Here is a 284,225-nt window from a genome sequence, read left to right as displayed (position 1 = left end):
AAGAGGTACAAATTAGTCAAAACAACGTTTCTTTGTTCATCTGCCACTCCTCATAATCTGTGCTGTGGCCTCCTGGTGGAATGTGGACTCCAGAAGCATCAGGCAAAAAGACCCGTCAATAAATCATTTTCTGGCTTCACTCCACAGTGAAGTTACAGTGGTAGGTTATCAGGCATCTTTTGATCAAATCTGAACACGTCTTCCCTTTTGTTTGAAAGCAACAGATGTGAGATTGGTGTCATCTTGGGATAAATCTCCACGGACACTTAATAATTGAGCGACTCCTAATTTATGGAAGCAGGTTTTACATTTTGTAATTCACAGCTAGAAGCTCCACAATATGCAGGACTTTACTCTTTTTTATTTAGTTTTACATATATATGTATTTTTCCTACTAATTAATCAGTTAAGTGGTTGCACAAATTCTCTCCTAAAAAATGAACCTTTGAATTATTTTATTTCTTTAGCATTTTGATTCCAGCTTTACCATCTAAAACCATTAATGTCAAGTCAACCAAACAATGACTGATTCATAAAAAGCACAGACGTTCATTTCATTTAATGATTTATTGACATGTACTTTTTTTTTTATTTCCACCATGGTTTCCCTTGATACCAATAGTATTTACCATAAAGTTTCTTTTTTCATTTAAATTACATTTATAATGTTTTACTCACATACACATTTATTGTTTCATTTTCTTATTGCAATAAACAAGAGTAGCCAGAATGAGTCAGGTATTGCTACAGTTCGCCATACAAACTCGTTGTCCCCCGTGACAATGAAATTCAAAAAATAACTTTATTGGCAAGACAAAAAAATTACACCATAGCCTCTCTATCTCTCTCTCTCTTCTCTGGGAGAGACTGAGGGCAGAATAAGGCTAAGGCTAGGAGCCTAAACACAGCTAACATGAAATACCTGCCCAGAAAGTAGGAATCTAACATTTATTTCCCATACGTGAATGATGAGATGGATCGATGGAAATAACCACAGACTGAACATGTTAAGGACAATATGAACATATCTGTGGTGCTGCTACTTGACTGACCTACCGGGGACAGGACTGCAGTACTTTGTCAGGTCGGGTCATTGATTAGGTCTGATAGGAATCCAGGATGACTGATAAATCTTCCTAAACCAAACGTTGGTGCAGGTTTTTGTTTGTTTTGTTAGGGCACTTTAGCTCCAGGTCACTTCTGTCTCTGAATGGTGGGGGAGAGGGGGGTGAGAGCTGGTCCCAACACACACAAGAGTACATATGGTAACACACACACACACACACACACACACACACACACACACACACACACACACACACACACACACACACACACACACACACACAAATGGGAGAGAGAGAGAGCACGGATCCTGGAAGTGATCTCACACGCAGAATGAAGTCTGCAAAGGAGGCTTCGTCCAGCAACAACAGAAAAAGAGCACAATGGTGGAAGCTGACCCCGAGCCAGCTTCTTCTTTAAGTAATGGCATTGTTAATGTTCCTCAGGACTTACACTTAAACACATTTCACACACGCAGAAAAAACAAATGCAATTCAGTAAGTTGAACAAAAAAAAAATAAACACATCTATCTTTAATCCCTTGATACCTGGCATTGTACCCTGTTCCCCAAGCAGAGATTACCATAGTAAAAAGGCCCTTTAATATGAAGGGTCGGTACCTAAACCCAGCTCCACCTCGGTCTCTCCCTCTTTAAATCCCTGCGAGGGCTCGCACTCGCCTCATGGAAGAACAGAAAAGTCTGTCAGCTGGCATGCTCCTGGTTTACACATGACTCCAGACAGCATGTCACAATGATAACAGGTCACTCTGATAAAAATTGCTCATTGCATTGCAATATTCAGACAAAGGTAAGACATTAGAGCTCATTGCTTCTCAATGAAAGGGCACAGTGTACATTTTGTTCAGAAAAAAAAGGGAGTGATAGCTTCAGGCTGTCGAGCGCGACAGGTCTGCGGCCGCCGAGCTCAGCTGAGCTCCTGTGGCCGCCCGCTGAGTTAGATTCTGTGTCTATCTGAGTCAAATCCACGATCCATTAAACTCCTCCCCCTTTCTGCTTTTCCCTTCACGGATGCAGATATCAACATTTTCCATCTACAAAAATATTTTTTATTGTGTTTTTTTTTCTTATTTTGCTCATTTGTATGCATGACATAAACACGAACAGTCCTAACCAAACAAAACAAAGTGCTCACCAGTCTTTGTAGAAGAAAACAAATCATGGTGCGTTTCATGGCTTTCAGTTGTAAGACAGGAAGTATTGATGGACGCCTTGGGCTCAAGCTCCCACTGGCCTTGCTGTGTCACTCCGGCTCCACATCATCGCTAAGAGAACGTATTTGGCTTGGCTTTCATCGTCCTCTTTTTTAATTTGTTCCCTTTCAGCATTATGGTTGCCAGCGCCGATGTGCCCTCGACCATAGACTAATTTAAACCTTTGGATACGGGGGAGGTGAGGAGGATGGGGCAGGAATGGAAGAGGGCAACCCAGTGACGCAGAGGCCTGACCCTTCAGGAGCTTATTGCGTGGCGGCGGCTGCATGCAGACACAACATGAACACATCAGAGCCCAGGGTCACACCTAAGTCAGACCTTCACACCTACACAGCCAATCAAAAGACCAGGGTGATGTTCAGGATGTCAATAAATGTTTTTTTTGATAACTTCATGTGAATAGAAGTCTCACGCTTAAATCATATGTGTTATGTTCCTAAACATTTCTCATTACTGTGAGTAGAAGCACACAACCTTCTCATCTAATGGAATCTAGGCTGTGGACAGGGATTGTGTGTTATACAGCAGTACAGTACGTACCAATGTGTGAATTCTGTTGTTTTCCCCATCGTCTCTCCCCTTCGGAGAGGTTCTGCTCTGACTGATATGAAGGTTGGCAGATGTGCCCTGCAGCGATGCTTCTTGGTGCAGTCTATTTTAAAAAACACAGATTCGTTCAGGCCTGTGTGTGTCTGCATGCCGCCTGGGGTCAATCCCTCCACTGACCCGTGCCAGCCCTCCTCTCACCTCACCCTCCCAGGAAATGACAGTGGGGACCGCAATCCCCCACAGTCACTTCTCTGCTCCCTCAAACCCCCCACCCCCCACATTCACACACACACACGCGCACACACACGCACACACACACGCACACACGCACACACACACACGCACACACACACACGCACACAACCATCAGACGTGCTAAGATGCGGCCACCACCTGCCTGTCAGCCCGAGTCATGCTGTGTCTAGCGAGAAGCTAAGTGTCACAAACTGAAGAGTTGCTGGCCTCCGGTGCAGAAGGGGGCATGTACAGTACGGCGGAGGCTGCCACAGCTACATGTGACGCAAACAGAGAGGACCCTACTGACATAACATTACTGTCTTGGTTTTTTGAGGTGCATAGGATGAGAAGAACACGTTGAGCCGTGATGACTGAATAATGACGTAACACTACATGTGGTTTAATGTTTCTAGAAAGGTCTGCATGGGTTTTGTCTGTAGCGATCGAGGCGGCCGTGACAGGGCCACAGTGCAAGGGAGAGGGACCAGGGGAGGTGAGAGATGCCCAAGGGAGTTCAATGCATAATGAAGATCTCTCCTCTGCTCATTCCATCACCCAGAAGTCTTTGAAATGAAGGGAGAGTTTCAGGTAAAGGGAAGAAAGAGAGACATATACTTCTACTCCTCTCTGCGGCTCCTTTCCCTTGTTTTCTCTCAGTTCGATATTTAAATGATTGGATTCCCCGCCCCCCCCTATCAATTGCTGTTTGTTGATCATGTTTGTATCTTCACAGTGTGCTTTTGGAGTGGCTGTTCCTGACTGGCCGGAGTCAGCCGGTTATGTGTCAGTAAGGGGAGAAGAGGATTGGCCCGTGGGTGGTGCGGATGGGCCCCGGAGCAGGTCTTAGGATGGCGTGGCTGAGAGGTGGGCCTTGCAAGAGGTGATGATGGTGCGCGTGTTGCCCGGAAGCTGCCGCGCGGAGGGCCAACTGGTTCGACGAAGCTGCAGCGGCCATTGCTGCAGCAACAGCCAAGGGGCTGGGCAAGAGGCCCGCACCCAAAGCTTTGCTGAGATCCTTAGAGAAGGTCAAAGTAGACTAAAAACAGAAGGGGGTGAGGCAGGAAACAGAAGACGAGGGGGAAGGGAGAGAGAGGGATAAAAGAATTAGAACCAGAAGGTCGAAACATGTCGGCGAAACAAATATAGACCTTCTTTTTCAGACTCTTTGGATCTGTTATAATGCAGAGATTTCAGACACAGCCCAAAACAGGCACACTTTGAAAGGGACCAGATCAACATGCTTAAACCACGCGTCATGTTCTTGTTTATCACTGTGTATTTGCTTTGTGGCTTTCAGGTTTGTTGACTGAGTCAGAATTAAACTGTGAGCTTGAAAGGTTACCGTCAGATCAGCTCCCCTGTGCTTCTTGTGTCGGCTGAGGAGGGGGTTAGGCTTGCCCGCCATGCCGTCCCGGTGCCTTCGACTTGATATGTGCTGGGAGGAAAGAACACAGGAAGACAGATTAGCCCCACTATCTGTAAGTATAAACGTTTTCCATTCAAACAGATGAAAAATCCAGCCACATTGGTTGATTATCTTCTTTCTACCTGTTTGAGTTGCAGTTCGGAGTTGACCCGCACGTTGCAAATCTCACAGTGGAAGGTTCTTTCCTGAGTGTTGGGGTCCACCGGCCCCCCTCCCTGCTCTCCAATGGGTTTGGGGCCCAGGCGAGGATACGCCTTGATGGGGCCCAGCCCGCTCCGTGCCTCCAGGATAGTTTTGTGTTTGGTACCTGCACAAAGAGACGCACACAAACAAATACACGGCAATGTCATTAACCGAGATGAAATTACCTATTTAGAAGCTAATGGAATAAAATGGAGTAATACAGTGGAGATGTATCACTATTTATAACATATGAGTCATGCTGCTTTCGCCTGACTAAATGAAAATGAGCATGTACAGGGTTTCTCTGCAGCTCAATGCACTGAAATCAGTAACAGCCACAAAGATCAGAGCATAAAGAAAAGAATATGTATGGGGCCCTTGATTCTCCAGTAAATCACAACATATGCAGGACATAAATTACAGAATGTGTTGCAATATAACGTTGTAGTGCCAGCTTTGCACCAGTAGGTGGCAGCAGCTGGACAGCTGTGCAGCTAGTGATGTGGAGGAAGAACTCCAAGCCCCCTCTAATGTTAATATTATAATAACAGATTGATTATGTTGGAATGAGGGGAGAGGTTGAGATGAGGTCATATATTATTTGCAGTATGTAGTAAATTATCTCCACCACATGTGCCAACACCAATGAAAGCACAAAACCACTGAAGCTTCACCTTCAAAATAAATAATTTTGCCCGTAAATGTCAAAGTTTGAAATTTGAAGGGCAGGTTATTATGAGAAGCAGGTTTGTCCTGGCGTGGTTTTCAGATTCTTTTTGTGCTTTTTACTGTTTCACAGTGGGAACAAATAAAGATGTCAAATTCTGAATGAAGTCCACGCTGTGAAATGGTGCCTGCTGTTGAAATGCCATTGTTTCTGGGAACCATCAATAATGCTGAGCATTCAAAACACTGAGCAGCTTCATTATAGAAGTGTGTTCAACACAGTGGACATAGATCAATATATAACACATAAACTCAGACATCTTAATGTGCTGACCCCCTGCGTCCTGTTTTAAATCCAATTATTATTCCTGCAATAATAAAAACTTGAATACTGAGCAGTTCAGAAGAAATATATTCTATCAGATGCCTGTGATAAATGATGTCCACACGCTAAAAATGATTTAAGATATTCTGAACTGTGGGGATGCATGTTTCATACTTTCATGTATAGCATTTCTCTTTTCAGTATATTTTTTATAATTTCAACAAATCCCAGCGGCTGAATATGCAAGAAAGATCTGATATAGGAAAGAAGCGCTATTACTTTCCAATTCAAGTGGTCTGCAAAGCAGCACATGACAAGAGTGTGCCAGAATAGTATCTCATTAAATAATCACACGTTTTGTTCCTGGCTGAAAGAACAACTGCTTGGCCTCTCGGCTCTCAGAGTAAAGTCCTGCACTGTCACTGGCTCTGACTTTGAATCTGAGTCACTCTCTAAAATCCCTTTGAACGGAGTCAAGGTTACAGAAGAGAGCGACAATCGTGGAGGTCGGGTGGCAGGTGGGGAACATGGAGGTTGTGGCCTCCACTGGGGAGGAAAGGGGCTGGAATGGCGGATTTTGCTCGTGGCCAGAAAAGTGCTCCTGGGGTGTCTGTTTTTGTCTTTGTTTTATTTTGGTAGGACAATGGACGGCTCGGTGGAGTTTTTGTCTGTGTGAGGTTGACTCACAGCGTAAACCGACACACATGGAGACAAGGAACATTTGCAAACACAAAAACATGCAGTGCGTTGACAATAAACTGCATAAATACTAAAATAACATTACATAGGCTTCATCAATCTAACTCTCTTCTCTCTTTTTCGTTGGTCTTCTCTGCAGTTTGTTCTGTGTCACGCATTCTGCTCATGTCTTTGTGTCTGCACAGCATATGCTTTTAGGTTGGAACTATGTGCTAACATGCACCGTAGTGATTTTGAGAATGATTGAGGGTGATTGCTTCCAGATCATTTCGCTCATAGAGTTTCAGCCATTTCCTCTCCTATTAATCCAGTGGATAAACTTTATTAATTATCTAACCAGGCTGTGGTTATGTTTAGAAGCTGTAATATACTCTGTGTGTGTGTGTTTGTGTGTTTGATCTCTTGCTTTACTTCCATGTGCCAGTACATAGTCAATGTGCTGGTGGGCAGATGTAATGCAAATGTGCTGTTAGGAAGTTGATGCTACAGAATGAATCAAAGTGTGACATAATGTGAATTCTAAAAGCCTTCCACGGGTTAATCGGACCATGAAGTGAGTCCATATTTTATTGATTAACACTTCAGCATTAAGAGGTATCGGTTGGCTGCCTTTCAACAATCCTCAAAGGAAGCGGGATTGAGTTACACTGATGTGGAGGCCGTCCCTTGATGTGCGTTGTACTTTTTCTATGCGGAGTAGATGTGCGTGTTGGAGAGTACGACTCCCTGAAGACAGGGTGGAGATCCAGCAGGTAGAAACTGCTCTCAGAGGTAAACAAGGTCACAGGCAGCGCTGAAGTGTGTAGGCCATAAAGAATTAAAGCAGGCAGACAGAACCTCGGGGGATATTTGGACCCCCTGAGAAAGTGTCGTCCTGCGTGAAAGCTGTCTGACTGAATGTTGAGGCTGGTGTTGTACTGAGCTCACACACATAACAGCCTATTTTTCTTTTATTTTCCCTCTAAATCCCCCATACAGTGGTTACACGCCTAAACCATCCCTCTCTACAACTTCTCAAGAGAAAGGCTCCAGGCTATGCAAAACACAGTTTTTTTTTTTTTTAAACGTCTCCTGCTGCCAATGACAAGATAAATCATGAGTCTCTGAGTCGGGGGGGCAGGCTGTCTTTTAGATAATGATATGTCTTGTGTGATTGGGGTGTTGATGTGTTAGCAGCATGCCGTGTGAGAGAGCAGACACTCTCAGGTGAGGTGAGGCACCTTGACTGAGCCGCTGGAACCAGGAGATCAAGGCTCGGTTACAGAGGTGCTGCCCGTCAGTGTCAAACAGATCAGCTGTCTGCTGATCTGTGTTATTCTCTGCATCCTCTGCTGGGTCGCACTCAACCTGAAACACCTACTAAGGACATTTCTTCAAACGACTTTATGCGTGTGTGTGTGTGTGTGTGTGTGTGTGTGCAACTTTGAGGAGGATTAGCTCATTTAAATATGATACATCAGTCCATTAAATATCAGTAGATCTTTACATGCACTAGTTTATATGTGATTACCACCAAGGAGGATATATTTTCATCGGCGTTTGTTTGTTATTGAGCAGGATCTGAAATTGTGTGAAATTTGGTGCAGATCCAAATTAAAATCTGAATCTTGTGAATTTAAATGTGGTTTTATAAGGGGGCTGTTGGGCCTTGGCAGAGGAATTCACTCTACTGAGGGACATTCTAGTTCTTTATGAAGTTACTATTTGATTTTCCTGGCAACAGTGATGTTAAGCTTTCAAAGTTTTTGAAATTTTCATTTCAATTTCAATTCTCTCCCCCCTTTCCACCCACCTCTCTTCTCTCCCCCATTTCTAACCTCTCGACCCCGACTAGTCGAGGACAAATTCCTTTTGACACACACAGGTTGGGAAACATTGTGTTTGCAGCAACAAAATTTTGTTTTGAGAATCCAACCACAGAGAAAAACCAGAAACTCAACACAACATCCGAAGAGAATCACCCTCAATCTCTCGTGGTTGGATTGCCAGTTAATTTCTGGCATCAATCAGGGCTCACACATGAACTCACCCTTGTTGTGGGCCTCCAGCTGTGACAATGAGTTGACTGCCACCTTGCACAGTGAGCAGTACAGCAGCTTCTTGGCCTTGTCCTCCTCTGTCTCTGGGTTGGACGGGCTGCTGGAGGCTGAAGCGCCGGCGGCTCCCGCTCCGGATCCCAGCTGCTCCGAGGTGGCGCTGCCACTGCCGCAGCCTGGGGAGGGGGAAGGGGGGATCAAGGGAGGGGTGAGGGTGGGCAGGAGGGGGCACACTGTGGGCACGGAGGTGTCCATGGGCGTGGTGGGCGGGTCGGTAAGAGTGGGAAGGGGCCCCGGGGCCAGCAGGGGCACATTTAACTGTGAAAGAGGCCGTGGTTCATCTGCAAAAAACAAAGTAAAGTAAGCGTCAAATGCGACGTGTGGAAGAACATAAGCACTTTTATTGTCCAAAACGTTAATTACACACACAAGAGAGTCGGACGCCATTGTCTTTAAACTCTGTGGTGAAAGCTGGAATTCAACTCTACCATGTCAAACCACATGGGTAAACAACACCCAGCTCAAAGAGGAAGGCTGCTCCACAGATTAGACAAACCAGCATAAAGCGCTCACAGGCGGAAGTGCTTTGTATTTCCTACTGTACAGGCCCCTTCAGAGAGCGCTCCTTTTAATTAAAGCTACACATAAACTGGTTTAGAGGAGGAAAACTCATGTCCCACATGTTTAAAGGGATGGCCATGTGGTTAATATGTTTCAAGGCTTTTTGAAGTTTGCAGGCCAATCTTTCACTGATGTGGTCTGAATATCTTCCGAAGCGAGGAATAGGAAACAGATAGCTCAGCCTGCATGTGCATGTTTCCACTCTTTCCCACACACCTGCTGTTCTTGGCAGGGGTTGAAGCTAAATGACACTTTCTTTGTCATAGTTCAGTACGGTGGGTCCAAAGAAAATATCATTAGGTGAGCTCTGCTCTCGCTTTCTGCACACGTCTCCCTCTGCTCTCTCTCCCCCTCTCTGTAGTTTCTTATTGTTGTTTTTTCTCTTTTCCCTCACGGAACATGTTTATACATACATTTCCAAACACATGTTTCTGGTCAGCCACTCCCATGCGCAATGCCTTCGGTATTCACCAAGCAGTGGGCGTTGGCTGAAAAAAGACCCCCTAAATTTGGGTGGGGTATTCTGAACTCTCCCATCAGGAGGCACCAGCAGGCCCCTTTCTCGAGCTCCCCAGGATGTAGCGCCAAAGACAGACAATGCAAAAAGCCCCAGTGGATTATGGTCTTAAAGGGATAACGTGGAGTATTTCTGTGAAGAAAGAAGTATTGACTTTAACTACTCAGTTTCCTTTTTAAGGATCACATGCTTTGTCGTTTTGTCACATGACAGAGAGCATATATGGGCCGTGGTGTTTTCTGCTTTCGTTCCACCCTGAGACTCTTATGTGACTATATGGTAATTTGTGCATTGTATAACTACAGAGCTGCTCTGCCTATTCTATTGCATCATCTCTGGTGAAAATGCCATTTTGAGTGCTTTCCATTCCACCGCTTTCCAGGATCAAAATTCCCTCTCTTTCCATGGTGAGAGTTTCCAGCTGCAGAGCTGCTGGCTGCATGTGGCGTTTGTCAAACAGATGTTTAATTAAAAAGGATAAAATAATTTCTTGCGCCGACTCTCTGCAGCAATAGAGAGGCCATAAAGCAGGACCAAAGTGCTGTGTGCAGGCCTGAAGTGGTAATTGTGACTCTTAATGTGCCTGCTTGTGCCACTGTGCAACTGAGCTATAGTTGGGTTGACTAGCTCAGAATGACTAGGCAGAATAATAATAACGATAAGTAATTTCCAGTATGGATGTTGACGTTTGCCCACACACAGCACAAACACATGTCCATTAATTCATAACCATGTGGGGGAACAAACGCAGGATCCACAGAGCCAATAACATGTGGTCTGAGTTAAAATCAAGAGGGGAGAACAGAGGTGGCTGCCCAGATAGAAGTGAGGGATAACCTGGAGGACCGCCACGCCGAACCATCACATCCAGTCACCATTACACTTCATACCACACTGAACGTATCCTACGCTCACCCCCCCTTAGTACAAGTTCAGCTTGAGGCCAACCCCTTTAGGCTGCCTAGCAATGAAGCCACAGTAATGCACTGAGTCTGTCCTAAAACCAAATCCCCTCCTCTCAGTGAGTGAGTGTCTCTTTTTGTCACATTTAGTGTCTAGAATCCAAAGCCTGAAAGATTCTGCACAGAGAAGACAAAATGCCTTATTTTTCCTCACCCAAATCTCAAAGTATCCAATTTTCAGAGTTACTCGATGCTTCAGAAAGTGCTGTAAGTCTAACTAAAGATTGATAAGGCAGTTAGCTGACCTTTGTCCCCTTGTAGCTGGCCTCACAGCCAAACAGAAGAAGGGATTATTCACGGGGAGAGGTCAGGGGAGGGAGATAACTCAGTCCAGATGCTTTACACTACAGCCTGGTGTGTCTGCATGGACTTAATCCGCTTCAGGAAATTAAAGCTATGTATAGTATGCAGTCCATGGGGAGAGGTTCTGTTGATAAAGCCACGGGATTGAATACAGACCGATTCAAATTCAGGCCCAAGGAACTTCCATTGTTTGCGGGGGGACAGTCAATGTTCATCCCGATTCCTTAGGGGGGGACATTCTATCTTCTCGCAAAAGCTTTTTTGGAAATTTAAAATATATCTGATTGTGGAATTGGTGTGGAAGGCCGAAAATTAAAGAGTTCCTGCGTAAGCTTTTAATATGCCTATAACTCAAACTGGTCCTCACAAAAACAGAAGTACAAGGGTCACGCGAAAGAGGAATGAATGGAGGGCGAGAGATCCCATGTTTGATGTTATAAATAATGTAAAGTTGAGAGCAAAATCACAGAGTTATGGCCGTAGTTAGTGTGGGACCAACATTATGCAGATGTGGGGCAGATCACATGTGCTTTTTTAATATAAATATCCATTCAAAACAGTGCAATTAAAATCCAGGTAACCAGATTACAGAGGTTTACTTTCAGTTTCAAGTTAACAGGTTTGCCTCAACAATGGGGTATTGAGTGAGTGCGGCTATGGCAATTTGTAGGGCAGGTTTGTTTCATTGTATGTGTGTGTGTGTGTTGTGTGAGTGTGATCAGGGGTAAGAGTTACATAGGCAGGATGACATTGTCTGCCACCAGTGCCCTGCTGGTACCCTGCCAGTGCCCATTCTTAATGATTAACGAGCAACGAAACGTAATGCAAGACCCGAGCCTCATTCATTATGCAGCTGGGTGCTGTTTTCCCCCGTCTGGCCTACATCTGAACTCTGAGTCGCACACTCCCACACAAATGCACACATACACACTGACAAGCAAATTATGTTTATCAGATAGCCGTGTTATTGCAGGTACATTTCATCAAATAGCTCAACTACGGAGGAAAAGTCGGGTGAATTCCCAGAAACTAAAAAGTCCAAGACAAACAGCAAATGTATCAGCTCCGTGTAAGCCGACACTGCAGTCACCTCACTGCTGTGCAACCCTAGCCCTCACATGCAAGTCCTCTGTTTAATTGACCTTGGGTGTGTGTGTGCGCGCCCTGCGACTGTTTGTGTGGACTCAAGCGCGCTATAATATCAGGGTGGTTTTAACAGGGCCCTTCATTAGTGTGGGAGTGGCAGCGGAGGGATGAAGAGAATGGGGAGGCAGGGAGGGAGAGCAGGGTTTCTCTCCAAGTAAACAGCTGCCTCTCCATCGGCCAAACCCTCAGTTCTCCAGGCCAAATCCCCCGGAGCCAAAGGCCTCGTCTTTGGGGATAACACTGACCACAAACCCGTGAAGGGCCGTAAAAAGTCCCGACCTGCTCTGGCAGCCATTGGGTTGAAGAGTAAAACAAAAGCATAACTGACCTTCCACTGTTTAAGCCTTCAGCAAGGTCTTAATGTTATATCCTGTTTATGGCCATCACTATTTCATGTGATTGTGTTAACGAGAGATGATGTGGCGTGAAAGAAAAGATCACTATTGCCATGCTGGACTGTGTAATTGTTGAATGTCTCAGGATACTGTGATACTGTTCGATATCCAATATCAACAAATAAACCATTCACAAGAAACACACGCTGTTGCACTGTGAGAAATATTCTCCTTCCTCGTACTTCTCCATGTGTATAGGGCTTGCACAGGCCAAACCACATTGTTTGTGTATGTGAGTTTGTCTACGTGTTTTTGTTTATGTGTGTGCATAAACTTATGTGTGTAGCCCAATGTGTCCTTGTCCGAGTAACCCCTGCGTGACCTGTGTTAGACTCTACACAGCCCAATGTGTCCGTTCTATAGATGCATGCATTCCCAGTTGAGGTCATGAACAGAGCGGTGGGACACACAGGATGTACACACACAGACACACAAACACACACACACACAAGTAAGCAAGCATGCAGGCAGATCAGGAAGAGATGAGGTTCCAGGGTCACGAGAAAAACGCTTGGATGGAAAAAGGCATTCTTTCACATGTTGCTACTTTCAGATCTTAATCATGGCAGGCTTGTTTTGGCTCCTCGTGTTTTTGGAGCTCACCCCGGGAAGTCTTACTGATGGCGATAGGCCTGGAGCTGATGTCAGATCCCCCATGAGGGAGAGTGAGTGAAAAGAAAAGGGCTTGCTTCTTACTACTCTGGATCAGCAAGAATAAATTTGAAATGTTACTTTTATGGATAGTAAAATATGAAAGTCAAAGACAGTGCCTGGGCTATATTTGCCTTTTATTGGACCTGTTTCATCTCCGTTCATCATCTTTGCTCTGTGCCCTCCTGTCAATAAGGTGGAAATGTCTGGTAAACAGTCAGCGACAGGAACCTTTTGTAAATGTCACCGAAACACGACTGGTCTATTCATTCCCTCGTGTTTGATCCATAGACAGAGCGGTGACACTGAGGCAATGGAAAATCTCCTGAGTGGAGAAAAGAGAAGGGCAGAGGCACACATGTACCCCAGTCTCTGAGCTATAGCTTGAAATAGGAAGACGAGCATGACAGGGAGAGAAAAAGTAAAACCAACTAATTCTGCCAGATGTGAAATTACTCTTCACTTATTTCAGATCAGCTGTTATCTCTGTGCTTTCTGGCTTCTGGTCCCATTCCACAATGGTGTCATCTTTATTTTTCTCCCGTTATTATTACGTTGGACTCAAGCAGCATGGTCTATTTTAACGTTGTGGTGTCACACTTACTCAGTCACATGAAGACAAACACATGGCAAGAAACTGCCACGTTTTCATCGCTCAATGCCAACACACCCACTCACAGTCCAAATGGACGAGCACCAAACCAGTTTCACGTTTGACCAGCTGAACAAAGCATTGCTGTGGTTGGACTGGACTAATACAGACTGTGGTGGGGTGATGATGCTTCCACTTTCATCCACCTGTCACTCGGAGAGCGAGACACCTGACATCTGGGTTGGTTTACTTCTCTCTCTCTCTCTCTCTCTCTCTCTCTCTCTCTCTCTCTCTCTCTCTCTCTCTCTCTCTCGCTCTGCTGCTCAGCTGTTGGCCAGACAGGATCAATAAAAAGTGATCCCCTGGCATGTTGTACTAAATTAAACTGAAAAAGCAGAGCCTGTGATGTAAACTGATGGTCTAACAGTAAACATCTGTTTGTTTGAGCTTCATACACATTCTTTCTACTCTATTTTAAAGTAGGCTATGGTTGGAGATGTAAATATTTTCCCTCTTGGCAGAACCGACTGCCCAGTGCTTGTAAACGGACGTGAACATGCTGCTTAAAGCTCAATTTAATACCATTTAATATCTTGATTAAATTTTACGTGCTGGATTCACAGGAACTGATTGCTTCATCGGTGTTCAACTTTTAACGCAACTTCCCCGGAACTCTGAGTCACATTTAGGCATTTATGAATTATTTTTTTTATTCTCTCCATCCAATAAACACTGTCAGTGCATAAAAATAATGCCGGCGCCAAATCAGACCACACACAGAGCTGATTGGCACACAAGAAAAACAACACACTGCAAAAAGCTGCAGTGATTAGATGCCTTTGTTATTCTTGCATATTTTCCATTTCATTTTCCAGCAAAACGATAAAAGCCACCGAACATACTGCATGGATTGAAATGATTATTTCTACAACAAAAGACACATCTTATTTGTTTTTTGTTTCTTTTTTGTGCTCTAGTCCTGGCACTATTTTCTGCTTTCTCACCCGCTTTGCTGGGCTCAATGTCTGCGATGGTGCTCGGGGGTCCGGGCGGAGATGGGGCGGAGATGGGGGGCACAGTGTGAGGCTTGTCCCCCTCCTGAGGACGACTCTTGGAGGTTTCGATGCCTTTGACTCTCCTGGCGTGGCGGTTTCCTTTGTAATGCGCTTCTGCCTGACTCTATAAGAGAACACGGGACAAAGTACACGTTAATTTTGCAAGCGAACAGGTAAAAAAAAAAAAACATTTCAAAGTGGATACACATTATGTTATTATGATGTAATCCAATATACTGAGACTGGAGCCACAGACAGCAGGCAGGTTTACAGTGGACAATCAGATTGATTACAAGCATGGGAACAAAAAAGATGCAATGGTGCAGTGAAGGAGACACCTGAGACATATACCTGTCTGCCCCGCCTGTAGCTCAGTCCTCTTACTGTCAGGTTTCCAATTTAACAATAAATAAATCATGCAGTATATGCAGACTTATGCCTATTGTGGGTGATCGGTTTGTCTCCATTGGACTAACTGCTCTGCTCAAAGTGACATACATCCTCTGTAGCCTCTACTGTACTTGACTGACATTACTAGAGCCCTGCTGAGCGACAGTATGACGCCATGCTATCGGCCTGGAGAACCTATAAACCCCTCACTGACACAAGCCTACCTCCTACAACACATACACATTATTACCATACATATTATCAACGGGCATATCTGGATTCTTACGACATAAATAATGCTGACTGCACAGTCCCAGACATAAAGTGATAATTCACCCAAAAATTTAAATTCACTCATTATCTTCTCACCACCATGCAAATGGAGGGGTGAGTGAAGTGTTTGAGTCCATAAAACACTTTTGGAGCTTCAGGGGTAAACAGTGTTGCAGCCAAATCCAATACAATTGAAGTAAATGGTGACAATTTCCTCAAATATTACAAAACAACAAAGGTTAAACATAAAATGCCTCCATACTGCTCCTGTGGTGTCATCCAAGTGTCTGTAAGCCCCGACATTCACATTCCACTCGAAGAGAGAACGAGGCTCCGGAGGAGGATAACAACACGGTGTAAATGATGGTGTTTCGAGTGGAATTTGAATGTCAGGGCTTACAGACACTTGGATGACACCACACGAGCAGTATGGAGGCATTTTCAGTTTTTTTCTGTTGTTTTTTTTTACGTTTGAAGAATTGATCACTATTTACGTCAATTGTATTGGATTTGAAACTCCAAAAGTGTTTTATGGACCCAAACACTTTTATTTTTGGAAACTGGAGATCACCGGGCATTCAAGCCAAGAAGAAAAAAATGGTGCAAAGAGGTTTATATCAGAAGCTGTAGCTACTATACAGATAGAAAAAGCTACGAGCTAATGTGTTTGTTCGGTGCGTAAACAACAGAGGTGAGTCATCTGACAGGAGACTCCCGGAACGTCAGCGGCGTCTGTGTCCAGTCTGTGTTTGTTTGTGTCTGCAGAGAGGTATGTGAGTCGGGGACAACATGGTGGGCGAGATGTGCGTTGGCTATACTGAGCTGTCACCGGTGGACTGGCCTCACAGTATGGTGACTTTAAAACAAAAACACAGTCATACACGCACACACACACTCACACGTTGGCCAGGTGGTATACATGAAACCCTGTTTGCCATCTGTTCACCCGCACTTTATCGCCCCTCTTTGACTCAGATAGCTCCCTGCTGTCTCCACGAGTTTACTGTGTGAGCAGTTGTGCCAAATACTTTTCGCATCGAGGGACCAATGATGAAGATGATTGTTAAGTGGCTGGATTACAGCTCGTTGCCAGGGAGAGGGAGCGTCATGGTCTTGACTCGTGAAGAGCGGCTGACAGCTGCCATAGGTGCTGAAAGGCTTAGAGAATTTGACTGACACTCAGGACGTCACGCCGGCCGCAGGCTCAAGAGCGAGGATCGACTGGCTCGGTAAAGGAGGCAGCAGGGGGTCGACGAGTTATGCATGTGAGCCCCGGTTGTGTATGTTTGCCTTATGCGTGCCTGATGGCATCCAGGACACGAGCTGGCAGGGTAAACCAGGGGTTTGGGCTGCAGTGATTGAGAAGATCACATGAGTCTTGTAAATCATGAAGACAAATCGGGCTGTAACCGTACAATGTCAGAAGGGTCTTAAGGAGCTGCTCTAGCAAAGCCACCAGATCAAGGTGGAGGGAGCCGTGGGTGGAAAGAGGGGTGGGTCAGGGGATAGGGGCGGGGGCAGCTGAAAGAAAAGTGATCTCTCAGATGAGGAAGGGAATGTGGGCAGATAGAAATGTATATGGTGGCGAATGGTGAGGCAAACACAAGAGGCTTTCTTAACCTCTCCCACCAAGCCCAGGGGATCAACTGCCAAGCTGCTGAATGACAGTTTGAGGTCCTGGATGGAGAGAAAGGAGAGAGAGTGTGAGGGAAAGATAAAGTTCCTAGCCAGGGAACAAGACAAGGTGATATAAAGAGCTGGACGGAAAATAGGAATGATGTAAAGAGCTGGACGGAAAATAGGAATGATGTAAAGAGCTGGACGGAAAATAGGAATGATGTAAAAGAGAAAGAAAAAAACTCAGACACGAAACACTGCGCATGCAGCATCAGCCTGTGATGACCGTATTTCCTTATCACTTCCCAGCATGACTCTGATTTTCAGAGGAAAGCTGTGTGATGTTCGAGCCCAGCTACAGCTGCAGCTCCAGATGAGACGGGGGGGAAGAAAAAAGGAGAGGAAGTTAAAAGTGAGAGAAAAAATAAAACAAGGGAGAAACAGAGTGAGGGAGAGAGTACTCAAGGAGAGAGGAAGAGGAAGGAAACAAGGGAAGCATATCAGCCAAAATCTTGCTGCAGCGGCTGTGACGTTGGTCAATGCAGCGCGACGGACCCTGTGATGTCACTAATGCAGCACGCCTCCAAGGTTATTCTGCATAAAACCCCCGTTTAGCACCTCACGGCACCGCGCAACACAGGGACAGTGGGGCACAACCCCCCACCCCCACCCTCCTTCCCCTCCAAGCCTCCTCACTCCCACTTTCCCAAGATGCACTGGGGCAGGCAGAACCAGACACTAATCCATGCCCTTGACAAATGCATCTTATAATAAGTAGTGGCAGGCAATTTTAGGCATTTCTACACTGTAAATAATGCAGCATGAGAGGGGGAGACGGACAGAAAGATGGGGGAAGGTTGCTGGGAGAGAGGAAGGCGTAGAATGGGGGGAGGCACAGAAGAGAAAGATCAAATGAGATGAGTAAATGATGGCAAAATGATGCGTGAAATGAGGGGCGCACAGGGCGGGTGCAAGAAGCCAGAACTGGATCCTTTGAAGACAAATAAATTGATTACGACATAATATGTTATCTCTTATCTCCGTCTTCGACCTGAGCAAACCCAATCCGCTCACAGATAAAGACAGAGAAATGTCAATATCAAGGGCAGAACTGGAAGAAATTAGGCTGGAAACGGCAATCGCAGGATTCTTCAATGTGTTTCCTGAAATATTCATCCTCATTTGAAAGTAACAGCGAAGAGAGTGGGTGGGAAGTAATTCTACAGCAATATGGAGGCCAGTTTTTCTCCCACCAAACATGATGGAACAACCACAGCCTGCTGCAAGGGTGACGCTGCGGACACATTACGTCGCAGTGGGTGCTTTATTCGAGCACATGTGATAGTGACAATGACAACAGAGAGGTGGCGTAGTCCTGCAATCCCGATCCTGAGGATGAACAAGCATGTGTACGTGTGCAGTATTCACTCACTTATCCCTGCAGATTTTACAGACAGAAATGCTCTATTAAGCATTATAACACAGTGTTGTGCTTAATATGGTTTACATTGTGCATAAGAGTAAATTCTGCCATATTTAAGGTTTCCCTTGTCTTTTCCTCTTCGCTCTCCGCCTCAAAACAACACATTTACTGTTACGTTATGTATTTAAATTCTACGCAGATGCGCTGCATATTTTAACCTCATCCAAGAGGACACGTCTTAACTAAAGATGCCACCATTTGATGGCTAGCTGCAGGTCTCTAAGTATTTCATTGTGTAAACATCTCTGTCTAACGGTTTTCTTTGCCTTGGAGGATATACAGCAGAGGACTGTACAAAGAGCAGGCTTCACAGCACAGCCCTGCAGCTCCCAGACCACACGGAAACCATGATTGTAGACCTGAGGAGTATTTAAAGCACGGGTCCATTCCTTAATGTTATGTATTGTGGATGGATGCACGCCCTAGACCTGAAGTCTGCACCACCGAATATGGAGAATCAGCCAAATTATACGCTGCGCACATGACATTTGGCGCTGATGTCGTCGTGTGTCTGTCCTCATGTGCAGCAAAAAGACAAAACTGATACTGAGTTGTCGTCACTGCACATAAAATGCTTCCATAAGATTTTTGTTTGCTTTATTTTGTCCGTCAGTAATCTATGCAAGTTTCCCAGGGGCACACCATGCCATTAAACTCACATTACGAGTTTGGATAAACTACACCATATGGACAAACAGATGAAACTGCTGCTAATATTAATTGATAGAATTATAGAAAAGCATGAAAAACATAATTAAGATTTTACGTCATGACTAATGCTAATGTGAAATTAACTTTCCACACGCTCAAAATCTCAATCAAGCTTCGTCCGTGTTGACGAGCGAGAGAAAATCTCTTTGAAAAAGCCGGAAATAAAATCCCATCTCCCGCTCCTTGCCGCTGCAGCGGCTCTTGAGGCTTTGTGCTGCAGTGATTATCGCTTCTAAACTCTGAGCTGTCTTGAAACAAATAAATTCCACTCGGATCGCGTCTGCCAAAACACAGCCCAAACAAATGTACCACATCCTCTGTGTCAGAACGTGCTCTCAAGAGAACAAATAGGATAGATAGGCCTCCAACACATTCCTCCGGATAATGTGTTTGTGAAAGGTGGTGGTGGATTGTGATTGCCTAGATATACAATATTCCTACTCATGTACACTACTATCATTGGCAATACATCTTTCATTAAAGTTGCCATTACTGCTCCTTCATCTCTGTTAGACATTTTCGTATGTATTAAAACTGAAACATTGATATGGTGTCTTTTCTCATCGATGTTGTAAGTATTGTTATTTTATTTGACGGGCTGAGCTACACGCAGCATCTATTAAACTCTGTTTCTTTTCCCCTGTTAACGTTTTTTTTTTTTTGGTAGTGTCACTCTTGCTGAGGGTGAAAGACGGAGGCTGTCGCACCTTTTTAAGCCCTATGAGACAAATTGTAATTTGTGAATATGGGCTATACAAATAAAGTTTGATTCACTGATTGATTGAAGGCGTGAGGGACAGAATAGAACATATTGAATGCCGCGTAGGGAAATTGAAACAACAGGAGTGATGAAGGCAGAAAGGAAGAAATGCTGCGTATGTGCTGGTGTGTTTGTTCAGCGTCCCTGTACCTCTGAGTTGAAGCGGATCTGGCAGACGTTACAGGAGATGACTGGCCGCTTGGTTTTGACCAGAGGAACTCCAAAGGTGTGGTTGATCACGGCCTTCTGCACCGGGTCCATCTGACAGAAAATGACAGGGGAGGAGACAGAGAGAGAAACGAGAGAGAAGATAAGGAATCTGTGAAGTACAGTTCATACTTCATAATGACAGGGGTCATGTTGTGCTATGCCCACTTACTCTTATGGAAGAGGACAGTGTGGGGTAAAGAGGCCCCTAGTTTTTTCTGCCACTCTACAAAGACCACATTAAATCCAAAGACACAAATGTTTAAAGCGTCTTCCAGTGTTTGTTGCACGTCTGTGTTTATAGTGAGCAAACACTGGTCAACACTGTTGACAGCTTGTTGCTACAACTGAGACACCTGTTGCACCCTACCTAAGCTCAGGCTGATGATCCTGACCAAGTTGTAGCTTCATACTGTCCCCGTGCTAATTGTCTCAGCTAGGACGTCCATCATCTATGTATAAATTTAACTGACTTTCTTTAGCATGTGTCGGCGGCTAAGCCTCCGACTTAAATCCTGACCCTGACACCAAAGGCCTTGTCTGTACTCATCAAAAAGGGCTTCATTTCAGTTATTTATCTGGGTTTGAAGCTGAATTTAAACTGCGGTCATCGTTAATAGACCGTAGCATTAGTCTGGAGTCGATGACTGGTTTGGATTTCCATAACAAACAACTGTCTGGCAGGAGGTCTGCAGATAGAGCAAAGCAACATTTAGAAGATGATGCGGTTCGGCTACGGGTGTGCAAAAGAGAGGACAACAAACAAAAGTGGACATGGAGTGTGTGTGTGTGTGTGTGTGTGTGTGTGTGTGTGTGTGTGTGTGTGTGTGTGTGTGTGTGTGTGTGTGTGTGTGTGTGTGTGTGTGTGTGTGTGTGTGTGTGTGTGTGTGTGTGTGAGTGAGTGGGTGGGTGTGTGTGTGTGTTTTGAATTCATAAGAGGGAATGTTCCAGAGAGTTCTCCAAGTCTGATGCAAGTCTGTGGGTTTGGGGGGGCCTGACAAACTCTAAAAGACTCAATTTGGGTCATCAATGTGTTTAATTTGGCTAATTACCAAGCTACATTACACCCAGAGCCATAGTCTCTTGAAATATTCAAAGACTTTGCCTGAAGAGTGAAGAGTTGGGAGAGGACGAAATGAATATCCTCATAGCAAGGACAAGTTTAAACAATTTGAATTTCTGCACAGAGCTTGTTCCTCGGCAACTGCAAAAAAACAGGGTAAACAGTAAAAGTAAGAAATGGGGGGGAGGACCAAGAAGTTTAGCTGGGCGACAGGACAGCCGAGAAACACACCATCTGGAGTCGGGAGGAGTGGGAGAGGAAGATGTATTTGGAGGAGTAGAAAGAGAAGGGGGGGGGGGGGGGGGGGGGGGGTGAGAGCTAGAGAAAGAGCGAGGCAGAGGCCCAGGGCCGGACATCCTCACATCGCACATTCTTATCTCTCTCTTCACCATACTCCTCATTCCATGACTTCTTCTATTTCTCTCCCCAGAAACATAACGTCAGCTGTGTTGCTGCTAGTGCTGCTGCTGCAGATTCACATGGACTGAGGAGTGGGGGTGGATGATATAATTATGCATTAGCCATCTGAAACCAACACAATGAGTGCAATTAAACACACGTTTGTATCAACAATCAACTCAACGTTTTGAGTCCAAAGACCACCAAATGTCACTTTAACTCCATACTCAGGGCGTCCATGCTGTTACCCATCATCGCCCCTTCCAGTAAATGTGAACAACAACAAGCGGTGGAGTAACTGTACATGTGAATCATGGGCCTTTCCCCATCCAGTCAGTTCAGTGCAGCACTCTGGGTGTGGGTCACCAATGATCCATCCAGTAACTCCAGCTGTTACTAAACCCACTCTCCAGCTGCCAACAAGCCTTTTTGGATGGCTGCTCACACGGCCTCTCCCAACGCTCCCCAAAGCATGTCCTCATGAAATAGGAGTGGAGCGCTATGATGTAATTGAAGAGGAAGTTTCCAAAACACTGCTCGGTTGCTTTGACCGGTTTTGAGAAAAATCAGCAGTGGGGTTTCAAATTGGCTGCAAAGTCCACTCAGTCTTAAAAAAAAAACAATTAGCACATAATAGGTACAGTTGCCTTGTTGAATAAAACTCAGCTGGGTGAGTTCTGTAAAATTCCATGTCACTTAGAGTCCGGAGATGTTTGGACGTGTTGAGAGCGTTGGATGTAAACCACACAGATCACTGACCTCGAGCATAACTCAGTCACTCACTTAGTCATATCAACAGCTCCACAGGCCTGTAAGACCCAAACACAGCAGAGTATTTATTTACCACAGAGCCTCTGGAGTGGAGAAACAGATAAAAGAGCAACCAAGCATCCTCTGGGAATTTACTGACCTAAACCTCATCTACATTTCTTTTTCGTTATAGCTCACTTCTCCCCAGTCTTTGTTTTTCCCTCTTTCATCCTTTCTGTCGTTTCTCTTCTCTCTCTCATTCATGTTTGATCAAGTTCCTGCTACAAAATGCTTCAAATTGTTGAATTCCATCAACACGAATCATGTTGCTGTGTGACTCTTGGAGGAACCATGCACTGTGGCAGGCACAGTGGAGTCATGCACGCCGCCAGGTAAAGAAGAAAACACCCCTTTGAAGTTCTACACCACGTCTGAGTCACTTCCAGATTAAGAAACCAAAACAAGCTCCAAATATTCAGGTTCTCACTCACCTTCTTCTCCTCCGTGTCTGTAGGAGCCTGGAGCTGCATTGGTCCAGTGTGTGTGCTACTGGCCGAGGTGAATTTGTGGGTCTCAGCATGTGTGAGACTCAGAGCTTGTGTTGCACCTTCCTCACTCATTCAGCCTCCTGCTCAGATGGCAATTCAGAAAACAACTAACTAACTAAAAAACTTGGTGCCTAATGATGCATTACCACTGTCTGCTGCAAGGATGTTTGCAAATCTCTCCCTCACACATTACCTAACAAGTGCCTATCCTTTCTGCTCAGCCTCCACCTCCTCTCCTCTCAGCTGCTTTCTCTCTGTCTCACGAGTCCCCTCACCACGCTTCCCAGTTTTCTCCTCCCCTTCTCTCTCTTGCTCTCTCTCTCTCTTTCTCTCTCTACCCCCCTTTTCTTCATGCATGCTCAGCCTGTCCAGATCCAGATGCAGCCGAGGATTGTGTGTCCCACTGTCCTCCCGCTCAACTCTTCCTCTTTTCCCCAAGTTCACACCATCTATCAAATGTCATCATCAGCCAGTGGAGCTTTTGCCTTGGCCCATAAATCAACTAAGTGTGAATACACACAATACTATGAGGTTTTTACAGTGGTTTTAACAGGTACAGTGTGTGATGTCTCTCACATAGGCACGTTACACATTCTGTGAGCCCCACCAGGAACTGGACAAAACAAACCTTTAACTGTTGCTAGTTCTGATTGATCCACCTCAGTGTGAAACCTGCAGAGGCAACAAGTCGGATGAAACATCAGTGAGTCCAGGGATGTTTAATACTGAGATAAAAGTGTTATGAAGGAGGAGCCGCGCTGTGTTTAGGAGGAGAGGGAAACAGAGATGAAAGCCGGACCAACGGCAGGTCACATTCAACAAGTAAGCGCGCAGCCTTTGCATGATTCGACACCTTCATCAGAAATTCCTGACTTTGCTCCGAGGCTCAGAGCTGTGTGTGAGTGTGTTCGTCTATATCAGGACCCGCTTCTGCAGATAAATAATTCAGCCTCATCACTGTCTACGGGCACATTGGGAGAGACAGGCAGGTAGAGGACAAATCACATTAGAGCACCATTAAAGCTGTATATGGCTTCAGGAGAGGCCATTCCTCTGCTGGGAGGATAATAACCCTCAACGTGAAGTAGCGTCTCATTAAGACTGTACAAACTCAGCACAGATCACTTATTAGGAGAGAATGATAAAATAACTAGCTGCCAGCTTTGTGCGGGAACATCTCTCATTGTAACTGCTGCTATTACGCTGTGCTTTCACTGAAATATTGTGAATATCCATATTTATTACAATGCGCCGGTGCGGGCAGACACCAAGAGGCATCAGAGATACATCTCAATGTGAAATAATAATATAGTTCAGCCTCCATTAATACAGTTAATGGAGGCTGAACTATATTATTATACAGAGAAAACAGAAAACGATTGTTCAAACATTTTCCAGCCCAAAAGCCCAACAACACATAAAATATAGTCAGGGATGTAAACAGAGCGGCAAACTCATTAATTCTGGGACTTCCTGTATAAACTGACTCAACTACACAGCAGTAAATTAAACAGAAAAAGTTCTCTGGGAAAGCTGAGGGCCACGACTGCATCTGTTTGAAAACATCAAGACGGCGTTTACATCAGCAGCATCCTCAGCTGTATCCTTTAATTTATTTACAGCTCAAAATATTCCCGAGTTATTCAGCCACCGATAAAACAAATTAACGTCAGGCCCCACAAACAGCCAACTCCTCCATTGTTTTTAATGCAATGCAGTTAAAGCACTGAGGTCTTGGTCAACAAGCATGTGTCAGTGTGCAGTTGAGCTATAAGGTCATACTGTCCTCCAAGACCTCTCCTATGGCCCCATCTCCTGGACACAGGGCTGTAAAACACCCCCCCACTCAGGCCTGACTCGAAGACATCAGCAGCAGCAACAGCAGCTATTAACATTCACTGCGTCCCGAGGACCCTCAGACGCAAGTTGATGTTCTGAGGATGAAGACGGGGAGCAGAGGGATGTTACAGAAAGAGGAAGAGAGGGATTCAGAGGGGGGGGCGCCGCAGAGGCAGCGAGACAAAAATGAAGAAAGAGCGAGCAAGAATGAGTTTCAGGGCTGTGCCAACAGATGCAAGAGAGGAAACCGAGTGCATGCATCATTTCAGTGTCTCTATTAATCCATGTCTGCTGGGTGCGCTGCAGTTTTAAGATCAGAGCTCCCACTTATGTCATGGCCCGTGGAGGGCAATTAAAATGCCTGTATCGTTAAAAAGGGGTTGAACAGTGTCTGGACTTGTGTCACTATCCCTGTAGTAACATACATGGCTACAGCACATGCCAGTTAATTCCAATTAGTGACAGGCGATTGCTGTGTCTCGTCTTTGAAGAATACGAGCCAACTAAACCCGGATGACACGCAGAAAATAACTCCGGTGCAGACATGGTCCAGGAATAGCAGTGCCCCACATACTGCACATAGATACAAGGTTCACTTATTTTACATATTGCTGACAAGAAATGTGTTGACAATCCCTAATGGAGTCTGGAGGAGCAGGCAGCCCATTATGCTGAGTTGGTGAAATGCCAAATGTCTCCACAGTCTAATCTAAATTATAAGATGTTAGTCGGGGCCTGGGGAAACAGGAAGATCCCTCTCCGTTAAAATAAATACCACATCAAACAAACTGCGATGTTTGAAGTACATAGCTATAAGGATGGCCTTAGAGCCGCTCTTTAATTCTCGGGTCTTTGATTTAAGGAATAGGAGAAGGGTGTGTGTGTACAAGAAATAATACAGTCTCGGGATTGTCTTGCTTCCCTTATAGAATGAATTTTTAATGTGGGTATAGCAGCCATTCAACAATTAGAAGACACACTTTAAAGCTCACAAAAGCATTAAAAATGTATAAGTTGCACATGGATTGTGAAATCATCATGAAGGTAAATACACAGACACTACAATGACAACTTGAATGTCCTGAATTCAATACAAGGCTGATTTCCTGGAGGAGCTAGGCATCTTGTGTGTTCCTCACTGCACTGGCTGAGTTAAAAGACTTCAGTGTGTGTGTATGTGTGTGTCTGCGTATCTGCATCAACTCTCACCGTGCTGAAGTTGTGGAAGAGGTTCATGCTGTGTGCAGGATGTTGGGTCTCCATGGGGAACTGCAGGAAGTGCTTCAAGTCCAGGTGGGGCTGGATCATCGTGGGGGTCCGCAGGAACGTCGGCACCGCCGCTCCGGCCCGGTTAATTCCTCCTACAAGAACGCAAAAGGCAGAAATAGATAAATATACAAGCCATTTTATACTTGAGTGTATAGCATAGTTCAGAGGCACAAAGTTCCCATGGTTGTTTCAGCAATGAAAAGACATTTGTGCAAGTAATACATGTCCCAGATATATTTCTTAAATAAAACAACAAATTGTTTGCTGTTGTCGCTGAAAATGTTCTACTGACTTCCAAAAAGCACAATGGACCATTTTTGCCCCTGCAAAAGCAATTATTTATCTATGGACAGAGCAAAGTTATGTGGCACCCAGTGGAACACGCAAGCTCCAATCTGTGTGAAAAAGCAGCAGTGATTGCTGCGGACAGACATCCTGGTTTCTCCTGACAAACTGACAAGACTCATACACTATGGGTTTGTGGGCTTTACGGAGTTTGCAGCACCAAAGCCTAAAACATCCACATCAAATGAAGCAGGAATGCCACCGAGAAGAAAAGGATGCCACAGAGGCAGTGGGGATTCCTCCACCTGCCTGCCAGTAGTCTCCTCTCTCCTGCTCTCCTCCCCTGGGAAACATCTGCAGCTCGATGATAATGAGTTTCATCGCAGCATGTGTTGCGTTATGTCAACCTGACCCGTGCACCAGAGTTGGATCACTTGGTTGCGTCTAATTTTAGAATGAAAGAATCACAGACTCTGATTCCGCTACTCCCGTCTGACACATGCTCCCCTGGCTTTGACTGTATCCAACATACTGTTTGATGGGATAGAAGAACAAAGACACCTGTGAGCAGGTACTACAAGGGTACACACACCCACACACACACACCTGTGCACTATATGTCAGTGTTTAATTCTCCTACAAAAGCGTGCCGTGCTGTCATAATGATACACAGCTCCCTCTTCGCGTTGTTGCTCCCATCTGCCTCCTCTACCTCTCCTCCTTATCCCTCCCTCGTCTCCTCTTTAACCTCTGTCAAGGATGATAGTGATGGGACCCACACAGCAAAACTCAGCCTCAGCAAGCTCTTAGATTAAGCCTCTTAATATCCGCAACTGGATTTTCTGTGGCTTTCAAATTCCCCCGAGACTTAAAGCTCTGCCGCTTTCCTTTTTGGGTCTGCTTTAAGATATACGCTCTCTCTCTCTCTCTCTCTCTCTCTCTCTCTCTCTCTCTCTCTCTCTCTCTCTCTCTCTCTCTCTCTCTCTCGCGCTGTCTCTCACTCTGCTTCCTACAGCAATTTGTTCCTCTGCCCACCTCCACGCTTTCACATGATAATTTGGTCATTATGTGGCACATCTGCATTTTCATTGAGCTTTATGTCGACTGGATGTGATCAGGGAAATGATACGGCTGTGGAGTGGAGAGAGATAGTGAGGGGAGATGCAGTGTTAAAAAAGTTTGGATTAGAGGGAGTGGGTGAGAACGATGGAGAGAGATTGACTCTGTCAGACTGGGTGAAAGTGCTGTCTCAGCTGAAGCCCAGCTGCCTTCTGCTGCGCATCTGTGGGCCTTGAGGTGGAGAGGACTGCATCATTACCTCTAGTTAGGTAGGGAGGTTCTTCCACTGAACCAACCACTAATACACACATGTTTGAATGCACGACACACACACGCACACACACAACTATTCTTCAATTATCAGAAACAAGTTAGCTGCCTTGTGCCTGTTGGTTTTCCAGCTGGTGCATTGTTTTTTTTCACAGGCTGACTCTCACAAACACTCCACTCCATTTGCGTGTCAGTATGTTTCAGTGTTAAAACTGGCCAGTGATGCGTTTGTGTGTGTTGTTCCAAGTAATTTCTCAGAAGAACAAACAGTCTTCTGTCGGTCTTTTAAACTGAGCTCCACCTCGATGCCGTTTGTTGTGATGCCAGAGGATGGGAGGTCCTTCAGCTGCTCTCTCCTCTACCTTTCCCCTTCATGACTGATTGAGGCAGCTTGCTCCTCTGGGTCTGCGTCAGTAACAAGATGACTAATCCACTGCCTCTTGAATGCATTTATTAGGGAACTATACCACATGTTGATACATAGCCCGGTGCCTGTGCGTGTATGCTTTGTTTGGAATGAGTGACACCCTGTCAGCTGTAGTTGCACAGTAGTAATGTTTGCCGCTCCCCAGCGAGTCTGCACTTGAACACGGAGGCTGTTTCTGGCAGTGGGTCAGCCAGCCTCTGGCATGCAGACACACACAGAGACTGGCTGACCAGGGACCACAACATGTCTCTGCAGCAGCAGGAGGAGCTGCAGTATAAAGTGAACGGAGCTGAAGATCAGCCAGGAGAGAGAGGAGCAGTCGTCCTTGAAGCAAAGACAGTCTGTCCCATTGGGGGGGGGGGGGGGGGGGGGGTGTGTGTGCGTGCACGCGTGGAGCAGGCACGTGTGTCTGCTAGTGTGTGTAATTCAAGTGTGTGGCTGCTTTCTTCTCCCAGTGTATAATTACCCACATTAATTTAAACCTCTCTTTGGGGACCTTCTCACAGTGTAAATCAAACAAATCGTTGTGTAGCAGCGTGCCTGTGTGACCCACACAATGTTTTTTTTCTTTTTGCATATGTGTGTTTGCACAGATTGTGAGTAAGTGCATATTTGAATGTGGTCCCACCAGGCTCGGCTCTGCTCATTGACAAAATCTTGCATTAGAGCCAGAGCTAATAAAACGATAAGTCATAAGTGCTTGTTATTTCAAACAACTGTTGTGTAACAACAGAGAAAGTCAATCAAATGACATAATAAAACCACAGCACTCTGTGCACTAACGTGTACATACCACCCACACACACACACAGACACACACACACACACACACACACACACACACACACACACACACAGCTGTAACGCACTAGTAGCCTACTGAACAGCTGCCTTTCTGTCTTTATTTTATGGCAGTAATTAGAGATGTTCCAATACTATTTTTTCTTTCCCAATACCGATACCTGGGCTTTACTGGCTCCGATCCAATCCCAGTGCATTTAAAAAATAAACATATTTTAACAGCTATATGCTACTAACCCTGTGTGGAAGAGGATGGTAGCTAACATGTTAGCTATAGCTCTGGCTAACGCTACACTCCTCGAAATCATCTCTCCTTCGTCGCTGGTGATTTGGAGCGGCAAAGAATTGATTCCGGGGAAAAGAAAATTAAAATTTTATCTGAGTGAAACTAATATATTTGAAATACATGGTAATGGATCTGCACACTTGTGTACTCGCCGATGCCCAAAACAGCATTTATGGTAGAATCTGATGCTGGTATTAGTATCGTAATATCTCAAGCTGTCATTTTTAGGGGTTGTAGACTGTCAGTAGAACAAAACAAGCACCTTTGGAGATGCAACCTTTGGCTTCAGGAAATTAAAGAATATTGTTTTCTGTCATTTCATTACCTAACTGATTATCATTTAATAGATCCAAAAAAAAACAATTGTGGAAAGAATGGCAATCAATTATGGCAAAACCTGAAGGCTTTAACCCTTTGTGGTGCAAATTAAGAAAAAAAAGCTAATTGCACCACACAGAAGTGAGTGAGGATGAAGAGTGTCTTTACTATGTGTATCTCCATATTTCCTCCCTCTGTCCTTTTCCCTGACTTTTTGAGCCTGTTCTGCGTAGATGCCCGAGTGAGACAGACTGACAGACAGGCCGGTCTGGAAGAGCAGACAGGACTCGGTCAGTGATTTGGATGCTGTTAAACCTTCAGTCATGCCAGGAATCCCCTGCTCTACCAGCGGCCATATAACCAGAGCCCTTAAACAGCCTAAAAGCTTGTGGCTGCAGCTCATTTTCATATGTGTGTCTGTATAAGCTCTCACACAACAGGCAAAAACCCATACTTGCATTGTTGTTCCGCACAAACACAGATGACAGTAAGAAAGGATAGAACTGGCCATGTGCAGGTGGAGGCAGAGGGGGAGGAATGAAACATGAAAACTGGTGCAGTATAGACAGAGTGGAAAGGGGGGAAAGAAGGAGGGTTAAAATTAGAGAGCAGGCAGCAGAGAGATCAAAGAAGAGAGTGACTGATTCTCCTATTTGGAATAATTTGCCAGCGTGCATGGCCCTGATAAGTCTGCTATTGGTCACATCACCGCTTCCACTCTGGAAATACATACAGTACGTACACACACACACAGAAAACAGACATATACGTTTGTGTGTGTGTGTGTGTGTGTGTGTGTGTGTGTGTGTGTGTGTGTGTGTGTGTGTGTGTGTGTGTGTGTGTGTGTGTGTGTGTGTACATGCATGTCTGTGTGGTTTGTACAATTGGAGGAAATCAACATAACAGTAAAGTGCAAATAATAGATTGGGGATCATTGCCTTCTTATATTGTTTCTGCCTATGTATTGTGTGATGTGCCCCTATGTCCTTCATGCAATGACTATGAAATGTTGTAATATTGTTGATGATAGTAGAAAACAAACCTCTGAAACTATTACAAACTAAAAAATGTTTCCCATTGATAGCACCATACTGTTATAAGATACTGCATTACATCGTACAAATATTCAACAGTAATAAATAAGGCTATTTTGTTTGTGCAGAATTGTGTTCACTGTCGTGAATATCTAACTCCAGAAACAGAAGCTGATAGAGGAAGAATCTTAAAAATATCCCTGTCGGGGGTTTTCCTTGCCTATGCTGCAGAACAAAAAGCTGTTTCTAGAATCTAGGCTGAGAGAATCTTTTCATGTCTCGAGATTATCTAACAGGCTGTGTAGGTTGTGCCACACTGTGTTCAGCCTTCTTTCCCATGGGCGTTGGGTGCATTCAGGAGAGAACAATGAGAGTGGGGTAAGTTGGCACACGGCGGGTTGGACAGGCACAGATGTGCCAGGGCTGTTGGCAGCAGAGGCCGGGGAGAGCGAGGCGGTAACAGTCAGTCTGCCAACTTGCCTTTCTGCAGGGCCGTAAAGCGGGCACCTGTCCCGCACATGGCCCAGTGGGGAGGGGGACATCAGGAAACACACACACGGTTTAGTCATAGCTGTGGATGTACTTGATGTTGGAATATCACCAACAGAGACACAGATATGATTCAATACATCTGATAATAGTCAAGTCAAGTTTATTTAGCAACACAATACAATTAAAGAAGACACACTGCGGAATAACAGAAAATAATAAAATAAAATAAAATAAAAATGCTTTATGATGTGGATCAAAGCAACTAAAGGACACTCAAATGCCCAGAGTATTCAGTCTAGTCTTAAATATGTCCACAGAAGGGGAGTAGACTGGTGGCAGCTAGAGAGAATGCACCCTCACCCTCACCCCTCAGCCTCGACTAAGGAAGTGGAAAGGGGCCAGAGAAGATATGTATTTAGAGGTCAGGCCTTTTTGTGGTTTAAAAACAAATAGAAGAACCTTAAACCTGTAATAGACAATACAGCGCCTTACTGGGGATTAATAAAACAACAACTCAGTATATTTTGGGGGGATTCTCAAAGGTGTATGCCAAGCAGCAAGTAACGATCATAGCTGTCTTAATCAGCCCTGTGTGTGCGCTGCAGTGAGATTTCAGACAAACGACTTTCTCAGCCGGAGAAAATCTGCCCTTGCTCCATGTGTTTGTTGTTGACAGAACTCTGAGACGGTGGGATGATTTGAAGAGACCGGGAGCTGGGAGCTTCCTCATAGACCCCAATATAGTTTCTCATCAAACCTCCACTCTCTCTCGGTCTCTCTCGCTCTCTCTCTCTCTGTTGCTCACACAACAGGGAACAGCAGACTGGTACTGCAGAAGCACCATTAGCGGCTGCTCAGACCCAGTCTGACAGATCAGAGGATGAAGGCTGTCTGCACATTGACAAACTCGTGGCAGAGAAACAAACTGGGGTTGCCAGACTGTTTCATAACCACGGACGAGGAGGAGAATTCTCATGACAAAAATGACTGGTTTACTTTTACATATTGCGATCAGGAGAAGCTGTCAGATTTTGTACTGTTTCTTATGTGTTGTAGAGTGTGACGGATGGCTGCCCATCCGTCTGGCTGTCCACCTCCATTTCTCCGACCATCGCTCTCCCTCTCTAAATTCGTTCCTCGCCTCCCTCATGATCAGCTCAGTGTGTATTCGGTGCTGTACACAGCTGTGCCCAGGACTACAGGAATAGCCAATTCATTTCAGCGGCGGAGGCAGCGTGATAGAGAGTGGACCCAGAGCACAGGAGGGAGAGAGAGAGAGAGAGAGAGAGAGAGAGAGAGAGAGAGAGAGAGAATGAAAATTTGGTCCTGTTCCATTCAGTATTCCCTTCCAGTCTCAGGCTCAGCAGGACATTGTGCCTCCCTTTCACCTGACCACCGGCCCAATCAACAGGATCACAGGCCTCGCCAAAAGCTCTGCTGAATGGTACACAGATAATAACACACACACACACACACACACACACACACACACACACACACACACACACACACACACACACACACACACACACACACACACACACACACACACACACACACACACACACACACAAAATCTAGTACTTCTACCTTAGTGGGGACACACTGAGGACATGGTAATAATACGCTCCCTAACCCCTTAACCATCACAACTAAATGACTAGTCTTACCCCTCAAACGGCTCTTTGAAAAAGATCTATCCTAAAAATGGGTACCCACTAAGATATGAGTAAGCCCACACACACACACACACACACACACAATCTTCTAAGGTTCAATCTAAGGTTGGCAGATGCATACGTACGCAATAGATAAATGCTTGATCACACACATTGAGGACACAAGCATATGTCCGTGCACACACACACACACACACACACACACACACACACACACACACACACACACACACACACACACACACACACACACACACACACTGTTCCAAAAGACTGAATGCACGCTTACACCTCAGTGCACTCAGGTTTGCACATAAAGGATTATGAAGTCAGGCCCTTTAGAGGCAACATTCCTCTGACTCACATGTCACACTGGCTTTATGCCTGTGTCCATCATAAGGCATATGACTCTGTTTTAAGTTTTCCTCCCCTGTCACCTTGATCATCAGTCCTAAAGGTTTTTTTTATATTTCTGGTGGCTGTATTCTGAGCTGCTTGCCTGGATGTTCCCCCACAGACAGCGGTGGCAGCAGCATCCCTCCTCCAGATTGCTGCCTCAGCCTGAACTCACAGTGTCTGACTCACGATGCACTTCATCGGAGGAGGTAAACAAGGCTCACACAGCGCTGGGAGTCACACAGTGAAGCTTCCCACCTTCACACAAGCAGGCTAAACCTTTAAACCCCGAAACTGGAGCAGGTTTGACTGTCAATGACCACAAGAGGGTGCTGCTGAGCCCCTCTGTAAATGTCAGAGCAGCAACTTCAAGTCCATTCTTTAGCATCTGAAAATGATTATAAAATATAACTGCATGTTCCTATCAAACTTTATCTCCCCCATCTCCTCTAATCACGGTATGCTAATTTCTAGCTTCCGATGAAGGTTAATATATGCACACAAGGCAGGTGGATGGTGATAAAGATCTGTTTGGTTTGCTGCAGCCTGGAACTGCTGGTGTTATGCTACGCTCTAATGAGAGGATTACGCGGGGAAAGCTAAAAATTTGTGTGAGTGCCACAAATCAGAGTTGGCTTCTCTGTTTGTGTTAGTGTTGTGTGTAAGGTATGTGTATGTGTGTGTGTGTGTGAGAACCCGTTTGAGTTATAGACCTTATGGTGTGAGGACATTTGAGGAACGTGAGGACTTTTTGACTGGTCCTCACTTTCGGAAAAACACCTTTAAGTTTGGGTGGAATTGGGTTTAGGTTAGCGTGAGGATAAGGGTTGGGATGTAGGCATTTAGTTGCATGGTTAATGTCAGGGATTAGGGAATGCATTATGTCGATGAGGAAGGCAGAAGTACAAGTGTGTGTGTGTGCGTGTGTGTGCGTGTATTTCTTCTTGACAGTGTGCACACTGTGGGGAAGTGTAAAAAAGGTTATGAGAGCTTAGTTACTGTGATATGATACAGTGGTTGCTGCTCAAGACTTCAGCACAGTGCTAAGTATTAGTCAGAACATGTTTCAGTGCTTAATCCAAATATAAGCACCGCAGTGAGACTCATGAACACACACGCACACACGCACACACGCACACTGCAAACATTCCATAGTGTGCCGTGCCAGTAGTAAAATGTGATGCTTTACCTAAATGCCTTACAAATGAACTGTAGCTTTGTTTTTTAATTGTTTTCTGAGCATCGGTGCAGCACAATCAACATGTTTGTGTCTGTACATTTTTCTCCGCGTCACTGGGAGGGTGTTAAACTTTCCCCTCTAATTGTAGGTCTCCCCTCTAACCCAACCTACCAATTTTGAGAACAGCAATTTCCCTAATTTCATTGTACTCTAAAGTATGGGTAAAGTACAGCCTGGTGCAGCACGTGCACGCATGTGGTGTTATGCTCTGTGGCTAGAATTGAAGAAAAAAAAAGCCCAAGTACCAGCATAGTGAAGGTCAAACAAAGTTAGAGCAGCTTCAAAGTCTCACACGCATAGTTTACATTTTTAGGTGAAAGGACAAATGAGTGTGAGTCCCCTCCCTTCACTGAGTCACACAGCAGAGGGCCAATCTGCTGCCATTTGCAATCTGATCAGAGAACTGAATTCCAAACTAGAGCAGCTTTTATTCCAAAATACTAACAAACAACATCAAGCACACATACCAGCTATTAAAAAACACGTAGACATACTTTATATAAGGCAGGGTAAGCCCTCGGTCTCGCCCACAGAGGAGTATCGTGCATAATGACAGAGTGGAATGGGGTGGTAATGACACCCTAGTGAGATAATATGATAGAGGAAGGCCCCCAAAAGCCCCCCCCCCTACAGAAAACCCTACCTTGATCTCTCCTAAGTAGCTGAATCAAGGCGAGGAGGATTTAATTGCCAGTCTGAATCTTTGGTAGACACAGAGGAGCTGCTGGCTGGGGACTCCAAGAAAGATGGAGTAAAGAACGATGGAAGCTCGGGGAGGAGGCATGATGTGAATATAATGCAATGGAATGAGGGTGAAGACAGTGTGTCTCTGATACCGCTGCCTACGATGCCTGTCGGTCCTCAGCGCCACAATGCGAGGAAACATTCACAGTACAGGGCAGACGCATGCGATCGAGCCACAGAAGCAGATGCACACCCCCTTTAAATCCTTCTGTTAAATCCCTGGCTGGCTACTCGTCCAGCAGTGACTGAACTTTTGGAGACTGTTGGCTTTTGTTGCAGCACACAACCACACGAGGCACACTCGCACACTGACAGACACACACACAAGCGCACACATCTAGTGGTCTGATCTCTGCTGTGACCTTACTAATTCGTTCTGTAGATATGCTGTAGCGCTCCAATCGGCTCTGCAAAGCTAAATCCTTTGGCTGCGTAATTTTTCTTTTGATTTTACGTAGGAACTGTATTATCTATCCATCAAAGGGCAATAAAGGTGGGCTGGTAAAATGATCCAGGTGTATTTCTTCCCTGACTGATATCCTGGTTGTCTCTGGTTCCACCTTAAATCAATATCTGATAAAGATAGTGATGACACTTTGGGAGAGAAGCCATACGTCTGGCTTCATGTTGGAACCTGCACCAACACATTCAGGACGGGTTGAATAGATTTAATGAAAATATTATGAATTTGGTCTCCTTACATTCCGATGTGATATTTATCACTGCAGCACCTTTTGTGATGAGAGCAAACGATGTAATTATGTTTAAACTGTAGCGCAGGCACATAATCATTTCGCAGTGCAAGGATCAGCGAGTGTGCAGCCTGTGTGTGTGTGTGTGTGTGTGTGTGTGTGTGTGTGTGTGTGTGTGTGTGTGTGTGTGTGTGTGTGTGTGTGTGGTGACGCAGAGTGTTGGTGCTGTTTTGAGGTCAGTAATGACAGACAAATAGCTGTCAGGGCTAATGGATGAGGACAGCCAGGAATGATGGGAACACAGAGAGAACAGTGCAGCACAGCTCGATGCAGGCCAACTGTACAGACACGGCACGCAGCGCGGCCACAGTGTTCACACAGAGAGAGGGTCACAATGAGCGCATAAAACAAACACACAAATATGAGCAAACACACACCCCTGTGTGGTTACCCTTGTCAGGGCACAGGCTCACATTCATTCCCCTTTCGCACTAATCCTAACCCACATGGTCAGACAGCTAACCCTGTTTTATGTAACTTTAATCCCAGTATAAACGTGGACCTTTTACCAAAAAATGTAACCCTTGAAAATCTAATACTCACTGCCTGTTAAAGATAGAATATGTAACAAATCTTCATTAAAATGTCTACAAATAGACCTATGATATATTTATGTAAATGTTTCCTACAATGTTCAAACCAACCGATTTTAGGCAGGAGTCGTTTTCAGACATGACCTGCGGATGAAGTCCGGAGAATTGGGTCCGGACTTCACCCGTGGTTTGTCTGTCACACATGCACAATGCAGCGAGGTTTTTCATTACAGATGTGTTCACAACAGCAACAAATCCTCCACGTTATTCAAGCCAGAGGTGGTGCAGCCGGGTGCAGCAGGCAGAGGCAGGAATTAATTCGTATTAATTCCACTGCAGAGATCACGTGGTTTGACATCTTCGTCTGTGTCTTCTACGACAACGTTTTTTCACCTTGAGATATTTGGGATTTGTTCTTTTAGTTTTCTTTTCATTCTTGCATCTGTCGTGTGTAGGAAGCATCATCAACGCCCCCCCGCTCTCACTAGTACATTTGCGTTCAAACATGCTCCTTCTCCAGAGAAAGTGCGGAGAATCTCCGGAGTTCAGTGCATATCTGAAGAAGATTATGGGACAAGAAATGGTGGTGAAGACAACAACTCCCATTATCCCACGCTGCTTCGTGATGTCATAAAACTAGATCTTTTGTATTGACTGAGCGACCCCTAGCTGCCGAAGTTACATATTGTACGTTTAAAAACGTAGCTCTGAAAAGTTTCATCGGATGTTTCACAGACGACCAGTGTTGTAGAAAACTAGTATGAAACCTTTCTGTGGACATTAGATACTTGGCTCTGACTCTCTACACACACACATTTTGAATATGTGAATTGAAGCTGACAGTATTCGGTGCCGTCCTCACCTGTCTAGCCTACAGGTGACAGGTTTGGAGCTTCAAAGACAGATCTTTTGGTGCAGTATACTGTTTATTTCCAGATTTGTATATGTTGTGATCAGCTTACTCTTTTGTAAAGTCCAGCAGTTTCAGGGATCACACCTTAATAATATGGGAATAACCTGCTTGACTCACTGAATCATCCAGCAGCAAAAAACACAAAAAGGTTCACAGCAGATTCCAAATTAATCTCTTCCAACAGCCCCGTCCTCTTTTAAATTCCCTGCTGCCTGCTCTCTTTCTTTCTCAGGTTTCTGTCTTTTTATGTATTTTTCTTTTGTAATGAACGCTCCTCCCTTGGCTGACGGCCAGTCAGGTTTGTAAGATGATCAGAGAGTTTGTTCAACGGAGATGTGTCTGAATGTCCCTGCATGGCTGAGGGCGCAGTCTGAGTCAGTGATGGATGTACTGTTGGAATGCTATGGAGGAGGAACACGAGCAGTGTACCTTGTGGTGTCTGCTGAAAGACACTGATCCACTGCAGTGGGGGGAGATTAGACATGCAGCACTGGTAGAAAGGAGAGAGGAGACGCTGTCTGTATATCAGTGCACAGGTGAAGAGGCAGAAAGAGATGGAGAGAGAAAACCAGAAAAAGAGGGAGAGACAGGGGGAAAAAGGACAAGGTGACATTCTGAGCCTAAGAAGGCAGCACACCGTAACATGTATCCTCTCCCCCTCTCCCTCTCTCCCCCTCTCCCCCTCTCCCCCATCTCCACCTGTCCTCCGCCTGTTCAGAACTGCTCCTACTTGTTCCTTGCCGCCCAGCCCCCACACCCAAACCCACATGTCTCTCCCATCTCCTCCCCTTCTTCCCTTGTTCGAGGCAGCGGTCACAGGTGGAACAATAGCCGGGACTTTATTCCCATGCACCTCCCAGAATCCTGCGCCCTCAGGTATGGAATTCTATCACTCAGCCACAAACCGGTGGATCAACCCAAATACATTTCGGAGGAGAGCAACAATGGCGCCAGATTCTCTATGAGATTATACCACAAGCCCGAAGGCTGAAGAGAACAGGAGAAGGCATGATGGGCTGGCAAAGGGTGGATGTGGAGATTAGAAAAAAAAACACTGAGCTGTTTGAAGAACATCAACCATAATATACCCCTGCCCTGTGTTTGCCAGTCCATTTCATTTCTTCCAGTCCCCAGGGAGGGTAGAGGGCAAAATGCTATCAGCCAAATAGAGTGGGGGGAGGATACTGTGGTTGACGACCCCTGCTTTCATTGCAGCCCTGCAGTGTTTTGTCTTTGAATATGGAGTAGCCTAACAAACGGGCATGTCCTCTAACACAGTGCTCTCCGTTCATCCTTGGCCAGTCTAACCACAGCCCAATCTCTTTAAGTGCTGGGGGGTGAGGGGGGGTCTCCTCTGTAATGTCACTTGGCAGTGGTGTGACCACAAATGACACTTTTGTTAAAATCAGCATCCATCATCTCCCCCCTATAAAGAACTGCAGGCAGCTCAGGAGGTTTGCTAATATCAGGATGAGCCGCCAAGGATTTTATGGCAGTTAATACAAGAACTTATTTTTAAAAGAATGCTGGAGACTTTTTGAGTCAAACACACACTAAAGTCCCCCATGGATGCAGATTCCCCCGGCAAAGCTCATTATATGACAGAGGGAAACCTCCTTGAAACAGACCTGAGCTCATTTGTCAAAACATATGAGCAACGCAATCCCTCTGTTGTCTCGTACACTGAAGTTAAATTGAGAACAAGCTTTACGTGTTTTCGCACCTCCTCCCGCACCTTCTGCTCAGCTGAGGCATATTCAGCATATTTCTTTCCACGGTAGTCAGGTGATGCATTATTCAGCGAGTACCGGCTTGATCTCGGTTGTGATAAATCTCTCGTCTGTGGGCATGTGGACATAAACCCCCGCACCAACTCACAAACAAACTTCCGCTCTCCGGTGTTGATTCACGGCGAATAAAGAGGAACTGAGCGTCCATGAATCACACCTCCACGGAGAGACCTCAAACAAAGCGTACGGTGGATGAAAGGAGCTCGGGCTTTTGAATGGCTCTCCAAAGCGGCACGGTAATGAGAGTAATGAGGATATCAGATGCTGAATGTGGTGCAATATGCTTGTTAAATGTGACAGCTGAATTACATCAGACGTTCATCCCTGTGAATCAAAACCCCGCTGAAGCCAATATGATGTCCTGTGGCTAAACATTTCCTCGGCTCACACTGACATTTAAGAAGGCCCCCCCCCCACGCCATCGTCGTAGACATGTTCAGACTCATTGCGTAACTTACAACAGGGGCAGCATGGACCTCCGCAAATCCGTTCAGACCCTTTTTTCCCCCTCTCAATTCCTCCTACTTCAGTAACATGAAATACTAGATCACTGTGGTGCTATTGCAAATAAGTACTAAACTTCATATTCAACATTTTGGGAAATGCATTAATTTGCTTTCTGGCTGTTAGATGTCAAGAATGATACCATTTTTCAATATCTCTGTTAAGCAAAAGATTCACTGAGTTAAGCAAACGGAAGAAAATCCCCCCTGACTTGCTCACTACAGCTGCTCGCAGACATGGAGAGAAGAAACGGACATATTCCTGAAATTTTCCAGAGGGAACACATGTCTGAGTCAGTTGCTCCAGACATTATCCGTTACTTTTACTGCCAGCCCCAAGTAAAATGTCTGGAAAGTTACCAAGTGAGCCCAGGTGAGAATATAGCAGGAAAAATGTTAATTGACACGTGCTATACACCAAGAAGACGCCAACGAAAATGTGAACAGAAGGACGAGATTCAAAAGCCTGTGTGTTAATGTGCTGTAAACAAAAACATGAGATTTCTGCAATGGAATTTAAAGGTCATGTCCTGCGTCCATCATGTCCACCCAGACATTTCTAACCCAGACAGTCTCCTGCTGATCTTTTTATATGTGGAAGCTAAACTGGAAATGTTTGGATCAAATTTTCTGGAATCCATTTGCCTGGTCCAAGGCACTGGACAAACATGTCCTAATATTATTTTAAAGTTAAGTAAGGTTTAGATTAGGGTTATTCAAGTCGTGGTTATGTTTAAGGTCAGAGCAAGTCCCAAGGATGTAATGTAATGTAATGTAATGTGTGTGTGTGTGTGTGTGTGTGTGTGTGTGTGTGTGTGTGTGTGTGTGTGTGTGTGTGTGTGTGTGTGTGTGTGTGTGTGTGTGTGTGTGTGTGTGTGTGTGTGTGTGTGTGTGTGAGAGAGAGAGAGACAGAGAGAGAGACAGAGAGAGAGAGAGAAGGTTGAGGGACAGAACAGAGGGAGAACGATTAACAAAAACCTGAGACAGAGTGCTGACTTGACATAATCTATTTTTGTTTTGTCAAATGATTGAAGGAGTCTGCACCCTCACACACTCAACCTGTTCCTCCACCTCCTCCTGCGCCTCCCTCACACTCACCAACCCACTCACCCCCCCCATGCCACATTCTGGCATTTTTTCTGAAGATCAGAGGGAGGACGGGAGGACGGGTGGAAGAGAGGGATGATGGTCCAGTGGTGTTTTCTGAGAGAGCAGAGTCAGGGAGCGAGTTCAACGCCACGGTTTAGGTGCTGCTCGCCTCTGCGGCCAGGGCCTCATTGTTATTATTATTTATTTTTTAATGAGCAGCGCTGCCCTCCCCTCTGCCATACAAAGGCCTGATTGAATCTGGCGTTCCATTAGCATGTTAAAGAGGCCCGGCTTCATCTGTGAGCCGCTGACTGACAGTGGATATCATCTCTGTAATTGCTCTGTATACTGGAGCCAGAGCCAACTAGAGAGAGAGGGGACGCACACACACACACACACACACACACACGCACACTCACACACAGAAAGAGAGAGAAGGACTGTGAAGGAAGGGGGGAGTTGAAGAAGGATGAGAAGGGAGGGATTAGAATTTTAAAGAGGGGGGGATGCAGAAGAGAGGGGGAGACTTGATGAGAGGAGCTGGAGGATCGAGCTTCATCTCAATTTGGTACGGTTGGGACCCCATGCAGAGAGCTGGGAATAGTCTGTTTGAATATGGGTTTTTTTAAAGTTACACTCACAGCCCGTGACACTTATCAAAGCAGAGACAGTGGCGGTGTTTCATAACAGAAGCCCTGCATGTACGAGGCTGTTACACAAGGAAATCCTGCCGCACAGATTCTACATCTTTTATCGCGAAACTCTCAGAAAACCACATACGAGACGGTGTCGTGTGACATTGTTGAGCAGACACGGTCAAGCACCGACGGGACATGACCCCTGTACCTGACACCTGTATGTGACACATTCTCCTCTCTGTCAGCTCTGCACCACATCTCACCCTGTGTCCTCTGCTCCTCGCCCTGCCGCTGTATACAGATTGTTTTGGCTTGTTCCCTCTCTCTCTCTCTCTCTCTCTCTCTCTCTCTCTCTCTCTCTCTCTCTCTCTCTCTCTCTCTCTGTCTCTCTCTCTCTCTTTCTCCCTCTGTTTTTGTTCTCACTCTATTCTCCCCAACTCTTTCGCATCTACTTCCTCATCCCCTGCATCACTGAGCACCACTCCTCCTCCTCCTCCTCTCCTTCCATCGCCCTTGCTCTTCCCTCTCTCTGTTCCCTTTGCCTCTCCCTCTCTCTCTCTCTTTCTCTCTCTCTCTCTCTCTCTTTCCTTCTTTCTGAGTGCCCCTCTCTTTCTCTGCAGTAAATGGTAATTGAACAAACAGTGTGGCGGAGGAGAGCTGCAGAAAAGATGGTTATCCTAACTCCACATGCCATGCATCCGAAATTAGCCCCCTCCCTCTCTCTTCCTCTCCGTCTCTCTCTCTCTCTCTCTCTCTCTCTTGCACCCCCACCGCTCTCTCCCCTCCTCTGCTCGGCTGTGACAGTGACAGTGTGACATGTGTACAGTCCCACAGCATCATCACCCTCATGTATTAATATTGGAGGACAGCGCAGTGTTAGCGCGGTGAGTGTGTGCGGAGGTGTGTGCAGATGTGCAGCGCCAGCACATGTCCAATCCTGGTGAGACCTGGTGACAACAAAGGATGACAAGCTCACAGAAGTGCTCTTATCCCAAATCTGCACAACGTTGCACACAGGAACTCTCAAGAGCGTCAACAACCCACACGTAATCCTAACTCATTGTGTTACATTTGCTACTGTTTGTCCCATCGTTATATAATGTGATCGGTGCTGCGTGAACTTTCTAGATATGTCTGCCTGTATGAAGGTGTTTTCACTTTTTGACAACAAAAAAAACAACACATATTGGGGCTTTCATATCACAAACGACAATCCACAAAGCACATTATGCTACAAGGTCTAATTTAAAAAGACTGGATAGATGTACTAATGACATTATTAATGTAATAGGTTAACGTGTTCAGGTTTAACTGTGAAACAAAGCATCCATCAACTACAGGAGGCTATAGTCGCTGAGCTTTATTGGTCTATGAATTTTCTTTTTTAAACAAAAACAGTAAGTGTTCCTGGCCTGAGTTATTTCCGGCTATTTCTAAACTAATCTGCTGGAGTAGCTCTCTTGTATGAATGTGTGGATTTATGTTATTTTGGGTCGTCTCACACTCATAAAGCTCTGACAAACTAACAATTAACTTCCTTCCTTTGCTCCTTTCCAGTGGAAAATGCTGCAGTGGGGCGGAGCGCAGAATACAAGCTTTGTAAAAGTAAACGTGGATTTCTAAGTGTAATTTAGTTTTAAAGACATACAGTGGCCAAGTGCTAAATCTGCTTCACCCGCAGTAAATCTAAGGAAGCGTATAGTGCTAGTCACCAACAAGAGAAATGCTCTGAAAATTATCTTATTCAATGAAAGAAGAAGAGCATTTATTAAGTCAGACATTTACTGTACATTTTTTCAAAAAACAGCAACTGTTTAACCTCACAAAGAATATTTGGGACCCCATATGGGAATGAGCGTTTTTAACTTTTAGTATTATCCATCAATTTCATCCACATGTATGTTTTATACAGCTCGTTTTTCCTTTTACTATATGTTGTATTTTTCAATATTTCAATATTTCACCTTTAATTTTGCCACAAAAACTGGTGGAATGTCTAGAAAATGGTTTGTAATTAAACAACAATTTTCTTGTGCATCTAGCAATGTCTCTATCAGGGGAAATTTGGGGTTTAGTATCTTGCCAATGCACTTCACCTCACGAAATGGGGGAAACTGTCTTAAAAACAGGAAAGTGCAAAATCATCTTCATAAACAATAATGACCTTACTCTTCATAATGACCATAATGTTTTCACATCAGGTGTAAAAGCCACATGGCAACACATTATTTCATGGTCACTTCTGTCACTTCAGATTATGCACTTTTTTAAAAACAGGTCTATTAAAATTCACTCAAATATCTTCAGGATAACCCCCCCCCCCCCATCCCACGACCACACATCTGCCCTGTCCCCTTTCCCCCACCTTCATGTGTGCCTCCATTTAACATCAAAAAATTAAAAAGCACAAACTGAGGGGCTCTTGACTCAGACGCAGAGCACCTGAACACAATGTACCCTGCAAATGCACACACACACACACACATTCATGAACACATGCACACACACACACATCACAGTCCCCCTCCCTACCCTCCAGGCGCTGCTTGCTCCACTAACACACCATGAAATCTCCAACACTCACAATACATTTACATGACATTACTGCTGAAGTGCTATAAAATTGGTGCCTGAATAGCTACTGCTGAGATGCATTGTTTGTGTGTGTGTGTGTGTGTGAGTGTGCGTGTGTGGGTGTGTACATGTGAGAGCAAAGCACAACAGGAGTTTCAGCAGCCATTTACATTATGCTGATTGTCAAAAACACAATTTTACAAATGGTCTGTAAAATGGAGAATATCAGCGTTTGTGGGAAAATGAACTCCACATGTGCGTATGGGTCTATTGTCTGCCGGTAATGATCTCCTGTGGTCTCCTGTGAGCTGCTATGGGATTAGAATGGTAATCATGGAGCATGTTGACACACACTGTTAGTCAGATTGATGTGTTTGTTTGAGTGCTGTACAGACACACAGCTTTACACACCGGCTGTCTGCATTAGCCACTTTCTAACTAATCGGCGCGTTAATGGCTTTCCCCAACAATGTTGTGCATACGCAATGTTTTATTCAAATGCTCGCCGGGTCCATCTGCAAAGTGTTGAAATCTATCACTGTTACTTTCCCTTACGCAAATGCTCTGTCCAAATCAATGTAGCAGTGTCTGAAGAGGTAGTTTATCACCAGCAATTATCCTCCAAGTAATACCCTCCCTTGTCTGTCTTGGACCAAGCAAATGGGACAAGTCAGAATTTCAGATCCAATGAATATTGATGCAATCCCTCAGGCCAATGCTGACATATGTATATATGTGTGTGTGTGTGTGTGTGTGTGTGTGTGTGTGTGCATGTTTGTGAATGTGTCAAAACTGGATCAGCTGCGACACTGGTTTATATCTGCAACAATACAAACAGCCACAGGAAAAAACGCAGACTGCAGTGTTCGCTTCCATCTCACCCCTCCCTGTTTGCCCAGTTGCTTCTATTCTGAAACACTTGACATGTGTAAATCAAAGGCTGCAACTGTTATTGTTGGAGCTATTTTAGATTTGACCACAGCTATGGCAAGGATGTCTTAATGTCTCGGATATAATTTATATTCCCGGCCTTACTTGTGGAGGGAGCTCTTATTCTGGGTACGCTAGCACTCAAAGCCAAATCAGCATAAGCATCGTGGCAGCAACTTAAAGTGTCTCCCCTCAGCAGCGAGGATGAAGTCTGCATATGCAGTTTGCAGGCTTTTACAAGTCTGTGTGCATGCGTGCTTTTAGCCACTGTCACTGTGGTGTCACTGTGGTGTCAGTGGCCTCACGCCACCGACAAACAGCTCACCCACACAGTCTGGTGCGCTGCTAAAAGGACAGACAGATGTGACGCTACAGTGCCGATGACAACAAACCGTTATGTTGCCTTTCCCGTTCCTGACTGCGTGTTGCACGTCCCACGCGCCCCCCCCCCCCCCCCCCCCCCCCCTTTTACTCTCATCCCTCTTTTCCTCTCTCCTGCTATCAGAGTCTCAGACTGCGGCAGCACGGGGCAGTGAGACGGAAAATACAGTGATTGTTTCTGACGAAAATAGAGGGGGCTCAGTGAGATGGAGATGCTAAAAGAGAGACAGAGAAAGAGAGAGAGGGAGTCAAAGGATGCCAGAGCAAGGGGGAGAAGCTACGGAGGAACGGCAGGGAGGGAGAGACGGAGCATTTGAGGAGACCATTTTGAGGTCACTGTGTGGCAATGCAGACCCAAGGGAGGAACATCTCCACCGAGAAGCCCTTAAATTGTGTGCATTTGACGGAGGGAGTAAAAGAAAGAAAAAGGAGGGAGAGAGAAAGACGGAGAGAGGGAGAGAGAGTGGTGGACTGTACCATAAAGAGTCTTACCTTGTTCTGCACCATGCACACACAGCACCCCAGCTGTCATCCAGCTTTGCTCTCTTTCTCCATCAGAGCCGGTGGGGACATGCATCATTCATGAGCGGGGACTTATTTGGCTGCGTCATCTACTCACACAACTGTCAATAACTTTTTCTGCCTCTGGTCTCACCGTTACTTCAGGCAGCAGGGTGCACTGGATGCACACAGCCATCATTGAAAAAATAGCAAACAGCATCTTTCTCCAAGACAAACAGCGAACCGCAGGATATGGTTTAATGGCCAACGATGGGACTTTCACTGATAAATATTTTACACCAAAAGTTGCAGTTATACACAGGTTTTCTAAACACGGATTCACCCGCTTAAAGTGATTGGCTCCTTTCCCACTGCCTCTCGCCCGGTTGGTCATGTTTGACGTCACAAATGCGGCAATAATTGAGGAGCGCTCTCGCCTCGCTGTCTTGCCAAATTTGCGTGTTCACCTGGGTGTCACGTTTTCATCACTGCTGATCTGAGCTGGAGTCGATAAAAACCTGAGTCTACTGCAGAGTCATTTAACCTGGGAGTAAATGCCAATTGTATCCATTCCAATTGCAGATAAAAGCCAGAAATGAGTCAGTATTAGTTGTTTTTTTGATTTGCTTTACTCCATTAGATCCTGCAGCACATGAAATGATAGATATAAAGATGTTTCAAGTCCAACCTTGTTCGAATGATATAAAAAAATGGGAATCACTAAAGAAGATTAAATGAATGTGTTTCTTTTTTTTAAAACAGCCTTTAGGAAAAGAAGAGTTAAATATTCATTATGGCAGTTGCACGAGAAAGAGAATCACATGCAGACGTGCAGAGAACTGCCGTGTCCTGCCCCTGTGTCCAGCCTGTCCTCTTCCCTGAGTGCCTGTGTCGCAGGCTGCTGTGAGGCTGCCTGCTGTGAAGGTCACCCTCCCTGCAGCTATGGATTACACAGGCGCGCACAGTCAGGCAGAATACGATACTGCCCTTCAGGGGAGGTCTGAGGCTCAGGATGGCAGCGATGAGGCCTCTGGACCCCATCGGGACCAGACTTTAACATATAGCCTTAGTCTTTCTATCCATAGACAACAAAGAGACAAACAGTTTGCTTCAGCAGTGTGTCCATGGCTTCTGTGTATGGTCACCACCAAGGTGTGTGAACAGGAGCCCTCGGGTATCAGAGGAGCACTGATGGGCCGACAACAGTCACAACGCTCCCAGCAGGAACAAGAGGGAATTTAATCCTGTGGTCTTCATCAGGTGATATCAAAGAGCCTTCAAAAGAGCATTCATCACTCTGTTTTTCGAGCCTGAATTCAAAGACGGGGGCTGGCCCCTTTTATCCTGCAAAATGGTGCAATGAGGGTCAGTTTTCCTTTGAACAGGACCAGAGTCATTTGACAGTAGATCTCTTTGGAGTCATGCCAATGATTAAAGGTCGCAAGAGGCAAATATATAAATATATATATATATATATATATGCACATTACACACAGATATACTTGGCAGATCATGTTGTCCTTCACTACCTCGGCTCTCCCTGCTGTGACCTTAATTTGTTCTGTCTTGAGTATGAGTGCCCACCGGGCTGCTGATGCACCTCAAGGGAACAAACTGACAGGATCTGTGAGCATGATGTAGATGCAGATTTAAACATATGCGGGACAAAAACAGAGATAGAATGAGATGAGATGAGAAGAGGAGGGTAAAGAGTGAGGCAAAGACAAAGGCACAAATAGAGAGTCGGTGTGCATGTGGTGTGAGTGTGAGATTCTCAGGTGAGCTGCAGTGACAGGTGACAGGAAGGCGAGAGACCAGGGCTGAAAGCACTGGATTCACAGCCACCAGTAAAAGCAAAGGAACACAAGCTGTCTCCCTGCCGGCTAATCCTTTAATGAAGATTTGTGGCAGTGGCTGGCTGGTGATTATTGCCGCAGCACAGAGACAAAAAACATCTTCGGTGCTACTGTATCAATCCCTCACATCCCTCACATTTACACAAGCTATTATATATATATGAGAAGATTTAGGGTGGAGGCCGAAACACTGCTGTGATCATATATATGTGCTCGTTACTGCTGTGCTTTGACACGCTGTCAAAACCCTGATGCTAAATTAATAAGCAAACCAATTACAAGCCCAAACATTAACCAACATTATTCAGTTGTGAAGAACACAATGTGAAGTCGCTTCGTCCTGTCTCGTCCGGGCCATTTGCACCGATCCTGACTGTGCTAATTAAATGGAAATGCTTGTTTCCATCCTTCCTCTCTGCGTATCCATGTGTTACATTTCATCAGTGTGCTCTTGAACCACGTTAACAGCCCCTGTGTTAGCTGAGAGCTGTGTTGAGCATATAAGAAGGAGTATATTCATCCGTGTATCCGATAACAGACGCTGCATGGAGAAGCTGTCAGCAGGAGATTGGAGATTGGAGAATTCAGTCCTGGTTAACATCCAATGCTTTAATTTTTATCCACCAATTATAAGAAAATAAATCAAATAAATGTGTTGATCTTAAAAAGAAATCAAGGTTCTAAATGTGACACCAGCCACAAGGTAGAGACTTAGTAACATACTTTAAACGGATGACCTCAGATACCACATTACCCCTGTGTCCCTTACAGCCTTCTAATCCGCACCTCTGGCAGCTCACCCTCCTGATCCTCCCTTTCTCCTCCCCCGCACTGCCCCTAGGCAGGGGCAGGGTGCTGTGGTGCAGGTCCTGGCAGAGCCCCTTCTCCTCCCCACCCTCTCTTCCTCTCTGAGGGGTAGGGCCGCTTGTTCAGGGAAGAACCTGTGTGGAGACAGGTGTGCATACCAGACGCCTGTACTAAGCCCTGCGCCACGCGGATCCCGTAACTACCTGCTAGGGAGAGAGCTCCCCGGCTCTCATCCAACACAGAACTAAAGCATTTCCAAAGAGATCTCTTACAGTCGCCGTCAATGGGCAACATGCCACAAGGGGCAGGTCTGACCTCAGCCTACTGCCGCCTTTTTAATCACCCTGCACTTTCTGCGTCTCATCAGCCGTTACAGAAACCATTAAAACACTCACATGGCTGAGTATATTTTGATGGCTGGGGGAAGGCGTCGAGGCTGGAGATTTAAGCTATTTTGAGCTGTTCATGTAACTTTAAGGATTAAATGCAAGCTCAAGGCTTCTTGGAAGCAAAAGCACTATTGCTTGAGTCTGTGTGCCTGGCTAACCCTGTGCTAGTAAAGCCCGAGCTACTTGGGTGGATGAGGTCACGGAGTGAGGAGACGTCCTTGTGGCTATAAGTGAAGTTCACACAGGGCTGTAGGATGACATGCCCGACAGTGTGTCAGATACACTGCTCACAATTCCCCTCTGCATGAGTCAGATGATACACAGAGACTACAGTTCAATGCATCCAGTCAGTAAGGAAGCATAAATTTCTCCCCATAGGCCGGCTTGAAACGAAAAATCGTCTCCCCCCCGCTCACCACATATTTAGTCTTCCTCATCTCGCCGTTTGCTCATTTCCTCCCCGACTTTATCCCTTCAACGCTCCCTTAAGTCTCTCTCCTCCTACACTATTCACTCAGCCCCGCTCTCCCATTCTTTGGCTGCTTCATCAACTTCCTCCTCCTCTTCCTCCACCTCCTCCTCCTCCTCCTTCCCTTCAGCTTTCTCCTCTACAGCCATGCCCCTATGAATTGACCTTGCTGCATCTCAAGGAGAATTGATTTCTCTTTTGGTCTTTGTGTGAAACCCTATCTCAACTGCACTCAGAGGAATTTCCTCTCCCCCCAGAGCTGGACGGAGGTAATTCTCTTTCATGAGGACACTTTTCACTCCATTTTATGTCTGCCTTTCTCTCTCTCTCTCTCTCTCTCCCCCTCCTCTGTTACCGATCTTCTCCACCGAGCACACAGAAATAGAGCAGACATGATTAATGCAACATCCATCGCCGCCAAACGTTAGTTTTGCTCAACCTTTTTATGCTTGGCTGCTGTTCGGGAAATTGTTAGTGAAGCACCTCTCACCACTGTTACTGAATTATCACATTAGTTCATCGATGAAATTGTTTTTACAATTTTTCGATGAGCGTGAATGTCAAAGAGAAAACACAAAGACTGGATCCGGCATTAATTGTATTTCATATGTGAAAACAGAGGGAGATGACATCCCTCTTTTCTGAACACTGTAGCAGCAGAGGGCTGTGTTTGATTTAGAAAATCTTAAATGCAATTGACCTTTTAAAAGTAGCCAAGCATGGTCATTATGAAGCTATGTTTCTCCATTATAGTATAGCTGCACTTGTATGACACGTACAACACCAGCCCGATCAATATATTGGTTGCCAATAATGTCAGCCGCCATATCGCTAAGATGTGCAATGATGTTTACAATTACATGAAAAAATTGTTTTTCTTGATTCAAGTTCTAGATATTCTGTTGTCATTGGCTATTTGTGTTTTCTTTGTCCATAGTTATTTATAATAAGGTTTTATTCTTATATAATTCTTAATTACAGACCAGATTTGTAAAATATATATACATCAATCAATATATCTGAAAAATCTGTCAGGTTCTGATACACATTATGTCAGTATGCATTGTCGGGCTCTGGTTGAAATTGAGTCCCCAAATTTCCTTAACAGAATAAGTGTGCGATTGTTATATCATTATGATAACAGCAAAAATAATAACCTTTATTTGTATTTAAACAGAATACTGAGACATTCAGTCCTAACTATCTCAAGATGAGGAGTAAAAGGAGGCTGTGGACACGTAACTGCATTGCTAATAATCAAGCAAAGATCAAAAGTTCGGCATGAACATGAACATAAATCAAAATAATATGTAATTGCCAATCAACATATCAATAGGTTCGGGCTTTGAGTAAAAGTGTAGTTAAACAAAGACTTACAAAAGAAAAGGAGATGGAAAATAAATAATCTACATGATAAAGGCAACAGTGGCACTTTGTAAACCCCAGAGAGCTGCAGTGTGAAGAATCATCTGTGCCTCTTTCCACTTTGTGATCAGAGCGACTGTTGAAGCATACAAAACATTTTCCAGGCTTCAACTCCCAGGTGTCTTGTAGCCCCAGGACTCCCAGTAAGAAGACAGCCAGGGTTCCTTGGTGAATGCACTAATGTGACACCATAATCACGCACAGGTGCTGTTTGCGCTTCACGGAGCAACAGCACCGAGCTGCTGGCAGTGGCAGGTTCCCGGCGCTGGTGAGCGTGTAAACTTTAGCCCACATTTTTTATGTATATGCGTTCACCGCAGAGCTGCATCATGGTTACATTCAGTGTGTGTTCTGAGTAAAAAAGTGAAAAGTGAAAAGGCCTCATCACTCAAATTCACAAATTGAAACCGTGCGTACTCTTGTGTCGCTGTGGCCTTTGCTTTTAATGAATGGTCATTGACAGAGGGCACTGCAGTGACGCCAGTGAAGCAGTGGGAGTAAGAGGAACAGACACCTCCACCTCCCTCCCCTCTGCAGTGCTACACACACTGATCGCCCACACACACACACACACACACGCACGCACGCACGCACGCACGCACAACTACACAGATGCACTCACAGACACAATGGGTTGTCTTCCCACCAGTCCAATAACAGGCCTATTTATTAGAGTCTCTTACAAATAATATTGACAACCTGCTGACATAGAGTCACTCCAGCATAAACAAATGGAGCAATAGAGAAGAGCAGGGGAGGGCAGGAAGCAAAGGAGAAGAGACCTGTTATAGTGGCTTTTTGACTGAGGACTGATTTTTCTGCAAACCATGAGTGAGACAGATGTAGAGAAAGACACGAAAAGAGAAAGAGAGCAGCCACTTCTTCTTCTTCTACCCATCCACATACATAAATCCACACATGCACAGACACAGTATACAGAGTCACATTAATCTTGGATCTTAGGTTACTCCGGAGATATGAGGCCTATTCTAATTATGATTGTGGGAATAAGTCTTATCAATGAGCCCCTTGCCACATGGAGGAGGTACTGAAAGCTGAGCTGGGTCAAGTGTAGAGAACCAGCTCATCTACACTGAGTCACTGCCAGAAAAACATATTCCCCTTGAAGAGAAACAGGATATTCAGCAAAACAATGTGGTGAAATATGAAGCCAGTGTCCCACTTGTTGGGAAAATGTAAAGCATGCACATTAAAGTGAGGGTTGGTAATCCTGGGAAAGCTAGCAGGAGCAGGCTACACTGATACATCCCACCCGTCCCGACTGCCCTCGTGACATAGCTACGCTCCGAAAACACATGAGCGCGCACTGACTGACAGCTGCTAGAAGAAGACTTTTCTGTGACCTGCTCGCTAACCTCTGGCTGTCTTCTCTGCTAGGCAGGCAGGTCAGCTAGTGACAGACCGGTACACCAGCAAATCATTTCATTTTGTCCAAATTAGATGATTGGTCGTGTTTATTACAGTCCTGCGTGGGCCAGGACAACTTTATGTAACGATGATTATCGGTACGTGAAGAGGATTTCAACAAACAATCGCCTATAAAAGTGTTTCAGAAACTACCTACTAACTCCATTTTTAAGTTCTAACCTACATAACAGAACATCCAACTGAGATCACAGAGTGATTAATCATTCAAAGGTTAACTTAGGACTGTTGATGTCTTGGTATTTCCAAAGCATCGGAAAGAAGCAATGCATATGACTGTTTAGCATGTTTCACTGCAGAATCCTCCAGTTTAAGCTGCAATGAGGCGTTCCAGTTATATCTTGGATATGCAAAGAAGCCTAAAGGGACTCAGTGTACTATGCATACCAAATATCTGGCTCATTAAGAAGTTATAATTACTGTGTCAGTTTGACATAAACCAAAAGAGCAAGGCGGTCACAGAGAAAATGGAGGGGGGGAAAAACTGCTGATCTGCGCAAAGACATATTCTAAGGTGTTTGTTCGAGCTGACCTCTAGAGCCAGGTGAGCGTGTGCAGGCAGTCACAGGGAGGGGGGAGGGGGGGGGGGGGGGGGACGGAGAAGAGCTCGGTGAATGGAATGAGCAATAGCTATGCAGACAGGTCAACTGAGAGACACACTTTATGAAGACAGATGAGGCCGGAGTGGGCCCGCAAACACAAAGACAAAGAGACAGAGAGACCGCGTGGCCCTGAGCTGTGGAGGTCATCGCTGACTCAAACAGACAGGTCAGATGAGCCGCAGAACAACATTATAACATGAACCAGTTGTGACTGAAGCTTCGCAAAACACATTGAGATGGAGCTAACAGAATGGAGTGTCCCACGGACGCTCGTCAGACAATCATCATGCAGCATTTTGGGTGACAGCGAGACGACATTACTACAGGAGCTCCCCTCCGGGCGTCAGCGAGCTGGAAGCGGAGTCTTTTTTTTGTCACTCAACATGGCGGCTGGCCACAATGACGCCACAGTGTATCGAGAGGTTCTACACCTACAGGAGCCCAGTGATCATGTTCTCTATCAGCTCACCATTGTTCCGCTTTGCTCTGTTCTCTGTCCAGATGACACACACTCACAGTTAAATAGGCAAACACACACACACAACAGCAGCAGCAGCCCCGTACCCCCAACTTGGTGCAGAGCCCATGTCAGGCAGAGCAAAGCTGGCTGCCCGCGGCTTTGTGTAGAGCACTCTGTACAGCACAACCACACCATGCCATTATCAGCATCAGGACTGTCATCACTATCACAGTGGCCAAAGACCTCTGCCAGGGCCACGGATTGCAGACACAGCTAGTTATCATGGATTTGTGAATACAATATCAAGGACGGAGCCGCATGAGGAACGGGTGTTTGCTCAAGGTCAAACAAAACAACGGATAGGAAACGACTATTAGCCACACAGACACAGCTAGTGATGCATTCGGTGAATGCTGGCAGAAGCACGCCATTCATATTACACGGGCTTTACATTTTTTTTACTGACATATATATCGCCATTTGTCAGAGATACGATATCACAACCTTGCAGATTTATATCAGCGAGGTGAATCAGTAAATTTGCTGATTGGAGGTCCAGATTAGCAAGCGCCAGAATTGTAAAGGTCATTACAATGTCATTACCCTTTTCAGGGGGAAGAAACCAGAAATGTCAAATCGCTCAGCTGCCACATCATCATGCAAATAGAGCAGAATGTTATAGACTGGAAAAAAACTCAATTTTCAGACAGAAATAATAGAAGATACCTATCTGGCTGACAACTTAATAATAAGGAGGAGCCGGTGTCAGCTTTTTAAGCTGTGTGTGCGTGGAGAAAAGATTTCCTCACACCATTAGAAGTGACGAAAAACATATGGATTTGGCATTTCTGAGCTACAGCTACATTATCGCTGTTTAAACACCACTCAGGCTGCTGTAAATGTCTGCCGTGCAGTGCAGCTACACTGACAGCAGAGGCTGAAAACATGATACTGCACAACACAAGTCACATTCCATGTTTTATTACTCCCGCCACAATTGAAATAGACCCAGTGTAATAACTATCCTACACTCAAACCATTGCTCCGATGAGCGACATTACCCAATGTTTGTTACCGCGCTACAGCTGCAGCTCAGGGTTAAAGCCGCCACTAACATGTCCTGACCAAAAATCATTTACGAGAGCTTCTACCATCTGCGAGCTGATCAAGACAGTGCTTGCCTAAATGTTAACTGGGGCTGAAGCGAGGAAACAGTTTTTACTTTTGACCGGCCGCATTACCTGGAAATGTAACCCAGGCACAAACACAATCGCAGACAGAAATGAAACAAAGGATAAACTGGAGAAAGTGCAAAAGTTCCTCTGTCGCTGTTCAGCATGAACTTTGATAACTTGCTTCGAGCCTTTCGCTCACGGGAGTTTCTTCAACACGTCAAACTCACACACCTCTGACAACATGACTCCCTATAATCATTAGAGATGTCTGCCTGAAAAACATGCCTGCCGGGAGAGCAGAGGAGCCGGAGCAGCGCCGGAATCAGCCCAGGCATGCGTTAAAACAAAGTGGCCTCTCGCCAAGCCCATAACACATACACACTTTAAACAAATGCACGCACGGTAGCCACACACAAGTCTCCGGGGCACATTACACGAATTAGAAGACTTTCACAGGCTGACACACACACAACGCGTTGCTTGGTGAGCATACACACACACACACACACACACACACAGACACACACGTTGTTGCTATCGTATCCATACATCCAGGATCAGTCATTTCACTAGGCATAGATGCGAAGCTCCCGTCGTCTGTGTGAATTTACAGGCTGACTTTGTAGAGACCACACAGAATCCCCTCTCTCTCAGACATGGCCAATATGAGAGCGGAATACTAAAGAAGAAAGCGCCGGCTGACTCAGAACAGCGCAACCCTGTAGAATAACTCAAAGCTGTACAGTGCAGCGAGCAGAGGACCAAATCTTTTTGTGTTTCTTTACAATAGGACACTTGTGTGATGACCTGTTTGCTCATCGCCGATTAGGATGGATAGAGGAGAAGTGTGCATGGAAACTGGGTGTAAATTCCCTAAAGAAAGGCATATGTGCGTGATTAAGTCCATATCAAGTGTTTGTACACATCTGCATTCCAATGGTTACCAATACGTTGGTGTGAAGCCATATTTGTCACTACAGCTCTACAAGCAGGATGGGAGAATGGTGGAGCCTGGTCATGTGACCAAACAGCCCATAATGATACAGTCCACTTTGACCTTCCCTGTCATCGCTCACACCTGCCCCATCAATGGCACACTATTACAGCAATTACACCCACTAACCATGATTTAAGGGTTCATCCCAGCCGGCGCTCAATAGTGACGGATGTCTGTGTGGCATGGAAACCAAGCAGTGCACACCAGTAATGAAGAGGTGCTGCTGGTCGAGAATAAGGACGAGTGAACCGAGAGAACACGACCTTTAAAAAGTTCCGTCCACCCAATATAAAAGCCACAACTCACCTAAAATCATGCTGTGTGTTGCCCTTGGTGTCCCTGGGTTGACAAGAGATCCCTCACTGCCCCTGTCTCTCCTGCTTTTTCCAAGGGAGAACGGCTCCAAATTCTCTTTTCAGAGTTCCTCTCTCCCCACTCTCCAAAAAGAGGCAACTCAGAGAGGCAGCACTGGATGTGAGGAGAGACTGCTGCTGCTGCTGCTGCACATGTCCTCCCTAGCGCCTGTCCTCTCCAGGTGAAAAGCTCAGTTTCTGTGTGTGGGTGAGGGAGAGAGACAGAGAGAGCGAGTGTGTGTATGTGTGTGTGTATGTGGAGGAGTGGGGGGGGGGGGGTGTCCAAAGCTTCTGCAGTTGTGGCTCAGGTAAAGCCTGAGGACAGTATGGAGGGGGTGAGAAGCACAGGGTAGTGATAGAGAGAGAGAGAGAGAGAGAGGGAGAGAGGGAGAAGTAGGGAGTCAGAGAGAGGAGGGGGAGCCTAAAGTGTGACAGCCAATCGCAGGGGGCGGCTACACAGCCAATATCTTCTTCTCCACAGCAGCCAGGAGGAATTGCAGGGGTCTCCAGCAAACAGCTGACATGCAGTTTCCCCTCAGATGTATCATCTCACTGGGAGCTTCAGAGGGAAGGTCTTCAGTGCTCTGTCAAGTCGGCGCCTGCTTTGCTCTCTCTAGTAAAACACACACACACTCACTTTCTCACCCTGGCTCTCTCTCTCTCTCTCTCTTTCTCTCTCTCCCTCTCCCTGCTCCTTGTTTTTGGGGTTGGGTATAACCTAAAGGCACCTTACATGCCTCTGCTCCGATTGGTGGCAGCCTCGACCAATGGGAGCAGCAGCAAACACTTGTCATCATGCAGAGTGGAAGTCATGAAGGAGAGACAGAGCTTGACTGAAAAATGCCGATTCCCCCCCCCCCACACACACACAATTCTCCTCACCCTCCTTCCCCTGATTGTCAGAGCTGTTTATTGCATTTTGTTGTCTGCCACGCCGCCCCCTCGCTGTCCTTTGACTCCATGTGTATGTGGACTTGTTAAAGGATTAACCTTTTATCTGTGTGGCTCTGTCTCTCCCTCCATCTCCTAACCTGCCCAGGCAAGGTTACACATTTTATCAGCCTCTGTGTTCGTCAAAGGGATGGAATTTAGACTGTGATTGGAGCGGGGAGTGTGTGTGTGTGTGTGTGTGTGTGTGTGTGTGTGTGTGTGTGTGTGTGTGTGTGTGTGTGTGTGTGTGTGTGTGTGTGTGTGTGTGTGTGTTGGGGGGGGATGGCAAGCAAGAGAGTAGAGATGAAATAGAAAGCGACAGAGCAGAGGAAGCAGGAGAAGGAGGGGCAGAGATTAAACTAAATACAAACTGACAGAGGGATGAAGAGACGTGGAGTGACAAGAAGAGACAACCGGGAGGATGGAATACAGAGCTGCACACACAAACACAGGAGAGGAAGGTCTGTGGGAGAATTTAACTGTTGACCACAGCAATGCGGTCACTAATTGAAGAGGGGGCTTCACAGCCAGCTTCTCATGGTCCACTTCCTTCACGCCGAGAAGCCACTCAAACAACGTCTGCTGACATGTCCAAGAGCCACTCTCTGCTTCTCTCTCTAGTCCCCCCCCCCCTGTAAAGAGGAATCACAGGGAAGCTACAGAGCGCGAGGAAGAGAGCGAGTGAGAGACCTTTTGAAAATCACACAGCCACAATGTTACTGAGAAGCTCGGCGCTTAAGAGAAGGCTTAACAAAGCTGTCAAAAAATTAATCCCCTTGGGCAGGCATGCTTGCAAACACACAGATACAAACACGTGAGCCTAGGGCTATGGGGGGCAGAACGCCGCCTGATGTTCACAGTACCTCCTCTTGTCCTGCTCTCTCCTTCTCTTTTTCTATTCTTTTCTAACTCCACCCCCCCCCCCCCCCCCCGTCTCACGCTCTCAGGCTGAGGCAGTGAGTCACAGGGTGTTGGAGTGAATACTAAGGAGGCTGGCTGACACCTCCAGTACCTCTCTGCACAGCAGCTCGGTTGCACACATTTAATCCATTGTATGTAAACACTGGCAGACTTAGGGGTCCATAAACACCCACGCAAGTTCCTACAGATTGTACGTTTGGGCCACAACAAAAAAATCCACTGATGAAAAGCTGCTGGTATTATAGAGCATATGGCAGCTCTTAGCTACAGTGAGGTGCACAAAAATCATACTACAGTCACAACCACCAACCAAGATCAAAAAGAGAGAAGTAGTTTGTCGTATGTCATATATAATAAAACTAAGATGGATGTGGAAGATGTGGGCCAAACCTCTTCCAACAAAAAAAGGACAAACAGGCAGATTAGAAAAGGAATTCAACCCAGTGAGTCCTTGGATCAAACACACATCATGTCTGCAGTTTTTAAAAATGGGACACGTAGCATAGTACAAAAGTCATCAGCAATGCATGCCAGTCCTTCAATGTGCATGTGTGTGTGTGTGTGTGTGTGTTTGTGTGTCAGCAAAAGAGCTGAGATAGGGTTTCCTCATTAGTTGTGTTGGTATCAATAATTCAGAGTCGGTCCTTGTTGGCGTTCAATGGGCCGAGTGCTAATGTGCTGTCGGGCCAACGGGGGCCCAGGGCCCAGCGCCACTTTAATGGGTGTCATGATGAGAGGGTGGAATCGGAGCAGGGGGATCCTGTATCATCCGTATAGGAAAGAAGAAGGAGGGATGAGAGCCCAGAGGAGAGGAGGCAAGGCCACCAGAGGGGACGACAGATGTCACTTTTGGACAGGTATGTGAACTGAGGGGCGATGAGGAGAAACAGGAGGAAGTGAGAGGGAGGAGGGAAGGAAATTGGATGTTTAGGTTCCTTTGTTTGCCACTGAGGATGATGGGCTGACCTCTGTCACCTCCATGGGGAGGTTTTACTGGGCAAATCTTAAGGGGGAATATTTTAAATGAATAATGCCATCCACTTTAATTGCTAGAGGTACTTCACTTACAAATGGCACTTTAAAAGCAACAGAAAAAAATAGAATACAAGGTGAAGCTTTATCTTGCAGGTCCATAATTTCAAAATAATTTCCAAGGAAAGGTTTTAGGGAATGTGTAATCCAGGACCTACTATAAGTAAAGAAGTTCCCCAGTCAAATGCTTCTTTTATTATAATCTATATATGTTTATATGTATGCCGGTTGCTTTTCTAATTTTGCATATTCAGCTAACCTGCAGTCCTTTGACCAAAAACTAAAGTAAATAAACTGGAGGTTAATCACTGTTTCTTTTTTCCATTCAAAACTATCAGCTTACATCATTACTTTTATAGTTTTTAAGAAATCACTAGGATAGTATCCAGACGTGAAGGACACGTAAAGTAAAGTGCTGACAGTTTTTCAGTAATAACAACACAAAAAGATTTTTTGGGACAACAGATGATACATAAGAGAAAGAGATGGAGTCAGACAGGTTCAGTTGGGGTGATGTGTTCTTCATCTAAGCAATACCGAATGCAATGCCTCTGAGGGGAAACTGAGTCACAAAGCATTGTCTAAAAGTAAATAGGAGTTTTATTTCCTTTAATTCCTGTGGATGCAATTTCGAAAATGTTTCTCGCAAGGTTATTATATTTTTTTATTGAAGTTTCTGTTTTGTCGTAGTGTTTTGTCCAACTCTTTATTTTGTTTTGCACATCAGGGCCACCATTTAGGATGAGGACAAAGTTGGTGAGCTCCCATAATGTAGTTAAAGGTTCAGTGTGTAGAATTTAGTGACATCTAGTGGTGAAGTTGCATTTTGCAGCTGAATACCCCTCACCTCACCCTCCCCTTCCAAACATGAGAGAGAGTGGAAACCTTCAGTTGTCATAAAAACTCAAAAGGTGTTTAGTTTGTCCAGTTTGGGCTACTGTAAAAAACATGGCGGCCTGCGTAGAGAGGACCCGCTCCCTGTGTAAATATGAAGTATTTAAATATAAAGGGCTCATTCTAGGGTAAAGAAAACAACATTCGTACAATTTAGATGAAACACACTTGTGACAACATCACTAGGATTATTTTATATTCAATTTCTGCCAACAGATCCCTTTCACCTAAATCTTACACACTGGACCTTTAATACAATTGTCCACCCACACACACAAACACAAAAGCTGAACCTGCACAGTGATTATTGGTTAATCTATGCTGCCCTCTACTGGAGCAAGCGTGTCAACACAAGATTATTATTCCTCATAAGTGAACATTAAAAATCTCTTGAAGCATTCCAGTTTGAGTGACTCTGTTACTACATGGGAAGTTCCGTAATGAAAAATTTATAAAACGAGAGGCTATAATGTTCCCAGAGCCATGTCAGCACACGCATGGGTAAATAAGGGAACCAGAGAGACGTGAGGCAGCTGGTGTGGTATTAATGGCCTGTCAGAATGAATCAGAAACGCCTTACTCAAGCAGGAAGCTGTGTAGTCGACACAACAAAGTTGACAAAGCTGCCGTTGCCAATATTGTTACTGGAAATGTTTTTATCTGCAGAATTGTGAATTAGGCAAAGTGCACACGGCCCGAGTGCAGCAGGTCAAATGTGAAGGGACATGTAAAGACGATGCACAGTAATAGTCTGTGAGGGTTTATCACACCTGAGGGAGCGAGCACATCAGATGCCACCAATCATATAATGCTATAATCTGTCTTTTTCATCCAGTCCTGTAGGGAGGGAAACACACGATAAATCTACACTCAGTGAAAAATGCCAGACAGACTCTAACTCACGTCACTTCAGCAGCTCAAAGGCAAGTGTCAGAATGCAGCTTTGGTTGATCATAAATTCTGCTCATATTTCATTTCGTGGTCCATGGCCTGCAGGAGTTTCTAGAAATTTTTGTTCACTCTTTTTTGCTTCTTCTAGAGTCTGCGTGCATTATGTAATGAAAAGAATTTGTGTTGATACGGAGTCCGCACCGAGGTCACGTATCATTCTTTGGGTGTGTCCTGGCACCGTGGTGGTGAATTTAGAGACTGCCTTCGAAGGTCAAAGGTGAGGGGGCCAGGCAACTGTCAGGCAGCATACTTGTTCCTCCTCTCACAACGTGGCAAAGCATTTACTGGAGCTTATTAGACTATCAAATATGATTCAAATATACTGTGTTACTTGAAGGAGAGCTAGAATGGCCCTGAGTAGAGTGCAAACGTTAAAATAGTCCCCTTGTGAAACCACATTTAAACTCACTAAATACAGACTTTTATTTGGAACCAAAATGCACACACTCATAAATACCAGTCCCCTAAACATGCCTGATTTTTCAATGTTAAAAAAAGTGGGGAAAAGAAAATGTCCTAGTCCCTTCAGTTGTTTTTGCGTAACCTTGCTCGCTAAACAAATAAACCAACAAGCAAACGGACAGGGGTGAAAATATATACAATCCTTGGTGAAGCTAATAATCAATAATATATGAAATAATGACACACATCCCATTTCCTGGCTTCATTAAGAACATGCACGTAGCGCAGAAGTCAACCAAGTACGAACAGAAAGACCTTTGCATTCCCCTTGAACCTGCCTGAGCCTGCAAGTCTGACGGTTCAGCATATCAGTTTGCAAATGTGAGGGATAATCATCTCACTAAATTTAGACTATTGATCAGGCGAGGATATGTGCAGGAAATGTGACCAAGCTGAACAGTATATATCCTGTGCATTGGTTGTTCCCGAGGAAAGACTTGACAAAATGAGGATACCCACAGGCCTTTGGTGTTTTTAACTGCTTTGTTGCTTAGAAGAGGCTAAGGACACTCAGAAACAGAGAGGGAGAGAGAGAGAGAGAGAGAGAGAGAGAGAGAGAGAGAGAGAGAGGAGAACAGAAGTCGATTTTCCTATAAAATACCTAAGATACAATTTAAAAAGATAAATATATTTTTTGTATATATATATATATATATATGTAATTGCTTGTTGTAAATAATGACAAGAAATCAAGGAGGACATTTTTCTTTATGGTAATAAACTGTAAAACAAATAGTTTTCTCAATTTTCTTTTCTTTTCCAGATTCTGAGTATTTTTCTCCTTAAGTGTCAGCAGCCAGTATTTTGATTACCTCCACCAGAGAGACAATGTCTGTTTGTTTGTAAGAAAGATTATTAAAAATACACCGGATAGGTTACCATGACATTTCGTGGAAGGATGTGGTTTGGTTCAGGGAAAACCCCATTTTATTGTGTTGCGGATCCAGATCTCAGGACAGATCAACGATTTTTTTTTTTTCACTTTCTTTAACTTTGCGAGACAAGGGCATTCTTTAAAAGTTTCCTTGATTTCTTTTATAGAATAAGTAACGGATCTAGATAAAAGAAAATCAGACACATTAAGGGGACTGATATTTATGAGTGTGTGAAATTTGGTGCATATCCAAATAGAAATAAAGATCTAGTGATTTCAAAATTGGTTTTGTAAGGGAGACTGTTGGGCCTTAGCAAAGGTTCTACTGAGTGCCATTCTAGCTTCATATGTTTATGTTCATGCTTGGGCAACATAGTTTTCGAGCTACACAGTTTTCGAGCCAAACTGAATTTGAGGAGAGATACAGATGATAATTAGGATTTGTGTGTCTGTGAGGAGTGTGTACTCAGGTGGGTGTGCCGGTCCTGTGAATCCACGCCTCCTACAGAGACGGAGAATGTCGATGTTGACTGTCACATTCTCACACATGCCTGACATTTTTACACCAGCACTGGAGGAGAGGACGTCTTCTTTCCAACGGCACTGAAATCACACACCGAGCTCGATGTGAAGCATTGCTTCAGTAATTTCTGTTGTGCTGCGACTACTAGACTAAATACTTTAGGCTGACACGTGGCAAGTTGTCATTACATTATGATGTGTGCATTGTATAGCAATTTGGGCTGATTATATTCTCCATAGATCATAGTGTATTTCTTAAACTCAGCCTAGACTTACGTGGCGGATGGATGAAATGAAAAAGGATCAATCACAACCCCTGCGACAAAACATATAGTCTCATCAAACAGCGTCTAATTTTCTACCTTATTTTGAACAAACAACTAAAAAGGGCGCACAAACCAACAACACACACTCACACACAAGATGCTAGCAGCTCTGCTCAAAAGTGTATATGTTCAGTCTAGATGAGATGGCAGTAGAGGACAGGTGGAGCTGTCAGGACCGTCTTCAGCTCCACAGGCTCATGTCGTGTACATATTCAAGCTGAGAGTTAAGATCAGTCACTTACATACATGTACATGCATTTATCTAATCATTCATTGAAATAAAGTTGTTTGTGCTGCGCCGAGGCATATTTATAACATCAAGAAATCAAACAATCACCACAAAAATTGTAGTGGAAGTACTTCTTGCTCCCCAGAAAGGACAATGCCAGATCATTTGAAATAGAAGCCGACAGACACAGTAGAATTAGATAGGTTTGATTTCTTACCTGTGTGCCACATTGACTGCTCTTCTAGTCCTGTTACTTGTACTGAGGGAGTCCAAACTCTGAACCTCTGCAGGCAAACTGAGTCGGGACCGTTTCTTGTGTCAACTCCTTCCCGCAGCATGAAAGTGGCAAGAACTCTTCACATGCAATAAAACAAAAAATGATCCCAACAATCCTCAGTTGTTCTCATGAGTCCGAAAAGATTCCAGTAGCTGCGTAGGCAAACAACATACCCTTACACCCATAAGGCAATGCGAAGGACATTTCGGAAATAGAGACCGCAAACACATTGCTTCTATCACCTACCCTCCTCGACATCCTCCTATCTCCTCCCGCCCTCTCTCCCTCACACTCTCAGCCCTGTGTGAAAACAAAGCTGGAGCAGGAGATTCCAGCAGCTAATCGTGGCAGACCTCAATAAGTGAGGGCAGGGGAAGGAGAGAGCAGAGAGTCGGAGGCGAGGAGCGAAGGAAAGGGAGTCAAATGTCAATGAAGGAATAAGGAATGAAAGTGAGGTGCAGTGAAAGAGAGAGGAGAAACGCCGACCTGTGAAAAGGTGATTTGTGGCACAGAGTTCCACTGTCTCTCATGGAGGACCACCCATCAGGAGATGGAAACCAACAAAGCAAACACTCGAGCATGTGTCAATAACTGTTTTTGGGCCTTTATTTTAACGAAAGCCTCAACTCCACGAAAGTTCTCCGCTGGTGCGACGTGCTCGACGGCCACGCTCTGCACCAGAAAATGAAGGAGGGCAAACAGATAAACCTCACACCTATGGTGCAGCAATGTTGAGAGAAACATCAGAAGCTGAGAAAAACAGAGCAATGTATGGAAAAATGTCAAGAGACAACAGTGACAGGCACATGCAGAAATTCAGAAGTAGATGTTAGTCTGCATGTGTCTGCAGAGAGCAGCCACCCACCACACAGGCCACCTGGAGCCCATGTAAAATTATGTCAAGACATGTACAGTCAATTCAGACACAGGGCTGCAGACTATTTGGTTTTATACACATCGAGTAAAAAAATCCTACACGCAGACGCACTGTGTCTCCGCACTCCCACAGGCACAAGGTTAGATGGGGAAAAGGACACCAGTTTACAGTTGTTAGCACATTTCAGCACCGAGGGGCCTGAGGGGTAGAGTTACAGGGGCACACTGGACCAAGGCTGTCTCTCACACTCATGAACACACTAGTAAAGTTCACACCACAAACCATTAAAGTGAACAACTGGATTTCTGGTCAGCGCGTCTTCATTACCTTTTATATTCTCTCAGTTGGAAAATGTGATTAATTTCTTAGAGATCTGCTTCAATAAGAGCACTAATCTTACTTTTTTATCCGTCCGTTAATATCTTTAGTGTGAGTTTTTGTCCCATTTTGTTGACTTTTATTTATTCTATATATTGTACTTTTGAAATTTGTTATAATATATTATCATAGCTTTCAAAATATCTATTATGGTATTTAATTGTCAGCATTTTATCTGTTTTGTCTATTCTTGGCTCATCAGTCAATTGTGAAGCACTTTGAACTGCACCTGCCTGTATGGAAGGTGCTATACAAATACAGTTTAATTGATTTATTGATTATCTGTCACTGTGGGAACAATATGTGATGTTTTATGTTTAAGTTTTTGGTTTCAGGTGCAGGTTAAAAGAAAGAGATTTCATCACAGGATTAAACTCAAATGTGCCTCATAGAAAGGATCAGAGCACCTTCCTTAAATTTCTCTCAATTGCCAGCAGAGGGAGATACAGTTCACATAACATTTGATGTAATTGTAATTTTGAATAGATAGATGTTATATAATCCTAAAATTAAAGTGTTAATTAAAATAATTGAATAAAACGTCTGGAGATCAGATGTTTGATCAAGGTGATAGTGAGTGATTAAGTAAGTTCCTGCATGAGGACATTTAAAAAATCCATGTTTGGATTGGATATATTTAATTTTTAACATTTCCAAAACAAAATAATAATTTTAATAAAATTATGTTTGAGATGAAGAACTTGAGCATTTTTTCTCATATTTATTCTCTTTTTTCCATTAGAAAAGAATTCTGGAAGAAGAAACGGAAAGGGGAACTCGATAGAAAATTCTTAAGTTCTTATGTTGAGTTTTTCATGTTGTGTTGTTAATAGTTTAAAGATCATTTTCATCTTGGCAAGTGGAGTCAAATTAAACTCAGACTTTCAAAGTTGTCCCTGTTACTCCTCAAAGTACCAGTAAAAAAGACATAATAAGAATTGACTGTGCGATGCTGCTGAATTGAAAAAGAGCGTTTAGAAATAAATCCTGCTGCAGTGTAATGAAATTCATTTTGTAACCTCTGCCAAGGAGGTTATGATTTCACCCGTCAAGCAAGGTTAAGCAAAAACTACAAAACTAGGTGGAAGGATGTGATATGTGTGAGGGAAGATCCATTAAACTGGTGCACATCCAGGAATTCTTTCTCACTGTGTTTAACATTTTGATATTTTGGTGAATTTCTAAAGAAATAATGTAGAGATCTTGATGAAAAGAAATCCGAAAGAGTTCTATTGAGGGGAAATCTGGTGTGGATCTGGAGGATGATTTGGATTTTGTGAATCAAAATAAATATTATTAGGAGGGTGATGTAAGGTCACAAATATTCCATTCTGTTTTATGTTTTAAATCTAAATACTGTGTTGTATACTTTCAACTCATCAGATGCAAGACATACAAGCCGGAGTAGTTCATGAACTTTGGGGGGAACTTACACACACGCAGCATGAAAAACGTGCAGTGTAGCACTACAGTTGTTGTGTCATGTAAGTAGGATATACAAAACAAATATATGTGAAGTAAATAAGAAGATACCAAGATAATAAAACTTTAAAAAATGGCCAAATAGTGAGAACCATGACTATTTCCTGATCAGACCTCTTCTAGATGAGTCTGGTTACCTCCCATCCCCATCGCAGCCCGGCCCACCTCGAACCTGAGCAGGCCTCCATCAGTGGAAAACTGAAATCACCTGTGTTAGTGTGTGGCGCCATTGTGACTTTAGACACACACGTTGGGTCTAGCCCGTTCCCGCTGAAGATATGGCGAGCATAGACGTACTGAGCACCAGGTTTTGCTTTTATGACAACATGTACAGTCAGGATATACGAGAACAAAGCTTTGCTGACTGGCCGTTTAGGGAGGAATGTAACTGCACCCCTGAGAAGGTGAGGAGGACACTTGCTTTGCTGTGGCAGAGATCATGACACTTCTTGACACCTGTGAACATTTGTTGATTTATTGTTTTAAAAAACCCATTAATGATTGATGGTTCGTTTTGACAGTGCTAGTAGGACAATGTGTGTTTTATCGAGAGGAGAACATGTCTGCAGGGAAGATGTTAAAGTTCAGGTCTGTGTGAAGTCAGACTCATATCTCAGATGTTTCCTCTCATTTCAGACAGGATGTGTCAGACAGCTCTTCAGAATACAGCCCATTATACATAAAACCTGCACATTACATAACTGTGGGTTTTATGAGAATAATTATTGAAAGCTAGTAAACCTCAACCTTGTGTTCACAGCCATTTTACGCCACAGCCTTTTTATCCAAGGCTGTGACAGGTTGTGATTTACAGTTAAGCAGGTGCCAGATTCAGTTTCACGGACCCCCCCCCGCTCTTGCCATGACGGACGAGCTGCTGACACCTCACTTGATGAGCAACACTATATCCCATGTTACCAGATCATAACTTCCCAACCAGTTAAAAGGAGATCAACCGCACTGACACTTGTCCTCCTTAAGCTCTGACCTTTTTCTTTTTTTGTATCACACTTGTTATCTTTGTCATTGAGTTATCAGAACATAACATTCCTTCAGTTCGTGCTTGGCTTTTATTTGATAAGACATTAAGGCGTTTGTTGCTGTGTGTTTGCTTTATCAGATGGCCAGGGCCGGGTTCATCCACTGCCCCAGTGAGAATGAGCCTGATGTCGCCTGTTGTTTCTTCTGTCTGATTGAGCTCGAGGGTTGGGAGCCAGATGACGATCCCTGGTAAGAAAAGCAAGTCAACCTATTCAGGCCTCCACCTTTACCCTTATCTACCTTCATATAGGCACTGAACAATATTATGCCGATGCTGTAGCTTCTGAACTGAGTGTTAGCCATACCCAGAGTCCTCTTTGCTGCAGGTTGAGTTCCGACCCAGCCCTTTGCTCCGTGTTTAACCCACTACCTCTCAGAATAGAGAGAATCTGTCCCGTCAATAAAAGCCACAGTGTCAAAGTATATTTAAAATACGTTTGTTACAGGGTAAATGTCAGATGAATGAATTATTATGGAATTCATTTTTGTAACTAGAATAGCACTCAGAAGAGCGCATAGCTCTGCCAAGACCAAGCAGTCCCCTTTAATTCAAGCAGCACCCAATTTCACACACATCATCGATTTATTCCTTGAGGGAAATGGTGAAAATGTAAAAAAAAAAAATGCCCCAGCTCACGAAGTTAAAGAAAGTTTAAAAAAAGTCTGGATCCACCCCTTGATCTGGATCTGCACCAACATCTAATTGGTTTTTCCCTGATAAATACCACATCCTCCCACAAGGTTTCGTGGTGGGAGGATGTTCAGTATTTTTTGTGTAATGCGGCTATCTAAGACATAAATAAATGAAAAGTGTCGATGGAAACTTAACCTCCTCTTTGCAGGCAACAGCTTACACACTCTCTGCACAGTCATCTGAAAATAAAACAATTATTGAACATTTTTGTGCATTTATTAGGCCTTGTTATTTGATTTATAATATTGCACTTAAATTTATATTACTGCATTTGTCTACCATAGGACTGGTCTTTTACTATGGTAGTTTTTATTGTGTCTTTTAAAGTGTCTGCATCGTGTCTTTGAGGATGACATTATATTTATATGCATTGCTGTTTCATTTTTTATGTATTAATGACAATAATGTAACCTTGAACCATAATTCCTACTTGATGCAGCTGTTTCTCAGATTACCACATTACGCTTATTTTAGTTCCGTGGTTTTTGCTTTTACAGAGGATTAAATGCCGAGTGAACTGCATTATATTAAAAGATATTCCTCTATGTGCCACTCTCAGTTTAATGTAATCATCTTTATATATCATTTCTCCTGCCCAGGACTGAACATGTAAAACGCTCTCCTACCTGTGGATTCTTAACCATGAAGAAAGACTTCACTGAGCTGACTGTGGGGGAATTCTATGTCATGGAGAAAAAGAGGCTAAAGGTTTTCCTTGTAAGTGTCTGTGTAGATTATATGACATAAAGTGAGGGTTTAATACTTGTGCTGCACTTTCTCCTCACGTTCTGCTGCTTCTGATGTTTTCCAGAGGAAAGTGTGTCATAAGAAGATGGCATATTTACGGGACGAAATCGACCAAACGCTTGAGGGGCTTAAATCTCAGTTTGACTCTGAGATTTAAGGAAACTGCACACAGGTGTTACAAGAGGCTGTGGTTTTCACTCAGTAGTTCGATGCAATACCAGTTTGAATCAATAAAGTTTTGAGGAATATGATGCTTTGGTTGTAGTAGTTTGTTGAACCACAAGATGGTGCTTTAGCACTAAAAGCACCACAGTTTTCTCCTGTCCCAGACAATTTGTGGAGTTCCCTAATCTTACACTCACAACCTTCACAAAGGCAGCGTGAAATGAAAGCGCACATTGAGCAGGATTACAATGCTTGCTATATTCCCCCTTTTACAACCAAATACTTACCATTTTCCTGAACGTGCCACCATCTCGACCAGGCCTTTTCAAACCTTGACCCTGGACAGATGGCCCGAAGCCCCTCCCTCTCAATACCAACTGTTGCCCCAGTAACATCTGTTACATCTAGAGGGACAGTGAGCACTGGGGGCTCACCAGGGCACTCGCCTTGCCCCGTGAGGAGGCCTGAGATTCAGGAAACACTGAAGGATGCTGCAGCTGACAATGGAAAGTGCACAGAAAAGGTGCTCATGCAGTAAACACTTCTAGAAAGCCCTTCCACTCTGTAATGCCCCACTGGTCTTGTTGAGCCTTTAAAGACCAAAGGGTTACCATTCAGTTATTTGCAAGAGTTGGTGTAAAGTTTTGAGATTTACACGTTTATTTGTATGAAGCAGGAACAGGATGTCGGGCTCAGCGTGAGCGAGTCTCTCCTGTGTGCGATGAAAGGGTTGGCTTGGATGGAGCGTGGGATTAAAAGATGCTATTCCCTTCTCCAACCTTCCACTGTTCTGGATTAATGTCTAATGTAACACTCTGGACACTGAGCCCAGATCTGCTGCTTAATTCTCTTTTATCCGCTTGCTGTGGAGCAAATTGAAGAGGGAATATTTTTAGCCCCACAAAAGTAAAATACCCATAGGTGATGTAAGGTTTCTAATAACTCTTTTGCAGGACTTTATTTTCTTCTTTAATGAAAACTATTACTAAAATACTACTAATATTTGTGCAAAAGTATACATTTTACATGCATGTGGCTTTTGCGTGTTAAGAGGAGCATCAGCTAAATGAACCACTTACAAAAATTGAGCTACTGATGAGATGGTGAGTTTTGACATTTAGGTAAGTGGTGTGATATTTGCACAGATCACGAGGGGCATGTTTACATCAATTGCTAATGTAACTGTAATCAGGGCTTATACCCACATACCATGTCATCCACTTACTTCTGTGTGCTCCAGAAAATGAACAAAGAGAATGGCATGGCGTGACTCCTGTCCCAGAGAAGCACAGATGTGATAAATACGCTTATCTGTGGGAATGGTGCAACACCGTTGATTTGATTGGATCCCAAAATGAGGAGGGGGGGAAGTTTTGCTTCATGTGTTTCCTCACAACCCAGTTTTTTTTGCCATTATAATTATAAACCCATTAAATTGCATTTAAAATGATTCATTAGGCTAATAGGAATTTGCATTTCACCAGTGCACGTATTCGGTTCTTTTCCGTATCTAATTAATAAACTGTGACAAAAGGTTTGCACCAGTGGCCTCTCGTGCATTTTTCTAATTAATGAGTTTCTGCTAAACAAACTGTAAACAGAGAGTGTAGCAGATGGACAAATGGACAGATGTTACCAACAGAAAGTTTACAACCTGAGCTTTAGGCCCCATCTGTTGCTCCTGCGACTGGTACCTCCCTCTACCCTCCTCCAATGCTTCTCCTCGCTCCTCATCAGCATCTATCATGGAACCGTCGCCCTTCATGCTCCACACACTGCATTACCCTAAGTGAATGACTTCAGTATTCAGCCCCAACAGCCTGACCTGGTATAACCTTTGATAAACAAAGGCTAAATGCAATTTAACAATTTCCTCACATAGCAAATATTTTGCACGTTTCACACTGTAAATCTTGTCTTTGCTTCACTCTGAAAAGTTCTACCTGAGGCAGGATTAATGATTATACAGGCCAGATGACCAAGCGGCCACGACCTCACAGTGGTCCTGATCTCGAGCCACGTGAATTTGTCTTTATCGTGCTGCATTCATAGATAACAAAGGGACACGCCAAGTTACTTTCTTCCTTGCATCACAATTGGCAAGAAATTAAAATCCCTTTTCAGCTCTTCCGCCTCTTTAATGTTCTCCCACGTCTCTAGCAGCGAGGCGTGCTGGCTGCTCGCTCTCAGACACCATCGGCCCTCCTACCTCGGCTGTGTTTTTTGTGCCCTCTTCCAAAGGGACCTCCATCTGTCCCTGCACTCAGCCCATTGTGGTGTCCCAAAGCCCAGCAACTTCTACAATGCAGTGGGCGTGCATAGAGGGGGGGGCCAGAGTAAACACGACAGCATCCAGATCCCATTAGAAGCTCTTTAACTCCAACACCCTAATACTCTCAGAGAACTCTGCAAGGAGAGGGTGCACCCCGTACCCTCGTGCACACAATATCACCTTTTACACCCCTCTCCCTTAGGTAATGAGTCTGAAAGTAGCCCTCATCCCTCCCCATCCGTCTCCTTTTTCCTTTTTCTCTTGTAACAAGCTGTCAATCAATTTCGTTATCGTTGTGTTCTCTGACAAAACTGACATAGTTATTTGAGTTTTACTCAAAGTTTTAAAGGGGGCAGGGTAGTGGTGTTCTTGCTCAAGATGTTGATGTAGAGAACCATCCTCGGATTTGTATTATTACCTCTGAAAAGGAGGTTTTAAAGGAGGTTGCATTTTTATCAGTGTTTTTGTGTTTTAACCAAGATTACACAAAAACTGCAGGATGGATCTCCGTTAAACTTGGTGGAGGGACGTGGTATCGGTCAAGGAAGAAGCCATTAAATTGCGGTGTGGATACAGATCAAGGGGCGGATCAGGGGATTCATTTTTCCTTATTGCGATATAGGGTGTTTTTTTTACATTTTCACTGATTGCCCTTAAAATAATTCACAGATCTTGATAAGATCAGGCACATTTAGAGAACCGATTTCCATGAGCATGTGCAATTTGGTGCAACTTGATTCAATTTAAAGGGGACTATTGGGCGGAGTTCCACTCAAGTTTAAAGCTGCAATTAATTTTGTTCATGTCTCAAGAGAGTTTAGTTTATAAATGATTAAGCCGATAAAGTTGGATGTGATGTCGTACCAAGCTCAATAAAAGGCAAAATATTATATATATTTATTTACATCGAATTGCTTATCAGTGTTGACGAACCCAAGCCTCGTCATTTGAATTCTCTACATCTTCTCATGATGCCAACCTCACCATCTCTCATTGTTTTCATCGGTCGTTGCCCACAACTCTGTTTCCATCTATTTGGTCTTTCTTCTACCAGCTGCTTGTCTAAGTCTTGGGCGTCTCTGTTTCAGAGTGCATGCTCCACCTCTCAATTCGGGCGCTCATATGCTCCCCACAGAGTTCTGTTTGTGTGTGTGTGCGTACTGTGGCACAGGAGGAGGAGGAGGGGGTGGGAGTCACTGTGTTCGCCCCAGCTTAAAGGCAGAGGGATTACCGGCACACAGACACTGATTAAAGCCTTCCAGCCTCCTATGGCCCCATTAATACTATCTTAATCACAATGCTTTATCCCTCCATCTCGCTCCTATGGATCAGGACCTTTTCATTTTAGTGGGAGCAACTCTTGTTTGGCCAGTGGATTAAGTGTGCTGCACGTAGAGACTGGAATATGAGCACGAGAGAGAAAGAGAGTGTAAGCTTCATACAGCACTTCAAAAACTCTGTTGGGTCAAAGTCTGTTTTAACTATATCCTCCCTTTTTCTGTGACTTCAACTTCCCCTGTCAAAGTGAATTATCATCAAATCCTAACATTTGAAATTGTAATAAGGGATCATGTTGTTTATAATGTGCAGTATGTAAAACTAAAATCCACAAAGATCACAAAAAAATGTTATGATCAGTAGTTTGAGTGCAGCTACATTGATTATCTACGGGCTGATATCTGACATGACCTCACGCTCCCAGGGGGACGGAGCCACAGGTCGTGCTCTGCACCTCGGCCAAGATGGCATTACAGAGCATGTGTTCTCTTACATCCCTCATGGCCCGTGTCATAGATATGATGCACTTCAGTCTGTGTGCACTGTCTGTAATACAAAGTACAGCAAGGTCACACACACAGCTCAATCAATAAACTTTAATGGGACCGAATTTTCTTGCTTGCACCAATAAAATATAAACTCAATACCAAATCCTAAGCTTCTATCTTTTTCTACATCTTCCATGTAACCGTCAAACTATTTCTCCCCCAATCTCAAGGGACAGTCGTGCATCTCTGGTTTCCGTAATCTTGTATCCAAAGTTAATTTACGTGGATTATTTCCATATCCACCCACTCATGTATTTGGACTCTGGAGGATAATCCACGCACCCTGCCCCCCGCCGCTTGCGCAGAAACAAAACAGCAAAGGCACAAAGAGGGTGTACGCCAGCAGCTAACTCTGCCAGTACTTTCTCACAGGCCAAATGTCTGCCTGTGTGTAAAGCTATGTGTCATTCTTATGCCAAGACTGACACACAAGAGCAGAGAGCACAAACTCGTGAATGAGGAGCAAGGACCTCATTCACCTCCCCTGCCCTTTCCTCCTCTTTCCTCTTCCCCTTTTACCCCTTCAACACACTGACTCTCCTCTTCCTCTCCCATCCCGCTCTCTCTCTCATGCTCTCACTCTCTCTCTCTATCCCTGCAAATTGGCCCAGCTGTCCATCAGCCCCCCCGCAGTTCCCCCAGCTGTCTGCCCTCCCCGAACGAGAAACCCCACAACAATACAGGTCACAGGTCAAGAGAAAGAACAGGCTGCATTCACAATGGACCAGTGGCGCCCAGTAAAACAATCGCTCCCTTTTTCTCCTGCAGCCTCACTGAACTGTTGCCTGGACTGGAAAAGACAAACCTTTGGAGAGGTAGCTGAAGAGGGGGAAAGTCCTCTTGGACAACAGCCTCCCGGGCACACTGCCGTCCTCACAATTGCCTGAAGGAGCACAATGATAAACACACTCGCTCACATTGGCGCTTGCACTCACCACTCCATCTTTGCACCACGTTGTTTGTCAATGTCAAGAGCCATCATGTCCTTCAACGCGGTCATTAAAGTCAAAACGAGGACTTTTGTCATCCGCCGAGTGATATAAATGTGTTAGGAACCTTGCCACTTGGAGTTGATCTGACATATAAGTATTGGAATACAGTACATTTTACTGCCTTGGTGCTAAAGTTCAAATTAAAATGCTTCCATCTTTATTGTATATTGAGATCACATTAATTCTCAAAGTAAATTTTAAAAAGTGTCTGTCTGCTTATAGCCCCAGCTCTTCATATCCATATGTCATGTCTCTGAACAGAAATCTGATGCTTTTCTCTCTTTGACTTAATGTGAATGAGTTCTTTGAGAATGAGTTCTTGCCCTACAGTGTTTTGGCATGAGCTGGATGGGAAAGTGGGACATGTGGTAGAGAAAGCCAATGATAGGGACTCAGAAAGGCCTCTGTGACACGTTCACCTGTTCCCTGGAGCTGTTTTCCCATGGCCCACAACAGCCTCCTGCCTGACCTGGTAGAAACCCTGGAGCAAGCCTCTGAATGACATCACACACACACACTCACATACACACACACGCACCCACACCCACACACACACACACACACACACACACACACACACACACACACACACACACACACACACACACACACACACACACACTGCAATAGATCTCTTTTGCCTGGCAACAAAGTGTGTCTTTATTCCATCAAGTTTCATTGGTTTTTATATCAGTGTGTCCATTTTAGCAATTGTGAAGAAGAGCCTCAGGGATTAAAATTCTCTTTAATCTGAGATTCTCCAGCTTTATATTGAAACACTACTTTGCATTGAATTGAAGCACAGCAAAGCTGCATAATCACTGTACTGTTGCCTGTGAACTCAGTAAGACAGATGAAAGTGACTGACAGGAACTCCCAGGGTGAGAATGATGGATGAGGAGCCGTTGATTCACTTTAAAGACTTAAATACTACTACTACTACTACTACTAATAATAATAATAATAATAACAATAATAATAATAACAATAATTATAATAATAATAATAATTGATGATGATACTTATTATTAATAATAATAATAATTTGAGTTTGATTGTGTTAAACGATCGAGATTCCTATATTGCCTTGTATCATCTTATGCACGGTATAGGGTCTAGAGAACAGCAGGAAAACTTACATCTAACCACATAGCAAAATCAGTGTGAAAATGCAAAATGAAGTCTATTTCAGTTATTTGTTCGTGCTATACGAAGGAAACTGGACCTCTTTAATGTTCTTTAAGACATATAAAGTCTCATCTGAAAGGTTTCCTCAGTTCAGGCTGAACAATGAAGAGTCTCAGTTTTGAAGAAGTCTTTGAAATGAGAGGTCAAATTTCTTGAAGAACCTCAAACAAGCCCAAATGCTTTTGTATCACATTTAGAAATATCAGAACCTGGAGAATGTTCACCGACATCTATCTAAATGACCATTTTGTTGTTGGAAATTTCACTATATTACAGAATTAATATTTAAGCGTCCATATTCATTGATGCATTGGAGCTTCATATAAGTCCACTTGTATAAACTGGGGAGGTGTAGACTTTCTAGTCCAGCATAACACAAGAAAACACATGGAAAGCATTGTTACTATGGAAATAGCATATAATATAAGAATATTTATTCAATTAAGTGCGAAACAGCAAAATATTTACAACAGTACAGTATGACAAACGTTGTGACACCAAGTTCCTGAAAAAGCTCAAATAAATAATTTAAATACAGTACAGCTGCCTGTGACTGACAATAAACCATGAAGACAGTGAAACAAAAGAAAACTGTGCTGAGAATATAAAAAGGACAAGACCATGTCAAAATAAATATTAAATACAGATATAAATAAATGCATTGCTTTTCTTATGGCAAGAGGGACATTGGCAGTAGGCCTCAGTGCACAATTTAGGATGGATGGCTATTCAATCTTTTTTTTTTTTTTTTGATATGTAGACATACAGAAGTTTTCATTTTTTTTGTTCAAACCCTGCACACGAATCATCTGTGTGCTGCTTAGGGTGATTTGGTAAACTAATCTTTAGTTCAACTCCGCAACAACTGAGGGGGAAACTTAAATAGAAATATTAAAATCCAAATAACAACATATAAAAAAAGAATAAATAAAATATTAAAAAGTTATGGGTGCATGTTTGTATCAGGTAGATTGAGTTGAGGTGACGAGTCTCTCTCTCTCTCTGAGCATTCAGTGCTCTCCCAGAGTACTAACGTAAATGGAAACCATTATTTTCTGTACAGTTACGTTGGCCATTGTTCTTACAGCAGTTTGTTCAGGGGCAGTGCGTCTCCCCTGGCAAGTTTTCAGTCACACGTCCTTCACTCGTCTCCTTTCAGATGTTACCCATGTGAGTGGGGACCAGGTGAGAGGGAGCGAAGGAGTCAAAGGCCACGTCCAGGGGCAGCTCATAGCGGGAAGCCTGAAAGAGCGGGTGGCTCTGAGGCCCACCTGGTAGGACACCTGTCGTGGAGGTGGGGTAGTGGTGCGACATGAGGTAGTGGGCATGGTGGCCGGGGTGGGGTGTGTAGTTCCTCTCCGACTCGTGGGGAGAGGGCTCATGCTTCAGGGCGAAGTTGCCACTGATGCTGAGGGGAGGGGTGAGGGGCCCGTCGTATGGCGGGGTGCCACTGCTGCACTCGTTTGAGGAGGGGTTGTCGTACACAGGCCCTTTGAATCCCTTCATGTGGAGGAGGTGGGATGCCTCCAGGGAGCCATAGGGGGGGCTGGGAAGGCCTGGGGACGGGTAGCTGAGGGGATGGCCAGCCTGACCCCCCACACCGCCCATCCCCGGGCCTCCACACTTGTCCTCCAGCTTGTTGAGCATCATCGGAGTGGGTGCCAGCTGCAGGCAGCCGGCCACGAGGTTACTGGTGGGCTGAGACAAACCTTTACACAGCATCTCCATGAAGCCATTGCTCTCTGTGGATTGGCCACTCTCAAGCACCTCGGACAGGGCCCAGATGTAGTTGCGTGCCAGGCGTAGAGTCTCAATTTTTGACAGCTTCTGTGTCTTGGAGTAGCAGGGCATAACTCTGCGGAGACAATCCAGGGCATCGTTCAGCCCGTGCATTCGGGAGCGTTCTCTGGCATTGGCCTTGACCCGCCGGACACGAAACCTCTCCTGTCGAGCTTTGGTCATCTTCTTCTTCTTGGGGCCTCTCCTTTTGGGACCCTGCTCTCCATTTTGTCCATTCTCGTCGTTATCATCCTCTTCCTCCTCCTCCATATCTTCACTGCCCAGCTCTGTGCAGGAGCGGACATTCAGACCAAGGCGAGTCCTCATGTCTGGGTACTCGTCTCCATCCAGTGAGCTGCCGTCCTCATCCTCCTCCTCTTCCTCCTCCTCCAGCCAGCTGAGGGAGCTCACCAGCTCACTCACATCCCCGCTCTTCTCAAATGGTTTGGTCATCATTTTGATCTGAGGAAAAACAACATGAAAACGTTCAATCAATTGTTACCACATATCCAGTTTTTAATATCTGTTGTTGCTTTTCACAACAAACTAGTAACTGGCAACTTGTGTTCCATAAGCTACAGAATGAGTGCTTGATATTTCAGCACTGCAGTGTGGACAGGTCACCGCTCTCACTCACAGAGCTGCTCCCTCTGTCCAACAAATATTTGGAATAAACCATGAAATTATTCAAAGCATATTATAGTGTGATATTCTGACATTAAGGAATAGATGGCTGTTTTTAGAATAAAGTGACCCCTGCTGTTTATGCTGTAGTCTTCTCTGAGACACTGTTAATCTGGGACATGAGGGGATTTACTCAGCATATAAAATTAAAAGATTAAATAGGCAGCCTCGAGACCAACGTGGACATGCCGCTACCCCACAGTTTATAACTTTAAAAATAATTCAGTTCATTTCAATAGAACTTTCACATTTTACAAAATAAACTCACATCTAGAGCCTAAACGTTATATAGGCTGTATTGTTATTCAAGAGAAATGCGGACCTGGGACAGAGCATGTGCTATTGTTTTGAAAAAACACTGTCCCAATTAATTATTGTGCACTAAGGCGTATAAATGGGACAGATTAGGCAACTGCAATTATAAATTCAGAAGTTAAGACAGAATTATGTCTGGACTGTGTGCTACTGGATATAATTAAACATAATTACTAGAACAGTACAAATATAAGACTTGAAATCTATATTTTATAACTCAGCATTCTTAAATTAACCGTTTCAGGGTTAAAATATAAGTGCGTCCATATAGTGCCTGTGCTGAATTTAGCATCCCAAATCGGATTTCACTAATATGATTTTAATAAATAACAAATTCTCACCTGTTTGGATTTGCTCTCTGTGAAGTGATCTGGGGGAAAAAACTGTCTAATTCAAAAAGACTTGCAGCAACTGAGTGATGAATCCAGAGTGGCTGATGTGTTTCTCTCTTCGTGCATGTGCAAGTGTCCTGAGCTGCTCTTCTCTCTCACACATCCATGAGTGTGCATGGAACTTTCATATCCAAGTGGTCCAGACTCGGCTCGTTCTTCTTCGCTTTAAACCGGGTGAAGCCCCTCCCTCGTGGCGGCCCCACCCACCATCAACTCATCCAAACGCGCGTGGCGGGCTCGTGGCCAGAAGTTTCACCCGCATGCAAATGAGTGAGGGACAGGAGGAGGAGGAGGAGGCGCGCGCCCGGGTGCACGTGCGGGAGGTCCAGTAAATGTAAATGTGCGCATATTGGGAAACACCATTAAATATGTTAATCAGGGATGTTGAGACAACCTCTTTGCAATATAAGGCCCATGATGTCACAATGGAGTTAAGATGCACATAAACACCCATTGGACATATGCACTTTCATTGGTCGCAGTCTATTTGCTTATTGCTGCAGTGCTTGTAATGTGCAAAAAACAAATATTCTTAAACATCCCCTCCCTCTGATGCCAAGTTCCCTGTATCCCACAATATTGTTACACTTTAGCGACATGAAACAGGTTATGCATGCATCACAAATTTCAAATATCAGATGTTATGTATCACATCATGTCAAAATTCCATTGACTATAACGTATAATATATAATGGTTTTTTTTTCTTACTTATTTGATTTAGTTTCACAGGATCTGATCTGGAATGACCCTCTGAAATGAAGTTTTGCATCTCTAGGCCTTCCCTGATTTATTCTTCACACTTGTAAATGTAGGACACGGGGAAAAGAAAACAAAAACACCATTCTGTTTTGATGTCCTGTGTTAACTATCTTAATCGATTGTCTATCTCTTCATTAGTCGGTTGGATTAGAAATGTTCCACTTAATTAAACACAGCGTAGGCCCGGTCATCGCTGCGTAAAGAGACGCTCCTCCGTGTGTGCGCATTTAAGTGATTTTGACAGCTTGGTGCGCGGAGAGCAGGTGTGCCTTGTTCATCCGCTCATTCAATTGTTTTCTTGCATTTTTAGCGTCATATTCGGCCCCCGAGGACTGGTCCGTTTATTGAAATGATCGGTGCAGTTATGAAGAGACTGCAGGTACTTGCACACAGTAAACAACAACTCAACTTTATTTAGAACTAATGAACATTCCCCATGTGGCCTAAAGTGCTCCCACTGCAACACAAAACAATAAAGTAAGAATCAAATTAAAGGGATTATAATAAAATAAAGGGATGAGAATAAATGAGCTAATAAAAGCAACCTAAGTGGTTAAAATCCAAAGACTTATTATACAGTATTACTCTGAATTGAAACATTATCATTTTTACATTAGGAAGTCATAGTTAAATGTCAACAATACAACATTGTCATTTTATTTTATTGTTTACTAATAAAGGTTAATAAACTCATTAACACTGACAGGCCCCAGAAGACTTGACTCTTCCACTCATCAGACCCCGTGGATACCCTTTAAACGACGGTATGGCCGTTTATTGTTTATAATCGTATCTCAATATTGAGCATTTTCCCACTTTTGACCATAAATACCAGGGCATAATGAGCGCCCCGCCAGTCCTCGTGCGCGGCGAGCCGCGGCGCAGTGGGGGTCTATTGTTATCACCGGCCATTGACTGCCGGGGTCTCGCGAGTCGCACGTGCCCCCGCATTGATCCCATTGTGCGCGCGACTGCGCACAGCTGTGCTTGAGACTAAACTTTGCCAACACACACCGTGCGTGGACCGAGTCTAAGTGTGAACCTTATCCAGGGTTTGGGGGAATCATGTGTGGTCACGTGGCGAATCGGCAACATCGTGTAAAAAACAGGCACTTTTCCAACGATTTATTGAACAGAGCCGAACAGATGGCTGCATATAGGAAGCGTTAGGAGGGGTGTGAGTGTGCGTGTGTGAGTGTGTGTGGGGAGGGGTGCATCTGTTGCTTGGATGCTCACGCGTCACTCGCTCGCACAAGAGGATGTCTCGTGCTGAAACAGCGTTTACGCACCTCACTAACGGCCTAATCACTGCTGGTCACTGTGGCCATAAAGGCATCTGGAGAGAGAGAGAGAGAGAGAGAAGCCCAGTGTTTTGTGTGTGTGTGTGTGTGTGTGTGTGTAGTGAAGCCTACTTGTACTTTTATCTTTGTGTAAGTTATACACCTTACAGAGGAAGGGACATTTTGGCCATGGTTAACTCTGGGGTATGGGGGTATAAAGACTGTTGTGTCAGCGAGTGTCCTAACAAAGATAAAACTGTGTGGCCATGGATAACACTGGCGTACAAGGGGCTAGGGTCGCAAAGCCCCTTTTCTACTGGTGAAAAAACTTACCTCCAATAATTTTGTCTGAAAAGGGAATGGATATAATCGGCATTCCCTCCCAGGTCAGATGACTCTGCAGTACACACACAGATTTTTAATGGCAAATTTCTTCTTCTTCTTTATTTTGGGCAGTCTAGACGCTGACGCTGCACTTTTTCTGTGCGATGATATGAAGCACAATGAACTTCTCGTCTTTGGCGCCTAAATAGCCATGAAGGTTGGTGTACTAAGTGTTTTTGTCACATCTTGAAAACGACATCCTTTTGTCTTTGTATCATGCAAAATGCAACACCGGCAAGGCAGCGTGGTAAGAGAGCTTCTCAATTTCATGAGCATGGCACATTCATGATGTCAAACATCAACCACAAGGAAAATATACAGGGAGGCAAACTCCTCTAGTGGCAATCGGAAAGGAGTCAATCGCCGTTGTAGCGAGTTTACCAGCATTTAAAAAATACCAGGTAATTTTGATGTAAAAGAGTTAAAAGTGTTGTTGTGCGTCACGAAGATGGACGTACATGCACAAATTGGTCATGGTTAAGGTTAGGGATAAGGAATAAGGTTTTGGGGTTAGGCTGTGTGTGTGTGTGTGTGTGAACCAGACATGTGTACGGCCACAACTCTAGACTAATGTGATGTGCTCAATAATCCCCAGGTACATCCCCCCCCCCACTACCTTCAAACACACTACTGCCCTTCTGTCCCATGAGTGAGTGTGTGGCCTCCACCACACCTGCAGCCTGCATGGGGAATTGGAGTCTAGCAGTCTCCCACAATCCCCATCGGTTTCCCAAATGACTGACTGACTAGCAGATAGGGAATTGCCCTGCTCCCATTTCAGCAATAACATATAAGCCAATCTTCTGGAAGAGGTCATGATGAGCACATCTGATCTGATCCAACTTTTGAGGAGTTTGCATTATTGTGACCTGGGTACTTGAAAAGAAATAAATTATAATACAAAATGATGCATTTCGTTGCCGTCTTAACTTGTTACTATAAGATATTTGAAATGTATATGAAGAAAGACTCAGATGGTGATTTTGGGGTATTTATCTTTAGTGCTTGTGTTGAAGAATGGCTCATAAATGCATAGTCATGAACTGTCCAAAAGAAGTTTCTCTGTACAGATTTGTCCAAAAGAGTACCAGCACAGGTCTTGCAGTAGCTTTTTAAGTGCTGTTGTTTCTAGTAATGGGGTAACCCCCTTCCTTACAAAAAACACTGCCACAAGTGAGTTGTCTCTCGCTCCACTCCCCTGGGACTCGGAGTGGAATGGGAGGGATCGGTGCACTGCAGTGTTGACAGATGGGTCCTTGTTCCTGTCTTTTTTCTTCATCTCTATCTCCCTCTCCCTCTTTTGCAAAAAAAACACAGACACACTCACACACACACACCAAAGACTGCTGGAACACAATAGGAATTAAAGCTCTACACACATGCGCCCGGCTCTGCTCCTGAAAGCTGAGCCCCTTGCAGTGATCATAAAAGATATTGAGAGCCAGGATTTGTGAGGGGTTGGGGCGATGTGGCACAGGGTGGTGAGACTAGAGAGATTAAATTGTATTGTTGTGAAACATGAATAAAAAAAGTTTGGTATCATCTAGTTCTACTTAATTATATACATGTTTAAGTTTTATCTTGATAATGCTAAAGAGATTTCCAAAAGTTTCAGCAAATATTTCCTGTTTGCATGCAGCTTATCCGTCTGTGTATGTTTAATGCTTTACAGTAATATTGAGTGTGTGTGTCAGAGCTCATTTGCTGAATATAGTTACACAGCAGACTTTGACTCTGCACACTGAGGAACATCAGTGGTCTCTCTCAAACACACACACACACACACACACACACACACACACACACACCCACACACACACACACACGCTTCTATCTTTCTATCTTTACACCCACAATAAATTTCCTAAGCCCTAAACCTAATTTTAACCTGCACCTTAATATCAAGTCTTAACCCTCAAACAGCTTTTGGAAGTTGTGAGGACCAACAGACACAGAGCTGTGATTCATGGACTTTTAACCTCAGTTAAATCTCCCAATGAAAACCGACTCTACACCATTGGTTAACTTTTCAGTATGAAAAACATATTTTTATTTGAATGGCACTCACACGGTAGAGTCGAGGCTCAACAGTCCTCTTAGCTCAAGCTGCACCAAAATTCTGATTTATTCAAGATTCATTTCAAGATTCATGGATTATTTCCTATAGGAAAAACAGTGGAAATGATGAAACCCTCTATCTCACAATGTTAAAGATCTGCCCCCTGATGCACATCCACACCAAAAATTGAATGAGCCCTTCCCTGACCCATACCACATCTGCAGACCAAGTTTCAAGGTAATCCATCTGCTAGTGTTTGTGCAATCTTGCTTTAAAATCAACCAACCAACAAACTAGTATGGTGAAAACACAACTTCCTTGGTGGAGGTAAGAAGACATTTAAAATAAAATGTGCTTAAGTGCTTTTTTCTGTGTCTCAGACTAGTGCATTCATAGATGATGCATGTTTTCACACTGTGCCAGCTGCAGCCTACTCATTGTATCAGTGCAATTAAGACACACGAGCTGTAGACTTTAAAAAAAAGGTGTGTTTGGACTTTTAACCCAGTTATCTTTGTCTGTTTATGGGAATATAATCCCATGTTTGTCTTCAGACCAGCACGTGCACTTCTGGAGAATGGGTTGTCATATCCATACAACTATACTGGCAACAACTTAAGAGTGTCCTTGATCGCAAAGTTAAATTTGATAAGATCTATCGCCGCATTTCATCCGGGCAACATGAGCAGATTGGTTGCAGCTTATTCGTCTTCCTTTGGGCTAATGGATTTGGAACACATTCCAATCGGCCAGAAATATAGCTACAGAATGGGAATCAGGCCTGGGGGCAATTCTCACTAAGTGGGGAGAGAGCCATTAAACAAAGGTGCCTGTGGTTTCATATTCAGGATACTTTACAACCGCCGTCCCAGGACATCAACAGTGTTTTTGGGTGAGCTGTTAGAGGGGGCAGAAGAGGGGGAGGAGGATCCATCTGCCACGCTGCCGGTCCTCAGGGAGACGGGCATATCCCAGGGGTGTTTTGGAGAGAGAGGGGCTGAAAGGATTACACCCAACCACTAATCAACGACGGTAATCTGTGGGCCCCCATACAAAATCCCCTTCGATCCAAACAACAATTTGGAACACAGGATAAAACCTCAGAGTACAGGGACATTTACCTGATCTTGAACAAACCGACAAATAAAAATGATAAATGCAGGTGATTTTTTTAATTGGAAGTATCGGCTGCAGAGGTGTGATTGGCAAAAAGCCATAGTGTCTCTGTGATCAGGTGCAAGTGTCCCACAAGTGGCCTAGCCTGATTCCCAGTGTGACCATTATGCAAATAGAGCAACTAGACAAGCCTCCAACGTAAATTAGACTAACGGATAAAAGCACTTTTCTAATCAATTCAGATTTCAAAAGCATTTTTTTTTCTTAAATTGCATTTTCTGGAATACAACCCCAAATAACAAAATACTACTAAATTTAATAAAGTTTCTTGAACTGCATGGACACTTTTTTTTTTTTCAAACATTGTTGTCATATTTCTTGAACATGAATTTCATTAGCCAACGTTCTGCTGTCACCACATGAACTTTCCAGAGCAGTTGTCCCTGCGTCTTATCCGAGGACTCTGTGTCACAGCGGGAACCTACACAAGGTGCAGCTGCTGAGGTGTCGTCCTGGCAGGTTTCCCCATCCGGGCAAAGAATAGAAGCGAATCAAGTTGCCACTACTTTCACGGTCCCTTGTCGCTAAGGTTTTGATGTCTGGGGTCTGGGTGGGGTTTGGATCTGGTATTTGTGGGTTTAAAGCTCCACAGGACTGTAGGAGAAGCCGCCTAATGATGGCACCAGTCCTCCGGGGCATAGGGAACTGGAGCATCCTGGCCTGCATCTCCTCTACCTCCTGCAGTATGCCCATTGGCGAGGCAGCCTCTAAGCTCCCTATCCCCGTAGCCTCATTGTTTAGTAGGCCCGGCACTGTCAATATTAAGCCCGGCTAATGTGATCTAGAGGCAGCTGGAGCACCCCGATTATTACCATGACACAGCCGACTGAGGGGTGTAATATCATTAAAAATAAATCAGGTGGTTTGGAGATTTGCTGTGGTGGTAGGGGGGGGGGGACTCTGAATGACATTACGTGGGAGAACTGCCATAATTTCATTAGTCAATTGGGGCACCTCAGAGGATCTGTTGAAACATTTCCTTTAAGTTGCAGTAATTGAATTTGCTTTCACAACACCGAACACAAAATGAAAGATGGGGAAAAATGATGTGGGTAATTTTTTTCCAATTAAGTGCCTAATAATTTTGAAAATCAATTTCAGACCTGCGAAGAACAATGCAGACACCAGAGTTGGATAGTATTTCAATTTCCTAATTACAATTTGAAAGCAGACATGTAGGATATTGCTGTTTTTTATTATTAGCTTCTTGCGGTGGATTATGGTCTCAAATGATGAGGAAAACGTGAGGCACTGCTAATCTTCTTAACGTGTTTGACACCGAGCTGTCTGCTCGGCAGACTCATCAGCAATCAGCTGCTTGGTGAATAGGCTGGAGGCTGAACTGAATCTATTAGCACAACAAATCAGCCCAATCAAAATCTATTCTATATTGTCCCATGTTGTTGGATCATATTTCTTGTCGTTTTAACAATGGGTCCGGTCTTGCTGACTTTGATGGGAGGTGTGTTTTTCCTCCACTTATTTTACATGTTCGATCGGCCGAGGAAGCTCACAGCGTCAGCAGGGCCGTTGGTCTCACAGCGAGGGTCTCGTGTCGCTATTGTTTTGACGCTCGAGCCGCATAAACGGTGATTTCAAGGCCCATTTAGCGCGCGATGGATTGTGCCCGATATCCACGGACCAATGGAGAGCATCGATTATTGGAGGAGCGGGTGGAGTGACGCCAGCAGTTGTAAAGCGGATGGATGAATGGATGGATGGATGGATGGATGGATATGGATGAACGGACGGATAGATAGACAGACAGACAGACAGACAGACAGATAGATAGATAGATAGATAGATAGATAGATAGATAGATAGATAGATAGATAGATAGATAGATAGATAGATAGACAGATAAACCTCTATAATAAATACAACTTCTATTCGAGACAGATCTACGAATCAATTCTTTTCACAGAAATGAGTCCTCAGGCTCTGTGGGGCTTCCTGTTATGCAACAGTGACATCTAGTGGCACCCTTCAGAATTACGATCTCTCTGTGGTTTTGATTTGACTTTACCAATGCATGTAAACACTACCTCAATACCACAACATAAAATCAATATCATATGAGCACAAGTATGATAAATGGTTATTGTTTTTAACACTGTGATTTGTGAACAGTTGTGGTGGAGCTTTATATACACTTGGCTTGTGTTTAATGTATATTAGGTTACATCAATTGTATTTATACACCCCAAAATAACAAATCACATTTTTTAAGTAACAACTTTGGGCATACAACAGCATCTTAGACCCAGGAAGAAGGGCATTTTATAGGCTTATTATGTAAAATATGGCTTGGCATTATGGCAAAAAATTAGAGATTGATAAAAAATGTCATATCAGTTGAGGTTTGTGGTTTCAAACTCTTCTATATGAGCAGAGAAGGACAAATACTTCATAAACAGTAAAAACTTTACAAATCTGAGGTTCAACATTAAAACCAATTATGTGTTATCCTCCTCCCTGTGCTTGTACGATGCATAAGAATGATATTGATTTAAACATTTGTTATATTGGTATTGATGAAAGGAATATTGTTATTATTTTCAAGCCCTACTGTAAAGTATCTGAAAAGAATACTGCTGAATATCTATAGTTGATAAATAAATACATTGGAGGGAAAATAATTTTTTTCCCAGGGACCTCGATATACAAAAACACCGTTATTTTGGAAAAATAGTCTTCAAATTCTAATTGTTGTGTCCCTGTCAACCTCAAAGCAAAACTGAATGGTAACCAATATCATATGGCAAAACAAACAAAATAAGATACAAGCAACATAACATCCAGTTATGCACAACTGACATCACAGGCTCCTTGTGCACTGTACGGTCCAAAATAGTGTGTAAGGATCACATGAGCCTTCACAGAGCAAAACACATTGTGGAGTCTAAATCTCCCGGTGATCTCTTTGGCACCTTAGTGTTCCGTTCCTCTGTTTCTGGGCATGTAGCACCGGTGCCGCCCACTCTGCAGGAAACCAGAGCAAGTGAGTATCTCGGGAGCAAGATAAATAAAACATCTATTTCATCATCCAAACCAGAAGAAGCTATTAGCTGCACGACAGGTTGTTAATGAGACAGTGCATTTGTCCATCAGATCACAACACTTCTTTTCACAAACATAAGAGACTGGTATGAGTTGCTCTATCATCTGTGCGTGAAGCCTGACACAGAAACCATGCTTGGTGCCGCTTCACTGCTGCTTGCATTTCTGACCCAAATAAAAGCATGTGCTTAGCGTCATTCAGCTGAGCCTGGTTCTTTCTATATATATCCCCCTGTTTATCCTACTCTCAAGCTTTCATCGCCACCCCTACGCTCTCCTTTATAAATTTGCTCCCACGCTATTCAATGCATCCACCTCTGCCTCTTCCACCTGCCAGTCCCAGAGCATCATCGGCATCATCAAGCTGCCTCCCCTCAACCCCCTCCCGTGCACAGGACACACACAGCTGACACACTTTACTTCACAGCTCGAACACTCCTCTCAGCAGACTTACCGGCAGCGGGTGCAGAGATTTCAGACGACATTTACGTTTAGGGCTTTTTCCAGGGTGTAAGGGAATGGCTCCGAAAAGAGAATCCTCAATTAAGAAATCTCCTTCACCAGTGACCCAACCGAGACTGGGTCCCCCTTACCCCTGCCTGCCTGCGACTGCTACGGCACCGAAAGCGTCTCTAGAGCAGAAACCAAGGATGCTGCGTCCCTCAGATTCACCGTTTGACCCCAGTACTTTGGAGGTGAGTGGGGTTGCTGCAGTATGATTTTGTGACAAAGCTAATGTGGGGCATAAAAATAGGTCTATTGGAATAATTTGTTCAGGTCATTCGCAAAATATTGTTTAGCAACCTTAGCCAACATAGTAAATCTCAGCCAGAAACACAAAATAGTGCTGCTGTCAGTAGTGTGGAAGTGTAAAAACATCTTATGCGGATTATTTGCTGTAGCTTTCTGTGACTCGGAAGCTATGATAGACCAAATGGTCTTCATCAATTTACAATGAGAGACTGCAAAGAAGTGGGGCAAGGAGAGTGAGACTGTCAGTCAGTGGCCTCCTTAGAGAGAAAGAGGCTGTTTCCTGCCTCAGTATGTTCTATTTCTTCCATCAGGCAGGTGATTGAATAAAATCAGGAGTTTTTCCCTTATGAGCTGCAAACTCACAACTGTTGCAAAAAAGACAAAATGTCTAACACCTCTATTTCATGACTCAAAATAGTAACTGAGAGTGTGGACTTCCCTTTATGCCTCTACCTTTTCAGTCCACACACATTGACTTGTCACAGCAGTAAAAGTTACTGATGATATTAAAAATGACTACATTGAGTTATCTTGAGGGTTCTGGTTTTATGCATGCTGGCACATTGACATGGTTTACAGGGACACTTAGTGGAACTGAGCCTTTCACTTCATCTGTTCTTGTCCCTGCTAAGTCAGAATGGCCGCTGTGAAAACGCTTCTGTCCAGGGGCTCAGACAGAAGCTGACCTCTGGATAAACTGGGTCACAGACCTCCTTCGCACCAGACACATTTACTTGTCATGGCAGGAAAAGCAAAGATGTTACGAATAACATTAGCCATCCATTCTATTCAACAGTCCTATTGAACATGACAGCGTGACAGTGATGCAGCACGCACAATACCAGGACCATGAAGCCAAAACAGCAGAGAGAATTGAGCGTTATGTTGGCTTATCACTAATATACTGGTAGTAGCATCTCCTGGCTGCCACCATGCAATGCAGTAAATTAGGTATCAAGTAATCAAGAAAAGGTTATTAATTAACTGAGTATTTTTATATTTATCCAGCAGGAAATTATGGATTCTACTGAATGGATGCAGAGTCTGTTCAGAAATTGACTTACTCTAAAATAGTCTGTCTATGCATAATCTATATGCATATATACTAATATATTTAAACAAATACATATACATACTAGGGCTGGGCAATTAACAGAAAATGGATCAAAACCGACATTTATAATCTCTAACCGACTTAATTTTACTCATGTCGGATAATTTGGTTAAAGCTTGTTTGGGTTTCCACTACGTTCCGTGTCCAATCACCCTGCTGCATGTCCTCCGCCGCTGACACATAACACATTAACAATAAACACTAATCAGATGTTATTAGAACAGGTTGGCTACAGGACTTGAAGTTCACTTTGTTTGTCTGATTTACGCAAAAGCTGAGGAGACACGTATTTAAACACATTGAAAAAAAGTCCAACATTTTGCGCTCACGCAGTTCACACATCCAGCCACGACATCAGTGTTGAAGTGACCAGAACGATCCGGATTCATGAGCCGTCATCATCGATTAATAATTAAAGGTCCAGTGTGTATAATTTAGGGACATCTAGTGGTGAAGTTGCATGTTGCAGCTGAATAACCCCTCACCTCACCCTCCCATTTCAAACATCAACACTCAAAAGGTGTTTAGTTTGTCCAGTCTGGGCTACTGAGAAACAACATGGCGGCCTCTATGGAGCGAACCCACTCCCGATGTAAATATAAAACATTTGATTATAAAGGGCCCATTCAGGAGTAACGAAAAGAACAATTTGTACAATTTAGATAATTACAAACCTGTGAAAACCTCATGAGGATTATTTTATATTCCATCTCTGCCACCTAAATCTTACACACTGGAACTTTAAAGAAATGTGATCGTCAGTTTGTGTGAACCGCGACACACAAAATCGAGGTAAAAGTTTGAAATAATCACGAAATTGATTTGAAGTCATATCGCCCAGCCCTAATACTTTTATGTAATCTATATTTTACTCCAATTTCATCAGCTGTTTAACTGTAAACAAAGTAGGCTCTTTGACCACACTGTTAAATGCAAATATTTTAACATTACAAATACAGTGTACTTAGTCAAAACAGGCATAGTTCAACCTGCCAATTTTTTTTACAGTATGTAAAAGAGAAACTGAATATCTCAAACAACTGATGCCCACATTAGACTTTGCATGAACATGCTTTAGCTCTGTTGGTGCTTTAGCTTTGCTGCCACCCTCATGCTTTCAGTGTGCATGCCATGGTTTACTGGAGTGTCCCATTTCGCCTGTGAGGATATGTGGGACATGTTAGATTCACCGCTTCTGCTCCCAGTGGAATCACAGACATGACAGGAGGCCAGAGCTCCTGCTGGGCAAAGACAGCACTTTAGCCGGGCTGTTGAGAGATGTGGCTTCAGTCCATGATCTTACTGGCCTAGAGTAATCCATCGTTCCTGCATGGCCAGACACTCACATCCTTAATGCAAAGCCGAGCAAAGTCATTCACTGCTGTCATGCATTAATTTACTCAAGTGGGATCAAAACAACCGAAGTCCAACAAACACCACAAAGTGACACACAATGTCACCATCAGGTCTAATGATTCTCCGATTACTTTACAAGGTTTAGGGCGTGATGATTATCCCTGTCCTAAAATACATTTTAGGACATGCTACACCCTCCTTAATTACCATGTCAAATATTCTTAATATCAACTCCAGGTCAACTTTATCAAAACGATTCTAAATCTATAAATATGCAAATATTGTTCATTTCAAACGTTTAATGAATTGACACAAGATGTCTCCTACTTCACTGAAAGCTCTGCAGATTTGCCTGGATTGAATCCAAATTGGTTTTCATGTTGCAAAACCATGTTTGTAGTCATTTTTATTTCAAATAAAATGAGAGCACAGAGAAATTTTCCACCTTCAGCAGATAAATATGAAAACAGACTTTTAGTTGCAATACTTTTGCAAGTGTCTGTATGCGTGCACTCAGATTTGTGAATCTGTAAATGAGTATTCAGATCTGTATGTGTATTGACACTAATCCATAAATTGTACCGAGATTTGCAAATGTTTACACATTGTCTGGCCTCAAGGCAAAGCCAGATAAGAGAACCCCCCCCCAGATTGCCACACACACTGGAAGAGGAGAGGCATGGCAGATAGTGGCAAAATTATATTTTCTAAAATCTGAGCACATTTGCAGATTCATTTACACATTCACAAATAAGACAGTGACATTCACACATCTAAGTACACAGATACTTTCACAACTCTCCACAAAGATTGCAAATAAGATACTGTCGCTATTATAATATCGTCATATTCTGGTGTCAATTCCATTCTGAACATGTCTGATGGTCAGACGGCTCAGAAAAAAAAGACCTAAGCAATACAACAATATGAATGAAAGTGTTTAAATCCCTTCATCTTTTCATGTGAGAGCAAACTGAGCAACATAGTTTTTAACTTTGAGGCCTTCTTGCCCTCTTGCTTGGGTTAAATTAAACTCTGTAAATTCAGATTAAACCCATAGATTATATAACAGTCATCTCAATTATAGACTGGAAAGTTTAGGGAGTATTAATAAACATAACTAAGGTAACAGTGAACAACACACTACACCTTGATGTTTGTTTCTATATATGGAGCGTGGCTGCCTGGTCTTCCCTCCTTCGTTATTTTCCCCACCCGAGGTGAGCGAAACGCCATAGCACGTCTCTGATTGGCTTACCTTGTTATTAACCCCCTACGTCTAACCAATCCTTCCGCTCACTACCTAAATCTAAACCAATCAGTGTCAGGCAATGGGCGGGTCGTCGCTCAGCTCGGGTAGGATAGCTTCTATGACGCGGACGGTGCTGCTGGGGTTTTGTCACCCTGCGCTGCTCCGACTCTCCGTCACATTCTTCGTTCTTGCCTACGCCCGGGACACACCTCAGCCTCCACAGGAACATGGTGGGTTTGTTTCCAGAGCCCCACACTCTTTCCACTTTGTTGCCGCTCGTGTGTACTCGGCTCATGTGGTCGTTGTTTTCGGGAGAACGGTTCCTGCTTTGCAGAGCCGTCCGTTTGTTCCTCAGTCGTCTCGCTTTTCGCTAGCGGAAGTGCAACTTTTCGAGAAGCTAACGTTAGCTTTGCACGGCGGACAAACTTAAGAATCACACAGCGAGCTTAGTTATGTCACTAAAACACTTGCATGTATTTTAATGGGGACTGAATGTGGTGTAGTTAGACGATGTTTGTTTTGGGGGGGAAATGTAAATAAGAAGACAATGTGCTCAAAGGGCCTCTGAGGTTAACCTGAGCTAGCTTTGCCACAGCCTTCATGTAGCCTGATTTCTCTTTGAACAGTCTGACTTCTCGGAAGATCAAATCGTCGGTGAGTTGTGAATTTGTGTTTTGACGTCTCCCCCCCCCCCTCCCCGAATCCAGCTTGTTTTGCATGCTCTCATTCTCGCTTTGGTATCAAATGACACTTTGCCCTGTACCTCCACTATCACCCTGCTCTCTCTCTGTACCTGCCTGTCACAGTAGTCGTGGTTAGGCTAGGTTTGTTTCCTCCTTTTATTTCCGTGCTGTTTCCTCACTTTCCACTTGCAACTGCTTGTCCTTTCCAGATTGAATTTAACCTGGATCAGATTCATGGTAAGTCAGTGAAGAGGGGGCCGCCTTGACAGAGAAAGACCGGTGCCTATCTCGGGAGTGTTCAGGGTGTGATCTGCATGTTGGTTTTGGTTCAAGCAAATTGTTCTACGTGTGGAATGAGAGTCGCTTTGCACTGTCGTTTGGTTCGTCAAAGTCATACCGTGCACATAACGTTATAACCCTGAGCAGCTTTGACCGTGTGTTGCAGTGTTTTTGTCTTGTGGGGTCCCAAAGTGTAAGACCACTGGAAAGTGGACCCCACCGTATGTGGCCAGTCATGCATTCGGATCTGTTTCCATAAGTCTTGTTCTGTTGGATCGTAGTCATTCCTGGCTGTGTCAGTTTGCCCAGAGCTGTGTCTGTTATCTCTCAAGCTGCTCATCTCCACGCGCGTGCCCTTTTTTGGTGCGGGATACAGTGGTGGATGGGTTTTGTCCCAGGGTTGGGTTGTTTAATCACTGTTGACATAATAGGCCATACTCTCACTCTCCTCCTACTTTCCTCCACTCCTCTAATACCAAATATGGTGCTGGGAGAAGTGCTCACACACCAGAAGGGAAGAGGCACATTCCTCAGAACAGGAAGAACTCCACAACAGTGCCTGAGCTGTTTTTGGGGAGGAATAGCTCGGCCCATAAAATTAGGAGCAGCTTGCCAACCCGGATATTGTGCAACACAACTTTGTGTCTCCCTGATTGCTAGATCATAGCAGAGCTTTGTGTTTTGTTATCAGGCTTAACTAGACTGCCTGATGTGGATCAAAGCTAAGTTAAGCAACCCTTTGATCAACAACAAGATTGCTTCATAGCTGACTGTTGATCAAGCCTCTGTAACTCCACTTAAACAACAACACAGATACTCAGTGCTTGTTGTTGTGAATGCTTTAGCGTGCCTGTGTAGTAGCCGCCCACAGTCGTATTGACTATAATAGAAGGGAGGTCAGATGAAACTTAAATGGGTTGAGAAGAAAATGCCCCAAGCCATCTGAAAGAACAGTCTGCCAGATAGATTCTCCGTCAAACAGGTCAAACATTGAAGCAAAAAGTAGTGACGTCTCTGTTGATGTTCACAACACATGCGAATTTAAATACTTTGTTAGGAGGGATATGAACCAAACTGTAGCTCAAAAATCGACGTCTGAACAAAAGTATTTTATCCACATTTGTTTGTTCCATTGCTAGTTATTTTAGTCACAGTTTATATATTTACTGCTGCGTTGTTGGCACATTTCATTGTAGTTCAGACATTTGATGTTTAGAAAAGTAACCAATTAGTGTTTGCGTGTTCATACCCGCAGAAAACATAAAAGGAGCATGTAGTGCTGCATTGAAATAGTTTAACATTGTTGGTGTGAAGTGAAAACGTCAGACTGACCAGTTGACTAACACGTTTATTTGCTGTTTTGAGGAAGTAAGAGTGTTTTTTGCGGTGACAACCAGCAGAGTTTTTAACGTTTGAACCACACTCTTTGCAGATGAAGTAGTGATCACATTAATGCAATTTAGTTTTGTGTGTTGAAACAATGTATGGACGTGCATCATTATTTTTAGTTTTCTTTTATGATGTAGCGTTTATCGATACATTTATTATCCTGAATAAATTGCCTCGAGTTATCCTATCAAGAGTGGCACAGGAAACCTGAGCAGGCTTGTCCATGTGGTGCTTTGTGCCCTGTCTTTTCTCTTTTAAATTGAAGCCTCCCCTGAGAAAACGTGATCATTTTTACTCTCATTTTTCATAACCTGTGCTCTCTGTCTGCTTGTTCTCATTTTGTTCACACTCTGATTTCTGTTGTCTGATTTCACCTTTTTTGCAAATTTCTCCCTATCCCTATTAATCCTCCATACCTGTCTGCTTATCTCCACAGTATTTTTCACATGTCTTTTGTAACCTGCAGAGTTCAAGGAGGCATTCCTGCTGTTCGACAAGACAGGAGATGGGAAGATCAACTTCAGCCAGTGTGGGGACGTGATGCGGGCCCTGGGACAGAACCCTGTCAACGCTGAGGTGCTCAAGGTCCTGGGCAACCCCAAGGCTGAGGGTGAGGGTAAAGATATATTTTGCTTGGAGTGGTGTATGATAAATGTAAATCATGAAAAAGTTTCTAGAGGCTCATACTGAAAATAGCCTTAATTATTCTTGTCTTTTTTTTGCAGAGATGAACAGCAAGATGCTAGACTTTGAGCAGTTCCTGCCCATGTTCCAGGCCATCGCTAAGAATAAAGACCAGGGCTCCATGGAGGATTTTGTGGAGGGACTGCGTGTCTTTGACAAGGAGGGCAACGGCACAGTAATGGGAGCAGAGCTACGTCACGTCCTCACCACGCTAGGCAAGTCCCTTTTTTTTTTTTTTATCATCCTTAAATAGATGGCTGGCACTTTTTATTACAGGGAAAATACTGCAATCCTCAGAATGAAAAGCTCACTGCACATCTGTTGTAATGAAATCTGAATGTTCATATTATCAAAAGTAAACGTGTTACATTTTTGAGAATGAATTTTGCCTCTAAGAAATCTGATGTGTAAATTTGATAGTGACACTTAGTATTTGACAAATTTTCTATTGCGTGTATTTTATTTGTGCACGTCTAACGTATTTTTGTAATTTGGAAAAATAATGTTTAATTCACTTTAATTATTCATATCATATGAATAAACATATTCATGTTTCGTTTTCAGGCGAGAAAATGTCAGAGGAGGAAGTGGAGACGCTGTTGGCGGGACACGAAGATGCAAATGGCTGCATCAATTATGAAGGTGAGAATAACAAAATGTGATGTCAGCTTTTATTAGGTTGATGGGGTGTGACAGTGACATTACAATAAATCAGCAAACTAACCATTGTACCCAGTATCAGAGATGTCACTGATAGCTGTCAGACTATCATTTTTTTTTTTCCCTGATCCAGGTCTTTAATATCTGCTAATACTGGGTCTGATTCAATACTTGATATATTGTTTTAGTTGAATGTTGATTGAATTGCCTGTATATCTGACACCTTGAAATAAATTAGATGTAGACTGGTTAACCTCAAACACCTTATTCTTTTATGATCTTATTAATCCAAATAATGAAGGTAATAAGTCTGTAAACTTAATTTATTGATATGTAAATTAAAAGTTAATTTAGGAAAATCCCCAAAAGTGATGACACAAAACACTAAGATGTCTCACTTTGTTGGATTTGTTGAAACTGCAGAGACACTCATGGTTGTACAGATGTGTTGCAGAATGGTGTTTTTTTTTCCTCAAGCAAACTAACTTTGACAAGATAACAGTGTGCAGAGTGCACATAAACTGAAAACAGCCATATTTCATTTAGTCCTGAGATCCAGTTCATTAGTTTGAGCTGATATGAAACTCCACCAGCACATGTTTTCTAAACTGGCGACGGCGGCCCTCAGCACCAGCTCAAAGTGAGAAGCTGCAGCTGAATGATTCCTACCCTGCAGTGTGCTAATGACCATTAGCGCTGGAGCTTATTAAACCTGTGTATGTTATCTGGCAATGTGAGACTGAAGCTCGGGTCATATGTTACTCTGAATGTTTGCTTTGACGTGAAATATTGTGTAACTTTTATTTTGAGTTTGTGTAAATTCACATATTGAGTTTTCAATCATTAGAAGCACTTATAATACTAAACAGTGATGTGTGACTTCATCTTGTGATGGGATGTTGTTTGTGTTGACGGCTACTGTCCAATATGTGTTCTTTACACTCATTGTAAATTGACCTCTCTAAGACCCTGTATACATGTCAACTGCTGACAGTTTAACTCTTCTTCCTCCACAGCGTTTGTTCGCCACATCATGTCAGGCTGAGGGCCGGTACGGGCATTGGGTATACATGAGATGGCACCCCCAGGCTTTCCTGCATTTGATGTCTTAAATAATACCCATCAGGCCATTCCAACACTAATCAGCTGTAGTGATCACATTTTATATTGGCAAAAAATGAGCGATCGCAAAAGTAGATTTGACCTGTAGGTGCCCGTGGGAAACCCTGGTGGTCCTTCTCATCTTTATTCCTGAGGCTTTGACCAATGCGTAGCCTCCTGCTGCTCTGTCTCTGTCTCTCCTGCAGCCCTCTGTCTTGGCCCCTGGCTGCAGCATGCCCCACTGCATGTGTCTGAGACCCCCCTCCATTTGTATGGGGATATGGTGGACACAGGGAAGAGACTGGTCTCATTCAGGCAAAACCTGGTGGCCACCGTTGCGTCGTTTGAGCTGATTGGTGTTGTGGCCCTGAAGCAGCTCTTCTAATCTCATTTGCATGTCATCGGTGCTATTAAAATAGGCCCTTTCTTCTGTTGGTGTCAGAGGTGCTGCTCTTTTTCATAGATACTGAATTAGATGTTTCAGTTCATTACATTGTTTTACATTCAAGCATAGCCACCAGCTTCAGGAGAGTGAACCAGACCCCTTTTCTACTAACCAGAGAATTGCAATGAGTTGCTAATGTGCTGATTGTTTTCTCCTCTGTACTGACGGAAGCTGAATTTGTAGCTGCCCACTCTGACTGGACTGTAGCTGCCTTGATCTTCTCCCCTTTTCTGTGCTTCTCAACTAGAGGAAAGCGTACAGCGATGATGGCTTCTCTAACCAGCTCTTCTTGGATCATAGACATGGCCTTAATACTTTGGCTGAATTGGAGATAGAGATGATTTCCTCACCTCTTTCTCTTAGTGCCCAGTTCAAACCCTCTTTCCACTGGGTGAGCGGAAATGGGGATCTGCCCCCACATGCAGCATGTCCCACCCAGGTTCACCACTAACCTGGTTGAGGAGGGCAGCCATAGCTCCAGTTGCTGCAGTTGGAGTAGATCTCTGTAAATATCTAGACCATGACACTCACATTGTCTTTGTCTTATGTCTTTTACAGAACTGGTCAGGATGGTGATGAACGGGTGAAGAAACAAAGATCATCCTACTGTTTTTTTTATTTTTACCCTGTCACATAAACCCTCTTTTTGCAGTTGGCCTCTACATTCCTGCCCCCTCCTCATTCCATGGATTAGTTTTCCACATTTAATTTAAGAAGTGCCTTTACATTCCCATCAAAAGACCACAAATAATCTGGCTGTTGCTCCCAATTATGTTGTTTGCATTTAAATAAATGTTTTCCCTGAAAACTTATCTTGGTTCCTTTGAGTGAATTTGTTTGATTCAGTAGAATAATGCACATGAGGCTTTTATTGGACTTTTGCACAGTGCATATATGTGTACTTTCTTTCATTGACACAAGAGGGCAGTGTTGCAGCTGTAACCTGTTAAATTGGCCAATTTGTCAAAAAAAAACTATACACTGAGATATAAGAGGACTAATACTTTTTGTGTTTCCATGAGCCAATTGAAGATTTTAAAACAAACCACGTGTCTAGAATGTGGTCCTCGTGTTGTTGCAGACTAAATGTGTTTCTCTCTTGTTGCAAATCTTAAGGAACATAATAAAATTCTACTCTTATATCAACAAATGATTGATTTTATTGCTTCTGTCGCCATGTCATAGATTTTCCGAGACATCATCGGTGGCAAACACTAGAGCTGCAGAAGGCTGCTTGCTTTCTGACCTTTTCTTCATTTTTCCTCACTAGCAGCCACAACTATTTCCCCTCATTAGGCACCACAGTTATCGGAGTGTGGAGCTTATGTGTGTGTGTGGGATAAGGTTCAGGAGGGTGTCGTAGTCCACCGCTGAATAGATTGTCCACTAATTACGCCGTGTGTGTGGTCGATGGAAGTCAAGGCTATTGATTATTTTAATCCTCCCTATTTGTGAGTCTGATCCTCATGGCTCTGCATTCGACAGGGGTATCGCTAATGGGCCTCAGTGCAGCCTGTCTCAGACCTCTCCCCGTCCAATTAACTTTCAGCTGGAATCTGCCAGGAACGAGAGCCGGGGGCTGGGCCCAGGCTTGGCACAGCTGCATCCCACTTTCTCAGCTCAGGAGCAACAGATTCACCAAATCCTTTAAGTCCAGAACGCCATCGACTCTCCGCTCTAATTACATGTTTTCCCAATAATATAAGAGGTATTTGAGATTCATTCTCCTAATGCTAGGATGATGTCTCTCTCTCTAACCTGGTTAAAGATTGCCCCTTGAATAAAACGGTGTAATTCACTGTTGAAAACATAATAGTATAAATAATTATCAACGTAATGTTTTGTATCAATTTTTTACAGCAATTTTAGATGTTATTGTTCAGATCATATGTCCCATAGTATATAACATGAAAAAAAACACCCACAATTTCAATACACATAGTTTTTATGTCAGCCAGCAACTAACTTATTAATAAATCATAAACATGTTAATATCAGAGAAATAGTTGTCAGTTGTCTACTGACTAATTCAACACTTAAATTCCAATTAGTTCCAATTTATTTTTTAACAATTAAAAGGAAATCCCTAATAATAATACCTAAATACCTTTTAAATTTTTTATTCGATAACATAGACTTAATCATAATTAGTACAGTGAATTATGATAAATATAATTGTTGGATTAATCAAATTGTGGTGGAAAATGTTGTAATTTATACATCACTTTATGAATATCAATAAATGCGGAGAACTGTATTGATATTATTTCTGAAATAATTCCCTGGATATATTTCTTGTTACTGGTGCTTTTCAACAAATGGGCCTGGATTCAATCCCCTGATCAGCGAGAGCAACCCTTGATCCAAATCTGATCCACTTTGGTGTGTTTGTACAATTGATCACTATATTGCTCCATTTAAAATGTACATCGGCTGGATTTTGTAGATCCTGGGTGTATTATAAGCTGAGATCAATATAGCAGGTATTAATGTCTGTGTCTTAGACAGTGTCTTAAGACATATTGGAAATCCATGTTGTAGCAGGCGGTGGCTGTGGTCAGCTGCTGTTGCTTCGATCTCAGCTGCGAGTCCACGGTTGTATATCGAACTCTCCACGGTGGTCGCTGCAAATAAAACTGAACAAGTGTCTTCCTGTGCGTATGACCGTTGAACGTGCACGCTTTTATTCAGCCCCGATTTTCCACGACTTCAGAATACACGTAAGAACACAGACAGGGTAGGTATAGATATTTTTAATAGCAATATTGTCTGCTCAACCTGCTCGACATACCAGACAGCCCGTCCCAGGATTACTGTGTTTATACATATGATGGTACTTTTACAGGGTCTCTCAAAAAATAAAGTACTGAGTAAGTATGGCAGTGTAATTACAGCAACAATCTGTAAAGTATTGTACAACAATTAATGTCAGGAAAACACTGCAGCTGTCACATTTTTGGTGCCCTTGTATCTCACAGTATCTGTATTATATTTCCACTCTCACATACACACACACACACACACACACACATACTATTGTCAATAATGCACTTGTCAATTCAAACTTCATCACCCTCGTGTGCCACCCATAAAATATCATTTGCTTTTTTGTCTTTACTTCTCATATTAATAATTTCTTGTTTTGTTCTTTAAATCCTGTGTCATCGTGGGAACAGGAATTGTAGGTCAAACATCTGTATTTTATTCAGATTGCCTCATTTTGAACAGCACTCTCCCAATTAATCCCAACACGGGCTCGGTTAATTTCAACTGGTGTAACTCCCTCTGAAGCACAGGGGGGGGAAAAAAATATTTATAAAGGCGAGTTGCAAAATATAGACAGGCCATACGATTAGAGGTCATTAAAATGGAGAGCGGAGATGTGTAAGTGAAGACTGGAATAAAGTGTGCATTTGTCAGCTTTGTCATCTCAGTGAATGACACCCTTGATACCCTTATTGCATTGTAAAAACAATCACACTGATGGTGTTTGTTACATTCTAGTTATCACAATGTCAGTTAATATGGAACACATTATAATATTTGGGATATTTCCGAGCCACAACGTGCAATTTCTATGTGCACTCATACTGTACATGTTCTGAAAGTCGTGTTTGCACACAATGGGCGCCAATAAATTCAGTTGCTTGTCATGATGACTGACATTTTGGATTTTCACTTAATTCACCTTTCTGTCTGTTGGAATCTCAGCGTGTCTGTATGTAGAAATGGTGTTGATGTGTGTGTTTGTGTGGGTGTGTGTGCATGTCTGAGCATCTGCATGAATTTGCATACATACATGTCTGTGTACGTGTGAGTTTGTACTCTGTGTGTGTTGATGTTCCTCTAACCACTCCTCTCCCCTGCATGAGTAACAACTAGATTCAGTCTGGGTAGACGAGGAAGCCGGAGAAGGTGCTGTACTTGTTTGTGTTCCCTCCGTGGACCTTGCCTCCGTCCAGCTGCACGCACACCTCGTCGCCCACGTCCAGATGCAGGATCACACTGTTGGAGGCGTAGTCGTAATTCTGATCAGCGTCCTGAGCGATGGCGCTGGCTTTCACCTGTCACCCACGGGGGACATGTGGATTGACAATTAGAACACGGACCAAACTGAGCAAACACTTCGCAAATGTCACTGTCACTTCCTCGGCCGCTCTTTCAAACCCAGAACTACCACATCTCACTCTCTTCTTTCATTACATCTTGTTGTTTTTTCTCCCCCCTTCTCCAGGCGTGGGTTATAATTAATTATTTACAACCTTCAAATGAGACAATCACGAGTATGACATCACAGATGGATGGGAGTGCGACCTGTGACCCCAGATGTGGACTGGAAACACAAGCCACTCTGAGTCTTATCGATCGGCTGTAGCTGGGCTCGGTGTAAAGGAGCAAAGGATGCTGATCTGATTGGGTTGTGGAGATAAGCGGACTCAGTGGGGACAACAGGTTGTCTATGGGGAAACCGGCTCAGCCAAGAAAGAGCAGCTATTGACCTGTTGCTTACAGTGCCTGGCCCAGCTCAATATGCATGATATCGAGTTGCTATGCCGGAGCCAGACAGTTTTACATTTGCATGCTGTGTGTTAGTTCGGTCCTATTGACCCAGCGGCAGTGGATCTTTACTTGTTTGTTAACACATTTAATTGGGTTTACTCATTGTGGACATTTAAATACACATGCTCACATCTAGTTACAGTTGCAGAGGAAACAGGATTTGTTCATTTATTCTTGGTCCATTCTACTTTTAATTGGGTGCATAACAAGAATAATGTTTTTTTTTAACTGTTTGGGGCTTAATGTAAGCCCCAAACAAAATATTAAATATTATCAAGGCCCTTTATTTAATCTGATTAATCAATAATTAAAAGTCTCAAATGATGCTTTATGGTTCTATTTAAAGTGTTACTAAAACAATTAAAGTGTTTCTGACAAATGCACTCAGTAACCTCCTTAGAGGGATGTATCAATAATTCTGGTGTAGCAGCTCCCATCATCAGACATATGTCAGCCATCAGTGGCCCTGTGTCTGACTCAGTGTCCATCTATGGCGGGAGCACTCAATCTATGTCAGCAGCCAGACGAGCCACGCACACCTCCGTGACAGCCACAGAATATGATCTGCAACTCAACTACCATCATGTCATCCCCATCACCGGGGCCCCGTTCTCCCCAATGAGCACGCATCAATTTGAAAACAGTCAATCACTCAGCGACAGAGCCAGCCCGAATTACTGTAACTTAAAAAAAAGAAAACAGAAGCCATTTTCCCCTGCACTCAAACATTTGGCTCTCGTCTGAGCACAGTGTTCATCATCTATCAACCCCCCCGGAGTTGTGCTCTATTACCTGGACACTATCTGCGGGTCTCCTCAAATGAGATTCAGGTCATGGATGCTACAATCCAACATAGAGCATGTTGGCCACCAGTGGTTAAGCATGTCCCTGTCCCCTCTAAACCAGATTGATTAAGGGGGCAGAGGAGTCGCTCTCCCGGGGCTCCACAGCTCAACAACTGCACAATAAAACCGTCCACAGTTATTGTTCCACTGTTACAATGGTCTTGTTCTATTAGATTTCATATTGTGTTAGTCCACAGGGGTGTTCTTACATCTAAATAAGCAAGGGCACCCAGATCTCGCTTTTCTGACCAGGTGTTGCAAGAGTTCTGGAAAAGGTGCGACTGTCAGGAAGTGTAAGTTTGATACCCTCTTCCTCAGTATGTCTCAAACATGCCTGCACTGACAACCAGGGAATTATTATTAGAATTATATCATTTTCTACATTATAACAAGGTATTGTAATGTATATATTGCATCTATCATTTCCATGCCATACCTTCAATTTCTATAATTCATTATTTTATTATTTAAAATCAATTTCATTAATATTTTTTTTTCTTTCCTCCTGGTCTTTCTCTGCTGTTGTAACATGGGATGTTCTTTTCAGAGATTATTAAAGTCTTATCTTAAAAGGAGCTGAATAGCCAGGCTACTGTAACACTACCAGACTGGTATATAAAGCAAACATGTTTGTTTGTTTTTTATGAAGTTAAATGCACTAAAACATCTTAAATATATATATTTGACCTGAGGAGCCCAAATCTAAATAAGAGCAAAAAAATGACCAAAAACAGTCATGCCTGTTGACACCATGCAGCACTTTACACCGCTCTGTCGTCAATAAGTTGACTAATAAACAAGCAAACAAATGATTTATGCCCCCTCATTTAAAGAGCATATCAAGACTTATACATTTAAAGGGATTTTAGAGGAACCTGACATCCTTTATATGTTTTCATTTGCGTTTTTTGTTTGTTATTTAACAGGATTACGCAAAAACTACTTCACAGATTGCCACACACTTATTGGAAGACTGCAGTATATGGGTCAGGAGAGAACCTATTCAATCTTGGTCTGGATCCTGATCAGGGGGCGGAACCAGGAACTTTTTTTTCACTTTCTTTAACATTGTGAGATGATGTTTTTATTCCTCAGAGAATAATTCAGGGATGTTGATTTTTTTTTTAATCAGGCATGTTAAGGACACTGATATGTATGTGTGTGTGTGCAATGTGATCCAGATCCAAATAAAAATCCTGATCTAGTGAATTTAAATGTGGTTTCATGAAGACAGTGTTGGGCCTCGGCAGCGGTACGCACTCAACTGACTGTCATTCTAGTTTTATCTGTCTTAACAAGACAAATTATCCACAGCATTAATTTAGGACCCTTGACCTTTTGAACCTTTCCATCATGGGTGTGATGAAACATTGAGCATAATCTATAACCCCCCCTCCATTAAGACCCCCTCTTAAAATAATGACACCAATCTATTGTCAAGTGTAAAGGTTATATTGTTGTTCTACTTGACATATGTAGTGACAGCCAATATCACATTTGCATCTTCGGCCTCTTCTGACAGTGATGCTGTTGTTGTCACTTCCTATTGACACCAGGCATATGTCATCCTGCTCATTATTTTTGGCCAAACGGTGTAATGGAGGGAGAAGAGGGGAGACCCATGATCCCACGCCGGCCTTTGTTTCTCATGACTTAATCCCTGAAATGTTATGTCTGTACAACAGAATGATTTACATCGCTCAGTGTGGAGATCCTTTTGTCAATACAAGATATATGAATTGGTGCTTCAGCTGCAGGAACAACACAGGGCATCCATTAATGTAGACACCAGACAGAGAGCCGTGGTGGGATTAGGAAGGGAAGCCGACAGAGGAGATGGATACGGCCGGAGGACACAAACTGATCCATGTGAACCAAGGCTGCATGCTGTGCTGATTCTGGAGCTGGAAGGATTGTGAGCCGCGAGGCAGGGACCCCCAGGGCTTGCCTGTGGCTGTCTCCATCTCCGCCTAGCCCTTTCATTATAGGGCCTCCAGTAAACACGCCTGGGAGGAGAGGGGACCACAAAAGGGGTGGGGTGTTGGTGAGGGGGAGCAGCTGCGGTGTCATTCTCTGTACAAGTGGAGCTGCACTGCAGACGACAGACAAGGATGGACAAAAAGAAGGGACAGGCGAAAAAAAAAAGGAAAACAGGGCCAGAGGGTTGAAGAAATGCGAGGGTGGGGGGGGCTGGTGTACAGACTGATCAAGCGAAGCTATTTTGTGAGACCAGGGAGATGTGGGGGTATATGAAGTCTTGTTTTTTATCTGTGCTGCTGTGCTCCACTGGTAATAAAACTGACAGGATTCATTCACTGTGATATACTGACCTCTTAGAGTGGAGACAATAGAAAAGTAGCTGTTAAACTTACCTAAGGGACTCCCATACATGGCGAGAGGGTTGTGGACCGCTGGGGTTGGGGTGGGGGGATGTTGTGGAAATAGAATATTTATTGAGTTGGTTTACCCTCTCCTCTGGGAGTGCGGGGATTACATGGCGACAAGCTGTGGCAGAGCCGTACCTCAGATTGCTATTACCTGCCATTCAGAGTTACAGCCTGTGTTCCGCGGCACGGAAACGGTCAAACCTGTGCACAGTATGAGTGGAGGGGACTCATCTTAATTAGTGGCTTTCATTTGGGGCACATTGTGATGTATTTTTGAACTAACAAGACAACATTTGACATGTCTTCATGTGACAAATTCCATGTATCTAACTCTTTCTCGCCCTCGGCAGTAAGGCTAATTATATTTTACCTGTAGCATATCTCTATACCGGGGGAGGTTAATGCAGGTACTGGTCATTATAGTGAGTGATGACATTTTAAGACTACTCTGAAATAACTTGACCTTTAACTGGGCTATTAAAAGAGACTATGATAGGTAAAGGGGAAGAAAGGGGGGAGATATTAAATAGGAGCCGCACCAGTATCTGTTTGTCTTCACTGTACATTGTGCAAGGAATATTTGATAAAGATATACAGTACAGCGGTGCATTATGGGAACGTAAATGAGAAGGTGTGCAGCTCACATAGCCTGCAGTTAATGAGGGGAAGGGGAGAGGTTCTGCTGAGGATGTGCACATGAGGTGTTACCAGCCCTCACAGCGTTAAGCATGGCAACATTAGAATAGACCGTCCTAATAATGTTTGCTACCGAGCCGGAATGTTAAGTAGCATAAAACCCATCGATCCCTAACAGTGAATTAAGAATAGAGTGATTAAGCACATTTATAATATGGTGGCAGCAGTAGGAAGGGCATGCAGGACGATTTATTTCCAGCAAGGCTATGATAATATTAAATAATTAAGCATCATATGGATCCATCATGATCCCAAACTGGGTTGGCAGTGTGCCTTGCGTTGCTTGAACGTGCAAATGACACAGCTGAGCAAGAACAGGACGTAAAGCTAACACTCACATCACACATTGGAATTATACCGCGAGTCAATTAGCGACACGTTACACACACGGAAGCAGCTGAAGTGTGACAACCTCCTGCGATGACTTGTGAAAGTTAGATTGAGGTGTGAGCAGGTATAGGCTTTACAGAGCGGGGATTTAGTGAAGGTAATTGGTATCGGATCTATAGGAATTCAGTCCTGCACGGCCCAACACATCCTCCTGGCGCTGCATTACACCACACTCACGTCACATGACCCAAGTCGCAGTCCATCAGCCAATGCGGTGTGTTATTTAAACGTCATTAGCAACAGCACAGGGAGTGAAACATCTAATATTTCCAGGAAAAATCTATTGGTTTACCAGAATTAATCATTTTTCCTGCTGTTAAACTGGCTCTTATGAGCATGTGTCAGCAGCTGGATTGGTGCATGAACACAGCTTTCTCTCTTTCTCTGGCCGGCCTTGATCACTTGTCAACCCGAGACACGTTGAGTGGGTGTCCATTGGTCATCTCGCCTGATCTCATCCTGGCCTTCACCACCAGCCTCCCAGAAGCCTCATCTACCAGCCCACTGTCTCCACAACTCCATTAAGTCATCTGTCTTCCTCTGCTCCACCCCTGATGTCTCCAACATTTCACTTGTTTTGTTTTGCTCGCCCTTTTTCACGGATGTCTCAGCATGTCCGTGCCATGTTGAATCTCTCGGGTTTCTTTCGCTCATCCTCAATCTGCCGAACCGGCCGCCTAACAAATGCAAGGTTGCAAATGACCGTATCTGTTAATTAAGGTGTGACAGTTAAAACTCAATCGCAAAAGGAAGGTGGAGGATTTGTAGCTGTGGCCAGCCATTTTTGTTTTTGGATGAAACAAAACCCCATGGGTAGACAAAATATCCAATAATGTTTCAGCACCTAGGGCAGTGATAAAAACAGACTATTTGATTCTACAGCCTGGATTGCAACCTGTCAAACATTGTGCCCATTTAGTAAAACCCAGCCTCTGACTGGCCTCGGGCAGATTACCCGCATGCCACTGAACTTAACTCCAAACATGATCAGGCATTCTGCAGCAATACAATCCCACACTCCATTTTCACGGCTCTCGTTTGGGTAGATCCCTTGTTAGTTGAGTGCTCTATTAAACGTAACTGTTTGAGGAGGCCACCTGACGGGTGTCTGATGGACCTCACTGAGGTTAAATAATTGAGTTGAGTGAAAAGATAATTAATGGAGAATCAATGAACAAGCTGGGGGAGGGGTCAGCAGAGGAAAGTATAGCGGGTGTTAAAGGGGATCTAATCCAAGACGTATAAATGATTTAGCAGCCTACGATGACTTGAATGACAATACAAGACAGAAGGCAGGCAGTCATAAACATATTCGTCTTTGTGGTGTCATGCGTGAAATAAAGTGATGTTTGATCGATGATGAATGATTTTAAACATTCAGTTTCACATCTCGCCAAATCAAGGCTGAACAAAATAGTCCGTGGTGATGAATCAAATATGCACGAGTCTTGGTACACAACATGTTGAGCGAGAGAGAGGTCTGAGCGGAGAGTATTTGCATTTAGCGTCCTTGATGAATGAATGAATGTATAAAGCGAGAATGTTTCCTGAATTTGGAGTCCTCTGATAAAAACCCTGTGATTTATCCCACCTCTCCTCGTCCCCCCCCATCAGCCCCTCTGTCTTTAATTAGTGTCTGGGGAATGAGGGAGTGGATGAGTGGACTGTCAATTTTACATTCATTATTTATTTAGCTGAGGTGTAAGCTGACTGGTCCACATACTGACAGACATTTCTGCCGTGCTCTTTTGCACTTCTGTTTATGCGATAATCAAGATCTGTGCATGATATTCACTAATTAGAAAGTTCCTTTTGGCGGCAGCGTTTGCATTCTGCCACTTGTCATTTAGCCACAGTAAATGTGGGAATGCAAATATCTGCAACTGAAACTTGGGTCTGTATATCATGGATTCCCCCGTAATGAGGAGAAAGATTGTTGTTTCATTCTTTGGCTGTCATGTTTCCACCTGAGCAGCGGCATGTGCTCTGAATCTGAAGAGCTCAATGTTACAGAGGTGAATGTGTCAATGGCAACACAGGATGGTCAACAGTGGAAAAAAAAAATCTGTTGCATGATCGTGTGTGTGCATACAAACACATATGTGCGTATACACACACATATATATATACACACACACACACACACATACACACACGCATACATATAGTTTTACTAACCAGTCCGTTCTTCTTCAGGTCAGCCCACATGCTGGTCCCGTCACCACCTCTCATTAGAACATGGTAGGTGAAGAAGTAGATGCCAGGCAGAGGGCAGGTGAACTTGCCGGTACTGGGCTCATAGTAGTTGCCTACATTGGTCACCACATCATCAAACTTCAGTATTTCACTCCCCTCATGCTGCTTGCGTAGCCCTGCATAAAAGGCAATTTTGGGAGTGTAGAGTGAGGGCGAATAGCCACCAGGACCTGGACCCTGGGGCCCCTGAGGACCTGGTTTGCCTGGCTCCCCAGGGGCTCCACGTACTCCTGGAGGACCAGAGATCCCTGGCGGCCCACGAAGCCCTGACTTTATCTTCTTCCCAGAGTAATCCTGGGGCGCTGGAGACACAGCTGTCAGCTCCTGGCCTGGTTGAGACGTGGTGTAAGGGTCACATACCATCCGGCAGCTTCCAAGCATTTCATAATGGCTCCCTGAATTTCCCGTGTTCCCCCCTTTGGTTGTGTGGACCAGCAGGGGAATGGCCACCAACAATATTAGAACCATTGCCACACCTACAGCTGCGCCAATGACACGTTTCCTGCGGCTGAGCCGCGAAGCGGCCAGCGTCAGGAAGTCCTCTTCCCCCTTGGCTGGAATAGTGCCGGCCAGGATGAAGCCTCTCAGTGAACCAGTTTGGTGCGTATAGGCGAAGAAGAATGTGGAAAGGAGTGAGGAGTGAACAGTGTATCACTGGGCCACGTATGAGCAAGAAGGCAAAATGGCAGATGGTCAGGAGGGAAACACCCAGAGAGGATCTATCAACAAGATATTTTAGAGCCTTAAAAAAACTTTACATACCAGAGTGTTTAGGCAAATAGATGAAAAAGTGTGTATTGTCAGGTTTGTGGTGAGACGCTACAGACAACATAATTTATTTGATGAAGTCTGTCTCACCTTTTTTGACCTCTCCTGTTGTTCTCCAGTTCAATTCAATTTGCAGCATCAATCAGAAATCATGGCCGGCACTGAGAGGGGTTATTATGGAGACAGAGCTTTTCAAAAGTGTGCTAAAATGAAAGCTGGTGCCAAACTCAAGTCATTGAGGAGGGAGAGGTGCAACTGTTTGTTTTGTTTGATTAATAGAGAATTCCCAGTTTTGTTTTATTTCAAAGAAAAACCTTGTTTCCAGCCCCCACTACAAAGCACAGGATTTCACTTCATGTGGATGTCTCACTTAAAGCCACTTAGTGGCAGAAGTTCATCAGAGGTATTTTCTGCAGAGCACAGTCATTTTATGAGCCCACTCTTATCGTATTTCCACTGTCCACATTAAACAGGTGATGTTTCAATGTCACGTTTGTCAGCCTGGGTGTGATTCTTCCTCTGGTTACATTTGGATCTGGAAATAATAGTAAAAAAAAAGAAACCCAATTATTGATCCGTCCCAAATTACCACTGTAACATATTTAATGTATATAAAGAATCAAGGAATGGTGAAAAAGAAATGATCGACATAAAAAACAAAATCAAAAAAATATATTTTAAATCTATAAATATTTTCAAAAAATAAGCAAAATGATTATTTATTATTTTCAACATTTAATGATAAAATGCGTAATTATCCACTGTGCGTGATTATGTTTACGGTTAAATATAAAACTGCTAAAAGAAGCAGCCAAGACAAAGACAAAGAAAAACTCACCATCTGTGCTTCATGATCCCGAAACATTTTTTAGAGGAAACAAACAATTATCTGTGTCTGTATCAGTCCCGTCCGCGTCCCAACAGAAAGGACTTTTGGAGCGCTGGAGTTTCCAGATGGAGAGACGGAGAGCTGGAGAGCCGCCGGGCGCGCAGGAGCTGCAGGGAAAGTGACAAGAGTTTCTCAATCGGTGCTTAATCCCCGCTTTTCTTTCCCAATCGGAGTTTAAATGCCACTAACTTCAGAGCACGTGAAGCCCAAATTTAAAATATCACCAGCCGGAGCACTTTTTAACGCAATTCCAAGGATGAGGGGCGCACTGTGATTCTGCCGCTCGTATCCAGTGTCTGTCCACTGTGTAGCGTAGTGCAGTGTTTGGTCCGAGCCGACACCTGTTAGATCGATCCTCTCTCTCTCTCTCTCTCTCTCTCTCCCTCTCTCTCTCTCTCTCTCCCTCTCTCTCTCCTTCACCATCATCTGTGTATTTGACTCTTCAGCCAAATGTATGAACACTGAAACTGTTATGTGAGCTATTTCTATACGATCGTTTTTGTGAGCAAAAACTCAAATATTAAATCCATCTCATTTCACATTCACACAAACAAGGACCATATACAGGCTGCACGGATGCTTCCAATCCGTCTCCTGTTGCAGGCATGGTATTCACCTGTTGTTAGAGGCAAAAATGGTTTGATGATGAAGCGTTGCCAGATGAAGGCAGATGTTTTCATCTCCTGTACGCTATGGAAGGGAGGACAGTAGGGTGACTGAGTAAAAGCAGCCTCGGTGTGATAATGTGAGGGATGGAGCGGAGACACTGAATGTTCTCCTGAGTCTGTGTGTGTGTGTGTGTGTGTGTGTGTGTGTGTGTGTGTGTGTGTGTGTGTGTGTGTGTGTGTGTGTGTGTGTGTGTGTGTGCGTGTGTGTGTGCGCGCGTGTGTGTGTGTGCGTGTGGCTCGCATCCCACAGTTTTAAAGCCTCATTAGTGAGACACCCTGCCCCACAGGTTGTGCTTCTCCTTTTCCTTTACCTTACACACATACGCCCTCACACGAACGCACATTGACGCATGTGCAAAAAAATGAATATGGAGTAGTTGCACCACTTGTTGTTGGAAGACCATGTTTTGTATTGTTGCGTCATTTTCTCTCTGTTAAAATGACGGCAGATGTAACAGGCGGTGTGAGCTGAAATATTTACCACCAAGTCACATTCACTGGTGATTACTTTTTATATCGGGGACATTTTGGCCAGATTTCTTAGCGCATATCATAATTTCCTTGGAGTCCTTCCCGGTGTCACCTGGCTGACAGGGACCACCACACATCTGTGAGTTTAAACTTTAATGGCTGAAGCAGTGGGAGCCCGGGCGAATAGGTCTACATACAGTATTGATGACTGCCTTTTCATCAACCAGCACCGCCGCGACCCCTCTCTCCTCAGATATGATGACCACCGTCTGGCGATAGGGGGGGGGGGGGGATCATTCCGCGTGATCCCACCAGACATGGAGAGGTGGATGATAGGAGTTTTAAGGTGGTTTTTTCTTCCCAGGGATGGTTTGGATTTTGAAATTAAGGTGGAGGCAGTGGAGGGTGTGGGGAGCGAAGGCCTGTGATATTTCCATTGGGGATTGTTGGTGTAGCTGAGCTGCGTACAGGGATCAAGTTAAATGCTGTGTCAGTGCCGGTTTGCGGGCCAGTCAGTCTGGCCCACTAGAACAGTGCTCAGAGGTCCTGAGCGGCGTCGGGCACATTATCATTGCCAACAGTCAGAGGCAATATGCTCAGGATTGGATTTTTAAAGCCTGTTAAAATATTACTGAGGTGATTAATATTGAAATATGCGCATGTCTCTCAGCTATCTGTCTCCCTCTTCCCCCTATTCTCTTCTTCATTTGTTCCCCTTAGTATTCACGCTCACCTAAAGTTTCAGCATTATGCATTATGTTGATGAAATATGTCCTTTTTATGCAGCACGATTGTTTTATCATTTCACTTGGCCTGACGTCACTGACTCACCGCACAGTCTCCAGTGTCACCAACAGAGAAAAAGAGAGCCATAGGAGAATCAGCACTGGGCTGTTTGAGTTATTAGTTTGTTTAATAATTAATTTCATATATTATGATGGACCAAGAATACATCTCTGTCTTTTGTGCACACGCCCGCATAATTCCAGCTCTAACTTTTCTCTCCTCTATTCTGTGTAAACAAGTGGGAGAAGAGCAGGAAATTATTTACGGCCACATTACTCATGTTGTATTTCTCTTCTGTTATGGCTGTTAGTTTGTTAAAGACATTCTAATTCTTCAACTCAGCCATCCACAGCAAATAACTCTCACCCTTTCCTGTAATTTATGAAATGTTTGGCAAAAAATAAACCAGACCTTTCTTGTTAGCAGAGTAGTAATAGGTCTCAGGTACCACAGTCAGTGATATGTGTCACTTGTCATATTAGGGTTTTGTATGTGTGACATTTTGTTTTATTTTGAGGTAGTAGCACCATCACACAATCCACCCCAGCACAGGGAGTGTGACCAACACATACTGTGCATCAGCTCTGAGGGATGATGACAGATCGTCCTCAAGAGGCACGTAGCTGCCGGAGGGCCGTCTCTCCCGGGGGAACCGCTGCTCACGTCTGCCACAGTTAACACTGACAGGGATCCGGCTATTAAGATCCCATTCTCTGCTATGTAGATCACTGCCTTGTAAATCAATTTTTAGGTCATTAGGGGTGTAAAGAGGTGATTTGGGAGGTTGAGGATAAAAAACCAGGAAGAGCTGTAATAGATGAGGGAAATGATGCAGAGTAAAATACAAATCCACACATGCTGCATGTTTACACACTGTCAGTGCATGAAGAGTAACATGAGCATTTGGTCTGACCCCTTCAAATACAGCTGCTGAAAAGTAATGGAGGTCTTCTACTAAAATAAGTCACATTTTTAGCAGGATAAATCAAACACAAATACGAGGGTTTGTTTCTTCAGACCCACTCATCCACACATCACGTTGCTCTTGCACTCTGATGTGACTCGCTGTATTTACCCTGTGACTTACCTGAGCCGTGTGTTTACTGTACAGTCATTTGTAACCAGCGTGCACCGGTGTGGATGTGTCTACATCCTGGTGCTGCGCTGTTTCATTAGGTTCTGATTATGGGGCCTGATGCAGAGTGACAGTGTGCAGATTGAGTTGCACAGCCACTCTAATTCTCTCTATTAATAACAACCCTGCACACTGCCGTCCTGAACCACATTTATTAATCACAATTTGTCATCTGTCTAACGCTCCACCCTCTCCTTCCCCGTCTACTCTCGCCCTCCCCTCTTCTCGAGCTGCGTACACCCTCCCAGCAGGGCCAGTTACCGCCTGCACCTCCCCACCCCCGACCTCCCTCCCCTCGCCCCGGCTCCCGTTCGCCTACAGCTCAGAGACATGGTCCGGCATACAGAGGGACGTTCTCGCTCTCCTCTGCTGCTCGCACACTTTAACTGCACTCTCGAAGGAGTCTGATGAATCAAAAGCTCTCCAGCTTTAATTGGCCAAATAACAGTGAACAACTTGGGTGGTGCGGACTGTTTCGGTGACGATCTGCCGAAGATTATAGGAAATTATGACTGAAAAAACCTTCATACAAGGATTCTTGTATCTCTTTGCTGGCTTTGCAACACATACAAACCGTGCACAGTGTGATGCATCATTACGAGCATGTCCAACCTTTCTCTGAGATAGCATGCAATGGCCTTTTGGAACACATTGCCTCTTTTTTGCATTGATCCAAGCAATCCTGTGTTTCCTTGTACTCAAAATGCTGGCGTTTAATCAATATGCATGCTGGGATGTGCAGATGGTATTATTGCATTATCGGTGAGAAAATATTCCCATAACTATAATCACATTTCTGCTCATGTCTCAGTCAAATGGCCCTTGACCCCACTCAGAAAGATGATTTATGAGTCAGCTAGTCCCCTAGGTCCGGCTCTGCCACTCCAATTTTCAAGCTGCTTTCATGCTCATTATATTGACACGTTTAGGATATTCATTTACCCAGAACTGCAGTTTCATCACACAGAAGAACTTTTTTTCTCCTATAGTTTGTTTCTCCCGGAGTTACAGCCAAGTCTGATTGTTAACTGCTCAGAAGTAATGCCCCCACTGCTGTGTGTTGAGGTTTTGAGGCAGCGGTGTTCTTCTAATTACACCCCCCCCTCCGTCAACCCTCCCTCCCCTCAGCGCTACCGCTCACCACCCACAGCCCTCTCACACACAACCAGGGTCCCTCCACTGTTTCCTTTCTGCAAAATGGGTGTTTGGGGGAAACAGAGGCGATTTTCATGTGCAAATGTCAGTCAGTCCGCTCCCAGCAATCACAGGCCCGTCTCCTCCAGAGATCAGGGCTTGAGACACAGCCTGAATAATTTAGCAGCTCTGTGCCACCGTGCTTTGGGGTCGCAACCTTCTAAAGTGATGACAGAAAGACGTTGGCTGACTTCCCCTCCGATTCACTCCCATTACCACTTATTTACCGTTCCTGATTCCAGGCAGACAAAGCAGACGGCCACGCTGGGGGGAAGAGAAATCATCGGCGTTGTATAAACTGTGTCATAAAGCAGAGCACAACCAAATAATGACATTTTCACAGCATCCCCGAGTCGGTGGCGATCCCCTCCTGTGCCGCGCCGTGAAACAAACACGCGACGCACACAAGATCATCCGAGCCAACAGCCGCAGACAAAAGAGATGATGGACACACATACAGAGAAAAGGTCGAGAAGTGACACACAGCAGGGACAGATGTCAGAGTGAGAATCTTGCCGATGTATGAAAGGTGTGGATTAACATTCAGATAGTGGCGGGGGGAAAACATAAAAATTCTCTGTTTCAAGGGAGGTCAGAATACAGTGAATTCCAAGGTATGACAAGGAAAAGTGCGGAGACGTAGAGGACAGAGTGAAAGAAATTGATCCCCCCCCCACCCCTCCTTCCACACAGGCTCATACTACACTTCTATCATTCAGACGGAGACGGACAGCGTTTGGTCTGACAAGAGTGGTCATCACTCGTCTGCCGCCGGGCTCTGACAGCAACATGACGAGGATGAATGGACTGACCAGCTCTCCCAACCAAGACACATGCTGTCAGAGAAATGATACATTTATCTGGCCCATAATTCCTCTCGGTCATGATCAGGTCGCTGACATCTTTCGTTCAATTACCTCTCACTGCTTTAACACGTATCACGCAGTCAATAATCTGTAGATAAATAATAATTGCATCTTTATCCGCGGTTATGCTGCACAATTACTGTCAACAACATTTGGCATTGATCTGTGGTCTTTATAAAAACTGCAGGTGTTGGAATCCAAGATGCAGAAACACAAAAACAACCATAGCTGACTCTGAATGTCTCCACAGTACAGTGGGGGGGTATTATTGGAATGTAAGCAAACGGCAGCGAATTGTGTATTAGTGATGCAGTGGGACGTTCCCATGGAGATGTCAATTGTGATAGCCCATTAGTCCAGCCGGTGAGATGCAGGATCGCGAAGACACACCGGGAGGCATGAACGGCCCATCTTGCTTTTTCTCTCTCCTCCCCGCGCTGTACCTGTTGTCATGCACCGCAGCAACACAATCAGTCAAGTCAAACCTGGTGTGGTTACACTGCATTTATGAAGAGCTTAGAGTGTCAACAGGCATGCGGTTTGACCGCGTGTCAAGGGAATGCATTACAAGGGCAGGCAGAGGGGAAGGGAGGACACGAGAGATCCCTGCAAATTATGGAGAGTGATAGTTTGATGACTTATGGTCGGTGGCTGTCAGGGATGGCATGATAAATTGGGCAGAGCGAGAATTACACGTTCTCATTCCTCCACTGTCTGTTTATCTGCTTTCTTTCCGCCTGACCACGGCTTCTCACGCTCATCCTCCTCTGTCCTTGTACCAGTAAGTTCTCAGTCTGACTTTTGGGGCTGCATATCCCACAATGTCTTGTAATGAAGCAGACAAATGCTGAAATCACTTTATGTTTTGTTATTCTTTTTAGCCAATACCAGCAACATGGCTCACTGGAAGTGTCTATCTGATGCTTATTTTGTTGGTAGGTCAGTCCATCATATTGGGTTAGACTGAAATACTGTATCTAGACAACTATCCATTTTTAATAGTTTTCTTATCAACTTTTATTTAATTTTATTGTCCTTTTACTGCTTTTATGTAATCAAGTTTTTATGTGACATAGTCTTATATTATTATATACATTTATTCAATTTGAGCACTATCAACGTTGGTGTCTGGCTTTTTTGTCACATTGCATCTTGCCGATTTTCTCATACTTTCTTATTGCTTTGCTGTCAAACCACATTGTAAACTCTGTTTTTAAAGGTGCTATATACATTAAGGTTATCATTATTTTCGTTATTATTATTCTATACCATAGGAATTGCCAGGAAAAAGATATGACAATATGAATCCTTCTGATTTTGGTAATCAACAGTTTTTTTTCTCCAGCACCAGTAGCACCTCGACAAAAATGCTGTAAAAACTTCAATAGAACGTTATAGTGCAATTAAGACCTATACATCTTTATCTGATGTGACTAAGGTCAGAATACTCCAAATGTCTCAATTCGACTATTGCTTATTCAGAGTATGATCTTATTTGGGTTAAATCAGTAAATGCTGATGTATGTATCTTATTCAGACTATTGTCTTAATCACTTTGATATCGGAACATTGCTGTATGTGTAATGTATCCTGCTCAATTTAACTTTCTCTCTACCTCCACCATGAGATTGACGATTATAGTTTTAGGTGAATTGTCACAACATTAACTGATTAATTGCATTAAGTTTAATACAGCTCCATATGCAACATTTATGTTTACGACAAATTCCTGAAAAATGAATGACATTCCAATCAGCATAACCTGTACTTTACTTTACTTTACTTTAAGTTGTAATTAGCGAATGTTAACATGCTAACATGCTAAATTGAGATGTACATGGTAAACATTATGCAGTAGATACTAAACCTCAGCATATTGGCAAAGCTATAAATGCCTGTTCTGAAAAGTCTCAAAAGCATAGTTTAACTTCTTTTTTAGGAAATTTGAAACAAATGTATCAATGTGGATATGAATATTTTTTAACAGATGTATTTTAAGTTACTGATGGATGAGGGGATGTGACTTTGCATCCAGCAGGGGGGGGTACCGGTGACCGTGTGTAAAGACTGCCGGGGAGAGAAGAGCTAATTGCTGTGGCCGGTGCATATAGTCCTGGCCTTGAGGTACAAGAGTGTGTGCTCATACACCGGCACCAGGGTTTTAATATGACTACAAACTGCCAGCGGCAGCCAGTGACAGAGCTGCAGTAGGAAGCGACAGGGGTGATTTGATGAGGATGAAAATGAAGCAGTAGCATCACTCTGAGGAGGAGGAGGAGGAGGAAGTTGCAAGAGAAATGATTAAAGCTTGATAATGGAGCGGGGTTGAATGTCCGGTTTGATGCAGCGCACATTGTTGATGGAGTTCACTTATAACGAATAGATAAGCTGATGGATGATGAGAGGGGGCCCACTGCAGGAGCAATCTTGACTTTAGTTGAGCCCATTAAAGCTGAGAACTCATTTGTCAATGAATAATAATCCTCCCAAAGGCCATGAAGTTCGGGGTTCTTCGAGAGTTTTCCCGGTATCGTCTTGCTTCTCCTTGAGCGGCTTTGTTTTGCTTTTATATTGTGCGCATACCAGGAGACCCATTTCCCCATTTATAATTGACATTCCCTGTTGCATAATGTTTCTAACTGACTGATCAGGTATCAGAGATGGAGTTCTTTGTGTAAATGCAGTCTGAATAATTCATACAGGGCTGTCAGAGGGAGAGAGAGAGAGAGAGAGAGAGAGAGAGAGAGAGAGAGAGAAGGGGCATTTTAGAAATCAGCTTGCCAGGCCCCTGACCATGAATAATTGATCTGGACTGATTAAAGTTTGCAGTGATTACCCCTCACCTCCCCAACAGATAAAACACCACACCTGTGTTTGCTGTCTCTTTACTCATTCATTTTTTTCCCTCTCACTCAAACATGTTTCAATTAACCACGTGGTCACGCTGTGTGTGCCGGAATTTAAGACCCATTGTTACTGTCTCACAGTTGAAGAGGAATTTTCTCTCCTCCATGTGCGTTCATAGGCGTTCTCACACACAATTTAGTATATTAAACACTCTTTGTATTCAGGAAACAATGCTGTGCTACCGTTCTCCCCGAGGAAAAAATGAAAATATTCTGTGTTTTAACCAATTCTAAATATTAGGCCTTCATTAGCAGCTGTTGAAGTATTGGAAAACCCATTTTTTTGTTTTACCCCTCAGGCAGTGGATCTTCCGATATCCACAGGCTCGCTCAAACACAACTGTAATTGCAACAGGCATACTGTCGCCGTGACGCTCAAAGATACTGGGCTCCCAGCAGAGATACCTTGATCAGCATGTCTCCGCTCGCCGCACATCTGGACATCAGATAACACACATGCACAAAGACCCTTAGCAGGCTCGTTCTGCAGCGGGATTGCTTCTCACTTTTCCTAACCTTCAAAGTCCGACTAAGGATGCCACTTTGATCTGTCTTCCAGAGCCAAAGAGGAAAAGATGCGTGACAGAGAGCGACTTGAAGGAGGGGAGAGGCAGGGAGTAGGAGGGAGTGTGGAAGAGTGACAGCTAATGACAGTAGCTACAAGCTGTGACCTTTAGAGTGATCACACAGGCATGACGAACCGGGCTCAAGGTGAGAGACAAACCGGCTACTTTGGAGGAGGATGCTACGGACAACAAAGCTTTGTGCGTCTGTGGATTTGCAGCCATGACGCAGCAGTGGTAATGGGGATTATCGGGACACGGGGGATCAGTAACACCACGTTTTGTCAGAGAACAGTGGAGGACTGTGTGTAAATGTCGTTAAAGATAAAGATGATTATCACTTTAACAAGGCAACTATAGTAGTGGAGAACAGTCACTTTACCTTTTTAAGCTTTATTTATCCGAGGGAAGGTCAACTGTGCATACATGATACTGGCCTCTACACACAGACACACACATAGACAGTACAGAGCAGAAGTGGTTTTGTCATTCATATAAACCCACAACATGAGCATTTCATGTTGCATAGTTTACAATACTGCTGACGATTTCAAGATTTTGAAACAAATTCCATACTTTTCCAGGCAGTCATTATTTACTCTAAATATCATTATTATAAAGACACATGTGGTGAGGCTTGAGATTCGCACGAGATAGGAAATCAATCCCTGTAGACAATTTATCACCTTTCTATTTTGTCAGACGTATCGTAAAAAAAAAAAGCATGCATGTAGCAGAAGCTGAGAAACATTTTGTTGTACTTGATCATAAATGAAAGTATTATAGTCATATTTGACCTGATGATGCAGTTAGAAGTGTTATTATCACCAAATATATTAAAATGTATCCTGAAGGGTGAACCAAATGTCATGGCAATTCATTTAATAGTGTCAAAAAGTTTATTTAAAAAACAAATGTGCCTCATGGTGGCACAACAGGAAAAAAAAATCAGTGGATCATCAAAGTCATCAGGAGTCTAATCCCTGGAGATCATGTTTGTCTGTAACTGTCTGAACAAAATGTCATGACAATCAATCTGAATGCTGAGACATTTCATCTGGTCCAAAGTGGTAAAGTGAACAACCGACAGGCTGTCAATACCATGCTGTCAATATAGCAATGCTACCAGCATGGCTGAGGACCAGAATTGGTCCACCTACATTTATTTCTTGAGAGTTAGCTGCTGAGAACAAAACTTTTGATGGAAGCCATGAACAAATCTTTAACCAGTTCCAGCCATATTTATAGATGAGATAATTTTAACTGTGATGTCAAACAGTGAGATTAGATATATGTGAAGTTCCTATAGGTCAGAAAACTCTTCTCCAGCACACCATGCTTTATTCACCTGTTGTTGTCTTCATCGATGTAAAAACATGTGATTCAGTGCTCTTTGTGACAGAAGACCTTTTAAGAGTGAAGTATAACAAGTAGATTTTTCTTACAGGTTTGAAATGAATGAAACTAAAGGGCAACGTGTAAAGTAGGAAGTCAATTCAAACATTTTATGGTCTACATTATAGAAAAGGGTCAGCATGGACGTCACCTTGGAATCGGCTACACACACACACATACACACACACACACTAACACACACACATACGCAGGTGGTCATTCAGTTGATCCACAGTCATGGATGACAGCGGGTCTAGGTCATATTTATACTAGATCAACTTGTGACTGAAGTGAACACAGTGAATTGATAGTGAACCATCCATCAAGCGGACATTGTACTTGCACTGGTTGTTTAATCACATCAGTACTAACAGGTCCAGGTCTGAGATCAGGTGGTCCACTCCACAGATTAGACCTGATCTACAGGTTTAAAAACAGAGGGCAGGTTATGGGTGAACATGGAGGAAGTGTCTCCGGTGGAAGTGACTGGGCGCTCGGTCCGTCCTGTCAACCCTGAGCAAACACCCCACCCTAAGAGGAGGAGATGGGAGGAAAAATAAAAAAACTCCCAGATAGCATCACACACGGCTGGCCTGGGCCTCGCTCGCCGTCCACTTGTCTGCTTTCCCTTCGCAGAGCCTTCACAAGAGATGGGAGGAATACTAAGAGCAGGCATGGATTTTCTGCTGGGGGGGATGGAGGAAGAGAGGGAAGGCTGTTGGAGGGTGGCGGGGTTGACTGCCCCCATCAAACTCCCCTCCTTTCCTCTCTCGCCCCTCTCCCTTTCTCTTCCTCTCCTTCTCATCTGCCTAGCTCTGGAGGGACCCTCTGTTTGTCAGCCAGGCAGTGGAGCGTCTCCCTCTAACCCCACCCTATCATGGCTCTCTGGCTTTTCCTTCCCCTCTCTCTCTCTCTCTCTCTCTCTCTCTCTCTCTCTCTCGCTCTGATTCTTTTGTCTTCTCGCAATCCCGGCTTCTTGTTTTCCTCGGGACTGTTAAACAGCCTCTCCACTCCTCCTTTAAGTGAGAGCCCACACTGATAAAGTCAATAAGGCCCAGAGACAGAGTGAGATATGATGCCTATAAGTGCAAAGCCGTGTCAGAGATGATGCGAATTTAATTGATGCAAAGAAATTGGTCCGTAAAAAAAAAAAAACACACGAGAGAGGAGTGTGACTATTGCAAATAAGGTAATGCAAGGTCTCTGCATCATTTAAAAGAAATTTGAATTGCAACGATATATTGCACTGCCCCATATTTGTCAAGGTGTAGTGACTGTGCAGCAAGTTGACTGTCACATAAAGGAGAGGTCCACACATTTATTCGAATGCACATGTTAAATAAAAGTTGTATAAAGCCTCATGCTGCTCCAGAGGGAGCTGCATGGAATCTGATGAAGCGCCTCAAAAGAACGTTTCCTCTGCAGCCCGCTCCTCATCTCTGCTTGAGGCCAGCAGCTTGAGGCCAGTTTTTTTTTAGGGGAGACGAATGCATCGGATAAAAATCAACACGATATCTCTGGTTCTGCTGCATTTCATTTCTGCACAATTTCAATACTTTTTAAAATTCTAAACTGTCCATCATGGGTTTGAGAATGTTATAGGAGTGCAATGCCAAATAAAGTGGAGTACGCCGAGGGATCAGATCACACACATTACAAAAACAGATCCATCCATTATCTACACCGCTTGTCCTTTTGAGGGTCGCAGGCGGAGCTGGAGCCAATCCCAGCTGACAGTGGGCGAGAGGCGGGGTACACCCGGGACAGATCGCCAGTATAGACAGGGCCAACGTATAGAAACAAATAACTATGCACACACACGTTTACACCTCCGTCAATTTAGAGTCTCCAATTAACCTAGCCACAATCTGCTTGTCTTTGGACTGTAGGAAGAGGTACCTGGAGAAAAGCCATGCAGACAAGGGGAGGACATTCAAACTCCACACAAAAAGACCCCGGCCACACCGGGATTTGAACCGTGACCCTTCTTGCTGTGAGGCAACAGTGCTGCCCACAAAAATAAATGATTGGCACTATATTAATTTTATATGTATGTCTAGTGGGCTCTTGCCATAATGATAGTGTATGTCTCATTATCTTTTGAGGTACCTACCTCTCCCACAAGACAATCCAAATGGATGGATTTTTGTTTATTGTGCTCTCAACATTGAAAAGATCAGCAGCTAAGATCTGTCCAGAGACAGTGCTGCTGTTGCTCTGCATTAGCCAAAGACTTCACAGTAACCAAGTTGCACAGAGACTGTTTCTTCTGTTTGCACAGAGTAATTGGAAGGCTATTTTTGGCAAGACACGTAATCGCTGAATTTTCTTATTATAAATGTTTAATTCTGTAAACACTGTTCTCACTTCCAGTCTACAAGGAGAAACGTCTTCTTTTCATAACAACCCCATTAACTTCAACCTGTCATTTCACAATATGAATTGATTAACCCTCATTGTCTCCTCTGATTTCTTTTTTTTTTTCCTCTCATCCTTTCTTTCCTCTCTGTCTGCCTCCTTGACACCTCCTTCTGTTTCCCTGGCTCCTTCTTGGGCTCAGTCAGCTGAAGCTCGCTCCACACGTGTGTCCAGAATAGAGGGGGAAAGTGGAGCATATTGATTTTTGAAGCTGTGAGACGACAAGTTTGGTCTCAGACCCCCCTGTTTACATCTGATTCACTGCAAGCCACTTCACAAGAGAGGTAGAATATATCAGAGAGAGAAAACGCAACACTGTCTGCCTTAGAATAAGATGGTAACTTGCAGTTATACTCCATTTTATCTACATCTTAGGTGCTATAGCTTCCTTTGTGTTTGTAAAAAGCGCCGGGGGCAGTCCATTGTGGCTCACCATTGAGCTGCCAGGTCAGATTGCAGCAAATGCCGAAAAAGAGGAAGGTAAGTCACAGTGGCATTTGGAGGCAGAGGCCCCAGTGGATTAAATCTATCATGCCTGCAGATGTGGCCTGCAGCTGGGGCAGGTGGATCACAAACGGCAACAGCAAGGGAATAAGTGGCGATAGAGTAAGGGGGGGGCAGCATCGACTAGATTATCATTATCCTATTAACTGTCCATCTACTGCAATAACACTCCCACCCCCACCTTAGACAGGAGGATCCATGGGTGAGGTCTCGCTCCAAAGGATTAAATTTGACAACGTTTTATGATCTGTGCGTGTTTTGTCAGACAAACCCCTCGACTCTGTGTGACCTTTGACCCTTTAGCTTGTTTCCCCTTATTCTTTGAGGCAGCTGACAAAGAAAGAAGTGTCGTATCGGATTTCTCTATAGCTCCATTTTGTTGAGCCACGCGTGACAAAACCTGCATCTCTTTTGTTTTCCTCATTGTCAGCCCGGTGTGCAGCATTTTATTATTAAGGATTCTATGCACCACTGGATATATTAATCAGTTTTAAACTGGGTGTTGGTGTCACTGGAATGTGGGCATTAATAGCTGACAGTCTATTGACTGGCCTGCCAAGTCTCGTTAGACCAACTGGCAGCTCTTCCAAGACCAAAGCCTACATCACATCCTTTTATACCAGCTACATACTTCCTTCCTCCCCTGCAGCTATTTATCTACCTCTCAATTCATGTCACCTTTCATTTCTCGCTATTGTTTTCAGCTGTCTTCTTGCCTGACCCCTGGTCTCTCTTGAAAGATGCATGTGGATTTCTGGCAGCTTGCTGTTTTCTTTTTTCCTACCAACATGCCACGACTCTTTGATTGGCCCGTGAAGCTCTCTTTGAAGCTCCCCGCATCCTCTAAACATCTCGGGCATCATCAAAAACAACACATTACAGGGGGGCAGAGTTCAACCGGTGGCCACTGTGATTCAAGTGTCATCTCTTCCCCCCTTTTTACAGAGGTCCTGTTTCTGAAGGAGAATAGCGAGCAGGGGGGAAAGGGGGAGGAGGAGGAGGAGGAGGAGGAGGCAGCTTCTCTTCCTGCGTTTGTGTCCATCATGTGTCATGGCCGCTCTTGGCTTTCATGTTCTGTCTGGCTGAGTCTCTCCTGCTCCAGCAGTCTCTGTTTCCTCGCTGAAAATCTGTGTCCCTCAGAGGCAGGAGACGCTCTCTCCCCTGCATCCATTTCAGCTCGGCTCAGCGTAGCCGGGCTCTGCTCTCACCTTGCTGACACCAGCTCCTCAGCAGACACCTCTCCCCTACACGGGCTCAGCTGGCTGACAGGCAGCTGTCCATACAGATAAAGTAAGGGGAGGACACACACTGTACTCTGAGTCACCACCGCTGCCTGCTTTTTCTAACACCTTTCCTATTGCACCTCTTCGATTTAGACATTTCTCCTGGAAGCATCTCATGCTATCTCCAAAAGTAGAAACCTTAAGAAAAAGCTGTGATTATTTACTGAGGTTGTATTTTTTTTTTGCATTTTATAGCTGTTTTCTTGTTTGTTTCAGCAGTTGCTCAAAGTAAACACAAAAAACCCTCTTCAACAGTTCATGATGCTGCTTTTTGCTTATGCAGAGTAATTTCGTTGCTGCATTTCAAGTGGGGCTAATTGTTGGGTTTACTGTAATGTAGCGGACTTGGAAGCAAAAGCACTTGAGAACTAGTCCATGTTTGTTACCACGGGAGAGAAAAAATCAGTTGCAGGGGCCCAAAACAAGCCAGTGGCTGATGAAGACAAATGTGCAAACACATGTTGGCAGAATTGCTTTTTGGTTGAGCGTGATCGGCTACGCTCAGGAGGGCGGAACCAGGAGTCGTGATTTATAGTTTTGTGCTGTCCCTGGACCACCACTGTCTGCTGCCTCCCACTACTGTAATTACCACGTGTCTATTAGAGTAGTCCAGCTGCCCACAATGCATTGCCTCAGCCGAGAGGTTAGGAGAGGAGAGGAGAGGAGAGGAGAGGAGAGGAGAGGAGAGGAGAGGAGAGGAGTGGGGGGTTTCCAGAGATAGCCTTGTTATTCAAACAGTGTTCCCTACAAAAGCATAATACAGAGAAAGGGTTGAGAGCAAAAAGACTCTGCAGATGATGAGATAAAGGTCAAAAAGAGCCAAGCTGAAAGGTTGAGGTGTGTATTGAAAAGGAAGAATAAGGACAGAAACCGTTATCTTCCTCCTGCAGGTCATGTATGACTTTATTTGGATGCTATAAACCACACAAAACATTTAGTTACAGTATCTAAACAACTGTTTACACACTAAAGGGCTCTAAGTATTATGTAATGCCTGCTCCTTATCAAATTCCCTTCATATTAAAAAATAATCAGGGTTGTTTAACACGCTTTAAACGTAGCTTCAGCTGCATATTTTAAAAACATATTCAATCTTTATTTTACGCTACATGTCCACCTACATTGTATCTCCACCCCAAGTGTCCTTAAGTCTGCAGGTCTGAATCCTATTTGTCTTGCCTTGGGCCTTATAGCATCTCCTAGTGGGCAAACTGCCCACTTCTCAGTCTCATGAAAATTAATGCTTTGAATAATGTGATTCAGTCAATACCATCAGGTACCTTGATAAATTAGAGAGCTTGACATCTTCTGAGCTTGTTTATGAGGTTCCATTATGTATTATTTTCCTTTGCTGTTTTAAAATCATGACGTGTGGACAGCCCAAAGTAATTGTCACAACATCTGTCAAAGCATCTACCTGCGTGAATTGTTGTTTTGTGTGGAGCTAATAAAGCATTTCATATTAGGTAACTATATTTCTTTCTTTCCCTTCCCCAAAGAATCTTTTCTTTTTTTTGCTATTCATCTATTTTCACACTTGGGCACTTACATATCTGTCCTGATCATTAATACAAACATATTATTTCCAGATATAATAGCAATCTCCTCCTGTATCTCCTTTACCTGAGACCAAAACTAATAGACAATTTAATAAAACCCTTTAAAACCAAATCTCTATTAATTCCAATAATGTTTTATATAATACAGTATTTTCAAGCCCTCTTTTCTGTTTCAAATTGTTATTATTATCCGATTTAGCAATACCTGCATGTTCTACTTGAGTACCTTCTTATAGTCTCCTATTAATATTCATTAATGTATTGCACTGTAACAAACATCCCAACATACTTCTACTCCATTTCATGTGTGGTTAAAGCAAATATACCTATAACCAGAAAATATATTAGAAACATAAACTGAAATCTATATCCCACATCTTCATATTATATATAGAAAATAAAACAAGCTGTTGTCAGTGTTGTTGTTATTTCAAATGGTTGAATGAAGGGTCACATGGATGATTGGGGTTACACAGAGGATGGGGTTGTGCTGTTCACACTGATATCACAGCTCATTAGAGAAATAACCACGGTCTCAATTGATCTCCGCGGCCACCAGCACAAGAGGTTCAGGTGGAATTTGTGAGCCATTGATTTCTTTGGCTTATTAAAGGTATGAGTATCTTACAATACAGAGAGATGTGAAAACAGGATTACCGGGAAATAGAGGTATTGATTGGGTCAAGAAGTTAGGGCTTACATTTCAAATCCCTGCAGGGGGACAGAAATTGACAGTGTTAACTGACGGAGACAATGTTCTGGTGAGTCAGACATTTCTCTCTCATGTGTTTAAATATATATTGTATGTAATGTAACAATAAATCTTAATGATCGATAGATATAGATAGATAGATGGATGGATGGATGGATGGATGGATGGATGGATGGATGGATAGATAGATAGATAGATAGATAGATAGATAGATAGATAGATTCATGTCTTGAAGAGGAATAACACTAGACCAATGCAATCATGATGATGATTTATATATTTGTGTCCAGTAGGTGTCACTGCAGGAATATAATTTTTTTCCGAGTTGGGAGAAGACCCGCCCTTACCCTACCTCTGATTGGCTCGCCGCGAAACAGTTCTCTAATCCTACCCAATCAGGGGCAGGGTAAGGGATGCGCATTGCCATCGAACGTAACGAAACCCGGAAGGATGGTTGAACATTAATTTGCATTCTAAAACAACAGTGCAGCGAAAAAAGGAAAAAACAAAAGCTTCAGCTTCAAATACAACGTAAGTTAATCGTTTTTCTAGTTGACCTGAAGTCAGTCTTTATCGTCTGTTGTCGCAGTAAAGGTCAATGATGGTCGGTTGATTTGGCTGATGTACGTGTGAACCAGGCTGTGTGTTGTGTTTTGGCAGAGGCGTGGTGCAGATCGTCTTGTCTCCTGGAAGATGCTGTGTGGTGCAGCAGGATCCGGGACCTTTATCCTGGTCGCGGTAGTGACCGTTATTCTGCTGAATCTTGTTGGTTTCACACACGCGAAGGTAAAACCTGCATCATCCATTTCCCTCTGTGTGCTCCTCTGGTCTCCTTATATTAAATAATGTGATGGAGCTGAACTGAGGGGAACTTTGTGTACATGTTTTTTTTTTTTTTAATGACTGAAAGAAATGGCTTCAGCATAAATAGATAGTTGAAGTAAGCATTGAACTGAGCACTTTTAAAAATTTTCAATTTCCTCTTGAATTGCAGAACTTTGAAGATGTTCGCTGCAAATGCATCTGCCCTCCATACAGGAACATCACTGGCCACATCTATAACAGAAATGTGTCCCAGAAGGATTGGTAAGAGAAACCCTAACCTCAGCATAAAGTGTAAAGGGTTCGTTCACCCCAAAAATGAAAATTCACTCATTATCCAATCACCACTATGCTGATGGAGGGGTGGGTGAAGTGTTTGAGTCCACAAAACACGTTTTGAGTTTCAGGGGTAAACAGTGTTGCAGCCAAATCCAATACTATTGAAGTAACTGATGATCACTTCCTCAAACGTAAAAAAATCAACATTAAAAACCATAAAATGCCTCCATGCTGCTTGTGTGGTGTCATCCAAGTGTACGAAAGCCCCGTCATTCAAATTCGACTCAAAACTGCATCATTTACACTTACTTTTTAGCCTAAATGTCCTCTGACATCGTCCTGCCTGGAGCCACGGTCACACCTGGATCACAGCAGACATTTAGGCTTTTTTTAAGTGGTCACCATTTACTTAAATAGTTCACCCATTATTCGTTCTCTGCTTGAGGTTGAACAGATGGTCCACTCCTCACTGCACTGTTTTCATGTGTTTTACAGTAACTGCCTCCATGTAGTGGAGCCTATGCCGGTGCCTGGGCACGATGTTGAGGCGTACTGCCTGCTGTGCGAGTGCAAGTACGAGGAACGAAGCAGCAACACCATCAAGGTACCGAGGACCTTTGTCAGCATGTGTCATTTTCTCTATTTGTGCCATCCTCACTCTAATGTCATGTCACAAAACATGTCATGTCAAACTTTATAAAGTCTGTTTATTCGGCGTCCTTGATATAAAATGATCAAACATAATAAAAACATGCAGGAGTGTCAGTGTTTGCAGACATTATCATCGTTCTCAAAATCCCTTGCTTGCTTCTCGTGGAAGCGGCCTGATTGGACGTAAAACAGCCAATCAGAGTTGCTTCCTCCCAGTCTGTGATTGGCTGCGCGCAGAGCAGAGATTGAGCGACCGCGTAGGCAGAGTGTCAGCTTCACTTTATGTCTGTATTTCTAAACGTTTTTTTATCCTGTCGATCTCAGGTAACCATCATCATTTACCTGTCTGTTGTGGGCGCACTGCTGCTCTACATGCTGTTTCTGCTACTGGTCGATCCTCTTATCCGCAAACATGACCCCTACACCCAGCCACTGCACAATGAGGAGGACTCTGAGGTAACCACTCAAACAACACATGTTTGCTCAAAGGGCCACTGTGTAGGATTTAGGGGGAATCAGTTGTCGTCACTTTAGAGAGGACCTTCAGTGTTTTGTGATTAAGTGAAGGCCACTCAAGAGAGGGTGCAGAAACTTGATGCCACTAAATCTTACACATTAGTCTTTTATACACCTACACTACACATGTGTATTTAACTTAGTGTTGTTCTTTGTGTGTGTGTGTTCAGGAGATGCGTCCGCCGGTGGACAGCAGCCAGGCGAAAGGGAACACAGTGCTGGAGCGGGTTGAAGGAGCACAGCAGCGCTGGAAAAAACAGGTCCAGGAGCAACGCAAGACTGTTTTTGACCGGCACAAGTTGCTCAGTTAAACCCTGCGACGAACCTCTAAACATGTTTAGAATAGGTTACTTCATCTGGCCCAGTGCACTGGCATCAGCTGTACTGTTACTCACTCCACTGTCACTTTCCTCACTAAGCAACGCTTCAACACACTGATCTAACAAGCAGATATTTTCTATTTATTAGATGCAACACTAAAGGCTAAGTTACATTTTGCACACTCTTAACGACTACTATATATGGAATGTCTTGATGGTAAGAACTTTTCTTGTCTGTGGAGCCAGACTCTGAAAAGCTTTTAAGCTTCTTCATGGTACTTTTTATCAGCTCTTTGCTAATATGATATTATATTCAGCATTTTTTTTCTTGTAGCATAAATTATGACGTTACCTCTGAACAGGTAAAGCTTTGTGTTTGTGAATGATCCGTTTTGCTAATGAGGTAGAAAGCATACCGTGGTATTGCCAAGCATTGCACATTTTGTAATTTGTTAAAAATGATAAGTTATTTATATTGTAACACTGGGCGTATTTGGTATTGTTTGCACTATTAATTTAGGTAAAGGCTTGTACATTTTGGGCTTTGTAATTTTAAAGCTTTGACGTTGGCGCTTAAATCGTGGTTTTTGTCATCTTGAAAAATGTAACAGACAGACTACTGCAGATATATCGTTGTGAAAGTTATGTTTCTTTAACTTTAACTTCATCATTTACATTGAATTGAACTGAATCTGACCTTTTTGATCACTGAGTTAAGCACAAGGCCACGTTTACACTCTCTGTTCTGCAGTCTAGCGGGAACATGCTTTCCAAAGCAAGGAGAGATATGGAGAAGGGGTCGTTTAACAGAGCTTTAAATCCAAACTCAGATGAATCAATTCTCAATTATCCTAAATCAGTAGAGCTGCTGATAATGCGGTGAAGTACGGCCGAACCTTGAAGGACCGTCGTGTGCATCACTATGTTGTATGTTCCCCTTCACATTTTACAAAACAAAGCTTAAATAAGAAAGGTACCCTGACATACATACCTCATGCTTATTACAAACTGCTGAACTTTATTTATTTATCTGTTAGGGCTTTATTTCATCACTGAAGTGTTTTTGATTGAATTGTGTATAATTTCACATCAGTGGTATCAGTGTTTTGTATTTATATTTATTAATTTCTAGCATAAATGGAGTATTCCAGTGCTTATATCTATACATTCTGCTTGATGTGAAATAATAATAAAAAACCCTTGGGTGTAAAAAATGTCTTCATGCCTCTGGAGGTTTAGAATTATTATTTTGGTTGCTGCAGATTTTCCAGTACTGGAGTTATTGCTACTGTTTATTGGCACTAGGGGGCAACAGAGCACACATTATGGGGGCCACCTGTTTAGAGTGAACCATGAGAAACGCTGGTTTATCATCAAATTAAGCTTCACATCGGTTCTGTTTTCTTCAGCTGTTGTGAAAACAGAAGTAAGATGTTTTATGCAACATTAACATTTTATTCCCAAAAACACTTTCAAGACTAATTTCCTTAAGGCTGTTAGAGAAATCATTTTACTTGAATCACTAAATTGCATCCTAATGACGTGAACACGTTTTGGGTTTGTGCAAAAAATGTGACACAAAAATATCTCTAGTAAATAAGTAATTTGAAACAGTGCTTATCTGTTATTTTACTTGCTACATTTATTGCATATTTAGCATTGATAGACTCTCTATAGAGGTCAAATCTGTTTATAGCACAATACTGCATCTGTACTAAAAGTATATACTCAATGAACTACATTTTAAGTATTTATTTAAGTACAGTTAATGTCAACAGGGAGGGATGAAGGATGAAGAAAAATGTTGACGATATACTAACTTCAGAATATCATATTTGCACTAATATCATCACTAATCAATTTCAACCAAACCACCATGCCATAAAATTCTTGCACAAAAAATGTACATAGAGGAATCACCAACATGTAAACAAAGTTGTGGAAGTTTATATTTCTGAAGGGGATCATCATAAGGACTCTAACTCATTTCATGTTCTTGGGTTCTTGCTTTAATCCAAAACTCTTCAGTCTTAACACTGAGTTTAACCTGCAAAGTGTCATTGGCTTCAGAAACCGTCCCTTCCCTGTTCTCTGCTCACTTTCACAGTTTAAGGTTTAACCATAGAACAGTATGTTGAGGGCTCAACATGTTTTGAAATGGAGGCTGGTGGGGGTATTCTGTGTCTGTAAGACCCCCCCAAACTGTCTGTCCTCGCCTTTGTGCTCTCGCCTGCCACTGCTGCCCTGCCCCAACCCCCTTTGATCCCATCTACTTCTTCCACCTTTTACCCACCCCGCCCTCATAACCATCCCCAAGCATGGCCTGTCAGTGGTTCACAGTCTAAATTTAACCTGCCGCAGGACCAACTGCTCCTCCAGCCACCCTGAGCCCCTGTTATTTCCCTCTGTATGGGGGGGGGGGGCTTTTTCTGTCAGAGGCCCTCAGCCAGGAGGAGAGGCCTGTGACTCTGCATGGGGGAGACAAAGTCAGAGGGAGAGGGGGAGAGAGGTCGGTGGAGGACTGCACACAGGATCGGCAGGCCAGGAGCCCACGGGCCTTCGCAGCAGGGAGTTATCGCGTGCCTCACTTTTGGGATTATACTGTGAGAGGACTCATTTCTCGTGGAGTGGGAGTTAATCTCAGGTGGAAGCACCAGGATGGCGTCCAACGCAGATGCGGCCAAGCCGGTCATCATGAATGAAGAGGAGCTGAAGCGGAAGCAGAGGGAGAAGCTGAAGAAGCTGCAGGCCACGGGGGGCAACCCTCGACCGGCGAGAACCCTCTTCCTCTTCGGCCTCAAGAATCCCTTCCGCAAGGCCTGCATTAACATCGTAGAGTGGAAGTATCCTTTTATCTTACACACACAAACACACTCAGACATTTGCTGGGGACTAATTCTAACCTTACCCATAACCACTACTTGCCTAACCATAACCCTTACCACAACATTAACCTGACTCTACTGTATTTCACTGCAACCTAAGTAATACCTGGACCACACACACATTCACAACAGGCTGACTGCTTTAGTTGATGTTAATTTAAAATATACCAATTAAACTCAATATCCTTATTTAGTCTTGTTCAAGAAATACTATTTAAATGTTACTATTATTGTGATTATACAGTATTCAAGGTGTTGTACAGTTATCACAGCATCTTGTGTTGTGGTCAAGAACACTGACAACCAGGATATACAGAAATAATGTGTCAACATGGCAGTGAACTATCAGCTGTGTGGTTCACCTGCGATGAGCGTGATGAAGCCAAGTCACTTTCAAATCCGCGTCAAGACTTTTGTCACGTATTTGGCCGCCCTGCGTCAAAGTCAAGTTTGTATTTTCTCCTGTGGAGTTTCCTGAGCTAATCTATTTACGTCGAGCGTGCAAAAACTATTAATCAAGCTGCCTCTCAGGGGTCCTGACCAGATGACAGTCTGATTTTAATGTGGAGATAGTTGCTCTGCATTGCTGTGAGGCCTAAAACATGAAGACAAGGCATGCTACAGGGTGATGTTAGGGGGTTTCCTGTTTTAGCCTGAAGTCCATTCCTGGATTATACACATTTCTTTTCCAAAATAGATTCAGTCGATCGTTTATTTTTCAATGACAAACTCCATATGTTCACACTTTAAATAGATCAACTACAGATTGAAAGCTCATCAGTGAATGTGAATTATAACATATCATTGTTGTGTAAATAGTTCCTGAACAGTTACAGTGAATTGTCCATACGTTCAACCAGGTCATGAGTTTTTTACTGCCACAGTTTAATCACTTTGGTATGTGATCCTGTAATGCAAGAGTAGTGCTGTAATTACAGTAAAATTAGAAATCTACAAAATCTCCTGAAGTTCTACTCTCAGTATTTAAAAAAACACTGCTCGCAGACATAAGAATCAATAACGAGCTCACAGAATAACCAAAGAGTTTTATTCCTGATGAGCAGTGTGTGTTAAAATGGTTCGGTCATATTCTTGGGCTCTGCAGCTGTCCCGCGGCATCACACACAGACATGATGCTGACCTGGCAGGGGAATTCACTCAGAGAGCCCCCTATGGACGGGAATGAAGCAGCACGGCGGACAGGATTACATTTACTGTGACGGCTTTGCTGGCCCAGCTGGGGATGAGGTTTCAGGCAGCATTTAGAGCCACTGATCAGTGTCAGCAGGATATGTGTTGTTACTTTACATCAAGAAAAAAAGTACAGAGCAAGTCACACAGATAACGTTTCTAAAAATAGTTCTCGTCCTTCCATTTTCCCTCTAATATTATCATCATGGGTCATTTCCAGGTACACGGTATCCCCTTTTGTAATATTTCTTATTGGGGTAAACTGGGATTTTACCAGTCCTCTTCATTTGTCATTGCTATGATCCTAAGCCTCCACATCCAGAACCTTTGAGATCATCATCTTATTGACCATCTTTGCAAACTGTGTGGCTCTGGCTGTGTTCCTGCCCATGCCTGAAGAAGATAGTAATAACACCAACGAAAACTTGGTGAGTATAAATATGATCCTTTCACCCCTTCTTCCAGATATGTATCATGCCCAGGACGATGAAAGTGACATTTATTTGTAATGATATATTAATATTAATTCATAATAATAAGAAAAAGAAGAGGAAAAACAATAATAACTTGATAAAAGGAAGCTTAAAAATACAACATATTAACACATGTTTAAAAAAGACACATACGTTGACCATAGTGCTGCACAGCTAAATTGGGGGAGATACATACAAATATAAAACAGCCAAGAAAACAACACAAAGACATTAAATAAAATGTATTCAAAACAAAATAGGACAAAAAGATAAAACCACAAAAATAGTTTCAACCTGTTTTAAATGCCAGAGAGAAAAATGTGGTGTGATGCAGGTTTAAACAAAGTTCTTTAACCACAAAGGTTTAAAACTATGGAAAATCAAAACTAAATATTTCACTCATAGTCTCTGATTTGTGAAGAATCCAGTGTTTTTCCATGACAAGAAGATTTTAGAGTGCTCAGATGCTTTAATCCAGCAGAGTCAGATTGCTCTGAAATGGACACTGCAGGTCTCAGTGCCAGACTCAATTCAAATGCCTCCAGACACAACTCAGTTGTTATTTAGAGTCTCATCTGTGTCTGATGTGGAACTTGTGCACAACAAAGCGTGTGATTGGTTTATCCCTAAACTGTGATCAGAACTTGCCTAAATTTGTACACTTAATATATGTAAAGTTTTCAGCTACATGGATAACAATGACAGAATATTAAGCTGTGCTGTAATACGGCCTGTGTTTATTTTGACAGAGATACACAGTCCTTTAAAACTGAGCTAATTATATCTAAGTTGAACATTCACATGGCATTTTTACACAGATAATCACAGAAACATGTATTTGAAGTAGCGTATAATCCAGCATCTTATTACTGACTTAAATGTCTTGTTCCTCACAATTACATACTCGTTAGGTTTGTCATGAAAAATTACCTTTAAATGGCTTCAACAAAACTACATTACATCCAGTTTGGTTTCCTGAGCTATCTAAAGGGAAAAATAGTAACAATAAGTAAAACAATTAATTGATAGATATGGTTCAGACATTACAATATTGCACACGATTGAATAAATAGATAAATAAGATATAAACAGCTTGCTTAAGGCACAAGAGGGACATGTTTAAAAACTAGATTTTTTACCAGCGGCAGACTTCAAGGTTCGTCTGTAAAAGTTTCATTACTCCTCTCATTTTAAATCTGTCCCCTGAATGCCACTTTTGCTTTCTCAGGCGTTATTATATTTGAATCTCATATGTGTTCACATTGCTGGGAGGCTGTGTATAATGTATTACATGTCTCAGACTGAACAGTACAGCCGATGGAGCTGCATTTGGGGAGAATGAAAGTGCCTTTGTGAGCAAAAGATGAACGTTTGCTCCACAGTGGACATATCTTGCCATTCTCTGGATATTTGACATTGTATTGACACAGTTGTTATGGTTCTGAGGAGGCTCGTTGCGAGAGTCTTGATTTGTGGATCTGTGTCTCTGAGAGGCCGTGACATCTGGTATAAGTGTCAACATACAGCCGCCTCACAAAATCCTCCACACGTTCAATCAACTGCATCAAATCACTGGGTCAAAGCTCATCTAAACCTTGTTTGACCAATTGACCGACACTGCGGCCAAATTCATTGAGTAATCAGGCACCTGAACCTAAAGCTCACCCCATCTCTTCAATATCTTTACTTTGGCCCTCTTGCCAAATACTTCTTACTGCAGCGTGCCATTCTTCAGAGGTGAGCAATGTAAGAGGAGCTAGTCAACCAATATACCCCCCTACACCCCAACAACTATCCCACACCACACCACACCACCACTGGTGCTGTTGGAAGTAGGTCGGCCCCACAGCGTCACCACAGCAAATGCAGGACAATCCCCAAATGCAGTCTCATATAACTGCACTCATGGTTTGTAACAGTGTACTACAATATATAGAAGCACAGCCTTACTTGTTGCTCTACATTTATTTTGTTTATAAATGTACGCACTATTGTCAATGCGTGTACAGTTGTGGCCTTGGAGGTTGTTATTGACCAGGGGCTTGGGGGCTGCTGCCGGCTGTTTTCAACCCAATATTATTGACCTGAAAGGATCAAAGGGAAATAAACAGCATTTCATATATAATTTATAACTTTTCTCAAAAGAACTCTGCTGGGGCTAAATTCCCTCTGAGCTCCACCGTACTCATCTCACATCATCCCTTCTTCTCCGACAATATTTGTATTGCACATCAACACCTGGAGTTTCACTCAGTAGAGCGCATACCTCCACCAAGGCCCGACAGTCCCCTGATGACACCACATTCAAATTCACTAGATCAGGAGTTTTGTTTGGATCTGCAGGAAATTGCACACACTCATAAATATCAGTCCCCTATACATGCCCGATTTAAAAAAAAAAATCAAGATCCATGAATTATTCTCTGAGAAATCAACGGAAATGTTGAAAAAACGCCCTATCTCATATCCATCTGCACCCGCCCCCTGATCTGGATCCGCACCAAAAGCTGATGGTTTCTTCCTTGGGTTTCTACAACATTTCATGGAAAATCGTTTTGAGGAATTTCAAATCCTGATAGCTAACAAAAAAAAACAAATGACTGCAGACAAAAATATATCCCCCTTGGCAGAAGTTTAAAAAGTGCAGAAATAATACGACTTTGACATGTAGAGGAACTGTTACAGCCCCTCTGTGTCAGTCTGCTGTGTGTCCCCGAAAACAATCAACATTGACGATAAAGACACAGATTCAGGCCAGATTAACTAATATATGCTTTTATTAAACCCTCCTAAAATGTATCTAGTAAAACATCTTAGATCTTAGTTACTTTATGTCAGGATCTCTCTATGTCGAAGCTCCTTCTTGATAAATTCTGGCTAAAATAGGTTAATTCATCATTGAGTCATGATCCACGGATTTGTTTAAACTGTGTGAGGTCATGACTGGCTATCAGAGCAAATGAGTTCATCTCTTGTTCAATTTCAACTTTATTTACACTAGAGAAGCTCTCTGAGATTGCCCTCATTGACAACGACTTCAAGTGGTCAAATACGGTCAGAAATAATCACACACACAAAAACTAACTGCACAAATTATTTTAGATTCACAGTTACAGGCAAATAATGGAAAATCAAATGATAAGCAAGTGGAGTGGTGTGTAAGTGAGGATTTGTATTTATCCAAGACAAATCAACAACAAGGCCGTTAACTACAGTCATTCCAGATAATTTAACCTGAGGGTTGTGAGCTTTACGAAATGTCATTCCCTGGTTTGTAAATGTCTTTCTGCAGGAGAGTTTGGAGTATATCTTCCTGATCATCTTCACGTTAGAGTGCTTTCTGAAGATAGTGGCGTACGGGCTCTTTTTCCACGAAGGCGCCTATTTACGGAACTGTTGGAACATATTGGACTTTGTCATCGTCTTCATGGGGTAAGATGAACTCTGTGCTGCAGGCGGACAGCGCTGCTGCCAAAGAGTCTTGCAAAACATGGAATTGTGTTGATATGCAGACATGCTGAATCTTGTATCAAGTCTTCAGTAGTATTTGCTGATTGTCCTCTTTTTTCCCACACAGACTCTTCACCTTTGCTTTGGATACGATCCATTTGATAGCAGACATGCCAGTGGAGAAGGGTGGGGGGTTTGACATGAAGGCACTGAGAGCCTTCAGAGTGCTGCGACCCCTGCGCCTCGTCTCTGGAGTCCCCAGTAAGCTGTTCGGCCCATTTTGAGTCTCTACTACCAAATCTTTATTACAGTATTGTGATGTTTTGGTTGTACTGTTCCCCCTCAGGCCTGCAGGTGGTGATGAACTCCATCCTCAAGGCCATGCTGCCTCTGCTGCACATCGCCCTGCTCGTCTTTTTACTGGTCACCATCTATGCCATCATGGGACTGGAGCTCTTCAAGTGCAAAATGCATAAGACCTGTTACTACACTGGCACAAGTATGTCTTAAAGGTCATAATCAGACACAGTTCAAGTCGTACATTATGTTATACTGATCTCTTTTCGTTGGCCTGCAGATATCTATGCTACAGCAGAGGCTGAGCTGCCTGCTCCCTGCGCTCAGGCCGGTAACGGACGCCGTTGCCTCATCAACGGCACGGAGTGTCGGCCAGGCTGGGAAGGTCCCAACAATGGCATCACCCACTTTGACAACATTGGTTTTGCCATGTTGACTGTCTACCAGTGTATCACCATGGAGGGATGGACCAAAGTGCTCTACTGGGTTAGTGACTGCTCCAACATTAACTGCCATGATTTTCAATCTTGTTGCCGGGGAACTTGTTTTTGTTCAACCACCAACACCTCAACATTTTAGGCCGGTCTTAAGAGGTAGAGCGGAACGTCCACTAACGATAAGGTCAATAGTTTGAGCCCCGTTTGCCCTGATTCCTCACGCCGAAGTGTCCTTGAGCAAGACACTGGGCCCCAATTCTCCGCAGACAGCTGTGCCAGCAGTGATGTATGATAGAGAAAGTGCTGCAGATACATCCACTGTATGAATGTGTGTGTTAGCGGATGAATGACCAAACTGTAATGTAAAGAGCTTTGAGTGGTCATCGAGACTAGGAAAGTGCTGTAAGAATACAGATCATTAACTATTTATTTATTAAGTATACTTAATAAAAGTCTATCAAGTCTACCCAACAGATGACAGCGTGTGTGGCTGACGCAGAGTTTTCTCTCAGGTCAATGATGCCATAGGATACGAATGGCCCTGGGTCTACTTTGTTCCCCTCATCCTGATTGGTTCCTTCTTCGTGCTCAATCTGGTTCTGGGTGTGCTCAGCGGGTGAGACGACTTTTATCTTTTGTCATTCTTACTGTCAGCATTTTTGCTTCTTTCCTCAAACAAACAAAAAGTATGTTCTGCTGTTTAACTTTTCCTCGTCTCACATCCCAGAGAGTTTACCAAAGAGAGAGAAAAGGCAAGGTCACGTGGAGAGTTTCAGAAGTTGCGAGAGCGTCAGCAGCTGGATGAAGACCTGCATGGCTACATGGAGTGGATCACTCATGCTGAAGTCCTGGATGCTGATCGCGAGGGCAAAGGTGAGCACCTGCGAACCTGCTCAGCTCCCATCCCACGCAGCGATACTGTCGAATTCCAACAGTTCTTCTCTCTCGTTCTTGTCAGGTCTGCTGCCTTTGACCAACGGGGACTCTGACGCAGACAGCCTGTATGACCTGGAGGGCAAGAGTCGAGTCATCTACTATTAGTGAGTCGGCTGTTCTGTAAATGTGTAAATGTTGACATGTAATATCACCAGCAGTTTGTCACAGTGAGGGTTATTTTTCTGTTTAGCCGCTTGGCCCGTCGCTGGAATCGCTTCTTCAGGATGAAGTGCCTGGTGTATGTGAAGACCAGGAGCTTTTACTGGTTGGTGATGTTCCTCGTTTTACTCAACACCCTGACCATAGCGACCGAGTACCACCACCAGTCTGACAAGCTCACTTCCCTACAAGGTTAATTATTAACATGACTATTTGTTTTCACATAAATTATTTTCCTCTTGGCTTCATCCATTCTCTCGCCTCTCGTCTCGACAGATGTTGCCAGTCGTGTGCTGCTGGTGCTGTTTGTCATCGAGATGTTTGTGAAGATGTATGCTCTGGGTCCTAGAGCCTATTTCATGTCTCTCTTTAACCGCTTCGACTTCTTCGTGGTGCTGTGCGGTATCCTGGAGATGATCATGATGTCTGTAGGATCCGTGGCCCCTCTGGGTTTCTCGGTGCTCAGGTGTATTCGGCTGCTGAGGATCCTCAAAGTCACAAAGTAAAGTCCAGTAAACCCTCGTGTTGCATTCAATTTAATAAGTCACAGTGTTTTTTATTGTCATTTAACAATCCCCTCTCTAAACTGCTTTGCAGGTACTGGACCTCTCTGAGTAATCTTGTGGCCTCCCTCCTCAACTCCGTCCGCTCCATTGCCTCCCTGCTCCTCCTCCTCTTCCTCTTCATCGTCATCTTCTCGCTCCTCGGCATGCAGGTGTTTGGGGGGAAATTCAACTTTCCCTACCACAGACCCAGTCGCAGTAACTTTGACAATTTCCCTCAGGCCCTCATCAGTGTGTTCCAGGTGAGGCTATAGACGCTGATTCCTATCTGCTCATTTTTAAACTCTCCGCAAGGTTTCCTTTGATTTTGTGATGTCATTGTCTAAATGTCTCAGATCCTCACAGGAGAGGAGTGGACCACCATCATGTATAACGGCATCATGGCCTACGGAGGGCCTGTCATCCCTGGCATCCTGGTCGCCATCTACTTCATCGTCCTCTTTGTCTGTGGAAATTGTATCCTTCACACGCACTCACAATGTGACGTGATACAAATTTTAATACGTAGCGATCATGTCAACAAAAACCCCAAAGATTTTGTTTTCCTGAGCTCTGCGGAAATTAGATATCCTCCTCAATGTCTTCTTGGCCATCGCCGTCGACAACCTGGCTGAGGCTGAGAGTCTGACTTCGGCGCAGAAAGAAAAGGCAGAGGAGAAGTTGAAGAGGAGGTTACTAAGGTGAATAAAGGGAGGTAAACCCGGCTGAGATTATCTGCTCTGTCGACTCATTGCTCAGCTTTATTCTATTTCTTTCCCCGCTTGGCCTCCAGGTCCAAAATGCCTGACAAGACTGATGAGGAGAGGGAGCGGATTGCTAAGAAACTGGCAGAGCAGAGAGCCAAGATGGAGGGCATGCCCACCACAGCCAAGGTTAGTGTTTGTGTTACTGGTGTTATATCACATATCTATTCTTAGATACTGACAATAATTTAGTGCATACGAAGCGATGCATATAGTAGGTATATATATATATACAATAGGCATATGATTGTTTTTGTTGTTGTTGTTTTTTTTCAGCTCAAAATTGATGAATTTGAGTCCAACGTCAATGAAGTGAAAGATCCATTCCCACCTGCCGACTTCCCAGGTAACCTCGACTTCTCTTGCATCTCCAACCTCCTTCTTTCAGCAGTGCAGTTGCAGCAGCAGGAGTTTACTGATTACAGGGAATTGTATTCATTACACTGGCTGATTACCAGTGCTGCTGTCTTGGCTATGTTACAGTACAAGTATAGTAACCCTTCATTATAATTAGACTCAGCCGATTCCCTGAGCTGAGTATAAAGCAGCGGCTAAAGTCAGGCTATTTTCACACTGCTCTGGTGACGACCATATAAAGCCCACTATGTGATTCAGTATAGGTAGAATCACCAGTAGTTTTTTCCCCCTCAATTCTCTTTGATTCTGTAACATGAAAAACCACGAATAAGTACAGAATTTTGAACCTGCTTTCTTTCACTTGGTAGGTGATGACGAGGAGGAAGAGCCCGAAATCCCCATCAGCCCTCGGCCCCGACCAATGGCGGACCTGCAGCTGAAGGAAGAAGCGGTTCCATTGCCTGAAGCCAGCTCCTTCTTCATCTTTGGCCCTCAGAACAAGTAAGAACCTGACTGTCCTCGTACATATATTTAACATTATAATAAACGATATGTGTGTGCTGACATCGGGCTCCTCGCTGGTATCCAGGTTCCGAAAGTTGTGCTACAAGATCATCAACGCCTCGTCCTTCACCAACTTGATCCTCCTGTTCATCCTGCTGTCCTCCATCTCCCTGGCAGCGGAGGACCCCATCGATCCCAAGTCCTACAGAAACAAGGTGATGGTCAGATCCAGCATGACACAACAGACAGTAACTTTTGAGAGAAGGCCGCGTTTGATAACGATCCTGCTGTCTGTGTTTTTCTTCCAGATCTTGGCCTATGCTGACATCGTCTTCACAACCGTGTTCACCATTGAGATTGTGCTCAAGGTAAATACAACTGACAGTCATGTGCTGTATCTTTCATCTTAGTGAATGTCTTCAGTCGTCAAGATACCAAATAACAGATAATCATGTTTTTGCTGAAGCAGGTTTTTTTTTTTATATTCTGTATTTGACAATGTTGAAACAACATGAGCAATTTCCAATATACCTACTCTACTACACTACATTTGATGAATGATTACAACAGTTTTTTTTTATTCCTTTAGGCATTTTGTCATGTAAATCACTTTGTAACATTGTAACAGTGCTATATATGTAAAGGTTATTATTATTACTATATTACTTCATAGACATGCTGAATGGTAAATACTAAATTAAGTGATTGAATGTAAGTACCTGTAGAAAGATTTTGACATTTAATGCAGCACATATTTTCCTCCATTTGAAAAGAAAGTTTAAACACAGATCATTTTGCCTCAGTGTTCATTTGTGCAACTGTGATGTATGTGACTGACAGATGACAGTGTACGGAGCGTTCATGCACACAGGCTCTTTCTGCCGTAACTCCTTCAACATCCTGGATCTGCTTGTGGTGTCTGTCTCCCTGCTGTCTATGGGAATGGAGTGAGTGACTACATTAGATATGGAACATTCCCATTGATACTTTCTCTCCCAACATCTATCTTTCTTAGTTTTTCTTTAAACATGCATTATGTTTAGACTATGTTTTGTCATGTGTTCCCTGCAGATCCAGTGCCATCTCTGTGGTGAAGATTCTCAGGGTGTTGAGGGTGCTCAGGCCTCTCAGGGCCATCAACCGAGCTAAAGGCTTAAAGGTACAACACCTGCAAGGATTCCAATTAGAAGATGTCTATGTATCCATGGTGCAAGATGTTTTCACATCCTTTACTTAAACATAAATACCAAAACAGCAATGAGAAAATACTTAAAATTAAAATGTATTTGGATTATAAAAGTAGTAGTTTTATTTCATTAATACCAATGGACCAACTGGTGCCAAACAGATTTTGCACCAGGGGTTTAATTGTTAATAATCCCTGATATTTTATAGATTATCAACAAAAAAATTATGTTAAATCTTGAACTGAAAAGTAAGTCTAAATTGATAGAAGTGAGATGAATGTAGTGTAGTCGAAAGGGCAATATTCTCTTTTGAAATGTAATGGAGTAGAAGTATAGAGTAGCAGGAAATTTAAGTACCTTTGTATTGTGCTAATCAACTAATTGTTTTGTTTGTTGGTCTGTGTTGACAGCATGTTGTCCAGTGTGTATTTGTCGCCATCAAAACCATCGGAAACATCGTCCTGGTCACCATGCTGCTGAATTTCATGTTTGCCTGTATCGGGGTACAACTCTTTAAGGTTGGTTTGTCACCAGATGTGGAATGAAATTGTAAAAGGTCCCATTTCCAGATGAATGTACTATAAGTAAAGAGGCCTGACTGCATGTGTATTAAATGAGCCACTAATCCTTTCCCCCCCTCAGGGTAAATTCTACAGCTGCACAGACCCATCCAAAATGACCGGGGAGGAATGCCAGTAAGTCACACATCTCGGATATTAATAATCCATCAAAAGCATAACGCTATTTTGGAGTGACCATTCGCTGTGTGTGCCCTCAGGGGATCCTTCTTGAAGCCCATGGAGAATTCCCTGCAGGACACAGTGCTGGCCGAGAGAGAGTGGCTCAACAGTGACTTCAACTTTGACAATGTGCTCAATGGCATGCTGGCTCTCTTCACTGTCTCCACATTTGAGGGCTGGCCAAAGTAAGCACAGAATACATTTTTGATTTGACAAATTCTCTGTTCGATGGGACTATTTTGATTGAGTTAGAAGACAGAATATGTTGTCCCGTGGATTGAAAAGGAGCCAATAGATCCTTTTTTAATCCAATGATTTATATATTTCATCTTCAGAGATTATCCTGATTGTATGTCTGATCTTTGAGCTTTCACAACTTCCTCACCCTCAACATCACCCCCATGTTTCCCCAGACTGTTGTACAGAGCCATCGATTCAGACGCAGAGGACATGGGTCCCATCTTCAACAACCGCGTGGACGTGTCCATCTACTTCATCGTCTACATCATCCTCATCGCCTTCTTCATGATGAACATCTTCGTGGGCTTCGTCATTGTCACCTTCCAGGAGCAGGGCGAGCAGGAGTATAAGAACTGTGAGCTGGACAAGAACCAGGTACAATGAGACAGTCGGAGGTGAAGCCATGGGCAGTGACAGAGTCCAGTAAAATCTAAAACATGCTCCTCAAAGATAGAACGGTTAATTATTTAATTTTTTTATATTTAACGCACCTTTTGTCTGTGCTGTGTCTCTCTTCAGCGTCAGTGTGTGCAGTACGCCCTGAAGGCTCGTCCTCTGAGGTGTTACATCCCCAAAAACCCCTACCAGTACAGGGTCTGGTACATCGTCACCTCCTGCTACTTTGAGTACCTCATGTTCTTCCTAATCATGCTCAACACCTTGTGTCTGGGGATGCAGGTATGTAAATCTTTTTTATGTCACAATTTAACATCAATGATTGTGTTGAGGTTGCTGACAAACAATGTTCAGTGTGGGCAGAATTGTTTATTTGACTAAATGAAAATGTTTCTGTGTTTGTTGCATAATTTGATTGATTAAAATGTGTAGGTTTGAAGAAGTATGTAAAATATGGGACAGTCCAACTTTCCAGTAAATCTGAAACTACTTAATATTGAGATGAGATCAGATTTAATTTTCTAACTTTCAACATGGGCCTGATTTATTTATTTTAAAAGGATACTCCCAGTTTATCATAACTCTGATTTGTATTTGTGTCAGTTGGTCATGATTTCTATGAATTATCCTAACATGCTACACACCAAGTTAATTGTGACTTAAGAGTCTGACGACGGCCGAAGCTGTGTCCTTGAATGTTTCTCCTGTGGCTAAAAACAAAGCTCTTACATATTGAAATGAATATTCTCTCCTCTTCTGACCAGCACTGTAACCAATCCGACCATGTGACCAAGCTGTCAGACATGCTGAACTTGATCTTCACCGTGCTCTTCACCGTCGAGATGATTCTCAAGCTCATGGCCTTCAAAGCGAGAGTAAACGTTCACTCTGCTGTGTGTTGTTTAAAATCCTCCACTCAGTCTAGTGTCCCACTGTCTCATCAGCTCTCTGCCCCTCTGCACAGGGCTACTTCGGAGACCCCTGGAACGTCTTTGATTTCATTATCGTCATTGGTAGCGTCGTTGATGTCATCCTGAGTGAAGTCGATGTGAGTACGATTGACAAAGCACATATTGTTTAATCTATTCTCACGACATGAGCTTCTCATTACAGACGCTGTATATGAAAGTCCCTTGTGTTGTCCCTATGAGACATCCCCAGGCAATAGTGTGAATTGATTTGAAATGACTGAATGTATTTATTCAATGCTCTGACCCAGAAGCATGTAATGGTGGCCCAACAGCTGATTGGGGCCAGCAGAACTAGCTCACAGGACCTGGTCAGTACTGTCGTTGGCCATTTCTACCTCACCCCCCCATGCTCACCCTCCTCCGTGCCTCCTGCAACCGCAGATGTTTTCTTTCCATTTCCTCCACAAAGCCCACAGTTATTCATGTTCACCAAATTAATATTCTATATGTGTTGTTTGAGCACTCAAAGAGAGCAGTATCAGCTAAGAGGTTTACGGTTATTTTAAGTGGTAATACACACACTCAGTGTCTTCTCTGGCCAGTCGCAGTTTTCTCTTGTCACTGTTGCACTGCATCATCTCCATCGTTTTCATCCACAAACACGAGCTCACGGCGAATTCCGATTTCTTATGTCACATCTTCTCGCTCCTGTATTTCTCCTCCTCGTGTTTTTCTTGTCCCCATCAATCCCTCTGTCTTCCGTACATCTCACTCCTCATCTGTCTATCCTCCACAGACTGCCCTGGCCTCCAGTGGAGGACTGTACTGTCTCCATGGCTGTGCTGTAAATATCTGATCTGCACTGCACTGCACTGCTGCATGAGCCTTGCTGTGTGAGCACACCACTGCGTTCTCCACTAAACCCTGGTGATACTGTACTGAACCGTTTGTGGTTTAAACTGCTGGTGAAACGTGTCTCATGTGAGATGAGGCCTCCAGCTGTCAGCTGTGTTGTGTTGCAGTATGGCTCATACTGTTTATACAAACAGGGCTACATCTCAACACTGTATACTATATATGCAGTATTAATATTGACTGAATGACTGAAAACTGTTAATATGTCTGATATCAAAGTGTGTGTATTTTTTCTTCATTTTATTTCGCATGAGTTACAAACAGCTGTTTTTTTTCTCATTTTACAGCAACTAAGACCTGGAAGCTTTGTAACTCATATAACAGGTGGAAAAACTGTGTCTGATATTAACCCTACTTTAAAACTGTAAATATCTTAATAGTGTTTAACAGATTAATGCTATGTCTGCTATGTGCCTCTTATTAATGCTATTATAACAACAATTATAATCAAGTATGACTTGTGTAACAGTACGATATGTCTCTACCTCTTCTTTGTGCAGGAGACGAATCCTATGCAAGTAATTGCGGTAAGAGTGAACTCTCCCAATATTTAAACCTAGAAATGTTTTTTTTCTTGTTTTCTTTTCTTCGTAGTCATATTCTTCAGTGTTTTTATTTTGTTTGTCTGTAGGCTTCAGAAAACGCTTCAGTTTCCATCACGTTCTTCCGACTCTTCCGTGTCATGCGTCTGGTCAAGCTGCTGAACCGCTCGGAGGGCATCCGTAACCTGCTCTGGACTTTCATCAAGTCCTTCCAGGTCTGTCACACTTTTTTAGTTTTTAATCTTTTTGTTTTATTTGTATTTATTTTATTCTTATTCTTATTTATTTTGCAATTTTAATTAGGACCCGAGCACCTCCAGTGGGAGGCCCTATTGTATTTCGAAGGATTTGTATTTCCCTTTTGGGGCTTTTTCAGGGCCTAGACATGCTCAAATTGTTACCAAAGTTTGCAGGGAATTCAAAACCCCAAAAGGTAATTGTATTCTGGAGTAATTTGAAATGGGCGTGGAAAAATGGCTCAACAGCGCCATCTAAGGAAAAGCCCCTCAGTTAGCTTTCACCGATCTTCACAAAAATCGTAGCCCAGGTGTATCATGACAAGACAAACAAAAAAGGTCAGAGGTGCAATGGGAAAAAAGCAACAGGAAGCCCGCCATTTTGACTGTAGTGGCCATATTGGCCATTTTCCACCTTTTTACTTTTCGTTATTTTTCGTTACTTTGTAACTTTTCGTTACTGTTAGTTACTTTTCGTTACTTGTCGTTACTTTGTAACTTTTCGTTACTTTTAGTTACTTTGTTACTTTGTTACTTTTCGTTACTTTTCGTTACTTTGTTACTTTTCGTTACTTTTCGTTACTTTGTTACTTTTTGTTGCTTTTCGTTACTTTCGTACTTTTAGTCACTTTTCGTTACTTCCGTTACTTTCGTTACTTTTCGTTACTTTTTAGTTACTTTTGTACTTTTAGTTACTTTTTAGTTACTTTTGTACTTTTAGTTACTTTTTAGTTACTTTTGTACTTTTAGTTACTTTTGTACTTTTAGTTACTTTTTAGTTACTTTCGTACTTTTAGTTACTTTTTAGTTACTTTTGTACTTTTAGTTACTTTTGTACTTTTAGTTACTTTTTAGTTACTTTCGTACTTTTAGTTACTTTTTAGTTATTTTGGTACTTTTAGTGACTTTTTTACTTTTAGTTACTTTTTAGTTACTTTTGTACTTTTAGTTACTTTTTAGTTACTTTGGTACTTTTAGTTACTTTTTAGTTACTTTGGTACATTTAGTTACTTTTTAGTTACTTTTGTACTTTTAGTTACTTTTTTACTTTTAGTTACTTTTTAGTTACTTTCGTACTTTTAGTTACTTTTAGTTACTTTTTAGTTACTTTGGTACTTTTAGTTACTTTTTAGTTACTTTGGTACTTTTAGTTACTTTTTTACTTTTAGTTACTTTTTAGTTACTTTTGTACATTTAGTTACTTTTTAGTTACTTTTGTACTTTTAGTTACTTTTTAGTTACTTTGGTAATTTTAGTTACTTTTTAGTTACTTTGGTACATTTAGTTACTTTTTAGTTACTTTTGTACTTTTAGTTACTTTTTAGTTACTTTGGTAATTTTAGTTACTTTTTAGTTACTTTGGTACATTTAGTTACTTTTTAGTTACTTTTGTACTTTTAGTTACTTTTTAGTCCGTCTGTCTGTCCGTATTATTATTATTTTTTTTGGACGGTGCACAGTGTGATGTGCAATTGATAGCGTGGACCGTAATGAGCAATTAGCAGGCAAGGATCAACATCGTGTGACGGACGCAGGAAGTGAAGCGTTTGTCCTTGCCGCAGTGCGCAAAACGCATGCAACGTGGAGACGTGCGCTTGGTCATTGATCGCTCTCTCCACTAACCGCAACAGGCTTCAAAATGCGTGTGCTCGGGCCAGTTAGTGCTACAACATAGCCCTAGTTTAAATTGTTGTCTTTATTTTCATGTTTATTTTTATTCTCCACTTTTAACTCTCTTTAATTGACCTGTCTGGTGTGTGTCCACAGGCTCTCCCTCACGTAGCTCTGCTCATCATCATGCTCTTCTTTATCTACGCTGTCATCGGGATGCAGGTCAGTATTTATTTCCTGAATGAAAACATTGTAAATATCTGTAGATTGTTTAAATGTTTCTGATTGACTGCCACTGAGACAAGTCTCTGTGTTTGTCATGGGTGCACTCATTTTGCCTGGAATTGTAACGTCCCTCCAGATCTTCGGAAAGGTCGCCTTAGTGGACGGCACCCAGGTCAACCGCAACAACAACTTCCAGACATTCCCTCAGGCTGTTCTGATGTTATTCCGGTGAGTCCACCTGAGCAGAGCTCAAAGCTCATTGTTTGCAGGTCGAAAAACAGCCAAATTCTCACTGTAGTTTTTGTGCATTTATGAATCCAGATGTGCAACTGGAGAGGCTTGGCAGGACGTCATGATGGCTTCGATGTACGGGAAGAAGTGTGACCCTAAGTCTGACTTCCTGCCAGGAGAGGAGTTCACCTGCGGGTCCAACTTCGCTGTCTTCTACTTCCTTAGCTTCTACTGTCTCTGTGCATTCTTGGTAAGGATCAACGATTAACACAACAGTTGCCTTTAAGCTGAATTAGTATTTAGTGTCATAGTTGAGCCATGATCATGATGAATGAAGAGCTCAGAAAGGTGTTTTATTTCTACCTGCTTCAGATCCTCAACCTGTTTGTCGCTGTCATCATGGATAACTTTGACTACCTGACCCGTGATTGGTCCCTGCTCGGTCCTCATCATCTGGATGAGTTTAAGAAGATCTGGGCTGAATACGACCCTGAAGCCACGTGAGCCTGCATTCAAATTGAGATCAATGAATGAATACATGTTCAGTTAACCCCCATGATTAGGTCAGATTAAAACGTCTGCCACCTGAGATGATTGTAACATGTGTCTCGGATCCAACAGTGGGAGAATTAAACATCTGGATGTGGTGACGCTGCTGCGACGCATCCAGCCTCCACTGGGCTTTGGCAAGTTCTGTCCTCATCGAGCTGCGTGCAAGGTACAGACAATCAACAGGGTCAAAACTAAAGTGTGCTTTATATAAACTGTTCTACAGGGAATTTACCCACTGTAGGAGAGTTTGGAAGTTCATGAATGTTGAATAATTACATTTAAAAGTCGGTCAAATCACTGCAAATAGACAAAATAACATTTAAAGACAAAAAACACAAGAAGAGAGACATAAGATTGAATATCCCAAATCAATTTACAGGTGTTAGGTGTTAGACATGTAACGTATATGAATTATACATAGTACCTCCAGTCAGGGCCCTCCCAGGTTCACCTCCTCTCCACCCTCCGAGCCTTCCCCTCCTCTCCTGATAAATACTCTGAACTAGGTCAGCTGATGAAACTAGAAAGGAAAAAAACCCACCAAAAAGTACTTAAACTTTAAAAATAAAGTACTGTTTTTCTCCTTCTTTGTTCTGTCTGCAGCGTTTGGTTGGTATGAACATGCCTCTCAACAGTGACGGCACGGTCACCTTCAACGCCACCCTGTTTGCTCTGGTCAGAACTGCTCTCAAGATCAAAACTGAAGGTGCAATGCAGCAGTACCTGTCGTATACAGCTCGTATCCATCCATTGGGAATGCATGGACTGAATGGATGGATTGTTTACTCCGACATGATGCACAGACTGTTGTTCTGTCATTCAAACTTTTCTTGGATTGTTTTGAACAGGTAATTTCGAGCAGGCCAATGAGGAGCTGCGGGCCATTATAAAGAAAATCTGGAAACGCACCAGTATGAAACTCTTAGACCAGGTCATCCCCCCGATAGGAGGTGAGTCTGAATAAATAGAATCAGTGCATTATAAAAAAATAACAAACAAACCTGATTACACTGTAATGTGTCTGGTTATAGATGATGAGGTGACTGTGGGGAAATTCTACGCCACCTTCCTGCTCCAGGACTGTTTACGCAAATTCTTGAAGCGGCAGGAGGAGTATTACGGCTACAGGCCCACGAAGAAGAACGCCTCAGGCCCAGAGATCCAGGTGAGCAGACATCATGGGGTCAGATTTCAGACGGCAAATCACTGCACATTAACTGAAAATCACTCATTTAAGAGAGATGTTAAAACATTTTGCAGGATGTGCACTATTGGCAAAAATGTTGATGCATATTGTTTTTCTCTTTGTAAACTTTAGATGGAAACAAATCAATAAAATATTGTATTAGTAAGCTTTTATGAACTTCGCTATTATCACTCCACTTAGCTTACAGTGTAGGACTGCTTATGTCTCACCTACTCCTTCTCTCTTCTTTCTATCCTTGGGTACACGGTGCTGTTTGCTGCTTCTCTTCATTTCTCCACATCCTCCATGTTTTTCAAGGCGGGGCTGAGGAGTATCGATGAAGAGACAGCTCCAGAGATGCACAGGACCATTTCAGGAGACCTGCAGAATGAGGAAGAGTTGGACAGAGCCATGGAGGAGGCTGGAGAAGAGGGAATTTACCAGGTGAAAACCCCTTTCTGAAACTAGAGTAGCACACAGAAGAGTGCATACCTTCGCCAAGGCCCAACAGTCCTAAGTTCAATCAAATTGTACACACATAAATATTAGTACCCTATACATCCCTGTTCTTCTTGATCCATAAATGATTCCTTAGGAAATTGGTGAAAACATAAAAAAAATATCTCAATGTAAAAGAAAGTGGGAAAAAAAATCCTGGAGCTGCTTCCTGTTCCAGATCCTCATCGAAATCTTCCCTGACCCATAGATCATCCTTCCATCAAGTTTCATGGAAATCCATCTGGTAGTTTTTGTGTAATGCTGCTAAATAACAGACAAACCAAGTAATTGATAACAATCTGAAACAAACCTTTTAAAAATCTTTAAATATTCTCAATGTCATTAGGAAATTATTGCATTTTTTCATTTTTTGCATGCTCGACACATCAAACCCACATAATGTTTCTGCCTGATAGTAAAATAAAGGGGGAGACTTCTCCATTAGATTTACCATGTGCACTAATATGGGATTGTACCTGCATGTGTGCTTGTCTTGGTGTTTCCAGCGCACACACGGTCTGTTCGGTAACCGGGTGGACTCATTCTCCTCTGAACCCACCAACGCTCAGTCCCCACAGATGACCAGTCAGCGGCCTCTCAAGTTCTCCGACAGCCAACCTGAGCCTTCACCAGACTTCCCCACTACCGAATTTTTCCCCTCAGCCACGAGGAACAACACTAACAACAACGCCTTCGCAGAGTAAGAATCACACACACTCCCATCTGCAGTGATGACACATGCTCACTGTGAGTGACTGTGTCTGATGGGTGCTCATTCTTTCTGTCTTTTAGTTTTTCATTTGAAAGAGAGGGCAGCCCCGTAGAGTTTTCCAATCCCAGTGAGGACGCAGAGCCAGGTATGTCCAGAGGTCTGACACAGAAACAGGGTTCCTGTGATTCCTGTGAAATTTATAATGATGTAAACCCAGTGAAAGTTCACTCACTTTCAAGAGTAAAGAATTGTATTTTGCTTTTTTGGTAGTTTTGTAAATTTTGTAAATTTTGCTGTTTTGTCTGGTTTAGTGTACGGTGAAACCTGGCAAAACAAGTGATAAGATAACAAAAATTTAAGGATTTAAGCCCCCCAAATATATTTTGTATTACTATTTCTTATGTTCCTAATTAACTGAGCAACATTTTGGTCTATAGCATACCAGAAAACAATCCATTTTCCCTGAGTGACATCTTCAAAGATAATCAGTTTCATGTCATGGGACAAAGGAAAGCAGCAGATCCTCATAACTGAGAAGCTACAACCTGGTTAATTAGTCAGTCAACAGCTCTTGATAGATTTACAACTTTTCATTGTCCTTGATAAATACATGTTTCTTATTTTCCCCCTTGTTCAGGTAACAGGCGCTCCTGGAGCATCCCTGTGAGAACAGACAGAACACAGGTAATATTTTATTCAAATGGAACTCATCCAGTGTACATGATGAAGAACAGCTCAGGCAGACGATGTATGAATGCATGTTTTTTTCTTTGCAGGTCCCGTATGACCCGAACTATGGTGACAATCAGAGTCAGAGCTCCCACACTGCAGCCGACCAGCTCGTCCACGAGGTAAGTGAGGAAAGAGCTCTGACTGTTAAATCATAATTATTCATCAGGAATTGATGTATTGATAATGCATTGTCCCATCCATCATAGATAAGAGATAATAAACACTATTCTCTGCTCTGTCCTCGACACAGATTAAGTTTAGACTTCGATTGAGTGACATTTGTTTCTTCAAGGTTTTGTTTAAACCAGCACAGTTATAAAATCCGTCCATCTGTCCGTCCCCCAAAAAAATAATACGGACAGACAGACGGACGAAAAAAACAAACAAATTAAATCCGTCCGTCTGTCCGTCCAAAAAAAAAATAATACAGACAGACAGACAGACAGACAGACAAACCTAGGGGCTGCATTCCAGGGGGCGCTGTTGAGCCATTTTGCCACGCCCATTTCAAATTATTCCAGAATACTAAAATATCCGTAGGCCTTGAATTTCCTGCAAAGTTTCATGATCTTTTGAGCATGTCTAGGCCCTGAAAAAGCCCCCCAAAGGGAAATAATAATAATAATAATAATAATAATAATAATAATAATAATAATAATAAAAATCCTTACAATTTCAATAGGGCCTCCCACCGTTCGGTGCTCGGGCCCTAATTAAGAAAGATAATATAAAAGAAAATAAAAAAATGAATTGCATTCATTAAAATCAATACTGTATAATGTTCTGTCTTTCAGGCTCTAGTGAAGGGCGGTCTCGCCTCCCTGGCTAGAGACGGTGACTTTGTGTCTGCCTCTAAGCAGGAGATGGCTGATGCCATGCGTATCCCCATGGCCGAGATGGAAGGAATGGCTCGGGGCATCCTGAACGAACGCTCCGGCAGCATGACCTCTGTCAAAAAGAGACGCGCCGTCCCCGAACCTCCTTCTGGCCCATCTGTGGCCAAACAGGCAACAAGGCAGCCAGACCCCGCTGTGAGGAGGAAGAGACGTCCCATCCCCCTGGTTCCCTCTGTACCTGAGCAGGCAGAGGCCGACTCTGAAGTTTAGAGGCTGTCACTCGAGTTCTACGTGGTCATCATGTGGTTTTTACTCTTGCAGGTGGCTCCACCTTACCTCACTTTACCAAGCTTGACGTCCATGTGACAATCTGTATCTACCAACCTGACTCAAGGCCTAAAAAAAGGCTCAGGTTTGATATACTGTCAAGTGGGGCTTTAACTTAACTAAGTTAAGGAGAAACAATATCTGATTATGAAGCATCTTCTTAAACCTCAGATTTATTGAAACCAATAAAAACACTAACTTATCTCAGAGCAAACAGATTGACGCTCTCCTTTCTTTGTAGCGTTTTGTTGAGGTTATCCATTCCACAGACTTATAAGACGGCCATGTGAGTGAGCTGAGTGTCTGAAGCCTCGGAGAGAGAGAGAGAGAGGTAGGACACTGTCAGTTGACTTGAATGTCTGAAGAGACTCGGTGAATGTGTGGAGCAGACACCGTGTTTATCGTGCTGAAGTCCAGTGAGGACGCTGGGAAAAGACTCCACTGAGTTTCTGTGCATCCAGGTCCGGAAAAGTTCAACTGAGTTTTCAGTTCACACTCTTTATTTAAGGGCTCTGGTGCTAAACATTTAAAAGTTTGTGAAGCAGTGTCCTCTGATTCATTAGGACCTGCTGACTTTTAGTCTTTTATGACTTTTTAATCACAAAGTTTTCTCCTGCTCGCAACTGGTTTTGTACACAGTTGATTTTAGCAGATTTTAATGAGGAACCTTTGGAACTTTTTTATTTTATTTGGGGGACATAGACGTACATGTCATCTTTATAAATAATCACCTTAAGTTTTAGCTGTGTTTAAGTTTTTTCAATTGTTTTTCATTTACGTAAATGTCATACCTGTGGGTTGGGGGCAGTTAGTTTGACCTGTACAGAGAATGTATCGTCAGCATACCTGGAGTATGGTGGAATTAGCTTGAAAGCTCATTCGTTTATCCGTTAATTCGTTTTCAAAATTGCATTGGGCATAATTTGTTGCACATGTTACGTGTTTTGTGCCTAAATGCAAACAGGACAGGCCTCTCAGAGTTTTTTTTTTTTCTTGTTTACATTATCCTCTGATCAGCCTGTTTCGCTGTCGTACACGACATCATGTTTCGATGTTTCGGAGATACCCACAGTTTGAGTCAACGTTTCAGCTCAACGTCTGACCTCAACTGTCCTTCACTTCTGGATCTGTGCCACTATGGTTGATGTTACACTAGTGTTTCCACCATTGGAAAAAAAAAAAAAGAAGAAATAAATCATCTAAAAACGTATTTGTGTTAATTTTTCTTTTCTGCAAACAAACAAAAACTCTGACAACGCCTGCTGGGATATGAAGAATGAAAACACCCGACATAACAGGCGAGTTTGCTCCTGTAAACAATCAGACCGACTCCGAGATGAGAGGGTGAGCGCAGGCGGACGATTGATGAGAAGATGGTGCCTTAGACGCTCCCCCCTGCAGAAGTTAAGGTGTGGAAATTGAGAGCCTCTATAAATAGTCTTGCCGAGCAAAGCAAAGAGTGCTGCTGCTGCTCCCTGCTTAGGGAAAGGAAACTAATGCAGCAAGATGCATGCTGCATTGTGGGTTCAAACAGGTTCATGTAAAGGTAAGAAATGTCCCTAAAGCCGTATCACTAAACGGTGAGCAGCAGCATCTGAGATCAGAAAACGTAAACAAAATAAAAGGAGCTTAAATAATTCAATTTTATTTATTGAAGCAAAGCGATCAAAAGCAGGAAAAAAAACAACAACAAAACAGCCCGGACAGAATATTCTCACTTACATAAATTTTTTCCATTTGCTTAAAGCTGATTCTGAATCACTCTGGGAATATACAGACACCGCTGCACATTTTCTTTGAGTTTCACGATTGTGGTTTTGACAAAGCCCCATTATAGCATTGCCAGTTTCAGCTACCACATGGGAATGTATCTGTATTGTATTCAATCTGTAGCGTCAGTTTCATGGTTAAACTTTTAAAAAGGTCACATAAGAAAAATGAAAATACATATTTTAGTTCACACGACAGAAGACAGGCTTTAAACCACACCATTGAAAAGAGGGCAGTATAAAAGTTATGAGAGCTAAAACTTGTTTCAGGTCATTTCAACACATTTTTGCTCAAGATAAAAACTTGTTTGTTAAAAAGCTTTGATATCATGATTCGTTATCATAACGACTCGTGTTTGGCCAAATTGAGAAAGGGCTGATTTGTAGAAATGTACATACATCCTGGTTGTTGCAGCTTATAAAGAACAACCACCCAACAAAAAAAAAAAAAAAAGAATTCACTAATCTAACAAATCCCAAAAATACATACACATTAAAAAAAACAATAGGAAATAACATGTGGGACCTAATGGATACGTGATCTGTGTCTATAGAGTACATGAGCGTCCATCTCACTAAATACCAGTGTTGGAAGTGCCTGGTCCTATTCATTGGGATTCGGGTTGGCGTCAGGATACTGAGAGAGGTCAAAGGTGAGGACTTTGCTGATGACGCAATCTCCTTGCTGTGGGTAGAGAAGGAAAGTAAGTTAATACTTTGATAATAAAACTAAAATTCTGAATGTCTTTCTAAGTTGCCTTAATGAGGCCAAGTATGAAACTAGATGTACCAAATATAGGTCATGATTAGGGCCGCACCAAATTATGTACATTAATTTCATTATCAATTATCTGGTCAATGAAATGGCAAAAAAAGTGGAAAAGAAATGTATCGGTGCTTTTTAGGGAATTTGATTTGATTTACTTCACCATAGACTGCAATTTAATACTGGTACATAGGTAGAAGAATTACTGCAAGATAAGACTTAACTTGTTTTTAAAAGGGCCTTAATTTTCACTTAATGGATTTATCAACTTTGATACTTTCTAAAAAGTAAGATTCAAGACCTTTCTAAATTCAATTTAAGACTTTTTAATACCGTTTAAAGCCCTTTTTGGGGGGGCAGTGACATTTTTTGGAACCTGCAGATACTCTTTTATGAGACTGTTAAAGTTGTATGGCTCTATCTTCTTCAGTATTTTGTATATAGAGAGAATATTGAGAAACACACCTCTGGATAAACACCGATGAGCGAGTCGGCCTTGGTGTAGAATTCCTCCTTGAGCGAAATGACGATGGCCTGGAAGTTCAGCACGGACTGGTCTTTGATGTAATTGGCCACCTTCAATTCACAGGAGGTCATGAGTATTAGTTTACGTGACAATCATTGTCAATAACAACAACCCTCTGAGTTAACATCAGACACAACATTGATAAAGAAAAAACTGAACTCCTGAAACAGACCTTGCCGATGTTAGTGTTGTCCAGAGCAGCGTCGATCTCATCCAGGACAAAGAAGGGAGCGGGTTTGTAGCTACAGACGAGCAGGAGAGATGATGTTAACAATATTCCAGCCGGGCAGAAATCTTTTGTCAACTTCCAAGCAACACAATCATGTATTCAGACTGCATCTCCCCCTCCTCCACTGTCTCACCTGTGAATGGCAAAGAGCAGAGCGAGGGCAGCTACTGTCTTCTCTCCTCCCGACAGGTTGTCCATGGGTCTGAACCTCTTCCCTGGAGCCACGCAGTTATAGTTGATGCCATCCAGGTACGGCTCCTCTGGGTTCTCTGGGCCCAGGAAAGCCTACAGAGGAAAAAACACACTCACTGTTAAATGTTTGCTATTAAATTAATCCAGACAGGAGGCTGTACAATGGCAGATTTATGTTATCCTGTGACTTACCTGGGCACTGCTGTTGCGTGAGAGGGATTTGTAGATCTCATCAATGTTGGTGGCCACGGACTCAAAGCAGGTATTGAATCTGTCGTACCTTTCCTTTTTAATCTGCTCAAAGGCTTGTTTGGCTTTCTTGGCTCTCTTACGAGCAGCTTCAAACTCTGAGACGGACGGACACACACATTGATGATATCATTAGGAACGTCTCTCTGAATCGGCACCACTCCCTTTCTCTAAACCCGTTTAACCTCGGCCATCTCACCATCACTGGTCTCCTGGAACTTGTCCCTGACGCTCTCGAGCTTCTCCATGGCCTTCATGTTGGGTGCACTGATCCTCTGCAAGATGCTCTGCTGCTCGTTCAGACGCTGCTGCAGTGCGTTTGTCTCTCCCTTGATCTCATCTTCCGCAAGCGTATCCTGTAGTAGGTCCAACATGATTTAATAAGTTTAAGAGTGTAGCTTAAAATTGGGACTGGCTGGAAATATCACTTTTCTGTGTGTAGAATTTTTTTTGAATTATCAACACTGCTACCTACAACACAAATCCAGAGATCTGATGTCACATTTAAATAAAAAAATAATGAGCAGAGACCAAGCTGGCCTTTAAAATGTAAAGCAGAGGTGTAGTTGGACTAGTAACCTTGAGGTCTTCAGTCAGGATGCTGTAGTCAATTTCGATGAGAGCCTCTTTAGCCAGAACAGTACTGGACGTCCTCTGGCTGCTGGTCTCCTCTGTTTGCGAGCTCCCCTGGATCAGCAAAAAAATTATAATTAAGTCATTTTTCAATCCCAATGGCATAAAAGGAAGCGCCTACATGAATGGATCTGCATCTACCTCTCCCTGGCTGATATCGTCCATAGTTCCAGAGCGAAGAGGCAACCGGATGTCCTGCATTTTGCAGGCTTGCAGCAGGTTGTGACGGTCACTGCGCTTCTGTTCCAGTTTAGTCTCAATGGCCGTCACCTCCTTCTGGAGCTGAGTCAACTCCCTGGAATATACAAGAACACATTTAGAACACACTGACTCAAAAGTAACATATTATATATGTATGTATATTCACAATATTAAGGTTGATATATGTGTAGCCACTGACTTGTTGGCGCCACCCAGTTTTTTGCGGATCTCCTCCATCTCGTGGTTTTTATCGTTGACTTCAGATTTCTTGGTGAGGTGCTGGTTCTTCAGGTCCTGTAGCTGGGCCATTGTCTCATCAATGATCTTCATGTGTCTGTGCTCCTCCTACAGGAAGATAAGACACGTGTAAGATTCAACTTGATGTCCAAATTGAGAGGAGAAGTTAACAGTGATTTAGAGAAATAAACAATAACAGTGAAAAAATGAAAGGGGTCTGATTTCCTGTGGATCTTTGAAGGTGAGTTCAGTTCACATTTAGGACAAAGAACCATGTTTAACTTCCATCTCATGAAACAACGCTATGTTCAATTACTAAATTAAAAAAAGAATTTAAAAAACGTTTGCATTTCTTAGTACCCATGTCATACAATGACATTTCCTATCAATGTTTCAGGGCTGCAGTGTGGAGGTGGTATGAATCCTACTGGGTCAAATCCTTGAAGTTTTCATCCTTGATTTTGTGTGTTTACCTTTTTAAGCCGCTCTATTTCAGCCTCATCCTTCTTGACGGTTTGCTCCCACATCGTCACTTTCTCCTGGTCCTCCTTCAGCTGGTTCTTCTCGTAGTCGACCTGGATCCCCAGACGAGTTTTCTGGGTCTCAAACTCAAGACTGAGGAAAAAAATAAATCGGGTTAGACCAAACAGAAATTAGACTACTTAATCTGAGAAGAACAATGAATTATCTACACGGGAACTGGAAAAATGTAATGACTAAACTCACCGCTTCTTTGCAATCTCATTCTGCCTCTTCACCTTCTCCTCCTCAAACTCTCGGATGTTCCTCACTCCGATCTCTTCGCAGAATTCCACAAACACCTCATCCTCCACCTGGAGACCAAAAACATCCATGTTGCTATCACTGCAGTGTTAAATACACACAAACCGACTTCTTAAAAGGACCCTGCTTCCTGTCAGTCTCACCAGGTTCATGCGGTCCCGTAGGTCAGTGATCTCCCTCTCTCTGGAGTGGATGATTCTCTTGATGTCGTTGATGCGGGGGCCAAAGTTTGCCAATTCACTCTCTAGCTTAGACTTCTCCTGCAGGATGCAAATGAAACAAGCTTTAATACAACAGTCCCTTGAGTAATAGCATTCAGGAAGAATGAGATGACGAGGCTGTACCTGCATGTTGAGGGAGAGGTGGCGGGTTTTTGTCTGTTCCAGGTCACTCTGGGAGTACTTGAGTCTCATCTGCAGACCGTGGGCCTGAGACTGAACCTGACGCAGCTCAGCCTCCTTCCTCTTGGCCTTCATTTGCTCCTACAAAAGAAACACATTTAGTGGAAATTGCTGAGATTTAAAATCAAGTGAAAATCCATCAAACTGCAGTGAGCGACTATGGATCAACAACTATCCAGATCGTGTGGTTACACAGGAGATGTCGACCGTATTCCAGCATAATAACGTTTCACAGTAAATAACTAACAAGCAAATAGGACCAAAATCACAACCACCCTGATCAAGGTGTTCATATTCAACATTACCTTGAGCTCTTCTGTGAGTTTTTCTTTCTTTTCCTTGAGCTTGTCCACCGCTTTCTCGTCCCAGCGCCTGGCCTTGGCCTTCAGGTCGCTGGCTCCTCCAGAGATGACTCCAGACTTCTGGAACAGAGTACCGTCCAGGGCGACTGTCTGGACACGGGAAGACAAGGAGAGATTGGGTAGAAAGATAGATATGGGTGACATCTACCTCTACATTAGGCAGGAAATGACAGCTTTGCAGTCCTCTCGTCGTCATGACACCTCAGCTAGTGACCTAAATTACCTTGTGTCTGTATGGCCCTCCAAACGCAATCCTTCTTGCATCTTCTACGTTGTCACAGACCAGGGCGTTTCCACATGCGTACTGCAGGGCTTTCTTGATGTGGGGGGGTTCGTAGCGAATCACATCAATCACCAGCTTGGCTCCTCTCAACTCTCGCAGTTTCTCATCTGTTGGTTTCACCTTTGTAAAGAAAAAAGTTTATCAATGAACCATTCTATAATTCAAATTGCCTTGTTTTAACGCGAAAAGATGAAATGCCTTATTCGACAGAAAAAAATTGTCCCGGACATTAAATAATAAACGTAAATGTAATATTTCCATGATTCACGCTGATAAAATATGTAAAAATGTGCTGAAATCCTGAAAAGCCTTGAGCCGAGCTGTTATCAATTCTTTCCAGTATTCACCTCAAGGTAGTCGAGAGGCAGGAAGGTCTCCGGCTCTCCTCTCTGCTCTTTGATGTATTGAATACAGTCTCTGCCGGTCTTCTCAGAGTCAACAATGATGGCGTCCATGTTCTTGCCCAACACTTTAGTCACAGCAATCTGATACTTCTTCTGAGTGGGCTGACACAGGTCGATTAGACGACCATACTGAGGATTGAAAGAGGAGAGCTTGTTCAATGATTTTACTGGATCCAGAAGGAAGCATAAGAAAATTAAACACTATAGTAAAGGAAGCGGTCAGTTGCCTCACCACAGAGCCGGGGTACAGTCGTTTGATACTCTCCATGATCTCAGCCTTGCGCTGCTGGCGACTGTTCTCCTGCCTGTCGATTCTGGCATCTCCCAGCTGCTCCATTACCTACAGCAAACAATGCAAAATATTTAGAATTAGTTTGATAATTTTTCGGATGTAACTAATAACAGACAATAGGAGCACCGGTACCGGTACTATGCATGCTGACCCACTGGTATGGGTTACTGGCATACACAGCAATCATTTATTGTATATGTCACACTCATGTTTTTCCATAATTATGAAAATGTCCAGAGTAAGAAACGGTATTGATTCTAGAGGTGGTATCTTTCAAACGTTTTCAACACCAGTACCAATATCGTAATTGTGGTATTGGTTCCTGAACAATACTTTACCCGATACCATTTAAAATGAACACAGTATATAAGCAAGTATAACAGCATTTGAAGCCTGGGGTGTGTATTGTGTACCTGATTCAGCTCCGTGTTGATCTCATCAATCCTCCTCTTGGCGCCCTCCACCTCCTCAGTCAGCTCCTCCTCCATGCGCTTCTGCTCATCTAATGACTGCCTAAGGGGGGGTAACAGGACAGGAGTGTGTGAGTAAAAGAGCATTTTGGAGAAACTTATAAAATAAATAAACTGAACCATGAGAGCAGCGTACTTGCTAGTGGTGATATAGTCATCTAATTTCTCAATACGTTTCTGGTTTTCCTCAATTTCCCGGATCTTCTGTTTGATTTTGGCCTGGAGAGAAAGGACACAATGTTTGGTTAGATGCATTCAAGTTTTTTCTGGCATAGGAAAAAACTGTCATCATTATTGTATTTACCTCCGTCTCCACTTTCTTCCTCTCCTCCAAGTCAAGGCGGTCCTGGTCGGCCTTCTGGTCACGGTTGAACTTCTCCAGCTCCTGTGCCAGCGTAGCAGCACGTTTACTGGCCTCCTCCTTCAGACGGTGGTACTGCTTGACCTGGAGGAGAGAGGAACAGTGGGTTGTGTTAACTAGATTCAATATAAAACATCCATTGAGTGTTGACACCATAACAACAGCCTGAGACGCACTTCACGCTCACTAAATCCCGAAAATTGCATTTGCTCCTCTTCCAATTGTGTCTTAATGCCAAACTGCTGAATTTATTTCAAAGACTACACAGTCATCTAGGACATGAGCATAATAGTTGATTTTTTTTCAGTTGAATCCAATTCATTTCAGTTTCAATAAAATGAAATCCTGGAGCAGATCAATTATTCAAACTCAAATTCGACATTAGAACATATCAGACCTGATTTTCCTCCAGGGTGAGGTCCTGGCCCTGGCTCTGCGCCTCCTCCTCCATTCTCTCCTCAAACTCTTGCTTGGTCAACTCCACCGCTTTCATCTCTTTATCCAGCTCATCCATGTCTCCTTTGCGTTTCTTGTACATCTTCTGGGCATTTTGCAATGACTTACGCGCGGCCTCAAGCTTCTTGATCTTGTGGGAGGTGTTCTCTTTAGCCTTAATGTACTGCGGCCTCTTTTGGTTCAGCTCAGAGTCTTTCTCTCTGTGGAGGGAGGCACATGATCAAGAAAGTTGTCAATGGCACTAGATCTGTATAGGAGCATTAAGCATAAATGACAGGGCTGTCATGTCAGTAACTTACTTGATTTCTTTCTCAATGGTCTGCTGTTCCCTCATCAGCCGGCCCAGCTCCTTCTTCTTGTCCTTCAGCTCCTCCTCCACATGGTCCATCTTTTTACGGTCCTTATCGATCTCCTTGTTCCGCTGGGCCAGCTCTTTGTTTAGCTTCTCGATCTCAGTCTCATTGTGGTATAGCTTGAAGAGCTGCAGCTGAACACTGGCCCTGGCTACTTCGTCCTTCAGACGCTGGTAACGCTCAGCCTGGAAGTGTGATGGTGGGAGACACACAGATGATAAGATAAAGTTACGCTAATGTGTTTCATATGCTTAAAAAAATCTCATTGACAAGACTGTCCTTGCCAAAGTAGGCTGCATTTACTATGTGTGAAGGTACATCATCTAATAACTGAGCCTTTCTACAAATTAAATTCCTCATACATGTCAATAAAGTTGAAAACCATGATGCAAAAGTTACATGAAGTATTTCATATACAATCCAAGCAGAACAAAAATGTATGGGAGTAACTGTAGAACCAGACACTGTATTTGTAATCACCATAAAGGACAAACCTCCTCTTTCTCTTGCTTGGCTTCTTTGCGCTCTGCAGCAATGTTTTTCTTGCGATGATAATTGAACTGGGTGTCCTCTTCTGCCTTCACCATCTCCTTCTTCCTGCGGTCATACTCCTGCGCCAGCTCTCCGGAACGGGAGATCTCCTCAAACAGAGCTGTACGCTCCTTGGGATTCTTCATTGCAATGGACTCCACAGCTCCCTGGAGGGAAGACGAGGAAGGAACCAAATTGTGATTACAAATGGAAAACTGCCAACACCAAGATGCCAGATATGAATTTTACACCTGACAAACAATACTATGGACCTCTGCTGCAAGTGGCAATGTCACATCTAAAGCATTGATATCCATTGAAGACACATGCCTGGCTATATTAATTGTTTTCACCATAAAGATACAAATAACGCATTTATTACATATAACCACAAAAGCACTGAACTGTCTGACAGCAAACTTCTCCAAATAGCTTCATGAAATAACACTGATTCATTTTTTTCCCCATTTAGAAAACAGCTTTAGGGTTTCAGTCTCACCTGAAAGACCAGGAAGTTTCTAGCTTTGATCAGGATGCCGAGTTTTTCCAGCTCCTCGCTGTATTCAGGCAGGCCCACCACCTTGTTGTTGATGCGGTACTCAGAGGAGGAACCTGATGCACACGAAAGGACGGAGATCAAACGTAAGCTCATTCAAAAAAGAACACACAAGACAAGGATGTTTCATTTAAAAAAAAAAAAGACACTTTAAATGATAATAAAACACATCTCATCATATCGTAAAGAGTTGTCCGACTTGTAGATAGAACTGGACGATTTGGGGTTTCATTGTGGATTCATGTTTAAAATGTGACTTTAAAATATAAAACATATTTAAGACTCATGCTTGTGTAAGTCCACAGCCAAGGACATAGCACATATACCTTCCCTGAAAGTTAAGGTATCAGTGACATAAGGAGGTTTTTAGTCTGATTTCTAAGCGATACACATGAATGAAGCCACCTATACGACTGTCAATAAGCGTTCATACCAATAATGGCCCTTGTGAAGGAGCGCTCCTCCCCGTTATCCTCCTGGTACACCATACTGACAAAGGCCCTGTTGGCAGCCGGCTTCCCCACAGGCGCTCCGTGGATGAGATCCTTCAGAGTCTTCACACGCAGGTTACTGGTCTTCTCCGCCAGCACGAAGCTAATGGCGTCCATGAGGTTGGACTTTCCTACAACAAATAGTGTTCAGAGTGTTAAGAGAAACAAGCTTAACATAAGTAAAACAGAAACTGAGTGAACTGTTTATCTGTATATATACCAGCAGTTAAGTTTATCCTCATGGCTTTTACAATATGCAGTAATTCATATTTTGTCAGAGTTCAATCAATACTTGTTGATTCCAATCATTTTAAAAGACACAGTTTGACGTAATGTTTCAGTGGATTGAATAATAACAAAGGATCATTGCCAGAATCAAAGCAGTAGATTATCCACTTTCACAAGTTGGATCTGATAATATCTAAGTGAGCACAGACAGAAGTTAACTCTGATCCTCTGTATGATACATTGTAATAAATACAGAGGACCCGCATTATAAGTTAACACTCAAATCATGAACACAAGAAGTACTGGATTAACATTTGGGTGCAGACTGGTCACATTAGATATGTTTGAATAAACAGTGGTACTAGTGGGAGCCTCTCCAAAGTCAGAGGGTTATCCCTGGGTTGTGTTTACCGTTAGCCAATGCTAACAAGCCGTCTGCGTTAGCCGCGATCATAACATACCAGATCCATTGGGTCCGATGATCGCAGTGAACTTGTGAAAAGGTCCAATGATCTGCCTTCCTTTGTACGACTTGAAGTTCTCGATCTCTATCAGTTTTAAATAGCCCATGATCGATGTATCTGTACCGCTGTTCTATATTAAAAAAAAGCACAGTGGATGTTAGCAAGTAAAATGTTGCTAATGCTAACAAGCAACGTCTACAGAGCAAGCAACGTTACAGACGAAGCATGCGTGCAAATGAATGAATCGCGGTTCAATCTATATCCAAGCTATGCGTCAGTCACATCATGAAGCGCATGTCTGGTTTAATAAACTAATCAGCCTCATAATCTGAGTCAAAGAGCCGCGGTGCAGATGTGACAACAATGCGCCATTTTACAACCAGACAGGAAAAGCCTCGAGCGCGCGAGACTCGAGACCTCGCGGCTTCTCGCGAGAGGAGACGGATTTGCTGGGAATTCAGCTGTGTTGTGTTTACGGCCCCAGATAACGTGGGAGCGTTTCAGGGACACGAATTCATTAAACATCATCTTAACTCCAGAGGTAATGCACGTGTGTTTAGCTCCATCAGTCTGTCTGCGTCTCAGTGATACTAATTCATTATAATAATCATGATAATAATAACTTTATTTATATAAATATGTAGAGAGAGCAGTATAATTATACATTTAGCTCCACCAGTCTGTCTGTTTATTTGTTTTATTCCCAACACCGCACAGAGTGTTGAGGTGTTACCATGGTTACCAAGGGCAGTCAAACACAACAGGACATGAAGCAGCCCTGAGCTCAGAGATCTGCTCCTCAGATACATTATCTGCACACAGCTCTAACGTCAGAGGTGAGTTTCTACTTTCAATCAATATTCAGTCATCAATAGAGAAAGTACAGCCGAACTGTAGAACCTGCTTCCAGCTCATATACACTCAATGAAGCCTGTCCAAGGTTGGTGGATGACCTATTGGAGGGTAATTAAGTACATCACCTTACTAACCCCTTTAAGTTACTTAAGTATTTCCACTTTATGCTGTAATCTATTTGTACTCCACTATTTCAAATCATCAATCTGATCAATTCAATTCAAAACGAATTTATGATGTCTCTTTTCAAGCTAAATTCAACGATCACGGTGTGATTGTACTTATTTAGAGACATTTAGATTTTTAAGGTTTTCTTCAGAATCTGAGTTTTTACAGTTTGAAGTGCCAAACAGTATTTAGAATCATTTAAAGGTTCAGGGTTAGGGTTAGGGTTAGGGGTTTTAATGACAACAGAAGGCTGCCACTGGTTCTCTTTTATGTTTTGAAGGGGGAGGTGAGGGGTATTCAGCTGCAACATGCAACTTCACCACTAGATGTCACAATTCTACACACTGAACCTTTAAGTTTTCCTGACCAACTTTTCATACTTTAAATACATTTTTCTGACAATTATTTTGTTATTTTTATCGTTGAATTCAGGACTGGTACTTTTAATGCAACATGTTTCACAATACAGTGTTGCTTCTGGTATATGCTGTTACTTCAGTTAAGGATAAGGGTATTTAATCCAAAAACTGTAGCGATAAACGTTGATGTGATGATGTATCTCCTCCCTTCAGGCTCACTAGAAACTGTCAACATGTACAAAGTGGATTTGCCTGTAGAACAGTCCACTGAGAAAGCAGTGGAAAGGCGAAGGTCTGCAGAGTCAGCACGAAAGGCCCGGATTTTCAACACACGCCTGCGTGTGATGGGTCTCGACACCGATGTTCTGAACCAACAAGTCCAGGAGAAAAAACATCAGCAAAATATAGAGAGACAAAGAGACAAAGCTTTTGGTAAACTATGGTTAGAATTAAATCAGCTGAAGCATACACGTTATTCACCTTTCACCACCAATGAGAGGTGATCACAGTTGTTTTTATTATCAATATATTGCAGATAAGCTGAGAGAGTATCACGATGTCGCACTGCTGCAGCTGGACACTGATGACAGAGAGAAGCGAGCAGCTCTGCACACTGACCTGGTCCAGTACTGGGCCACTCAGCAGCGTGTGGAGGACTCGCGTGATGCAGATCTCAAGTGTGGCCTGCAGGGGGCATTCAGGATCCCCATTCCAGAGCGTGAGCTGGGGCCTGCCAGTATGCAAATGTTTCAGGTATAGGCTTTCTGTGACTGGTGGGGTCCATGGTGTGCATCAGAGGGTTGAATACATGATCAGATAACTCCTGGAGCCATGTGTTCCTTGTTTCATGCAGGGAGAGGGTATCGGAGAGGAGCAGGTGAGGAGAGAACAAATGAAAAAGACAGAAAGAGATCTACAAGCCCAGAGGGAGGACAATGCGAGGAGGCACATGGGAAACAAGCATAGAGGTGAAAAGAGAAAAGCACACACTCAGGAAGTCACACAAACACACTGTAATCACTGATGAGCGTACATGATTTACACTATAGCCTCTGTAGATCACACACATGCTTCATGCTTTCCTGCACAAACAATCACACACTCCTACGCACAGCCCTTATTGCCAGGTGGCATTGATGGATGCTCATCCCATAGAGCCGGTGCGTGTGTGAGTGTACTGTTGAAGAGCTTTGTGCAATGAGTAATGGCTAATGCACGTGTGAAAAATGAGACACATTATTTGATTCCCAAAATCATGTGTGTGTCACAGAGATGCTGGTGAGCAGAGAACTTGTGCATCAGGACCTGAGGGGGGTTCAACAGGCAGCACTAGAGGAGGAGTGCCAGAATGCCATCCGCATCGCATACAACGACTACAACCGAGCTCTGGTACAGTACATGCATGTGCACACACTGATGGACACTCACACTCACACACACTCACACACACACACACACACACACACGCGCACACACACACACCACCTGCTGCTGCAAACGCTCAAAGCAAAATCCAGTGGGATTCTGAGCGGTGGCATTGTTCTCAAGTGGGATTTTGAAATTAAACTTGCTAATTGAAAATGTTAAGTGATGCACACTCTTGCTGCAGGAAGACAATTCATATTCGTTGGTACAAAGCAACACGGATGGTTAAACTGCTTTGATGCATGTGTGGGCCTTCTCTGTTTTTAAAAGCCCCCATTCAGCTCTCCCCTCATCCCCTCATTTGTCTGAATGCACTTGATTGAACCCCCCATTGGGAGGCATCATTACAAGTCCTCCAGGTTATTGTTGTAGTTTTTTTGACAGTTATGTGGTTTCTCTAATACATACTCACATGCATGAAGCAAATGCAACTGACTGATTGGGTCTCTCAGGAGGACATTCACCATTTGGCTGATTCCTGACTCTATGCTAGATGTAACCACATATTAGTGGTTAGGTTTTAGTGAAGCTGCTGCTTGTATCCCAGTCGTCAAGGGAACAACCAATCAGCTGGCCCTGGTTCCCCGGTGAGGCCTCACCATGACCTGTCCTCCACAGGCTGCGGAGCAGGCAGAGAAACTGATGGAGCAACACAGGAGAGAAGAAAGGGAGAATCTTGCAGAGATGAGGCACACGCTGACGTCCGACATGATGACAGAGTGTGCAGAGGCAGCAGAGAGAAAGGTGGGAGGAGGGAAGCCGCACCACGTTCTGACTGACAGGTGGAGGGGGATGAGCCCCGAGCAGCTCCGTGCCATCCATGAGGAGAGAGAGACACAGTGCCGCGAGAGACAGGTACTGGGGCCACGCGGAATAACAATGCACTTCCCATACACAAACGACTTGTTCGTGTTCAAGTCATGTCTCCTCCTCTTCTTCAAACTTGTTTTAGTTCTAACTTTCTGAAAAAGTCCTTCCAAACTGTGAATCAAAACATTTTGATGTCAATCAGAATGTTGAGCCATGATGAACAGCATCCACACAAAAGATATTATTCCCTTTTTTAGTCTTTTACTGACGAGTGCTGCCTAACACACTGACTCAAAATGTCCAATTGGGTCTTCATTCGGTTCTTGTGATTACAAAAAGCATAGGGTTAATATTGTGTTCATATTTATCAAACCGCGGTTCTGTATTTATTATATATCTGCACTACTGTTCATGTTTTTCACTTATATCACTAATTCGTCATCCACCTCCATGTCGTTTTGTAAATATTTCTTTACAGGTTGCATATGTCCAAAGGCTTTGACCAAAAGGGGTATTCATTATTCTCAGATTTAAAAAACTTTTTAGAGTGCTAGAAATTATCAAATAATTTCCTCTGCCTAGGAAAATTTGAGGAAAACGTTGTCCAAAAATATAATTTCGTTCAGAAGAAAATGTGTTTTATCCTCAGAAACATCTTAAAACCCACATTTGGAAACACTCAATTGTGGTAAAATGTTTTTTGAACCTGGTATCCTTCACAGCAGTTCCTCTCAGGTTCAACACTCAAACCGTTCTTTTTTGTTGCCATGTTAAGAGAAAGCGTGATGCTGAGAAGATGCATGACGCAGCATGGGACCATCAGCTCCTGAAGCAGTCCAGAGAGGCAGAGGAGGAGGAGGCGAGAGCGGCAGAGCTGAGGAGACAGACAAGGATTCAGATGGATCAGTACAACATGCAGCTGGCCAGGGAGCAGCAGGCACAGTGAGCACTGCACACACATACTGCAAACTACATACACTCACTATTCAAGCATTAGTCAGCAAATACATTCTGGGTGTAGCTAGGACTGGGCAATGAAACAATATCAGTAATTATGCAATATAATTTCCATCAACAAAAAATCCAATTTATATTGAATACATACTGTATATTGTAATTAATGTATAGATTTGAAAGATGTTTTCTGTTTATCAAGTGTTTTTCATTTTCTGCTCATAAACCACAACCTTCACTCAGGAGCAAAAATCAGACTTTAATCCTCTGAGAAATAATGTGCCATTTATTGTGATATGAAAGTGTTTTATCTTGATATACATTTTGGCTGTTTTGTAGGTTTAGATTTTGAAAATGTAAAATTCAGATTTTCAGAGGCAGTTACTCACTGCGTGTTTCTGTGTGTCTCTGTCTCATCCAGTCAGGAGTACCTGGACAAGAAGCTGTACACCAACAAACCCACCAGGGACTACTTTTATCAATTCAACACCAGCTCCCGCTGACCACCTCGCACCTTCAGCAGGCCCGTCCTCCTGTCACAATGTGCTAATAAAACCTATCGATTGTTGTGCTCCCACTCAGAGTGAATTGGATCCTACTTATTCAATATTTACTGCTTAATTTGAAGTGACACATATTCATTGATTTCATTGGTTTCGTACACTGGTGACAAAAGAGGGAATCTTTGTTTTTGGTACAGATTGTTCCATGTACTTTATTTTCACTCATATATCCAGTTACAGTGGTAGATTCATAATGCAGTTACAATTATCGTGGCCCCACATGTGGTACAATCCACCCAACTTCTAACGCCGACCCATGGTACATATAGATCCCACCAGTTCCCATTATGCCAACAGTGCACCCCACACACCACAAAGAGGCACATTTAAACCCCAACAGGGACACACACTCTTCCTCCCTTTCTCTCGCCCCCACCCTCCCACAGGGGCCTTGTTGTTTAAAGCCTGTCTGCTTTTCAGAGTTCTCAAGAAGCTTCTCTAAACGAACCAATTCACTTTTTCAAAGGTTTTTTCCTCTTTTTAATTATAAAATATGGGGGGGAAAACAATGGTGGAAAGCAAATGCCAGCGTCCGCACATTTCACCTTGAAACATGGAAAGCAAAGAGTGAGTGGCAGTCGAGTGAGTATCTGTGTGTGTACACTCATTCCTCATTCAAAGCTAACATTTGCCCTCGAACACTGACAAACACAGATGTTTAGCAGCAGATAGTCAAGTTAGAATATTGGCATATTTTGTGTTATTCCTCGCTCCTGGTATGAAAATAGATCTTTTTAAACCTTTATTTGTCCTGAGTGTGTCTGTATAACCGACAACAGGGAGCTCACACACACAGCTCCGTCTGTGCCACTGGCCGTTTTAAGACATCCCATGTTCTCCACCTCACAGACTGTCAGGTAATATCGGGCCAGTGTGGAGCTTTTATTTGAGTAGGGAGAACTGAGACAGCAACGTTGCATATAGGTGCTCCCTGTGGTGTGCACCAACTGCACCGCCGCCTCTCACTCATGACTGCATCGGACAAAAACTCCACAGATATTCACTGCACTGCAATGCATCGCTGGATGGTTATGGGCAGGAACGGAATCTTAGCTTTCATTGTAATGCAACTACTACTATCACTAAATGACACTAATGTACACTTTTTTTAAATTTTGAAATGCTTGAAAACATCGACAGAACATTTTTTTTCCTTGTTTTCCCCTCTCTCCTCAGCTATGAGCTATTTTTTTTGCTAAAACAGCCAAATCGCACTGCAGTCAAAAGGGGAAAGGTTGGAATCATAGCAATAGTACAAAGAAGAAAAATTACAGCTTGCAACAAATTGAAAATTAGATGTTAAACCTGCACATTTTTTCACATTTTTTATCAAACATGGTTTGGTTCATAAGAACAATCTTTTAGGGTTGTATTTACATTCAATGGGGAAAAACCTGTCCCTCCAGATCTTGTCATTGCCACTCTTCTCTCTCCAGTAACTTGTATCTCAGATTTGTTTTATCAGTAGCATGTAGATACAATGACTACCCAGCCCTAAAAAGAATACATTCTCTGCATTTGATATAACTACCAACTGTTTGCCTTTACCAACTGGCAATCATCAAGCCTGTCTGCAATATCAACTTGCATTCTGAAAATAAAACTTGAGCGTGTTCGCCCACGAGACTCCACTCTCCGATCTGTAATATACATAAATACTGCTCCTCAAACAATTAGCGTATTATGGGATGGACAGGTATGAAAGGATTGTTAATTAGAGACAACAATGTTTTTAATACAGTGTAGAAAGAGACAAAGACAAGATACAGAAAGCTACACGTAGGTGTGTTGACACAAAAAATTACAATATCATTTCCAATAATGGCATTACACTTCTGGTGGGAAGGCGAGAGAGTGATGACATCAATCTGGTGCTCTATGCAGACCCAGCAGGCACAGGAACATATAAGGAGCATGTACATATCTATAATACTGTATTATGGCTAAGTAGATAGATGTAGATGCAGCTATATACACCAGATGCTACTCAGCATCTTCACAGCAAGTTCCCCTGCATCCAATGTTATTTATAGTAAGAAACTTGGCTTCACTTAGTTTCGATGAAAGCATCTTGATCTATGATCTATGTCGATAAAGAGATGTCATGAGATCTATATAAATAATGAAAAACACAATACCACAACATGATGGTGAAAATAAAAAGGGGAAAAGAAGATGTTTTTTGTTTGTCAAAAACATACAAAATTAAATACATGAAAAATGTCACTGGCAAATACAATCTGAGACATTAAATGGCTTTAGACGTAAAAAAAAAAAAAATGTCTCAAGACATGATAGATATCTAAGTTTCAAGACTGATGGAAACTTTTGTTTCCTCACACACCACCCTCCTCTCTCAATGTACGACTGCATCTCTACACGGCCACAGCCACAGTCCCTCTCATAGTTCTATCTGTACAGCGTTCTGTCTTTATCTTTCTATAGAGTTGGTTGCTGAGAGAAAGAAAGAGAAGAAAGGGAGAGAAATGAATGTTAGTCATTTGGATTAGTTGTAAGCTACACAGATAAAAGAGGGTGAGGGACGGACATCTTCAGGTCAGTCAGACTTGTATCACATTGTCCACTCATTTGGACACTCCTTTGGTCAAAACAGTCCAGTCCATCAGATGACTGTCAGGGACATCTGAATAGTCAATATATTGATTGTGTATCAGTCGTCAAAGTACAGATCAGCACGTCAGTATAAGGAACAAGAGCATATGGGCACATATGTGTTGACATGTTTTGGTCTGGTGGTCCCCCGGTGGACATGTGGGGGTTAATCTAGAATGGTAACTGAGTTGGGCGTGCCGTTGGGGGCTGGGGAGACGGCGGTGGGGTTGAGCGGGGAGTTGTCTGGCAGGCCGTGGAGCGCGTCCGGGCCCTCGCTAGGCCGACTCAGCTGGCTGACCAGGGACTCATCCATGTTGAGCTCCATGGTCCTGGCACTGCTGCCGTTGAAGTCGAGGTTGTCCTCGCTGCACAGCTTGCTCTCCTCGCACAGGGACGGCTGGCTGGCCGTGTGCTTCTCCTCAAGATCACTATAGAGTACACAACAGGTCAGAAGCAAGGAGTATTATCACGAGGCATTTTAAAATTCGTAACATGATTACATTACTTTTTTCAGCAAGATTTTCTTTTCAAAAAACAGCCAACATGCGAGCCAGAAATTCACAATAATACAACTGCAACTATTTTGATAACCACGTTTCAAGCAAACAATGATTTGCTGCTTTTCTTGCTCGTACATTGTATTTATTTGAATGCTATTGAGTTTAGGATATTTTGACAAGCATTTTTCTAATGTTTTATAGACCAACTGATTCATGGATTAAAGAAGAAAATGAGCAGAAAATGAAAAATAGTACTAGTTGCAGCACTATATAATTCATTATTTTACTGAACATGGAAAACAGTAGGTTAGTAATGCAGGAGATAATTAAAAATGGGTCCGGGCATATTACATGAGAGCATACCTTTCTAGAGATCTGCATAGCACAGGCAGGCATTGGGGAGAAGAGGGATAATAAAAGCAACACAAAGGGTTAGGAAAACCAAACAGTGCTGAGGGAATCAGGGCTGTCAGGAGTTAGAATTTAAAGCATCTATAGAAAACAACGTCAAAAACAAAACTGCTGTGCACTCGGATGACAAACCTGTACTCTCCGAAAGTCTCATCTTTCATAGGCCGCGCCTCTGAATCCATCGGGCCCTCCTCTTTATCTTTCACTGACAAGGAGAGAGATTATTGGATTTCGTTATCAGGAAGATCTGAATCATGTTTCTCTCACAGCCACCGTCTCACACATTAATTATGACATTCTGTCGGATGAACAGATAAAACCAAATGCATGTGCGAGGAACAAAAATATTCTCGGTATCTGTAGACAGATCAGTTTATTTATGAGGTCTAGAGTTCGGCCTTTGACTTAATTTCTTGTCTGACTTTTAGCGGAACGACGACCGTTATGAATTTCATAATTAAATTTGTGTTTAAGTAATTAGTTGCTCAGAAGTACAATTTCTTTGGGTACGGTCAGAGTTATTATTAGCTCCATTAAGGTCATCTCTCTTTGTTTGTCCGTTATTTAGCAGGATTACTGAAATACTACTGGACGGATTAACACAAAACTTGGTGGAAGGATGCAGAATGGGTCAGGAAAGAATCCATTAAATTTTGATGGGAATCAGGAGGCAGATCCAGGATTTCCCCCCCACTTTTTTCAACATTCAACATGCGTTTTTTTTAACCTTTCACCAATTTCCCATGGAATATAAGTGGATCTTAATTTTTTTAAATCAAGATCCATGATGTCTATGACTTTTATTATTTGTATCTTTATTTAATTTTTTTGACTCTGTGAATTTTTGTGAATATTGTTGTTACTTGCATTGAAAAGTGCTATGTAAATAAATTTAGTCTTATTCTTATTATTATAAGGGGCCATATATGCGCTATAGTGGGTGCCACTCTAGTTCAGTTAGTTCTTGGTTTTTGCAACAGACAGAGCCACTTGTTCCCTCATGTGGAAAGGGATGAAAGCCTGTTTTATTTTTCTTTCTGACCAGTAAGTCAGTGGTCTGCAGCTTTCAGTTACTCTTGTGGTTTGACATTATTATTTCACACTTCTTTTCTCCTCTACTCTCAAAGTAAGGACGTTCAGGCTTTGAGGTCTGTTTCACCTTATGTTTAATGCAAAGGAGGCAAAGAGGGAAGGTTGAAAATAAATAAATTGTCAATCTATTTGGAGTTGTAGCCGCTGTAAAAAATGAGAAAGTGAAGAGAGCTGATTTGGGAGAATATTAAAGACAGGGACATCTTTTTTCACCGTCTTCTTTCCAGTCAGAATAATCTTGTTCACCGTGGTGCTTTCCTGGAAGTGCTTGGCTTCCTTTTCTACCACAGCGTCATTTTCATTATCAGACAGTTTTATGGCTCCAGACTGTTACACCCAGTGTGCGTCATCACGTCACAGCAGTTGTCTGACATTGCATTGCTCTTTCAAACAGGCTTTGAAGGACAGACAAATATTGTAAATTCACGCTGTTGCTCAAGGCCTCTATTAATTATACTCATCAACAGTTCACTGCTCTACTGATGAATGCTTCACAGTCATTGTGGTGGGCTGCACTTACCTGAGTACTTCCCCCCTTTACTCCTCTTGATGAAGCAGAGGATGAGCAGTATCAGCAGCAGCAGCACGATGGCGCTCACCACGCCGATGAACCAGCCTTGCGTCGCAAAGCTCTGCTGCACCTCCGTGATGGCTGTAGAGGGAAAAGGAGAAGGGAGGTGGAAAGAAAAGAGAGTGAGGTTTTTTTTTTATATAAAGGGGAAACGGGGTACAAGTACAAAAGCAGTGAAAAGGATGAAAAAGGAGAGACATGAAGGAGGAAGCAGAATCTAGAGCAAAAGAGACAGAGCATAATGAATTCTGACAGGGTGGCGTTTCACTGAAACAAACACAAGTAATGGATCATTTCATATGGCTAACCAAGCTCTCCTTTCACAGAAGTCTTTGAAAGCACTTCACAGGCAGCCCTGGGAACTGCAAGACACTCTCTGTAGGACTCGGGCTTTATATTTAGCTGTGTGGAAGCCCAGAGGAGAGAGCCGAGAAGATGAAAGAAGAGAGGATGAATGAAGGCAGAGCGCCTGTCGTACCTGTTCCGTCTGTCTTGATGTTAGTTTCCCAGAAGGTGATGTTGCTGTGGGTGAAGCGTAGATGATAATCAGAGCCGGGTGTCAGGCCTTGGAGCTGGTAGGAAGACTGAGAAGAGTTCACCTTCTCCGTCTTCTTCCATGTACTGCCATCTGCAGAAGCACAACACAAACCATGGTTGTATAACTATTCCCAGGACAAAAGCTAATTGGAGCACAAGGTGCGTTTCCTTATGTACATAGTGTAGATATCATACCATTCTTTCTGAGGTAGTGTATCTGGAAGTCAACATTCCTATGTCTCTTTTTGGCTACCCAGCTGAGGTTAATTGAGTTTTCCCCCGGTGACAGGCTGATGTTGGAAGGAGGCGCTGAAACACATTCAGACGGAGGAATCAAATTCGTGATCTAATACAAGCTGGTCCTGCATGAGTCACGTTTGTTACTGTAAAGAAGGTGGTTAGTACCTCCATCCAGCGTGGTGGCGCCATCCTTCATTATGGGCTCTCCGTCTCCAGTGGCAGTGCGCCCACGCAGGTAGAAGCGATAGTGGCTGTGCCGGTCCAGGCTCCTCAGTGTGAGTTGGGTGACAGTGGGATCGTCTATTGTCTCTACTTGCATGGGGCTGTCATCACTCTCCACAACTGACCACAGGACAGACAAAAAAACGTTCAATCACCAGTTGATCTTCAGCACATTGTTATGGGCCACACGCTGGTCCGGGTGACACGTCAGTGACTGATGAGCATCATTAGGAGGCTACGCTTTTGACATTTTTCAGGTGATATTGATTTAGTTGGAACAAAAGGATTTATGGTATGTTCACTAGTTAGAAAAGGATTATATTATTATTATTATTATTATTATTATAACAAGAACCTTTTTTATAGCCCCTTTAAAAACAGGGTTTACAAAGTGCTTTGACAGACAAAGCCGACACATGATTCTCAGGTGCAATTTCAAAAAGTCAGTCACACAATTAAAAGCTATTAAGAAATAAAAGCAATAAGAAGACAGTATCGCGTGAAAGCAGTAAATACAACCAAAAAAAAGAATGGTAACAATAAAAGGAAAAAGATGACATTACATGAAGGCATAGTGGCAGAAGTCTAAGATCTAAGACTCATATGGCGTCAACATTTCTGCCATGTAGTTTGGGGCTGGATCAAGGTAAGCTTCAAAAGTGACCAGTAAAATCTTAAAATCAATCCACCACCAATAGAGAGATGTCAGGATTGGGATGATGTGATGTCGTCCGTTAAAACCGGACTTAGATGTGAAATAATGCTCACTACGTTGGTATTGCAGGAGATATCCAATGAGGACTCCGTTGGGTTGTTCAGGAGGCGTCCACTGGAGGGTCATCTCTGTCTCTGATGGGCTGTCCAAACTCAGGGACATGGGAGGACCGGGAACTAGCAGCAACACAAACAGGTCTGATTAAAATGCACTTGACTTAAAGCCATTATTGTACTATTTTGATCTACTGACAATGTTTTCCATAAAGCCTTTCCTTCTTAATACTATCTTTCCCCTACATCAATTTCAAACCTTCTCTTTACTTCCCTCCACCCATTGTCTGGATATCTGTGTCAGTTCCCCTGTTATTATCCCTCCCTCCCGGTTTCCTCCCTCTGATCTTGCTCTATCATTTTTTTCTCCCCCTTTCGGTGAATTGAACCTCTTCACCCACTTTATCTATCAACCCCCCCATGTCAGTATTGTCACCCTTCTCTCCTCAATTTTGTTCTCTTTCTCATCCTCACCTCCCTCATGGGTCTTGAAGGACAGCGTCTCAGAGGCAGGTCCCTCTCCCTTGCTGTTGAATACCATGACAGCCAGCGAATAGTGGGAGAACGGCCTGAGATCACTGATCACCTTCTTTTCTTCGTTGGCCCCAGTCTCCACCACCATTGTGCTTTCTGACTCCTTGGCCCTTCTGCCACGGTGGTGGCCCCTAGAGCCAGTCCTGGTCAAGTAGATCTGGAGCAAGTAAAAGAGGGTATAACTGCTTAGTTTCTGTGTTATATTTGAAATTTCATAAACTTAATTTAATTCATACTAAGCCCATGTTTAGCTATGCAGTCACACCATAAGAGACAAGAGACTTTCTTCTGGAAAAAATAAAACCTTGTTGAAAAAAGAAGGCATGACTAAATTGTTGAATGGAACGTACTCCAAAGACCCAGGAGAAAGAAACTTTTAACGGTGTGATTCATTTTGAAGGTGAGATCATCTAAAAGAAGAAGAGGCTTCATTCTTCACAACCTTGAAACTAAAGAGAACTCTGAAGCCTCTGCCACGCTGAGCTGTCGCTCCCCTCGCTGTAAACCCAAAACATATATTATTCATGAGAACAGAGGCTGAGTACGTTCGGCCAAACAAGAGGAGATACAGCATCAGTACCTTGTATCCCAGCAAGTGCCCTCTGACTGTCTCTCTGTCTACTGCTAGCCAGGTCACTTTGATGGTAGTGCTGTTTATTAGTATAACGCCCACATCCATTGGAGCCTCCAAGGGAACTAAGAGATGATGGCAGCACGCAAGAAGGAGACAGGAAGTGAGAACAATTACTCAGAAAATCCCCAGGTAAAGAAAAGCGTATTGCTGTAAAACCTGATGTGCAGTTGTTATAGTTTAAAAATATATTTTACCATCTTCTCCTGAGTAGCCAATGACCGGGTCTGGTTCAGGTCCCTCTCCCTTCTCATTCACAGCCTGTACTTTTATCTCAAAGGCGGAGAAGTTGCCAACGTCATTGACGATGAATGGCGGCGCCGCTGTGTGATTGACGTGCCAGTTGGGCCCGCTGCCCAGCACTCGCCTCCACAGCACCCTGTACTTAAAGTCAGGTCCATTGAAGTTGCGTTTGTCCATTTCCTGTAATGACAGGAACAGCAGCCAATAAGACACAAAAAGAAGTTTGGCATTTCTTCAAGATATGGTATATTAAGGTAACAGGCGTACCTCCCAGGTGATGACCAGAGTGTCTGGGTCTGTGGACTCACTTCTAACATCTTCAGGGTTATTGTCTGGAGCTGTGATTGTAAGAAAAAACGTCAGTATCGTACTTTTTCGGGCGGTTACTGTGACAATGAAAACTCATAGTTAGTAGTCTCTTACCTTCAGCGGGTGTCTTGTGCATTTCAGTCGGCTTGCTGGGGTCGCTCTTACCCAAATCATTGATGGCAATGACCCGGAAACGGTAGGACATGTCGGGCCACAGAGGGAGGCTGACACGCTCTGTGTTCCCGTTTACTCTCTTCAGCTCTTCCCAGCTCCTCTCCTTCGAATCTTGGTCCTCAAACTCAATCACGTACTCTGTTGAGACAAATAGTCGAGGATTGATGGGAAAAAAGGGGGTAAACGTTAAAGAAGTATTCAAATATAAAAAATATTTTTAAAATGATTCGTTCGAGATAAAGTCAAACTAAAAGTCAAAGTCGAGATGAGATTTACAAAAGTCTGATGTTGCAGATGAACCAATAATCATGTTCAAGTACTGAAAGCAGAGAATCCTTTCATTATGCAAGAGGAGGATACATGATATGGATTTGTTGCTTTGAGTGTAGGCCCTGTTCAGACCTGGTGTAAACAGATGTGTTTGATGACATTGTTTGTGTGTATGTGTTGGCGCGAGCGAGAGATAGAGAGCGAGTGGAGTCAGATAACTCATCCTTAGATGAGTTATCTGATCTAAGGACGCACTGAGGACGCATTTGGGTGCTTTCAGACCTGAACTTAACGCTGACACCTTGTGATCATATCACCCTGGATGGAAGTTAATACCAGGTCTGAACAGGGTCTAGGAGTTGGACAAAATCAAGTTTTGTGCACTGGGGTGGGTGTGGCAAATGTTAAAAAGTCAGAGTCGCAACAGGAGAAATTATACAACACAAAAATTGATTTAAAAACAATCATAGGCCTGAGCAGAAGAAAGAGTAAGGCGGGAAGGGGGGGGGGGGCAATGTGTATTTCTGTAAGTGTGTGTTTGTGTGGGCGTGTCAGTACCACACCTAGCACAGGGCTGTTATGGTCGTCTCCAGGAGTCCAGCTGATGGTGACTGTGCGACTCTTAGGATCAGTGATCTGAAGGAGGACAGGAGGGTCTGGACGATCTGAGGGGGACAAAATAATGTCATTAACACAGCTACTGGAACATTGCTTTTCTACACCCCACAAACAGGTCTCTTTAATTAAAATACTAATGTTTTTAAAAGGACACTTGTTGGTGCAGGATATGATCAGTGATCTTACCACATAAAGTGAGGGTGCCACTGGCCTCAGCCATGTCCAGCTTAGTGATGACCTGACAGGTGTACACAGCCTCATCATCTGCTTCCACATTAGCTATCATCAGGTCTGGACCCACTATTGTGTATCTGTGGAAATATGATTGTTAGTTGATGTCAGTTATCTTCCTTCTTCTTTTAATCAAGATAACCTCCTTCCAGTTGTTATTACTATCGTTCGTATTATCATCACTTCGTCCAAGTCCTACTCCAATTTTCTGTTCATATATGTATTAATTTCTTTATGTAACTGGAACATTACAGACAAAATGTATGCGTCCCAATGTGCATAAATCATAAAATATGGATACAATAATACAGTGTCAATAGTTTCTAAGATTATCCTTTATTATTATTATTGTCAGTTCCCCAGGGTAAAAAATGTTGTCTTACTTTTGGTCACTTTGCGACTCGTACAGCTTCTGATTGTTCTTTCTCCACTGAATGAGCGGGGAACCGAGTTTGGGGTCAACTAGGGCCAGACAGGTGAAGATGGCTTGGTTTCCAGGCTGCACCTTCAGAGCCTGTGGTGGCGACAAGATCACGGTCCTGTCTGGAAGGGAGAAAACAGGTGGAATATGATACTGGGACTGAGTGTGTGTGTGTGTTCCTGTTCCTTTGTGAGGACCATTTTAAAGCAGTGACCCCTACAGAGTGAGGACATTTTTGGAAAGTGAGGAGATTTTGGCCGGTCCTCACTTTTTCAAAGGGCTGTTAGAGGGTTAAGACTTGGTTTTAGGGTTAGGGTTAGGGTTAGGTTAGGGTTAGGGTTAGGGTAGGGTTAGGGTTAGGGTTAGGGTCTGCGTGCATGCATCACTCACTGAGCACTTCCAGCACTGCATTGATTGATATGTTGGTGTTCTCTACAGAGCAGGTGTAGAAGCCTTCGTCGGCATGGGTGACATTAGCGATCTGGAGGCCCCCATTCGTCAGTAGGTTAACTCTGGGATCTGCCAGAACGGAGCTGCTGCCGCTCTCCCTGACACACACACACACACACACACACACACACACACACACACACAGTAAGAGATAAACCTTTCTCTGCAGTGGCCGATTAACTCTCCAGTTTAATAGCCGCTGTTACCATAAAGAACAAAGCCTGGTTGGACACCAGCCACACTGATGGAATTCACAATCACAGCTCAGATGTAACAGCACTTGTCAATTTATGCATGTGAATAGCCACCTACGCAATTGTGCCTATGTGAATTTATTTAATATATAAATCTGACTGTTGCGCCTCACCATGTAACTTTAGGTTGAGGAGAACCAAAGGTGTCACACTCCAGCAAAGCTTTGTTGCCCTCTGTAAATGTGTATGTGCTCCCATCCTCAGTAAGGATCTGTGGTGGCAGCTCTGAAACAACACACACAAAAAAGAAATGAGTCACATACTGAGACGCACACACAACTGTTAAACCAGTTGCACGCACAAACAGACACTCACCAATCACATAAACGTTGGTGTTGGTGAGGATGGTTCCGTGCTTGTTGGAGCCCTGACACTGGTATATGGCGGTGTCTTCGAAGTTGACTTCATTTAGGGTAAGAGAGGTTGGTTCCACAATACGTCTGGAGTCCTCATCGATATCTGTTAAAAGGTACACACTGTCAGTGCATGTGCAGCGCTCAAGATTGCCTGTTGAGGTGTGTGTGTGTGTGCAGGTTGGGTGTGTGTGCTGACCTGTGAGGGGGATCCCATTGATGGTCCAGGTGATGGCAGGAGAGGGGATGCCGTCTGCCTGACAGTCCAGTCTGACAGTCTCACCTGGGCCATATAACTGACTGACAGGCTCCTTCACCCAGTGGGGAGCAGCTACAAGGAACAGAATATATTAATTACTGTACTGTACATACAATACAAACAAAGCATCACATTCTGAGTATCAATCATTTACATGAAGCACTGTGGGTAAAAAAAAAGGGGAAGAAATGACTATCTACGTAACTGGTGACTGTTAATGATCAATTAGTTTATTAATATAGAACCTTTCAATCAAATCAAATGCAATTTAAAGTTCTGGCAAAACATAGGATGTTAAAAATGTATAAAAAATGAGTTAAAAACCTTCTAATGCAACTAATGCAACAATATAAGAAAGTTAAGATAATAATCCACACTATAATTATAGAATAAGATAAATAAACGATACCAAAAGAAATATAAATAGTAAAACCATAAGTATAAAACACTACTTTATAGCTTGACTAAAAAGGTGGTTTTTTTTCATTTATATTTGAAAATATCAACAGTTTTAACTCCTCTCACTTCCTGTTACAGCAACAAGGAGCCCAATGGCTGAAAGCAGCTTCCCCAAATGTTTTCTGCTTTGTGGAACAACTAAAAGATCAGAGGGGTCCTCCCGGCTCATAAACCACAAAACCTCTAAACTCAATGATTCAAATAAACAGTGTTGTGATTAACTGTGAATCAGGGTAATGGCAGTTTCCATTAGAATGTAAAATCATGGACTCATCCCTATTCACACAACAACATTTTCTACAACAGCCAGCTCTGAAATAACAATATTAAACAGTATTTGTGTATGACGTACCTTCCACAATCACAGTGTAAGTGTGCGTGATCTTTCCCTGGGAGTTGGTCGCTTTACACTGGTACTCGCCCGCGTCGCTCTCTGAGATGTTGCTGAAGCGCAGGCGGCGGTCGAACATCTCCTGCGTGGTTCGAGACTCGGACATCTCCCCGTCCTTCCTCAGCCATATCACGTCAGGAGTCGGACTGGAGAGGAATAATAAATGTAATGATCAACTTTATTTACATAGCACAGTTACAAAAAATGCTAAACATAAATGAAAAAGGGAAAATAAGCAACAACAAGAAAGACAAGCAGATCATAAAAAAAGAGGGGGATAAAATTGTTACCCGAGAAAATAAAACACAACAGGTGGCAACCATTCATAAAGTTTTCCAATAAATTGTCAATGGTTTGAAATCGTGACAATGAAGCAAGATTATTGTTGGTGGTGGGACGATTTCCAGGATTAGAAGATAATTGGGACCAAATGAAAAATTCTCTGTGCTCTCATTTTTAGGTTAGTGTTTGATGGGACTTAAAGAACAGAATTGCTGATCCTGTGTCTTTTTAGTTCTTTCTGCAAGTGTGTCTTCTAGATTTTGGTTCCAATTAACTGCATTGTAGTTTGATCTAGTATGATCAGTTACCCAGGGCAGGATGTTTCTAATTTTCAGTGGAGCAAGAAGAGGTTTAGCAAGAATGGGAAGAATGAGGAGGGAAATATACAAAAGAGGGTAAAAGGGAGTAAAATGAAGAAAGAGTCATGTAGGGAGAAGAGGAGAAATAAATCAAATGAGAAGGCAGCACCAAGCAGAGTTGGCACGAGACAGCACAAGATAGATAACAGAATGAAGAGAGGGTGGGGAGGGCGGAGGGGAGTGAGCAGGATAAGAGGCAGGTAAGATTGATAAGAAGAAGCAACTCAAGTTTTTTGATTGATGGAAGCAGAGCTCACACACATGCACACGCACAGAGACACTCACAGGCCTTGGACGATGCACTCAAGCTCCACGGTCTGGCCCCTGAGGGCGTGGTAAGTGCTGTGGCTTCCAGTAGGTCTCATCATCTGAGGCCTCTTGTTCCGCACTACCGAGTTGGCTGGAGAAAGAGAGGTGGAAACACAAAGACGGAGAGAAGGAGTCATACATATGTATAGGTAATTTACAGATTGCCGTCCTGCTGATGTGGCAACCACTTTAGGGGCTTCACACATATACATACACACACACACACACACACACACACACACACACACACACACACACACAGACACACACACACACACACACACACACACACACACAGATGCAGGGCGCGGAGTCATGCTGAGAACTTTTCGACCGAATTCACCTTACAACGCATCACCAGACACATTCACTACACACACACAGAGGTCTCATGTTAACATGTGCTCATCTTTCTGACCCCGGGTTGGGCCACAGATGCTGGCAGCCACATCTCAGTGTGAGCTGCATCTCATTACCACTGAGCTGAGGTGGCGATGGGCCCCCTGTTGGCTCTGAGACCATCTACTGGATACAGTCACTGCTTTGGTCGGCACAACATGCCACCACATGGAGGTGACTTTGGTTCAACAATTCTTAACCCACATCGATGCAGACCATTATACTGCGTGTTCTGATTTGATATACCAACCTATACACAGTATTTTAGTACAGCTGCTGTACACACTGGCAGTGCGGCTCTAGGGATGGCAATGTTTTTCTCTCAGGTGGTTGGTGGATCAACAACTTTGGTTTGGACTGAAAAATGTAAATACTTGCCATGGAATTCAGTGCAGATATGCCTGATTCCTGAGCAGTTAATACTGACGGTGGTGATCCTCTGACTGTTCCTGTGTCGCCACCATGAATGAGGAGGATATTTGCAGTTTGGAGAGAGACTTTTTAGCTCCGTTTTTGATTGCCATGAACTCTCATCTCCCGCTTTAGTCATCCTGCACCATCATCAGGTCAAAGTTTTAATGGTAAATAATGGTAAATGGACTTTTATAGAGCCAGTCTCCAGTCATATTGACAAGGAAAATCCATTCACGCACCATTCATTCACTGTGAGAACAGCAGGTGCAATTTGTGGTTTAGTGCCTTGCCCAAGAACACCTCAGGATGTGGACTGGAGGAGCTGGGATCGAACCATTGACCTGTTAGTGGACAACCCTCTCTACCACCTGAGTCACAGCTGCCACTTTAATCTGCTGGACGGTAACCATGGAAAGCATCATCCATGCTGTCACTGTGAGCATGTTGGTATATGATATTTCATGAGTACAGCCTCACAGAGCTTCTTGAAGACTCTCCGTCTTCTTTAATAAACTACTTGAAGAGGAAAGAAATGTCCTCTAAAAACTGTTGACAGTGTGTTCTGTTAAAAGTTTATGGAAATTTTGCTGCTGCTGAATATTTAAAATGTAATTTGTCATTGCTACGGGCACCGCAGATGAAACTGCACCTTTAATTCACCTTTAATTATACGGGGGAGGCAGCAAAAATCTCAGAGGCTAACCAAAATATCTGCATAACAGAAGTGTGTGTGTGTGTGTGTGTGTGTGTGTGTGTGTGTGTGTGTGTGTGTGTGTGTGTGTGTGTGTGTGTTTGTGAAAGGGGGGTTTAAAAGAATCTTTCATAAGAATAAACAAAAAATGGAAATCTCTTCTATTATATTTTACATATAATTCAATGTTCTCCCATGAGTCTGAAATCTAACTTCCAGTTTGGCCTACAATTTTGTTCCTATTACCTTTCCTATAGGTCTTCTTAATTCTTAATCTAAAGGTTATTTTCAGGATCACAGTTCAGTTCAGTCAAGTGAGTTGGAGCTGGGTCGATCCAGAGCAAAACTCACAGGCGGTGACAATCAGTGTGATGGCCTCCTTTGGCAGAAGGGTGCGAGTCGCCAGGTACTGGACGTTGCAGGTGTAGTCGCTCCTGCTGTCCTCTGCCGTCAAATGGGCAAAGTACAGGCTGCCGTCTTTCCCCACCACCACTCGCTGACTAAGCTGGATATGATGGAGGCCTGAAGACAGAGGGAGGGAGAAAGGTGACAGGTTGAAAAAAATCCCCCCCAAAAAAGAAAGAAGCAAAGGAGAGACTCTGAGGAGTAAAAATAGTGAGAAAAAAGGATGGAGGGCAACATTCAGATACAAGTCATGATATCAAAATGTATCAAAAGATATTTCGAGAAAGAGAAAATTGAACATAATGTTTCAGAAATAAATAATCAACTAGCTCTGTATAATGTGATAAATGTGGACATCAAAAGAATGGACATATAGTCTGAGACTCAGGAGACAGGAAGGATGTAATGAAAGCAGAGATGGAAAGGTACTCACTCCAGTCCATCCAGTGAATGATCGGCTCCATAGAGCTCTGTGGGGGGTTACACTTCAGAACAATACTGCTTCCCTGCTCAGACTTCTCGGTAACCTTTTTCTCTTTCTGCAGGGTCGGAGGCACTAAAGGGAGACAGGCATGGAAAAAAAATGACACACCCAGAGGTCATGTGACTCCTGTACACACATTTAATGTGTTATGCAGAGACGTCATGAGGCAAATTCACATCTAAAAGCACAATAACACGGTTGAGGAAATTTATTTATTGATTTCCATGTAAGGAACCTTAAGGATTTTAAGAAAAAGCGTCTTCAGGGGAGGCGCCAGGTCGTCTTTTGTCCTGCAGAGGCACAGTGACGTGATTTGTGAGTCATGTGTCTCCTCCCACCCCCCCTCCCCACCTCTGCCCATTGTTGATAACCCCACAGGAGCCACTGTGCAGTGCTTCACATGACATCAACCGACGAGCGTTTCTGGGGAAACCGTTGTCAGGGAAACTGTAAAGGATGGAGGTTGCCCAGGAGAGATCCAGTCACACAGGTGGATGGATAGGTGCTCTTCACTTTTGCTCAGGGGACTGTGTGTGTGTGAGTGTACCTGGGTGTACGCTGATTATCATGTTATTGCATGTAATTAGGTTCAGGGTGGCAGAACGATGAGGTCTCAGCGTGAGCCTCCATCTGCTAACAAATGAGCTCTCTATAAAGCAGGGCGAGGTAAAGGTTTATACACTAGCTCCGCAAATCGTTGTATTATAAAGCTGACAACACACAGCTCACCTTTAATCTGGATCCTTTACAGTAGCACTAACACTGTGACCAGCATCTATAAAAGACATGTAACTCCTCTGAGGTGATGCCGTTTGTGTTACAACATATCAGAGGACGTTTGATATTGTATAAAAAGGGTGTGATTGCTCAGGTAAGGCGAACTGAGCCTGAACGATTACATACCGGCAAATATTCACCGAGCATGACTGAATTTACATATTTAAATTATCAAACGTCAAAATGTCATGACTCTTTGTCAGTTACTGGTCAGGGCTTTCTTTAGGATTAATCAGCGATCAGCATGCTGTTACCGTCAGTGATGAGTACGGCCTCATTAGACACGGCAGTCCCCAGCTCGTTGGACGCGTAGCAGATGTATTTGCCTTGGTACTGCTTCACGGAGTCCATTGTGTTACTGAGTGTGTAGAATGCGAATGAGCCAGTGTTCTCGGAAACCTTCAGCTCTGGGTCGCCGCCAGGGACAAACTCCTGTCCATCCTTTGTCCATTGGAAACTTGAAAAGAAGAAAAAAACAGTAACGCTGATGATAGAGTGTTCAGTCAAACAGGAAAGTAAACAAAATTATAATTCCCATGACGTTAAAAGCGGCTTTTAACACACACACAAGATGTCCTTACACGTCACGGTGAATTAAGGGAAACAAAAGAATGGCTGCAAAATTTGCACAAGATGTCCCTGTGGGACTCATAAGCTTGTGATGTGTAATTGAGACATTCATCTTCTCCTCTGCAAACAGAGCAGTTTTCCACTTCAGAGCAGCTAAGATATTGAGAAAAGATTGCTCGAGGGCTTGATGACATTTATTCCATGTTGAAATTAAAACTCAGACTGGGAGGAGCTGTGCTCTTGTGTAATACTAATATGTAGATGTCAACCGAACAAGGAGAGGGAAGGTCACTGTTCTCAGTTGGATAACAAGATAACTGAGAGCTCCGGCTCTTCTATGACTAATACAGCATCTTCAAACTTAGGCAAAATGTGTGGATGTGTTGGTGCTGACTAACATGGGCGTAGGGTTTCCGGAGGCTTCGCAGCTCATGACGAGGTCCTCAACGCTGAAGACGGTGACAGACTCCGGCTGCGTGGTGATCGCTGGAGGCCTCTTCACTGCAAGGACCGAAACAAGTCGTGTTTTCACAATATCATCATGCATGATACACACTAACACACCTATATATGGTTTACAGTGACATGCACACGCTCACTCGACACACACAATCTGGGTCCACATGATCTGCTTTCATGCTGCACGGTACTGCAAAAGCTCCACACATGCATCACCCCATTGTATCACACACATCCCTACACGACTGCTGGTGAAGGCTTAACATACAGCACAGAATAACTCATTTTCATAGTTTAGCAGCTGCTGGTGAATATATTCAGTCAATATCACTTAAAAAAAAAGACTCCCCAGAGGAGAGGATGAAATGTAGGCTGAGGGAAAGAGTGAGAGTAAGGGAGCAGATATATGGCACAGGGCTCCTCGTGAGGCCAAGAGATAGGCGAAAGGAGGGAAATAGCCTGTGTGAAAATGAAGTAGGGATTTGAAGGGTGGGGGGGTGGGGGGGTGGAAGTAAAGACCACCAGAGGATGTTTCTCTTTCTCTGTCATCACTGCCTGTAATAACCATAAAGCAATGCCCCAATAACAGTCATAAAAACCAGCACACTGGGTTGTGTGTGTGAATACTGTATTGAATCAGGATGTTTGATTCGTACACATGCTTTATGGCCCGTGTCAAGTTTTTATGTCCTGTTTTTCAACGCTTATAGACAGAAATTGAAGTCTTTTTCTCCACATAGCCTCGCAAACTACACACATAGGCAGAGGAATGGAGGTCACAGCTAAGATACTAGTTGGTACAGTTATTAATTTGACTTTAAGGGAAAGAGACAGAGCCCAAGATAGAGATGAATTTACATTATGTAGGTAAATGGGTAAAGGAGGGGGGGCAGTGGTGGAGATGAAGAAAAAAGCAAAGGAGATGGTGAGGCAAGCGGACAGGGGAGAGGGATGGCAGTGTGAGAGAGAGAGAGAGAGAGAGAGAGAGAGAGAGAGAGAGAGAGAGAGAGAGAGAGAGAGAGAGAGAGAGCATATACTGCAAAACGGAGCGAAGGGAGAAGGAGGTGCAGGGGAAAAAACAAACAGGATTCAGGAAAAGACAGATAGAGAGAGAGTGAGGGAATTTAATGAAGGAATTCCCACTGATGGTGGAAATAAGCCCATTTCCTCAGCTGATCAAATTGAAGTTTGTGCTGCGGGCACTGCTGCATTATTGGCAGAGGAGGAGAGAAGTCGGTGCTTAGCGCTTTAACTCCTCTTTATTTTCCCGTGGCTTTCATCTCACAGCCCTGCTGCCTCTCTACAGACAGACAGCAGCTCCTCACACTTCCTCTTCCCCGCACCCCTGCAGGGATCTCACCTATTGGGAACCAATGAGGCCAAACACACACCCACATACAGAAAGAGATAGACACAGGCACACATTCACAATAAAAAAACACACATTCTCACATGCAATCACACATGCACCATAAAATACAAGGTGCGTAAACAGGGACAAACACACACAGAACTGTATAACACAGCAAATGCAGTGCAGAATGAGTTTTACTGTGTGCTGGATGGGAAATAACCTCTCTGGCATAATGAAAGTTGTTCACAATAAGCTTTGCCAGCTCCTGCATTAACACTGATAGACATCAATAAAGTGAAAAGCACTTACGATCACTTATGTGGTCTGTTAGTCCACAGTGGTGGCCAGAGAAAAGGCAATGAGGGGGAAAGAGTTTAGTTACAGTAAACAACAGGGAGAAAGAGATATTAAAATCTATAGCTACGTGAGGGGTGGATGGATGGATGGATGGATGGATGGATGGATGGATGGATGGATGGATGGATGAATGGGTAAACAGACAGACAGACAGACAGACAGACAGACAGACAGACAGATAGATAGATAGACGGATGGGTAAACAGATGGATGGATTGATGGGTAAGCAGACAGACAGACAGATAGACGGATGGGTAAACAGATGGATGGTTTGATAGATAGATAGATAGATAGATAGATAGATAGATAGATAGATAGATAGATAGATAGATAGATAGATAGATAGATAGATAGATAGATAGATAGATAGATAGATAGATAGATGGGTGGATGGATGGATGAATAGACAGATAGATGCATTGATGGATGGATGGATAGACAGATAGATGACAGATACGGACGATAAGCAGAATAATGTTTCCTGTAATTGAGTGTAGCTTTTTAACCCAGTCGTCTTTGACACAGATTCCAACCCATCTCCATTATTGATCCGGATCCAGACCTCACCGACTCTCATTGACATGGCAGGAGCTTGATAATTGAAAGGCAGGGGACACCTTGACCTTTTCCTCTTTGACCTGCTCCTCCTTCCACCTCCTCATCACCCTGCCCTCATCCTCCATGGCCCTCTCACCTCGTCTGTCACCTCGCCTCCCAGGGAATTACATTGGAAGATTTACTGCATTTCATCAACATTTACGGGATAAACAGTAAAATAAGTAATCACGTGTCTCTGCCGGTGTGTGAGCTCGTGAGTGTCCATACATGGGAGATTTCTTGTTTGTATACACATCCTTTTAAAATCCTGTGTGGGTGGTGAAGGCCTGTGATTCATTGTAATGCGGTCTTAGATAAAGAGAGAACAACAAAAGCAACAGCGGAGACGATATTCTCTCTCTCCCTCTATTCGAGCTCTGTGGGCAGGCCGGCAGCAGCAGAGGAGATGAAGATCAATTTCCCTGCAGGGCCACAAGCTCAGCTGTATTCCTAATGCCCACATATTGCATTGAGGCAGAGAAAGAAATGAGAGCAGGCGGGGGGGGAAAAAGCTAGCTGGATTTTTTTGTTGTATAACTCAATTGTTGATTAAATTACTCAACAATCAAATTCTGGTGTGCACCAAGGAAACCAGATCAATAGTGGGAGTAATCAATGCAGTATGAGGGGATCAATTACAGAGTAATTAGACACACCACAGGCACACGAGTGCTAAACAAAGAAGCCTCAAACAGGGTAGTGTTCTGAGCATGGAAGCACATTTCAACCCTGAAAACGGAGGTTAGTGAAAGAGAAACATGCTCATTCTGCTCATTTGCACTGATTAATCCTGATTAGGATCATTATTAGCCTGCTTTGATGAATCAACAATGTAATTAACACAACAAATACATCTTTGAACCTTCATGGAAGCGTTCAGCCACCATTGTTGTGCAATATGGATGGGTACTCACAGTTGGAGGGTATGTGTATGGCTGCTTGGCTGTGGGCAGCGAGGGATAGGAGGAGGAGGAGGGGGAGGAGGCGGGAGGAGCACTGCCCCCTACTGCCAACCGGCTGTCGCTGCGTGTGAGGCATTGCTCACTGTCCCATCAAAGTACCACCTGCTCGCACACGCGTACAGTAAAAGGGCAACCTCGCACAGACGCACACTGGTGCTGAGCAAGTGTGAGGCTATGTTTCTCTTCCAGGAGGCTGCAGGATTGCCTCGTCCGTCTTTGGTCACTCTTGTCTTCTTTTTTTCCTCCTGTCTCCTTCTTTAACTATAGATCCACGCCCTCCTGCTGGTCTCCTCTCTGAAAGATAAAAAGAGAAGAGGGGGAGGCGAGGGGAGGACATGAGGAACAGAGAAAGGGAGGGGCAGAGAGGGGCCATGTGTCAGAATGGGAGAAAAATTACCCTGCACCATGTGGTCAGCCCTATAGACAGATCGAAACATGGAGTTAACACACCAATCAGGAATCAACAATACACATCCTAACAAAAAAAAACACCCGCAACGCCTATAGCTAAACCTGTTACTGCAAAGAAAAAAAGAATTCTCCTTTTGGTTAATTAAATGAGCGGTGGCCCATATGGACAGGCCACAGCAAGAAGCTGAACAGGCCCAGATGGGCCGGGGACAGACAAATGCAGACCGGTGATGTGTCAAATCAGATAACACACAGGACAGACATATAAATAGTTGATAATTAGGTTGACTGGTCAAGGCTGCATTTCCTCCAACTGAACGGTACGTCGTGTACTTTGGTGACAGTGCTTTGATGAGTGTGCGATAAAGATGCTATCAGTCATAGTGAGTGAGGCGAACCACCCCTGCTTAGAGTCTATCCATTCTCCATCTGTACTCTTGGAGACGGTCCCCGCCACAACATGCAGGCTGTCCTCCCCCGCGGCACCACGTGGCGCAACCCACTGACTGTTTACACTACTCAGTATCACACACAAAGAACTGTTACAGCACACCATGATTAAGTCGTACATGTGAGACAAAAGAAAGTGGCGATAATAGAGAGAGAGAGAGCATCCTTATTTGGCAGCTCTGCGGTATGTGAGTGAAAGATTTTGGCTCTGCACACTGAACCGAGCGATGGGTGACCTTGAAGAGTGGAAAGGCAAGGAGACGAGGTAAAGAGGAGAAGAGTGGAGGGTGAGAAGAGGACTGAGAGTGGTGATTATGGTTCATTTTCTTCTATCTAGTGGGTAATGGCTGGCCAGTTAATTACTGTGGATGTTTCATATGTCAATCAATGAAGAATGGATTGAACAATATCTTCGAAAGAAAAGCAGGAGTGTGGGATTTGTCTTAATCAAAAGGCCCAAATTAGATACAATTAAAGACTAAACAAGAGCTAAGCTCTTACTAAGGCAGTTTAAACTAACAGCATTAGGATTAAATGAGCCATTACACTCACTTGCTTGCCTTGTCGGAAGAATTGAACAACAAGTACACTGAGAGGGGTGGTAGGGAGGGGTGAAGTGGGTGTAGGACGTCTGGGGAAAATGAAAAATGGAAAGTGGGTTTGAAGAGGAGAAAAGAGGAGAGGTGGAGGTGAGCGAGGCAGAGTGAAGCTGGGAGGGTGGGAGGTGATGGGAGGAGTGGAGAGATGTGGAAAGAGGGGAGGAGGAGAGGGGATGACAAAGGGTGACAGCTGTGACGCTAATCCTATCCATCCCCTTGCACGCATACATTCACACACGTGCAAAGCTCTTCCAATCAATGTGAATTATTAGTTCACTTTCGTCTTGCTCCTCGACTTCTGCATCTTCTTTTCCAGTCCCCGTAATAGACCAGAGCTGCTTTATATTGTTCTCCCGAGACAGGGCCAATTACAGTGATCCCATCTCAAAACCAGACTCTCCACAATGCCATTAGAGGCAGACAAACAGAGCAGGGCCAGTCAGGTTATTAGAGCTAGTGTTAATGCGATCTAAGGTGGGTGCTTGTCTTTCAGTGCCCTTTCCAAAGAGATGGTGAAGGAGAGCTGATTGGAACGAAGCAGGATGCTGATTAACGACGTGGCGAGCCGCGGCTTGTCATGCTGCCAGTTGCAATTTACCAAGGGACTTTGCTGCATGTGCAGAAGTCGGCGCATGCACATTCAGAGAGAGAGAGAGAGAAGCTTGTGATGCACGGAGGGACAGACAGTGAGGAAGGCGGACAGACACACAGCCCGAGACGTCTGACAGAAGAAATCAGACAGATAAAGGGCCATGGTCCAGTGGGCTCCAGTCTGGAGGAGGACTGTGCCAAAGAATATTCCAGTCATGTTGAGTCGGAGCAGTAAAGGGGAACACTATAATGGGTGAGCAGGGGTGTGAGGGAGTGAGTGAGTAAGTGAGTGAGGGAGAGGCTGAGACAAACAGACAGGGAGAGAGTGGCATGGACGGCTGCCATGTAACTGGGCCAACCCAGCCACCCAGACATGCTGATCGCACAGACTGATGTGGCCTGAGACACACTAACACACTTCCTCACAGTGTGCGTGGCATGGAGCCTTGTGGCCGCTCCATTATCACAGGGGTGAGAGGCACTGACATTGAAGCAGATGCCTGATTTCACTTCTTCGGGGCGTCCGCTGTGCAGCTGTCAGCGATCCAATCCCAGCCCAGTTACCTGCCTCATTGGACAGGGTCAGGGGTCACGTCAGGGGTGGCTGTTTGCAGCTGGGCCGGTATGACCCGCCACAGTGTTCCTTGAGTGCTTTTAAAAACTGTTATCACCACTGGGGTGTCAATGGGCACCATCAAAAGTCATTCAATCACTGGGAGATTGCAGAGCGTGAGGGGCTGTGTTGAGATTTGAGGGCGTGGTCCTTTTTCTTTTTCATCTTTACACAAGAAAGCCCATGTATCAAAGGGGCCAAATCATAATCTTAAAATCATTCATGGATTCATGCTTTGGGGCGTTTTGCTCACAAAAACACAAATAAACCAGACACGGTTTAATGCTGTTAGTGTTTCTATCATTAGAAGAGTCAAATAGCTGCACTACCATTATGATGTTTACCCCCCATGCCATCCATTAGATAGGAAATTGCACCCTTCCGTCCTCTGCAAAATGTATAATTAGCATTAAGTAGACATGTTGGGCGTTGCCAAGGACTCTGAATGCTGAATAGGCTCTCGCAACTGTGTGCGTGTGTGTGTGTGTGTGTGTGTGTGTGTGTGTGTGTGTGTGTGTGTGTGTGTGTGTGTGTGTGTGTGTGTGTGTGTGAGATCAAGATCAAACCCCAAGAGTCAAATCATGTTCTGGGCTTCACACATCGAACTAACCAACTACACACAACACACGTCTACTGTTTGCTTCATATCGTCGTGCAGCTGTGCGAGGAGCTGCTCTATATTGATGAATGTAGCTTGTTTTCTCTCAGCACAGTCTCGACTTTGATCAGACGTGGTGCACTATTGGATTCTACTGTGTGAGTGTGTGAGTGTGTGTGTGTTTGTGTTTGTGTGTGCGTGTGTGTGTTTGTGTGAGCATGTTCAAACATGTGTGCAGGTCTTACGCCCTTGTCATGCCTTGCTTTTAAATATTAACTACCTCCAGCTGTGAAGATGTGTAGGGGGCGAGGATGCGGGATGGAAGGAGGGGGGAGAAAAATAAACGAATACATGCCCCCCCCCCCCCCCCCCCCCCCCCTTTACCTCCTCCTCTTCCCCCCAGGGTTCGTCTGTCTGGAGAAACATCGGGCTCCGAAGAGACAGACGAAGGGACAGGGATAAGATAGTGATTTGGACATAAACAAAGAGAGCACTCACTCAGACAAATGGACTGATGGAGCTTTAGTAATAGAGGAGGAGGGCAGTGAGCGATTATAAGGGTCACTGGATTGTAAAAATGAGGAGGGGGGGGGGGGGTCCTGAAGAACAAGGTGGTGCTGGTGGGGGGTCCTGAAGAACAAGGTGGTGCTGGTGGGGGGTAGATGATCAGGCCCCCTACTGAGTGAATTATTCATAGAAATACCCTTCCTGTCGGCACAATTTGCCCTAAATTCACCCAGATTCATAATTCATTTGCCCCCCCCTCACCATACATTTGGCTTGGTCTCAGACCGACGCTGTCCATCTATATACCTGATGTCTTTGGTGTGGCAGTCTGATTCTCTCCCTCACGCCCTCCCCTCGTCCTCTCTCTGGCAGGGTCATACTTAATGCATGAGCCTGTTGCAGTGAGACAAGACTCAGACCCACTTTGTCACTACGGCAGAAAAATACCACAAATCATGTGAAATAGCACAAGCTACCTGTTTCCTCTCTGCTCCACGATTCATTTCGTAACACGGCGTGCCTTTCATCATCCACTGCAGTGAAGATTGCATTTCTTACGAGTGTTTAAAAGCTCAGTCTTATAATAGGAACCGTCCAAGAACAATGAGCGCCCATTTTCTAGTCACCTTTTTATCAGTCTTCTCCATCTCCTCTCTCAAGCCCCCTCGGTAGCTGACACTAAAAGCTTTCTGCAGCGATCACTTTTCACAATACGTTTCATTGTCTCTTTCCCTCTCCTGGCCTTCTCCTCTTTTCCATATTCAACGTCTTTTCCCCAATTTAATAAACTGCTGTGGTAGCACTCTAGCTTGGTCAATAGGCATTGCGGCCAATTAATTCAATAATCAGAACTTTAATGGAAAAGGGGCTTTACAGCGCAGCGAAAAACCAATATCTCTCTAATGCCGGTACTCTTTCTTTAAAAGGCCAAAAGGAACATGTGTTTCAAGACTGATGATCCATGGTCAACGCCAAGTGGAAATTTACCAGTGGAAAAAAAGCTGCAGAGCCACAGCGTATCTGGAATCAGGGTACCCGGACAGCACATTCATCAATACCAGTATTAGCATAAGCTCGGCCGTTAGATACTTTGGCTACTCCCACTGGTGTCAGATGCGGAGAAAGAATGCACGCCATATTTCCCTCAGTCTCCAACGCCCTCACCTCTTTGGAGGACTCCGCCTCACCCAACCCCCTCATATTTTTACAAGGGTTAGAGGTTGTTATTGAAGTGACACAAAACTGGAGGAAATAAAGGTTGTCAGAAGAGCCATGAGGGCAACCGCCTACTCTCTCTCTCTCTCTCTCTCTCTCTCTCTCTCTCTCTCTCTCTCTCTCTCTCTCTCTCGACATCCTGGTTGCCATGACAACAGGGTCTCCACGCAGCATCCCCCCCTTGTAGATACAAATTCAGTTATTCACACACATGGACACTAACAGGTTTGCAGTATCACTTACATATGCACGCGCACGCACGCATTCAGACACACACGCTCACACATTTGCCGGTGCACATTGACAAGACATAGCAAAAACACACCCATAGTCACACACACTAATATATAAGTGCATATATACTGGATATCTTTGTATCGACATGTGGGCACACAAGATTCAAGAAACACCCAGACTTGGCAGAAAGTGTTTAAGTTATAGTCAAAGATTTATGAGGTTAAATCCAGATTTATCCAACTGAAAGTTAAAATACAAAAACCAAGTACAAGATTTCCAGAGTCCTCCTCAAACCCCCCCCCCCCCCCCCCCCCCCCCCCTCTCCTTTGTAGACCAATAAACACACTGTCAACCCTCCCACTGCCAAGATTGCAAAAGAAGCCACCTATGGCGTGATTTATTTATTGATGTTTTCCCCCTTAAGACACAATGGGAATTGTAGAATAAAAGAAGTGGTGAATAATTCAAGGCAAAGGGAGTGGACTCATTAAGACATCCATGAGGGCTGAAAAAAGAAGAGGAGAGGTGAGTCGAGGGAAGTCGGGACGGAGGAAGGAAAGACCGACAAAGAGAAAGAAGGGCAAGACCGGCGGGAGATCAAAGGGGAGGGTTGACAACAAAAAAGTCTGAAAATTTAATAGAAAATGAAAACAAAGAGAGAAAGAGATGATAAGGAAAGAACAAAGAGAGGAAAAAAAGATGGTTTGAAAAAGTAAGTGTAAATGATTGAGGAGATGAGAGAGAGGGCTCACTGACCAGTAAGAGCTCTGTAACGATCAAAACCAGTTGTGTTACACTAATGTAATAGTGTATCAGATTCCCTGTGTGTGAGTGTGTTTGTGTCCGTGAGTCCATATGTGTATCAGTAGAGATCAGGCTGTGTGTCAGCAGGTCAGCTAATCTCTCTTGTCAGCTAATGGAGCCAGATCTTGCAGATGGAGCGCGGCCTCTTTAGCCGTCCATGCTTCTAGCATGTTAGCCGCTGCTCACTTTGATACACAGCTGATAAGGCAATTGGCTTATGGCTCGGCTGTCAGTCAGTTCTTAACAGGAGATGTATGGCATCGATAAGCAAAGAGATACAAATGGAAAGGAGTGGTAAGCTTGTGTGTTGGAAAAGATAAAGTCATGACAGTAGATTTTATTATTGGACGGTTTAATGGGTCCAAATTATGGGCAGGGCTGTAATATAGATTTTTTTCCCATTTCCTTTCAAGAATACTCTCAATGCAATAATTAAGGGGGGGGGGGGGGGGACAGACTGCCAAGATGGAAACATAATTACACCCAACAAGGAAACAAATCAGATCTTTTTAGTCTGCTAAATGAGAAACAAATGTGGGCTCTATGTACACACTAAACACATGCACACATAAACATGAACATAAACCCTCCCCTCACTGCTGCACTCATGCTCGTGGGTATCATTTGCTTCATTAGCAGCAGCATCAGTCACATTCTGTGCCCGCAGCACAAAGCGCGCTAATTACAGACACACCCTAGGTGTCGAGCAGAAGATGCGTCGCACACAAACACGTCCTTACGAGCACATTGTTATGCACTCTGCGTGCAGAAGGAACATGCGATGATGAACACACGCAGCCTATGTAGTTAGTTTTTTTGGTGGCTGAATGCTGTAGTTTCTGTACAGTAGATGGTTAATGGTGTTAGCTTGTGTAACGAGGGGCAATCATGACATTATGAAATTATGTGGAAGAGCTATTAGGAGTGACCTTCTCCCCTTACCCTCCCTGCTTCCATTTAAGCTTCCGACTCAGTCCTACAGTCCCTTCTCCCTCTCTCTTTATCTCTCTCCGTCAGCCTCTCCCCTTTTCTCCTGGATGCTAACAGCCTGGCTTGTGTTTTTTTCTTATTTTGATGTACATTTTGACCTTCAGTGCCACTTTTTCTTTTCTTCTCTACCTTTGTGATGACTGATGCTGCTTGGAAAAAAAATGAAGCTCAACAATGCTCCCACAGAATGCATCTATTCATCTCTCAGAGAGAGAAAATTAGACGAGGATGAGATGGGTGAAGAGGAGATTTTATGTGTATGTGTTTGTGCTAGTAATGCCTTTAGGGATCAAACTGGAGCCAGACAGGACAGCAAAAAAAGCTGACATCAGTATCTGTCAGAGTTAGCCCTGAAACCAGATGCAGAGGCTTAACACAGTTGGAGACGACAAACCAGCTCCAACAACACAGACAGTATGTAACAGCACCAGCGGCAAATCAGCCAGTGAAGCAGATGCTGGCATATCCATACAGTGGCACATGTGTAAGAGCATGAATCGTAATCACTTTACAGTTATTTTTCCAGACAGGTCACATTGTAATTCAGGTAAACCATGCATAAATACAGTGTAAAGCAGCGGAACAGACAGCTATGACCCCTAAGGTTATCTGACGAGCCTCTGTTGTGAATGGGAGCATATGTGTGCACTTGTGTGCATGCCTGTGAAGCATCAAGTGATGAAGAGCACTGGTTGGGGGAAGGGGAGCTTGCATTGGCTGTTGCAGGTAGTGATGTCTGAGGAGAGATTACGCATTCAGTCAATCGGCACAACAGACAGAGAGGAGGAGGACGACGATGAGGGAGTGGTCCCTCGGGTTGGGTGATAAGTGGCCCATACAGCGATGGAGGACATAGCAACCGTGACTTGTGTCACACGCAAGGACGTGCGGTCGCCTCCGCAGGGAAAATCATCACGCCACGCCCTGAGTAGGAGGGCGAGGGGGAGGTGTATATATGTGACCTACGACTTCCATCACAATAGGTTTGACATCTTGAAAAGTAGAAATAGTGAAAATATAAAATTGAATGCGGGCCACCTGTCCAGAGTGTACCCCGCCTCTCACCCAATGCGGCACTTCCCCCTGCGACCCTCCATGGATAAGCTGTGTAGATAATGGATGGAAATTATGATGTCTCTGTTTTCCAGGTTTTTAACTGCAAGTACTTTTAATAATGGGGCTATTTCCAAAAAAAGTAATTTCTGCCCCCTGTGCTTCCCTGCAGAAAGCTTATTGCTAAGATTTGGACTTTGCCTGCACAGAAATGTGTCAAGGTCTCCCTAGGTTGGACGTAATCCTGTGTTTTCCACCACTTCAGGGAAATGAGCTACTGGCAGGACAAGGTCACTCATAGTGCTTTGCTAACGCATTTGCATGGAAGGGCCCCGGTGGTTGAATGACTGTCGGGAAGTGGCTGGATGGTTTTTTTCTAGCCTGATACTGGGCTTGTGGAGAGTCACAAAAAGTCACACTTGAAATTACAGAAAGTATATGTAGGCTACAAAGGTCAAATATGGTTACGACCATGTACATACAGTTCAAACACACACAAACACACTCACTCACGGTTTCATTACTAATAACAATGCAAAAGAGAGATACATTAACAATTGCAATTTGCAACCAAAACAACCTAAGCATAACCAACCACTTAACTGACTGCGAAACAGATCACAGGACCCGGTGCTGCGCATCTTCACAATTATTAACCAGGACAGACAACAACAGCGTCTTAGCAATCCCATTAACTTTGTTAAAACATGCAAAAGCAGCACTTCCCCTTAAGTGCTCCTCATCTAATCAAATACAAGGTCTTGTGGGGACGAGGCAGGAGATGTAAGGCTAGTAAATGTCTATGGAGTAGAGTGTGTATGGATGAGAAGGAACAAGAGAAGGAGTGAGAAGAAAATAACAGATATTGAAGCTCTTTGGAGAGAGTTCAGTCTCATATTGAGACTGAAATTAAAAAAAAACTCACACATAAAGTGCAGAAGAATGTTTCTCTTTCTTTCTTTCATCTTCTGTTGTGACACAACTGAAGTACATGTACTGTAACTGCTAACAGTCGGAGTGAGCTGTGCTATTGATTTGTCTTTTGTCCAGTATGGAAATCTTTTTTTTCTTCATGCTGTGTTTGCACTTTGCTTTATTTTATTCTTTGCTTCACGCTTGACTACAAGTCAATTTGTTGATTTACTGTACAACATCAGTAATGTTCACATAGTTCTAAAGTCAAGGTGAAAATCGGTATTGTCATTTTAGAAAATTGCTATGCTCCGAACCAAAGGCCAACTCTGCACGGACTCTGTGCAGTGAAGGGGATACACAAGAACCCTGCACCTTGGTCACAGTGGTGAATGGTTCTATATTAAAAAAAAAATGAAAAAATCAATGTACAAATACAGATTATTATTAGTGTGTTCAGTGACTCAGAAGACTACGCCCCACTGGAGATGCTGCTTCTCTCTTCATTAGCTTGTGTCCCATCTCTCTGTATCATCACCACACACAGGAAGACAGCAAAGCTCACATATGAGAATGAAAGAACACACATGCACACATACATGCACGCACGCACGCACGCACGCACGCACGCACGCACACACACACACACACACACACACACACACACACACACACACACACACACACACACACACGCACGCACACAGTAGCAGCAGCAGACTGAAGGTTGGTTTGGGTAATTGTTTGGCGAGACAAGTCAGTTTAAGGACATTTGCCTGCCATTCAAATGGGGCCGAGTGAGGATAAAAGACAGCAGAGGGACATGGGAAACAGAGTTTGCATGAAAATATGGCCAATGGACTTTATACATGGGTGCAGCTTAATTGTGCACGCCATCTGTGTGTGTGTGTACTCATTTTTGTGACCACTCAAGGACGTTGTCCCGCATTAGCACTGACTTTATCAGGACCAGTGGACCTCATGGGGACCAGAGCCTAGTCTTAATGAGGCAAACCTTCATTTCTGAGGTCCTGGTTAAGGCTAGGTGTTAAATGTGAATTGTGGTTAGGTTAAGGTGAGGGTAAGGCATGAATTAGTTATGGTTAAGGTTAGAGATGAGGTTTTGGTTAGGCTGTCATCAATGGGTAGAAGTCAATGCAGAGTCCTAAAAGGATAGCTACGCAGACCTGTATATGTGTGGGTGTGTGTGTGTGTGTGTGTGTGTGTGTGTGTGTGTGTGTGTGTGTGTGTGTGTGTGTGTGTGTGGGTGTGGGTGTGTGTCGTGAGAAAGTGTGAGAATGTGTTCACTTAGGATGTGACAGGTCACTGATGTTAGGCCTGACTCATTTAGTTGTAGTATGTGACTGTGTGTAGTTTGTGTGCAGTATAGACTGCTTGTGTGTGTGTGTATTTGTGTGTTGTGTTGGGTGTGTCTGTGTGTGTGTGTGTGTGTGTGTGTGTGTGCGTGCGTGACTCTAGGGTTAGATGTCAATACCCCTGGCTCACTTTCCTTTTCTCAACCCGCTATCACCATGACAACCTCCTGACACCGGCTCACCCGCACACAGCAGATATTTCTCTCCCATCCCCCTCCCACATGTTCGTCTCCCTCCCCCCATCCCCCCCATATCCCCCCCCCCCTTTCCGTCATCTATCTGTACTTTATACTCTCAACCTTCATCTCAACTCCCGTGTCTCCAACTCTTGCTCTCCCTCCCCATCTCTGCCTCTCTCCAGTTTCCCTGTTATGTCTACATGCTACCCATACATAAAAGAGCTCCGTCTCCTCCACTGCCGTCTCCGCCAAAAGTCTTTTATTTGCACTCCTCTCTCTCTCTCTCGCTTTCACTTCTTTTCTCTCTCCTCTGCTCCCTGCTGATTGTCTCTCACTCCTCATATCTGAAACTCAGAAACTCTCTCCTTCTCTCTCCCTGAACTCCGTTACCTCCCCCCTCCCTCCCTATAGAATGCAGCTTGTCTTCCATCTGCCCTGCACCACATCTTTATAACAACCATGCAGCCAAGATCATACACAATGCAATTACAGGTAGCATTCTATCAACCTCTGCCATCAACTTTTATCAAGCCTGAGAGGGACTGTCCAGTCTAGGGGGAAATTTGCAGGCTGGCACAGCATCGATACAACCCCCCCCCAACCCTAAGTGGCCGACTAACTCCCATCGCATCTGTTATCATTATCATCAGCAAACCATTTCTGCTTTGTAACTAAATCCAATCATTACCGATGGACTCCACGGTGGAGATCTATTTGAGGCGGAGCGGCTTGCGCTCTCCAAGAGAGGAAGGGCCAGACTCCATCAAAGGCTGCAGTGTTATCTGAGGCGCGCAGCCACGTCTCTGCTGCAGACCCTCGCCGTCTCTGCAAATCCCCCTCCCCATGTCTCTACCCAGCTCCAGCCCGTCCGCACACCACTGTGTAGTGGTGCAATGAGATCAAGGGCATGACATTTTCTGGAACGCACAGCAATTTTCACAAGGCGCAATATGAAAGAGAGTAAACAGACAACTTGTTCCATCCCGTCTGTGTTTGCATATGTCTAGTGTGTTTGTGTGTGTGTGTGTGTGTGTGAGTGTGTTTGTGTGTGTGTGCGTCATCTCCTGTCAGACAGTCAAAGGCTGTGTATATCCGGTATATCTGTCTTTATTTTATTCCAGGAGGAAGACAGGGTGAATAAGCAAAAAAATCTGGATGCTGTTCCATCTCTTCTTTTTTTATAGTTTTGCAAAGCTCCACTTCCCCCCTCCTCTCTTCCACCATCATCTTCACTCCCCCCCCCCACATCCTCTTCCTCTTCCCGGGGTATTGCCCCATACTCTGGAGCCCCAGCTGTGGCCACAGCTCCGCCGCACTCTCTCATCTCACTTTCCCTCTCGTTTTGCTTCAGTTATGAGTAAAGACAGATATTCCAGTGAGAGAGAGAGAGATGGGGAGGGAAAGACAGATAGAGGAAGAGAAAGGCCACGAGATGCAGAGGAAGCTGCGGTGACCTTTCCCTGCGGCTAAACAACCAGCTGATGAGCTTCTCATAGAGAGTCAGGCCAACCAGGTCTGACAATGTATCCGGTACAAATACACTGAACAAAGACGCCTGTGGCCAGCTGCTTATCCCATATTTAAATAAATCAGCAACACATACCTGTGCACACCTTCTCGCGGCTGTTTTCTAGTTCACCAAATCCCCTGCTATCTAAACCATCTGCATCCCATGAAAGCACGGCTTAAAATCCTGCTGATCGTGCTGGTTCTTATATATAGGACACCCGTACAGCGTGTCGCCAACTCCCACCAGGTAGTACTAGCCAAACAAACACAGTTTTTGCATGACAACATTTTCCAAACACCTCAGACACCTTTTTGTCCTTCATTCAAACTGAAAGGAGAACTCAGCATTTCTGGCACTTGGTGGAGGCAGACGGGAAAACAGTGTGTATGACAGCTGCAGAGCCAGTAAAAATCTCTGTCACTAACATTCACCGTTGTTTGTCCCCTTCTGAACCACAGGCTGGTCAAGTGAGCGCTCACTGCACGGTCATAAATAAAACACAGCCTGTCTGGACCACTGGATGGAGGAGGGACGGAAGGAGGAATGGAAAGACAGAGGGAGGAGAGGAAAAACAAGAGTTACGAGGGTGTATAAAGGTGGATGATTTACGGGACCCGCTGAGAATGAAGCCATCCCATCACGGACTGCGTACTGAAGGCACATCTACTGTTTGTGTTTGGGGTTGTGTTCCTCCTGTATAATTAGTGAGTTACTGTGTACACAGCCTGAGAGGATGCAGGTGAACTGTGTGTGTGTGTGTGTGTGTGTGTGTGTGTGTGTGTGTGTGTGTGTGTGGCAGGTGTGCATCTGGCTCTGCACACACTTGACATTTTAATCACTACAGGATCTCTGTCCTTTACCCTCCTATCTCTCTCTGCCCCCTGTATCCCTTTGTCTTTCCACAGTGTCTTTCCATCTTAATCTCCACACTCTCATGCTTACTGCCCGTCGCCCTGAGCACGATCACACTTTAATGTTACAATCATCTTTATTAAAATGTAGTGAAAAAAAAGAAAAGAACCTGCTCTCTCTCCAAGCATTCTATCTCTCCTTCCTCCCCTGCCACACCCAGTTATTTCAGGCCTGGAGGATTAAGTCTTTGCTTATGAGCATAATTACCTCGGTAAAAATATCCGGATCCTACGTCTATTCTTTCCAGCTTCTCACTATATCTCTGTGCTATTTGTCATTTGTCATTTCTATCTTCATCTTCCTCTTTCCGCTCAATGTGACACCTGCATTCCCCCCCCCCCCCCCCAAAAAAAACAAATCCACCTGTGTTTTCTCTTGAGGTTTTGCATCTTTTATCTGTTCCTCATTTTAACAAGGAGCCTCACCCGGCATCTTCTCTTCGCTGCCAGTCCTCTCTCTTCAGCACAGATCTCAACAAATGATCTACACAAAAATCTCTACCCGAAAGTCTGCCCCGCGTGTTTGGCCACAAAAACACATTCGCTTAATTCTTCCCGCTGTGCAACAGAGCGCGATGGCTGATGTAAACAGACAGTTTTATAAGCTAAATATAGAGTCTCATTATTGCAGATTGGGCCCTGTGCGAGGTTCTCTGTAGCGCCATGCCCAATTACCCCTGATCAATTCAGAGGGCAAACTCGAAAAAGAACTCACCCAACACCAACCTGATTTAAAAACACACACAAGTCCACCCTCCCGAGAGGCTAACAAGAACAGATCCACAGACTACATCCTCTTCAGGTGCGTGGTGTGTGGAGCGTGGAGCGTGGCCTAATTTACTCAGGCTACGTGCAGATAAGGATGGATGATGAGGGAGATGTAGGTCATAAGTGGTAAAAAAGAACAACAGAATAGGTTATATAAGCCCATGTGTCGCTGTGTGAAGTCTCTGTGACATGCAAATTATTTGCAACTTGGCAAAACAGATATAATGAGACATGAGACATCGCAAAAATATTCTAAGAAAAAGGCTCACGTGGCTGCCAAACTGAGATATGTTTATTTTGTTCAAACCAGAAAGGATGGGAAAGTGGGAAATGTGACAAAGTAGGTAAAATGCACTCATTTCAATGCAAATTAATGATTGTGGTAATGTTGAAGTTGTGAGAATAAAGGTTTTAAAACTTATATCGTTTTATACGATATTGAAATGTGAAATAACATATATTAGTATTTCCGTGTATTTCCACCTTAGCACCACAGTAAATTAATGCCAAGCTAGAAAAAAAAAGATTACAGGGCACTATGGGTCAAAGCTTATCAAAGTTTATCAAAGTTGAACTCCACATGAATCCACGCTGCTATTTGCCTCACCACAGGGAGAAAATGATTTATCCGCCACCAGGCTTGCCCTGATTGGAATTGATTGGGAGGTGAAGAGTCTGCACGGATACGTTTGCCTATGTATGACCAGGCCCTGAGACAGCCACGGTTTGTGATGTCACGAACCTAAGAAACCAATATCTGTCAACGTGTGGGTGGGGCCCAGTAGCTGGAAGAGGCCCCTCCACCAATGGTGAGCTGTGAGGGTGGGAAGATGGGGGGGGCAAGGGCGCGGCCATGTAAGCATATTCCTAGATCTCAGTTACAAAATGAAGAAGGAAGGTTTACATTCATATTTAATCCATTTTAAGGCCATGAGGGGAAATTATTCCTCATAACAAACATTCTAAACATGTTATCTTGAGGATAACGTGTGTGGGACTCTGAAAGAGAAATCTATGGGCAATAATAATGCTGGTTTATTTCAGAGTTTATTAGTGTTGGGTGAAAACTCCAAATTATTATTACTTTTCATATATTCATAAATTATTTAGGTTTGTTTCATTTAAAATGTAATTTATCACAAGCTGAGAGATTCTGCACTCCTGCATGGGCTGAAGTTGTTCCCAATCAATCTCTACTGTCACTCTGCAGAAACTGACGGAGAGAAACATATTTATTCTTCTATATATGTAAGGTTATATTACTCATTAGACACATGCAAACAAATGTCCTCTTATGTATTATGTGAGTTGAGGATGCACCTTCAGCAGGGAAAGAAGCAAGCCAAAACAAAACGAACAACTCAAAGAGAAAACCCCTTAAAAAATCTCATTCGTCTCCTCTGCTGTCTGACATTTCTTTACTCCTTGACATTTTCCCTTTCTTTCTCTGTTCCTGAATCTCTCTCCTGCTGCTCATTTTCAATTTTCCTCCTGTGTAGCTTCTTCTTTTTCTTTTTTTTTTTTTACAATCCTCTTTGTCTCCGTGCCTCTTGTCTGACATTACCCTGTTTTAACCTCGCACGCCCCTTGTCTGCTCTCCTCCAGCCAGCGCCTGCACGTGTGTGGTGGGTGTAGTGTGTAATAGGATGGCACAGTAGGTGAGATTAAATTAGGCCAGTGTATGGGGATTACAACCCACTCAAAAACTGATCCCCTCCCACTCTCTGAAATCCAACCCTAATGAATATATCATGGCTGACACAGCAGATAAAGCGACTGCAAGCGCCGACAATCACAACATCACCAAGACAGCGAACACTGACAGCCCGGCTACGTACATCACCTGCAAGTGCTTGAGGACACGGTGTCTTTTCAAGTGTGTTCGGATGCTCGTGTTTCATGCCCCATCTCTTTCAGTTATGGTTAATTCAAATGAAGTGTAAGTTTAGCCAAGGGGAAGAGCCAAGTGGAAGGAGAAAAAAATCAATACTCTTAAATGTAAACACTCCAAATGAATGGGTTCAAAACAGTATCAAACCACATTGTGTTTCTCATGTGATAAAATGATGCGCGCCGCTCTGTCAATGTCAAACAGCACACTTACTCTAATGCCTCGAAACACACACACACATACACAGTGAGGGCGCTCATTGGCGTAATGCATTTCCTGGCTCCTTACCTTAACATTAATGACATTACATCACATTTCATTTAGCTGATGCTTTTATCCAAAGCGACTTCCAATAAGTGTATTCAACCATGAAGGTACAAACCCAAAACAACAAGAATCATGTAAGTACATTAGCTTCAAAAAAGCCAAACTACAAAGTGAGACTTGACCGAGACCATCTTCTTAGCCAAGGTGAGGTCGGAGGAGACGTGTCTTTAGCCTGCGGCGGAAGATGTGTAGACTTTCTGCTGTCTACACATTTCTGCTGAGGAGCCAGTTCCAATCATTTGGGAGCCAGGACAGCAAACAGTCGTGATTTTGTTGAGTGGCTAGGTGTCCCTCGCAAGCCGATTGGCTTATGCATTAACCATCACATCTAAACTAAAGCTAACACGAACCCCAATCCTTAACCTAACACTAAAACTAATTCTAACTTTAACCCTAGAAGCAAGTCTTGACCCTCAAACAGCCAATTGAAAGTGGGTCAGAAAGTGCGGACTGTCCAAAAATGTCCTCACTCCGTAGGTTTGAGGCTCAAAAAGGTCCTCACAAAGACCGCTGTACAAGTACAAGTACACATACACACACACACACAGTTTATGCCGGTTTTCCTGATTATGTGTGTGTCTCAGCTGCAAGATACCAAACATTGCTTTCCATTCTTTTAGTATAATTTATTTTGTTCATCAACCCACCACTGAATTTACAAAAATTTCATGGAACATCATTTGATCAGTAAAATCTTGGGTGTGCTTCTGAGATGCGTCAGCAGACTGGATATGCTCGGGCATGAGGCTCAGCATCATAATATAACCCAAGCTTTCCGATCCAGAGAAAAATTGTTTCTCTCAGAGGAGAACATGTTTCTCTGAGAAAGACAGAAACATGTTTCTCTTTGCTCCCTCAGAAAGAGAAACACGTCAACTGCTTGACTGTGATGACGCCTCAGTGCCTGAATGAAAATGTCTTCTAAGAGAACTTTCTCAGCTTGGGAGAGACAGTGACTTGCAGCCTCCACACAAAGCATTCAGCCATGCCTGTCGAATACAACCTGTATGACTGGTGGCCAATTACTGCTGTTCTATTAACTGCCTAAATAAACAGTATTGCTAAGTTAAACTAAAGCAGATAAAGTGGTGACAACAGAAAAAAAATCTGGGCTAGGATGAAAGTCGTACAAAATACATGGAGTGTAGAGAGTAGAGGAGGAAACTGACAAGAAAAAACACCGAGCACAGATCAAGAATAAATTCCAACAGTATTGGAAAGGCCTGTCAAAAGCTCAGCAGAGCAGTGTGATGTAACTTCAAGCAAAGCAACAGTGCTGAAGTAGCCAACCATGCCCCAAAGATTCATTAAAAATGCAGCCAGCCTCACAGCAACAGATCAATAAATTAGTAACCCAACGCTGTCATGTCCCCTTAATAAACAGCCAGTGCAATGTAATCAAAACCAGAGTGCTACAGTGACACAGTCATTCCCCGAAGTGGCAAAATATGGTCGATGGAGTCTGAGATGTTGTCAATATTGCCAAATCGACTTATTGGGTAATATCCAAAGGTGCTACATTTGCTATAATGGAAATTGCCATGATCACAAACACACACATACACATGCACACACACACTAACAAGGGGAAGACAATACCGCCCCTGCTGACCAATGATTGAACTCATGACAACTCCCAAAACATGAAGATAAAAAATCTTCTTTGTCCTCTGGTGGCAGGCTGCAGTATATCGGCCACAGCGAGGTCCCGCCAGTATGCGTGCTTAGACAACTGAGTGAATCTCAGCAAAGATGTTTCACGCCATTTTAATGGCATCTGGAATAATTAAATTAAATGGAATAATTAAAACAAAACTTCAGCTCTAGAATACAGAAGAGGAGGCTTTTTGTTAAATGACTCCCACGACCATCAATAACAGCAATTACAATATATTGGTTTCTTTAATTTAAGAAATATGTCTAATTCTATTTCTGATCAAATCTTTAGGGACTCTCAGACATTTCAAAACATTACAAGGATTTTGAAAACATATGAATTAAAGCTTCTCTATTTTGAGTTAAAATAACCACGGGCTTTTTGTCGGGAATAATGAGAGTCAAAATAAAGTATTAAGAATTTACTTTGAAGAAGAGAAGGAAACACATATCTTAACTTCTAAGCTATTTATACCCAGAAGCCATTAAAGTTACAGACTTAGCTACTGTATCTCAACAATGCTGCCATGAGACATTTGACATCGTCCTTTACAAATGACAATAACCCAACATTGATTAATGTAGGTTATAATCCATTCATTCATGGGGGCATCTCGCACTGGTTCCGCTGATGGTGAGTCATGCACGCACAGGCTACCAATACACAGAGAAGCATCTCTGAGAATCAACAGAACACTTCATAGAGAGGAAACATGCAGTCGGGAAACACAGTGGACAGAGGGTCAATTTAGTCCAATTATATCCACTGATGTGGACAATAAAGCTTCTTTTCATAGAGCTGACCGGGTTCCAGGAGGAGTGACGATGAGGGGAATTCTGTGTGTTGCCGAGACAAAGAAATAATTTTGTCAGACTGAAAAAAGATGAGGACAGCGTCAAGGAGGAAAAAGAGAAGGACGGACAAGGAGTTTCATATCTCCTCTCATTCATATTCAACCCTGTGTGTCCTAGCTTTATTGCTTTGCTGCTTTTCCTGTCTGGCTCAAACAGAGCACACTGGAGAACTTTTACTCACCGAATTGGAAGATGTTTTGCGACATAATTATAAAACAAAACGATAAAGAAATTGATTATATAGGCCTTTAATGTCCTAATATTTGTCCTTGGATATTTGGGGCCCCCAGTTTCGTTATTGGTTTGGCAGTAATTAATTTCTCTCCTGGTAGGACACAATATCCACCACAGGGTTCCACTTGTGCAATTTTAACCAGCAATAACACATGTGTTTCTCTGGGGGATTCTACAATTCCCCCTCTCTCATACCATCACTTCTGAGAGCTGTAATAAGGTAACTCACTCTCCCAAATTAAATTCATTTCCATACATGACGCCTTTATTCTTGGCCCAGTCTCCATCGCAGGTTCAATTGTATAATCGAATTGGATTTATGAGTCTTTGTCTGAGAGCCTCTTTCTGGGAAAAAGCTAATAGGAGCGTCAGTCATTATTTTGATTAAGATGTGTGGGCTCTTGTGTCCACCACTGCATGAATACTGATAGGACAAGTGAAACCAGAGAGGTGCACGGCGAGAAGAAAGAGAGAGAGACAGAGGCAGTAAAGTAAAATGGATTAACGAAGTCTGTTCCTGCAGGAAGCTGTCTAAGGAGAGAGAACAGGACTCTTAAGTGATGACTGGAACAAGGTGGTGCAGAGACATTACCATGACGATGCTCTCCCACTTTATCTTCCATAACAGCATTCATCTTTCCACCATCACCATACACCAACCTGCTTTTTAAATCAGTCTTTTTTCCATCTTAAGATTTTCCTCCCTGCTTATCTCATTTCACCTTTTTTTAGAAACGTTCACCCTTCCCTCTCGCTGGCCTCCTTCCCCTTCTCCTCATTTCTCCATAATGATTTGCCCATGGCGGGCCTGTCAATCCATCTGACCCTTAGCTCCCTAAATCACCACAATGTATTCTCCAGCAAACCCTGACAGCATGTCTACACGATCCCCCCCACTTGACACCCAGTGGGCTGTCTCCCATCTGCACAATCTAAATCAAACAGCCTCCGAGCTGCAACCAGGGAGGGGTTGAAGGGTGGAGGAGGAGGCGGCGGCCGACTCTGCATCTTGACAGCATCCTAAAGGTGCACACGCAACCGCGCACACAAGGGCAGGGCTTCGAAAAGACACGCAGGCGCTTGAAGACAACAGGAGGGAGTTCCCTTGTGAGCTTTTCGAATCAGCGCTCGTGTGTTTGTCACTTTACAAAGATAATTCTCAAAGGAGGACAAAAAAGAAAGCTGAGATGAAACAGTCACTCTTGACACTTTGAGATAGTTCTCTCACTTAACCCTTATTTTACCCTGTTTCTGCATTTAATAGCTGAATCCCCAGGAAGTGCAGTGTGTGGTCTTTGATCAGCAGCAGATGCTTAAGTAATCGGGACGATGAGGCAACATTGGAGGATCTGTAATTTAGCGCACTGCAACAAGATCTCTGTAGTGTGTGTGTTTGTTTGTGTGTGTTGCAGAGGTTGTGCCCGTGTGAGTGTGTGTGTGTGCGCATTTATCTGTATTCGGTGAGCGGGATGGCAAAGGTGCCCCGAGGCTATAACAGGTGGCTGAGGAGCGAGGGGCCAGTGCAGCGCTGCTCTTCCCTGGAGTTGTTCCTAACTGGCAGATTGAGAGCAGATCACTACTCTCCTCCTACACAACACCAGCTCTCTACTTCCACTGCAGGCCTACAGCCAGTTGGAAACAGGCCAATCGCCGACGCTATCATTCCATAAAATATAATACAGCAAAAGCGTAAATATCTGATCATACACTGCGACGCTTTTGTCTCACAAATGGCTCTGATTGCAATCAGACGTATTATTTGTGAATAGATTGTGTACAAGTCCTCCTTTAAATCTTCTTTTGCCACAGCCCATCCTCCCTTGTGACCTTGCCCCTTCATATATCCTCACTGATCCCTCCTTCTCCTCCTTTACTCCCTTCAGAGCTCATTGCAGAGATCATGCATTAAAGGATGCATTAAAGTCCAGCGTCTCCTCCTTCACCTTTATCTTTTATATGTTGCTTACCCCACCCCACCCTGCCTGTTCTCTCTTTTCATCGGAGATCTGTCTCTCTCTGTCCCTCGCTCTCGCTTCACATAAATCCCTGTTTCCATCCATCTCTTTGATGGAACAGCTCAATTAACCAGCCGGCGTCAGAGGGGAGATTACATTCTGCACCATACTGTAGCGAGGGTAATCATAGACTCCAAGTCTCGCCAAGCTACTCTGACAACAGCATCGCCTCCACATCAGCAGCTCACGGCTCGGTCTGATCCGGCGACCACGGCCATTCAAACCCCACTGCATTAAATAGCATGATAATGTGACCAGCAGTGGGTCTCTGGAGCATTGCTGCCATGGAGAAGATACACACACACACACACACGTACACACCATCTTCAGCAGCAGCTGTATCCTGATCTATTGTGTGTACGTGTGCAGTTCAGTGTGTTTATGGATGTTGTACAGATGGTAACAAGTCATTGTCAGGCACAGCGCCTTCGCACCCCTCCAGTCCCCTGACTATGTTCATCTGAGGGAAGCTGCAGGCTACCGAGGCATGGAGGGAGGGAGAGTAAGAGAGAAGGTTCACTACACCGCTAACACACACAGACACATAATACAAGAAGATACACATGTTCGTGTCTTAGCGTAAAATATGAGAATATGAACAAAGACGTGCTCACTCACAAAGCACCACATAAATGCATAAACAACAAACCTTTAACAGCTGCGTTCGTCAATACACTTTTCTACATCGTGAACACAACTGGTGTGTGTAATGTTGTCTATTTTCTGCTGTTGAACAGAACAGATGTGTAATAAGCCACAAAGACAGTAGCCAGCTGTGTGGCATTCAGCCAGGTGAGTGCCTCCTTTCCATTGGCACACCTCCACAGTCTGCTGTGTGCACGGCCCCACCCTTATTTTCCTTTCCTCTGACATCTCCTTCCGCATCTCTCTCTCTCTCTTTCCCTCTGTCTCCTGTTGATATCTCAATCGTTCTTTCTTTTCCTTCTACCACTTTCTTTTTTTAAACTCCTTCATCTCTGTCTTCCCTCCGGGGTGGGTGGTTTAAGGTTACTCATGCTCTGTCTTTGCCAAGGCAAACCAGACCCGTTGCAGTCTGCTCTGCTGTGCTGTTCACCATGTAGCTTGTGGAGTTTCCTCCTCCACATCAATGAAAATCATAGCAGCACATTGCAATCATGAGCTGCACTGAACATGACGCTACTCAGCTATTAGCTGGGGGAGGGGAATGTGGGAAGAAAACGAATATTCATATTAAAGTAGCAAGGGAGAGGGGGAGGCAAAGCCAAGCTGAGAATTGTTGTGAAAAATTGTCCTCAGTTTACGGAATAAATGCTAAATATTAACTTCAAAGAGCAGATTTTTAAGTAATTGCATTATATGGTTGGGACATTTGGTCAGATATTGTGGAGAAATATGTTTTTCCTCTAAATATGAGGTGATGCAACAGATTTAAAGCCCATAAAATTATTCTTGAATCATTTGAGCACCTAATTTCAAACACAAATCTTAACTTCATACAAATCAGACATTAAAACAATGAAAATGTAAGGCACTGTTATATTGTCATTATGGCCAATTAAGTCATCAGTGAGGCAGTACAATGAGACTGTTGTATATTCAATATTTAAAGAATCAGACCCTGTTGCATGCACTGCACTGAATAAAGATTTAATATAAAACATCAGAAAAGAAAAACCCTTTTCTCTAAAAGTGTTCTGCACCAACAGGTTATCCATGACACCCGGCTTTAATACACTAGATGTCTTAGGACAGTTACAAGTGATAAACTGCCTCACATGTCTGTCTAATTTGATTAAAGTGTTGAATTAGTTGTTTTTTCTAAACATTAACACGGCTGAGAATAAGGAACCTAAATTTTCATGATCCAGTCGTCTTTTGCTGCAAGAATAAGATGAAGCAAAGGTGTGATTCCATAACAAGTCATCTCCACCTATAGGAGCCTAATTAGTCCACAGTCCGTCTCTCTCATGTGATGACAAACTGTTCATCCCGTCACAAAAACATCCTCTTACCTCCACGCTGATGCTCGATCCTCTGGCAAGTCCTGGCGTCTTCTTTTCCTCCCTCTCTTGCTTATCTACTCGTGCCTTTGCGTCTTCCTCTTCTCCTTCTCTGTGAAATTGATTGTGCACCTCTCCTCTCTGCTGATGCTGCAGTGATAGAAAAACACACCCTCCTCCGGCCGCTCTCTCTCTCCACCCCTCCTGACTCTCATTGGCTGCCTGTTAGAGGTGACATCACCCCTCTTCTCTGCCTGCCTGCCTCCCTCCGTCCTCCTCCTGTTCTCTCCCTCGCTCTCTCCTCACCTCAATCTCTGTGGATCCTGGCCATTCCTTTATTGGAACTCCCTCCCTCGCCTCCTCTCCTCCTTCTTGTCCTCTATACCCCCCCTCCTCTGTCCTCCTCTGTCCTCCTCTTCCCCCCTGCATGTGTGTACAGTGTGGATTTGTATAGGTCCAGCTGCTCTTATTACTGCACTTACATTCAGCCAGGCAGTGCCAAGAATATTAATGCACACTTTACATTAGCATAAAACACTTGGGCACTTGTTCTCCCCTTTGCTCGTTTCTGTGAAATAACGGCCGTGTGAAGTTTTGTGTTAGTTCTCGACGCTCCACTGGCTCAACTCTCATCTCTCTAATTCATCCCGCCGCTAAATCATCACCTCCACTTTAGTTCATTATAGTCAAAGGCGTGACTGGGGATGAACGTTATGTAACAGTGGTTAATAAAAATGTGTCAGGATCACTGCCGACTCTTATCTGAGTCTGGGGGGTGGAGGGTGGAGGGGGGGGGGGGGGGGGGGGGGGGGGGGGGGTAGCAGAGCTTCACTGATTTCAGGGTAATAAAGGCCTCAGTAATCCACTGGTTGTCTGCCAGTGTTTGTTGATGTGACATGATTAAGATGAAATTGCGAAACGTCATTGGGTGACTACGCTCCCGCACACATGGTGACATAGATGTTTGCATTGTTCATGTGTTGCATTGGGATTGGTGTTTATTTATGTGCCGGACCCGTTTGCCCTCCAGCTCTTCCATAAAACAGAAACACTGGAGCAGAATATTCTCTTATATTTGCTTTTAAACCCCGGCGCATTAACTGGCACCAGTTTATTGTTTAAACCTCCTCAGTCCCAATTCCCAAAACCTTTCAGATCTGATTCCTCTCTATTGTCGACGCCCAGTAAACCTGTTTTAAGATGACTTTTTCCCTATGCAGTTTATTTGCGATAGGAAACAAGCACTCTTGTTTTTGAGTTCCCACTGTTATTGCGACTGTGGCAGCTTTATTCTGTGTTTCTTGTGCACTCAGCTTTATGGTATTATTATTAGCCATGCCAGACAAAAGGGTTTTATGGGTTCAATTTTGGTCTGTGGGTCAGTCATTCGACCAGTTTGATCCAAACTGAAATATCTCGACAACTACTGGATGTACAGTGTTTATATGATATATTCATGGTCCCCAGAGGATGAAGTCCACTGACTTCAGCAGTGCATTTGTGAATTTGAATGAAATATCTCAACAACTACTGGATTCGTTCCTATAAAATTCAGCACAGACATTCACGGTCGCCTCAGGATGAACTGTAACGATTCTTGACCATCGTCAGGTCAAATATGTCCAACACTTTTGTTTCATTCCTGCAACATCAACATCAAATCCCAACTCTGCTCCACCTTGTGTTTAATGCTAATTAGCTAATATTAGCATGCTAACAGGCTAATGATAAACAATTAACATTATACCAATACCAAACTCAGCACTGTCATTGAGAATGTGTTAGCATGCTGGCATTAGCATTTAGCACAACTGTACCTATAAGCACAGCTTCATAGAGCTAATAGGCCTGTTGTACATTGGTCAGAGTTTCCTCCAAAAACTGCACAAGATCCCTCAGATGTGAATACTCGGATGTACCTGGATCTGTTCCTGAAATAAGAGAAGGGACAAAGATAAGGCCACTTTCACACTCATTCCACACTTGTTCCTAAAAATAAAGGTCTCAGAGCAGCTCAGGTAATTGGGGCAGCACCATGTCCAGTCAGAAAAACGCCCCATTCCCACTGTGCTGCTCCTCTTTTTCTTTGTGCTTCTGGTACCCGACGATGCCAGCGCGCCCATCTGCAGCTGGTGCCTGCAGGATCTGCCAGGCGTGGAGACACAAAGCCGCTACGGGAGTGGGCGGCATGGGAATGGTGATTGATGAGGCCAGATCAGATAGGTGAGAAACCTCCGCCATTATCCTCAGGAGAGGCGGGATGTCTAGAGAAGAGGCCGAGAGTTCAGGGTCAAAACTGTGACTGGATGGAAGCCAGGAGTGGAGACAAAGAGGGAGAGAAGATGGGATGGACAACATTTATCTGGGATCAAATACAGTTCCTTTTTTTCACTGAGAAAGTCATCAATTCAGTTTTTGTGACAAAAAGTTGATCATGAAATGTCTCGTCCAAAGAAATGTGCCTGAGATATGAGAAGTAGTGGTTCATTGTCTTTCCCCTCAGCATGCAGAAGATAGAGGAGACTGGGATCGAACTGCTGAACTGTCAAAAAAGGAAAGTAAGTAATTAAGTAAAGTTGATTTAATATAGCACCTGTCACAAAGCGCTTCACAAAACATCCCGAGCACTAGACATAACAAGGTGATACAAAGGCAAAAGAAATGTCTTTAACTAATGTTTTTCAAAGGAAAAGATGAAGTATCTTTACTGAAACAAAATGGAAAATAAGCAGATGGACCATTCATAAGAAACCTGAGTGGACTCGGAGGGCTCAAGAAAACATTATAATGTTAATTATAAACAGAAACTGTTTATGAACATGTCATAAACAGTTCCTGGAAACTGGGCAATAGGGAGAGTTATGGGAAATGATGAGAATAAATTAAGAAGCTCAGAACCTAACTGGTTCTGAGGAGAGACAACTATTGCAACATAAATAGGATTTCTTGATCAACAGGACTGAAGAGCAGGAAGTTATTAGTATTTAATAGTCACTGTGAGGCTCAATCTGACTGCGGTCTGACTCATTTCAGCTCCTCCGCTCAGGCCCAAGCTATTAAAACACAAGCCAACACTGTAATATTTAGTGGGGAGATGGAGGAAAATTAGCATTCAGCTTGAAGGAAGTCTCCCCCACACTGATCAATAGAGATAATGTCCTGTCTCTGATTGTTTCACCTCCTCACAGCCGGAGTTTTTTGAAAGCAACAAGAGCAGGAGAGTGAATCCACCTCCCTGACCTCTGTAGTACAAACGTGTCTGAGAGGAGACAGTGACCTGCAGCCGTCACTTCTTCATACCCCCCCTCTCAGAGCCATTCATCTCCAGAGAATTCTCACTCGTCCTTGTGGGAGCTCCTTCCACCCGCACTCACTGTAAGTGAGTCTGCTGGCAGACTGGCTGGAGAGATGGCATGATATATGAGGAGGAAGACAAGGGTGTGGAGAGAGAGAGAGAGAGAGAGAGAGAGAGAGAGAGAGAGAGAGAGAGAGAGAGAGAGAGAGAGAGAGGCTTTGAATGAACAATCTAAGACTGGAGCTGCAAAAAAACAGCGGTCAGCTAAAAACAGAGAGCGAGAGAGAGAAGGGAGGGAGAGAGCTCCATCAGCTTAAAAACGAGGGGATGGAGGCAATATAGTAAATGGCTGCAGTATGGGTGTGGAGGTTCTTAAAGAGAGAGACAGAAGTATTGAGATGGAAAGCACAACTTATTAAAAGCAGAAAGGGAAAAGAGGATTGGGGAGGACAAAAATACACCCAGGAGTCAAGTAAAACTATTAAGACAGACAGTGTTGTCAGATACTCAGAGGCTCAGGGTCTATGGAAAAAGAAAGTGAACTAGTAGCAAAGCAAAATCAGGCTCTGTGGACAGAAAAGGAAAAGGTGGAAAAAGGGGATAAAGAGAAACAGCCTGATGCAGCAGCAGCAGCAGTGGAGGAATAACAACATGCTGCAATAGAGGCTTTAACTTAAAGCTTCAAGATTTAGGTGAAAGGGATCTATGGGCAGAAACTGAATATAAAATATTCTCAGTGATGTTTTCACAAGTGTGTTTCATCTAAATTGTACAATAGTTGTTTTCTTTACACTAGAATGGGCCCTTTATATTTGAATACTTTATATTTACATTGGGAGCAGGACCTCTCTACGAAGGCCGCCATGTTTTTTTTACAGTCGTCAAACTGCACAAACTAAACACCTTTTGAGTATTTATGACAACTGAAGGCTGCCACAGGTTCTCTTTCATGTCTGGAAAAGGAGGGTGAGGCGAGGGGTATTCAGCTGCAACATGAAACTTCACCACTAGATGTCACTTAAATTCTACACACTGAACCTTTAAAGAATAATGGAAAGAAATATGATGAAATGTTTAATCTTAAGCCACCTGCATGAGAAAGGAGAGAGGAGAGAGGAGAGGAAAAGGAAAAGGGGAGGTTTGTGTACTGTGCGTGTTGTAATAGTAGCAAAATGGAAAATAAGCAGATGGATGACACAACAGAAACCCGAGTGGACACAGATGGCAGAGGAAAAATGCTGAATTACTAGTTTACGAGAAACCACTCATCAGGATTACGGTCTTGAGCAATAACATGGGGATGAGGGAATGAAGAATCAAGTCAATAAATAGGAAAAATAAAGCAAGAACAAAATGTACTGATGTGGCCATGCAACCAGTTTATTACACAGTGCATCAGTGATTTGGCATAAAATGGGGCCTGTATGGTTTGTGATTAAAACAATAATATAATTGTATAACAGCTTCATTCAGCTGTTCGGAGACTGCAAGTGCAACAGGTTCAACCTTAAGAAAGCAACAGATTATTTCAGATGTATTATTTTACTGTGGTGTTTTTGTCATTTAATCAATTTTTATTGTTTGCTGGTCTTCTGCCTCTGCATTATTAAACAAAGCATAAAACCTGTATTTAAAGCCACCTCTAGTCTTCATGACAGAAAAAACGAGTCAACATTAAACCATTTCCTCAGTGTTTTGAAATAGCGAAGATAGTTTTGGATATAGCGTGATAGGCCAGGTGCAGAGATTATTCTAACATCCTAAAGATCAACTTCCCCTCGTGATCTAGTAGAGATGAATTCACACTATCTGCTTCAGTATCACAACCATTTCCTGCAGCCCCACAGTCTGGAGTGTTGCACTGAGGTGCACAGGCAAACACAGCGTTAAAAAACAAAAGTGTAGGGGAAGCCAGAACACGTTGTGATGCTGAGGAGGTGCTTGGAGCCACAGAGTGAGACAGACAAATATTTTTTTTTTTAAAGATACCAGTGAGCCGACAGTGTGTGTGTGTGTGTGTGTGTGTGTGTGTGTGTGTGTGTGTGTGTGTGTGTGTGTGTGTGGTGGGGGGGGAAAAAGAATAGATGTGATAATATTACAGCGACAGAGAGGGAGAGATGTGACAGGCTGCAAGAGCTGAAGATAGATGCAAGATGCAGGAGTGAGAAGCTGGGCAGTCAGGGGCGGATTCAACAGCTCCCTGCACCTCCAGGGCCTCTCCGCCGCCTGCACGCTTCCTGGGTTGCTGATGTGGCCGGCGTTGGTTGATCCATTGATCCGGTTAAAAGTCATTAGGTGGCCAGAAGGTCAGCCAGCCGTCTCTGACCCGCCGTTAATCACTCGCTAATTGACGGGAAATGACTCCGATTTAGTTTCCCCTCCACGCTTATAGAGGGGCCCCGCTGCCAGATATGAGCCGCGCTCCACTCATCTCATTAGGCATGTTAACTGCATGTAAATAGCTGTGAGTCAGCCTCAGACAAACGAGCGGTGGCGAGCCCAAAGATTAGAGCCCCACCAGAGATAAGTTGTTGTTGTTGTTGTTGTTGTGGGAGAATCAGAATAAGGGCAGTCGCGCAGACAATTTGCAGCTTGTGAATACTCAAATTTCCCATCATTGATATTCAAATCGAGCTTTTGCATAGAATTTGTTGCAGCACAAACATTGTTATTAAAGCAGAGGGGGGGCGACTGGGATGTTTACTGCCTTTTACTTCAAAAGGCTTCTTTCCCTCCAGAAATAGTGATGACCCTTTTACTGTTCTTTATCGTGTATTACAATGCACCATGTTGGAGTTACATCAACCCACCATTTGCATCTTCTTTTTTAAATTTGTTTTTTTAAAAGCAGCTTAACGTGGGAGCCGTGGAAATGTCACCGAGACGAGACGGAGATCTTTTTTCTTTTTTTTTGCACTTTAAATACGTCCCGGGTGTATTCCCAGATAAATGAGCAGCGTGTTTCAGGGTGGTTTCATCAAACACCTCTGCAGTTACTGCCTCCTGCCACATTACACCTCTCCCCGGCAGGCTCCACAGTATTGTGTCCGTGGATGATAACGTTCAGCAGATGAGCTGCATTACACGATCCGGAATACGACAGGGGCTCCTCTCCTCTGAAATGCCACAAGGTGCCCACCGCTGTGCCACTGAGAGAGGCCTGGATTGGAGGAGGGAGGGGGGGGCTGCATATGCAATGTGGTAAATAGATAGCGACCACGGATACTTGGACGCTCAGAGGTAATAAAGACTGTGACCTTTACAGTGGACGGACTGTCACTTCTGGTTTGGGTCCTGGACGCTGCGGCCTGAGACTATACGTGCTCCCACCTGAGCCACCAGAGCTTCTTCCACGGGAAACGCGCACACACACACACACGCACAAACACAGAGATGCACAGATATATGGATCCTCTCCTCTGTTACAGGCGCACACCGTCCTTTCTGAGCAGGGAGCGCAGCCTAATCAGGAGGCGATGACAGAGCAGACAGATTCACAGCAGCCTCCCTCGGCCGTCACACCGCTGTCACAACGGAGGGCCGCTCCTGTCCACCTTGATACGTCAGGCAGCTCCTGTATGTGATCGTGTGAAGCGCAGGGGCCTCGAGAAAAACTCTCACTACAGAGAGTAAAAACATGAAAAAGCACCAAAACCACGACAACAGCGAGAGTCTCGGGTTTGCAAAGTTTCCACTGGGATATATTTTATATTTGGAACATCTATCATGAATAAACCACAGTGAATTAATGGGGAGGAACAATAACAAGCTGTCAGCGTGCCGCTCACACCCTGTATATAGAGATGCTGTTAACTGGCTTCTGCCCTGAAATGAAGCCAGTGTTTACCCGTTATGACTCTTCACTTTCATCGAGCCTCACCTCGTCCTTTAGAAGGATCTGGAGCAGGGGTTCTTCAACGTGTTTCAGGTCAAGGACCCCCAAACTGGTGGAGAGATGGAGCAGGGACCCCCTACTATATATAGTGTATAACATTGTGTTTTATATTAAACTGGGCCTAGTGCCATGTATAAACATAGCTACCCTGTTATTGTGCATTCAATACTAAGCTATTCAAATATTACACAGGTTCATATATTCATGTTTTTAATTTAAACATGTGCAAGGTACAGGGTGGCCATGCCACTGCCATTTATAAACATACATCTTGCATACAACACTGAGCTATTAAAATAATTCACAGATTCATGTTTTTATTTTAAACATACATGTAGAAGGGACAGTGAATCCTCAAGCCATCTGTGGATGGCACACATACTCTCACATTAGTGAAGATGTCTGACCCTGATGAGTAGCACACAACTTATCTAACCTTGGACGGATGGAGGTTGTCAGGCAGAGGGTCATATCAGCCTCACAATATGTTGGATGCATGTTAATGTGTATTTAAAGACATTTAAATTTGTTGGAAAAAAAAATTTAAATTAAAAAAATATAAAAAATTGTCTAATCAACCAAAAATTGCCGCGGACCCCCTGTTGAAGACCTCTGATCTGGAGGATCATGACATTTTTTGAGGAGAGGGCAAAAAAATCGGTGAGTAAGCTCCACCATCAATTCTGTCCAGTATAAAGATCTCTGTGGCAAATTGGAAACATTAAACCAATTACTCTAATGAACTGATTTGGTTCCTTTGCACTCTTCAGCTCTCTGCTAAAAGAAAAAAGGACCTCATCATTTTGCCTTGTGAGCGTTGTAATATTGTGATTTATTCCAGAGGCACTGAAGACAGCACAAGTAAAACAAATCACTCTGAGAGCTTTCTGGCTCATACACAACAGAGTCATTATTAATGGCCTTCATTTCCTCCTCGGCTCCACTGTCACTGATGAGCATTGATCACCGTTATCTCGGCACAACAAGTTTTTATTTTCAGTGTAGCAGACACGCGCACTCTTGTTCATTTCTACTATCTTTTAAGATATATCTTCACCTTTTATATCTCATATGGTTTAATGGGGAAGAAGGCTGAGGATTTTGAATTTTCCACAGTGGTACTCAGATGCATATTAAAGGCATCAGTGGCCAAACACAAATTATTAAAATTTTTAGCAACAGTCTGCCTCAAATTGCCTCTTCCAGCATGAAATAGAAAACAGCAGTGCCAGTGACTTTGCTGGAAAACGCAGTGACACGGAGAACGTCTGACAGGGAACACCCTGTTCTCTCTGGCTGGTCTAATGATCCCCACCCAGTGGAGAGGCCCGCACAGTGCAGTGCAACAGCTCATTGAGCCACACCGCTGATAGGTCTATTTCCCCCAGACATTCACAGGAAGAATATTCAGCCAAAGCTGCAAGATAATAAAGAGGAAATCTAAAATCATCTCCGAAAAATTCTACTCATCAGTGATGAAACGTATTGTGAAATATTTCTTTGATTATTTTTCTCCTTCAATTGCAACAGATGCTTACAGAATCTGTAATTCAAGCGCGGTCGGTAGGAAATTGCATCTGTGCTTTGTACATGAATGGAGGCTGGGGGGGGGGGCAACAATGACCTGGCCTGGCCAATGTACTGTAAAACCAGGGCTTAGTGTGGGGTCTGAAATCCCTGCATGACAGCACTGTAATTTCATTTATCATGCCTCGGCACACACTAAATCAGACATGGACGCTCCCCATTCTGCAACTGGTATGCAGGTTGTCAGTGGGGGTTGAGGGTTGGAGGTGGGGGGGAGGGTCAGAGACGCAGCAGCGGTGGGGTTGTGATTTCCAGTGTTGTAGTGGCTCCTCGAGTGGAACAAATTCATCACGCAGGGGCAGGTAGAAGAAGAGGAGTACACAGGGGAGGAGTGAGAGGAGAAGAGGCAACGACAGGTGCAAACTGCAGCCATGCGAGGGCTTTAGTGGGGGGGGGGGGGGCGAAGGGCAGAACGGGGAAGGAAACCCAGAGGCAGAACAAACAGGTGTTCTTTAACCGAGTGCTGTTGCTACTCTGAAACACAAAGGAATTAACCTCAAATCCCTGGAGATATTCAAGATTTTTGGAGTGTTACAGAGTGTGGGCAGTTCTCTAGTCCCACATTGAGTCCAGTAAACTTTGAATTCAAGTCTGTCACCAAGAAGAACAGGAGCATCTTTTACTTTTTTTTCACGTGAAGGTGTTTTTATCATACAGTATGAGAACATACTGTTATTCAAACCACAAAATAGGTAGGACCTTATAAGGTTGGAAAGTTGACTGTTTTTTTGTATAAGATTATTCCTCTCCAGGTCAATTTATAGGACTATAACGATACCAGGAACCAGTTGCACCAGCACTTCTGAAGTCTTTTTTACTTTCTAAATAATTACCGAAAGTGTTCTATTTTAGCATTTCTAAATGAAAATGGCCTTCACCACACAAACGAGACCGTTAGTCTGTCAACAGGATTTGAAAAACTACCCAAGGGATTTCTATGAAACTTGGTGGAGGGATGTGACCTTGGCCAGAAAAGAACCCATTTATTTTTGGTGTTGAGGCAGATCCGAGATTACTCCATTGAACATTTGCGTATTTTTTTTGCTCAGGGTATAATTCATGGATCTTGATGAAGGCACAATTAGGGGACTTATATTATATCAGCGTGACCAATTTGGAGCAGTCTGATTGAATTTAAGGGGACTGTTGGCCCTTGGCGGAGGTATGCTGTTCTGCTGAGGTTCAATCTAGTAATCAAATACTTTACAAATTGAAACTGCCAGGTAAATGCATGTTTTACATTTCACGATTTATAACACAATCTAAAATTATAAAATGTATTTGAATAATCAAATATGAGGTAACCTAGCTAGCCTGATGAATCCGTTCCTATAGGTTTCAAAGTAAGGTGTGCCAGGACACTTTAATATCAATTTATCATGAGTAGTTCCTGCTGCAACATGAAACGTCAAATACCTCTGAAAAAAAACAAAAAAATACAACCCTCAGAGGACTGTACGATGACAAGAAATCACTTGGTGGTCTCTGTCGTCTTTGGCCCATCAGCACTGAAAAAGCAGCAGAGGGACACTGGGTGTTGGGACATAATCAAAAAGGTACAGAGATTTGATTGAGAGTGGAGGGGAGACCGGGTCAGTGGCAGCATAAAAAAATGACAGCACTGCTGCACTGAGCTCCCAATATGATCCCCTAAACAACTACCCCCCCGACTTCAGGCGGTGCATCAGGAACGTGCTCCAGGACGGCGTCAGTCATTACACAAAAGCTTCACAGTGCCTAAGTGATTTTGTCACGAGTGACAGTTTGTCTGATTCACTGCCAGGATCAGTGTGAGCATGAGGTGTGGGATTGATTTCACTTGTCACAGCATCACTGATAAACTGCCAATAGTATTACCAAATAGAATTCTTTTTTTTTTTGCAGTATTTTGGTGGTTTAATTCAGAAGTGACATATTTAGTTTGGATGTAATGAATTCACTGCAGGTAAAACACTGTTAAAAGAGACAATGGACGCAATTTTATGCATTTATTCATGTAGTTATTCCACTCCGATTCAAAGGCTCAAGGCTGGGTCAGCGATTTAATAGCCAAAAATACTCTAGAATTTATGGTTAATGTTCTTTTTTTTTTTTATCTCCTTCAGGTTTTCTCTTCATTTTTTTGTACCATCCTTCCTTAAAAATGCCACAAAACTTTGAAAAGTGCATTTTTGTGAATATCTCAAACTCCTCAAGTTGTCCATATACCCCCCATAAAAAGGTTCCCCGTCGTCAAGGCTTATGAGGTCACAAATTAGCAACAAGAAACCACCAATATTTTTCCCCAAAGGTTTTATAACCATCCTGTTCAAACAACATTATCTTTTTTCTTTTTACACAACCAGAGAACAAAAAAGATTAACATAACAAACTCCCAAACCTTTTGTACAGAGAAATCAAACTAAATGAAGAAAACGTCTCTTATATTAGTCCATTATTATCCTCTGAATCCACTCTTGCATTTTGCCATTATCATGAGGCTCTGTGTGTTGTACGCAATGTCAATCGGTTCATTTCACTCGCTGGTTTTATCTGTTTTATATGGAATAGAAACCAGTAAGTCTAGGCCATTCAACAAGTAATCCAGTAATGTCTATGATAGTGTGTGTGTGTGTGTTTCAAAGGTTATCAGTGTGAATGTGTCAGGAGTAGGCAAATCTAAATCAACTGTCTGTTTGCATGTCTGAGTTTGTTAAGAGTCTCATAGTTTAAGCCAGTCCGAATCCCTCGGAGCATTCCTGAATGGCCAACAGCAGCATATGTCTCAGCTTCTCGTAGCTCTCATAGGCTGGGAGGTCCAGCTGGTTAAAGCTGGAGAAAGAGAAAGGTCAAAAAGAAAATTAAGTTACACCTTCACAATATCGTTCATTTCAGGATGAATAAGATTATTATTCTTATCATTGTATTGATAGGTGTGTACCAGGTATGAGCAGATGGCAGGCGGTCAGTGGAGCGATCGTCACGGTGAATCTGGAACTTCTGGATGCCGTTCATGCCCTCCAGAGCAGCAAAACCCTGGAGGGGAACCTTGGAGGTACCAGTGACAAACTGTAGGAACTTAGCCCGGTCCGCCTGGTCAAAGGAACGCAAGGCCCTCCAGAACCACTGGATCTAAAGTTGGAAATAAAGGAATGCATGAGTTATAAATTTGTTCTTATACAGTTTTATCAATTGTTTTTTCTGTAGGATTGACAGTTAAAGGCTAGAAGCTGGAAGACATGAGCAATAACACCTAAATAAAAACAGCTTTACTTGATTTCAAACAATATGAAGATAACTGTCATAAGACGTGGACATAATCATACTCAGTTTCTCACAACATTTAGATGTGGGTTTTCATTTCCATAATAAATGTTTGCGCAAACTATTCCATACCTGGATGGAGCTGGACTGGTATTTGTGATATTCAGTGTTGGCCTTCAGGTCATCAATGTCAATAGTGGGTAGGCCAGAGATGAGCAGCTCCAGCTCCTGCTCGGTGAAGATGGAGATCAGCCTCTTGGGGATGATCTCGTAGAATCCCTCGAGGAAGGCTGCCAGCTGCTTGCGGATTGCACCTAGAAAACAAGGGTTTAGAATTCACTCAGGGATCTTTCTGTAATACTGAAGATAGGCATGCTACCAACTGTTTTTAATTGAATTTGATGGCTATTCTTTTTCAATTAAGCAGCTGAAAATGTAATACTTTACTGAACAATGTTTTTGAGCAGCAGCTGGAGGGTGTTAGTTATGATAAATCAGCCATCTTACAGACAGAAGCACCACTGGATGGCTGCTGAATATTGATCAGTGCAACATTTAACAGGGCTGCCACCTAGTGCTTTATATGTGCATCTCTGGGAATATCTGCCCTGAACATTTAAGATGACATCTGTACATTTCAAGATATAGATGATTCCATCTGCACTGACTGTTTTCATTACAAATATAATTGTGTATTAACAATAGAGCCTTGCTCCTTGTAGGAAATAATAGATTTGGTGAGTCTTACCTGTCATCTTCATCTGGCAGACCAGGTGCACATACTCTTTTTTGTTTTCCTCTGTGACCAGGATATTGGCTCCATTTGGCTTGAGGTCTCTCACTTCACACACGCCGAACTCCTGGACCTTCACACAGAGAGCAGATGGAAACTTTCAGTGTCACACATCTTACAGAATTTCAGCTTCACATTTTACTGCCAGTTTTTTAATGTCATCCGACACTTTTAGCACAAATTTTACGAGATCATAAAGCATGTGGGAACCAAGCCCTTGAGGCCCAACCACAATTTCAACAGTTAAGAATGACAATCAATTTTCTACTTTAAGTTGATTGGAACATTTAGAGAACAGACACCAACCTCTGTGCTGAACGTCAGCTCATAGCCCAGTGTGGACACATCATTCTCCAGCAAGTAGACCAAACCCTGGAAGAATGGATAGTCCTCACTCTCCATGTCTGTGTACCTGGAAGACCACAGAAATACATTTAGTAACATAGTCAATAGAAAGATATATAGCTTACCAATCATTCAGTATAGTGCTAATCATGGCTTGGTTTGTTGGAAGTTTTGGTGTAGCTGAAACATGTCTTGAACAACTCGGTACATGACTGTGACTGACAGTAGCTCAAATACCTGACACTCTTGCCCAGGATGTGCTTGTAGAAGCTGCGGGTGAAGTAGCACTCCAATAACCGGTTATCATAGACTGCCTTAGCCACCACACGACCCACGAACTTGAAGTAGCTGAGATGGTTGTGGTTGCAGTGAGATGATGGGTTGATGGTGTATGTGACACGGTCGCCTGGTGAAGTGCGGAACAGGGCGTACATGGGGTTGAACATCTCCCGAGAGATGATCATGTACCATTCCCTCAGCAGGCCACCAGCATCCTGACCCTCCTCTCCTTCAAACACGATGTACCTGTAGCGAAAAGTGAGCAGAGTATTACTCATGTTGAGTGGTTCAGAACTGAGAGGCCCTGCAGGTGGAAAAAGGGGTAATGGCCTTACAGTCGGTTTTTCATGTCCTCAGGGCTCTTGCGATGCAGCTCCCTGTAGGAATCCTCAAACACGTGATCTCTCCTCACATGCACTGCCATGTCCTCCTTCCTCAGGCCTTCATCCAGACGCTCTAACTCCTGGCGGAAGTACCTGCAGATATGGTTAGAAACACCAGAGGGTCAGTAATTTGAAGAGGCTATTAGACAGTGTAGGACAGAAGTGCAAAACAATCCCCCTTACTTTCTCTTCACATCAAAGTCCAGGATTCGAATGTAGTCAACCAATACTGCAAAGGGCCCATCAGCCAGGTGAGTGGTGGACTGGCGCAGGATCTGGTTAAGAACTGTGCGGTGAGTTTCTAAAAAGGAAGAACAACAACTCTTGTTATACAGTATACTACAAATGCAAACAAAGCTTCATCATTCGCATTAGTGAAGTTGCTCAGGCTCACCGGCAAATCGAAGGAACTTCTGGGTGTCTGGTGGCAGGTTGGATGAGATATGCATGGAGGATGGTTCCCTTGAAAAGAACGGGTCCAGGGATGAAGGTGTGGCAGGTGTAAGCGGGGCTGGTGACAGCGGAAGAGGCTCATCTTTAATGTGAGAGAGCTGACTCTCCCGGGTGTCCCTCACTGGAGGTTTACTCTCTCGCTCAGTGGCGTGCACTAGGAAGAATGCCTCTACAGCAGGCTGGAGAACTGAGGAAACAAAGAAAATTTTCTTTAGGGGAACATATCACGAGCTTCATCTGACATCAATACAATGTAAATCGCACATAGCATAGAGAAATGCGTTCCACCTACCCAGTACAGCATGCTGGTCATGGGACTCCTCCAGCTCTTTCAGGCACTCCCCAAGCATGTCCCATAGCTCATCCAGCAAAAGCTGCTCACTGAGCAGAGGGAGTTCTGGAAGTCTCTCCTCACTCTCTGACGTGCTGTTTCCTTCTTCATCTAGAAAATTCATTTACAATACACACTGAATTAGATCATCACTGTATCAAATGAGAATTGTGCTCAGTGGATGCTGGAGGCATTTACTGAAGAAAACACAAATCACCAGGTGTTTAAATAGTCTTTAGCAGTGTGAACAGTTTGTAATCATACCCAGAGGCGCAGGGTCCTGATCTAGTGGAGAGGGCTGGTCCACATCCATAGGAGAGTCGTCTCTCTGGGCTGCCTGGGCTTCTGACATTGACTGCACCTCAGACTACAGAAAATAATTCAGAAAGGAGCAGATAGAGCAGTGACAGAGGATGAACAACAGGGAGAAAAAACACAGAAGAATTAACAGAGTTCTTTCCACAGTAGTCAATTATGGCCGATAATGCCATGCAAAATGTCACTTTCATGATCCACTACAAAAGGTGCAGGGATTGGACCAAGTAGGGAAGGAGGAGGGGCCAAAAGCGTGAAGCCATGTCAGCCAACAAACACATCAGTGAAACGAAAACCGTTTGAAGCAGGCAGGACATTTACAAACAGATAATTTCAACAGTCGAAAATGTTGTTTAAAAGACACTGGCATATGATGCAGTGGATCTCTGACACATCTGTCCAGTTGAGATAACGTTTACCAGGGCAGAAGTGTAGACACTGTCACTATGAATACACCATTTGAGAAGGGCTCTTGGATGAGTGCACAATGCATTAGTTTATCAAAAAATTCAATGCAATACAATATCAAATGTTAACTACAGCTATTTTTGCAAAATAGTACAGATGTACACGGTAAGTAATGGCTTAGCTCATGAATGTTAAAAATGTACAAAGCCCATAGAGGCAAAAAACTAATTAGATATGTTGCATGTCAGTAGCTTTTAGCCATTTCATAGCATTAAACCTTGATGACCACCACAGTAATTCTGTGATGGGTATACTATGAAGACAATGTTCTTTTTTCTGTTGTCCACATTGTCTCCTAAAATAAGTGTGTGCAGTGTGTAAGTAGGAGTATGCCTGCTGTCAGTGTAGCCATGCTAACCGTGGCAGCAGCAGCCGTGCCAGCAGGGGGAGCAGCACCAGTGGGAGCATGGGGGGCTGCCACTGAGGATCCGGCGGCGACAACGGTTGCAGAGGCAGAGGAGGCGGTGGGTAAGGGGGCCTGTTGGAGGCGGCGTGCCCGCTGACCCTCTCTCACCATCTGGATGATGGCATCAGCTTCAGCCTCGAGCTGACGCACAGCAGCCTGGATGCTGCTGGCTGAGCCCAAACTGGTGGAGCCTGGACATTCAGAGAGGGAGGAGAGGGTTTATATCACTCTGTAGATCTTCAGGATAATGGATGTATGCATCGAGAATACTGTAACAACATCTTACCTAATCGCCCTGTCTGTTTGGCTTTCTTGTTGGCACGGCGGGTGTCCTCACGGAGCTGGATAATGACCTGCAGCACTCGCAAGAAAAACTTCTGTGTCGACGTCTTGGAGGTCAGTGAGCTCATACAGGGAAGCTGTAGTTCTCGTCCCCCAAGTGTGCGTTTCTGTGCAGCCACAATGACTACACTCTCCGAACCGTCAAACCTGTGCCCAAGCCAACAAACGCATACGAGGTAAAGGAAATTGTAGTTTTGGGACACTTCATGTAAAAACAGACACTGTCATTATATAATGCAGTATTACTTCGGGAAATCAAAATAGTTCAAATAGAGTCAGTCTGCTAGTCCCTTTTGAAAGCCCAGTGACTGTGAGTTGTGTGTTTGACAACCTAGTGTCACTGGGCAACCAGGGTCATAACTAGCTAACCTGCTTGTCATCTTGCCCTTGAGCCGGCCCGAGAGTGAGGAATCTTCAGGCGGGGCATCTGGGGAGTGTGAATCAGCTTGCGCCCGCCTCTGCTGCTCCAAGTTGTACTCTCTTAGTTCAGCCAGCAATGTGCCTGAGAGAGCGAGAGCGAGAGCGACAGCGAGAGAGAGAAAATGTTCAAATGAACATGTAAAGAAAACTGTATTCGCTTGAATTGGGGGATGATAACTAGCATCAGTGTAGTCTCACAGCACTAACCGATCTGTTTGCATAGAGTGTATCCAAGGTGTCTAGCTCCACTGAGCAGCAGTCTGAGTACAGTGTCTCTGGTGGTACCGTCTCCTCTTGAAAGCTGCAGCAGAATGTTAGCTGCATCCTCCAGACCCTCCTCTGAACATGAGTGAGATGTCAACACCTTGTAAGGAGAAGGGAAAGAGTATTAACAAAAACAGAGGAGGGTGTAACAGAAACAGATCAATTGGCCTCTGTTGAAAACAGTAAATGATTGTTAACATTGTGTTATGAATGTTTATCATGAGAAATTAGCTTTTTGTGTCTGAGACAAAAGGTCTCTGAAGACTGTCAATAAAATTTATGCTGGATCACTATTGGACTCTATCATCTGTCTAGCTAGAAAAACAGACTTGTGGCCACTCCAAGGTCAAGGCTTAAAATATTTCTGTTGTTGCGCCTCAAGTTCCATGAGCAGTAATGGAAATTCACACACATTTCATGACAGCATGGCAGAAACAGTTTTCAACTTTTCCATACCTCCACAGAGAGTTGAAGCTGTTTCTCTGTGAGTCCACTGGAGGCCATCTTGTTGTCACTCTCTGAACTGGTAAGAGTGCTCCTCTGTTTCCCTATTTTTGAACCTCCCAAAACTGTACATCATTATCTACTAAAATCAATTTTACAATGTAATGTTTAAATGAACAGATGACATCGTATTTTGGAATAAATCAACATTACCTGTAGAGGTTGTTCCAGTGGATGTGGGTATACAGATTGTTGTAGAGGATGTTTGGGAGGCTGTTACACTCCCTGAGGATGTACCCTGGGCTGAAGCTCCCACAGAGGCCCCTGGGCCTGCCACAATGGGCTGGGTAGAGCCCACAGATACAGATACAGTGCCCTGTGTTGTGACTGGGGCCGTGGCTCCTAAGTTGGTTGCCACATGGGAAGCCTGTGGGGCGGGGTGTCCAGCGGGCACCTCCGTGGCCTTATTGTCAGGCAGGGCAATGGATATGAGGGAGAGCAGGCGTAGCAGCTTTTCAGTGAGCAAGGAGCTGCGTCTGATCACTGGGTGAGACAGCATGTTCATCAGCTGGCCTAGAGGGGACGTCTCCAAGCTGAACTGGGCCCCCTCAGCCTCTGCACTGCCCCCCAGAGGCACTGTCTTCATAGAGGCCTTGCCCTTGCGGCTGACATTCATGTTGTCCAGCTTGACCAGCAGGTCCCAAAAATCAGTGGAAATGCCCAGGGACTGGGGATTAATAGCAGAGGAGCCAAAGGAGTTCTGTGTGTTGGAGACATTAGAGCCGGGGTTGCTTTGAGACTGCGACCCTGACCTGGAGTTCCCACCTCCACCCAGTCCCCCGGAGGAGCCCAGACAAAGACGTGAGTCCAGGTCAGAAGACGATGCAGACAGATCCTTACACCGCTGCTGGGTGAAGTGGCTGGGGAACACCTGCAGGGGGTACACAGGAAACCAACTTAATCAACTTAGTTAACTATTAGAATTGAATATGTAATAAATTATGTGTCAGAGGTGGATGAAAAAAGCTGGACCGTCACCTTAGCTAGCTGGATAAGTGTGTCCAACACGTGTCGACAGACCACCGGAGCAGCTTGTGGGTGGATGTGAACAGTGGAGCCTCCACCTGCTGCACACGTGACACCTGCAGCAGCACCTGAAAGTCCTCCCAGTGTTCCAGATGCTGCAGAGGCCCCACCTGAGTGACGGTCAGCATGTTTCCTACCCGATACTCGCTGAATCTGGAAAATGTTTGTCCTGCAGCCCAAAGCTGCGTCCATAGAAACAGAGAGCCAGGAAAGCTGGTTGGAGCTGCGAGACTCCACCCTGTTCAGTAACTCTAAGGAGGAGGATGAGGATGATGAAGAAGAGGAGGAAGAGGAGAGGGAGGACGTAGCGGAACCCTTTGCTCCACAGCCTCCCTGGATGCTCCTTTTGCCACGAGAGTCCTCGAGACGCGAGGTCTCCACACACACCTCACTTTCGCTGCTGCGTTGGAGGATGGATAACAGGCTGCGAATGACCCACCCACGTGTCTGAGAGTGGTAGCAGAGATTCCTGAGCACACGGTGCAGACGGCTGGTGTTAAGCTTCGGTTCATCCACAAAAAGCAAAACCAGCAGGCAGGACAAGGCCTCGTGGTCCAGCAGCAACCGACCGCGCAGACGCAACAAGGAGTCTACGCTAGAACTGGAAGGTCTGAGGAAACAAAACCAACACATTCAGATTATCATCTATCAATAATGGTTTATCAAGAACATCTAGGAAAAAAAAGACGTTTCTTAAGTTTCTAATGCCTACATTTAGTTAGTTTGTTGGGGATCAAACAAAATGTGAAAAGCATTTGGATTCTCAAGTGATGAACATCTTCTCTCACCTGTGGTTAGTTCCTCCCCCCATCTGAAATGTGGCTCCTCTCTGCACAGCCAGCCGGGTGTACTGGACGCCACGATTGCTCCCTAACCTACTTGTGAAGGCTGGTGAGCGCAAGATGGCTGATAGGGCTGAAGAAGAGCTATGACCAAACAGCCTCTCATGCATCAGTTGCCTCTGACGTGCCTCTTGCTCCCTACGCAACGCTGCGGCTTCAGCAGCAATATCTGGGGGCATCACAGCCAACACGCTGTCCTCCATATCCTCCAGGACACTACGTCGGAGCTCTGAAGGCAGCGTTTGGATGAAGGTGACTGGATCCAAAGGAGTGTCTCCCTGTGTAGGCTGCTGGGCTAGCTCCCTGCGCTGCTGCTCTGCCCGTTGCTGAGCAAGAACCTAAGATGACCAATGGCATGTTTAATAACAGAACTGCATATCTGAGACTTTTTGAATTATTTTTTATTATCTTTTTGTCCAGCTTGTAGATTTGAAGTTAAGCCTTTAGTCTACTGTGATCTTTCATTATTTCTGAGAAGTGTATCTCACCTCTTCCTGGATGGCAGGTGGCAAGGCCGCCAGGAATTCAGGGCTGACTTCTGTAACCCCTGGTCCTCCCAGTACAGGTGGAGTAGAGGAAGGCAGGCTGGTGGCAACAGGAGGACGGGAGGGTGGTCTGATCCCAAGCTGATTTTGCAGCACCTCTCGGCGGATGTCCTCAGGAAGAGCTGCCAGGAAAGAGGGATCCACACCTTCTGGCAGACTGATGCCTGCCAAGGTAAAAACATCACACATTATGAGATGTCATATTGCTAAAAAATGTAATGAATATAATAAGGGTAGCAATTAATTTTACCTGCAAGTGGGTCCTCCTCTTCATTGCTGGTTGATGGGAGGGGCTCTTCCTGAATGGCCTGAGACTGGCTGTCAGCACTGTCACTCCTGGGCATCATTTCCCCAGGGGATGACACAGAAGTGGAGCTGTAAACATAAAAGAAAAAAAGATTAGCAGTCAGCAAAAGTGTGTGCAATGAAATATTTATGATTATGATTTACACAGTGTTAATGTGCTTACAATCCCGAGGGAAGATTTAACTAAACCATATCATTGTATTATTTTGGTTAAAAGGACTAAGTTTTCTTAAAACCATTCAAAAGGGATACAAAAATGTATTTGATGCACAGACTGAAAACAAACTAAAACTGGGCAAAAAGGAAAGTGGATTTTTCCCCAGCTGGAAAAATGAATTTTTACTTTATTTAATTTGTTTTGCATCAGACTAAAGCATGTTCTGCATGTGCTGGCAAAGATAGGGGGTAAGAATCACTACCTGTAACCTTTATTGTTATCTAAGAGATAAAAAGAAAACATGGCATTGATTTTAATGTGCCTTGGGTGAGAAATCATACTACAAACTACTCACCCAGTGTCTGCATCTGTCTGCCTGTCAGTCAGTCCACTCTCCCCACTACCAGAAAGCTCCTGAGAGAGCTGGGTGGACTGGGCAGGGATGGGAGCAGCTTCTTCCTGAGTGGCAGAGGCAGGGCTGCTGGTATCCATGGGAGACCCTTCCAGTTGTGACACACCCACTACTGCAGGCTCTGAGGTCTCCACGATGTCTGGACTTAGGGAGGCTGAGAAAAAGACAATAAAATCATTAAGGGGAAGCGTTAGGAAATAATAACACTAAATGCACTGTAGTAAAGTTCCATGGGTCACTGATTTTTTTTTCAGTGCTCAGACCTTTTTTAGGACAGATCTAGCTTCGACCAAGATCAACAACATTGTTTATATTACAGATGCTTGTCCTCACTGTTGGCCAGTCTGTATAAAGAGAGTTTTCAAAGTTAATCTACCTTCCCTGCCTTCATCCAACGCTCCTCCTCCACCGACTCTCTCACCGATTGTGGGTGCTGGGGACATTTCCATCTGAGATGCCTCCGCTTCACTGTTTGGTCTGTCAGCTGCCGCCAAGGGTGGAAGGCCGGCCCCTGCTAGAGCAGCCAGTGAGCTGGCATGCGACTCAGCCAATAGCAGGTCAGCAATTGGCTGGTGGACCTGCTGACTGATCGCAGTCTCCAAGGAGACTAGAGCCTGCTCATGAGGAGCAGGTGTTGTGGGGGTGACCTCTCCAGATGGGGGAGCAGTGAGGAAACCTTCTGAGACCCTGGGTGGGTCCAGACATGACACTGTGCCACCCTGAGCCTGCTCACCCTCTGTAAGATCCATAGAGAAAACTTGTGTGAAAACAGAAGTACAGTTTTTATACTTTCATGAACTAAAGATTACTGGTTTATAGATTTTCATTCAGAAAATTATGCTAAATAATTGTTGCAAGTGAGTAGCTTTTTTCAGAGGTTATTAATGGCTACTAATATTGAATGTTTAACTGGGCCCTTAAATATTTAACAATTATGAAAACATTTTCACGATGCAAGATAGTAACCAATTGTTAACAGAGCAGAACATTATCTTCACAGAAGGCAATAGCCACTGCTGAGGAAGGCAGTAAGTTGTATAGTTATCTCCTGAACGGGGTGCACAATCCTGATCCCCAACAACAACACAACTTACTACCTCACCACAGCACAGCCAAGTGTAGAATAACAATTACGTACAAGATACATACAAAGCAACATTGTACACCTGAGATACAATGTCAATATGTGCAGTTGGGTACTTAAGACAGCACTGTAAATTAGATACGAGTTTGATAAATACACATGAGTTTTTTACAAGTTAGTAGGAGTGGATTTCCTTTGTAGCAGATGAAGATGCCGAGCTGGTATGGCGTTGCTATAAGAAAGACAGTAGACTGTATAGTTATCTCCCAGATCTGGTGTGATCCTAAAACTATACAAACTACTACCTCATCCCACAGCACGCTTTGGTGTTAACTTGCCTCCGGGTGCTCATCACTGTGATGTGTCCATTTTAGACAGGCTGGATAATTTGAACATCAAGAAAGATTATATATATATATATATATATATATATATATATATATTTTTTTTACAAATGTCAGTACCTGCAGTGTTGTCTGCACCATTAATTGTCCCCAATCCAGAACCCTACAGACAAAAACAAGACCAGACATTAGCAAATAAACTGACCTCAAAGTTGTATGTCTAAAATGTAAATAGAGTCAGATTCCCAGTCAGCAAATTTATTATTTACTAACCTGCAGGCTCTGTTCCCTGGCCTGTTCTGCTCCAGAGGCCCTCCTCTCATTTTGCTTCGACTCCTCTTCCTCCGCCAGCTGCCTCCTCCTCTTTTCTCTACGCTCTTCCAGTTCCTCATCACGCAGACTCTCTAGATGCTGCAGGATAGGCACCTTCACAACTGAAAGCAAACACAGACGTTAGAACTCATCCTTGGCTTGTGCTATAAATTAAAAAGGTCTGGCTACATCTGTAGGGAAACCCCTGCAATACTGTAGCACATTATAATGATATTTAGTCAAATTCATCTTTACTGAGCTTCTGGTCTTCAACAAACCTACCTGCGACACAGTCGTGCATACTCTCAGCATCGAGCACTTTACACTCATCTGTCCATCTAGTTAAGGCAGTGGGAATACTAGAGAGGGTGCCTAGAGAGACAAAGAAAAAAATGGTTACAAATTCGAGCAAATACTTAACACCAAGACCATTGTAATAGGTCAACCTCACCTGCTTGTCCCCCAGTACTACTTTGCTCATGGAAAAAATCATCCAACAACTCATCATCAGAGCGAGCAATGATGTGCACGTCTTCATTTCCAACCAAAAGGCGGGCACGGCCGCGAGACTGCAGAGGCAGAGAGCTGGACAACTGTAAAATGTCTGCTGCAGCACTGGGACCCAACAATCTAAAGAAGGGAGTAGAAGACGAACAGATATTTTTAATAGTAATATTGCTCAAAGCAGATGTTGCAAGACATATTGTTTAACAAAGCCACCAAAATAACATGCTTTCACCTTTGCAAAATGAGTGGTGGGTTGGGCTGGCGATTGCCAGGGTAGTGGACATGGATAGTATGTCCACTGTTGGCAGTGAGCTGGCGGAGTGTCCGCTGACTGCGACCCATGCCCTGAGCTAGGCGGCTGCTTGTGCCTGCCACGCCTAGGGTGAGGGAACCGTGGTCAGCATGGCGCACCATCAGTGGGTGGGAGCTAGGGATGTTCCCTGGGGAAGGAGGGATGTCAGCTGATGGAAAACAGAAAACAGTAGGCAGACATTAGGGGGGCAGAGCCACTTACTATCTGACAGACCTTTTTCAACAGCAGAGATTTTGCCTCGTTAAGCACATGTGATTGATAACATTAAAAACAATGGTAATTCATTTAGGTGAGCTAGTTCCAGGGTGGTGTTGGTATTGTGCATGCTGGCTCACCATGCCGGTGAGCCAGTGTGGCTTACTGCAACACTTGCAGCAACTGAGCAATTAACAGATTTTCCACTCTGCTCTGACAAGTCAGAATGTCTGCTGTCAAAAAGGCATTTTGTGGTGTGAACCAGACTTAATATAAAAGTATGATGGAATTTTTTTATTGATTCAAATTGAGTTTGTGGGTGAATAATGAATTACAATTCATTTGACATTAGTAATTGTTGGTTCTAAATGATGCTGCATACCGTTGTTGGAGAACATGTTGTCGAACTCTATGATGAGGTCATCGTCTCTGTCAAATCTTTCAAAGCGGATGTGAGGTGCGGCATTGATGTCAGGGAAGTCCTCGTCCAACTCCATCTCTGAACCTTCATCGTCATCATCCTCGTCTCCTTCCTCATCATCCTTGAGAGGGAGAGTAGCAGTAATATCGTCAGTTTTAAGGATGAGCAAGAATTACAAATTGTTTACTTAACCTCAATGCATTAAGTCATACCTGATCCTCCTCCTCCTCCTCTTCTTCCTCCTCCTCCTCATCCTGACTGTCTTCATCATCATTGCTGCCGCTAGAATCTTCCTCCTGAGTGTGTTCCTCATCCTCGGGTTCCAGGATGTTCATAGAGTCTGATGGAAGAGAGAACCACACAGTCGTTAAAGTATATACAGTATATTGAGAAGCTGTCAGTCCCAGTCAAGTCAAATCTTATGTAAGTATAATTATGTAATAATCGGTAAAGCATTACAACCCCCTCAGTCCTTAGATCCTTGAATCTAAGAAAGAAAAACTCTTTAATGGAAAAAAGACAAACAACTGTGCAGTTGTTTGTCTTTAACGTTGTGATGTTTTGATGTCTTACCTTCCCGGTTTGCCTGAAGAGTGGATGCCTGGCTAATATTTGAAGGGGCCTCATCCATCAAAACATCCTCTTGCGATTCATCTTCACCGCTTCGTCCCACTGTTTGACAGAAAAGATGACAATTGTTACACTGTTGAACTACTATTCTTTTTTAACTGTTTAACCATATTAATTGGTCAAAAATGGTTCTTGTTAGTTTACAGTTTATTTAACTCTTCATTATGAACATCCATGATTGTACTTAAATTGTGTTTTTTGTATCAAGCACCTATACCACAGAGGATTTGTGGTTTTGAACCTAACTATTCTAACTTTTTCCATACCATCTAGCTCATCTATAGGTGACTTACCTATAATAGTGCTGTTGACAGTGCCAGCATCTCTTTCCAGCAGCTCATCAATCAGGTCCACCAACTCATTCTCTACCTAAAAGCACAGGGAATGATGCAAAAATACCGTTGGTCATATTTGCTATTATGTTATGGCCAGTAATTACAGAGGTTAAAGATGAAGTGATGTGGTGAGATACAATGAGTATTGTGTGTAATTAAATGTCAATTACCTGCATAGCCTGTGTGCTGAGAACCTCTGGCTGACCAGCGATTACTACAGTGTCTCCCTCCGTCTCTCCATCCATCAGGTCGGTGTCTGTTCCCTGCACCCTGTGGTTGCCCTCTGCTGGCTCTGCCTCACCAGACTCTCCTGGAATACATGTCACACATCAGCAAGACACATTTGCAATGCCTGGATCTAGAGTCTTGAAATACCTCATCTGACTCAATACCTTGGTCCTGAGTGTTGCTGTTGCTGTCCCTGGCAGTGCCCACAGTATCATGTTCAGTCTTGTTCTTGCTGGAGCCTCCTTTGCCCCCAAACAGACTACTGGGCTGGTTCACAATACGGGACAGAGTCTCCAGAGGCTTCAGGGCCGCATTCACTGTGTTGGCCATGTTGGGACTAAATGATATAGAGGAAGAATGTCGAGTCATTTTATACTGATTTTATGTCACAATATAATTTTGGCAAAGCCAACATGATTATGAAACCGAACTACTAAGCCCTCAAGATCGATTGTCATTTTTGCGATGTCTGGCTTAATACATTTCAAAATGGTGATTTGGGAAAGCCAGGGTTAAGAGGCGTGCCATGATGATTAAATTGTGGTATAGAGTCTTTTTCTGAGCGGTTCCACATTTTGTTTATCTCATATCCCTGCTGGTGATATGTTACACTGTCCTGCCAATGGTGATACACAACCCTACTGATTTACAGGTGATAATACTATGATAAGATATGCAGTAATGCACCAACAGGCAAGAAGAAAACTATATACTAGTTAACATGGATGGATCATTAGGACATGCACCATAGGGGCCCGTTTAGCTTCTTAATCCACAGATCATTTTTTGTAATGCAAGGGCCCCCAGTCTAGTAATTTTATTTAAATGAATATGGTGTAATCATACCTGGACAAATCCAAGCTGTGAGGCACACGGGCTAAGTCGTTAACCAGTCCTTTCTTAAGGAAAAGCCTTATGATGTTGTTCATGCCATTGTGTTGCGTCTTGGCTGCTGCTGTGCTATAGAAGCTGGATGTGGAGGGGCATGATTCCATGATGGTGCTGATGATGCACATCACTGCCTGAAGCCTGTGAAAAAGATGGGGCAGGTCAGACAGTGAGTGTGGGTTTGTTCACATCGATGGAAATTATTAATCAATCATGGCTTATATTATCAATATGAGGTTGCTTGAAATATTTTTATGTCGTTTACCTGGCGTGTTTTTCAGCGCCTTCTGCCATGGCTAGTGCTCGACTTAGGGCCGCCTTCACCTCATTGACAAGGGCTACCTGGGCATCAGTGCCTGTGCCGGCAGCTGCCAGGCTGGCAAGGAAGAGACGTGCCAGGGCTGGGGTGTCCTTGTCTTCTGAATTCTGGGTGTGGGGCAGCAAGTGGTCCAGTACAAAGGCTAGAACACTGCAATCCTGTTAGGATGTAGGGTGGTGAATACGGGTTAAGATTAAACATAAATTAATGCAATAAAATAGAGATGTGAATGGTTAACAAGATTTTAACTACCCACCTCCTTAATAAGTTCAGACTGTCCAGCAGTGTAGCAGTAGGAGGCAATTAATGTGGCGATGCCAACATAGGAGCGCACCAGTTCAGCCAGCAGTCGGAGGATGGTGGAGGTTGGCATCAGAGGCTTACTTGCCTTTACCTTGGCTGCTTTACCCTCATCTGAGCTTGTGCCTTTCTCTCCCTCCTGTTCTTTCTTCTCCTCCCGCATCTCTTCTGGTGTGGAGGCTGAGAAACAGAATGATAGAGTACACATATCATGTACAGTTCAAATAACAATATGGGGGACGGTCTTGCATTAAAGATAACCCAAATTAAGCAATACTTTAAAATGTATTTTACACATGGTGTGGAGCACATTTTAACAGTTTATTTAGGGCTGAAAATACAAAACTTTAACCATGAATAAAACAGAGCAATATTATGCAGTTTGCTTTGGCACTTTCATCTAATCATTTAATTATTATGTTGGCGAGCTAAAACAGTTGAATTAGCAGAACAACTATTTACTGACAGAGCTCGTCTGCTACACTGTTAACATACACTTTTACCATTCCATATACTGCTTTGCCATAAATGACACTAAGAAAGCTATCAGACTGACAGCTAATCAAACAGTATTAGGAGAGGTAAGAGTATCATACAAGTGCAGTTACTTGCATTGTATTTAAAAAAAACTTTTAGTCTCACCTTCTCCTTGTGGTGTGCCAGACTGAGAAGACTCAGCGACAGCTCCATCAGCAGCAAACACTTGAGTCTGTGACAAAGAGACACGGCTCTATTATTCAATGAGATAATACAAGTCATGTTTTGATATGCAAGATTAACTGGACTACATGTCATTGAGACTCACATTGATATGGAAAGCAGACTGGGAGTCGAAGTCGCTACCCTGCCGGGTGAGTCGGTATTGCTGGTAAACGTCATCACCAACATCCTGCAATATCTGGCACAGGTCTTGACCACCAGGCACAACTGCTGCACGTTCTTCTGGACGCTCCGCTGTGCCACACACAAAAGCAAACACTTAGCTGGAATGTTCAAATGCCTACTTACATTCAAATTACATATACACTTATCAAATCAGTAGTTGTCAGGATCTTGTTAGCATTCCTTACGTTCTTCGGGCGCGTGGTAGGCAGCCAGAGCATTAAGCATATCATAGATGACCTCCTTGATAGTGTCAGGAATAGCAGGTAAGGGGGAGAGTTTCAGAGGAGTGGTCTTCACCAGCTGCACTGCATTGGGCCCCTTAATTCGAAGGTTCTCAAACTCATCATCAGACGCTGTAGAGAAGAATGCAGTATGTGTTTATAGGCGTTGAAATATCGACACACAATTTAAGAGCTAAATAAATCAGTTGAACCCATTTAAAGTATGACTAAATGTTACAGCTAGCGCCTATTAGCTTGCATACTCACCAGTGCCAGCTCCACGTGGTGCAGGCAGAGCAATGCGGACACAATTGCTGGCGGTTTCAGCAAAGCATTCAGGGTTACGGCAGGCGGCCGGGCCCAGGACGCGAAGAATGTAATTGATTTCTCTGGAACCAAGGCTGCCTGAAACCACACCTGAGGTGGTACTGCCTGCTCCACTGGTCACAGCTGATCTCACAACCTATGCAACAGTGTTGAGGAAGTGTTTTTGTTATTCAACAACTTAAAGATATTCAGAAAATGCCATATTCAGCAAAAACAAATTGCTGATAAAATATTACCAGAAAGCATCTTTAAATACTGGAAAATTGTGATTAGACTAACCTTTTCCATGGTGTGCCGCAGTGTGGCTGGATCTTCAATGATGTGTCTGAACAGCAGAGTAACGAGTGGGGTGAAGCCATTGAAGCCGGAGCTCTGCGTCAGCCCCAGAATCATCCGCGTGCTCTTTAACTCAGCAAACATCATAGCATAGTGATGATTGCGTGTCAGGCGCAAACACAGGCGCAGTGTGGCGTGGAGGGTGTCTGGGTCCACAGGAACACTAATCATACTGACACAGGCCCGAATAAGAATGGTGGTCATGTCTTCACTCAGGCCTTGTACAACAATATCTGTGCTCTGAGCGTGATCAGACTCTGGGGCAGGTGAGGGGCCTGGGGTGGTCTCCTTCACTTGGCTGGAATCATCCTTTGGAGCACTCATCTCCACTGCTGCCCCTGAGTCTAGGTCAGTCTGAGTTTCCTCTGCTTTGCTCTTGTCTGCCTCTTCTCTCTCAGAGTCTGTAATGCTACCAGACTTGGCAGGCTTGGGTATGCGTGGCACTCTCTGGACAGTCAACATCACTGGCCTCCTGTTACCGGTCTCCTCGTTTACCTATCAAAGGTGTGGAATTATTCATAGTAACTCAAAAATCTCTACTAAAGACAATCAACCATGAAATTAAGCTATTTTTAAAAGTTCTCTATTCTTTGTATTCTCTGGCAGTTGAGAAAGATGATTGTGTTTGTATATACCTGCACCATGGTGTTGAATTGCACAGTGTATCTACGGCGTCCAGCTGTGAAGCGGACACTGCTTTCCCCAGCCCTCCATGCTGAGTCGATGGTACTGTTGTTTGATGCACTGTAACTGCACCAACGGCCAGAGCGATCATCAAACCATCGCCAGTTATTTCCATTGGGCTGGAGATACTAAAAGGTTGAGAGAATTTGAATTTTGTACAAAGAGTTGCATGAGATAACAACACCTTGCAATGACTTCATTTCAGTGAAATATCATATGTGCCACTAAGTACCAACTTACAAAACGTATGACAGACTTATTTACTCTATCGCTAAGTAGTTGTCTATACTTATGCTTGTAACTAGGTCTAAATATTTAGTATAATACTTTAGTATAATACTCTGCAACTTAGTACCTTGTTCATTTGTTCTCTGCGCTTTGAAGAGACTGCCATCTTCTCATAGAAGTCAATGATCAACAGTACTGGGGTGATCCACCTGCAAAAAAGGACATCATGTTAATACATAACACAAAAATTGGATCTCTAATGATGAGATGAGAACAAGAGAAGATTGGTGTGTTGGGTGAAACTCACTTTGGTGTCTGGATGTCTTTCTGTTCTTTAGCAGCCTGCAGACAGGGCTGCACAACCTCAAGCAGCTTGATCAGCAAATCAAGAATCCCACTGTTCTCCACCACTTTGGCACCCAACAGCTTCAGTTCCTTTCAAGACATAAAACAAATGATAAATAGTGGTTTGTAGATGAACAATGACATAAAATGATTTCATCCTCTAAGAATGACATTACAAGGCTCTAACTTTCTATGGGTGTGTTTCTGTTACCTCAAAGAGCAACGTGAGCAGCAGAATTCGTGTTGCAAGCTTGGACGCCTGGGGCAGTGTGGCCATCTGTCTAGTCCACTCAGACACTGTCTTTGTGTCACTGGTTGTCAGAGGCTCAGCCGCCTTGATCAGCACGTCTGCTGCCTCCCACACCTACACACAACATGAATGCAATTAGACTGGTACAAACAAATTGAAATCAAGATAAGATCAGGTATTTAATTTGAACATTAATTCTTAAATAACTTAATTACAAATACAGACAAATATTAATTGTACGCTGAATGCAAATCTGCATGTTTTACTAGATATTTAAGCTAAGCATGAGTTGTGTGATTGACCAGTGCCTTGATTGCTGAACGAAAAAGAATTAAATGAAACACGTTCAAAAGCCCAACAACTCATTCTCTCTAGATATATATAGTACGATCCAAATAGCAAAAATGATTTTAACATGCATTCATCCTCTCACCTGGTGAACAACCTGACCAAGGATGAGATCCCTGTATTCTGCGCCACTCCTCTTGATGGCAGTCATCAGCAGGTCACAGAGTCTGTAGACTGTGTCAGGCAGCTCATCCAGAAGATGGAAGCAGCCAGGCAGCATGGCGTCAGTGAAGGTATGCAGCTCCTGGGGATCCAGCGGCTCAGCCTCCATGAAGCGTTCTAAGCAGCGGGCCTCTTCCTCTTCTGCCCGCTCCCTTGCTCTCCTGTCCTCTTCCTCACGCCGACGTGCTGCTTCCTAAGGCACAACAATAACCATAATCTCTCAACTGTTCAATTAGTTATTTTCATTTCAGTTAGCAACAGATTAGGGCTGCACTATATTAGGAAAACTTGCGATAACCTTGTTGAATATCGCGATGGCGATATGACTTGCGATAAATAAACATAAACAGTCCCTGACTACGCAGGGACCATGGACAGCTCCACAGCCCGAGGAGAAGGTGCACAGCCCGGCCACAGTGCCACTAAGTCCACTTACAGTGTTAATTTAGGGTATTTTCATACACGTTTGGACCGTTACAGTTCTCTGAGTCTATCATTTGCACTGCGCCATCTCCTCTGGCTCTCCATACATTGAGTAACTTTACAAATTCGTAACACACCACATGTCAGCCTGACGTGATCACTAGAAGTTTCCAAAGTAGAATTTATTAGAGCGGCGGTGGAGCGAGATTTGAAGGAGCCGCCTCGCAATTGTCTGTTATTCTCTTTCTCTTCTCTTATTCTGACAATTATTCATTGACAGAAAAACCCGTCAATGATCTGAATATCTTTTATTTATTATCTAGGGCAGCAGGGCTCCATCTGATTGGCCAAATATATTGACATGCAGAGCGCGAATGCAACACCATTTATCGCAGTTCAAGCAGTCTATTGCGATACGTATATCGCGCATGTTGATAACACGAGGATGATACATTGGACATATCGTGCAGCCCTACAACAGATGGTTTGTTGCGAAACAGTTCTCCCCAATGTAATTTGCGCAGTGAGAGGGACGCACCTCAGGAGAGTCAGAGCGCTGCTCCATGCTGACCTCTTGCCCAAGTGACATGGCAATGGCCCTCATCATCTGATCCTCCTCAGACATAGTCAGGTCCTAGAAGAGTAAGAGCAAACATGTCAGCTACCTGAGATAACTTGTGAAATTGACAAATGTGCATTTCTGTTCATGAAGTCTTACCCGTACTGCTCCACTAAGAAGTGGAGGGGGGTGTGTAAGTAGGTATTCTGTGGCCTGCTCCATGGTGCTGGTGTTCAGGAGGGCCTCCATGGCATGCTCTCTTGAAAAACCCATATCCATCAACTAAAGCAGAACACAAAAGAGGGAGTCATCAATAAAGGGCAAAAAAAAGGGGGCCAGGATATGTATATTTTCTTTCACTCTTTTTCTGAATGAAAGAATTCTACACATAACCTCTCAAACACCTACACAGTTTTCCTTCACAGCTACATTCTGATTTCTCTCCCTGATGGCACCGATACCTGCTGCATCTGCTGCTGGCAGACCTGTGAGCACATCTGTCTCCCTCTATATCTTTCTGTTACATAAACGGTGGCCACCGATTCAGTGCATGGGGTATTTCGGGGGTACGAGATTGTTTAACAGAGAAGCCCTGCTTTCGCTTCTTGTTTATATGGCCCACTTGATATGCAATTATGCAGGAAATCTGCGCAATCTTTAATGGCAAAGGAAGCTGAAAATATAGACAAAGCTGCACGAATAAACCATAGCAGGAAAAGCTTCCAGTCAAACTACAAACAATACCAAAAAATGTAATACCAAAATAAAGGATGAAATTACCAATGTATGTTATCTGTCCCCAGTTGTTTTTTGTATACTTTTTTTTTCTTCATTTGCAATATTTATGATTATATTTCTTTCTATTAAAAATTAACACAATGACAGTCTAGATACATTTCCTACAAACCTGTGTAAGTTGTGCCTGGTTGACCTGGGGTTCACGGCGGGGGGTGGAATTGGTTGAATCATCAGTTGATCCTCCTGCTGGCCCCCCAGTAGTTGGTACAGTCGGTGCTGGTGCCTCTCCAGCTGTTGTAGATGCTCCAGGGGCCCCGGTGGGGGCCAAAGCAGTTGTAGAAGTCCCTTCATCATCCGCACGCACTGTCCCCTCTCTCTCCTTGGCCAGGCGCTCCTGGATAACCGGCTCACCTCTAAGGATGTGGCAGAGGATGGCCAGCATGGATTCAGCCATCCTGCCTCCATACACCTTCAGCGGCTTCCTATTCCACAAACTGCGGATGCACGTGAATGCAGCCTTGATGAGGAAGAGAAAGTGTTACTATAATAATAATAGTATTATTGCACATTGACACACCCTCCCGCACACTCAGGTCTTCTTCTTCCATCCACCTCACTGTACCACCTGCCCTTTTGACAACCATAGGATTTAGAGCCTTCTGCCGCTCTGCTCCCCACCTCTGGAACTCTCTCCCACCAGACATTCCTAACATTGACTCTCTTTCCATTTTCAAATCCCATCTCAAAACTCATCTTTTTAAAGTGGCATATTCAGTTTAATTGTGTTCCATTTGGCTAAACTACATGTTTTATTCACTGTCCATTTTATTTATGTTTTTGGCATTGTTTTTTGTTGTGCCTTGTTAGGTGACCTTGAGTGCTCTGAAAGGCACCTATTAATTAAACTAAAATTAATTAAAATTATAATTATATATTCATGGCAAAGCCTCAAATTCTCATAAATGGGAAGTAAAATACTCCAAAGCTCAGAGGCTTGTATAATAATATGCACGTAAGAGTTTGTTCCATTTCAACAGGGCCATGTTAACTATGTTTACAACAGTTTAAATTAACTGATGGATACTGTCCCATTTATATTTATAGATATTTTAAATGTTGCTGAATGCAGTTGCTGAGGTCATGAAAGTTTATCGCTTAACATTGTCTTCATGGTATAAAAAAAAGGATTGCAACAAAGGAAAAAAAACTCTTTCTGAAAAGAGAGCAAGGAGCAATCTTACAGTGTCCATCTTTCCTGTCCATGTATTATATATGATGACTTCCAATGTTGAAAACAAACTCGCAAGTTCTACTTGCTAGCAGCAGAACACTCATTTGAATACCATATGGCAGGTTGATGCTGACCTTCTGGGTGACTATGAGGAACCGAAGGGCGCTGAACTGGGGCATAGTGGGTGTGACTCCGGGCATTTTAGCTGGTAGGGAGTGGGGTGAGTCCAGTACAGTGCTTGGGTTCACCATCTTCTCCACCAGCATTAACCAGGCATCAAGGAACTCTCCTGTCCCATCTGGTAGATCAGTATGCTCCAGACCCTCAGACACAGGCACCTTCCCACCCATTGACAGGGCCCAGTTAAATGTCCTGTACAAAAGCAAACCAACAAATAAATGAGAATATTTTGGATATCACCGAACAACATTTGATGTTTTGATATGTCACCACACATAGTGGGACTTACTCAAATAAGGCATCATGCCCCCCAGAGCAAAAGAACTTTTGCAGCATGAGGTGGTAGGGGTACTTTCTCTCATCAAACAGCATGGGAGATGTGAAGCCCACTGAGCAGATGAAGAATGTCAGCCTGCCAGAAAAAAAAAGCACACTTCATGTAACCAGTGTACAGTGCACGTTGGTGAAAAATGGCATGTAGGTGTTAGGGATAGTCTGTTTTTACCTAAAGCGAGGGGTGGGTGTGTAGGGTGGGGGCTGCCAGCTCAGACCCTTGGTGAGGAGCTTGGTCAGAGCAGAGGCAGTGGCCCGTGCAGCAGGTGTGGGGGTAGTGCCAGTGCTTGTGGCATGGTGGGAACGGCGTTGGCGGACTGGAGAGCCCACACACAGCTTCACCAGCAAGCCAAAGAGCTCAGCCAGAGCCCTACCAAGTCGAGATGAAGCTGGAAATGTCACAAGAAGGCAAGTTAAACAATTAATTCTTGGTTTTGAATAATCAGTTACAATATGAAGACATAAAAATGTGTGTTATGAATATTATCTCACCAGAGAGTAGCGGTTTAATCTGCTTGATGCGGGTGGCCATAGCTGGGGTAAGTTTGGATTTGGCCTTAGGGTCAGTTGCAGTGGGTTCGTCTGTCTCCATGGGAGCTAAGGTGTCCCCATCTAGGCCCATGCCTTCCAACAGTCCACCAGCAGATGCATCCACAGACGTTGTCTCAGAATCTGCTAGATAAAGGTAGGAGATTTAGGTATGGATGTTCCAGAAACATAGTATGACACCGATGTATTTAGTTTAAGTTCAAGTTATCTTACCAGTTCGTCTGGAGCCAGAGGCAGTAGTTGCTGCAGTGCTGCTAGATGGCTTCTCTTCTTTGGGCACCAGTTTCTGCATGTCAGCCTGGCCAAATTCACATCCTGGTGGCAGGCTGTTGGAGAAGGGCAAGAGGTGTTAAGACGGTAAGATTTGGCTCTGCAGTTAAAATAAAGGGGATAGGAAAAAAGGTTCACCTGTTTGGTGTGCAGAGGGAAAGCAGCACAGTGCTCTCCCACACCAGAGAGCAGTAAAGCTGACTGAGCTTGTTGAGAACACTCAATCCAAGCTGGGAGCCCCATTGGTTGACTGAGATGGCCCTGATCTCACTCTGTTCAAAAAAAGAAAAATGTAACATTCAGAGCTGCTGAACCTATAATGATCACAAATTAAAAGACCCCATCACAGCTTGACAAAGAAAATACAATTATCATTAATTCTCAGAAACTGGTTCTTAATTGTAACTTGTACACAACTGACCATTCATCACAATCAAGGGATAAGAAGAATAGATTAAATCCTAGAGATAAACACTTGGTAGAAAAAGGGTAATTCTTACAAATACAAGGCCTATAAATACGTGATTACTACAAATTGATATAAATTAAGTACAAATAAATAACACCAGATAATTGGCTGCATAGATATTTGTTCCCTTTACACGATTACTGACGTAGCCCGTTTTGTTTACAAATCACATTATTAGATGGGCGGCAATCAACTTGTGTAATCAAGTGATTATATGTTATTACAAAAAGGTGAGGGGTTGTCAATTCAGTTTGGTAAGAAAATACATTCATATTTACCTGTCCTACTCTGCAAGTATGGACAAACATGAGGATGTAGGCATGTGCTGCGGTAAGTGCATGAAGAAGAGGTGTTGCACGGGCTGATAACGTGGCGTCGGTGACATGGCCCGCGTTAGCCAGTTCTCTGAGAAGCACAGACCCACCAGGCACCTCGATAGGTCGGTGAAGTGGCTCTAGAGACGTCAGAATACTGTCCAGTTGGCACAGGCCTTCCTGAAGTACCTTAGGCTCATGAGAAAGAGTCTAACAGAGAATTTAGAGGGGGGAAAAAAGTTTCAGTCTAAATTCAGCAAACTTATAACTCTTTATAATTTAACTGCCCAGGGGAATGCAGATTGAAATTAGTTACTTAGCTAAAGTTTTGCATTCAAAATGGCAATTATGTGTGTCATTTGAGATAAAGAAATACAATGCAGAAAAAAAATCACGACAGTGAGCTTTCTGGTGTGCTTACCAATATGGACTTGCAGACACCAGCCACTGCTTGGCAGGCAGCAGAGGTGGGGAAGTCTATGGGCAAGTTAGGTAAACCCAGAATAGAGACCAGAGGCAGCAGCCCCTTCTGGTTGACAAACTCCTGACAGTGGTCGTCTGTGGTGTTGTTGCTTAGAATAGACTCCACAAACTTCATCTGGAAAGCATCACAAAACAATGACTGTAATGCAAAACACTGCTTGTACAACTTCACAACATACCCAATCCAATGCTTAAACTGTCAAACAATCAACACTCACCACATTCAGAATATAATCCATGAGAGGAATGGGTATTCGCTCCTCAGTGCCCACCACCCTGCAAGAATCAACACATCATCAAAATGACAACTACCGATTTAATATTTACAACTGACTTGTGTGAAATAAAATTTTAAGTTTGTAAAGAGTTGTTGCTCTATTCTATTGTGTTATGAACTCATCGTCATACAGTTCAAGTGGCACTGACTGTCTGTTGCTCTCTGGTTCCCCCTGCTGCTGGCTGAACGTATGGAGGGCATCCTCTTCCTCTTCATCCTCACTCGAAGCTTCTTCAGCAGCGTGACTGGAGCGTGCTGGTGGCACTGCTACAGTGCCATCTGCTTTCTGGATCGACGGTTTCTGGCAGATGTACTCAGGGGCCCGACCTAAGTTGCATATCTCCTCCAGTAACTGTAACACCAAACTACCTTTAATTATTTTTGCCAAATCACGTCGTGATATTTTTAAGAGTGCTTCTTATATGAAAGGGTACATTACCTTAATAATGGCAGTGGTAGCATCAGTCTTCAAAGTTGGTTGGTGTCTCATGAGCTCATCCACAGCACTGCCCAAGTTGGATGCAGTGTCACCTGAAGCCAAACACAGAACATGTCATTCACTCCAGCAGGTTGCACAAAGGAATATCGGAATAACACAGCCCAATCAGTCCAACTCACCCAAAGGGTCAGAGCTGCGTCGCCGTCGCATAGCAGGCAGGTAGTCAGGGGACAAAAGCACTTTGAAGAGGCGCTCAAATGGCTGGCACTGAACGAAGGAGTGCAGGCCACTTGCATTCAGGCACAGAGCACTGAACACATTGGGGAGAGATCCCAACACCTCACGAGTAGCAGGAACCTGGAAAGAAAAACAATGACAGGATGCTTACACATCATGCCAGACTCTGACTTGGGTCGGTCAGTGGTTCACAGAAACCACAGGTCGACTTGCACATTATATAAGCATTTTCTTATTTTCAAAACTGAACCAAAGCTGAATAACCCAAAGCATTAAACTACACATGTCCTGAACTAGTATTAAAAGTCATACATGAATATATATGGATACTGCAACAAGATGGGCAGCATGAGGACATGGAGGTTCTCACCAATTATTAAAATGCAATGGCTAATGCGTGTCTGCTACATTACAACAAATGTTTTGTAGCATTTATAGCACAGCAATGTAATTTTAATCTATCAAGTCAACCAACTTTAAAACTAAAGTGTAAATGAGGAAATCTGAAGAAGTGCAGCTCTGAAAACTCACATCTTTGATGAGAAGGGCATGCAGCATGACATCAGTGAGACCATTATCCTGCAGAGAGGAGAGCAGGGATGGCTCCTGGAACACAAACACTGTCACAACCTCCGTCGCTAAAGACAGAGACAAGAGCGGAGGGAAAAAAGAGAAATGAAAATCATAACCAAAACTAATTTTGTAAACAGTAATGCAGACAGTGAAATGTCATCACATTCAATTCTTTTTTTTCTTGGGGGTTTTCTGAGGTGCTACTGTGTACTCACCTAAGAGGAAGAGTGAAGGGCCATAATATTCTGCATTACTGATGATGTGCTTGAGTGAGGTAGGCAGGGACCCATCCATTACTTGAGACAAAAATAGGATGCAGGCACACAGTCAATATTTACATAATGAAAAGAATACATCTAGGAGGAAACACCGTCAGATAAAATCTAAATGCATATAATCAATATGACTTTAATGCTCTTGTTATTGAATTCATCTACAGAATAAGTGAGAAGATGCCAATGACTCACCGTGTCGGATACCATCGGAAAAGGCAGGGTCCTGGATGGCTTTCTTCAAGAAATTTAGCATCGACTTTAGTAGAGCTGCCCTCTGGGGGATACACTGCATTCCTATAGAGACAGAGTGTCATTGTGATGATAGAATCCAATAGTGACACGTTTTTGTTTCTTGTGTGTATGCTGTGTGTACCTGCACGAGGCGTGTTAGCGCCGCTGCTCTGTGATCGTTGATCTGCCTCTGGTTTGGAGCCCGTTGATGTTGAAGGTCCGGGGCTGCTTTCCATGGCAACTTCTGACACTGACAATACATAATGTGGGAGATTAATACAATAATAAAGAGATTATGTATAACTCTGCAATATCCATGGAAAGCATAGAGTTTAATTATGACCTCAATTTATAGATTTGTCATTTCTGATGGTGTGGATCCCTTCATGGGTCTTAGTAATAGCGACTTACTCTCCATGTCGGTGTCCATGTCCTCGGAATCCACAGTTGCGCTAGGCCTCTGAATCTTTGGCTTGATGACAAAAGGGCACTCTTTCCTTGACAGGTCCACCTCATGCTAAGTACACAAAGTGATGAAAGGAGCGATGAACAGATAAATTAGTCCGGAAGTGTGATAGAGGTTTCAGTGAGTCTGTTGCTTAAGGCTGACTAGTTCTGAATAGACATGCCCAGTGCAGAACCAACCTCTAGCCTGCAGATGAAAATGGAAAGGCCGCTGTGGGACTGAAAGGCAGCCATGTCAAGGTTGGTGATGAGGTCCACGACCCGTACTGCTCGAGTCACAAAGGTGATCTGGTCTTGCTCATCACCCAGGAACTTGATCACCTACAAAGCAAAAGATAGCAAAATGGTTAATATCTTTTTGAAAAGAAAATTCAACTGGGAATGACATTATTAGAATCAAGATATACCTTCAGGAGTGCTTCCATCATACCACATGAGACAAGGGCTTCCCCTCCAGCATCATAGCTAGCCAAATGGTAGAGGAATGAAAAGAGTGCAGTGGCAAACTGGTGTGGGTAGGGTTCCATCAGAGGATCTGAGAAACAGAACCAAAGGGTTAACCAGCAAACTTCCAATTCATACTTGTCTTGTGCTTCATACACATAACTGCTACACAAAAGGTTGAGGCTGAACTCTCACCAATCATAGCTTGTATACAGTTGCGCACCAACACAGGCAAGAAGCCATGGTAGGAGGCAGTGCCGGTGCAGTCGATGATGTTGGAAAGTTTGGGTGTCCTCTCCAGATGGACAATTGAGGTTAAAGTGCGCAAAGATGCTGCCTTGATATCCTGAAGAAAATAGATCAAATTTAGTTATTCAGTATCCTGAAATTTAAACGGTCCTTGACAATGCTGCTGCATTGATCGTGGAGAATACACATGTTAAAATGATATAAAAAAGGTAATCTTGGTCTGACAAAGCAGCAAAAGATATCGCATACCAGTTAATACATACAGAGCAACTGCTAATTTGGATTTCAGGGTAGTAGCAGAAAAGTCAAACTGCTTCTTACCACAAGCTGTTTGTCTGTAATCTGCAATACATCCACCAGCTCCTCTATCAAGCCATTATACAGAATACTGTTGGCTGACTCTTGAAGTGCATTTGAATACACTGAAAAGAAACAGAAAATGTCAGCAGTTAAAACTTGTGGCAAAATCTTTGTCATTTTATCTTAAAGAAGGCAGCTTCTACTCACCTAGTATAGAGATAGCATGCAGTCGGGCCTGCACAGCCTGCAACCTCTTCTTGTGATTAGAAAAACCATGGGCTAGTCGAATGTGTGTGAACAGCAGGGTCTGTTTGTCCTTAGGGATGTTGTACATCACTGTCAGCGACTCCATGATCTCAGATGGGCTCTCTGCAATCTGGGAAACAAAAGGACACCATGTGTTAACTGAAGAAGCCTTGGTATTATTTTTCCAATGTTATAGACATATAATAAATCCGACTCTACCTTGTCAAGCTGCTCGATGTGAATATAGTGTAGTGTGTTACTACTTGTCTGCAGGGAAAATTAAGAGTTCAGAAAGGATTAGCAAGTTGAGCCATCAAAACAAGTAATCACAGATTATTAAGTTTTATAATTATTTTATAATGTCTTTGTCTTTACCTTCCTCTCTACTTTGACCTCAGGGCCTGGTTCAGCATAAAACTCAAAATGCAGAGTGGTTGCACTCGGAGGGTACTTCTGCTCATGGACCAAAGGGGGGCAACATAGTAATGGAAGATAGTTTATAAATAGTGGTTAATTAATATAATTTGACAGACCTTAATTATAACATAACTAGTAGTGCTATAACTGTAAATAGTTGACAGACAGTTACTGAACACTTGCAATTGATGCATAAAATTCTTACTGTCATAGGCAGATCCCTGCAGCACTCAGCCAGACCAAAACCATTTTCCTTTCCTCCCCAGCTCTACAAAAGAGAATAAAGAGACTAAACAATGCAGTTCTTTCTCTTGACAACTGGAATTATGGCAAGACGAAAACAATAGCATTCACTAGACCTCAGCCAGGTGTTGCAGACGAGCCAGTAGAGGCGTCCTTTTGTCAGATCCTAGTCTTGTGATGTAGTTTGAGCGCTTACTGAACACATAGAGCAGGTTCAGCACAGACAGTACCACCTGCATGTCACATGACGCTAACAAGGTGGTTAAGTGCTGTAAAGGGAATGAGAGTGGTAGATAAAAGAAGGTTACAGTTAGTATGCCATGTTACCTTTTCCTCTGACATATACACAGTCCACAAAGGCAGAGCCGTGGTTGAGAGTGTACAAAGTGCAAGCCTACCTCTATGGAGCTGTAGAGGTGCCTAGAAAAGCTATACTCAATGAGCAGAGCTGTGAAGTTGAGTACTGCCAAAAGCAATGCTTTGAGCTGTCCATTGTCAGGACGGTCACACACCAGCAGCCATGACATGTTCTCCACCGTCTGGCCTGCGTCGCACAGGATGCCATCGAAGCGATCCAGCAGATCCACCCAATGGTACAGCTCACACTGTTGAACAAAGTATTTTCAGTGATCAGTCAAATCAATGTTCAGCATCCAGTGCTTCCGTTAAGATGTGGCCAGCCAGCGGTATGTTTTAGTATACCTGATGCACATTGGTGGGTATGCTTGGATAAGAATATCAATAGGTAATAATAAAATATCTGATTTAATGTTTATGTTAGCTGATTAAATCTACCTTTCTCTTGCTACTTTCTTTTTCTCTTCTTTCGCTCTGTCCCTCTTGTCTTGGACAGCTTGAACTTGCTCACCTCAGCCCAGTGTTTGACACTTGACCACACATCCTGTTTACCTTTCAAATTAAAAGCTCTCAGCAGAATCACGTAATTGTGATTTTGTCACATCATAGTGACAGGCCACTGCTGCAAATTATATTTAGTGGCAACACTGGTATCTCAGATCTTTTTATTTTCCCAAAAACATGGGGATATTTTTTTTGACCACGAGAAGGTTTTACAGACTTAAGACTGCAAGTCCAAATCAAACATACGACCCTTAGGTTGATAGATGATAATAATAATATATTTCTTAGTTGGATGGTTTTTCTCCATTTTGCTCATACACACTATAGACGTTATAGCCATTTTATAATTGGGACAAATGTACCAGCAGTGAACAAATTAAATGGAAAACCACCATCTTGAATAACCACTATCACTCCATTAATATTCAGGATTATATCAACAATTGCATTCCATATCTCTGCATTCACTTTCTACTAATCAGTGTTCCATACATTGACTTAATATGATCAGGTATATTAACAGTCACCAAAATATATTTTACAAAGTATATTTGGGGGACACACCTAAGCATTTTTTTTTTTTTACATGTATTTTTGTTTCAATGAACTAGTGAACAATCTTGTTCTGTCCCTTCTGTACCTGTTCAATCTGCTATCATGAGAAACATATACATCACTTATGCTCTGAAGAGATACACATTCTAGAGTGACTTGTAGAGATATTTTAAAGCACAGCAGGTAAGACAAAACTGAAATCAGTGTTGTCCTTGGGTCTTACCTTGCCAATATTCCAGGTCTTGATGTGCTGCAGTTCAACAAGTAGTTGCTCATCACTACATGCCTTGAGCTTCTCTATAAGTATCCTGCAGTCGGCAGGCTGTTGATGCAGAAGGAGCAAAAGTTAGTCAAGCAGATAGCACAGACAACCTGAGCCACACCAAGGCAATTTCCTGTATGTGTAAATATACTTGGCAATAAAAAGAATTCTGATTCTGATTTACCAACCTAAGCCTCTGCTGACACAGAATAGTGTAGTATAACAGTTTAGTGACAATGTGACATGAAAAGACAAATTTCCTCTGTAAAAAAAAAAAAAAAAAAAAAAAAAAAAAAAATCACACTAGAGGGAAACACCATGATGACCCACAATATGTATATCCTATAAATATAAGTCTCAGCAGTTTTGTGATCTGCTGCCCTTTCAGTTAAAAATTGTTGTTACTTACATTAAAAAGACATACCACTGCTTTGTCTTACTGTTACAAAAGTTAGCAACTGACTGCTATCAGTGCTGTTTTGGTATGCCATCATCTTGTAAGGAAAGACTGGTAAAAGATGCAACCCCGGCTAGTGCATCTAAGCCTAACTACAGTATGTGGAAATCATGGACTAGTGAGGTTAGGAATGATCAAACAGGAATTATTATGGATACTTACAGCTTCCGTAGGAGTTTTCTTTAACTTGCTTCTGTCGACCTTCATTGTCAATTTTTCTGTTTGCTGTTCCTGTTGAGAAATGTTATGTATATCAAAAAGCAACACATGATGCTGAATTTCAAAATGTGTTACAATACACAACTACTTATATCTACAATGTGCAAATGAGCCAAATATTGGACTTAAAAATATACTCTAAAACAAATGATGCCTTTAGATACAGATTCTATAATTCACAGATTGAACTATGAAATTTACTTACAGAAAATAAGTTGGCAATTCCCACTTAACAGCATGTTCCAGTGACGTTACCTGTAAAAATGATGGAAAAAATGTATATAACAATACACCAAAGGAAAAATTATGACTTTTATCCTTCATCCTTTAATACTACATACGATGGTGAATAACTCCATGATAGCAATGATGCCACTGCTCATGTAGCAATTTATTGACTACAAGTGTACCAAAGTAGATGGAAATACATCGAAGGTACAACGTTTTAGTAATGGTAGGACCAGACACACTCCATATATATTTATGTTCTCTCTAGGCTGAATAAATGTATTCAGTGTTATTGTGTTACAAAACAGCAAAGAGAGACGCGCACACATTTTTTTCAGATGAAAACCAATATATCTGGATAATTAGTGTGGCAACAGAGGCAGATGCCTAAAAAAAAAGGAAAAAAGGTAGGAACTGCCGCGGCAGGTGCCCTAATGCAGCCTGCCAGCAGTGTGATTTCAAGCTTTAGTTCAATGACACAGAACCTAGACAAAGCATTAACAGCATTTAAGCAGAATCGGTACAAATAAGTCAAATAGATCTGCCATATAAACAATCATGTTTCCCAATACAAGTGGAGAAATACAGAGCAAGTATTCTTGGTACTCAGAACAGTAACGCGCTGATAAACATTCAGAAACTACATATTAATCTCAGGGAATACGTCACAAACAGCGCTAGTTGCCCTCAAACAGGATGGCAGCAGTGGCAACTGACAGCGGCCTCCAATCGCGGCAACTGCCTTTAAAAATCAGTGGCCGTTTCTGTTGCCACCGGAAGTGCCTCTACGAGCTGCCGCTGCCACGATTTGAGCTTGCTGTCTCTCTATCGACTTGGTGCGTACTTAAACAGCAAGTACACATCCGAGAATCAGCCTTCACTATAGAGTTTTCACACAATACTCTACCAATGGACGAGGGTAGTGTATGAGCAGTTTCATGGTAGATACCAAATGACAGATCATAATCATCGGTCAAATGGTGGTAGCTAAACCAAATGTTATCTAGCCAGGTCTGATAATCACAAAGCAGACCCAGGCAGAGCATTGGCTAGTGTCTGGCTTGCAACATATGACACAAAGTTAATTAAAATGGCTCGTACCACATTTAATGGCCAGCAGCATTGGTCCTACGTTCTGTGTGCTTGAGATTCACACGATATCTAAATGTAAAAAAATCGCTTCCTCGCTGCTTGCCCTTTGTCAACTAAAGCGGATTGACGCTAACAGGTTAAAGTTAAAGCTACCTAGCTGCTAACGTCACCCTTGCTAACAGCATAACGTTATTTGCCCAACGTTAACAAGTCACTATGCACATGTAGCACTGCGGCTACTGGTCACAAACGGAACTGGTTTTCCTCGGTGAAAGGGCAACACCACGTCTGACGAACTAAATACACTGGGACGCTTAACGGACAGACATAATAGATCGGTAATGTTTGCTGCGGAGTTGATGTTAGCACCTTACCAGCTAGCACTGAGCTACCGGTAACGTTAGCAAGCGATCTTCTCCTGACATACTTCAAAGCATTTGAATACCACCAGATTTTTAGACGTCAGCACAAACAAGCCACATGTGTCATGAACGAAAGACATTTAAAATGCAGCTAACCGCATACCCAGTGCTTCAAGCCCTTGTGCCACAGCTGTCAACCCAAATCTCACAGATTCACCATGCTGTCCTGACCCGACTCTTGACTAATTTAGGTCGGGGTTGCGCAGGCCGCAAAAGAAGCCCGCACTCCCCACTCCTGCACCATCCCCGCTTCGAGTAAAAGGAAGCGGTAAACACCACTCGCTGACCAGCGACAGTCACATCGGTGTGTGTCAAATACCTGGAGCCAGCGAGCGGTACTTTGCCGAGGTCCGGAGTCCCGACCTGATTCCTCTGACACCGCCGTAGCACGCGCTAGCTAGCAAGCTAGCTACCGTTAGTTGAGCAGCAGGCAGAAACGCATAATAAGTCGCTGAATCATTGTCGGACGAGTTTAACGTGACACTGCGAGTGATGTTTCAGTTTTCGTTCAGGCAAATTATCAACCGGCCACCGTCTCGGCGAAGAAGTAGTTCATCCGGTCGTTGTATTAATTCTCAGAGTATCCGCGCTTGTTTTCGTAGCACACAGACACTAGCTGATAGAGTCACCATGACTCTGGGTAGTGTGCAAAAAGTGAACCGTGTAACGCCTGAGCCTCTGTGCACCAATGCAGTCTATAGTAATAAAGGGCAACTGGCCTTCTGTGGGGAAAAGATTAAAGTGATAATGTCATTTAAGGGCCAACAGGTCTCTCAACTAACACCCACAGTATACGACCACGCAACAATAAATATGATATTTAAAGCCTTAAAATCAAAAATCTCTCAAGCTCACATCTGTCAAACTCACCATGGGGGGATGCATGTTATGTGCATCCCAAGTAACGTGGGGCACATTGATGCAAAAGCAATAATGCTCAAGTGATAAATGATTATAACAAAGAACCAAAGGTTCATATTCCATATTAGTAAAACTGCAACAGATTGTGGCAATTACACTTAATAATGGAACAAAGAGGCACGTATCATCCTAGTTTTTATGCCAGCAGATCAAAGCTCATTAGTGATATCACTGATGAACTTGAATTTTGACAATACTTTCTATATTGGACATGTCCATTGATATTAATATGGGAGCAGTGCTATTTGGTAGACTATAAACTGAAATTGACCCTAAAATTGATAAAGAAAAAAATATATGTACAGAGATGTGTGATTGTTGTTATGTAGTGTGTTAGAATGATTATTAATACTGTTAAATTCAGAAAGCTTTCAGACACAATTACCAGGACAGTGCCTTGCAGTATCTCATAAGAAGCTTCTAAAAATCTATGACAATACTTAGGCGTCTTGACATTTCAGGGATGTCAGGCATGCTGTTTTCTAAATTATAAGATCTGAAGGGATGTGGTCATCATGTAACACATGCCATCTTTATCCATGACTGCCACACCAATCCCTCTTCACTGCTGATAAGGGCAACCTTAGAAAATGAGCATACCCAGAAACACAGCCTATTGCACTTGTTTTTTTTAGCCAATGCTACAGGATATGTTCTTTTGATGTGAGTTACTGAGGTTTCGTTTTGGAATTTAAATATGTAGTTCAATTAAACCTATCGGCGGTAAAATATAGATGATTTAAATATGTATTTAGAGGTTTCCTCTAGTACATATTCTATGGAGTTAAATCTCTTCACAAATTATAGAATCGGTTAATTTTTCCACAATAATGTTCTGGTGCTTTGAGCCGCATAATCCCTATGCCAGTGAGCTCCATTTTACAGTGAATTACAGCTGCTAAATCACAGTTAATCTCACCAAAACCAGATAGATGTATAGAGAGGATGACCGGGATGATAACAATAACTACATGTTATGGATGAAATGACGTGTTTATCATTGAGGAATGTTAAGAACCTAAGCTAGTTTGCGTTGCTGAGCATATTATTTCAGGGAAACTTAATTTCACTGCCAGAGATATCCAACATCTGCTGTACAGAGAAGGGCAGAACATTACTTCCACTGGTTCTTGTTTATCATGTGTGGTTCATGAAGTAATTTGTAATGTTTTGCCTTAGAAGCACGTGTTGATGGCAAATTACTGTGTCCTTTATATATTGATGTGTTCCATCATAACAGCTTCAGTCAATGTAGCAAAAAGGTTGGCAGTACATACCAGAAACTGCTTTGGTTCAATAACTCCACCACTGTCATCCTTGGCTTTAGCAGTTTCTTTAAACAATCTGAAAACAAGTAGACAACCATCCAATCAGATATGACAGGTAAAGGAAATTCAGACAACATAATTGATAAAACAAGCAGCCAGATATATACCTACACTTCAGAATAGCTGAACAAGTAGTTGAAATATTATTAAAATCGCAACATGGCCTATTGCAATATCCAAATTGTAAAAGCTGCAAATTCTGATGTAGGTAAAACGTGTTACATACTACCATTATAAATGAAGCTTTGTGGTGCTACAGAGATTCTCTGGCCTGCAAATCACATTCTCTAAACGCAACTGAATTAAATGATATTTGTTTGGTACAGACCCCAGCAAAAATCACATCATTTTTATTATCATTTCATATTGTCTCATAATAGGTTATATTGATTTCAGTGAGGCTAAAATGCAAAAATGGCCCTTCCCACTAAAATCTTAACTCAAATTACAATATCTTTAAAGATAATTGGTACAGGTTTGTTTGCATATTGCTCAGCTCTGGTGAACTGGGTTAATATTTATTGCAAATGTGCAAACAAGTAAATGAAGAAATACTGTGATACAGCTGAACGGTGTGTAATTGGAGAAGCAAAATTATACTAAAATGGCCATTTTAATGTCTTGAGATCAATTACATATTGTTGAATATGAGCATTTTGCTGGTGTTAAAGTTAAAAGTTAAAACTCTACTGTAATGAATAAGGTTTCTCTGCCACTGACAGTTAGAATTCCCACCTAAAACCCTCCATCTTTCTAGCTTTGGGGTTAGCATTGTCTCCTTTAAGTGCTAGTGTGGTTATGTATGTAAATGTAAGCTTTACTGTTTGTTTGTTACAAATATGCAGAATTTCTTATCATTTTACAGTCTATAAATATAATTAAAAACAAACTGACTTCTTTGAGGTCTTGTTTGTAATCATAAACATTGTGCATCATCAACTTGCAGGTTATCAAATCTTATTGGTCCAAAAACCCATCACTCCCAACCAAGTTCAACCAATACGTCTGCTCTGGTCAGACCAGCTTTTACTATGCAGGTACAAGCCTCAATCATCAGATGAACTGGAAGGGTCTGCAAGCCTCGTTATGAATAACCAACAAATGTCAGCAGTGCTTTGTTTGACACAACTGAACTTCAGGCCATCTCATGCCATTACAATGGTGACTGACAGAGACTGACAAGAACCAAAGGGTAGCACTGACAGGTACAATAGATCCACTTGATTAGTTTACATAGTAACACGTCTGGCTGGTTGTATTGACAAGCATCACAGGTTGCTATCAAATATCCAAAGCCTATCAGACCATCTGACGTTACCCATATTAATATATTCAACCTACACCTCTCTGGATAATTATACCCCAAAACACCAACGCAGCATTAGCTCTTATGTTAGCAATCATCTGCATCCAAAAACACCAATGGCCGTAGTTCAAGTAGCATTACTACACTCCCCAAATTGTGTATCACTCCCAAGTTAGCTTGATTAGCTGATGTAACATCTCCTCACGGCGTTTACCAGTATTATTGAGACGGCTACTTACACAGTAACGACAAAGTCATCGGCTGTGCTACCGTTAGCAAAGTTGAATGCTAGTTGGATGACGGTAGCTAGGTCCACTAGCAGTTTAGGCTAACGTCTGTTACTTCTTGTCCTAAATTCGGCTCAGGTGGCTAACGTTAGCAGATTAGGAAAAGTCACATCTGCAGCGCGACACACATCTCAGCCCTCACCGGTTATTCTCGAGAAGCGTGGGTGGCCATTGAACGAGGATACCGCGTTGACTTGTAGTTGAGCAGTGGCGCACATACCCACACACAGTGAACATGAGTGTGTTTGGGGGGTTTCGCGCGAGCCTAGCTAGCTAGCTAGCTGCGGAGCTCCGCACAATGCTCTATCAGTGGGATCATGGCTAAATTAAAAATGGCGGTTTAACAGCAGAAGATCCGCACTTTACCCTTAAAAAGACACAAGTTCGCGTTCTCGCATTCCAGTGACGGGCACGAATCGTCAGCGGGAGTCTTCAAGGACGATCAATGTGAGCCACCAGCTCGTTGAAACCCATGTCAGTACCCTGGAAGAAGTATTTCGGCTTACCTCGAATGCGTGCTACATATGCTTCTCCATCTTGCACTGGCGACTGGTAGGACAGTTCAGATCTCGCGAGAATACCTGCTGCTGCTGCTGTTGCTGTGTGTACTCAGGACACTCCCTTGTAATTGTTGCAGAAAAACAATACCAGAGCGTTTTCCATCTGGCAACGGGACACAGCCTGTGAACTGGTGTCCAGCCTCATTAAGATGTGCACAGGAAAGCACACAGCAGAATTCTTTATGAAAAATAATAACTTTATTTGTATAGCACTTATCTAAACGAGGCTACAAAGTGCTCCACACAAAAGTCCATGGCAAAATGAAGAATCCATTGTAATAAAACATATTCTGTTTAATTCGCTTTAATATGAAAGTGCAGCCAAACTCACTGACAAGTAGGAAATGAATATTGGACATTTTAATAACAAATGCTTGTTTAGATGTATTTGGAAGAGCAATGTTTAGATGGTTTACGTGAAAATAATAGAACAGTAATTCATACAAAAAACCCTGAGAAAAACTGTAGTCAACAGCTGTCCTACTTTCAGTGGACAGAATTAACTATAAATGTGTTAAATACAACCCAATAATCTTTATTGTATCTGTATAACCTCCCCATTCATCACGTTTGCAGGAAAGTTGAAAACTGGGTTGTGTAATATTCATTTGGGCCACAAATCACACTTCTTGTGACTGTGTTCCTAAAATAAAATCAATGAAAAAAGAAAGTTTTGCCCAACGTGTATTTTATCTTTTCCAGGTCGTATTTAAACACATCATGTTTAAAACACAAAGTACACACCAACACAAGAGTGAACATTAACAATTCATATAAAACTAAATTGATGAAATTTAACAAGGGCATTTTTATCCAGAACACTTCCAATAATATACTAACAAGACATGACAAACTAAGCGTGACAATTACTGCATACAAATATAAAAAATGAACTATTTCAGATATTTTCCAAATACAGCAATGTATCATGTACAAGTTATGTTAAGAAAGATTTCAAACTGTTTGAACTATAAAAGAACTTAAATTACAACATATATTTACATATGAATTGATATTTCGCACCTTCACAATGTTTTCACACAGTTAAATCTACATTTCTGCCAACATTTTATTACTAGTACATTCTGTGGAAAGAAAGCACATTTCTATGTCTGGTCCAAGAATGCTGCCAACACTTGGGGCACAGATTATGGCAACCTGCAGCAGACTAGTCTCTTCAGCTTTTCCAATGTAGCTATATAAATTACAAATATTACAAATATTTACAATGACAACTTAAACTGTAAAAAATTGTAACAAATTCATGACTATATTTTTGTACAGGTATTAAATGGTGGAAAATAACAAAAGTGGGGTCCAAGAAGATGAGGTGGTACAAACATTCGACAGTAAAACAGGCTAGGAGGCGACAAAGCATTGTCTTGATAAATATGATCAGAATAAATAGAACTGTATCACATTGCCGGCTTAATATTTTAAGTGTAGAGCAACAGTGGAGGAAAATTAGTTAGCAAATAACAGTGACCCCATTGAGACCTGGTATTAATGTTTGTAGTGAGTGATCCAATTACAAGTGAACAGCTTTTAGCACAGGTGTGAAAGCAACCACATACAAAACAGATTAAGGACACATTTGAGACCCAGTCATTCAGACCACATTCGAAAGTGGTCTGGGACAATGTGGCCACATTTTTTAGCTGCGTGAACACAAGTTTGTCCTGGGCCACTTATGAAGTTCAACTACTCAGTTGACATCCTCTGACGTGGTGCACTTTAATAAGAACCAAAAGTATTTTTACACTTCTCGTGTTTCCCATACATTGATTTGTTTGTGGCCAGAGTATAAACAGTGACCACCACATGTTTATCTTTTTTTTCAAATGGGTAAAATCTCATAAAAAAAAATATCTGCCTTCCTGTCTCTGCTCTATCTCTCACTTATGCTGACACACAAACACATCTACAATGAACACGTCAGTACACTCAAGACTGGCTAAAAGCAGCATAGTTTGGTGTTTGTGAACTTAAATTACGTACACATGTATTTGCATACAGAGCACAGAAGTGAGATCTGATCCCAGGTGGTCAAAGCAAAAACAGTTAGGACACACACACACACACACACACACACTTGTGATTGGATCTCTCATGATCAATGTTAATACCAGGTCTAAGCAGGGCCAGTGAGAAATTTGTAAAATTAATACATTTTCATTTAATCGCAGTTCCATACTGAGTGCTGACCAAGTGCATATTAGGTTTGTTCATTGTTTGTAAAAGGTTGGCATGCTGTGATTACCATACCGCACATGGATTTATGAGGTAAAATTAAGTAAATGTAATATTACAACTGCATGGCTGTCATTGTTTTTGTGGGATTGGGGTAATTTTTACCTGACTAGACAATGTGTTGTTTTTCTTTCCCTTTAAAAAAAAAAAAAAAATTAAGATGGACAGTACAATGTATTTGCATAAATACAGCCTCTAAAAAGGGCAAAAGATATAAGCAAAAGAAACTATTCAGTCTTTATTTATTATGCTAGTTAATCTAGCTAGTTAAATCGCTGTCCACCTGTCATTTTGAAACACTTTTCACAATTTCCTCTTGTCAAATGTGTGAAATTAAAAGTTATTTACCAGAGTGAGTGTATATCTAGGGCATTACAGTGATCTGTTTTAGGTAACAGATATGCCTCTGAAAATATCTTTATGAAGATATTGGTAGGTGAAGTGCCAAAACAGACTGCTAATTGTGCTGAAGACTTGGTGTAGGACAAAATATAGTGGGGTTCAATTAACAGGTGAAAACAGTAAACAAATTTATCTAGAGTAGAAAATATAGATTACTATTTCTATTTCCTTCAGACCTACTTCCACAAAATCATTTCTCTTGATTCCCACATTTCCAACATCTCTCACAAGAGAAGTTTGCCGTTGCGATGAATTTTCAAAATCTTTCCAAGTCTCTGTTTTGCAGTAGCAAGTCCTTTCTTTGGGCGTTTCCCTGAATTAAAGTGGAAAGGAGACATACATTAGAAAACATTCTATCACAGAGATCTGCAACTATGCTGTCAATGTTTTAACTTAATGCTTACCTTGACCAACTCCTGTTGTGCCTTGGCTGGCCGAACCTGCAGGGGACGTACCAGAGTGAGAGCTGCTGTTCTGCGGAGACAGGGAAGGGCGTCGAGATGTGAGGAACACACCAGGGGCCATGGCTCCACTACCTCTAGGGCCTCCAGGGCCAAAAGGTCCTGGTCCTGCTGTGTATTCATGGTCCATCAGACTAGCAGAGTAGTAATCCATTCTCCTTTCTGGGCTGAAGTCTGCTGCAGACTCTGGACCAGGTGATGGGGAGGCTGGGGCTGGCTCAGTCTCAACAGGGAGAGGAGCAACTACTGGAGCAGGAGGACGCTGTTTTTTGCTGTACTTCCTTTTAGCAGGCTTTTTCTGTTCCTGAATAATAATTTAACAAAGAGAAACAAGAGTTATTATCTTTCATTGAAAGATAACTTTACTCCAAATTATTTATTAGGAAGCGTACACATCTGAGCTGAATACCTGTCACTCAGTAACTGATGGAAGTTGTGGAGGTCTTTGTTCACCAGGACATAGCGAAAGTCAGTAATTAATATCACCTACTCATCTTCTTAGATATTGTTTGTTGTCTGGGAGAGAGGGTGAGCCCTTATTTGTCGACCGATATATTTTGGTCCAATTTGCCTCGTTACTGTATATATTTGTTGTCTCCACAATAAACAATCAAAACAAAAGGTATGGAACCGTGCTTTTGTTTGGACATATTGTGTTAGACATCCCTTTTACCCTTTTTGACTAATTGTTATCCTACTAACACCAATATGCTTTTTCCTCAACTCACTTGTTGTGCCAGCTTGGCAGCAGCAGCGGCAAGACCAGTTTCTACAGATGCAACTCTAGCCCCTTCCCTGGCTGGCCGATCCTGTTTGGGAAGGGTGGGCATCACTCTGGCTATAAATGAGAAGAAATGAAAAGATCAACCTTTGGAAAGCTAAAAGGCAAATCGGTCTTCCTTATATGTTTAAGCCAGGTACCTTTAGGGCTCCAAGGTGTATCATCCCAGTTTTTCTTGCGCTTTGTCTTAGCCTTGTTGGCACGGTCCTCCTCATCAGACTCCAAGGATGGGTAAACTTAAAAAATTGATCAACAATTAATCAATGGCATGATCAGTGAAAGTTGTAAACTTGAAATGTAAGACAGTGTATTTCTCACCATAGTCTGAATCTTTAAAACATGTTCCCAGAGTTTCTTGTTCATCTTGACTCTCCTCATCACTAAAGTGACGGGCTGGACGTTTAATTGGCCGTTTCCCAGGCCGCTGGACGACTGGTTTCTTATCAGGAACTCCTGTCTTTTTGACCCCTCCAGTCACCCACACAGCCCTGCCGCCCTTTTCCTTGACCACCCCCAATCCCTCTGTCAGGCCTCCAGAGATGGATAAGGGAGATGAAGAGGAGGAAGATGAGGACGAGGATGGAGGGTTGGCCATGGAGAGCATACCCTGAATGGCATCACGCGTACTTGGAGAGGCTGGGGCTTCCTCACTGAGAAAAGGACAGTCAAGCATCAAGTAATATCTCAAAATAACTTCCTGGAAACAGCACAGAGCCACTGCAAATATGTGAAATATTCAAGTTTCAAAGGTTATTGTATTCATGCAGCAAGTACTTTGAACTATTGCTCTTATCACTTGTTCATCCAAGTGCTTAAATATAACATGACCTTGATGAATGAGAATCTTCACACTCTAGTCACTATTGAGAAACGGTTAAATCTAATATCATGAAAATCTAATTAAATGTAATTATCTAAATAAATATATATTCAAAATAGCATCACAGACTCTTCCTGAATTGTCGTGTTGAACAAATTAAGTACTGGTCAATAATGAAATCGAACCTAAGAGATGCAGAGTCCAAGCCTGCTACTTGCTTGCTGGCCTTCAATAAGTCCAGAATGCCCCCTGCTCCACCCTTCACTCCATGAGCAGCCAGTGCCTCTTCATCTGTGGTGTAATCCTCCTGTAGACACATGTACAGACATTTTATAGTTACTACTAGTGTACAACTAGTGTTATAACAATACAATTCTGGGGAATAATGAATGCCAACCAGGGGAGGTGGGGGGGATAATATATTTGACAGAATGCAGAGCTTATGTTGCCACACTTAAAAAAGTATAATACTGCATAGCCATTGCAAAGGGCAAGCAGTTGTTACAAAATCATACATATTTCTGTTATATAGGCTTGCAGACACAAAGTTCCTAATACAAACAGACAATCAAATCAGCAATTACGTATTTTGGGGAAAGTTTTGTTGAAGGAAATGTGGGTAGAGTAGGGATATGACATATAGTAAAGGATCCAGTGTACACCCTACCCATTTGTCTAGAGGTCCCCCTGATTGTAAGATTTATTTTGAACTAGTCTGATCACACTGAAACATATATTTATCACTGTGGCAAAATAAGTTTGATGAAGCAACAAATGTAATCTGGTTCAGCTGAGGAAATAAAGCAACTACAACTTTATTATCCCCACCGGTGATAATTTATGACCTGTTAAACTTGGTATGTTTGATATGGAAAGCATAATATTGGTGATTACTGATCTCACCTCAATGTCAAAGTCTACTTCTCCAGGCTCTCTGATGCGATTGGGGTCAGAGCACGGTTTGGCTCTGGGCAGCTTTCTAGGAAGACCTGAAGGCACATTTTAACACACGTTATAGTAGCAAAGGGGCTTTGACACTATACGAGGATCGACATTAAACCAGCAGTCCTAGCTATTTATGAGGACTACTCAATTAATTTATGCATTCATAATACGACAGCTTAAAGTCAAATTCTAACCGCTTAGTTTCTTTTTCTTGTTGGGTCCTGCAGGTTTGCGACGTGGAGGTGGAGTCTCATCAATCTGCAGCTCGTCCTCAGACTCGAGGTCAGACAGACTGGATCCCTCCGTGGCAAGATGTTTGAACTTTGCAGCACCTCCTGCACCATTACTGCCATCCTTCTTACTACAAGCAGAACAAAAAGGCAAGTATGAACCCCAACCTTTTGACCATCAGATCCCAAAAGTAATAGGAAAACACCATAGAGCTGCAAAGCTTACCCTTGGATTTTTCCATTAGTCAGCACAAGTTTTAGTTTGCTTTTATTTAGCTTCCCTTCAAGTTCTTCTAATGGCAAATCCAACTGGAAAGACAGATAAGAATTGTAAGCAAAAATAAAGATAAAACATTCAGACACAAACAAAATGTGGATAAACATTCCCAATGTAACTGTAAATGTTCACAAATCCCATACCTTGTTCTTGTTTTTGGACTTGCCAGTGTGGAACTTCTTGAGTGTATGTTTGGTGTGGATCTCAATGAGGTCAAGTTCTCCTGCTTCTGCCTTAAGCAGCCCCTTTTGACTCTTCTTCTTGGTTCCTGGGGGTGCAATGCCCCCAATCACTTCTTTAGGCTTGGGTGCTTTCTTTTTTCCTGGGGGGCGTCCTGAATTCTGAGAGGGGGTCAGGGGAGCTTTCGAGACTGGTGAACCAGGAAACTGAGGTCCAGTGCGACCAATGTTTTGCTGGAAGATATCCTATCAAAAGAGACCAAACAGATGGGTCAGTAAAACAGGAAGGAGGAAGGGTATAAAAAATATTATTTTTTCATTAACACTTTAAAAGTTACTATAAAGCTCAAAACATCCCCTTATTTTCCATTAATCTACCATTTACCTCAACCAGACGAATCTCCTTGGCCAGGTCCTTCACTAGCGTCTGAGTGTTGATGGTTTCTGGAATCTCAACCTCATGACCTGCTAAAGTCTGGGTGTACAGCAATAACTATTACTCATTTCAGGCAACATTGTTTTAGCTTAGCACGATGACAGCAGACAGGGATACAAGGCAATGGGGATTCAGAGAGGCAGTGGGTCTGTGCAATCCCTTTTTTCCAAAACCATTTAGTTTTAAGGAATTTTGACAAGATGCATTGGACGAATGTATTCGAATACTTTAATCCTTTAGACACAAATGTGATTTTATGTAATTAGAATAATTTACATATTGCTGCTCTGCTCAATTTTTTGGAATCCGACAATTGTCTGGTGCAAAATCTAACAAATTCTAACACGCAAATGTAATAAAACCAGAAGGAAAGAAGGGAAAGAATGACAATAAGTAATCAAATAAGATTTTACCTCTTTTCGGGTCCAGCCGCGGAAGGCATTGTTCAGGGCCTTAGCTCCATGAACCAGATATGTGGCTGGGTGTCTGCGATTTTCTCTCAAGCCTGTGAGACAGAATAGCAAAACATTAATAATATTACAATGATTAAAAGCACAAACAACCCAAATTGAAATGAATATCATGAAATTCATTGAAATCACTCACCTCTGAAGGTATCAAGAAGATGTTTTCCCACATACCAGCACACAGTCTCAAAGTTGGGAAATCGGAACAAATCTGCTGTGCTTAATCTCTTTTCTATTTCATATGCTCTAAAATGAAAATACAAACAAAGACATATGATCAAAAAAAGAATGGCAGCAGCTGTCTATGACCAAATACCAGAGGAACTTAAAGCAGAGAAGTGAAAAACTACAGGTAATTCAGATAAAAAAAATTTTTATGTTTGAGTTTTGACTATGAATTTCTGTCTCCAAAGTAACAAGAGCTGCCAGATCTCCCCCCCATGTAACACATTGGAAACATTTATTATTGAGTAATATTATGTTTCAATTTAATTTTCCACCACCCCAACCTCACTTTGTACAACTATTATAGATTAGTGGCAGAGTCAAGTTCACATTAGAAGAATATATCTTTCAGGAAGGGCTATAATAAGATGACATGAACAGTCTTGAAGAAAACTAACCGGAGCTGCATGTCAATGTTAAGACTATGCAAGAAGTTTCCTCCAAAGGCCAGGCAGTCCACTGGAGTCAGGACAGAATGTATCCACCCTGGAAGACAAACAAATGACAAACGTGTAAAGATGATTGGATTCAGACTAATAATTACAAGACTGTTAAAATAATTTTATATGACTAATGAAACCAGCAGAAATATTGCAGCTTACCTGTTGGTATGAACAAGGTGTTTCCTTGTTTAACCGAACACTTATAGCACATATCAACCTGGTCTCCAAAGAACATCTCATTCTGGTTAGATGACGAACTCCACCGCTCAAAAAGCGCTAGGTTGGCAGGAGTGGGGGAAATTAGGTAGAAGATTTTCTCGCCCTGAACACACACAGAGAGGCAAGCTCTTAATATCATACCAATGTATTCAAAGAAATCAAGCAGAAATTAAAGAAAGCTCTTACCCTGAGGACATGGTACCATACTGAGGTTCCCCCAAAGTCAATGTGGAAGTCTGTGTAGCTATCTTTCACTCCCATTAGGCAGTACTTCTGCACATTGGGGCGTTCAAACACAGACTCCTCAGGCCAGAGGTTTTCCACCCACGACAGTTTCCTCACAATCTTTGGAGTCTCCACCAAGTTTGAGAGCCTAAAACAAGAACCAACACCGAACTTTAGTGTGCAAAACATCACATCATGAGCAAGATAGCTTGATTAAAAAGATGAAGTACTCATTTTTTTTTTTTTTTTTTTGAGAGAAGAAACATTAAACTCAAGTAACAAGACACTGGGTCATCATTTTGAACTGAACAGTGCCTGAGAAGAATATTTTTGCATACCTGGTCTCAGAGAACTCCAGGCTGATGACATTTAGCACTCTCTCTCTGTTGGGGCTGTTGTAATATTCAGCGAATTCTCCCAACCTCATCTTCAGGTCACATTGTCGTGACACATCTATCACATCAATCTCTTTGTCTGCTCCTGCAGTTAAAACAAAATGAATGAGCTTAAGAAAGGTGTAGATGACTTGGTTAACATGTCCAACACAACAAAGAAAACTAATGTTAAATTCCCCCATATACATTAGCCTAAACATCTTAAAGAGCATCATTATCTGAATGTAGCACTAAATAAGTCGCAACTTTACCGATGTAGTGCTCTACATCACTGACGCCGAATGCCGCTGGGGGAAGGGTCATGCCTAGGCCATCCCGTCTCAGCACCATGACAGGAACACTGAATGAATGCTCTTCTAGAAATTCCACTGTCAGCTGGGCCCCAGTAGGCTTTAGCAAGACTTCATCCGCACTGTCATAGAAAAAGAAACAAATGCACAAAATGACTTAAGACTAAGCCGACCAAAGAGATTGTTACATATGTATTATAATGAGAAAACAAAACTTTTCTCTTTACAGGACAAAGGGGAAAGACTTACTTTGGGAAGGTGCGGCTCCGTAGCTCCCTAACAAACTGTGGACTGCCTGTCTTAACGGGCCGACTTGGATCTCTCCCTCCAGTAGCACCACTCTCTGTCTGCTTGTTGCCTCCACGGCGTTTGCGCACTAAGGAGAGGGAGAGACAAAAATCGACAGATGCATTAAGCCAATAAGATCAGAACATTTTCAGAAAAGCTTGTTTAGGAAACGCTAACTTACTGACAGACGGCCCATGGCTGACCTGACAGTTGGGACAGTGATACAGGTCAATCTCAGCTGCTTTGTCCTCCTCAACCCCAACACAGCTACACAAAACACATTGTTACTCATCAGACAGCATATGTGCAGAATGGATAGCTAAATAAACTGCAGTGGGTCCTATCGAGAGCTCACTCAGGAACCATGCAATTAAGAAAACAGACACAGATTACAAATGAATGAACAGTTTTGCCTCTGAGAGTAACTTACCTTCCATGGAACCAGTCTTGACAAATGTCACACTCGATCATGAAGCGTGTCACATCGTATGGCAGGCGACACAAGCAGTACACTGGCACTGATGCCATATCGAGTGTGTGTGTGTGTGTGTGTGAGAGAGAACTAACAATCAATTATTATTTCTGAGGATTTCAAACTCTAATTAAGAGAGTAACGGCTGTTTAACAATTTAAAGACTTAATTCATAATGAATGGTAATGTTGCTGTAGATCTGAACTATGAGCCGGCCACTTCAGCTGCAGATTCCTGATTTAACTGCACATGTCCACCAGGATTCACCGGGAAACCTGTTGAAATATAGAAACAAAACGAAACTTACACACATGACAATGAAGCACCTGCATCTGAAAGCTAATTAATACATACGGTGAACAATGAGGAAGACTTCACACAGCAAACAGCTAAACCAGCTCCAGTTATAACGCACACCGACTAATTCTGCAAACTGAAGTTAAGTAAACAAGCTAGGTAAGTAAATTAGCCTGTGTTTTGTTTTGATAGCATAACATTACCCGACGGTTATTAAACTGGGTCATACTCTTTAAACTGGATAAGTAACAACAATCCAATAACCATCGCAGAGTTCAAATAAGAAATGGTTTTGCTTCTGTGAACAAGTTGTAAACAACACACCGGCAGGATGTAACGTTAGCTCGCTGTTTGTAAACATGCTGCCCGTGTGTTAGCCGTGCTAGCTAACGAGCTAACCACAGCATTTACGAAGACTTGCACAAGGGAAATAATGCTGCGAAATGAGCTTTCAAACCGAACACTCTGCGTTCACTTGACACAGCTAAAAAATATAAACCGAGTAGAAACGCGCTGTTTGATGGTTTAATAGATATTTTATCGCTAGAAACTCACCGACATCGAGCTGCGGCAGGGCCAAGCATCCAAAAGCCGTTGTAATCCCTACGCAAGCCCGGGGTTAGCTGCGGCCTTATTATGCAACGTCAATTATTGACAATTTGCTTCACCACATTTTTTGTTTATCAACTCTGTAATAGCCGAGTATAAAGGCCAGAGCCAAAGGTTCACACTGGAGCAGGAACCCACCACCTGACGCGACCTACACGAGCTCAACAACGACAAGTAACGGCGCTATTTGACTGCACCGACGCCATTTCAAAGGCTGCAGCGTCAGAACCGTTGTTCGTCGCTGTCCGCTGTCGAAAAAACAATAAAGTTGCAGCGAGTCAACTATGGAGCTGCGATCAGGACAAACCGCTGCTGCTGCTGAGGGGAAACAATGACAGAGTCAGGCTCCACTCTGACTTTCTACAGAGAAACTCCTAAATGACCAATGTAAATAGAAGATAAGTCTGGCCTGGTCTTATTTTTTTATGTTTTTTTTCTAAACAAAGAAAAAATATTTTGTGTAAAACCAAAAAATTGTTTGGATTATAAAGTTTTTCTAGAGGAAAGTTGGACAGCAATCAGGCTGTAATTGTCATGTTTAGAATGTTTCAATAGAAGAGAACTATAAATGTTGTTGTTTTATAATATGTCAGATATTTTTTAAGTACATCAAATAAATTGGACCATCTCAACTTAATTGTCTTTATAATATTACAAACTGTAGGAAATTGGTAAATAAAAAATGTTTTAAAACTAACAACACTATTGAGTTAAATTGATAAGTACTGCTTTTTTACATCCTTCGATATATAAACTGCTTTCTGTTTCTTTCAGTATTGTAAATTGTTCTACTGGATTTTTCAGTGTGATGTTATTATTACTTCTTCTGGCAATTTGCTTTCCTTTTATAGCTTATGTAATTGGAACCTGGGTTGAATACATTGTTTTTCAGTGCAACAAGGTTTTAGTAGTGAATAATATATACATGAATACAAAAATTCAGCTGTTGATTATCACATCAGTAAAATGTACAAATATTTGCAAATGTGTAAATGATTTAATCACACAATCTGATTTTGTCTCTTAAAACCAACATTTATTTGCTTGCAGCAAGATTTATTTCCTGTCTCTGTACAAAGAAAATCAGTATCAACTCCCTCCAAAGTCCTCACTACATATATGATAGTGTCTGGACCATTATGAAGATGGACAACATGAATGCTCTCCAGAAGCCAAAACATCGTCCTCGCTCTCTCTTGGTTGGCTGCAGTATAGGTCTTAAACCCTACCTCCTCCATGTTAGCAGATGGGATATGTACTAAACTTAAAATTGAAAGTACGAGTTATATACATTTTTCTAAAAGATAATTTCTGTAATTTTATGTCTATCTTATTACACAGATGTTGGTTGGGCAGATGTAATGGTACGTCATTTTGGTAGAGTGGAGGAACTGTATACAGCCCTTGGTGTGGACACACATGGAGGTAAACTGCTATTTGAGTAGTCGGCAGAGACAGACAACATTAAGGCAGAATTCTAGTTGCATATTTATGTCTTTAAATTAGTCCTGCATTCAATAAATAACATTCAAAGTACAATGTAGAGCCTGAAATTAATCATTCAATTTTATTTTAATGCTATAATCAGCCTGCTAACGATGTTTCATATTTCTAATCTATCTAATTGAAAATGTTAACTCATTTAAATACCTAATTTCATACCATTTTGTGTTAATGTGGTGCAGAATTTGTACATCAACCTGCTCTTTTACTGCATTTGTTAGAGCCATTTTGTGTTAATTGAAGTGCTGGACAATATTGAGATAATAACTCCCCTTCAATAAAAGCAAAAGCAGACATGACGTTGTGACTTAAAGTATACAGGAACATGTAAGTGGTTCATAAATGTACAACCGAATGGCTCCGATTGGCCTTCACGTTGGTCTTGTTTCAAAGTCTGACGTGCGACCTCAAACCTCCACTTTAAACCACTGTGGTTTGTGGGAGTACTTGATGTGAAATTATGGCATAATGAAAATACAATTTGATGTTTGACATCATTTATTTTGATTAGTTACAAAACATAAATAAAATCAACAGTTGAATTAGTTACAATTTACAGAGGCTAAATCACCAGAAACTTACTTTATTTTCTAGGTTTCTTTGCCCAAAAAGGTTTTAATGATTGGTTCTCAGTCATGCCATTTGGGACTCCCCAGGTGTTTGTTGCATTAATTTGGAGTTTATTTTATATTTAACCTAAATCCAAGTAGCTCATGTCATTCTGCTGTGTATCCTCCAGGTTTCAATGGTTCAAAACTAAAATAAGAAGTTAAAAATGGACCAAAATTCTCTGAATATGACCTTAAATGACCCTGGCCTGTCAGAGAGGTATATCAAAGGAAGGGGAGTCCCATGTAAACAGCGATGAAAACCAGTGTTTTCTACAGTTTTACAATTTGTACAACCCCAGTTCAAAATACAAAAATAATCTTTATCTTTTAGATAACATTTTGGTAACACTTCAAGGACAAAGCCAGCTCCACATCATAAGTCATGATCGTTGAGCTGTAGCTTGCGGTCAACATGTTAGTATCAGACATGACAGCACAGTATCTCACCTTCACTAATAATGGACTACATCGCTGTGAAAATGTGGGTTGTCTTGGAAAGCGACAAATACAGAAAACCATTGTTAAACTCTAGATAATGCAATTGCAGTTTCTGAACAACCGTACCCTTCAGCATAGAGTAGTCCTTAACCATCCATGTTTTTAATTTCTTTGACTCACATGTAGCAGTCTTTTACAACCTGTACAATGTCCTGTTTCTGTGGCACACGATCTCGCTATCATTAATAAAACAGAAATGCTACTTTGACTACAGGCTACTTATTAAGCCAAAAAAATATTAATGGCTGACTATCAATGGTCATGTGTGAATGGCTAAGCACACTGATAACCCAATAAAATGTACAGAAATATATCCGCTCCTGATATATTACTCTGTTTATTCCTGCGGCTACAAATGAAGTGAGTTTGGAAATAGAGGAATGGAACATTTTGACTTGAGTAAACCTTCTGCAGTGCGTAAAGCACAATTATGGCCCGCAGTTGCACTTCTGACAGATGTGGTTGAAGACTAGTTTTGAAGGTAGTTTACAATTGAAATAAGGAAAATGTGCAACGCCAAACAAAGTTGACAAATAGGCAAGTGAGGATCCCACAACAGTGTTGGACATTAAGCTTACAACTGGCAAATGGTCTAAAGTCTCACTTGTTTTGTTTGTTGAGGAAACAAGCCCAAGACATAGGCAAAGTAAACATCTTCATTTGGGTACGGGGACATTTGAGAGGCCGCTTTGAATAAAAGTAACAGGGGTGCAGTCTATATTGCAATGTACCATGAGACTACCACAAAGCTTTGTCACACAACAAATAAACACTCACACACTCACAAAAATGCAGTCATTTTAAAAGGCAGTATGGGAATAACCCACATGGTCTCCCCAGTCTTTATTAACGTGGCAGTTCTCTCTTTTTTTAGTTCTCTACCTCAGAATGACAATGTGATATACTGTGATATGTGGAGCCACAACTGAAAACTAGAAAGTCAAATGTGAAAGCAGGTCATCCTGAATGCAAGTTTACTCATGACTGATTATTTTTCTCAGTGGGCTGCAAACAGTAAATGTGAGATTCATGAATATAGCAAGTGCAAGCAGTTTGCACTTAGGCAAGTCAAGTTAGTCATAAGGTCATGTAGTCTTTCAATTTCAAATTGCCATCATATTAAGAATCAATCAGACTTTATATCATATCACTCACGGTTATTCAGTCTGCATCTATGTTACAAACACAAAATAACAAAAAGATAAGCACATGCTGTACAGTGCACAACACTGTCACAATGTATTTGGTCGTATTGTGGTAACGATGGTAGCCAGATAACTTAACCGTGCTCTTTTGTGTAACATGCTGCTGTTTAGTTTAGTCGTTTGTTGCCCATTTAAACACCTTGTGCTCGAGGCCTAAAGTTTTAAAAGATCATGTAAAGATCATGGAAAAATGCTCTATGCGTCTGCTCTTCTTTAATGTGCTTTTACAAAAATATTTTATGCCTTACAGACAAATCAATACAACACATGCTGATCAATTTCGATGACCATTACTAATTGCACTTTTAAAATTGATAGTCCTTTTACTGTAAGCATTGATAAGAAAAACAATGAATGTCAACACACTGTCAAACAGCTTGACCCTCTTGTCTCTGCTCCGGGAGAATTCAGGTCCAACTGAGTTGGTTTTAAAACAAAAAAATGAACATAATTTATGCCAAAGGACATCAGGGATATGTACTTAGATAATCCACATACACTCACCCACACTCATAAAAGCACACACTCATACATTAAAGAATTTTTACATCTCAACACCCAAACATACCGTGAACCATAAACCCCAGCTTCTGTGTTCCCCTCATTACCGTCTGTTTTGTACATACTAGAATCTATCATCCCTCACATACACTGGTATCCATAAATTCATTGCAGTCACACCTCGCTCATGTATACACAGAAGTAACACTCCACGTGGATCTGTTTTACATCCTGACCAACTTCGTACTTCAATCTCTTGCACCTTCATATTGACCTCACACTTCACCTTGGTTTCATTTCTGTCCCAGAGGAAGAGTCGAGGTTGGGGGTGTTGGGTGAATTTTGGCACTGGAAGGTAGAGCAGCAGTAGAGCAAGAGGAGGAACAGGTGGAAGAGGATGAGGAGCAGGAGCAAAATGTCCCCCCAGTAGCAGCAGTACTATCTGTGGGTGCAGTGGTCCCACTGCCGGGCAGCAGAGATACGGCCGTGGACACTGGAGATGTGGGCATTGGAGAAGGCAGCAGTGGCTGGCTTTGAGGTGGTGAGTTGGGCAGCTGGGTAATGGGCTGCGTCTGTGGTAAAGACTGAGACTGCACGGGAGTTTGCATCCGGGGCTGCGGTATCTGCTGGCGAACCGGTGACGGCTGATAGGTCATCTGCTGGAGGGGGAGAGACTGATGCAGGTGTAAACTTGGCTGCATCTGGGGCGCATGAGCCACGTGCGTTTGTGGCGGAGGTCCTGGTGAGGGCAGGGTGGACAGGCTCCCTCCACCTGTGTAATGGGAAGGGGCCGCCACAGGCAAGCTGGCGGGGGTCGGGGATGCCTGGGGGTTCAGAGGTGACACAGGAAACCAACCCGGTGGAGCCACCTGTATGGAATATAGTAATAAGTATCGAGTGAATAATACAGCACAAAAACAATGCTCTGACACAAATGAGTCAAAACAACAAAACCTTTCATCAAATACCAATGAACACTGTCTGGTGTCTTTAATCATCTTTTATGAGGAATATCAAGTGATCTTGTAATAACACAAAAGCACAAGCATGACATTTATGATAAAAAGAGAACAACACGTCTGACAATATATTAAAGCAATAATCTGAGATTTGTCGAATACACTTATTTGTTTTCTTGTTGAAAATGAGATTAGCAGCATGATACAGATGCAGGCAGCCAGTTATCTTTGATAAGAATGAAGACTGGAAACAGGGGGAACAGTGTGAAAAATAACAAGTTGCTGTTTTATGAGAGTTATATGCTGTTCCTTGTATAGTAGGCAATTTTTGTTTACCTTAGAGATATGATAGCCAGCTGTTTCCCCCTATTTCCATTCTTTATACTCAGCTAAACTAACCTGCTGCTGACTGAAGTCTTGCATCAAATTTAGAGATATGCAAGGGACATAGATTCCGACCTTATTATGGTCAAGAAGGTGAATTCAGCATGTATTTCTTTTAAATTTGTGTAAAAACTGGGTACATATTTTAGTGCACAGTCCTACCTCAGTCGACTGGCTCCAGCCTCCCAACTCCTGCACCTGCTGAATCTGCTTGATCTGATTCAGGGAAGGTTTTGGTGGGATGGCGCCCACCGTCTCCTTCGTCCAATTATCAACAAGTTTGTGCAGTTCATCTGTGAATGTGCTTTTTCTCAGAGGACTCTGATCTGTGGAAAAATGAAGGGGGGATGCAACATCATACCACATACTGTTACTAAATGAATTGATCAACATTATAACAAACCGTACCTCTTTTAACAGGCAGTGATGGGGGCTGCTCGGGGTTGCAGTATAGGGGCAGTCTATTCTGTTCGCTACCTGAGAAACTACTTGACTGCTGAATCCCTAAACAAGAGATAAACAAATATTTACACATACATCATGCAATACAAAGAGAAAATGAAGGAGAAAGAAAAAAACCTACCAGAGTGCGTAACTCCGTTGTTATCCATGTGAGAGTGAGGCCGGGGCCGGAGTTTGATTTTGCCTAGCCTGGGCCTGCGAGGAGAGAGGAGAGGAGCCACCGTGGGAAGAGAAGGGGTTCGGCAAAGGGAGGCAGGCAGACTCTGCCGTTGGTCTTTGAATGAACGGAGATGTTTGTAAAGGTCCTGCAACTCTCTGTTCTGCTGAGTTTGAAGGGAAACCACTTCTTTGATGTGCCTATAGAGGAGGAGATAAAAAATGGTGGAAATGTTTGTACTCTGTAGAAAAGAGAATAAATCAAGAAACAAACGTCTTGTAACCACACAAAATAATGGAGCTAAACATCTCCCCTCACTTCTCTCTGAGCTTGTGTAGCTCTTTTCTCAGGTCTTCCTCCTCCAGCTCACTCTCATCCTCATCATCGCTGCTGCCCAGCGGTGAGTGGCTGTGTCCATGACCACGAGGCGGATGGGCCATCGCTGGGGTCTTCTTATTTTCATCTTTCTCTCCTTCCTTTGCCCGAGATCTCTTCCTCTCCCTCTCCATGTGTGAAGACAGCGGGGAGCTAACAGTCTGCACATCCTCTTTCTTAGTCTCAGTCTGGGTTACAGAGAAGCGTCCCACTTTCCTGTGAGTGCTACCATGACCCGATGGCACCTCCTTAGGGGGAGAGGTCTGGAGCACTGGAGTCACCTGGTTGCAGAGGGGGTGAGAGACATTGGCTGCTTGTCCACACTGCTCTGAAGAGTCAGACTAATGGGTGGTGAAAAGTTGGGTTAAAATCTGTACTTCTTGTCCTACCTGAAATCGTCCTTTGCGTGACTGAGGTGAATTCATGGCTGGTGCCTCCTTCTCCTCTCTAAGTGCTTGACGGGTAGAACGGCCTTCTAATAAAGAGATGGGGATGAAAAAGAAAAAGGGAGACACAGACCCAGAGACAAAAAGACAAACACACAGGAATAAACAACACATAAATGACAAAGTGGACACACGCAAAAAACAACAGACATATAAAATACATGACAGAGAGACATATAGATGCACATGGACGGACACGGGGCACGGACAAAAAGGCAGTGTTAGAAATCCTCACAAATGTCACACATCATCAACTCATTCACTCAGGTGGCATGCATTCATGTCTATGAACAATGTTAACATATGCCGACTTCAATGGCAGTAATTTGTCTAAATTATAAATAAAAATATTAATGTAGGCATTTGGGATGTAATAAATACATGCTCAAGAGAAACGTATTATGGCCGTGAGGGAAGGAGTGGTAAATGCATGTGAGCAAAATTATAGTAAGTCATTAATTAAAAAAAAGAGAAAAACACTGTGAAATGGCAGTTGAATGTTAACAAGCATGTCCCCTCACCCACCCAACCACCCACCACTCTCTCTCATTCTCACTGACTCAATATTGTCCCAGTCATATATCAGACAACAAAGCCCAACATCACATTTGAGATCTGTGCTCAGATCCACAGTGATATTGTTGTGTGTGTTTGATATTTGGGCGCACTACATTAGTAAGTGTGTACATGGATAGTCACTGCATAATTCAAGACCAACATAAAAAATATGCAGCCTGAAATAGGTGTTACTTACAGATAACGATCCATTATTAGTCACTCGTGTGGAACATAACATACTTGCTCGTGCATGTGCGACGGATCTAAGCAACTGCTACACATGTTACACACATAAAAACAAATGCATGCAAGATGACTGGAAAACCTGAACATTGCGATAAAGCTTAGCCATATGAAAAGCCTACCCATGTGCAACAGAACCTGACTTAAGCAATATGTACTAGAAGTTTCATCTTAATCTGGTTTATTTCATACAGAAAATATATATTTTTTAATTCATATGCTACAATTACACTATAGAGTTTGGCCTCGTGGAGAAATGCTACGGTGTATGAGCTGACACAGACAGTGCACACATATTAGAGTTAGAGTGACAAGATAGCAACATATTAGCATAGCAACTTAGCATCTGTCTTATCTGTGTTATTTATGGCGTGAGTTGCACGGATCTCGCTACACTGAGCCAGCTGGTGGATGTGAGGAGGTGAGATGGTTGTTGCTGGAAGCGCCCGTGGAACTGGGGTCGGGGAAGGGTGGTGGGGGGGGGGTGTCATATGAGGGGGTATGTCCTGGGCACAATCACAGCTGGGCTTTTCTCCAGGGTTCATCTGCACTGGGATGGGCATCAGATATTTGATGCCGACCTCTTCCTACACTGCGCCAATCTCCCACCCTTCTCTATTCTCCACTGTTCGTGCCCCCTGGGTGAGTAACCCATGCAAAAAGAAAGACTGCCAAGAAAATGAAATTTAGTAAAAAAGCAATTCAGAAACAGTTAAAATAAAAAAACTAAAACAATAATGAATGTAAAGATATCAACAGGTACATTACATGGGGACTGAAGTCACATTAAAAAAATTTTTAAAACAGAAATATTTAGCCGTACACATTAACATCCATTAGCATTAACAGTTATTAATTCCTGATGGTTAAGCAAGTTAATTTACTATGTTAAAACTAGTAGTAGATTAGATTTAGGTCCATGCCCCCACATTTCATTCTCTCTCTCTCTCTCTCTCTCTCTCACTTGCTCCCTAAGAGGACGCTACCTTGCTGGACTCTGGGCTTCTTGAACAAGCTGGCGGAGTGGCGCAGTTTGCACGCCCAGTTTTTGAATTTGCGAGTCCAGGATTTCTTGCTAACAGGATTTCTGATACTAGGACATGTCAGGTTTAGGCCAAAATATCCACCTCCTGCATTGTGCTGCTGCTGTCCATGCCGGAGGGGGATCGGCTGCTGATTGGGAGGCCACGATGCGTCTCCAGTCGTACTGGTATCAGATTGTGGGGGTACAGCCTGGAACAGTTAAGACAATTAAGAGTGGCTGCGTGGAGTTGAGACGTTTAAAATGGAGAAACACTCAAACATTCTCACAGACAGCTGAGAAAGAACCAAGCGGAGTCACATTTACACACTGAAACAGTAAAAAGATGTAAATTCAGTACAGTGAAAGGCGACATTGATAGAGAATTTGCTCAAAATCTAATCCGTGGAATTCACTCACAAGAATGGTTGGTTCTCCTGGTACAGGCGGGCGCTGGGGCCCAGCGGAGTCATCCTGATTGGGAGGCAGAAGAGAGGTAGGTGGGGTCGATGACGCAGAGGTGGAGGGGAGACATGGCCCGGGCTGCTGCTCCACCGCCCACGGCCCAGCAGACTTGGGCACTTCTGTGGCAGCGTCGTCTTGCCCCCCATCCCTCTCTGGGTCAGGGGAGGTGGAGGAGGAGCGGGAGGTGGTGGAAGAGGTAGTGGAGGATGAGGAGTGTGGGGAAGTATCTGAGGAGGAGTCAGGTGGGGGAAAAGACAAGTGGTGGAGTGACTGGGGCTCAGATGACTCGTCTCCTCCTGCTGATGTGGAGGCAGCTGATGTTGGGCCGGAGGCAACTCCTCCGGTCAACACTGCCCCGCTGCTGTACTCCTGATACAACAGGTTCCTCAGCTTTTCATCCAGAGTCTTTATGCGGTTATCTACAAATTCTATTTTGGGCGGGCCTTCACTGTCTGACTCAGCCACAGAGGAGGGCTGAGCAGGGGATGGTGTCATTGTTAGGGAGAGAGCAGGCAAGGAGGCTTCAGCACTGCCCAGATGGAGAGGCGGCAGAGACGAGTCAGAGGAAGGGTGGAAATGGGCAGAGTAGCTGCCTGTGTCCTCTGTGACACTCGTCTCCCCCGTGGACATCTCTGACTCTGACATCTGTAAAGACGTCTGCTTCTGCAGAGGAAACTGCTGCTGTTTCTGGGGTGTGTCCACAGCTTTAACATCCTGTTGTTGCTCAACATGTTTTGGCTGTGTCTGTGACTGAATACTTTGTTGTGCCAGCTCAGCAGAGATTTGGGTTTGCTGTGGAATCTGCTGTTGCGGTACAAAGCCAACATTTAGTGGCGCCTGTTGTTGAAGAAACTGTTGACTTACTGACAGGGGCAACATTTGGTCTTGATCTGACTTTAAAGCCACAGCACCCATAAACAGCTGATGCTGCTGTAACTGCTGTTGCTGTAATTGTATTGTCTGTTGCAGGTTTAACTGTTGCTGCTGCAGGTGATCAATGTGGGCCTGCTGTTGCGGCACTGCAGCAGCAAGTGGTGCCATGATCTGCTGAGGTAGCTGCTGTAACTGAGGCTGCTGCAGCAGCTGTGGAGCACACTGTGCGGTTTGCTGTTGAAAAAGGGGCTGTTGGGTCTGCTGTTGGGGCCCTGGGGGCAGAAACTGCTGCAGAGGGACAGACTGGTGTAACACCTCTGGGTGACCTGGCTGAGGCAACCCCTGTATCTCAGTCACCTGTTGTTGAAGTGGGATATGTTTCTGTATGAGCTGCTGTTGCTGCAAGTGCTGGAGAGACTGCTGCAGCTGAATTTGTTCTTGATGTTGTGTTTGCTGTTGTGGTGTTGCACGCTGTATCTGCTGTGCCTGCAGTTCAAGCGGCATTGTCTGAAGTTGCTGTGGAACTACTGGTATCTGCTGCTGCAACAGTAGCTGTGGTTGTTGAGGTTGTTGTGGGACTGGTTTGGCCACCTGGGCAAGTGTCTGCTGTTGCTCCGTGCCAGCTTGGCTTCCTGCTGAAGAGGTCAGTGCAGTAGCAGGAGGGGGGGAATTAAAAGAGGTTGAGGACTGGTCCACTGCGGACACACATGACCTTGGAGCGGTTAACACTGCATCCCCTATAATTTGACCCCCAGTGGAACAACCACTGGTTCCAGGAGAAGTGAGGATGTCAGGAAGAAAGGCGGTGGGTGCGTGAGACACAACAGAAGGAGCAGTGGACAAGGTGGGGAGGTTAGAAGCAGCAGGTATTACTATGGATGATGGAGCCCTGGAAATGTGGTCAGCAGAAGCTGAGGGGAGGACTGTCAGTTCGAGACCACCTGAAGCAGTGACAGGGACAGAGGCTTGCAGAATGGAGGCTGGTGCAGAGATGCTTTCAGAGGCAGTGGTGAGGGGAGCATGGGTTGTGGTGACTGGGGGGGATATGGAGGCAGGAGCTGAGACAGTGGAGACTGGTGGGGAGGTAGCAGAAAGGGTGGGGCAGAGGGGAGAGGCCCTTCCAGTCAAGGACTCCAGACTTTGGAATCCTTCACTTTCTGCAGCCACAGAGAGTAACAGACGGTTAGTTTCTGTTATGCTGCTCAGTCATGTTAATAAGCCACGGCACAAAAACCTTGGTGGAGCTCACCTTTCTCTGTTTGAGGAGACAGGGGAAACCTTGTTTCTGTAGTTGACAGTGGTGTGGCTGCCCCTTGGCTGGAAAGGGAGTCTCTATGGCGGATGGTCTGGTTGATAAAAAAGCGCCAGCGGCCCACTGGGGAGGAATGAGGCGCTGAGTCCGCTGAAAAAAAAAACAAGGTTAGGTCACTACGTATTACAAGTTGAGCTTTGGTAAGCATAGCATTTCCTTACAGTGTAATTTTTTGGTGGATAGTAAATTTATATAAAATAACTTACTGTTGGGGGGGGTGCCCACATGAAGATGCTCAGTCGATCCAGTCTTAGGAGAAATATAAATTCCCATTCATCAATCAAGTTATCATTATAATTGTTATTATTATTATAATCAATCATAACAGAAATTTTAAAGGAGAGAAGGTGATGGGAATTTTTAAAACAACATACCTGCGAATGTGTTTGAAGAAATTCGTGGGCTTTCTTAACTATTGTTCTAAGCTCCTCAACAAATTGCTCTTTCTCCACATCTTGAACAAAGTCCTCCTCCACCTACGAAGAAAGTAGAAACAAACAAGCACTTACAAGACATTCAATGACACCTGCCACTAACCAACACAGCTTATGGCAGCACATGAGCAGTTCACCATGTAATCTGTTATGTCCTCAGGTGCATCCCCTTCAATGTCAAACTTAAATGTCACCATCTTGTTGCTATGGGTCTCCAACTGGCATTCCACCATATTGTCCCCACTGCTGGACACCTACAGAGGACAAGACAAATGGACATTATAGACTCATCCTTTTCAAACTATATTGGAATACATGAATATGTTTGGCTGTTTGTTGCTGTTTTATCACCTGGAGCATGCTCAGTTGAAACTGATGTGAAACTTTCTCAGGCCTCTGACCGGAAGCTCTTCTCTGAGTTTTCAATTTCTCTAATTTACCATTGGCCAAGAACTGAAGAGTTTCCTCTCCATTAGCTGGAACATACCTGTGGGTGGTAAGGCAGCAGGCCTGTTACATCTTCATGTAAATGACCATTTCTAGATCAAGAAACAGACTAAATACTGTTTTCAAAATCATCTCCT

At 43.3% G+C, this 284,225-nt stretch overlaps 13 protein-coding genes across 58 annotated transcripts in view; 5 read left to right on the top strand and 8 right to left on the bottom strand.

The window, feature by feature from the left end:
- Nucleotides 1–1,328: 1,328 nt before the first annotated feature.
- Nucleotides 1,329–56,246, bottom strand: znf385a (zinc finger protein 385A). 3 transcript variants are annotated; one of them, XM_034591234.1, is made up of 8 exons: nt 55,539–56,246; nt 25,912–26,063; nt 20,047–20,157; nt 14,612–14,786; nt 8,414–8,761; nt 4,634–4,818; nt 4,428–4,520; nt 1,329–4,121 (listed from the first exon to the last, which is right to left on the bottom strand). In XM_034591234.1, exons 1-8 carry the CDS (start codon nt 55,546–55,548, stop codon nt 3,870–3,872), a joined length of 1,326 nt encoding a protein of 441 aa, XP_034447125.1. In that variant the 5' UTR covers nt 55,549–56,246; the 3' UTR covers nt 1,329–3,869. The 3 variants fall into 3 exon arrangements, with proteins under 3 accessions (XP_034447125.1, XP_034447127.1, XP_034447126.1); XM_034591236.1 differs by lacking the exon at nt 55,539–56,246 and adding an exon at nt 34,902–35,057; XM_034591235.1 differs by lacking the exons at nt 25,912–26,063; nt 55,539–56,246 and adding an exon at nt 22,807–23,113.
- Nucleotides 56,247–65,965: 9,719 nt separating this feature from the next.
- On the top strand, nt 65,966–68,470 carry birc5b (baculoviral IAP repeat containing 5b). The gene is made up of 4 exons (XM_034591233.1): nt 65,966–66,144; nt 66,861–66,970; nt 68,075–68,192; nt 68,287–68,470. Exons 1-4 carry the CDS (start codon nt 66,019–66,021, stop codon nt 68,377–68,379), a joined length of 447 nt encoding a protein of 148 aa, XP_034447124.1. The 5' UTR covers nt 65,966–66,018; the 3' UTR covers nt 68,380–68,470.
- A 6,614-nt stretch (nt 68,471–75,084) lies between these two features.
- Nucleotides 75,085–77,955, bottom strand: neurod4 (neuronal differentiation 4). Its single transcript, XM_034591232.1, has 2 exons — nt 77,785–77,955; nt 75,085–76,906 (listed from the first exon to the last, which is right to left on the bottom strand). Exon 2 carries the CDS (start codon nt 76,898–76,900, stop codon nt 75,821–75,823), a length of 1,080 nt encoding a protein of 359 aa, XP_034447123.1. The 5' UTR covers nt 76,901–76,906; nt 77,785–77,955; the 3' UTR covers nt 75,085–75,820.
- Nucleotides 77,956–87,050: 9,095 nt separating this feature from the next.
- Nucleotides 87,051–97,235, top strand: zgc:153867 (uncharacterized protein LOC337226 homolog). 9 transcript variants are annotated; one of them, XM_034591224.1, is made up of 7 exons: nt 87,051–87,250; nt 91,923–91,950; nt 93,848–93,997; nt 94,107–94,280; nt 94,630–94,707; nt 95,742–95,776; nt 96,830–97,235. In XM_034591224.1, exons 1-6 carry the CDS (start codon nt 87,074–87,076, stop codon nt 95,768–95,770), a joined length of 636 nt encoding a protein of 211 aa, XP_034447115.1. In that variant the 5' UTR covers nt 87,051–87,073; the 3' UTR covers nt 95,771–95,776; nt 96,830–97,235. The 9 variants fall into 9 exon arrangements, with proteins under 9 accessions (XP_034447115.1, XP_034447114.1, XP_034447118.1 ...); XM_034591223.1 differs by having other exon boundaries at nt 87,052–87,250; nt 95,742–95,789; XM_034591227.1 differs by having other exon boundaries at nt 87,059–87,250; nt 93,848–93,991.
- Nucleotides 97,236–99,416: 2,181 nt separating this feature from the next.
- c1ql4a (complement component 1, q subcomponent-like 4) lies at nt 99,417–108,604 on the bottom strand. Its single transcript, XM_034591221.1, has 2 exons — nt 107,328–108,604; nt 99,417–100,335 (listed from the first exon to the last, which is right to left on the bottom strand). The coding sequence occupies exons 1-2, from the start codon at nt 107,871–107,873 to the stop codon at nt 100,156–100,158; spliced, it is 726 nt and encodes a 241-aa protein (XP_034447112.1). The 5' UTR covers nt 107,874–108,604; the 3' UTR covers nt 99,417–100,155.
- Nucleotides 108,605–125,922: 17,318 nt separating this feature from the next.
- tmem9 (transmembrane protein 9) lies at nt 125,923–128,753 on the top strand. 2 transcript variants are annotated; one of them, XM_034591108.1, is made up of 6 exons: nt 125,923–126,053; nt 126,183–126,308; nt 126,517–126,608; nt 127,119–127,227; nt 127,599–127,730; nt 127,961–128,753. In XM_034591108.1, exons 2-6 carry the CDS (start codon nt 126,216–126,218, stop codon nt 128,099–128,101), a joined length of 567 nt encoding a protein of 188 aa, XP_034446999.1. In that variant the 5' UTR covers nt 125,923–126,053; nt 126,183–126,215; the 3' UTR covers nt 128,102–128,753. The 2 variants fall into 2 exon arrangements, with proteins under 2 accessions (XP_034446999.1, XP_034447000.1); XM_034591109.1 differs by having other exon boundaries at nt 125,948–126,053; nt 126,161–126,308.
- A 1,817-nt stretch (nt 128,754–130,570) lies between these two features.
- Nucleotides 130,571–152,396, top strand: LOC117764596 (dihydropyridine-sensitive L-type skeletal muscle calcium channel subunit alpha-1-like). 3 transcript variants are annotated; one of them, XM_034590505.1, is made up of 45 exons: nt 130,571–130,953; nt 132,509–132,614; nt 135,952–136,091; nt 136,237–136,370; nt 136,456–136,608; nt 136,687–136,892; nt 137,356–137,459; nt 137,571–137,716; nt 137,802–137,883; nt 137,970–138,130; nt 138,215–138,440; nt 138,536–138,743; nt 138,837–138,957; nt 139,067–139,181; nt 139,274–139,373; nt 139,521–139,590; nt 139,970–140,102; nt 140,191–140,320; nt 140,414–140,473; nt 140,946–141,052; nt 141,177–141,264; nt 141,703–141,810; nt 141,935–141,987; nt 142,071–142,217; nt 142,446–142,647; nt 142,792–142,950; nt 143,433–143,543; nt 143,633–143,716; nt 144,376–144,423; nt 144,995–145,021; nt 145,126–145,251; nt 147,040–147,105; nt 147,245–147,336; nt 147,430–147,589; nt 147,712–147,839; nt 147,961–148,057; nt 148,495–148,597; nt 148,740–148,841; nt 148,923–149,056; nt 149,396–149,521; nt 150,082–150,275; nt 150,368–150,432; nt 150,925–150,971; nt 151,064–151,142; nt 152,177–152,396. In XM_034590505.1, the coding sequence occupies exons 1-45, from the start codon at nt 130,769–130,771 to the stop codon at nt 152,299–152,301; spliced, it is 5,358 nt and encodes a 1,785-aa protein (XP_034446396.1). In that variant the 5' UTR covers nt 130,571–130,768; the 3' UTR covers nt 152,302–152,396. The 3 variants fall into 3 exon arrangements, with proteins under 3 accessions (XP_034446396.1, XP_034446394.1, XP_034446395.1); XM_034590504.1 differs by lacking the exon at nt 152,177–152,396 and adding an exon at nt 151,814–152,125 and having other exon boundaries at nt 130,769–130,953; nt 151,064–151,138; XM_034590503.1 differs by having other exon boundaries at nt 130,573–130,953; nt 140,191–140,473; nt 151,064–151,138; nt 151,814–152,396.
- A 1,415-nt stretch (nt 152,397–153,811) lies between these two features.
- Nucleotides 153,812–163,900, bottom strand: smc1a (structural maintenance of chromosomes 1A). The gene is made up of 26 exons (XM_034590665.1): nt 163,417–163,900; nt 162,670–162,858; nt 162,180–162,292; nt 161,644–161,847; nt 161,096–161,334; nt 160,738–160,996; nt 160,284–160,424; nt 160,116–160,198; nt 159,923–160,022; nt 159,450–159,557; nt 159,161–159,346; nt 158,754–158,933; nt 158,474–158,620; nt 158,112–158,249; nt 157,911–158,027; nt 157,711–157,817; nt 157,458–157,599; nt 156,947–157,092; nt 156,688–156,841; nt 156,493–156,600; nt 156,113–156,269; nt 155,857–156,011; nt 155,606–155,757; nt 155,416–155,485; nt 155,183–155,293; nt 153,812–154,636 (listed from the first exon to the last, which is right to left on the bottom strand). Exons 1-26 carry the CDS (start codon nt 163,523–163,525, stop codon nt 154,556–154,558), a joined length of 3,696 nt encoding a protein of 1,231 aa, XP_034446556.1. The 5' UTR covers nt 163,526–163,900; the 3' UTR covers nt 153,812–154,555.
- Nucleotides 163,901–164,130: 230 nt separating this feature from the next.
- Nucleotides 164,131–168,574, top strand: ribc1 (RIB43A domain with coiled-coils 1). Its single transcript, XM_034590303.1, has 8 exons — nt 164,131–164,255; nt 165,015–165,233; nt 165,337–165,554; nt 165,655–165,769; nt 166,072–166,190; nt 166,845–167,081; nt 167,812–167,978; nt 168,412–168,574. The coding sequence occupies exons 2-8, from the start codon at nt 165,035–165,037 to the stop codon at nt 168,491–168,493; spliced, it is 1,137 nt and encodes a 378-aa protein (XP_034446194.1). The 5' UTR covers nt 164,131–164,255; nt 165,015–165,034; the 3' UTR covers nt 168,494–168,574.
- A 100-nt stretch (nt 168,575–168,674) lies between these two features.
- Nucleotides 168,675–212,434, bottom strand: l1cama (L1 cell adhesion molecule, paralog a). 7 transcript variants are annotated; one of them, XM_034590297.1, is made up of 29 exons: nt 212,220–212,434; nt 189,476–189,817; nt 187,917–187,931; nt 186,193–186,295; nt 185,479–185,681; nt 184,397–184,519; nt 183,910–184,080; nt 182,031–182,145; nt 181,066–181,250; nt 180,195–180,326; nt 179,958–180,101; nt 179,756–179,867; nt 179,329–179,486; nt 178,901–179,060; nt 178,473–178,597; nt 178,232–178,333; nt 177,339–177,536; nt 177,183–177,253; nt 176,870–177,095; nt 176,622–176,737; nt 175,982–176,198; nt 175,511–175,630; nt 174,683–174,859; nt 174,473–174,586; nt 174,219–174,371; nt 173,690–173,821; nt 172,210–172,282; nt 172,030–172,041; nt 168,675–171,594 (listed from the first exon to the last, which is right to left on the bottom strand). In XM_034590297.1, the coding sequence occupies exons 2-29, from the start codon at nt 189,597–189,599 to the stop codon at nt 171,333–171,335; spliced, it is 3,843 nt and encodes a 1,280-aa protein (XP_034446188.1). In that variant the 5' UTR covers nt 189,600–189,817; nt 212,220–212,434; the 3' UTR covers nt 168,675–171,332. The 7 variants fall into 7 exon arrangements, with proteins under 7 accessions (XP_034446188.1, XP_034446186.1, XP_034446189.1 ...); XM_034590295.1 differs by having other exon boundaries at nt 175,508–175,630; nt 212,220–212,431; XM_034590298.1 differs by having other exon boundaries at nt 174,219–174,368; nt 212,220–212,431.
- Nucleotides 212,435–222,958: 10,524 nt separating this feature from the next.
- huwe1 (HECT, UBA and WWE domain containing E3 ubiquitin protein ligase 1) lies at nt 222,959–260,958 on the bottom strand. 17 transcript variants are annotated; one of them, XM_034590745.1, is made up of 82 exons: nt 260,870–260,958; nt 258,720–258,786; nt 254,985–255,034; nt 254,723–254,791; nt 254,065–254,163; nt 252,824–253,030; nt 252,542–252,694; nt 252,388–252,450; nt 252,141–252,230; nt 251,985–252,032; nt 251,727–251,895; nt 251,541–251,641; nt 251,166–251,316; nt 250,934–251,061; nt 250,707–250,847; nt 250,473–250,578; nt 250,204–250,311; nt 250,023–250,124; nt 249,771–249,851; nt 249,514–249,620; nt 248,925–249,102; nt 248,746–248,837; nt 248,438–248,658; nt 248,248–248,305; nt 247,968–248,144; nt 247,511–247,756; nt 246,902–247,035; nt 246,707–246,819; nt 246,437–246,619; nt 246,117–246,333; nt 245,901–246,023; nt 245,566–245,803; nt 244,370–244,717; nt 243,622–243,744; nt 243,442–243,537; nt 242,404–242,673; nt 241,932–242,084; nt 241,683–241,810; nt 241,503–241,584; nt 241,099–241,275; nt 240,407–240,958; nt 240,068–240,263; nt 239,765–239,932; nt 239,500–239,648; nt 239,337–239,424; nt 238,651–238,874; nt 238,341–238,552; nt 238,034–238,216; nt 237,352–237,524; nt 237,130–237,269; nt 236,918–236,993; nt 236,568–236,666; nt 236,207–236,334; nt 235,956–236,115; nt 235,298–235,526; nt 235,010–235,188; nt 234,841–234,930; nt 234,520–234,680; nt 234,367–234,409; nt 233,195–233,554; nt 232,762–232,972; nt 232,194–232,318; nt 231,887–232,107; nt 231,345–231,736; nt 230,509–231,166; nt 229,684–230,401; nt 229,483–229,595; nt 228,970–229,126; nt 228,712–228,844; nt 228,287–228,501; nt 227,953–228,191; nt 227,076–227,178; nt 226,773–226,922; nt 226,422–226,667; nt 226,211–226,328; nt 225,980–226,120; nt 225,603–225,890; nt 225,327–225,432; nt 224,976–225,093; nt 224,360–224,541; nt 223,905–224,095; nt 222,959–223,795 (listed from the first exon to the last, which is right to left on the bottom strand). In XM_034590745.1, exons 4-82 carry the CDS (start codon nt 254,765–254,767, stop codon nt 223,693–223,695), a joined length of 13,794 nt encoding a protein of 4,597 aa, XP_034446636.1. In that variant the 5' UTR covers nt 254,768–254,791; nt 254,985–255,034; nt 258,720–258,786; nt 260,870–260,958; the 3' UTR covers nt 222,959–223,692. The 17 variants fall into 17 exon arrangements, with proteins under 17 accessions (XP_034446636.1, XP_034446651.1, XP_034446644.1 ...); XM_034590760.1 differs by having other exon boundaries at nt 228,109–228,191; XM_034590753.1 differs by having other exon boundaries at nt 228,287–228,489.
- Nucleotides 260,959–261,589: 631 nt separating this feature from the next.
- Nucleotides 261,590–271,864, bottom strand: phf8 (PHD finger protein 8). Its single transcript, XM_034590775.1, has 22 exons — nt 271,581–271,864; nt 270,687–271,003; nt 270,438–270,523; nt 270,218–270,344; nt 269,930–270,090; nt 269,622–269,763; nt 269,245–269,431; nt 268,999–269,161; nt 268,795–268,882; nt 268,311–268,417; nt 268,118–268,209; nt 267,654–267,743; nt 267,233–267,514; nt 267,039–267,121; nt 266,777–266,943; nt 266,541–266,626; nt 265,823–265,944; nt 265,136–265,467; nt 264,958–265,053; nt 264,765–264,874; nt 263,980–264,340; nt 261,590–263,888 (listed from the first exon to the last, which is right to left on the bottom strand). The coding sequence occupies exons 2-22, from the start codon at nt 270,782–270,784 to the stop codon at nt 263,800–263,802; spliced, it is 3,069 nt and encodes a 1,022-aa protein (XP_034446666.1). The 5' UTR covers nt 270,785–271,003; nt 271,581–271,864; the 3' UTR covers nt 261,590–263,799.
- A 1,753-nt stretch (nt 271,865–273,617) lies between these two features.
- The window catches only part of si:dkey-151g10.3 (serine/threonine-protein kinase WNK3), a 37,606-nt gene continuing 26,998 nt past the window's right edge, over nt 273,618–284,225 (bottom strand). For 8 of the 11 annotated variants that reach the window (XM_034590763.1, XM_034590767.1, XM_034590764.1 and 5 more), the window contains 13 exons: nt 283,993–284,128; nt 283,779–283,895; nt 283,582–283,683; nt 283,414–283,456; nt 283,145–283,297; nt 280,978–283,052; nt 280,523–280,769; nt 278,679–278,764; nt 278,233–278,570; nt 277,879–278,114; nt 277,704–277,799; nt 277,458–277,621; nt 273,618–276,821 (listed from right to left, as the gene is read on the bottom strand). In XM_034590763.1, coding sequence (XP_034446654.1) covers nt 276,246–276,821; nt 277,458–277,621; nt 277,704–277,799; nt 277,879–278,114; nt 278,233–278,570; nt 278,679–278,764; nt 280,523–280,769; nt 280,978–283,052; nt 283,145–283,297; nt 283,414–283,456; nt 283,582–283,683; nt 283,779–283,895; nt 283,993–284,128 — 4,369 coding nt within the window. In that variant the 3' untranslated portion in view covers nt 273,618–276,245. The remainder of the gene's footprint in view (nt 276,822–277,457; nt 277,622–277,703; nt 277,800–277,878; nt 278,115–278,232; nt 278,571–278,678; nt 278,765–280,522; nt 280,770–280,977; nt 283,053–283,144; nt 283,298–283,413; nt 283,457–283,581; nt 283,684–283,778; nt 283,896–283,992; nt 284,129–284,225) is intronic. The other 3 variants (XM_034590771.1, XM_034590772.1, XM_034590774.1) reach the window with 3 other exon arrangements.

The sequence above is a fragment of the Hippoglossus hippoglossus genome, chromosome 7 (genome assembly GCF_009819705.1).
Source record: "Hippoglossus hippoglossus isolate fHipHip1 chromosome 7, fHipHip1.pri, whole genome shotgun sequence".
NCBI classification, from domain to species: Eukaryota; Metazoa; Chordata; class Actinopteri; order Pleuronectiformes; family Pleuronectidae; genus Hippoglossus; species Hippoglossus hippoglossus.
The sequence above is the reverse complement of the archived record's forward strand: the minus strand, read 5'-3'. Positions and strand labels throughout refer to the sequence as shown.

Bases quoted from the DNA above. Each gene is read 5' to 3' on its own strand.
- znf385a (XM_034591234.1), bottom strand. The intron at 8,762-14,611 runs GTGAGAAAGCAG...TGTTTTTTGCAG, and splicing joins CATTGAGCCCAGCAAAGCGG to ATGAACCACGGCCTCTTTCA. The intron at 4,122-4,427 runs GTAACCTTTCAA...TTCTGTTTTTAG, and splicing joins ACAGGGGAGCTGATCTGACG to TCTACTTTGACCTTCTCTAA.
- birc5b (XM_034591233.1), top strand. From the start codon at position 66,019: ATGGCGAGCATAGACGTACTGAGCACCAGGTTTTGCTTTTATGACAAC. The intron at 66,145-66,860 runs GTGAGGAGGACA...TTGCTTTATCAG, and splicing joins GTAACTGCACCCCTGAGAAG to ATGGCCAGGGCCGGGTTCAT. The intron at 68,193-68,286 runs GTAAGTGTCTGT...GATGTTTTCCAG, and splicing joins AGAGGCTAAAGGTTTTCCTT to AGGAAAGTGTGTCATAAGAA.
- neurod4 (XM_034591232.1), bottom strand. From the start codon at position 76,900: ATGATGACCAAACCATTTGAGAAGAGCGGGGATGTGAGTGAGCTGGTG.
- zgc:153867 (XM_034591224.1), top strand. From the start codon at position 87,074: ATGGCTCCGAAAAGAGAATCCTCAATTAAGAAATCTCCTTCACCAGTG. The intron at 91,951-93,847 runs GTAAGTCAGTGA...TGTAACCTGCAG, and splicing joins TAACCTGGATCAGATTCATG to AGTTCAAGGAGGCATTCCTG. The intron at 94,708-95,741 runs GTGAGAATAACA...CTTCCTCCACAG, and splicing joins TGGCTGCATCAATTATGAAG to CGTTTGTTCGCCACATCATG.
- c1ql4a (XM_034591221.1), bottom strand. From the start codon at position 107,873: ATGGTTCTAATATTGTTGGTGGCCATTCCCCTGCTGGTCCACACAACC. The intron at 100,336-107,327 runs GTTAGTAAAACT...CGTGGGTGACAG, and splicing joins ACCTGAAGAAGAACGGACTG to GTGAAAGCCAGCGCCATCGC.
- tmem9 (XM_034591108.1), top strand. From the start codon at position 126,216: ATGCTGTGTGGTGCAGCAGGATCCGGGACCTTTATCCTGGTCGCGGTA. The intron at 126,609-127,118 runs GTAAGAGAAACC...TGTGTTTTACAG, and splicing joins AATGTGTCCCAGAAGGATTG to TAACTGCCTCCATGTAGTGG. The intron at 127,228-127,598 runs GTACCGAGGACC...TGTCGATCTCAG, and splicing joins GAAGCAGCAACACCATCAAG to GTAACCATCATCATTTACCT.
- LOC117764596 (XM_034590503.1), top strand. From the start codon at position 130,769: ATGGCGTCCAACGCAGATGCGGCCAAGCCGGTCATCATGAATGAAGAG. The intron at 141,988-142,070 runs GTAAGTCACACA...GTGTGCCCTCAG, and splicing joins ATGACCGGGGAGGAATGCCA to GGGATCCTTCTTGAAGCCCA. The intron at 142,648-142,791 runs GTACAATGAGAC...GTCTCTCTTCAG, and splicing joins GTGAGCTGGACAAGAACCAG to CGTCAGTGTGTGCAGTACGC.
- smc1a (XM_034590665.1), bottom strand. From the start codon at position 163,525: ATGGGCTATTTAAAACTGATAGAGATCGAGAACTTCAAGTCGTACAAA. The intron at 160,425-160,737 runs GTCTGATATGTT...TCTCTCCTCCAG, and splicing joins TCACCCTGGAGGAAAATCAG to GTCAAGCAGTACCACCGTCT. The intron at 159,347-159,449 runs GTGAGGCAACTG...TTCAATCCTCAG, and splicing joins GACTGTACCCCGGCTCTGTG to TATGGTCGTCTAATCGACCT.
- ribc1 (XM_034590303.1), top strand. From the start codon at position 165,035: ATGTACAAAGTGGATTTGCCTGTAGAACAGTCCACTGAGAAAGCAGTG. The intron at 165,770-166,071 runs GTGAAAAGAGAA...TGTGTGTCACAG, and splicing joins CATGGGAAACAAGCATAGAG to AGATGCTGGTGAGCAGAGAA. The intron at 166,191-166,844 runs GTACAGTACATG...TGTCCTCCACAG, and splicing joins ACGACTACAACCGAGCTCTG to GCTGCGGAGCAGGCAGAGAA.
- l1cama (XM_034590295.1), bottom strand. From the start codon at position 189,599: ATGCCTCACACGCAGCGACAGCCGGTTGGCAGTAGGGGGCAGTGCTCC. The intron at 177,254-177,338 runs GTAAGAGACTAC...TTACAATCACAG, and splicing joins GCACAAGACACCCGCTGAAG to CTCCAGACAATAACCCTGAA. The intron at 174,372-174,472 runs GTATGATATCTA...GTTGTGCTTCTG, and splicing joins ACACTACCTCAGAAAGAATG to CAGATGGCAGTACATGGAAG.
- huwe1 (XM_034590745.1), bottom strand. From the start codon at position 254,767: ATGAAGGTCGACAGAAGCAAGTTAAAGAAAACTCCTACGGAAGCT. The intron at 232,973-233,194 runs GTAGATTAACTT...TCTTTTTCTCAG, and splicing joins GTTGGATGAAGGCAGGGAAG to CCTCCCTAAGTCCAGACATC. The intron at 226,121-226,210 runs GTAAGGGGGATT...CCATATCTGCAG, and splicing joins GACTTTGATGTGAAGAGAAA to GTACTTCCGCCAGGAGTTAG.
- phf8 (XM_034590775.1), bottom strand. From the start codon at position 270,784: ATGGCATCAGTGCCAGTGTACTGCTTGTGTCGCCTGCCATACGATGTG. The intron at 268,210-268,310 runs GTGAGTGATTTC...TCTGTCTCACAG, and splicing joins TCTTCTTGATACCTTCAGAG to GCTTGAGAGAAAATCGCAGA. The intron at 267,744-268,117 runs GTAAAATCTTAT...CTGTACACCCAG, and splicing joins GCGGCTGGACCCGAAAAGAG to ACTTTAGCAGGTCATGAGGT.